The 288,358-nt window shown below is 41.5% G+C and overlaps 2 protein-coding genes and 1 pseudogene across 3 annotated transcripts in view; 1 reads left to right on the top strand and 2 right to left on the bottom strand.

The window, feature by feature from the left end:
• Positions 1 to 47,375, bottom strand: part of EML6 (EMAP like 6) — a 282,524-nt gene extending 235,149 nt beyond the window's left edge. Inside the window, exon 1 of the mRNA XM_054687741.1 lies at positions 47,166 to 47,375. Within this exon, the coding sequence (XP_054543716.1) occupies positions 47,166 to 47,362 (197 nt within the window). The 5' untranslated portion in view covers positions 47,363 to 47,375. The remainder of the gene's footprint in view (positions 1 to 47,165) is intronic.
• A 4,646-nt stretch (positions 47,376 to 52,021) lies between these two features.
• Positions 52,022 to 53,030, top strand: LOC119259818 (ADP-ribosylation factor-like protein 1; annotated as a pseudogene).
• A 27,619-nt stretch (positions 53,031 to 80,649) lies between these two features.
• On the bottom strand, positions 80,650 to 228,924 carry SPTBN1 (spectrin beta, non-erythrocytic 1). 2 transcript variants are annotated; one of them, XM_054701455.1, is made up of 35 exons: positions 228,744 to 228,924; positions 150,210 to 150,361; positions 138,197 to 138,370; positions 132,642 to 132,733; positions 131,431 to 131,511; positions 130,933 to 131,048; positions 126,834 to 126,946; positions 125,902 to 126,089; positions 124,773 to 124,890; positions 123,336 to 123,494; positions 122,375 to 122,677; positions 120,542 to 120,695; positions 119,001 to 119,871; positions 118,773 to 118,910; positions 117,201 to 117,957; positions 116,349 to 116,551; positions 111,414 to 111,504; positions 106,189 to 106,335; positions 105,022 to 105,285; positions 103,522 to 103,746; positions 102,696 to 102,785; positions 102,239 to 102,520; positions 101,419 to 101,549; positions 99,394 to 99,598; positions 98,660 to 99,034; positions 96,215 to 96,459; positions 94,734 to 94,872; positions 93,869 to 93,953; positions 91,893 to 92,089; positions 90,756 to 90,865; positions 90,070 to 90,133; positions 85,526 to 85,764; positions 84,513 to 84,686; positions 82,700 to 82,742; positions 80,650 to 81,956 (listed from the first exon to the last, which is right to left on the bottom strand). In XM_054701455.1, the coding sequence occupies exons 1-35, from the start codon at positions 228,889 to 228,891 to the stop codon at positions 81,738 to 81,740; spliced, it is 7,092 nt and encodes a 2,363-aa protein (XP_054557430.1). In that variant the 5' UTR covers positions 228,892 to 228,924; the 3' UTR covers positions 80,650 to 81,737. The 2 variants fall into 2 exon arrangements, with proteins under 2 accessions (XP_054557430.1, XP_037383311.1); XM_037527414.2 differs by lacking the exons at positions 80,650 to 81,956; positions 82,700 to 82,742; positions 84,513 to 84,686; positions 85,526 to 85,764; positions 228,744 to 228,924 and adding an exon at positions 187,875 to 188,373 and having other exon boundaries at positions 85,771 to 90,133.
• Between the last annotated feature and the right edge of the window lie 59,434 nt (positions 228,925 to 288,358).

Raw genomic sequence — 288,358 nt, 5'->3', positions numbered from 1 at the left:
CCGGGGATTAAACTCATGCTGCAGAGGCTGTGGCTTGCTTCATAGTGCAGTGCTTAACCCCTTGCGTCACCAGGGAGGCCCGAGAGTCCTAGTTTATGACTGTTGTTCCAGTATAATTACTAAGAACTCTCAATGGTGTTGTGCTTATAAAAAGTCCTAGGGGAACCCACATTAAATTGTTTATAGTGATTGTCATTGGAATGAGAATTTGTGTATATGGGGATAAGAACTCTTACATTTCATTTTATACCTTTCAGTAGTTTTCAATGTTTTATTTTTACAGTGGGCATGTATTACTTTTATAACTTAAATTTCTTAAATGTATTTAAACATATCTATCCATTTCTCAAAAGTAAGAATCCTCTCATAGATCAAGTACAAGGTATTAAAACAAGTATCTTTTCTGTCTGGTCCCGTCAAATGCAGTTGGCCCTGACAGATTAATTGAAGTGAAACCAGCTGTTTCTGCAGTATCCTCTATGGCAATGTTCAAGTCTAGAATTGTGGTGAGGTGTCCTGACATCACCACTAATTCATCAAAGCCTCCTGACAACCCACCACGTGCATACTGCAGCCAGATTGGCTCATAAAAATCCTTGCGAATTTATTTACAAAGTCCCATCAGATTCCTTTGTCTCATCCAGCTATCTATATATTGTAGTTTGATTAATTAAAATAAATCATTTCCAGTTTCTTAGCTAATGTAGTTCTCAGCTGTGCAGCTTTTAGCTGAACACAAAATCCTTGCAACTCTCACAGACACATCAGCTTGTCACACCTCAAGCTCTGTGATACAGAAGGGAGCAATTTCAGGGTAGCCACATGAATTATCCCATAGCTTTCCAAGTCATGCTAAAATTCTAAATTGCCCATATTTAGTTTCAGAATTTTCTTATAGCTCTCATAATCCAGTCTACTTTATTCTATTTGTGTAGTACATGGTGTTCAACACAAATAAATAACTTCATAATATTTTTTATCATAACAGGATCTTTTGTTCCCCCTTTATTTGCAATCGCCGCTAAAAGTAGCATTTAATATATTAAAATTATCTCTAGTAGAATAGTGTGCTTTCAACATCATCATTAACCACATGCAATGCTGGCATTACATATGTATATAAATATGAAGTAGCTGAACTGGCACCAATAAATGTTATATTTGGATTTAGAATTTTCATCTGCACAGAACCAAATCCCATTAACTTTCTGAAAAACAATAATTTTCAATAGAACCAATTATAGATATACCAATTACATATCACCAAATATATATAGTTATATATGTATGCCTGTGTATATATATCCATATTAAAGTCAGAGCTGTAAAAATCCTTAAAGATGATCTTAAACAGGTTGAGAGGAGATAATGGTTTGTCTAAGATCACACAGAAAGTAAACAGTAGATCGTGGACTAGAATATACATCTCCTAACTCTTATCATCTCCACCCTATTGCTTGCCATGAACAAAAAGTAAATTCTCATGATGGATAATCTACAAAGAGAGATGTATTACTATGAGATGATAAAATATAATCTAATTAATGCAAATAAACTGCTTACAAGTGCTCTTCTCACTTTGTTCTTTGTTGCCTGGCATCTTATAAACTTTACAAGATTTAATTTAGAATGCCCACCTACACTGGGAAGGAGAGCAGCGGTGGGGACAAAATTTAGAAAGACCCTTGCATATAATCCTTGAGATGTTAAATCTCCCAGAAAGCTCTAACAATAACAAGCCAAAACATCACTAAATCAGTTTGATTCTTTGACAGATGCAGAACTTTTCAATTAAAAAACAAGTAAGTGGGCCTCCCAGGTGGTGCAGGGTTGAGAGCAGAGTTGTGAAGCTGTTCGCAGCCTCGGCAGCACGGGTTAGATTCCCGGCTGGCCAGGGAGAATCCCACATGGCGAGGCAGACCTCTCCTGTCTTGCCCGCTGCTCCCCTCAGCAGTGCTTTCAGTCTGTTTGCCTGTTCTGTTCCCCACTCTGTCTCTGGTGAATCCTCTCACCCTCCCACGACTCTGGCCTGTACCCCAGCTCTTTTAGAAGTAAAAAATAAATCTTTAAAAAAATAAAAAAAAAAAAGTGAGTGAGTGGCATCCCTGAGATTGTTAACACTAAACAAAATGTTTTACCTGCTTGAAAAGACCAATGAGTCATTAAAGAAGGTGTTTTTCTGATCTGTTTAGAAACTATGATGGGAACTAAAATAGGATATCACCAGTCAGGAAGAAGACTTCAAATATGATCTCACCCATAATGTTATGTTTCACGAAGTCTACTCCAGAGCCAATGTGAAAAACTTACCTAGAAGACAATTCCACAATCTATGCAAAGCCTAAAAATCTTTATCCAAAATGTGACGTTAGCTCCAGTAGATATTTGTAAGTGAATTTTAAAATTAAAAGTATTTTTCCATATTTTTTAAAAGTTAAAGCTACTATAATCAAATGAGATACATATGTAATCTCTATATATGTAAATACATAGATACATAATCTACTTTACACATTACCTAATTACTAATTACAAGTCTAGGGCAGCTACTCAATAAATATGTGTTGCAGAGAACTAAATTGAAATAGAAATAGTAGAAATAAAACAATCTTCATGTGAAACATCTTTTTAGATTCCTTTTATGTTTTTTAGCTAAAATAAAATACACTTTCCAATCTTGACAAAAAAAAAAAACTACAGACATGTTATCTGTTTATATCTAATCACTTCTGCTTTCATCCCCATATAATAAAACTACAAAACTATTTCTGTGTTGATGCATAGGAATCTAAGTTTTTGCTAGTTGCAGGTTCTTCTTCATTGATACAGCATTCTGAACATATTAGGGATTGTCAAACTGTCATGTTAATATTGAATTAAACTGTGTTTAAGCTGCAACAGTTAATACTTTGTCAAGACAACAATGTCAAAGAGAATTCAAGATGTTTCAAAGAAATAGTGACAGCAAATAGATGCTCTACCAAAAAAAAAAAAAAAAAAAAAAAAAAAAAAACTTACCTTGATTACATCACTCAGGGAGAGTAATTTTGACAAGATGATATGAAAGCTGGCTATTCTACGAGAAACACTTAATATATTAGGTGCTACTATTAGCAGCAATTGCAAATAAAGGGAAATAGATGAGACTATTATCATAAAAAATATTGCTTATGAGGTTTTTTTTTTTTTGTATTTTTTTGTAGTAAGTACTAGGAACAGCACAAGCACAACAAAAACTAAGAGAACTATGAGAAAATTCTGAAGCTAAACATAGGACAGTTATATGTACCTAAAGAACAATCTGTAATTAGAAAACCATCATTTGTCCACCCTCACATCAATGACTGATTAAAAGCATGAATCATCAACTGTTTCTAAATTCCAAGGTTCAAGTTTGATAAGAAATATATATTCACAAAGTCTCAAAGTATCTTCCAAAAGATACTTATTAAATACAAAGAAAAAAAAAAAGAGTAACTTTGCAGTAGAGAAAATTGCCAGATGCCACCTAAATCAAGTTGACAAAGTTAACATCACCGGTTACTATATAAATCAACATCATGTGCCTCTTGTATAAAGAAGAATACAGCACCACTTCTACGATTTTTCTGACAAAAATGTACAACCCAAATCATGAGGAAACACTGAACAAACCCAAAATGAGACATTCTACAAAATGGCCAGCCTGTACTTTTTGAAAAATAAAGGACATGAAAGACAAAAGAAGAGGAAATGTTTTAGAATAAAGGAGACTATACCATAGCCTTCCAAGTCATACTAAAATTCTAAGTTGCCTATATTTAGTTTCAGAATTCTCTTATAGTTCTCATAGTCTACACTATGCCTCATTCTTTTTGTGTAGTATATGGTGTTTAACACAAATAAACAGCTTCATAACTAATACTTCTATGATAGCAAGATCTTCTGCTTTTTTACAATAGCTGCTAAAATTATCATTTAATATATTAAAATTATCTCTAGAAGAATAGTGTGCTTTCATACTCCCAGACTTCAAACTAAATAACAATGTTCTAATAATCTAAATAATATGATACTGGAATAAACACACACACACAAACACACAGACAAATTGAGAGACCAGAAATAAACCTACATATATATGGACAGTTGAAACTAGACCATGATCTTACACCATACACAAAATCAACTCAAAATAGACTGAAGATTTGGTTGTAAAATCTGAAAGCATAAAATGCAGAAGAAAACATAGGCAAAACATTTCATGCCATAAGCTTTAGTGATACCTTTAGGGATTCACCCCCCAACAGTAAGGAAAACAAAAGAGAACATAAACAGCCGGGACTGCATCAAACTAAGATGTCTCTGTACAGTGAAAGAAGCCATAACTAAAATGAAAACACACCCTGCTGACATGGAATAAAATATTTGCACACCAGATATCTGGCAAAGGACTGATATCAAAGATATACAAAGAAGTCATAGAACTCGATAAAAACAAAACAAATAGCCCAATCAAAAAATGAGCAAAAGAACTAAACAGACACCTCTCCAAAGAACACATTCAAACAGTCAGCATGCTCATGTGAATGAACATAAAAAAAATTGTTCATAATCACTTATTAGAGAAATGCAAATTGGACCACAATTCTCACACCCGTGAGAATACCCATATCAAAAAGACCAGAAATAACAAGTGCTGGCAAGCATGCGGAGAAGAGGAATCCCTCCTATAATGTTGGTGGAAATGTACACTGGTCCAACCCCTATGGAAAGTAGTATGGAGGTGTCTCAAAACATTAGACATGGATCAGCCATTCAACCCAGTAATTCCTAGGCAACTACCCCCAAAATTCAAAGACCCTATTTCAAAAGGAAGCTTGCACTCCCATGTTTATTGCAGCATTCTTTACTATAGCTAAATTAAGGAAACAACCTAAGTACTCCAGAACAGAAGACTGGATCAAGAAGTTGTGGTTTATATATACAACAGAATACTACGCAGTGATCAAAAAAGATAAACTCATGCCATTTGCAGCAACATGGATGGAGCTGGAAGGAATAATGGTAAGTGAAATAAGTCAGAAAGAGAAAGAAAAATACTATATGGTGTCACTAATATGTGAAATATAAAGTAACTAATAAGTAGAAGTATAAAAACAAACCTTGATAGCTGACTACAGAACTGAAACACCAAGGAGGTGAAAGGGTGGGGAAGGGGTAAGAACAAAGAGGGAAGAAAGCACAATGGTCTTTAGTGGTGGAATAATAGCAAGTGGGTGGTGGGTGCACCATGGTAATAACACCTGACAGGGGTATCCCAATATTACCTCAAAAATAAATACATTTTCTTTAAAAAGAAGACTAAATACACTTGTTACATAAATAGAGCACATAATTAATAATTTCCTTTTGTTATGGGGACAACTGCCAAAATATTCATCCAATTTGCGATTAGATTCTACTAACATTTAAGTGTTAATTTACTGTTTTTGAGAATTATGCCATGGTTATGCAAAATAATGATCTTGTTTTTAGGAACTACACATTTAAGGCCATCAATAAATTTATTCTCAATGGTTCAAGAAAAAAAATAGATACATGCTTGGATATTTGTATATGTATGTATGTGTGTATGAATATACGGAAGGAAGAAAGGGAGGGAGGGAGGGAGAGAGGGAGACAGAGGGAAGAAAGAGATAGATGGACAGATAGATAGATAGATAGACAGATAGATAAAAGGAAAGATGGAGGGAGGGAGAAAAGGAAGGAGGGAGGGAAGAGGGATGAAAGGTGAAAGGATGAGGTGCAAGAATAAAAGAGTGAGCAAGAAAGAATATTAAGGCAGATGAGGCAAAATATTTAACATTTGGGAAATATGGGTGGAGCGCATAAGGGTATTGTCCATATTAACCTTGGAATTTTCCTATAAATCTGAAACTATTTAAAAGTAAATAGTAAACTAAAAAAGAAGGTAGAATGTATATGCATACAGAATGGTTAAACTATTTACTAAGAATTAAGAAAAATAGACTATTAAATATTTGAAATGGTAATGCAAGATGCTCTAAGAAATGTATGAAATGTTTTTGCTATTACATTTATAGAGGAAAGAGGGTTATACAATAAAATAATCAAAGAACAGTTCCAATGAGTAGATCATAATTAGATGCTAAAGACTATAGATATGCAGAATTAATTCATAACAACTTTGAGCCACCTTTAAAAATTTTAAATATTGTAAAATATGACAACACACAAAACTTATCAGCATTTCTGCTCTTACAAATATGCTTGCAAATAATTTCTTAAGACTTGCACATATTGTTAAGCATAAAATTCAAAGGCTGAATATAATATTTACAGTTGCTAAAATTTCTACAATCACTTGGGTTTGGAAGTAATTAGGAAGTAATACAAGTAATCACTTGGATTTGGAGGTAATTTATCCACTAAAAATAAGATATCCAGAAAATTTCATTACACAAACATGCTAATAAAGCAAAAGACAGAAAAACCTTAAAAAGAAATAGAAACCAATATACACTGAAGCACAGATATTATTTAACTATTCACATGTGTGACTTATCCATTTCCTACCAACTACAAGTCAACAAACTGAGAAAAAGAAAATCCAGTAAGAACTTTCATGGAATCACTCATAATAAATTTGAGCACAAGCAATTGTTAAATAGAAGAGGTTGAATAGGAGATTCTGGCCTCTCCTACACTCCTACACTGAATAGATGTAAAGCTGAGAAAGCTACCTTAGCCTTTTTCTGCCCCATTTCCCCAATCTGGGTTTGTTTCTGCCCTGGGCAGAGATTTAGTTAGTCACTACACTGGTAAATAGTTGATATTCTTAAACATCAAGTTCATCTTTCAGCTCATCCTTGTATTTACTGAAGAAGGAACAATTTTTTTTTTTGCATTTGCAAAATAACTTTTATTGATTTTTTCTAATTATAAAAGTAATTCACACTTATTGTAGAAAACATGCAAAATATAAAACAGTATGAAGAAAAAAAATCACAAAAATTCTCAAAGCCTGTAGGATATTTGCATTTCTTTTTTTAAGCTTTTTTATTAGACTTTATTTTTTAATTTTTTTAATTTTTTTATTTAAATACTTTATTTTATATAATTCTTACATCTTTTTCATCTTTGCAGAAGCTTGATGACTACCTCACACCATGCACAAAAACCAACTCAAAATGGATTAAAGAACTAGACATAAGACCTGAAACCATAAAATACATAGAAGAAAATATAGGCGAAATACTACGTGACATGCACCTCAAAGACATCTTTACAGACACATCACCCAAAGCAGTGATAGTGAAGGCAAAGATAAACAGCTGGGACTACATCAAATTAAAGAGCTTCTGCACAGCAAAAGAGACAATAACAAAAACAAAGAGAAACCCCATCGACTGGGAGAACATTTTTGCACACAACACTAATGATAAAGGACTGATCACAAAAATCTACAAAGAGCTGATGAGACTCAACAAAAACGAAGAAGGAACAATTTAACTTTGTCTCTCCCAAAGTTAAAACCAGAGAATATTACTTTAGCCACTGAATAGCTCAGTATTTAATTTAATCTATGGAAATAAGCCTACATAAGCAACAAGAGGCAAACAAGTGCAATTTAAGGTTAATATACCTCAGATTCCTTATGTAAGTGGAGTGCCCCCAGGTTTCACAAGCAATAGATATAATGAATTTATGTTACTTTAGGGGATCAGATGTTCAGTTAATTATCAGTTCAAATTTTTTCCTCTTGGTCTAATGTCATCAATTCCATATTTAATTGGCTCTCATCTGAATTTACTGATATCATAATGTGTGACTAATAATATTTCCACTATGTCCACTTAGTGCCAATTTGTTTTGTATTAGGAAATTATATGGATTTGATTTTATTTTGCATGCAGATAGTCACATAGCATACATGGTTGCTCTTTACAAGATTTCTCAAATGACAGAATGAAAAGAATGAGACAACTTTGACCTTGGCCATTTTTGCCAACCTAAAGAAAATCAAACATTAACTAAAAAGGCAAGAAAATCAAAGCAGGCAAGATCTGAAAGTGCTCCATTCTCTCAAAATCCCCTCTATTCTTGGGTCAAAACCCTAAGAGATGGCTCAGAATCACCAATATCATTTGGGAAGGCCTCTCAGCCTCAGACAGGCAAAGGATGCCCCAAAAGCACATCTGAGCCTGTAAGCCCCTACCATCATGTAGGGAAAGCAATTTGACATTTTCAAGCCCCACAGAGCCCACTGAGCCTTTCTCTCAATGCAATTAACATTATTCTCAATTTGTACCTTAACCATTTTGAATTACATTCACTCTTTTAGGCTCTTGGTATTTCACTTCCACATTTCTTCCTATATGTTAGACAGAAGACACATATATACTCTATCTACATACCCATTGAAATAGAACACAGACACACCCAGTCATACACTATGTTTGCCTTAAAAGTATTAATATTCTTTAATAACAATTTACTAACTTGAAAACAATAAAAAGAAACTTGTAAAAATTTTCTGTGTGTCTTGTTTTGTGTAGTCTTAAGTTTTGGAATTATGTTAATGTTCTACATATTCAAAAAATAAAACTGAATCAACACCGATGGGGAAAACCCTAAAACCGAATACATTCTAAGACAGTGAATCCAACTACATTTAAAATGAGTAACACAGTAACTCAGATGTTTTTAAAAACAGAATAGAACCCAAGTAACAGAATTTTGACAACTCTCAAAGAAAACCAAAAACTGCAAATGATTTTGAACTCTTAGCAGGTTCATTTTTCACAATCATTGGGGATAGCAGTTCTGAAATAATATTACATATATGCAGGAGCTAGCTATCAAATGAGGAAATATATTAACAGTTTTTTGTGGATGAGACTTCTTATTATGGAAGAAGGGTGGTATAAATAACGAATGTGAAAAGCAAAGAAAGAACTTGGGGTCGAAAGTTACGTTGAAACTGGGGCTATCAGTAAAAACTTAAGATTTTAAAACATAGCTCCATCTTTTAAGCAGTTTCTATGTGAGCGTGTCTTATATATATTTCCCAGTTCTGTCTGACTAAAAGGTCAAGAAGCAATGACATTCTAACACAGCAATAGTCATAGATCTTGGTTTCTAAACACTAATCCCTACTAAAAGAGCCAGCAATCCTTTGAGAAATGGTTGAATACAGAGTTGGGGCAGGGAAAGTATAAAAGGACATGGGATAGCTAATTATGCCAAAATGTAATAGAGTGCTAAAAAAAATATATGAGCATGTCAAAAATGATGCAGGAGATGGCTTAAAGGGGTTCCTACTGGCTCTGGGGATAATTTGAGCATCAAAATAATTAAGAGAAGGAAGCACTTCACTATGGCAGAATGCTGACTAATAAGTGTAGAAGGAATGACAAAACTTTTTATGAAAATGTTATAAATTCAGACATAAATTAGTAGTTATGGATACCAAATTTGGAAGTGGGAGAGTTTGAGGACTAAGTTATTTATATAGTCTTAAAGTATTTCTCCATAAGTTACTTACCAAGTACAAAAGGAAAAGTAACTACAGTGGAGAAAATGGATAACACTTTAATGATCTATTTGAACATGCTCAAATTTAACATCACCAATAATGGACAAATAGACATCATGCAGCAACTGGGGGGATGCCCTGAGAGGAAACACAATTACAAAAAATGACTGAGATACAAACCCAGATAAATGGAAACTAAAGAGATGTAATAACTAAATTCAGTACATGATCTGGACTGGAAACTGCTCCAGAAAAAGTTGCTGTAAATGCAATTATTGGAACAACTGACAAAATGGGAATATAGACTATATAATAGTATTATGTCAACACTGTTTCCTGAATTTAATAACTGTACTGTGGTTACATAACACTATCCTTACTATTAAAATGACACGTTTTAATATTAAAATAAAAGATAGTGTACATAACTTCTTTCAAATGATTTTCAGAAAAAAGATTCTATATCCTATAGTATTCTATAATAATTATTCCATACAGCCTTATTTTCAATACAGTTTTATATTCTATAGTCTTATATTCTATAGTAGCTATTATAGCATATACCTGTAATGAAAAAGACCAATATAGTAAATCTGCCAAAATGCTAAAAATGGGTGGAATCTGTGGGCTATTCTTGTTATTTTTCTATACATTTGAAATTATCCCAAAATTAAAAACTGAGTTTTACATTTTGAGATACCACCTTACACCAGTAAGAATGGCACATATCAAAAAAAAACAAGCAACAACAAATGCTGGCGAGGATTGGTGAAAAAGGAACTCTCCTACATTGCTGGTGGGAGGGCAAACTGGTCCAACCACTATGGAAAGCTGTCTGGAGGTTCCTCAGTCTACTAAAAATGGAACTACCATATGACCCTGCAATTCCACTCCTAGGAATCTACCCAAAGGACACAAAAACAGTGATTCAAAAGAGCACCTGTACACCTATGTTTATTGCAGCATTATTTAAAATAGGTAAAACCTGGAAACAACCCAAATGCCCAAAAATAAATGACTGGATCAAGAAAATGTGGTATATATACACAGTGGAATATTATTCAGCAATCAAAAAAGATAAACTCATGCCATTTGCAGCAACGTGGATGGAGCTAGAAGGAATTATGAAATAAGCCAGAAGGAAAAAGAAAAATATCAGATGGTTTCACTTATAACAGGAATATAAGGGAACCAAATAAGACATCAGTGTAAATATATATATATATATATATATATATATATATATATATATTTCACAGTACAAAACACAACAAAGCAAAACCAGACAATTATAAATCTGAGATATACTGCAGGGAAGGAGGAGGGAGAGGGATCAGAGGGAGGGAGGGAGGAGCACAGGGGACTGTGGTGATGGTGCATTGGTGCATTGGGTAAGGAAATTCTATGGGAACTAAACCTGAGGGGGTGGGGGGAAGCAAATATTGTTTAAAAGTGTAAAAAATGATAAATGTTAAAATAAAAAAATAAAGTATAGGTGCCTACAATTAGTTTTTTTAACTAATAAGGATATTATTAGGATGAGATAATAAAATTCAGACAAGTTAAAGTCAAACTATATCCACAGTTTGATTTGTTAGTAAACAAAGCACTTTCAATCAAATTGCATGTGACTCATAATTGCGTATTTTATGCCCTTGTGATTTTCAAATGATTAACCTAATATTTGATGTTTTAATTAATTGCATTCATATATTACAGCACACATTAGTTAAAACTGGCAAACTGTTCTGAAAGTGGGAAATACCTGATTCACCTTTCTTTTTAAGTAATTATAAATCTGGAAATACCAAAGTTTTTCAAAATGCTGATATTCCCACTAAGGGTAGTAGAAATTGGCATCTTAATGTATGCTTTTTTTTCAATTAAACATTTCTTCTTTAAAATAACTAATTGTTTACTATTTTACTCTCCAGTTTACAAAATTATGCAAAATTCAGGGTTATATCATTGATCGAGTGCACTCCAAACTGGAAGTATGAATAACATTTAAAATCATATTCTCAGAAGAAATAACTATATGGAAAACAACTTCTCAACGAGGGATGAGACTCTTTATATTATCATTCAGCTGTACTACTACTGAGAATAAAGTAGGAATTAAAATCATAAAGTTGAGAAGCTCAAAATCTAGACTTTAGAATAACCTGGGATTGGGCCTCCCCGGTGGCGCAGCAGTTGAGCGCTGGGTTGCGAAGCTGCCCGCAGGCTCTGCAGCACCAGTTCAATGCCCGGCTGCTCCCCGGCCACCGGAGGGGGGTCCCACATGGCGCACAGACCTCCCCAGCCGCCCGCTGCTCCCCTCAGCAGCGTACTTCGGTCCTTCTGCCTGTTCTGCTCCCCGCTCTGGCTCTGGTGAATTCTCTCACCCCCCCCCACTTCTGACTGTACCCAGTGCTTGTATAAATAAAATAAATAAAATAAAATAAAATAAATCTTAAAAAAAAAAGAATAACCTGGGATTAGCTGCCCTAGTATAAATTTCAAAGATACTGACTGCTGAATTCTGAATTTCTAAGATTAATAAAAACATTGGAGATTACCATCGTCATGCTAAGCCTCATCTCTTCTATATTTAGGAAGCTTATATTTCTAGGTTCTCCAGGACACAAGAGGGCAAACCTCCTTTCGTTCCATCTGTCCCAGATTCTTTTTCTAGTAAATATGTTCCCTTCATTTCAAAGCAGTAGGAAAGGGTTAGGGTGGGGGATGGGTCTCATATGCCCCTCCACAATCTTTGAAATCTTCTAAATTTTAAGGCAAGTGCAGCAGTTGGCTATGGAGAGTACCCAAATCAGACCACCCCAAGATTCTCAGATGCCCTATTCTAGACTGCAAAGTAATTCTAGCTAAGGCAATGAAATTCCTTGAGGTAGACCTTACTTAAGTTTTTACTCCTTCTCTAATCAAAGAAGAGATCATCATATCCTAAATTTCTATCCTTTTGCTAATCAGAGAAGCAATCACAGTTCCCACTCTATCACCTAGAAGAATGTAGTTTGGGAAGATCCATCCAGTTAGGGGTTTATCTGTGATCATGTCCTCTCAAACTAAGAATCGCTTCTACACTCTTTGAGTAAGGATGAGGTACTCCCTTCTTGTCTGTCATGTAAAATCCCCTCCATCTTCTTGAAACTCTAGGTCTAAACACAGGATAAATATCCCTATTCCATTCCATTATTCCCTATCTCTATTATTGAATGTTGGCTTTTTCCCCTAATAATCTGTTTGGTGTTAATTTCTTCATTTGTCCAGCCTTAGAAGAACCCAGATGGGGTGAGGAAATTAGCCCCTAGCCACACTGCCAAGGTGTACTTGTCAGACAAAAAGATGGGATACATTCACAAACATTCCTCATATAAGAAGGATACCCAGATAGAATCACAATGTACTGGCAAGGTCAAGGAGAAACAGGTCCCAATCAAGCCAACTGCGTCTTTATAGTACAATTTTACAGAACATATTACAACATATTACAACTGAAAATGGTCATAGCTAAGTCCACGTCTACATAATTCACTAGGACACTTCCCCATGTGTACAAGTATTTGCCAAAAACAGTTTGAAAAGCAAAAGAAACTAAATACCTATCAGTAGGAGAGTTCATTTAGAAAGAGAAGAAACACACACACACGCAAACACACAAAGAATACTCAATAAGTTCTTGGGTAGATATGTGACTATAAAGATCTCAAAATACACACATTAAATTATTAGCAATGGATAATAACCTTTGGGGATTATGGAGTGAGGCCGAGGTAGAAACTAAGTTTGCAGGAAAATATACTGATTTATTATTTAAATAACTAAAAAAATTTTTTTAAAAAATGGATCAAACACTTATTAAATTTAAAACAGAGATCAATTTAACTGTAAAATGATGGAAACAGAAATATTGATTAGATTGAGTTTGAATTACTAATTTTTTTTAATACATCAGAGCAATCAATGGCCCAGAAGCGGTCTGAATTTTGGTCTTGCCACATATAATGAATCCCACTAAATCACTGAGTTCCTAAAAAGAGTTAACTATCTTATTTCCTCATCTATACTTAAAAATCTTAGGAAACACATACAGAATAAAGGAAAGGAAGAAGAAAGGATAAGAGGGAGAAAGGGAGGGAAGGGGGAAGGAAAGGAGGTTTCCCCAATTATTACATCTAATTTTGTTTATTTGCCTGACTTCAACTTCAATCTTGGATCAAATATAAGATTTGAGTTGTGGGAAGAGGAAGGTCAGCATTAAAATAAAACAAACAAACATACAAACAAACAAAAAACAAGAGAAGGGCACATTCTACTACAGAAACCTTGAGAACACAAGACTCTAGAGAGTTGAAGTAATCAACACTTTTCAATAGAGGTTATGGAAATAACTTTCAAAGTCTAAGGAAATACCTTTAGGACATGAAAACAGTTATCAAGATGAAGCTATCCATTCCTTTAAAATAATTTCCACTTCGAGAAGGATAATTTGCATCTTGCTATGAACCTAATTAGTAAAATTTAAGGAACTATTCTCTAACATATGTATTTTTTTTCACATTTTATTTTATTTTATTTTTTTTATTATTTTTTTATTAGATAATAAATTTTATTGTTATATTCCCCATACAATTGCAGCCCCCCCATTCTGACCCCAATCCCTCCCCTCCCGCCCCTGCCCCCCTAAAAGTGTCTCTGGTTCATAGTTTTTTGTTGATTTTGATTTTCACTTTCTTATAGTTATTCATTTTCCTGGTCCCTTATTTAAGTTTTCTAGATTCCTGCTATGAGTGAGACCATCCGGTATTTTTCTTTTTCTTTTTGGCTTATTTCGCTGAGCATGATCCCTTCCAGCGCCATCCATGTTGCTGCAAATTGCATGTGTTTATCTTTTTTGAATGCTGAGTAATATTCCATGGTATATATGTACCACATCTTCTTGATCCAGTCATCTATTTTTGGGCATTTGGGTTGTTTCCAAAGCTTAGCTATTGTAAACAGTGCTGCTATAAACATAGGGGTGCAGGTGTTCTTTGGAATTGATGTGTCTGTGTCCTTTGGGTAAATACCTAGGAGTGGAATTGCTGGATCATATGGAAGCTCTATGTTTAGTAGGTCCAGAAATCTCCACACAGCTTTCCACAGTGGTTGGACCAGTTTGCACTCCCACCAACAGTGCAGGAGAGTTCCTTTTTCTCCACACCCTCGCCAACATTTGTTGTTGCTAGTTTTTTTAATATGTGCCATTCTCACTGGTGTAAGATGGTATCTCATGGTAGTTTTGATTTGCATTTCCCTGATGACAAGTGATGTTGAACATTTTTTCATATGCCTGTTGGCCATTTGCATTTCCTCTTCAGAGAAGTTTCTTTTTAGCTCTTCTGCCCATTTTTTGACTGGATTATTTTCTTTGTTGTTGTTGAGTCTCATCAGCTCTTTGCAGATTTTTGTGATCAGTCCTTTATCATTAGTGTTGGGTGAAAAAATGTTCTCCCAGTTGGTGGGGTTTCTCTTTGTTTTTGTTATTGTCTCTTTTGCTGTGCAGAAGCTCTTTAATTTGATGTAGTCCCAGCTGTTTATCTTCGCTTTCACTATCACTGCTTTGGGTGATGTGTCTGTAAAGATGTCTTTGATGTGCAAATCACGTAGTGTTTCGCCTATATTTCCTTCTATATATTTTATGGTTTCAGGTCTTATGTCTAATTCTTTAATCCATTTTGAGTTGATTTTTGTGTATGGTGTGAGGTAGTGGTCAAGCTTCATTCTTTTGCATGTAGCGACCCAGTTTTCCCAGCACCATTTATTGAACAAACTTTCTTTGCTCCAATGCATAGTCTTTGCTCCTTTGTCAAAGATTAGTTGACCATAAATCTGTGGGTTTATTTCTGGATTTTCTATTCGATTCCATTGGTCTGTATGTCTGTTCTTGTTCCAATACCATGCAGTTTTGATGATTATGGCTTTGTAGTAGAGTTTGAAGTCTGGGAGTGTGATGCCTCCATTCCCTTTTTTTTTCAGGAGAGCTTTGGCTATTCGGGGTTTTTTGTGATTCCATATGAATTTCATCAATAATTGTTCTATTTCTTTGAAGAATGACATTGAAATTTTGATTGGAATAGCATTGAATCTGTATATTGCTTTCGGAAGGATGGCCATTTTAATAATGTTTATTCTTCCAATCCATGAGCAGGGGATATCTCTCCATTTCTTTGTGTCTTCTTCTATTTCTTTTAACAGTGTTTTATAGTTTTCTTTGTATAGGTCCTTTACCTCTTTTGTTAGGTTTATTCCCAAATATTTGATTTTTTTTGTTTCAATAACGAAAGGGATGGTTTTTTTGATTTCTTCTTCTTCAGATTTATTGTTTGTGTATAGGAAGGCTACTGACTTTTGCGTGTTGATTTTGTATCCTGCCACTTTACTGAACTTATTGATGAGTTGAATTAGCTTTTCTGTGGAGTTTTTGGGGTTCTCTATGTATAATATCATATCGTCTGCAAATAGTGATAGTTTGACTTCTTCTTTTCCTATTTGGATTCCTTGGATGTCTTTATCTTGTCTTATTGCCCTGGCTAGGACTTCCAGTATTATATTGAAAAGCAGTGGTGAGAGTGGACATCCTTGTCTTGTTCCAGATCTTAATGGAATTGCTTTCAGCTTTTCACCATTGAGAATGATACTGGCTGTTGGCTTGTCATAGATGGCCTTTATGATGTTAAGGTATGTTCCTTGTATCCCAAGAATTTCAAGGGCTTTTATCATGAATGGGTGTTGCACTTTGTCGAAAGCTTTCTCAGCATCTATTGATATTATCATATGGTTTTTATATTTCTTTTTATTGATGTGTTGGATAACGTTGATTGATTTTCGGATGTTAAACCATCCTTGTGTCCCTGGAATGAATCCAACTTGGTCGTGGTGAATTATCTTATGGATACATTGTTGGATTCTGATGGCTAAAATTTTATTGAGGATTTTTGCATCAGTGTTCATTAGGGAGATTGGCCTGTAGTTTTCCTTTTTTGTGTTGTCCTTATTCGGTTTTGGTATTAGTGTAATGTTGGCTTCATAGAACGTGTTTGGTATTGTCCCTTCCTTCTCAATTTTTTGGAAGAGTTTGTGAAGGATAGGCACTAATTCGTCTCTGAATGTTTGGTAGAATTCATTTGTAAATCCATCAGGTCCTGGGCTTTTGTTTTGGGGAGGTTTTTGATTACCATTTCAATTTCGCTAATTGTAATTGGTCTGTTTAGGTGTTCTATTTCTTCTTTATCTAGCTTTGGGTGATTGTAGAGTTGTAGGAATTTGTCCATCTCCTCTAGATTGTTAAACTTGTTTCCATATAACTCTTCATAGTAGTTACTGATTATTCTTTTGATTTCTGCTGTGTCCGTTGTGATTTCTCCTCTTTCATTGATGATCCTGTTTATTTGTGCTTTCTCCCTTTTTTCCTTTGTGAGCCTGGCTAGGGGTTTGTCTATTTTATTGATTTTTTCAAAGAACCAGCTCTTGGTTTCATTGATCTTTTGGATTGTTTTTTTAGTTTCAATTTCATTTATTTCTGCTTTGGTTTTTATTATTTCTTTTCTTCTACTGGTTTTGGGGTTTTTTTGTTGTTCTTTTTCTAGATCTTTGAGCTTCGAGATTAGGTTGTTTCTTTGAGTTCTTTCTTGTTTCTTGATGTGAGCTTCTATTGCTATATATTTTCCTCTTATTACTGCTTTTGCTGCATCCCATACATTTAGGATATTGGTGTCCTCCTTGTCGTTCAATTCAAAAAATTTTTTAATTTCTTCTTTCATCTCCTCATTAGTCCAGTGGTCTTCCAGTAGTGTGGTTTTTAATCTCCATGAGGTAGGAAAGTTCCTTGCCTTCTTTTTATGGTTTATTTCTAGTTTGATGCCTTCATGGTCAGAAAAGATGGTTGATATGATTTCAATCTTGGTGTATCTGTTGATGTTTGTCTTGTGCCCCAGTATGTGATCGATCCTGGAGAATGATCCGTGTGCGCTTGAGAAAAATGTGTACTCCGTTTTTTTGGGGTTTAGTGTTCTATAGATTGTTAAGCCCAATTGCTCTAGGTCCTTATTTAGAGCTTTGGTTTCTTTACTTATTTTTTGTCTTGTTGATCTATCCATTGTTGATAGTGGTGTGTTGAAGTCTCCCACTACGTATGTGTTTTCTCTGATGTCTGTTTTCAGAGAGGACAACAGTTGTCTGATATATTTTGGTGCTCCTTCGTTTGGTGAGTATATGTTAATGAGTGTTATTTCTTCTTGAAGTATTGTCCCCTTGATCATAATGTAGTGACCATTGGGGTCTCTTTTTATCTTTTTGAGTTTGAAATCTGTTTTATCTGATATAAGTATAGCTGTTCCTGCTTTCTTTTTTGGTCCATTTGCTTGTAGGATTGTTTTCCATCCTTTAACTTTGAGCCTATTTTTATCTTTTGTAGCTAAATGTGTTTCCTGGAGACAGCAAAAGGTTGGGTTTTGTTTCTTAATCCAGGCTGCAACTCTGTGTCTTTTTATTGAAGAGTTTAGTCCATTTACATTTAGAGTTAATATTGATATGTTAACATCTGTATTTGCCATTGTGTTTGTCTTTCCTTTGATTTTATTTATTTATTCTTTTAATAACTTTTTTTTTTTGGCCTTCTTTCATTGTTATTCGTCCCTCTGAGGTTCTGGCTTTAGGACTCCTTGTAGTATTTTTTGGAGTGGGGGTTTAGTTGCAATGAAATTCCGGAGTTTCTGTTTGTCTGGGAAAGTCCATATTCTTTCTTCAAAGAGGAAGGAGAGCTTTGCGGGATAGAGTATTCTTGGTTGGCATCTGTTTTCTTGGAGTCTGTTGACTATGTCCCTCCACTCTCTCCTTGCCCGTAGTGTTTCTTCGGAGAAGTCTGATGTCAGCCTGATTGGCTTTCCTTTGAATGTTATCTGTTTCTTCCCTCTTGCCAGCTTCATTATTTTTTCCTTGTCCTGGATTCTTGGGAGCTTTACTATTATGTGTCTTGCTGTATTTTTCCTTTCATCGTGGAAGTTTGGTGTTCTTCTTGCTTCTTGTATATCAATTTTCAGCTCCTCCTTCACATTTCGGAAGTTCTCTTCAGTTATCTCTTTGAATATTTTCTCTGTTCCTACTTCTCTCTCCTCTCCTTCTGGTATTCCTATAACTCTTATATTTCCTTTCCTCGTGGAGTCAGATAGTTCCCGAAGTCTTTCTTCATTCTTTTTCCTTCGTACTTCTCTTTCCTTTTCTGTTTTGGTTCTTTTTATTTCTGTGTCTTCAAGAGTACTTATTCGTTCTTCCATTTCATCAATTCTGCTTTCATTGCTTTTCCCAGAATTCTTTAGTTCTTCCATTAATTCTTTGATCTCCTGCATTTCTTTTACTTCCCTCTTTAGGGACTCAATTTCATTCTTCTGATCGTTGATTATTTTTCCCTTATCATTGTTTTCCTTTATGACTTCTGTCAGTTTTTTAATCACGGCAATTTCAAATTCTCTTTCTGGAAGGCTCAGAAGTTCTTCCAAGTTACTGTCGTTGCAATCTGGGGGCTGGTTTTCTTTTTGTGGTGTGCTTTTTCTCTGGAGAGTTGCTAGGTTGCGTGTGGTTCTCCTCCTCCCTACTGTCTGTTTTCTAATTTGCCGTATGCGTTGGGACACTGTGTTGTTGGGACTGGCCGGCATCTTGGGTGGGCTTCTCTGCTCCCCTCTGGTTCCTCCAGGAGTCATCTGTCAGTTTCAAGCAGTCTTTACTGGAGAAAGGTCCCTGTTCTACAATGCCGATGTGGGGACACACTCCCCTGTGCGCCTGGTCTGCCCCGGCGGTGGGTTCCTTCTCCCCCTCTGGGCTTGGACTGCAGGCCAGAGGGGGTCTGGCGTGGGCGAACTTCCCCCGCTCACCTCTGGCTCCTGAGGAAGCCTTCTGCAGGTAGTCTTTACTGAAGAAATGTCCCTATTCTATAATGGTGATGTGGGACACACTCCCTGCGCGTCCGGTCTCAGGCACACTCTTCTGCGTGCCTGGTCTGCCCTGGCTGTGGGTGCTCGCTCTCCCTGTGGGCTCAGACTACTTGTTCGGAAGGGCCCGGCGTGGGCTAACTCCCCAGCTGGCCACTAGCTCCTTCAGGAGCCTGTGCTGGCTTCAAGTCGCTAGGTGGCGCCAGAGATCTCTCCTAGAGCCCTTGGGGAGCTGATTTTCCACCCCGTGGGACAGGGAGCAGAGCGGGGATGGTAGGGTACACCTCAACAACTTTGGGGTGCTGTGTCTGCCTTGTGCCCCACCGTCGTGGGGAACCCACGCCCCTAATTTCGTGCCCCGGGTCTCAGTTCCAAAGCCCTCAGTTCCAGGACGCGGGCTGTAGCCCAGATCAGTGGCGCGGGAATGGCGCCTTTTGAATTCCGCTCCCCTGCCTGGGCGCCTGGTTCCTGCTCACTCAGGGAGGGCCTCCGCGGGTCTCCCCGCAATCCTAGGTTGCAGGCGCGGGGACCTGGGCAGCTGCGATCCGATCTGGATCCGCGTTTGCTTTTCAACCGCACTGCTTTTCAGCGCGATCCGCGCCACTTTTCCGTGCAATCCCGCTCCGCGCCTGTTTTTCCAGCGCGCTGCCTTCCGTGCAAGCTTACCGCGTGGCCGGGGCTGTGTGCTGGTGCTGGTCTCCTCCTGGGCGGGGTCTCTCTTCAATGGCGCCCGGAGCTCACCTCCGCGGCGGATCCTGCAGGGTTCTCCACAGCTCCCGTTCACGGGGTGTGGTGGCTGCAATAGTTCCTTTCCACTCCCACTTGCTGCGTCGTTTGTTCTTGTTGGTCGTTTCAGTTTGTTGTTTTCCTCCTCTCTGCGGGTCGGAGAGTGCCGCCTCTGTGGGCGGGGGAGGGGAGCAGGGTTCTGCGCTTCCCTCCCTTCTGGTCCTCTTTTATGGCCACTTTCTTCTTCGGGCAGTTTGCTGGAGTCACCCGTTTATCTTCCGTGTCCCGGTTCTCACTGGGACCTGCCGCTTTTCCTCCCTATTAACTTTTTTTAATGGGAGATCTTACTCGCAGCGTCTCCTCACCGCCATGTTGCTCCGCCCCATGTTGAGCACAATAGCCTCTAACATATATAAATGCATTTCCTTAAATTCAAAAGAAAGTAGCACTGGGGCTAGTTATGTTGGCAAAGTTTATATCTTCTATTAAAAAGGTGGTTTATTATGACATTTATTTCATATACTAGTTTGTAAGCTCATCTGCTGGTTACCCCAGAAATTATAGCATATAAACTTGACTTCTAAAAGGATGTTAATCCATACCTTTATCCTCTTTCCAGAAAGAACTTGGAATACTTCAACTCCTTTCAACCTAAATGCTATTGTGAATTTTAAAAATATTGCACACATTTTTAAAACTTACCAAGACATTATTATTGATGTTTTATATAGTCAGTATTCACTCATCCACATATCTGCCACTAGCTTTTCCTGTTACATGTAACTTTACAACTTGATCATTTCCCTTCCTCCTAAAGTACATTCTTTACAATTAAAATTGAGAAATATTTGCCACCAGCAGACCCACACTAAAAGAAATCTGAAAGGGAATTCTTTTAGTATGTCTTGCTGGTGGCAAATCTCTTAGTTTTTTTTTAATTTTAAAGTGTTTTTATTTCTCCCTTTTCTTCCACTGTCCTGTTTCATTGAAAAGTCAGCTATTCGTCAAATAGTTCTTCTATTGAAATAGTACTACAAGAGTACAAAAGAGCTCAACTAGGGCTGAATGTTCAGAGTGCTAAGGGACAGTGCCTGAGGTAGAGGACAGGGCACTGTCAGTGGGTTCTCATCCGCAGGCAAGACCACTCAGGCTCAGGGTCCAACAGCAAAAGGGTTTATTTAACAAGAGACTGGAAAAAGGAATGAGCTATGAGGCCACAAATGGCCAGCTATCTCACTCCAGATAGTGTCCGAAGTGTCCAGAAATCCCAAACAAAGCCCGCTCATGCTACTTAAGGTAACACTGCAGCAGCCTGCAACAGACCCAACAGCACCAGGAAGTGGTGCCAGAGAACCAGAGGCTGTTTGTGGTCAGCTGTTTGAGCCCAACAGTGCCTTTGCAGGTGATGTCAGATGTAGGGCCAGAGGCAGGTGCAGCAATCAAGTCTCTGCAAAGATCTATGGAAGTGTGGAGGGAGATCAGAAGTCTATGAAATCTACGAAAGTCTATGAAGGTCAAGGTCTGGTGAATCCCACAGAGGTAGACTGCTGGATGAATCTCTCTCTTCAGAAACTGGGAGCAGAATTCTTCTAGAAAGTGGTCTGATGAATGCTTCCTCTTCAAAGGCCAGTAGCAGAATTAATTCTCCTTTTCTCTTCAGAGGTTCTGCCTAATATCCCCTTCTGGGTCCCCATCCCTACAAGACTAATCAGACAGGTTTCAATCCTAAGCATCTGATTGGACCATTTAGCACCAATCAGCATCTTTTCCATTTTTCAATACAAATAATTAATTAATGATGTGTACCTGAACCTGACTGATCCATTTAGCTTGCACCACATAGCTCCATTTTTGTATCCTAGAGGCAGATAGAAAGGTCAGGGCAGGCTGGTGGGCCTGTTGACTCCAGGAAGCCATGGCCAGAGTGCATGCACAGGCAGTGGGCTGAGTCTGGCTTGCCTCAGCCCCTCAAAATCTAACTTGCCCCACAGCTTCAGGGGGCCAAAGGGATCCAGTGACACTGTTAAAGTAATCTATCTTTCTCTGTAGGCTGTTTCAACTTCCTCTTCTTCATTATCTGAAGTTTCACTATTACAAGTCTGGGTAAGAATTTCTTTTCATTTATCCTGATTAGAATTATGTTTGTCTCTTAATATGCAGATTGAGGTTAAGATTTATCAGTTAAGGAAATTTCTTAGCAATTATATTCTAAAATATTACTTCTACCCAATTCTCTCTCCTCTTCTTCTTTTCAGTCACCAAATGAATATATGCTACATATTTCTGCTGAGGTTTTGTTTTAAGATTTATGTATTTATGCATACAAGAACTGGAGTACAGGCCAGAGGTGTGGGGGATGAGAAGATTCACCAAAGACAGAGTAGGGAACAGAACAAGCACACTGACTGAAATACACTGCTGAAGGAAGCAGCAGGTGAGTCAGGAGAGGTCTGCTATGCCACATGGGTCACCTCCCTGGCTAGGGATCAAACTTGTGCAGCAGTGGCTGTGGACAGCTTCACAGTGCTGCATCTTAAACACTTGCACCACCAGGGAAGCCCCTCTGCTGAGTTTTGACCCTTATGTCCTACCTACTCAGATGCCTGGTCATCTTTAATTGCTGGACACTATTTCTGAAAAATTATTTGTAGAAGTAAATGGAAATGTGGCTGCTATCATTTTCTACAGAGGATTTTTAATACCTCTTCCAGAATCCAAAGTCCTAGAAGCTTTTATCAAACCAAGTTCCTTAGTTTAATTTCCAGGAATTAATTAACCTGTTACAGGGCTAGCCCCTGAGCCTACTAATATGGCTGGTTTATATTTACAAACTGAGAAAATGGCTACTTAACTCCGCCCTTAGGTCCTCGCAACTTCCCTTCGGAGATCATGGGATTTGTAGTTCCCAGTGTCTTGATGGAGTGGGGGTGGCATCCACAAAGCCTGTATGGAATTTGCTCAGGACATCCTTTCCCCCTAACAAACTGACAAGAATTCAAGATGCAAGCTATATTAGGGGTACTTAGCTTATAATTCAACTTTATTCCTAAGGTGCAGTTCAAAGTAAAGGGTGAATATATTAGAATCATGGAGAACCCAGAGTTCAACTTTTGTCACCCTATCCTCTATGGTCTCCAAAAGCCCAGCTCAGCTGCTCAGTCTTTCCCAGGGACACCCCAGTGGAAAAATATTTCCTGATTTGGAGGCACAGCTCCAGTGATTACTATGTTACAATCTTTTTGATGCCTTTTAGGAGATTTGCTTTTTTTATGTTTCATCTAAATTTTTTAAATTGTCTTCATCAGGAGACCTGGCCCCAATTACCAGTTTGCCATTACTAGGCATTACTGAAAATTTATGAATAAGTTTACTCAAAAACAAAGTGTTAGAGCAGCAGTTATCAACATTTGGATATAACTGAATTATATCCAGTGCTGAAAAGATTCTAAATGCTCTCTCTGAGCATACATATAATAGCTTTGTGACAAAGATTTACTGTTGTAAATCCCATTTTTAAAAAAATTTAAATGAATTCATAACACGTAAAGTTTTTAGAATAGTGCCTGGAACATGGTAAGCACTTAATAAACATTAGCAAATAATATTATTGCTGATACCAAAATAAATGACTCCTTGGGCCTCCCCGGTGGCGCAGTGTTTGAAGCGCTGTGTTGCGAAGCTGCCCGTAGCCTCTGTGGTGCCAGTTCAATCCCCGGCCACCGGGCGAGGGTACCACATGGCGCGCAGACCTCTCCTGCCACCTGCTGCTCCCCTTAGCAGTGTCCTCCATCTGTCTGCCTGTTCTGCTCCCTGCTCTGGCTCTGGTGAATTCTCTTACCCTCCCGCGCTTCTGACTGTACCCAGTGCTTGTATAGATAAATCTTTAAAAAAAAAATAAGTGAATCCTTCCTTACATAATTTCCCAACAATCTTAAGTAGTTTCTACTATTTATTCATCATGCTAGTATTACCATAACTCCAGAACACCAAAGTCACACATTAACTTAGCTATTAAAACACATACACAGACACACACACACACACACCCCTTTAGACAGTATTCCTAAACTTAGGTTTTGAGAGCTAGCTATAAGAAATAACGGTTAAGGCTCTTAAAACTGTAGACCTAATTATCAGATATGCATATTATTATTTACCCAAAATGAACCTGTCATTTCCTACTACCTGCAAAGAGGACATATAGATATAACAGATTGCTTGCTATGCAGCTGCTCAACAGTCACACATTTCACAAATGAAAAATGAAATTGAAGGGCTTCCCCGTTGGCGTGGTGGTTGAGCACTGGATTGCGAGGCTGCCCACAGCCTCTGCAGCGCTGGTTCAATCCCCGGCTGCTCCCTGGCCACCTGAGGAGGGTCCCACATGGCGCGCAGACCTCTCCTGCCGCCCGCTGCTCCCCTCAGCAGTGTACTTCGGTCCTTCTGCCTGCTCTGCTCCCCGCTCTGGCTCTGGTGAATTCTGTCACCTTCCCGTGCTTCTGACTGTACCCAGTGCTTGTATAAATAAATAGATGAATCTTAAAAAAAGAAGGAAATCCAAATGCCTTAAAAAATTAAAAAGAAAAATGAAATTGAAAACATTCATTTAAAGGAAGCTGCTGCATTGTGTTTAAGAGAGAGCCACACAGGAAGTTGTGCCATATGACAAGTGCCAAACAGACCATTACAATTTTTTGTTTTGAAGCATGTGATCCATTTACACACTATATGTAGCAGTGATGGTAAGTACCTCTGTAGCTGTAAAAGGCAATATATGAACCACCTACATCTTATGCTTGAAGATCAGCATCCCTACATATGCCTATGCTCTATGAAGGGCTGTCACCTACAGGATAGCAAAACCAGGACAAAGGGCAATGTCTCAGTCCAATCTGTAATCCATCCCTTTAATATGTCTTAAAATAAGATATAGCGTCATAGTCATTTAAGAAGACTACTGATATTCAGTTTGGACCAGATAGTTTGGTAAGCTCTGGATATTTAATGGTAAACAAGATAACATGATCCTGGCCCCCTAGGATTTAGTCTAGTCATACAGAAGAGAGAAATAAATGCATGACTGTACTATGGAAAATAAATACAGAGTAGGGCCTCCCCGGTGGCGCAGCGGTTGAGCGCTGGCTTGCGAAGCTGCCCGCAGCCTCTGCAGCGCCAGTTCGATCCCCGGCCACCGGGTGAGGGTCCCACATGGCGCACAGATCTCTCCTGCCGCCTGCTGCTCCCCTCAGCAGTGTACTTCGGTCCTTCTGCCTGCTCTGCTCCCCGCTCTGGCTCTGGTGAATTCTCTCACCCTCCCGCACTTCTGACTGTACCCAGTGCTTGTATAAATAAATAAACAAATCTTTAAAAAAATAAATAAATAAATAAAAATAAATACAGAGTATTGAGAGAGAACATAAAGAATGGGAGATTAGAAAAAATATCCCAGGAAAATCTTCTAAACTAGAACATGAGAGATGAGTAAGAGATAGCCAAGCAAAATGGGAAAATCAAACATTCCAGAAACTACATGTATTGAGACCCCAAAAACCAGAAAGGCACATTCTGATCAAGCAGAAGCAAAGGCTAAACCTCATCTGCAAGAATGTCTCCATAATGAGGGCATGCAGGACTCCCATCACAAATAAGTTACATATGACAAAGGAAAACAAATCACCCTAAGGAAAAGTCAGGATATACAACAAACAAGAGATTAGAGTGCACACACAGATATCCCCAAAGACTTGGAACAATTTGAAAGATTCTAAATAGACTTAAAGTCAATAAAACATAAAAGAAGATACATACTACATGGCAAAACTAATATGGAACAAGGAAAAATGAAAATCAAATAGAACTACGCTTCTTTTCAACACTGATGTAAAAAGGGTTGTTTTAAGATACAAAATCACAAAAAGAAAAGGAAAGAAAAAAATGAACAAGAGGGGGAAAAATTTTAAGCCAGAAAGCAAATTATTATTTTTATAAGATTTATTTTATTTATACAAGAACCGGGGGTACAGGCCAGATGTGCGGGAGGGTGAGAGGATTCACCAGAGACAGGGGGAACAGAACAGGCAGACTGACAAAATATACTGCTGAGGGGAGCAGCGGGCAAGACAGGAGAGGTCTGCTCGCCATGTGGGTTGCTCCGAGGCCAGCAGGGATCGAACCAGCACTGCAGTGGCTGCAGACAGCTTCACAGTGCTGCGCTCAACCGCCCGCGCCACCAGGGAGGTCCCCAGAAAGCAAATTATTAACTGGTGACTGATTTTAGGGTCATAAGAAAGTTGGTATCTAAGACTACTGGGGGTACAAGTGGGAGGAGGGAAAATGCCCCAAAGAAACAGCCAGTTCACAGGCAGAAATCTGAAAAGGCTCAGGGCTTGGAGATAAGAGAAAATTCTGAAGGCAGGAGCAGAGGGTAGGGAAAGTACGACAAGTTGAAAGTTAGTATAAAGAGCAGTGAGTCCATCAGATATTCTCCTGGAGGTTTACTCTTTGGACAGGCTGTCCAGCTGAGCAGAGGGCTGAAACCTACTCATGGGATTGAGTAAAAGCCTGATTAACCACAAAGTCACAACCTAATTAGCTTTTGAAACCTGAGTAGTTAGGCTTAGAGTCCACCTATCACAACCTCAGGCAAGAGATTCAAATATTTTTTTTCTAGGGAAACTGGTCAACATAGGAGAAAATACCATTCATATCTGACACTTCAACATCTCCGATGAAAAAATCTGACTCATTTAGCACCAAAGAGTGAAGTCACTTAACAACCCCTACCCCCTCATGCAGGCTTCCAATCATCTCTTCAGAGTCTTGCTCTTAAAAAATGAGAGCCAAAGGTTGCCCAACATTTGAGGAAAGCTTTGAACCAAAAAGATAAACACTCATACATGTGGGATGGAGGAAACAGAGTGGGACAAAGAATGTTGAGGTAATAGATATAATGAAAGGGATAGAAAAACATTTTTTAAAAAATCAACATAAATAATATCCTCAGAAAAACAAGGAAAATACTTGGAATATACTGAAACAAGAATAAGAAGATATTAAAAAGTTTTCAGAAAATTTAATTTTTTCAATATATAAAATATAATAGTAGAAATAAAAATTCAATGGCAGGTTTGAATAAAAAATTGAAAGCTCTGCCCAACATAGGAAACATGACATAAGAAAATAAGATTGCAATTACACATCAACCCACGAGGCTCCAAAACTTCTAAAAGAACTTTGAGAAGGGCAGAGAATTAAAAGGACAACATTAACACAGCAAAAATCCAAAAAAAAGTTGTAGAACTGAGAGTAATAGGTTTACAGAATAAAAAGGTCCCCAAAGAGGCCAGAAAATAGATGGAAGGAAAACCAAACAATAGCACATTGTTAAATTTCAGTATGTCAGGAAAAAGAGAAGTTCTTAGATGCTTCAGACAAAATATCAACAGAGAAAAGAAATAATAATCCCACACCCAAAGTAGGGTTTTTGTGGAAAAATGTTCATCAAAGCAACAATTATGAAAAGGAAAAATAAAGCATAATGTCCAAGTACAAGACAAATGGTTAAATCAGGACCCAAATACAAATAAATAGCATGCTTCCAGTAATAAAAATATAAGTATATTAAAACAATTGAGTGGAAATCCACTTAAATGTTGAAAAATAGATGTCCACTCTATCTTTAATGGGATTTTATTATACCAACCTTTCCATTAGAACCACTATAAAAGCTAGATACAACTAAAGAAAGCAAACAAAGTCACATGAAGATAAACCAAGGCAGACAGAGTTTGAGGGGCAAAGGAAGGATAATATGCAGAGCATTCGTTTAAGTCTTATATTTTATTCACTTTTCCTCCTTAGTGGCATTTGATTGCAGAGCAGAGAGGCCAAATAGAAAGTATCAACCAAAATAAATGGTACTGCAGAGAAGGCCCATATAAAACAGCATACTTTTATAAAGTTCAGATCAATTTATACAAAGTTTACCATCAGTTAAACTTATCTATACCTTATTAGCGAGAAAGCATACTTGGTATGAAAAGACAAGTGCCCTTTGCAAGATTTGTTTTTGGAGGGGATTAACAAAGGTGAAGTACCCACTCTGAATATGTGACTACTTTAGACTCTCAAGTTGCAGGACAGGCTGATTTAAGTATAAGAACAAGCAAAGCACCAACATAGTGGAGACGTTTGGTAAAGTTCTAAAAGTATCAATTAGCATTTTTGCTTTGTACATATTTTCCCAAATGTTGTGAATCTCCTCTATATTTAACAAAATCACTTTTTAAAATTCTATAGTTAAAATGGCTAAGAATGCTTCAGAAGACAGGGCAAGGATTTGTGTTAACTTCACAGACTGTAGAAAATAGTCCATGATCATGTTGCATACAGTGCATGAGGAAAGTAACAGACATCCAGGAATTGATGTTCCTGTAACCACTTCTGGGATGTCTTCTCAGTAATTGCTTCTCTGACATGTACTGTGATCTCTGGTAGCAGATGTCTGCTCAATACTTCCATTGATTTATTGCTGTAAATATGATTTACACTGTTTTGTGGCACCCATAAGAAAAGCACTAGCTACTGAATTAGCTTCTGAGATTCTAGAGACATTCAGATGAAAGCAGGGCAGGTCTGGAATTAAATATACCTATAAACAGATAAATGATTTTCCATCTATAAAATAACAACAAATTATCACAGAGAAAGGTTGCCCCTACTGAGAAACAAAATAAAACTAAGCTCTGAAATATGTGAAATCTGAGCCAATAATTTAGTCTTTGCCGTGTGATACACAATAAGGATTAACAAGAAACATCTTTCATTTTCCTCTATTTTTCTTTTTGCTAAAGCATTTAAATATTGTGTTAAATCTTGAAAATAAATAGTCACTATGGGGCCTCCCTGGTGGCCCAAGGGGTTAAGACACAACCTATGAAGCTGTCCGCACACTCTGCAGCACGAGTTCAATCCCTCGGCCGGCCAGAGAGCAATTCACATGGTGCAGCAGACCTCTCCTGATTCACTAGCTGCTCCCCTTAGCAGTGTACTTCAGTCAACCCGCCTGTTCTGTTCCCCAGTCTGTCTCTGGTGAATCTTCTCACTCCCTGAACCTCTGGCCTGTACCCCAGCTCTTGTATGCATAAATAAATCTAAAAAAATAAGTCACTATGAAATTGTAAGCCTGTCCTTAGGAAAACAATACTAGTAGAAACAATGCCAAGTCAAGCAGATACACCTTTGGTTAAGTATACTTTGGGGAGGAATAGACGCAGTTGATGGTCAAACTCGCACCTTCTGTCAGTATTCCCTACTGAAAGAGATAGCAAAATCGGTGTCTATGAGCAAGATGACTCTTAAAATCTTCCTGCTATCAGGAAACTATCCTACCCAATTATATGGGAATGTAGCCCTAACTAGGCTACACTGTTCTGGTGCCCCACATTTTCCTTCTTATTCAACTTTCTAGCAATTTGTGTTCTGCCACTGCATGACTCCAATGAAAGTGCTCTTCCCTTGACTTCTTTTTAGTCTCTTTGCAGGCCTCCATTTTGGTCCTCTTTGCCATGCCCTTCACAACTAGCTTGTCCAAACACAGAGACAAAGATTTCTCCTCCCTTGCTTTCCAAGTCCCTGTTCCTTGTCTTCTCTCTACTTAAAGGGTGCACATCAGGGTTCTAACTTAAGCCAAGTCCTTTTTACTAAACATGCTCTCCTCTGATTTCACACATATAGCAACTATCACGTATGTCTCCTGGCAGCCATTCAATGAATTCCTGTGAGATGAATCTCAACTTTATTTTGGTGACCACCCATACAAGAGACTATCTCATCTCATCTGTATCTCCATCCACTAATTTCTCTGACCACCATCCTTCCCCCGTGAGTGAGTGAAACAGTACAACTCCCATGAGTGGGTCGGAGACTACAACTCTACACTTTTTGTAATAGGCTTCTTATTTTAGGTAAGTGTAGTGTGTCTCTCTCTCTCTCTCTCTCCCCCTCCCTCCTCCCCATATTCTTCTCCTTCACCCTCATCTCTCCTCTCCCTCTCTCCCCTTCTTGGGAGAGCAAGAGTCATCTTGCTCATAGACACCGATTTTATGAGCCTCCACTTATAGAAAATGCATGGTTTGGGAGTGAGAAAGGTTCAAAGCTGGGTCTGTCAAATATAGCTATGTGACTATACCTACGAATTTTTGCAGGATTACAGAGAAAAATATATGTAAAATATTTACATGTATTTCTTCAAAACTGTACTCAGGGCCTAATGAGGTTTTTTTCTTTCTTTCTGTTTAACTCACTATGTAAAACTTCTTACATGCTTTATTTAATTAAATTCTTATAACACCCTACCATTATACCCTGAGGAAGAAGCTGAGGTTGTATGGTAGAATCAAATCAAATCTAGGTATCACTGGCTCTGGACCCCTACTTCTTTACACCACTTAAAGTACTCCAGGACACAGAGGTGCCAGGTAGGCTGGATAGCTGTGGTAGGGAAGATACACAAATGGAAAATTACAACATAATATGAGAAGTACCACGAGAGAGATGAAGAAAATGCTGTGGGGGGTACTGAGGAAAGAAACCTTGATTCCATCTCAAGAAGAAATCAGGGAGGACTTCACAGAGACCGTGCACTGGAGTTGCCTCTTAAAGAACATGAGTCTGACCTCCAGGTAGAGAGGAGGATCTTGTAAGCAGCAGAACTATCTGCAGTAACAGAGATTAAACCCATCTGAGTCACTTGAAAGAGTATGGTATGATGGGAACAAAGAGGAGAGGGTAGGGAACTAGAGTCATGGTAGGAGAGGATGGCAAGAAAGTAGGTAGAGCCCTGCCCAACTGACTAAAGCCATTACAGACGCAACAGAGCTAGCAGGAGCTTTTAAGCAAAGCAGGGACTAATCACAGCTATACTTTCAAAGGCTAATCTCAGTGCAAACATAGAACAGGGATTCTGGAACCCAGAACCACTTGAGGAACCTTTTTTTAAATGACTTGGCTTATAGAATTATTGTAAGTGTTAGCTTTAATCTTTTGGCTGAGGTAGTATCTGTCAGGTTTCTTCACTGTAGGTACTGTTTTTCCTTTGTAATGAATAAGTATCTTATAGTAATGTGTTATATAAATATCATGTTCCTTAAACTTTCATTACTATTATAGTATCCACTGATGTTCTAACTGCATCATTCCACCTATATTTAATAGTTGACATTCTACTCAAAGAAGAGCTTTCTCTTCCCCCCATTTATTTATATCAATATATAAAACTCCATGGGTTTTGATTTCATTCAATGGACAATTCATGCTCAAATAATCCCAGTGTGGCCAGAGTAAGTTTCTTCAAGCTGGCTCTTGTGACATTATAGTATATCCCCTTATTTTAGACCATTGCTGCATATCCTAGCATAAGAAGATATTTCAGAAACCAATTGTGTTTTCCATGACCCAGGAAATTGTGTTTTCCATGACTCAGGTCTAGAGTCAGCTATTTTTTTTTTTAAGATTTATTTATTTATACAAGAACTGGGGGACAGGTCAGATGCACGGGAGGGTGAGAGGATTCTCAAATACCTTGGGTAACTATCATAGAACTGAGCACACCATATCCAGGTGCTCACTTATTTATGAGTATTGTGCTTATGATTATTAGTTCCTTGTGAGATTTATATTGTTCACTATTGGGTCTCCAATCCCTAGCACAGTATATTATACATAGTGGATACTCAAGAAATCTTTATTAGTAATTTTTGTTCCTTTAAGCAGGAGTTCTTTTTTTTTTTTTTTTTTTTTTTTTGTGGGACCCTCACCAGCAGCCGGGGAACAAACCGGTGCTGCAGAGGCTGTGGGTAGCCTCGCAGCCCAGCACTCAACCACTGTGCCACCAGGGGAGGCCCCTAAGCAGGAATTCTTAACCTAGTGACCATGTATCCCTTAAAAGAATCAGGAGAGCTTATGAATTTAGATGTAATTAAAAAATACTAACAAATATTATTTTTACTTAGATATTGGTATTTCCTATCATTCAGAATGTAGGCATGAGATCAATATTATCACAGATATTTTCTAATCATATTAGAGTTAGTAGTGATTTCATCACTACTTTGAAATCATAGCAATCATTAGAACTGTCAAATCTTTTTAATAAAGAAGCATTTATAATATATAACATTAAAATATTTCATATTTCAAAAATAATCCTTTTATTTTATATATTGGAAAATATTCTTTGATGGTAGGAGTATAAATTGGTATATTCACTCTGAAAGTTCCTAGCAAAGCTAATCACATGTTCTAGAAATACCACTTCCTAGGAGAACTGCATATACACATTATCTTGTATTGGAATATTGATAGTAGCCATAAGAAACTGGAAGCCGGGTCTTCCCTGGTGGCACAGTAGTTGAGCACTGGGCTGCGAAGCTGCCCACAGCCTCTGCAGTGCCAATTCGATCCCCAGCTGCCGGCAACGGTTCCACATGGCGTGACAGACCTCTCCTGCTGCCTGCTGCTCCCCTCAGCAGTGTACCTCGTCAGTCTACCTGTTCTGTTCCCCTCTCTGGCTCTGGTGAAATCTTTCACCCTCCCACGCTTCTGACTGTACCTAGTGCTTGTATAAATAAACAAATAAAATCTTTAAAAAAAAAAAAAAAACAACCAGAAACTGGAAGCTACCCAAGTACCCATCAATAGTTGAAGGGAAAAAAAAAAAAAAAACTATGATATTAATTCCAGAAAAATACAGAACTGAGATCAGGCATGCAGGTACACAGATTAATCTCATAAGCACAATGTTGACTGAAAGGTATCAAATACAAAAGAATACATACTATATCATTGCTTTTAAAAGTACTACAGGCAAACATGCCCCCCAAAATGAAACTAGATCATTACTTACCCCCATACACAAAAATTACTTCAAAATGAAATAAAAACTTGAATATAAGACCCGAAACCATAAAATTCATTAAAAAAATATATGTGATACACCTCTAGACATCAACTGCAGATCTGATTTGGGGTTACAACTCAATCAATAAAGGAAACAAAAGCAAAAATTAACAAGTGGGATTATAACAAACAAAAACTTTCATAGTACAAAAGAAACCAACCAAAAATAAAAAGGCAATCTAGGGAGTAGAGAGAGATATATGTACATCATATGTCTAACAAGGGGTTAATTTCCAAAATATATAAAGAAACTATATAACTCAACAACAAACAACCCATTCAAAAAAATGGAGAAAAGGGCCTACCCCGTGGCGCAGCGGTGCTGGGCTGCAAAGCTGCCAGCAGCCTCTGCAGCACCGGTTCAATCCCCGGCCGCGGGCGAGAGTCCCACATGGCACGCAGACCCCTCCTGCCGCCCGCTGCTCCCCTCAGCAGTGTACTTCGGTCCTTCTGCCAGTTTTGCTCCCCACTCTGGCTCTGGTGAATTCTCTCACCCTCCCGTGCATCTGACTGTACCCAGTGCTTGTATAAATAAATAAATAAATCTTTAAAAAAAAAAAAAAGGAGAAAACCCCTAAATTCTGTGTTTAAAAAGTGCCTCAAAACCTAAACAGATATACAAAGAAGACATTCAGATGTCATATAGGTACATGAAAAAATGCTCACTATCACTTATAAGGGAAATGCAAATCAAAACCATAATGACTTACCACCTCACTCCTATGTAAATAACGCAATATGAAAAAAGATCAGAAAAAACAAATGTTGGTGAGAATATGGAGAAAAGGAACATTCTTCCACCTTTGGTAATGACTGTAATTTGGTGCTGCCTCTATGGAAAACAGCATGGAAATTTCTCCAAAAAATAAAAATGGAAATACCATATGAGCCAGTAATATCACTGCCAGGCTTATATCCAATGAATATGAAAACTATAATGTGAAAAGACTTATGTACTCCTATGTTCTTAGCAGCATTATTCACAATAGCCAAGACATGGAATCAACCTCAAGGCCTATCAACAGATGACTAGAAAAATAAATTGTGGGATGTACACTCAATGGAATACTACTCAACTATTAAAGAAATGAAATGGTGCCTTGTGGGACAACATGGATAGATCTTGAGGTGATTATGTTAAGTGAAATAAGCCTGAAAGTGAAAGACCAGATGGTTTCACTCATTTTGTGGAAAATAAATAACCAAAGAAAACAAACCTGCAGAGTACAGAAAAAAATACTTACACTCTGTGGAAAATATACTGGTTACCAGAGGGATGGAAGGGAGGGGGAGATAGAGGAAAAGATTGGCACTGGAGCTCTGGTGGAAGCTGTGTGAAGCCTGTAAACGTGTGAATGGGCCAAAATGGTACTCCCAAAATTATATAGTTGTGTAAATGATTGGCCAATCAATAAAATTTGGGGACAGGGGAAGTACTTTAAATAAAACTAATTTGTGCTGTTCAAAGTCAGAATGGAGATTACCTTTGAGGTGGGGCTGTATCAGAAAGGGGCTACAAGGGGGTCTCTGTGGTGCTGGTAATGTTTTATTTTTTGATATGAATGAGTTGTAGGTACATTCAGGTTGTGAGAATTGCTCCAACTGTACATTGTAATATGTGCACTTTTCTGCATCTATATCATATTTCAGTAAAAGGGTAAAACAATTTTAAAATCCTATTATTCTGAGATGGGAGCCACAGACTTCACAGTCTATCAAAGAGAGTTTGCAAAAGAAATCCTGTTTCAAGCAGAATTTCCAAGGGTATTATCTTAAAACAAACAAATTATCAATACATATAAGTTATTCATTTATATTCATTCAACAAATGCATACTTAGCATCTTATACATACCAGACACCATTCTAGTGACTTCAAGTAGGAGAATTAACAAAACAATCATGCCCAAGTAGAGTAAATATTCAAGAGAAAAGTGTCAACTAAGATCAAAATAGGGGTAAAGGGAAAAATAAAATAGGTAATAAAGAATATGTTGGGGGAGGGGTTCTGATTTTTTTTGTGTGTGTGTGGGACCCTCACCAGCGACCGGGAAACAAACCGGCACTACAGAGGCTGCGGGCAGCCTTGCAGCCCAGCACTCAACTGCTGCGCCACCAGGGAAGGCCCCGAGGGGTTCTGATTTTTAACTAGGTTCTGATTTTTCCCCACTGAGAAAATGACAGGAAAGTAAATAAAGTCATGTGGATAGATATCTGAGGGGAAGCAAACAAGCAGAGGGGATAGCAAGTGCAAAGATCCTGGGGCCGAAGAGTACCTGGGCATGCAAGCGACACCTAGCAGGCTAATATCACTGGAAATAGAGGAAAGGGTAGGGGAAAAAATAGATGAGATCATAAAGATAACAGGAGGCCACATTCCTAGAGATTTAGAGGCCACTAAAAAGCTCTGCCATTTACTCTGGGGGCTCTCAACAGAGAACTGACATGACCAAATCAATCTGGTTGGCTGTGTTGAAATAGAATGAATGGAAGGACATAGATATAAGCAGAGAAGGTAGTAGATAAGAGATCTCAGGGTGCCCCTGGTGACCTAGGGGTTAAGTCGTCACATTATCACTACAACAGCCTGAATTTGATCCCAGGCCAGGGAGCTAACCCACCTATGGCACAGCAGACCTCTCTGTCTCCCTCACTGCTCCCCTCAGCAGTAAATCTGCCTGCTCTGCTCCCCACTCTGTCTCTGGTGAATCTGCTCACCCCCCACCCCCTATACTTCTGGCCTATACCCCAGTTCCTCTAATAAATAAGATCTTTAAATGATAAAAAAAAAATCTCAGGGAAAAAGCATGGAACAGATGCTGTGAAGAACACAAACGCATACAAACACACATTATTATTAGCATTGTTATTGTTGCTGCTGCTGTCTGTTATTAATGAATCACTTGAGAGTAATCTACAGTTTTCACTACCTTCAGTCCTGAACATTTTAGCAAACAGTTCCTTTCTCTTACATAACTGCATTGCTACAATCAAATTCAGAATATTTTTCAGTACCCAATGCTAGGTAGTACCATATTCAAATTTTACCAATTGTCCCAATGTTGTTACTTATAACAACCCCAATCTGGGCTACATTTAATTATATCTTTTTAATCTCCTTTAATATGGAAGAGTTCCTCAATCCCTTTTGTCTTTTATAATAAAGGCAATTCTGGGAAAAAATACAGGCTATTTGCATTGTAGTGCCCCTCAATATGCACTGGTTTGTTTCCTCGTGATTAATTTCAGATCATACATTTTTGGCAGAAAAACATGATAAGCTATGTCAAGGAGCCCCTAGATGTAAAGGGCAGGTTTATGGGTAGGAAACAGGCTAAGGCAGTAAAGGAAGTGAAAGAAAACCCAGGGAAGACAACCTCAAGGTGAGAAAAGGTATTGAGTAGAATGGGTCAACAGTGCCCAATGCTGTGAAGAGGTTCAGCAGGAAGCTGCCCCATTTAACACTGGGACACAGTGCAGCTGCTCCAGAGAACAATTCCAGGGATTTTTGGAAGTAGAAACCAGTTCATTATGTTGTATAGTGAATGAGAGAGAATAAAGCAGTAAATGGAGACAAGTTAGAATCACAGCACTCGGACTTACAAAGGATCTTAGAGGGATCTATGAGATCATATAGTCAGCCCAATCACTTTTCAGATAAGGAAACTGAGGTTCCAAAAAGCCAAACACCATGCCCAAAGTCACACATCTGGCTGGAGACAGAGCTAGTAATTAAATCCAAGAGACCTAATCACCAGGTACAATGCCATGCCCTCTTCTAAGCTTGGCATCAAAGGAAAAAAGTGTGGGAAAACTATCTCAAGGAAAAGGTTACTTAGAAGTAAAGTAGATTTCCTCTGTCTTCAATAATCTGCCTAAATCTTAAAAAAAAAAAGTACACTGGTCTTGTTTCGCCCTGTGGCAATGCACTCAATTTTGAGTTCCCAATTTTGAGAGGATATGCAGTAAATCGCTTAAGTGTTCTAGCTCCAGCACTCACCAGGCTTCACCTCCCACAGTATGCTCCTAACCCTAGCAATATACTGAACTCACTCTCCCTTCAGGAGACCCTGCTTTTAATTAGCTGAGTCTTCCAAAAGCTCTTCCATAGGTGGTGTTTCCCCCTTTCCCTATCCCTTTTCTTCCTTTTTGCCAAATTGATAAAGTCACTTTCTCCAGGAAGTCTGCCCTTCAATGTCTACTTCTGTACCTTTAGGTGAAATTTTTCTGGGTCAAAAAAGGCTTAAATTCATGAAGAGCCAACAGGTGTTATCTCACAACGTCTGCATACACTCTCCTTACGAACATCACATATTTTTGAAAATGGCTTAAAAGACAGTCATATTTCCTAAATCTGAAGGGATGCAAATCGAGATTTTATCATAGCCAAAAAATCTTAGGTCACTCAGAAGGCGTGTTTCATTCATTGTAAGGTCCACAGACAGATTGCAACAGAAAAACACTGTCCTTAATGGTCATTTTTTCCATCTAGAACAGGAGAACAGCAGAAGAAAGAAGCTAAACAGAATTTAGTATTTTACTTAAGAGCAATGCAGTAGATAGCAGTCACTGGAGCCATTCAAATTTTTATATTTTATAAAAAGAAGAGGCTGAATATTGCCTCTCAGTGCCCAGCTAAGAAGACATTTTCAAGAGTTTCTCCTGACAAAGCAAGTATAGAATGAGTTCTATAGAAATCTCATCCCCATTTCACACTTCACTCTTTCCAAGTAATTTGAGATATGAAGAACAACAAATAAAAATATATTAAGTCCCTTACTATGTCCACAAAAAGTGCTAGGCATGGGGATATGCATAGAACTCAGATCAGGTGGTGAAGTAAGTCAACAAATAAAACATGTGCAATGATTCCAGAAGGGATGTACTTGCATGATGCATAAAAAAGTGAGGGCCTAAAAGAGTCTTGAGCTGAGGGGCTTCAGGAGGAGATGATGCTACCCTAAGATTGAAGGATACAAAAGACTATACAAGTAGAAAAGTGAGAAGTCGCTTCAAGCAGCCAAATGGCAATTGCAAGATAAAGATACATAAAAAAGGATGCTGGGTTCAGGGAACTGCAAGCAGTTTGATGTGGCTGGTGGAGGAGAGCCCATCATAGTAAGCCTTGAAGATGACTACGCTGAAGGGCTTGGACCTTATCCTACAGGCAACAGGAGTCACAGGCAGATTTTAAATCTGGCGTTAGGAAGATTCACCTTCGCTACTAAATCACCCAAGGGTTCACTTGTGCAACCTTTTCATTCATATCCATGACTGGTATTCAGCAGGTATGTACTAATTATACATCAAAAGGATAACTGGCAAAAGAAAAAATAAATTAGACATCAACAAAATTTAACTTTTGTGTTTCAAGGAATACTATTAACTGAAAAGACAACTCACTGAATGGGAGAAAATATTTGCAAATAATATACCAATAAGGGATTTATATCCAAGTAAATAAAGAACTCTTATAACTCAACAATAAAAAAACAAACCAATATTAAAATGGGCAAAGGATTTGAATATTTTCTCTAAAGATGATATGCAAATGGTTCATGTATGAAAATATAATCAATATTTGTCATTTTAAAAATGCAAATTAAAAGCACAATGAGAATAACTCCCCACCTAGTAGAATGGGTACATTTAAAAATATAAAAATAACAAGTATTAGCAAGGATGAAGAGAAACATACTTTCCTATGTTGCTGAGAGGTTATAAAATGAGTGGCTCTTTAGAAAACAATTTGGCATTTTTATTTCAAAAAGTTTAACACAGAGCTACCACTTGATCCAGCAATTCTACTTCTAGGTATATAGTCATGAAATTGAAAAAACACATGTCTACACAAAGACTGTGGAAAGACTATCTCCACTGCCTACAGGGATAGACTCACCATCTCCTTAACTTGTTCCAGCTAATTCCTGTTGGGTCTTTCTGGAGAAGAAAGAACACTGGACAGCGTGTCAATTTAATGAAAAAACTGGGTCTGTTCATTTAAGAATTTAATAAAATATATGCAATGTATATTATTAAAAGTTTATTCATTAGCTGGCAATGTATTTTGAGTTGAAAAATGTATTTTGAGTTGGTCTATTGAGCTCTGAAACATAGCAGTGAGGTCCATAAAATCTTGCTCCTTAGAGCAAAGAATATACAATGGAACACAGTTTGTTCAATAAATTGTGCTGGGAAAACTGAACCTCCACATGCAATAAAATTAAACTAGACCACCACCTCTCACCATGCACAAAAAATCAACTCAAAATGGATAAAAGAACTGGACATAAGACCTGAAACCATAAAATATATAGAAGAAAATATAGGTAAAACACTACAAGCCATACATCCCAATAACATCTTTAAAGACTCATCACCCCAAGCAGTGATAGTGAAGGCAAAAATAAACACCTGGGATTACATCAAACTGAAAAGCTTCTATACAGCAAAAGAGACATTAACCAATACAGAGAGACACCCCACTGATTGGGAAAAAAATCTTTGCACTCCATTCAACTGATAAGGGACTAATCACAAAGATATACAAAGAACTCACATGGCTCAACACAAACAAAATAAACAATCCAGTCAAGAAATGGGCAGAAGAACTTAAAAGACATTTCTCCAAAGAGGAAATGCAAATGGATAATAAGCATATGAAAAAATGTTCAACATCCCTTATAATCAGGGAAATGCAAATCAAAATCACACTGAGATACCACCTTACACCAGTAAGAATGGCACATATCAAAAAAATACAAGCAACAACAAATGCTGGCGAGGATGTAGTGAAAAAGGAACTCTCCTACATTGCTGGTGGGAGGGCAAAGTGGTCCAACCACTATGGAAAGCTGTCTGGAGGTTCCTCAGTCTACTAAAAATGGAACTACCATATGACCCTACAATTCCACTCCTAGGAATCTACCCAAAGGACACAAAAACATTGATTCAAAAGAACACCTGTACACCTATGCTTATTGAAGCACTATTTACAATAGGTAAAACCTGGAAACAACCCAAATGCCAAAAATAGATGACTGGATCAAGAAGATGTGGTATATATACACAATGGAATATTATCCAGCAATCAAAAAAGATAAACTCATGCCATTTGCAGCAATGTGGATGGAGCTAGAAGGAATTATGCTCAGTGAAATAAGCCAGAAGGAAAAAGAAAAATATCGGATGGTTTTACTTATAGCAGAAATATAGGAGAACCAAATAATACATCAGTGTAAAAAAAATAATAACAATACAAAAACACAACAAAGCAAAAACAGACAATTATAAACCAGAGACATACTGTAGGGGAAGAGGAGGGAGAGGGATCAGAAGGAGAGAGGGAGGGAGGGAGGAGCACAGGGGACTGTGGTGATGGTGCATGGGTGCATTGCGTAAGGAAATTTTATGGGGACTAAACCTGAGGGGATGGGGGAAAGCAAATATTGTTTAAAAATGATCAGTGATGTAAAAAGAAAATAGCATTAAAAATAAAAATAAAAAAATCTTGCTCCTTAGAGCCTTCTATGGACCAGTATTGTCAGCCTCACATAGGAGCTGGTTAGAAAAGCAGAATGTCAGGCCTTTTACCAGACTTACTAACTCTGAATCTGGATTTTAGCAAATGCCCTATTGACTCCTATGCAAATGATATTTGTTCTCAAATACTTTAATCATATTTAAGACAAATCCAAGTATAACAAATTCAAGTCAAATTTACAAAAGGAGCCTGGCTGCTGAAGGCATGTAGTCCACGGACTAACGGATGACTTTCCATGTGGTTCAAGTTTCCTGGGGAAGAGTCAGTCCCAGAAGCAGAGGTAGCATGTCAGCCTTCGCAGCAGCTTCCTTTTTCACTTTGGGAGACAAAAATGTCACTTATATTGCAAGTGTGTTCATGTCCACATCCTTGTGGGTAGGAGATGCCCAGGACAGCCCTGTTTAGAGATGCTTTCATAGGAATAGCTTTTCACTCACCAAAGTATAATCTAATTTTCAGTATTTTTCCTTATAAAACTGCAATTTTCCTGGGCCTCCCCTGGTGGCTCAGCGGTTGAGCGCTGGGCTGCAAGGTTGCCCGCAGCCTCTGCAGTGCCGGTTCGTTCCCAGCCACTGGCGAGGGTCCCACAAAAAAAAAAAAAAAAAACCTGCAATTTTCCCAGTGCAATGTTTTTCAAGCAGTGACCCATTACATAGCAACCATATTTTCCAAACAAAAACACAGTTATATATTCTGAATTTAAAGAGAGAGTCATGATAAGACAAGATCAAATGTACCCATGAAAATAACTGAATGGAGTATCTGTAACTGTCCTGGGAAATCTAGGACACATGGTGCCAAAACCCATGAGGCATTGATGACCTGCATGAAAATTATTTTGACCTTAGTTATTCTCAGGGTATGCAATAATTCTGGGCACAACAATTTCTCTCCCACTCTGGCACCTTTTTATGTAACCTCTCTTCTACAATCCCATCTTCACTTCTCTGCCTTTCTCACCCTTTGGGTCTCAGTTGAAATGCCATCTCTCTAGAAAGGGGTTCTGGGACCCTTATCTAAAGTAGCTTCCACTTGGGCCTCCCCGGTGGCGCAGCGGTTGAGCGCTGGGTTGCGAAGTGCCCGCGGCCTCTGCAGCGCAGGTTCTATCCCCGGCTGCTCCCCCGCCACCAGAGGAGGGTCCCAAATGGCGCGCAGACCTCTCCTGCCGCCCGCTGCTCCCCTCAGCAGTGTACTTCGGTCCTTCTGCCTGTTCTGCTCCCCACTCTGGCTCTGGTGAATTCTCTCACCCTCCCGTGCTTCTGACTGTACCCAGTGCTTGTATAAATAAATAAATAAATCTAAAAATAAAATAAAATAGCTTCCACAACTTCATCCAACTCAATTCTTCTCAATGATTATTTCCTTCTTAGTTCTCATTCCAATCTATATTCACCTGTTTTTCTCATTCATTTGTTGTTGGCCTCCCCCACAAAAATTTAGACAGAACTTGGTGGTGTTCACTTCTGCACCCATTTGTACCCGGTATATTCTAGACAAGAAATGAGTTTTAGATGAATAAACGAGAGAATAAATGTATCCAATTTACAAAATACACAAAACTTAATAAGTTGCCAAATAGACTGACTTCTAGTCTCACTGTTCTAGAATAACCATAAGATAATTTATGAGCAGACCATAAGCTTCCATCAAAACCTTTTGTTTGTGCTCTTGCAATGATGAGTGAGATCCACTGAACAATAGATGGTCCCACCGAGTAACTTAAATCTCTTTCCCTCTCAGAGTAGTACTTATAAAACGGAAAGACTATCTCTGAGTTGGGAAAGGGGCGGGGGGGGGGGGATTCAATAAATGACCCGCATATATTTGCATATGTGTTTGTGTATGTATATAAATTGGTACAGAACTGGCACACAACATGATTTTGATTCTTTGTTTCCCTTATTCAATCCAACAAAGGACTAAAAAAAATATTAAGTCACATCTCCAAGTCTTTCATGTGAATCTGCTTACTCAACATTCCAGGTCCACCACGGCTATTAGATTCATGTCTTCAAATCCAAAAAATTCAAGTGTATTTACATCAGATTATTTCATCCATGTTACAACTAGTAGACCACTGTTTTAGGTTACTGTTTCAAAGCTGGTGATATTCCTAAAAGTGAACTTTAACATGGTTCCATGTCTAGACAGAGTTCTAGCGACCCACTTCAAGTACTCTTGAATAAAGCACAGGATTGGTAAACAGAATAACAAGGAATAAAAAGCTTGCTTCTGTTTAGAAGCAAGGCACATTGATAGAGAATGTCACTGAAAAAAAATAATAAAAGCAGCTACAAAGCAGTGAAACAATAGCTTTGGGCTTTGGAATCAGACTGATTTGGGTTCTAATTCCCTTTCTATTGTCTTAACAGTGGCTATAAGCAAAGTTCTTAACCTCTCTCTGCCTTCATTTCCTCACCAGTAAACCAGAAATGCTAACAGTACCAATCTCGTGCGGCTGTTGAGAGCATGGGTCAGATAAATCTAGAAACACATTTTCTGAACTCAGGAAATGTTGGCTTTGCTTATTAAAATTCATTCACATCCTAGAGTCTTATATACATTTATAGATGAAAGTATTTAGAATGAAAGAATGGCATAAAATGATACATATCAATTGAGTAGCACTGGAGACAACAGATGCAAAACTTTAGGATGACTTATGCATCCTTTCATCAGAGGCTGGTAAAGGTCTTACATAGAGTATTATATGGCACGTGGGAAGTAAAGAATTTATGACCTTTTGAAAAAGAAAGGAAAAAATAAGAACAGAAAGACTAAGGTAAGAGAAAATTAAAACCTAAGGAATATGAACTTCAGCCTGTGGGCAATGAAGAATCCTTGCTTTGTTTTTAGTGTATGTGTGAGTATTTAATTAAATACTACTCCTACCACTGCTAAGAACATTTATTGAGCAAAAACTAAGCATGTTAAAATGTTTGTATACATTGTTTCCAATATAACACCTCAGTTTAGGTATTATTAGCCCTTTACACCCTGAGAGGTTAAGTCATTGGCGCACATGGTGGCAGAAAAAGGCAGAGTGGGATTAGCACCTGAGGGGTGAAGTCAAAGTCAGTGCCCTCTCCCCAGAACATCAGTGCAGAAAAACCTCCCTTGCAATAAAGAGCCAAAAAATAAGAGAAAAGAAAATTGAAACAAGGAACTAGTCAGAAGCAACATAGTGATCCAGAGTAAGGAGTTAAACATCTTAAGCAACATAGTGATCCAGAGTGCAGCCATTCTGAAAACAGAAGGCAGATACAAGAGAGGGAATGTGTTCATGACCTTTTCTTTCATTTACTCCATTTCTGTGTCATGTTCTGCTACCTGAAGTAGAAACCAAGTTAGTAATTATTCCAGTCTCTGTTCAAGCCCTTTTTCAAAGCCTGATTTGAATCCTTTTGTAAGCCCAATAGCAAACACTGCTGTCAGTATTGAGCTGCCGTGTCAGAGCTGCGTGTCAGGGCAATGATATAGCATCACCTTTTAATCTGTTGCCTGTATTGAAGGGTGATCATTCAAAAGAATAAAACTAGGTTACCACATTCAATAAATCATATTATGCTTGATATACCAAAAGCTTTAAAAAAAAAAACAACCTGTCAAATCAGGAGGACACATGCTGAGCTCTGATGAGCTCTCCAAATCCTACATAATTATTTAAGTTCATCGTCTTCTCAGAGATCACTGGTTTTATCAAATGGAGTGTGATATCAATTATCTGTCGGGTTGCTTTCTAACTAATACTCTAGGTAAAGCAGCACAGTAAATAAAGCAGTAGGAGATGTAGGCATTGTGAATGTCTTTCAAACCAATGTAAATTACAAGTGGCAATTACATTATCTCATCTTACAGAATCAAAAGTGAGAAGTTTTAATATTCATGTAAGGAGTTAAAAAAAAATCCAAAATATTTTTTGCATCAAACCTTAGCTACAGTCCTCCTCATTCAAAGGCAAACTTCATTATTTTAAGCGGAAAATAGCGCAACTTAGATATGCAGAAACGAATGAAAATTCATAGAATGAAATAGTCATGCTTATACACACATTTATACATAAATAGTCCTAACATTTTATAATATTAGTTTCAAACACCTAATATGTTTCTGGGAATAAAATTTTGAAAGATATGACACTAGAGAGTCCCTCATGCTAAGGTAAAAACTAAGGTTTGTGCATGACCTTCACCCAAAAAAGATATTTACTTTCATATGGTAAAACAAAACAACAATATAAACATTCTAATTTTACAGTTCTTAATTATATAATGATCTGTGGTTTGTGTTCTTTTAATCTGTTGGACTTAATTTTATTCCTATGTGCAAAGACATACACGAATACGAAAGAACTCTGCTCACCTATACATATTCAGACCCAGCCAGTTATCATAGAAAATTTAGCAAAGCCTCCTTCCTCTGAAGACAGGTTTATTACTATTTCATTACTCAGCATAAAGATATACCCACCTTAATAAATCAACCAGAACTTAGCTCATCTTTTTTTCCTTTCATCATCTGACACCCTCTGCACATCCAGTTCTACAAATAACTCCATTCACCTTTTCTTCAAATCTGACTGTTTCTTTAAGTATGCCAGATATTATCGGGCATAGTCCAGCTGCCTGTCGTAACAGTGGTTTACTGCAACTCCACCCTATTTCCACCTTCAGTCTCAACAGTGCATTTAATTTTTTCCTACTAGAGAAAAAAATCAAGATTAGGTGTTCAAATCCTTAAAGTAGTTCACTGAACTGTCACATTACCATTATTTAACCCCAGGGAATTTTTTTGTTTAATTGCCATTCTCTCCCTTCCCCCAAAGGACTATATCTTATTTTGATGTTGTAATGGAAAGCACTGCATTAAGGTACAGCAAAAACATAATGGGTTTAAATTTTTAAACATCTAACCTTTTCAGTAGTCACTGTTAATCATTTGCACCTGTGACTTTAATAGTCAAATTGGCAATTAGAGAAGCAAAATCTCCAGGAGAGAATTAGGTAAGTATGCCCCAGTCACAACTACTATCATATCAAGGAGAAAGGGGGAAAAAATCCATTTTTCATGAACATGAGGAAAGTTTTACACATTAGTTTCACCAAATCTTTAGGATAATTGCCAGCAATTAAAATTCTTCAACTTCTAAAAGTCAAGTTCTTTTTAAAAAAAAAAAAAACTTACTGTTTTTCAAATATTACAATTTTTACTTTCTCTAGCAATTTTTCAACTTTAGTCTTAAAAAAAAAAAGACTAGAAGGAGCACAAAACTAGGAGAAGGGGAAAACTAGTCTTTTATATCATTCTCTCTACTGAGAAATTAAGACATTTACACTGCTTTAACCATTTATTCTATTATGAAAAGCAAACTCAAGACTCAAGAGCACAAGAGGCAGTTATGCTGAAAATGGGATGGAAGTTGTTCTGCATCAACAAACACACAAGTTTGGAAGGTACAAATATGGCCTCTGTCAGTTGTGGCCCATCTTCAGGTAGTCATTTTCCTTGTGAGCAGAGGTTCTGAATCATGGAAATCTTCCTGAACTGCCTGAAGGCTGAAAGGGATTCCCTGTGAACAGCATCTGGACCACACCTTGTTTGTCACACAAGAAACCTATGAGTACCAGAGGAAAATGTGTCTGATCCAAACGTGAGGACAGGCTAAGAATCAAAATATGTCCCTCCATAATTGAATAGGAAAGGCTATTCCTCTAGTCCTGTGCTGCCAGTCCTAGCCATCAGCTAGCAGATGTTGGTCATTCTGTGGGCTGGCGAGTAGGATTTTGTGGTTCAGCAGCTGCCAACATTTTTTTAAAATCAGTGATGCTGTGGAAGCATCCATTTAGTGTATAAATATACTTAGTGGCATAAAAACACTGTCAAGTGAAATATTAGAGAACAAGCTCCCCACCCACTGCAGAAATGTCCCAGTGTCAAAGAATCTGGGATGAAGATTCCAATTACCTGTGGCAAAATTTGTTTTAGATTTTTTTTTTTTTAATCTTGCTTAACTGAGGAACCTACTGAGGACCCTCCCCAAGATAATACCCACAGTTCAGATTATTGGTTTACATTTACCTAGTTAGGGAAGGAAAAAGTGTTTGATAGTTACCCAGGATGCTTCCACTTGTGGCAGGAATGAACACCAAAAAAGCAGCAGGACACTCAACTCCTTAAGATGTATTCCTTCCAGAGGAATAAGGAGGGGGAAAAAAAGATCTCTTTCCCTTCCCACCTACACCCCCCACCCTCATTTCTGCCCTAGCTTTAGAATCAGCAGCCCTTCTGTGATTCGAAGCAGTTCCAGAGAGAATCCTTTATTTCATGGGCTCCCAGAGCTGACCCCGGGAAAGCCAGGTGGGCCATCCTTCTTGGCACCCTTCCACCCTCCACATCCAACCTCTTCCCACCTCCCTAGTCCACCTCCATACCTGATAATGTCGTCGTTGTGTCCCAAGAAGAATTTCTGGCTGTGCTCTCGGGTGTTGTAAACCACCCCGACCCCAGCCACAAAGTAGACGACTTCCTTGCCGGTCGTGTAGTACAGGTTGTTGCGGCACTGGTGACCCCGGTACCCGTACACCCACTCCAGCCGGAGCTGGCAGCTGGGAGCCGTCCGATCCGCCATGATAAGCCGACCCCACGCGCCCCCCGGGCCCCGCGCGCGGGTCCGCCGCCCCTGCGCGTCGGGTCTGTCTTCACCCAGGCTCTGGCTGCGGCGAACCTCCAAGGGCTCAGGGTGCAGTCCCGAGCACTGATTTCCGCGGCGACGCGCAGACACAGCCCCGCGCCTCGGCAGCCACCATCATCCGCCGCCGCCGCGGGAGAAGAGCCGCCGCCGCCGATGCGCGGCCGCCAGACCCCGCGGGCGCCCGGGCTCCCGCTCCCCCGGCGAGGCGTCTTCGTGGGCGCCAGCACCCGCGCGCACACGCCTCACTGCACCTGCGGGCTTCCGCTCCCGGGAGAGGCTCCTGGGGGGGTCACCCCGCCTTTAAATCAGGGATCTGCATATCCGAGAACCGATTACCCAGTTCGCTCACATAAGTTTGCAGGGAGTGCACGGTGGGCTTCGCAGCAGACAAGGGGATTTATTCTGTGACAGCTTTGATTTAACAGGGAACCCGGGTAAGCCGTGCAATCACCATCCTTGGAGCCGAAACTGACAATCTACAGCCAGGATTCAAGAGCGAGAAAGAAAGAAACAGATTTTTTTGCATAAGTCATCCAATCCGACAAAATGATACCCAAATTAAACCAAGTTGTTTTTTGTTTTTGTTTTTGTTTTTTGCGTTTTGTTTTTAACGTCCTATTCTCCCTTTCTCCCACCAGTTCCATCTCCTTCCGAGGTATGAAATATGCCTTAACTGCCCCTGGCTGGTGTTTGCTGATTTGGGGGGAAATTTTTTTTTCTGTTTCTCCATTAAGCCAGGGTCATTTTTTTTTTTTAAAAAGATGATTCAATTAGTTGTCATGTATGTGCTTAAAATTCCTATCCTCTGTGCGCCCTCTCTTCTCCGAGAAAGCCATCTAGAACTTAGCAGCTCTCACTAATTGGCAGCTCCGAGAGCAAACGTCGTAAAAGATGTTCTGAAACCGAGAAAACCACACACTAGTGCAGTTGGAAAGAGGAAAGCGCTCCCCACCAAACGCTCCCGGTCCAGGGGGAAAAAATAAATCAATGACAAGTGGCAAAATTCTCACAGCTCTCCCCAGGCGGGTCTGCGCTAGCGAGGGGGTCCCGCACACTCCAGGGTCAGGCCGTTAGCAGGGAGACAGCGGGAGCCGGGTCGTCCGCGGAACCTCCGGGGAAAGAGCTTCCCCCCAGACGCAGCCTCCCGGGAGTCGGCCCCAGGGCCACCCCCGCCACCCCGACGGCGTCCCGCACCCCTCCCCAGCCCAGGCAGGCGAGTCCCGAAGCACCCGCTCTTCCCGCCTCTAACCTCTGCTCGCAGCGGGCGCCGCCTGCACGTCCCGGTCTCGCACCCGCGAGCGACAGCCTCTGTCTGTTCCCCTCCCGCCTCCCGCTCCCGGGATGGGCTTCGTCACTGGGGCGCGGCGGGAGACAGATCGTCCTCCGCCGGGGCACCGGGGGCGTGGCCACAGCACCGCTTAGGGGAACCGAGACCGCGGGTTACTAGGCGATATCTGGGCGCTTGGAAACAGCGACGCCCCGGAGCGCTGAGGCCGCCCCTCTTCTTCCCCGCCCACGGGGCCCTTCTCTCGGCGCATCCTGGGAAATGTAGTCCTTTCGACACCCGCGCGGGCGGGAGCGCGCGGCGCGGGACCACAAGTCCCAGGCTCCCGCGCGCCCGCAGGGGCGCCGAAAGGCCGTTACCGGCGTCAGCGGAGCTTGCGGTTCTCGGCTGAGGAGGGAAGGGCCGCCCAGGGCGACCGCTTGCCCACGCCCGGCGTCCTCTGGCGACTGAAGCGGCGGGACGGCGCGTGTCTACCTGCGTGTGAGGAGTGCTGGAGCTAGACAGTGTCCAGGGCCGGTCTCAGTAATCTCTCCCGCACCGGCCCCTGAGGGATCCGGTCTTCGACATCTGTGCACACCTTATCCGACTGAAGCCCGGTTTGTTACCTACTTCAGTGTTCCTTTTTATACAGATGGATTCGAATTTGTTGAAAGTGCAGCGATACCAAATTTAAGAAAAATGTAGGGGTGTGGTCTCACTTTGCCCAAAGAACCTGAGCCTCTTGAGCTGCCTCCTAAATTCGAGGATTTAAGTAATATTTAAAGATAAACAGGTTTTGGAATTGGGAGCGTTCAAACGCAGAAGCCGGGAGAGTTTTTCCCTGAAGTGAACTACCTGAATTCCACCTAGTGATTTGCATTATATCCTTAAAATAATGATAGTCATTGATTTTTTTTTAAGAGAGGAATAACAATCAAAACTAGTAGTCATCAAAACATGAGTGAGTAGAGGTAGTGCTTGAGGCACCACATCCAGGTAATAGCAACGATCCAGAAAGGAAGGGACACCTTCCACAGAAGATGCAAAGGTATGTTGAGAGGAGCCTCCTGAACAAACAAATGGATGCAACAGGACATGTTCATTTCCTCATTTATCTTAATATAACTAATGGCCACTATGCTATACCAGATTGCACTTTGAAATGGGTTGAAGGAGTAAGTTCTGGGCCTGCCACTTAAAATGTAACTTTAGACAAATAACTAAATCCTCTAGTCTTTAGTCTATTCATTTAATAAAGCATGACAATCCTCACCAGGATAGTTGTGAGAAGGAAACAAAAGTATATACATGTACAAAGTTAATTTATAAAGCATGATGTAAGCATGGTTCTACCTTTGGACAAAAGCAATATGGAAAAGTAAGAGTAACACTCAACATAATAACACTATGTTAATATGATAAATAGCACTTTGTTACAGACACTGAAAATGGTGCTTTACATGAGTTAAACAGTATATTCTTCATTCCAATAATAATCCTGTGCGATAGGTACTATTATTTCCTCATTTTACAGATGAGGATACAAAAAAAAAAAGATTAAGTAACTTCCCTGAGGATGTATTTGAACTTAGGTTCCACAGTCTGTGTTCTTAACCACCAAGAATTATGAAAGAAATTGGTTAGATGATAGATCCAATTTCATTTGTGAGTGGCAAACTCAAAATAGCTGTGATTTAAACTTGATAAAATTTTATTTCTCTCAAAAACCTGGAGATAATACTGACCCCATATGATGACTCTGCTTAAGGAAAAACTTGAGTACTCAAGAAGGAAAGTGGGAAGAGGCACATGGAGCAGAAAGATGTGAAGAAGCTGCACTTGCTTCTTGGTCTTGGTTGAAACAGACCTGGGTGAGAGAACTATGGGGAGATTAACAATGGCAGCTTTTATCTTGATTTTGATTTTTCTCTTTTCCTCCCAGACTTGTCTGGCTGTTTCTGACCTGTTCCTATTGGGGACCACACTGTTACATTGCCAGTATGCCAACATTCTGCTCTATTATTCCTAGATGTCATAGTCCATGATAGAGTGCCAGCCATAACTTACACATTCCAGTATCTTTCAAAGATGAAGAAATGAAGGGCCAAGGAGTACGTGTTGGCTGCCTTTAAAAGAAAGATTCTCAAAAGCTGTCTCCAGTTTTTCCTGTTTACATGATAGTGGCTTGAACTTAGTTACGTGGTCATACCTAGCTGCAAGAAAACTAGGAACTAGTCTTGGAAAAGGAGCAGGGGCTCTTTAAGTCCTTATCCCTTTTAAGCCTGCAACAACCCCATCAGTGGATATCTTCATTTTAATGTGAGAAACTGAGACCCAAAAAGAATTATTTAACCAAGATTACATAAGTGGCACAACCAGAATTCAAGCTCAGCTCTAACTACAGAGCTACTACTATTAAATACTATCCATGTGCCTCCCAACGTAAGATAGAATATTTATTAACAATTGATAAGGAAAAAAAGCAGAATAAAACAAAATTAAAAAATTTTATGCCTCAAGTACTAAGGACAAAATGTAAGTTGAATTCATAAAAGTTCTCACTAAAGTACTTGAATTTTAAAAAGTAAAATGAGAGGTCAAGTGTAAAACTTGGATTATGTCGGGAATCATACTTTTAGAGAAGACCCTATGTATTACCTTGGGTCTTCAGCAGAAATAGAAAGTTTCAACAGGGCCTGCCATTCATCAGAGAACTGTGGAGTGAGGGATTAAGCCAAAATACATAGGAATGAGATACACTTTTGGTTACATGAAATGGGCTATGGAACTTGGCATTTCACAGGATGTCAAGTGGTCTGCGCCCTAGAAGAGGTTGTACTCAGTCCCAAAAGACCTCATCTTTTCCCTATTCATTGCTTTCCAATGTTAGGCTACAAAAAAAAAAGAAAAGAAAGAAAGAAAGACAAAAAGAAAAAACACAATACCCAGCCACCAAACTATGGTTCTGGGAAGACCAACTCATTTCCAGATTGGATGGGCAGAATATCAAGAAAAATCTATACATAAGCTATCAGATAGTTGGAAAGAATGCACCTATGAAACATAAGAAAGCACATAGCAAAAGCAAACCCAAACCCTGAAAGATAGGTTATATACAAAGATAGATGAAGAACCCCATCTAGAAGGAAATTTATGCCAAAGAAGCAGATTCTCTACCAAAGAACTTACAGTATGAATTTAAAATATCAAAAGCTTAAAAATGGACACTAAGAAATCAAGCTAAGAAGTAGTTGAAAAAAATAGGAACACAATTACAGATCTAATGAATACAGTTCAAGCAATATTTTTTTCTTTTTTAATTGTTAATTATTTTATATATTTTTTACATCATTTTTCATTTTTGTACAATGTATGCATTTTCATCTTGGTTATAGTCCCGTAAAATTCCCACGACCCATTCACCCGTAAGCTTGAAATCAAGTTGCCACTACGGAAGAAACTCTGGAAAGCATCACAAAAAAAGGCAGGGGTGGGGGTCGCCATGATCCCCACTCCCGCCCTCGCCGGGAGTCCAACGTGAAAGTTGCTGGTGGGCTGGGCTTCCAGGGAAACCGACCCGGAGCTGGAGCCAGAGCCATAGGCCAACACTAGTGGAGGTGGCAGCACCACCGAGGCTCAAAAAAAGGGGGGTGCAATTGTATGGGGAATATAGCCAAAATGAAAATGCATACATTGTGCAAAAATGAAAAATGATGTAAGAATTATATAAAATAAAATATTAAAGAAAAAAAGTTGCTGTCAAGCCTGGGGCGTGTCTCTGACAATCGACGAAGGCAGACGTGGGTGGTTTTTTCTCAAGTATTTTTTCAGTCTGTTCAGAGCCTGGGAAATGATTTTAATTTTGGGATTAGATGAAGCAGGAAAAACTATAATTTTGTACAGATTACAAATTGGTGAAGTCGTTACCACTATTCCTGCTACTGTATTTAATGTTGAAACAGTAACACAAAAACCTTAAATTCCAAGTCTGGGATTTAGGAGGACAGACAAGTATTAGGCCATACTGGAGATGTTATTAGTCCAACACATATGCAGTCATTTATGTAGTAGTCAGTTGTGAGAGAGAGAGAAGTGGCATTTCCAAATCAGAGTTGGTTGCCATTGTTGGAGGAAGAAGAACTAAGAATAGCTATTTTGGTGGCGTTTGCAAATAAGCAGGACATGGAACAAGTCATAACTCTCTCAGAGATGGTGAATTCACTTGGGTTGCCCGCTTTGAAGGACCGGAAATGGCAGATACTCAGAACTTCAGCAACCAAAGGCACTGGCCTTGATGAGGCAATGGAATGGTTAGTTGAAACATGAAAGAGCAGGCAGTAAATTCAAACACTTCTCTGAAAAGAAGACTACATCACATATCCCTTGGAAAAGTCACTTGTGCTTTATATTACTAAATGCTGACAGCAACATTTGTAATAAATATAGAAAAGTATTTAGTTGGAGGAGTAACTCATGTTGATTGAACCAACTGAATATCTTTTCTGTGTAACACAAATATTCCTTCCTTGCTTTCTTGTGTTAAGATATATGTATAGGCCTCCCCTGGTGGCGCAGGCGGTTGAGCACCGTGCTATGAGGCTGTCTGCAGCCTCTGCAGTGCAGGTTCGATCCCGGCCAGCCAGCGAGGGTCCCACATGGCGCTGCAGACCTCTCCTGTCGTGCCCGCTGCTCCCCTCAGTGGTGTATTTCATCAGTCTGTCTGTTCTGTTCCCTGCTCTGTCTCTGGTGAATCCTTTCACCCTCCCGTGCATCTGGCCTGTACCCTGGTTCTTGTACAAATAAATAAATAAATCTTTAAAAAAAAAAGATATATGTATTCTATTTGTATGGAATTCTTATTCAAATACAGTCCTATTAATGAGTGTACTCTTATTGAGGTTAAAAAAAAACTTTCCTATTTTTTAATTAGTGATTGCAGCTTGTTTGTATTAATACTAATAAATTTCTTAACTCAGATTTTTCCCCCAAAATGAATTTTTTCCAAAGATTAGACTCAATAGAGTAGGCTAGGAATATAGTGTGGGTAATACAGTCTTCATTTGCTGAATGATCATTTTATTTATGTTGTTTCATTTAAAAGAACTTGGTTATCAGCATGAAGTTTGTGGTTAGCTGGACTCTGACCTGTCATTGTCATTTCATGAGTACTTTGTAGTTGTCACAAAAAATTTTACACATACTGATCTAGTCGATGTGTATAGGATCCCTGCGATAGAGTTAGAGCAGGCTGTCCTGTCTCATTTTTATAGACTTGGACCTAAGGTTCTGATGGTTGACTTGCCCAGGGTCCCCAGCTAGTGAGGTGGGAAGAAGGCTTTAAGCAAGACTTCTGAGTCAGAAGCTTGTCCTATAAACTATACCTTAAATTCCTGAAAATGCTAATATTGGCAATACAGACAACCCAGTCCTTAAATAAAATTATATAAATTGAAATCGACATAGTACACTCAAAGTAATGTCCATAAATGTATTTATCCATACTAGTAGACATAGAAAAAATCTTAAGGGCCTCCCCTGGTGGCGCAGCGGTTGAGCGCTGGGCTGCGAAGCTGCCCGAAGCCTCTGCAGCGCCGGTTCTATCCCCTGCTGCCAGCGAGGGTCCCTCAGCAGTGTACTTCGTCAGTCTGCCTGTTCTGCTCTCTGCTCTGGCTCTGGTGAATTCTCTTACCCTCCCACGCTTCTGACTATACCCAGTGCTTGTATAAAAAAAAAATCTTTAATTGATATATGATGGAATTCATAGCACATTGAAAGAAATTTTAAAAAGGCTTTATTTTGAAAGATTTAAGACATTTGTATTGTCTTTGATTTATTTACCTGCAGTTAGACATATAAGTTCAGTAAAAAGGCAGAATTGTATTCTACAGGGAGAAATTAAACATTATTCATTTTAAAGATTAGGTTTCCTGCTAGGTTATCAGAGAAGCTTAAAAAAAATTATGTTCCAAAGAAATTTTGAAATTACCCAGCCCACCACTGGAGTAGCTGGAGGAGGAGTGAATGTAGTCCTTAGTAAATACTAAAATTGGGTGGATTTTTTTTCAGTTTTTCAATTAGACAACCAGCATTATAAAAATCAGATGCTGGTAAAGAGAAGCTTGCTACTATTGTGTCTCTCAGATTCAGAACAGCAGTGGCTTTATTTCCTGTCTCTGACACTGTCCTTCAGATATAGGCTTGTGGCCTCTTCCCTCACACTTTTGGTTATTCTGAGTGCAAATGAATGTTGGCTTTCTCTTCTCACCCGTGGGACTTTTATTCATTCCCCATTTCCCTCCTATTTTGGTCTCTTTGAAATCTTTTTTGGAGACTTTTTCTCTAAGAACCTGCTATTACTAACCCGGCATAGCAGTGTGTTAAAGGTCACTCCTGATGGCAGACGTCTTCGCATGTCTATCTCTAGAATCCAGGTGCCTGGCTCATTGCAGCACCCCAGAATGTGTTTATGGTTGAAATAGTATTTGCTAGCTAGGAGAATAGTATTCCTCAGTTTAATACTGGGTCCTCCTTCTGGTCAAGGGCATGAACTGTTGCTGAGCTTGTTCCCAGGTAGCTAAGGGCTCCACAGCAGCTCAGGAATACTGTGAGAACAAAATGGGCAAGTGAGCCCCTATAGCCATTGCATCTTGCATCTTGCATCCTGAGGGCACAAGAAGCTGTGGCAGAGTCAGCACTAGGATGATCCTAATCCCTCTGGCTTATGACAAAGAATAGGATGAGAATGTACAATTATTTTCATATGGTATGAATTACAGGGGCCTTGTGTATATAGGTATGTTACAGGAGTTTGAATATTGATATTTACAAAATAAATCTCGAGTTCTGTTTATGAAAATGGGAAGTACCATATTGAAATCAGAACACAAATGAGTTGTAGGCACAAATGACCTCTGAGTTTTCTTTCCTGTACTCAAGAGACTTGTACAAATATGAAAGGTTTCTGTCAGCTCCAGTAATCTATTTTATAGCTCTGGTGGGTAGTTGTGCTATATCATGTTATCACATTGTAAAAAATGAAAAATTGAGAGTGATGGTTATCTCTGTCATGAGAATACCTGAGATGCACTTTAAATTGTTGAAATGTAAATTCCTTGAGGGCAGTGGCCATACCTTATTTACTGCTAGTATCCCTTGCATTAGTGTGGTGCACCTAGTACATAGTAGGCACTCAATAAATATTTACTGATAAAAACAAAAAAAAATGCAGAGGGGAAAAGACAAGGAGACTAACATAGATAATGCTTGATAGAGAACAAAACTAACCCAGCATACAGATTGTTGATACCCCTAAGTTAGAGAAGCCAACAAACAGAACAGAAAAGATACTCAGAAATAAAAGGAGGAATGTATTAAAGATCTGAATCTGCAAATTAAAGGAGTATACTGTAAAAGAATATTCTTCATGGGGGAATATATCAGTAGCTATTTAACCACAATTTTCTCCATAAAAGCCTACCAATTTGTTCAGAACTTGAACTTGTAACTTGATTTCATTAGTACCACACCTTAAATGTCATCAAACTACTAAAAATTGACAATGTTTTACTAACTCTCAATTAATGGACCTAAAGTAGTTTTAAAATTATTTTAATACCCCTCTCCCACCTCAAGAACACATATTTTTAACTAAGTAAAGACTTAAAAATAAGATTAGCACATGAAGAGACGTTTAAGAGTGTTAGCCATGGTGGAAATGGAAATAAAAACCACAATAAGATACCACTTCATACCAACTAAAATGGCTATAATCCAAAAAAACAATTATGAGCATCAGGATGTAAAACTAGCACATAGTAAAACTAGGAACCCTCATATATTGCTAGTAAGGATGCTGCATTCCCTTGGAAAACTAAGTTCTTCAAAAAGTTTAATGCGGCAGTTCTACATCTAGATAAACTCAACAGCAATAACATTCATCCACACAAAAACTGTACATGAGTATCTGTGGTAACATCATTCATAATAGCCAAAAATTTGATATAGCCCTAGTTCCTGGTAAATGGAAAAATAGAATGTTATGTTCATAGAAGTGGGATATTATTCCTCAATGAAAAGCAATGAAGTACTGCTATATGTCACAATATAGGACCTTGAAAATACTCTAGATTAAAGAAGCTAGTTAGAAAGACCACAATGATTCCATTTCCAGATGGAATGTTCAGAAGAAGTAACTCTACATAGCAAGTAGATTAGTGGTTTACTAGAGCTGAGGATAGGTAGGTGAGGGAAATGTGATTACTAATTAGTAAAGGATTTATTTAGGGGGAGGTGATAAAAATGTTCTAAAGTTAGATTGTGGTGATAGTTGCATAACTCTAAATATACCAAATGAAGACATGTTTGACAAAATAGAAGGAATGGATGTATTTAATAGCTTGCTCAAAACCTAAATTTTAAGTATATATACATAAGGAATGGCCTCTTTATGTATTCTAGCACTGCCCCCATGAGTATTAGGGATTAACCTGGTTTCTAGCACATAGTAAACATTCAGTAAATTTTAACATATTAATTTTGGTTACTACATTAAAAAGTTACTCTTCTCACAAAATGTAGTAGAGTAAAATTTTTCCTTTCCCCTGCTGACCAGGGGGATCATGGCCTGCCAAGAGGGTTGATGTGTAAGTATGGGTTAGAGAGCTCTAAAGGCTCAAGCAGAGAAGCCAAACCACTTTGCAGGTCATTGAGTATGACAGGGAGGTAAGCAAAACGCTCTTGCCAAGGCCAGCTTATAGATTCCATATGAAACATGAATTCAGCATCTACAAATGTGAAGAGTAAGAACTCCACAAGAAAATCTTTGCAACAAATAAGCCACATTCCCAGCACACAGTTGCATAAGGTAAGAGGCCATCTCAAGCAGGTACATAGGAGATCCAGAAAAGGAAGCTGGACCTGCATAGACTACACTGTGGCTTTTTCTTCTAGAGGCTGGGGTGAGGCATTAGCCCAAGTTCTTCACTAAGGATGAGCTGAAAGTAGAGGGCAAAACCTGTTGTCTTTTACTACTACACTTTGATCCCAACAGATAATATGGGTCCAGATACTCTGAAAAAGTCTCATTGTTATTTTTATAAAGTCCTGTATTTAAAATCTGGTCTGAAGAGACATTTAAGTCATTTCTCACCCCTAACACCTGGATAAATTTCAAATGAGCAAGAAATACAAATGGAAAATAAATCAAGTTCTAAAATAGAACATGGGTTCATTCATCTACAACCTGGAAAAACATTTCTTACTCTTATGCGAAATCCAGAAATAATGTAGGCCAAAACTGATACTTTTGATTACCAAAAAATTAAAATTTTTTGCGTGGCAGAGAATATACCACAAAAAACTGGGGGGCTTCCCCTGGTGGCGCAGGCAGTTGAGCGCAGCGCTGTGAAGCTGTCAGCAGCCTCTGCAGCGCCGGTTTGATCCCCGGCCGCCAGCGAGGGTCCCACATGGCTCGGCAAGACCTCTCCTGCCACGCCCGCTGCTCCCCTCAGCAGTTTATTTGGGTCCATCTGCCTGTTCTGTTCCCCGCTCTGTCTCTGGTGAATCCTTTCACCCTCCCGCACATCTGGCCTGTACCCCGGTTCTTGCATGAATAAATAAATCTTAAAAAAAAAAAAAAAAGAAAAGAAAAAACTGGGGAAAATGTTTGTAATCAACATAACAGAAAAAGGCTAAATATCACTAATGTTTCTTTTGATAAAAATAAGACCATTACCTCTACTGAAAAATATGAACAGGCAATTCACATAAGAAGAAATAAAAATTGCCTTCACCATTTTTAAAAAAGAAATGCTTAAAATAAGGTAAAGGCAAAGTAAAGTTACACTGATATTAAAACATGAAATAATGACTGTACATCCCCAGGGATATACTAAAGTACAAAAATACTAATAAAAAAAAATGATCCTGAGGATAAAACCCAGAGTTTGTTTTTTTTTTTAATCAAAAAAGTCTACATATGGCAAACCCATAGCTAATAGTGAAAAACTAAAAACTTTCCACTGAGGTCTGATACAAGACAAGGATGTCCACTTTTACCACTACTATTCAACATAGTTTTGGAAGTCCTGACTAGAGCAATCAGACAAAACTGGTTATAAAAGGAAACCAAATTGGGAGAGAAGTAAAGCTATCATCATTTGCTGATGACTGATAACATACATAGAAAGCCCTAAAGAGGCCAGTAAAAAAAATTAATTGAAACAATATCTCAGTTCAGCAAAGTGGCAGGTTACAAAATCAATATACAAAAATCAGTTGCCTCCTTATATGCAAACAGTGAAGAAGAAGAGGAAGTGATACAGGGCAGCAAGGGGCATTAAACTGACCAAGGACACTGCCCAAATAGCTTACTGGTCACTGTCTGAGTTCTTCACCTGTGTGCACAATTGCAAACTAGGCTCAGGGAACAACAATGGGATTTGTTTAACAAACCAGGGAAAGACAGAGTTACTGAGGCCAAAAATGGCTGTTTACCTCAACCAAAGCAGTCTTAGGACTTAAAAAAAAAAAAAAAACAGCTATGCTGGCATCTTCCCACTACTGAGGACGCAAGCTCATCTCCCGAACAATAGGCCATGTGCCCAAGATGGCATCTTCTTGCCACTGCCAACCTGGAGCATGTGGCAGCCAGACTCTAGGCTAGGATCCAACTCACGAAGACAACTGAAGACTCGACAGGAGATGCTCCTGGAGCTGCCACAATGCCCCAGAGCAGCACCAGACAAGCAACACTCAAAACAACAGCTGCAATGGCTAAATGACCTGACAGATGGCTCCACTCACAGCTCAAGGAGGAGGCGCCTGAATCTGAGTCTTCATCTTCCCTGCCAGGCTGTAAGAGCAGCAAAACTGGGAACCATCTCAGTCACTTTACTACTCGCCAAGCCTCCGAACTTTTCCTCTCCGAAGTTGGCTGCTGGAGGCCTCCACCTTCAGAGGCCCACAACGGCCTTCTGGAAGATCGGCATGGTGGGTTAGAGTCTCAGCACTATCAAGCTATCGCCAGCCACTGCGGCATGAGTTCACTGCAGCATGAGTTTGACCCCTTGCCAGGTTGCTGACCCATATGGCGCAGCAGACCTCTCCTGTCTTGCCCACCGCTCCCGTCAGCAGTGGATTTTAGTAGATCTGCCTGTTCTGCTCCCCACTCTGTCTCTCGTGAATCCTCTCACACACACACCACCTCCTCCCCCTCCCCCCGCAACTCTGGCCTAAACCTCAGTTCTTATATACATAAATAAATAAAAATAAATCTTTAAAAAAAATGAAATACCTAGGAGTAAACTTAACAAGTGAGGAAGGACCCATACAATGAAAACTGCAAGATGTTGTTAAAAAAAAAAAGAAGACACAAAGAAATTGAAAGACATTCCATGATCATGGATTGCAAGAATTAACATTGCCAAAATGGCCGTCCTGCCCAAAGCAGTATACAGGTTCAATATAATCTCTATCAAAGTTTTAATAACATTCTTTAAATATAAAGAACAAATATTACTTAAATGCACAGGCAAGGCAGCTAAGGATCCATAGTGGAGAAAGGAAAATCTCTTCAATATATGGTATTGGGAAAAGTGGACAGCCACATGCAAAAGAATGAAATTAGACCACTTTCTTACACATTACACAAAAATTTAACTCAAATGGATAAAACACTTGGTCATAAAACCTGAAACCATAAAATACATTGAAGAAAATATAGACAAAACACTCCTCAACATAGGCTTCAGAGATCTCTGAGCATTCATGTCCTCCATGTCCAACAGCAAGGAAAATAAAAGAGAATACAAACAACTGGAACTACATCAAACAAAAACCAGCAAAAGAAACTATCACTAAAACAAAGACGCCCTTCTGAATGGGAGAAAATATTTGCACACCATTCATCTGACAAGGGGCTGATATTCAAGCTCTACAAAGAACTCATACAACTCAACAAAAAGAACACAGAACTTAATAAAAAAAAAAATGGGCAAAAGAGTTCAACAGGCAGCTCTCTAAAAAAATATGCAGATAGCCAACAGGCACGTGAGAAAATGTTCATTGTCACTTATCAGGGAAATGCAAATCAAAACCACAGTTATATATCATCTTACTCCTGTGAGAATGGCCCATAGCAAAAAGACCAGAAACAAGTATTGGCGAGGATATGGAGAAAAAGGAATCTCATATTCTGTTAATAGGAATTCAGACTGATCCAGCCCCTATGGAAAACAATACAGAGGTTTCTCAAGATATTAAATATCCTCCTTTAATTCCACATCTAGGTATCAACCCAAAGAATACAACAACACTAATTTGAAGGGATATATGCACTTCTATGTTAGTGGAGGCACTAGTTACAATACACAAACTACGGAAACAACCTGCGTGCCCCCAAACAGATAATTGGATAAAGAAGATTGCATACATACACCCAATGGAAACTACTCGACCACAAAAAAAGAATGAACTCTTGCCATTTGCTATCACGTGGATGGAACTGAGGGGGATTGTGCTAATCAAAATAAGTCAAAAGGAGAAAGACAAATACCCAATGATAAGAAAATCAAAGAGTCAGGTACAGACAAATTAATAACAAATCCTGGGAATCTGACTGTAGAACTGAGGCCAGAAAAGGGAAAGAGGCAGGGAGTATGGAGGGAGTTTACTGAGTGATGGTGGAAGAACTTGAGTTTGGGGAGGGCATGGTGTGGCAACAACACCTGAAGGGGGAGATCCCACACCTCTAAATCACATTGTAACCCAATGGTATCCAGATTTTAAAATTTAGAGGAAAACACAAACAAATAGCCCACTCTGAAAAAAACATAAATGTGAACACTGATTTACTATTTGATAATTTTAAGATATTATTCATGTTCGAGTGTTATAATGGCCTTGTGATTCTCTAGAAGAATCGTTATCTTTTAGAGATACATGCTATAATATTTACATGTGGAAAGTTTTGAGGTCTAAATTTATTTGATTTGCTTAAAAATAATCTGGAGAGGGGCCCCTCCGGTGGCGCAGCGGTTGAGCACTGGGTTGCGAAGCTGCCCACAGCCTCTGCAGCGCCGGTTCGATCCCCAGCTGCTCCCCGGCCACCAGAGGAGGGTCCCACATGGCGCGCAGACCTCTCCTGCCGCCCGCTGCTCCCCTCAGCAGTGTACTTCGGTCCTTCTGCCTGCTCTGCTCCCCGCTCTGGCTCTGGTGAATTCTCTCACCCTCCCGTGCTTCTGACTGTACCCAGTGCTTGTATAAATAAATAAATAAATGATAAATAAGTAAATAAATCTTAAAAAAAAATAATAATCTGGAGAGGGTAAGGTAGAAGTGGGGTGTAGGTAAAATCAGATTGGCCCTGAGTTGATCATTACTGAGCTGGGTAATCAGGATGGATAGAATGACTACAGTATTCTCTCTACTTTCTTATATGCTCAAATGTTCTATATATTCATATTTCTAATTTTTAACTAATATTTTAATAAATTGATCCAAATATTGTTAGAACCATGATTCTGGATATAGTTAATCTAACTTTTACAGCCAAGATTCCAAGTAGCACTTATAAAAAGTAGCACCCCCTACAGAACCATCTCTTGGGCTTAGTTCACTCTGGTGTTTATTCATTACTTTCTGCACAGTATTTTTATTATAGTTTTTTTTAAAGATTTATTATTTTATTATTTTTAATGCCTAGTAATATTCAAAACATTAATTATTGTTAATAATATTTAATTTACAAAAATAAAAACAATTTATGTATTTTTAATGTTTAAAATATCTCCATGGAAATCTCCCAAATAATTTTAAATGAGGTTTTAAGGATGCCCATATTTATATAATTGTCTGAATTGATATATATATATATATATATATATATATATATATATATATATGCTCGTTTCTTTAAAATTGGTGTGTGGGGCCTCCCCTGGTGGCGCAGTGGTTGAGTGCTGGGCTGCGAAGCTGCCCGCAGTCTCTGCGCTGCTGGTTCGATCCCTGGCCACTGGCGAGGGTCCCACATGACGCGCAGACCTCTTCTGCAGTGCCCACTGCTCCCCTCAGCAGTCTATTTCATCTGTCTGCTTGTTCTGTTCCCAGCTCTGGCTCTGGCGAATTCTCTCACCCTCCTGCGCTTCTGACTGTACCCAGTGCTTGTATAAATAAATAAATCTTAAAAAAAAAAAAGAAAATTGGTATTTGTTTGCTGGACCAAGTTTTCAATGAAATTCTAGAGTATAATGACACTGATGCAGAATCAGTCTCCACAGTTTTGAAAGTGTCAACATTGTTGAAATGCAAAGACATTATGAGCTCAGTAAAATGCCAAGGATTCATTAAATCACCTCCAAATACAGCCAAATAACCTTTCTTTTCTTTTTTTTTTTTTTTAGAAACAATGGTATACTTTTTTTTTTTTTTTAAGATTTATTTATTTATTTATACAAGCACGGGGTACAGTCAGAAGCGCGGGAGGGTGAGAGAGATCACCAGAGCCAGAGCGGGGAGCAGAGCAGGCAGAGGGACCGAAGCACACTGCTGAGGGGAGCAGCGGGTGGCAGGAGAGGTCTGCGCACCATGTGGGACCCTCCTCGGTGGCCGGGGAGCAGCCGGGGATCGAACCGGCGCCGCAGAGGCCGCGGGCAGCTTCGCAACCCAGAGCTCAACCGCTGCGCCATCCGGGAGGCCCCCAAATAACTTTTCAAAATTGCACACAGAAGATGCACAGTAGTTAGTCCTCAAATGAATGGTAACACAAGGCTCCCACAACAAGTCATTGGCTCTAGAGTGAGGAAATATCTTCACTGCTGAAATCCTGAATTTTGAAAACATTTTTACTAATGAAAGAAAACTTAAAAACTTACATTTTCAGCTGTGCCCCTGGTAAACAATAACACCTAATTTTCCGTGTTAGCTGGTGCTGATTCTGAAATGATGAAAGGGTGAGCTGTCTGAATAGAGGGGACAAAGGTATGGAGCCAGGGAGCATGGACTAAAGGCAAGACCTGGGTCCTAATCACGTTCTAATTGACCTTAAACAATCTCTTCATGTATTGGTTTACAAAACTTTAAAATAAAGTGTTAATCTAAACAATCTTTAGAATCTTTTCCATTGCTAAAATTTCACGGCTAGTTAATAGCATTAGTTTGTTGTTTGCAAAATGCATTTCAGGGAAGTCACATAATTCAACCACACATCATTTATGGAGATTCTATTTCAAAGAGTAGTGAAAACAAAGTGGAATTGGGGCTATTGACTCCCAATCTAGGGCCCTTTAAAATGACGAGGCTAACTTTATAAATATACTTAAAACAACAGAATTATACCCTTTAAAGTGGTGAGTTTTAGCCTATTTAAACTACATATTAAAGATTCAATTAAATAAAAAGTTTGTGCTGATCCCCCAGACAGGAGCTTCTGTGGCCTAAAGAAGCTTTTAATAGTGATATGGGCCAGTGAATGAACCTTCAAATAACTGAACTAAGAAAACTGACAAATGTAATTAAACCAAAAGTGAGAATTTACCAAGATTGCTTACATAATTTGCATGGCTCGGGACAAAATGAAAATGTAAAAACATTGTTGAGAAATTGTTAAGAATTTCAAGACAGTGACAGCACAGCACTAAACCAAGCTCCATCCCCTTCTGGGGGTGGGAACCCATGTGACGGCACAGGTCAATGCCCATGAAGCCAGCTATATTTACTGAACTGTTAAGATTATCTAGACCCAGAGCTGAACACTTTACATACAACTCAGTCAAGTTTCATTACAATCTCACAAAAGAAATATCACTGGCCATACCACCCTGAATGCACCCGATCTCATCTGAACCAGCAAAAAAGGTTTAAAGAATTGCTCCCACAGCCTGTCAATGACAGAAGTGACTTCATGCTTAGGCCATCTCCAAAATCATGTTTTAACCTGTGGTCTTCAGACATATTTGTAAAATTTTTTGAGTGAATACTCTGATGTATGTGTAAAATATATAACAACACATTGTATACATGTGCTGCTATATTATGTACCTTATAAATCACACAAAATAAAAATATTTTAAAGATGCCATAATGGAAATTTTATTGCTTTCTTTCTATACTTCAACCAATCATCTTTTACAATCCCTATAGTACCCAGAGTTTAAGGCTGCCTTGACCCAGTCAAACTCAGAGTTAATAGCACTTATGTGTTAATTATCCCATAATGTATGAACATTTTATAGGAATTTTTAAAGGATAATATTCAAAAAGGTGAATTGTTTAGAATGGAAATTTACGTCTCTTGAAAATCAAGGGCATTTATTATTTTTTAATCCTGGAGTTCTGCCTTGGAGAAAGCTCAATTTACTTACTGATAAAATAAACTGGCTGTACTTCACTGGAATATTTGGTTTATTCTAGGTTATCTGCAAACAGTAATGGTTGATTAGTTGTGGAATGCAAGAAAGGAATTCACTGACAAGTATTTGTTTAATGCTTATCTCCTTGCTGGTTGCTGGGGATAGAAAGTGAGTTAGACAGACAGGGTTCTGCAGGCAAATAGCTAAGTATGTTCTAGGAAGTTTGTGGGTGTTAACTGGGAGGGGTGGTAGGGAGTGAAGGACGGAACAAGGAGGCTTGATGGAACAGTAATAACCTTAGAAAGAAATAAGAGGCAACTTGCCAACACCCCCATGAACATAAACCTTTAGAAATCAAGGACTGTGGCTACAGTTCCATGTTAGGAAGAAATAGTTGAATGCATCAACACTTCATGAAGACCTCAAATTTTCCTTAAAAATAGAAGAATCAAATTTGGCTAATACTCTTCTCTTTAAATTGTAGTCTGCTTTTAGATCCTCTAGAAAAAGAGCTTCCTGAACTGCTAAAAAATGCACTATGAAATTTGTTTATAAATTCTGCTTTTTATCTCTTTCTACACAATAATATTTGTTGAATTATGAACTATGGATGTGCTAGAAATTGACAACCTAAATACAGAGGAAATTTTTTGGTCTTCCTCAAGATGGCGACATAGGACTGTGTCTGTAAAACAAGGCTCTAAAACGATGGTACATAATTTAAAATAATAAATAAATAAAAATTAAACACAACCACAACCTTATCACTTTAGAAAAACAAAATAAAACAAGGATCTTTTGTGTACCAAAAGACTACCTTGTGCTACTTAAATTAAATGGAAAACACAGAATTTATTTCCTTATTGAATCTACAAGGGGAAAATGAATAAATAAATTATATTTATAGGGCAATATTTTTCTAGTCTTCTGTTAAAGAGTAGACTCTTTGGATAGCTTGTTTGCTTTGTGAAAAAATGCAAGAGGGAAAAAAAGGCAAGTGAGTAGAAAGAAAATTAGGATAGTATATTATATATTGAGTTGGGTATGTCAACAAATCCTCAGGTGCCTTTCTTTGGTTGCTATGGTAACTCCAAGTTTCATTTATCCCAGTTCTTGTTTTAATACAGCTCTAAATTCAATGGGATCATGGAGCTGTAGTTATACTGCCTCGTTCAAGTCCCATCTCCAGCTGTTCCACGTGACTTTCATTATATTACCTAACTTTGATACTGTGAAGTTTCCTCATCTGTAAAATGGAGATGATGATTAGCTGAGAATAAGCATGTAAAGCACATAGCACATGGCCTAGCACATGCTACACAGTCAATAAATTAGCAATCATCAGCAAACCACCAACTCAGCCATGTCTACAATATCTAGGAATGAAACAGTACTGGAATAGTGCAAAAGACTCTTTTTTAAGAAGATTTATTTATTTATGTACACAAGAACTGGGGTACAGGGCTTCCCCTGGTGGCGCAGGCGGTTGAGCACAGCACTGTGAAGCTGTCCGTAGCCTCTGCAGCACTGGTTCGATCCCGGCCGGCGGGCGAGGGTCCCACATGGCACGGCAGACCTCTCCTGCCACGCCCACAACACCCTCCTGCACATCTGGCCTGTACCCCGGTTCTTATGTACATAAATAAATAAATCTTTAAAAAAAACGGGGTACAGGCCAGAGGTGTGTGGGGTGAGAGGATTCACCAGAGACAGAGCAGGGAACTGCACAGGCAGACTGACTGAAATACACTGCTGAGGGGAGCAATAGGCAAGCCAGGAGAGGTCTGCTGTACCATGTGGGTAGCTCCCTGGCCAGCTGGGGGCTCAAACTGGTGCTGCAGAGGCTGCAGACAACTTCACAGCACTGCATTCAACCCCTTGTGCCACCAGGGAGGCCTGCAAAAGATTCTTTAAAGAGTGGTCAAAAGGCCTCAAAGAGTTCAAAAGTGGGCCTCCCTTGGTGGCGCAGCGGTTGAGCGCTGGGCTGTGAAGCTGCCTGCAGCTTCTGCAGCGCCGGTTTGATCCCCGGCCGCCGGCAAGGGTCCCACATGGCGCGCAGACCTCTCCTGCCGCCCACTGCTCCCCTCAGCAGTGAATTTCATCAGTCTGCCTGTTCTGTGCCCCGCTCTGGCTCTGGTGAATTCTCTCACCCTCCCATGCTTCTGACTATACCCAGTGCTTGTATAAATAAATAAATAAATCCCCCCCCCCCAAAAAAAAAAGGAACTATACTGGATGCCAACTTCTAAAAAAAAAAAAAAAGTTCAAAAGTGCTAAGGGACAACGTCTGAGGTAGAGGGCGGGGCACTGGCAGTGGGTTCTCACCCTCGCACAAAATTGCAAGACCACTCAGGCTCAGGAGCCAACAACAATAGTGTCTACTTAACAAACAAGAGATTGGGAAAAGGAAAGAGTGTTTGAGGCCCACAATTGGCTGGTTATGTCACAGCAGACAGTCCACAGTGTCCAGAAGTCCCAAACAAAGGGTGCTCGTGCTAGATGAGGTGATACCGCAGCAGCCCACAGCAGCAGTCTGAAGGCTGGGCTGGATGCTGAGACAGACAGTGATGGATCCAACAGCATCGGAAGGTGGTGCTGGAGAACCAGAGGCTGTGGTCAGCATTCTGAGAAGCTAGACTGAGCTCGATGATGTTTCTTGCTGGTGATGGAGAGACAGGGCTGGAGGCAGATACAGTGAACAAGTCTAGTCTCTGCGAATGTCTAAGGAGGTGTGGAGGGAGGCCTAGAAGTCTATTAAAGTCTATGGTGGTCTGTTGAATCCCAATGTATCTCTTTTCAGAATCTGGGAGCTGAATCCTTCTTTGAAGGTGTTCCAACAAATCCTTCTTTTTCCAAAAGCTGGCAGCAGAATGAGTCAAGCTGGCTCTTGCTCTGCCTTATATCCCCTGAGTTTCCCCCACCCTACAAGCCTGATTGCACCTTTTTCAATCCTAAGCATCTGAGTGGACCATTTAGCACCAATCAGCTTGTTTCCCATTTTTTAATCCAAATCACTAATTAATAAAGTGGGTTTGAACCTGATCGGTGCATTTAGCTTGCACCTCTTTGGTTCATTTGAACGGCTACATGGAGGCCCACCTCAGTGGACCAGGCTTGATGGGCAGCCAGGTGCTAGCTAGGTTTGAGCACCAGAACCCTCCCCACCCTTACAAGTGGGAGAGAGATGGAGAAGTTCAGAGGGATGTATTGTTATAAGAACTTGTGTCTGTTACTGCTGGCTTTGAAGATGGAGGAAGAGGGCAATGAGCCAGGGAACACCGGCAGCCTCTAGAAGCTGGAAAGGACAAGGAAATAGATTCTCTACTAGAATGCTGGAAAGGACAGCAGCCCTGCCAACCCCTTGATGCTATGCTAGCCTGATCATACTTGTATCCATCTTTTGCTTTACAGAACTGTAAGACAGTAAAATTGTGCTATTTTCTGCCATAAATTTGCTACTGTGGGAAAGGAAAAGTACAACAGCCACCCAGTTTGTAACCCCTTTCCTGTCTGTGGAATCTCCAATTCTTGATGCAGCACCCTACGTCTAAAGACAATGAGGGTACATTTTCCCAGCCTCCTTTGCAGTGAGGGCACAGCATGTGGCCCATATCTGTCAAGTGTACACACCTGCAGGACTTTAAATCAGAAGCTGGTGACGTGCAGGATGTGTTGTCCAAAGCAGCAGGGCAGCAGTTCCTGTGGTGGGGCTGCCAGTGGGAGGGTGCAATTGGGGTGCACAGGGTCTGTGCTCCGTGGCAAGTTCAGGAAGCTATCCTGAGGCAAGACTTTTGGGTTTAGCTCCTAGGGGTCTATCCATAAGCTTCATTCTCTGGGTATCCTGGAGATTCTTGGGAGGCTTAATATGTTCTTATTCTACTAGATTATCCAGAGCTGATTTTTTTAGCCTCTTACTCAAAACCTTCAGTGAACCAGGTATGAGATAATTTACTCAAAAGGAAAAAGAAATTTTAAACACAGGAGAATGTTTACCCTAGCTTATAGTCAAATAAACTCAAAGCAAGTTTGATATACCATCTTATATTTACTAAAAATAAAAAGGATAATTTTTGTGGTGAAACTGTTTTCCTTGTTTGACAGCTAGTAACTAAAAAGATACATTGTTTGGAAAACTATGACAAGAACATGAGGCAAAATCTGTAAACACATTCTTAGCAATTTCCAAAAAATGTGACAAGATGTTTGGTAAGATAAAACAGTGATTTGTGGGTTTGTATGAAAGACAAATTATTGATGGGGGTTTAAAATTTGGTGGGCTGGGGATGCTAACATTTGCGTTAGGGCCTCAGAAGCTTATAGGGAGTGGAGGGATTAGAATCCAACGTGTTTCCTGAAATGGGTGACTGAGATCAAGACTGAAAACCTGAAGGGGTAACGAATTCCCAAGAGAATATTTCCTCAAGCGTGGAAGAAGATGGGCTTTTGAGGTGTGTACTCCTTACTGAGAGAGGTGATTAAAGGGGTGTGTGATCTGAGAAGTGTCTGTACTAAGAGGTTAGGCTGCCAGGGAGCTGCCTTAGGAAAGAACCCGGTCAGAGCCATAATCGCTGGAATTCATGCCTAATTGCTAAATCCCCAGCATTTGGGGAATGCTTTCATAACTGGTGGTGCATCCACCCAATGGAGAACAACGATTGTCCTTGAAGTGAGAACCACATAGCCTTTGTCGCAACATGGTAAGATGTTTGTGATGCAAATTTTAAGTGAAAATAATATGCAGAACATGTACATATGATGTTAAACACAGTTGGATTTACACATGTGGCAGTGAAATTATTAGAGAAATTTTTAAATGAAGGTGCTTTTATTAATACTTTTATTCATGACCTTATTTATGTCATATCTGTTAATAAATGTTGCATCTATGACCAACAAATTTCATTTAAAATTATGAATTAGGGGGCCTCCTGGTGGTGCAGAGGTTAAAGTCTCAGCCCTATCAAGCTATCGCCAGCCACTGCAGCATCAGTTCGATCCCCGGCCAGGGAGCTAACCCACATGATGCAGCAGACCCCTCCCATTTTGCCTGTTGCTCCCCTCAGCAATGCATTTCAGTAGATTTGACACAAGGCAGCAGGGGCCACTAAACTGGCCATGGACATTGCCCAAATAGTTTACCGGTCACTGTCTGAGTTCTTCACTCACGTGCACAATTGCAAGACTATTCAGGCTCAGGGAACAACCATGGAATTTATTTACCAAATCAGGGAAAAACACAGTTACTGAGGCCAAAAATGGCTTTTACCTCACCCGAAGCAGTGTCCAGTGTTTTTCAGTCCTAAACAAAAGCAGCTTAGATGGTGTCTTCTCACCACTGAGGACGTAGAACTCCTGTCCTGAATAGACCACATGTCCAAAATGGTGTCTTCCTGCCTCTGCTGACCTAGAGCGCATGGTAGCCAGACTCTAGGCCAAGTTTCGACTCACAAAGACAACAGAAGATGCACCAAGAGACCCTCCTGGAGCCGCCGGCATACCCCAGTGCAGCACCAAATAAGCAACATTCAAAATAGCAGCTGCAGCAGCTGAAAGACCTGACAAACAGTTACACTCACACAGCTCACTGAGGCTCCTGGCTCTGGGTCTTTCTCTGCCAGGCTGTAACCGCAGCAAAATCGGGAACAGTTTCAGTCACTCAGCTACTTGCAAAGCCTTCGAGCTTTTCCTCTCCGAGGTTGGCTTCTGGAAACCTCCACCTGCAGAGGCCCACAACAGCCTTCTGAAAATCAGAGCAGTGGGGGCCAAAATCCACTGACCCCCCCCAAATGTTGATGATCTGAAAACGGCTAATATCCCAAAGACTGAATGAATCTGTGCCTCCTTCTGAAGTCACTTACATATCTTATCTGTTCCTCACCCCAAAATGAGATACTTTTTAGCATTTTCCTGGGGCTATCTATCCTCACCAGCTACCCACTCCAGGGGGCACCACCTGTGACAGTCTTTTGGCTTCAGCCACCAGTTACAGATCTGCCTGCTCCCCACTCTGTCTCTGGTGAACCCTCTCACCCCTGCACCTCTGGCCTACACCCCAGTTCTTGTATGTATAAATAAAAATATATCTTAAAAATAAAATTATGAATTAACCATAATCTTGTCCAGGGAATCAAGTTTTTTTCCTTTTTTTTTTTTTAAAGATTTATTTATTTATACAAGAACTGGGGTACAGTCAGAGGTGCAGGCGGGTGAGAGAATTCACCAGAGACAGAGCGAGGGGCACAACAGGCAGACAGACTGAGGACACTGCTGAGGGGAGCAGCCAGCGAGGCAGGAGAGGCCTGCGCGCCATGTGGGTTTCTCCCTGGCTGGTGTAGCACTCAACCCGCTGTGCCACCGGGGAGGCCTTTTTTTTTAATCCCATTGAAATGGAGTAAATGACCTGTTCCTGTGGACTGGAGTGCAGTCCCTTCACCACTCAGCTCTCTGGTTTTGTACAAAGTCCCCATCATTGACAAGATGTTTTGAAATGCAAGGCCTGTTAATCCATTTATTTATCGGACATGGAAATTGGACACCTGTGTGTATTCCCTTTTCCCCACTGGGCCCTTCTGAAAAATGAGGGTCTAACCACCAACCTGGACAAGTGCCTTGTTATTACAAACGTCCTTTCTGTCCTAATGGCTTGGAGACATCCTGTCTCTGTTTTTCATACTGCACTTTGACTTGTAAAATGGAGCTAAAGGAGTCAACTGCCACTCAAAACTTAGCCTCCTGTTCCAACAAAATGGTCTTTTATGGTCTGCTAGAAATGAAAGGTTGTGAGTAAAGGGGACCAGGTAGTTGAAAGCCTTCAGGGGGAGCTGCTGCGCCTGGAAGATCCCTGTTGTGGGTGGCCGCTGGGAGGTGACAGAACTACAGATGCTGAGAGGAGAGCCAAGGACACTCACAAACAATGGGTCAAGAATCAGAGGAAAAAGGACAGAGGTCAGAAAGTAAAGGGGTTTTGGGGCCAGCACAGGGAGCTAGAATGACAATCTCATCTCAGCCAGAGCCCATTGGTTCCTACAGTGTATCTTCCACTCCTTGGTTGTGAAGAAGATTTTTTTTTTAAAGATTTATTTATTTATGCATACAAGAGCTAGGGTACAGGCCAGAGATGCAGGGGGATTCACCAGAGACAGAGTGGGGAACAGAACAGGCAGACCGACCGAAACACACTGCCGAGGGGAGCAGCGGGCAAGACAGGAGAGGTCTGCTGCGCCTGGGTTGCTTCCTGGCCGGCCAGGGATCGAACTCACGCTGCAGAGGCTGCTGATTGCCTTAACCCCTTGCGCCACCAGGGAGGCCCTGTGAAGATTTAAATGAACCTGTCTGTATAAGCTGTGGGGGGTCTTTTCTTTTTCTTTCCTTCCTTTCAACACCAAACTTGGGCAGGGGTTTTATGTTTGGCCATGATGTATTTTGCCACCTTTCTCAAGCTAGTTGGAGAATCCGTCCACACTCCTTTCTTTCTTCTCTCCTTCCCACTTCCCTTCCTTCCATCTAGTTACTCTGTCTCATCTTGTGCTCTGTTCTGACCCATAAAGGACTTTGGCCTGCACTGATAGTCCAAATGTGGGCAGCTGCAGTTTTGTAAGATTGAATCAATGATGTTGCCCGTGCTTTGAGAGCAGAGCTTGTGGCTTGGCTGTACAAACACGAGAGTAATGTGGGTGCTGAGGAGTGGGCGAAGAGCTGGGACTGTGAGGAACGAGGTTTGTGTGGCTGTAAGTGGACCTGGCCCTGGTCATTGTGGTCCTTTCCCTAGAAGCCCACCTTTAGGGGGATAGTGTCAGCACATGACACCCCCAGCACTGGTACTGGCTCATCCCACAGAGAAGGGCAGGGAAGGGATCTGAGTGAGGGACAGTGAGTGGACTGTGAGTCTAGTTGGCGAAATGTGGCTCCTGGAAAGGCATGTCAGAAGTCAAATCCCCAGTTACTGCTTGCACAAGTGCTTATTTCTCTAAGCCTTAGACTCCTCCTCTGTGTAATCAAGATAAGCAACTTCACAGAGTTGCCCTGAGGATTGGAAGAGATAATGCAACTCCAGTGCTTAGCCTGGGCCTGGCATAATGAGCTACCCAGTGTTAGCTGTCATTGTTAGCATATGGAATCACTCTGCCTGGACAAGAACAAAGGGTAGAAACAGGTAGAAACTGATTTTTGAATCAGTTGTTCAAAAATCCCATACCTAAACCACTGACAGTTTTTCCAAACAGTTGTTCTGGTATGTTCGGATCCAGCTTATGCACCTATTTCTCAGCAGACTCTCTTCCTATCTCTGTGGGGTAGGTTCATATCCACACGCTCATGTTCACAGAGCCTGGGCTGGTCACATAGGATGCCAGTGGGATCCTGGACTCACACCCTTCCTGTAAGCCAAAGATGACAACACAGCTGAGTGACGGGGCAGGGGGACAGGTGGGTCACAAGGTCAGCCAGAACTTGTCAAGGTTTCAGAACACTCAGTGAGGCGGTTTTCTCCATTCTACCAGTTCTGGCTTGGCTCACTGTCTTCTGTTCCCTGAGTTGACATTTCTGTTCTCATCTCTAACAATACCCAAGTTATCAGAGCCCACTTTACAGAATCACTGTGAGGTTAGATAAACTGTCACATGTGAAGCCCCAAGGGCATTTATCTAATGCAAGTCAGTCACAGTGCAGAAGCGGCCGTCTTGGTTGGTGCAGGCGCTGGGAGTGTTAGGGGGTTTAAACGCGCAGGTGAGGACCCACAGTCAGGCAACCTGTTTTATATCGGGGCTGCCCTGTAACAGGAGGACAGTGGAACACAGTCCTTCCGTGGTCTCGGCTCCCAAGGATGCGAGACACCAGCAGAGCCACCTGGTTATGTTCCTCTGGCCAGGCTACTTCCCCTGAAAGGCGACTGATGGGGAAATGACGGAAATGCCCAATGCTGTAATGGAACAGGTAACATGAGGACAGTTTGTCAGTGCAAATTGTTCTCCTATGGAATTTAAATTTTTCCCCCTAACAGGAATGCCAGACATTCTGCCTTCTCTTCTTTTCCAAAGGAGGCGGCACTCTTTTCCACCAAGTCTTCTTCGCTGAGTAAATGTGTTGAGGGGAAATGATGTCCTGAGCGAACTCCACACACTCAGGTTTTATGGACTCCACCTCCACCCCAGACCAAAGAGATCCAAGGTGCCAAGGACTGTAAATCCCATAATGTCATCACCAGCAAAGGGAGGATTGCTGGGACCTGAGGGTTGGATACCAGGCTTGGCATATAACCAGACATGTGGGCCTTAGGGGTCCTTGGTTTCCCTCCGGCTTTCAGCGTGCTATTGGGGTTCCAGCTCAGAGAACCTGTAGGATGCATTTAGCAAGTTGTCTCTTTCTCCCTGAGTTAATCCTTTCTTCATTTCCCCCTTTTGGTAAATAAACCCTCTATTAATGTTTTTGTGTGTGTCTGCAGTTGAATCTCATTATAAGTCCCTTTGAAGCACGCGGGTAAGCACCCAGAGTCAGGCAACCCATTTCACATTGGGGTTGCCCTGCAACAAATGGACTCCCCTGGCCTCTGTTTCAGCACCCCTAGCCCAGCCACTTGGGACACCCTTGGCATCTGAAGTCATTAACAATCTCAGCAATTTTACCTCCTGTCAACAATGGAGAATTTGTATTGTTAGGGGGAAAGGATGTCCTGAGCTAATCCCATACAGGCTTTGTGGACCCCACCCCCACTCCAGACCAAAGCCATCAGGACTTTGGTAAAGACAAATCCCGTCACCACCAAAGGGAAGGTTGCTGAGACCTGAGGGTGGAGTTAAGCAGCCAGGGTTGGTATAAAAAAACCAAACACGTGGGCCTTGGGGGCTCTCGCTCTGTCGCTGGCCTCCTGGCTTCACGGCTCCTGGCTGGCGGCCAGCTCTCAGAGTGCCATTTGGGATTCCAGATCTGCGGATCGGGTAGGACGCATTTAAAACTTTGTCTCCCACTTTTCTCCCTGAGCTGTACATTTCCTCATTTCCCCTTCCCTTGTAAATAAACCTTTTATTAACCTTTCGCGTGTGCCTGCAGTAGAGCTTTGATAAGTCCTTTCAAGCGCGCGGGTGAGGACCCACAGTCAGGCACCCCATTTTGTATCAGGGCTGCCCTGTAAACAGTAAGAAACAGGTTGCTGAATGAGAGGAAGTTGCCCCTGCATGGGGTGGGGCACCATTAACTCAGGTACTTAGCACCTTTTGGAGGACTTTATTTCAAAATTTCAATTCCTTAGACAGGCACTTGGTTAACTGATAAGGTTGTAGCATCCCAACATCAGCTCCTTTTGCTGCTGAGCTATACCGATGTCTGGGATAAATCCCCAATCACTGTTGGAGAAGAGGCCCTGAGGGTGGTGGCAAGTGGGGCTAGTCCCCCAGAAGTCTTATCCTTAACTCCCACCTAACTCTGCAGCCAGTTGCACCTCAAACAATCACCCTGAAGGGAAAATCCAGGGCAGTGGCAGCACAGCCAAGGGCAAGCTTGGATAGTTAGCCAATGCGCCTTCAAGTACCAAGGGCCCCAACCCTGACACCAAAAGGATGTCCTCCTACAACCACCATTTCTCCCCTTCCCTCCGGATTCTGAAACCTCGCCCCTCTTTTGGGGACAGCACTTTCCTCTTACACACACCTTCCTTGAAGCCCCTGGCCCAAGCCAAGCCACCCTGAGGTTTACACATGATATGCTGATGTGCTTATCTCCATCTTATGCTGGGTCGGGCGGGCCACAGGTGCCCATCGCCCCCTTCCCCGGCCCCTCCCCCGCCGCCATGATAGGTGTGGTCCCGGGAGGGGTGCGAAGCTGAAATTCATTCAGTGAAAGGCAGGGCTTTGTTCTGTTTGGCAGGGATGGGCGTGGGGGAAAGGAGCCCTTCCTTGGCTTCCTAGAACAAGAAAGCACAGGACTGGAAGTGCTGGCAGCCTGAGGCCAAATCTGATTCCTGGAGGAGGGCAGGGCTGAGAACATGGAGGTGCTTCCTGGTGAGACTGAGAACTTGTGGAACAAATCAGCCACAGATTTGCCTTACTGGGAATGTTTTAATGTTTGAGCTGACAAATGCTATTATTTATGCCATTTGAATGAGGATTCTGTTATTGAATGTGAAGCACTCTAATAAAATCATCTTTGGAAGGAAAAAAAAATAGAAAAAGACTATTGTCGTGGGGAGGAGAGGAGGAGCTGGGTCCTGGACTGCAGCATGCATCTTCTCATGCCTATCCCCTTGGAAGGTAAGAAGGCTCAGATAAGTAGAAGATAAGTCAATAAGAAGGTAAGTAGGCTCAGATGAAGAGGATAGCAAGGAAGGAAGCACACCGTGAGCTCTGCAAGGGTTGTTCCCTAGAGTGGCTGGCACTTAGTAGGTGCTTTGCAAAGGTGGTGTGGCAGACACTTGCCATGTTGGTAGACAGTGAAGGATCCATAATTTCAACCAGTCTGGGCTCAGAGCCCACACTTTCCTTTTATATCAGGGGCTGAATGAGCTGCATAAAATAATCAAGTCACATACACTCAGGAGACCAGGGTGATACCATAATTTCAGGTTTTCAGGTCCCGTTCCTCAGCCAGGTAGGTACTGATCCAAAGCTGCCATGGCAGCGCTGCATCCCTAGACCTCCATGGGTTGATGTCTCATGAAGCCACAGCAGGAACTGTGCTGATGCCCGGGCAAGCAAGCGAAAAGAGGCAAATTTGTTTAGAGAAATAGGTCTAAGAAAAAGTTAAGGAGAAAAGGTACAGAAATAAAGTGAGATTCCCAGGTCGGTGGAACCAAACCAGGGCAAGGAAGCAGAGTGGAGTTGTGCCTCAGGGAATATGCATCTTTTTCCCCTGATTATTCTAAAACCCCATTCGTTTCTTGGTGACTGGTTAGTTCTTGGTGGTCTCACTCACTTGGTCTTAAAGTCTCTGTGCCCAGAATTAAGTCTTATATCCCGGCCCTTATCTTAGTTTTTCATTATCATCCTTGTTCCCCAATGTCCTGTTGCCCTTAATCCTAGGGTATTTGATTAATCCCCTTGGAATTTGTTTTGATCTCTGGAGCCTTCCTTATTCCACCCGCCCCCAGGCTTTTCCTTCTCTATTCTGACACTGAAGCAATCTGCTTGCCCTATGATTCAAGGGAACAGATAGATGCCACAGACACTTAACTGGTGGCAGCGGGGAAGGCCAGCTTATATACCAGCAAAAACTGGTCCAGACACATGATCTCTAAAGCTATTTTAAAAGGCTGTGGGACCTGGCCCTAGACAGAGGCCCGGAATGGGGGATCAAAACATTGGGAGATTGTTTCCTTTACAAAATCAAATCTTCAATCCACAAGGATAAACCTTAAGGTATTAATATGCTAAGTAAAATAAGTCAGATGGAGAAAGAGCTTATGTTTCCACTCATGTGGAAGCTAAACAAAGCAAATACAACAAAATGGTGATTATCAGATGGGAAGGGAAAAGAGGGCCGGGCAGTTGAAGTGGGTAAAGGTGGTGGGTGGAAATTAGACTTCAGGTGATTAGGATGAAGTTCATCCAGACGTAGAAATATAAAGTTTTACCCCTGAAACTTAAATACTTCAAGAAAAAAAAAAAAAAACCAACCAAGAACTGCAACACTGGAAATAATTCATGGTGACAGGGAAACTGAAATGGTGACTGAAAACTGAGCAGATTCTCCACGGAGAATGCTGTGAGCTGAGACTTGACCTGCCCCTGTGAAGACGCCCACATGACCTGCTCCCAGCCAGATTCTGGAATGCAGGATGCCCCACCCCATGGAGAAAGTCCCTGTGGGCTTATGAAAGAGAAAATTCCCTTTCCCTTTACAGATTCAGTTTCAGGAAATTCCACTGATGATGTTTCATCTCCTCCGTTCCCATCCCATACACAATGGGTCCCCAACATGTGATAAATATATGAAGGGACAAGTGAAGGCCAAGTGGAAGCTTGCACAAGTCCACCCAACTCACGTGGCCCTGATGTGGCCACCGTCCAGGATGTCTGCTCTGTGGCAGGAACGCAGTGGCTCAGGGTGATGCCGCCACATGCTTGGTGGAAATGGGGGTGCAAGGGGAGGCTCTTTTAGCTTGTGTTTGCTGTCTCCCTCCTGCTGTGAGGCTGACCTGACCATAAAAAAAAAAAACAAAGACAAAACTCCTGATAGCTTATGAGAGGTTTGAAGGGAACGCTGACAACCTAGGTAGCTCAATCTCTCCTGCCTTAGGAAATCTAGGCATTTCTGAGGAAGCTGGTTTTCTTCCAAGCTCCCTTGCAGAGGAGCCCAAATGAGGCAGAACCTTGAAAGAACTGGAATTCCACCAAATAATTCTACCCACCCATGTTGCCAAATCAGCCAACTTTCAGTGGTTGGTGGCATTTGTTCAACTTGAGGAAATACCCTGGACAGCATGTTAGAGGAGCATCAATTTCTCGTATTTTGATCCCTAATTTAAAGAGAAAAAGCAGATCCATCCAATTCAACTTCCTGAAATCCAGAATAAGGCTGACCTTTTACAAAAACATTTGGAGTTCCAAACAGGATATAACAGTTTTTCTCACAGCCAGGACAATGGGAATTTTCTTTTTTTAACAAGTTGAAAACTCATTTTTCTAGGGAGGTCTGTGTTCAGTAGGGGCTAAGTCTTGAAAATCTGTTTCTTGGGAAACCTTTATTCAGCTCTGCAAGTAAACAAAAAGTACTTCACTTTCACGTTTACTTTTTTTTTTTGCCCAGAGAACTGGCCAAAAAGGGAGGTTGAAGGAGAAACTAATTTCTCTCTCCCCCTAATCTCCTCAGAATAAGCTTCAGACAACCAAAATGACTATGGACTGGTGATTAGTGTTATATACACAATTATTTGTAGCAGTAACACTACCTGAGTGTTAAAAGGGAGAAAGCAGAACAAGAACTATTTCTCATTTTCTCAGGCCCCAGATGAGAACTGACCATCTGGTCCTTCAGGAAGTGAATGATCAACCAAACAGTGGTCAGTCCATTCCTTGGCACACTACCCAACTTCAGAAAGCGGCAAACTATTGACACATGCAGTCACCTGGATGAATCTCGAGAATTGTGCAGGCTGAAAATAACACCAAGCCTAAAAGGTTATATCCTGTGTGGATCCACTTGTAGAGTGTTCTTGAAATGAAAGTCGCAGGGAGAACTTTATAGAACAGATTGGTGGTTGCCAGGTTGAGGGGCACCAGTTGGCATCCTTGTGATGATGGAAATGTTATGTATCTTGACTTCGTGTCAGTATTCTGGATGAGACTTTGCACTACAGGTTTTGAAGGTATTACCATTGGGGGAAACTGGGTAAAAGCTACCGAATTATTTCTGTAACTTCTGCCAGTAAATGTGTCTTAAGTAAGGTTTTCTCATTGTACCTCAGCGCTTGAGGAACCAGAGCCTTTTGACAGTGTTTCTCATCCCACTGCCCATTGTCTTCTACTTTCAGGCCTCAGTGGATGCTCAGCAAGTGCAACAAGGAGAACAAATACAACAAAACCCAAATGTCATCATCAGATTCACAGAACTCTGGAATTGTGTGCAAAATGTTCCATGCATATACTTTTTTTTATGGGATGGTGGGACTGGTTCATTTCCTTTTGAGAATAGTCTGCCTGCCATGTGCTGGCTTGTCCAGAGGAGGCTATAATCAATCATGACTATTTTCCATGGAGCTTATTAACTAAACATTTTGGTCAGAGGTTCACCTGCTGAGAACTGAAGAACTTGATTCCAATCCTGCATAGGGCAAGGGTGATGTAAGGGCAAGGGCCAGGGTGTACGGAGGTGAGATGGACTGCCTTGGGTGCACCTGAGAGGAAGGGGAGGCAATGGGAAGTCCTTAGCTCACCCAGGGTTGGCAGAAAGCTAAAATGTTATTCAGCTGTGGTGCCCAGGGCCCGTATCCGTCAGTACAGTCTCTGTGGAATGACTGTGAAGATCTGTAATAGTGTCTATTGCTGCTATGTGAGAAAATATGCAGCTGGCAGGGAGTCAATATACCCAGCTATTACAGGGCATGTATACGATGTATCCCTAACCAATGACCCTATGCTGGGGTCAGCAAACATGCCCATGGGTCAAATGTGGCTTGTTTTTGTACAGTCTATATTAAAAAAAAAGATTTTGCATTTTAATTTAAAAAAAATTAACGCTACTGTACTGCACTTGATCATGATGCAAATTTGTGTAAAAGTTCTATTGGAATAGACACACCCATCTGTTCACATGTTGGCAAAGGCTGCCTTGCAGGACACAACAGCAGAGCCAGTGGTTCCAGGAGGGCCTCAGGGACAGCTATCTAATCACTAACTCCAGCCCTTCACAGAACAAGTTTGTCAATCCCTGCCCAGAGCTCGGGTTTAGTAAGCATTCTGGCAACGTTTTCATTAAAAAAAAAGAAAAAAAAAATCTACCTGTGTAATTGCAAAACCACCTAGATTATCTGTTTGCTGCAGTTTTCAAAGCTGATACACCATACTCACACAAGAATGCAAAACAAGAACCCAGATGGACTGTCACATGTTTCCCGTCTGCTCTGTCTTGCCTTGCAATTTCCCTACATGGTATGCACACAGCAGAGGAAAAACAATTACCCACCGTGCTAGATTTAAAAGCATTTAATGACATAGCATATATTTAACAGATAGGGCAAAAGTTGAGAGGTACGGGTCATACAACTGAGCACCAGGCCTGGGCGACAGTTGACCACCTCCCTGCTCAGGCCCAGTCTCAAGTTCATTCCTATCAATGCCATTTTGATTGTGCAGTAAGATGAAAATTTGTCATTACAATCATTACAGTGACAGAAATGCACACTATGTATCAAATAGCAAGGTAATGAAGCAAATTATAACACAGTGTGGCAACGCACGAGCAAGTAACCATTAGAGTAACATTACTTTGTCCAGTAAATGCTTCAGTTCCACTTGTACACTTACCAATGATTTAAAGGGTTTATTATACATCTAACTTTATTATACTTTGTACTAGAATTATCTCAAACATACAATATAATGTATTTCAGCAAAAAAAAAAATTGAAATTACAGATTATTTAAAACAGTATCAGTTTCCTACTCCTTGTATACCGACATTCTGAACCGTCGTCGCAGTTGATGCAGAAAAGCCGCATGTCGTGTGTTAGTAAGTGATGCCTGATACAAATGGTTTGGTCTGTAGAGTTTACAGGGAGCTGCACTATGGCTGCAGCGAGATCTTAGCACGCGGTCTGCTTAATCAAGATTAGACCCACCACGGGCACTTCTATAGTCAGGACTCAGGGTAACCACTGGGGTAAATGGAAGAGAACGGTGTCAGGAACTTGGTACGTTGTTTCTCTGGTGAGCACAGGAAATATTGTTTAAGCACCGCTGCCTTGCATACCAACAGCACTAGAGGCGGGTTATTTCCAACACAGCCTCACAAAATTGAGGAACAGTAAATATTGAGATCTAATCTATATAATTCATTAAAAAATCTGGTCCTCCCTCTGCACCTCAGACTTTTGTAACTTGGAGATAAAGTGTTTAGGTGTTTCCCCCCCACCCCCCGGAAATGCTCTATAAATTAAAAAAAAAAAATCAACCACATTGAGGAACATTAGGCACAGAGAGTAATGTGTTGGTTCTGAGCTTGCATGCTGGAATTTCACTGAAAAGGTAAGAGAAGGGCAGGAGATGAAGGAAAGGAGCTCATTTCTTTTTGCCAAAAAGGCTGAACCGCTTCTCTTTGTCTTTCTCTTTGTCCTTCTCCCGCTTGCCGGGACTGGACTCGCTGGTGATGGTGACGACGCTGGTGGGCAAGGTCTGTGCCCGGCTAGATGCTGGCGTGCTCTGGGTACTGGCGGACACCTCGTGTTTATCGGAGGAGATGGCGGAGGAGATGGCCTGGATCCATGTGTTCATTTCCTCCTGAACAAAGGAGGAGGCAAGGTGAGACTCAGCTGAGGATGGCACAGATGCCTCACCCCACCTGCATGACCATCCTGCTTCCACTGGCCCAATGTCTTGGAAACAGCATGTCTGGCTAACAGAGACCCCTAACTCAGGGGCACGCTATTCCCTGTTGAGTACAGTGAGTACAGTTCAACTCCAACAGAATTTAAAACCTGACAGTCCTATAACTTGCAAGAGCTGGAAGTCTGGTTGCCGGGCCCACTATAGAGGTTGCGTCTACTTTTTCTTTTAATAGGTACGCTTATATATATAATTGACACAAAACATTTATCGGGAGCTGCTTTTCAATTTCAAAGCATAGGTGTTTTTTTCATCGGTCTCCCCACTCTCTCCCTCAAGGTGGAGCACAACTATGAGATGGTTGGTTAAAGGCATTGGGGTATAGTAGGGAGGCTCTGGTGCTGGGACTATCTTGCTATGCTGCCTCATCCACTTGGAGGGAGTGGGCAAGTATTCCTTCACAGATTGAAGGGACCCTGCATTCTCTCTTTCGCCAGCGTAAGGAGATGGCAAGATGACAAATTTACTGCCTCTCAAAGACATGAAAGAACCAGACACCTTCCAGTGTCAGTGACTGTGGAGACAGATCACAGAAGCCATCAGTGATCACTATTTAAACACAGAAGCTGTTAATAAGCTATCATGCCACAAATACTTACAAACTAAATATTTGATAGAAATTAATCTTAGAGACTTACATCGTCTTTGGCTTGGAAAAGGTACTCATTACCATCACTTAACCTGCAGTATGAAGGAGAAAGTCAGTCACAATTTAACTTAAGAAGAAAGATTCCCCCAACTCCTATATCCTATGTGGGACACAAGCAGGCCAGGGGAGTCATAGGAGAAACACCCATCAGAGCTATGCATGCATCATCACCCCAAAGGCACTCCACACGGGCCCAGCAACGGCTTCTTGGATATCAAGAAACCATGTGGTAGGGCCAATATAATCAAGACAGGCACTTGGGGTTTCAATGCCCTGGAAGAACCAAGAAGTCCCAAACATGCCAAACATGTGGCTGTGCTGTAGCAAGGACCACTTGGATGTATGATCACTGCTCTAGATTGAATTCAAGAGAAAGCTCTTCAAAAATTACGAACCTTTCTGAAATTTTGCTGCATAGCTTGCTTGTATCTCCCATATTTACAAATACCAGTTTCTGAATATACCTACAGAAAAGATGTCCTAGGATGACAGAAACTGCCCTTGTGAGGCCACTGCCATGACACCGAGGTCAATGAGTTGGATGGCTCACTTATTCCCTCCAGAGGAACAGTGATTCCCTCCAGAGGAAGGAGGTGATGCTGGTATGGAAGAGGTAAGTGCCTTCTGCCAATACCAACTCTCTGAAGCTGTATCATGTGAGTATAAAGTGGGAGCCAGGCTGTCTGCGCCTGCCTTAATGGAATAGAGTGTATTCCAAGTCCCAGAAAGCCTGCCTATAGTGCTTGTCAACAGAACTCAATAAAGCTCACCATGTGGAACTCTCATCCATAGAGGTTGACCTGGTCCAACTGGCAAGATACATACATGTAACTGAAGACCCAAAGCTTTCCAGATCCCCAAGTAAGTATTAATTAAGTGACAGCCTAACCACTAATATATTTTCTTTTTATATTTTTCAAAGATAAAATCGTTATTTTGTCCATTTCCAAGTACAAGCAGAACTTAGAGCCCCCGGGAGAAGGTGTATGTGTCCTGCAGTATAGAGACTTCTGGGACTAAATGGTTGCAGAGGCAGCAGGAACATCTGCTGGGTGAGTCAGGGGTGCAATGTGCTGGGTCCTCACACGTACTTCCTGTTTGTCTCCCTCTGGCTTCAGGATGACTCACTTGACCTATCTCTAGTTAACTCATCAACAAAGAACAGCAGCTCCTGGGTCTGGATTATCTGAAAAGATGAGAAAGCCCCTTTCTCAAGCTATCTTTTAGTTGTGAAATGGGAACTGCTCACTTTGTCTTAGGGAACAGTAACTGCCAGGTTATAAACAGGAAGATACTTTTTTTCAATGTTCAGCTGCGCCACTAACCAGAAAACCAGTGATTGAGGAGCCCAAAATCCTAACCAAGATGCATATGATACCAGTTTGTCACTTTATTGGGGATTTTTTAATTATTATTTTTTAATTTTTAAAAAGATTTTTATTTATTTTTGCATAGAAGAACTGGGGTGTAGGCCTGAGGTGGCAGGGGGAAAGATTCATCAGACAGGGTGGAGTGCAGAACAGGAAGATTTACTGAAATACACTGCTGAGGGGAGCAGTGGGTGAGACAGGAGAGGTCTGCCACACCATAGGTGGGTCAGCTCCCTAGCTGGGGATCGACTTCAGGCTGTTGCGCTAACAGTGCTGAGACTTAACCCCTAGGCCACCAGGGAGGCCCTATAGGTTATTTTTTTTTTAATGGCAAAGAAATCAACCAATGCTGGTATTTATCTAAGAAAACCAAACCCAGAGTAAAAGATAAACACACATGCACAGTCAACCACAAAGCAAAACAATTCTTACCTTAGCTTGAACACATGTTTCTTCTTTTTGTAATCAAGAGCCACTTCACAGATGGCTTCTTTCAAACTGACAGGTACCTCGCTGTGGTAGGGAATTCCAGAAGCAGCAGTCTTTGCATCTTTGTAGAAACCCATTTCTTGGTTGTTTATGACACAATAAACATTGTGCCAGGACCTGAGAGTGAAAACAGGATCATCAAGATTCTCTATCACTCTCAAAGAATTAAGAATTTGATTAATATGAAAATCACCATCATATAACTTGGTATAACCACTCCCTTGTTAATAGCCTTTCCTCCATTCTGCTAAAACTAAACAATGGACCAAAATTCCTCTGTGGACTCCTGGGACAGGATTCATGCTTCTGTGCTGGCTAGTTTTGTGGAGCTACTTCTCTAATTTTGTGGGAAAACTGTTCTCTTCCATGAAGTAAATAAAGGTACTCTTGGCTCTGATGGAAAAGATTTTTATTGATGTTTGGTACTCTGTGTTATAGAGTCCTGTCGTGGTAATGGGGTGCTGGCTCCTTTTTGAAACATGTCTGTCATTAAGCATGAAGAGCTCTTCCAACCTCAGCTGCATTCTTAATGTAGCTTGGAAGCTTGACAAGGGGACCTCTCCTCATCCAGAGAGGTAATAAAAGTAGGGTATTTGGGAGATTGGGGAACATTAAGACTGAAATGGAGTTAAGGCTTAGGAAATGGGGAATAGCTTAAAAAAATGCAAGTAAGAGAAACAATGAAATTTCACTTTAAGACTCCTCAAGCTCCATTTAGCAGTATTCCTTCTCAGATTAAAATACTAAGGCCCCTATTCATGACTCCCATCCAGTTCAAACTCTATAAAGCACTCTGCTCCCAGTTCCCATGATGAAAACCCAGAACACCCAGATGCCCAGGCAGCCACACACCAATCAATCATGTGAGCGTACCCACCCCTTTCAACTCACCAAGGGTGCACCTTGACCTTTACCAGGCCGCCCTATAGCTGACTGCCCAGCCTTGCTGCTGTTACCTGCTTGAAGCTTTCTTATTGTGAGCCTCCCACTCGTGCTTCCGATTCAGGAAGCCTTCCATCTGGGCTGAAGGCGTTTCCTGAGTCCTGGCTGGTAAGGTGGCGGCACTCTGGGCTGGGAGGGCAGTCTTGGCTTTTCGATCAGAGGTGGGGGAAGGGATGGGACTGGACTCCTTTGAACTTGTCCGCTGTTCTGCAGCACCGTTGACCATTTCACTTGTGTCCACCGTTTCGACCATCTAGGGACAGTGGAGAGGCCATTCAGCCAAGCGTGTGAGCTGCGGGGGCTCACATACGCTCTGACTTGCACACGTGGCTGTGTATAAATGCCTGGCACAGATCGAGGCAGTACAGTAAAACCATTGCACATCCCACAAAGCCAGCTGGGCACCAAGGACATTAGAAGGTGGGAACGGATTAATACCAGCCCGTTTATGGGGAATGAGAAAAGCGAAATGCCAGTATGAGTTTTACTGCACTCTACTCCTCTGATCAATCCATTTTCTCTAATGTAGCTCAGATTATTTCCTTACAGTTACTTTAAAACAAAAGGACAACAGTCACAATCACACATATTAAATATGAGAGTGGACGTTATACAGCAGCCACCTTACAACCAAAGGACGCCACCAGAAGGGCTGGAAGTTGAAGCGAAAGGGCATTCACAAACAGATTGATAGACAACTCTATCAGAACTACACAGCATTCCCCCATAGTAAGACAAAGGAAAGACCTTTGGTTTCTGAAAATGCTCTCTGGCTCTCCTCCCCCACCCCTCAACACATTGTCATAAACACATGCAGAAATTAGGACGACAATCATGCATTTCACATCTACCATCCCAGTTAGACTTTGGAACTTAAGAGCTGGAAGGAAATGAGGCAAGTCAACAAACATCAATTTAACCACATCTGCCGAAGTTGTATCGTGAGTGGGTTGTAGTTTGTGTTAAAGGAGCTAGAAAAGCCAATCACAGTCACTCAACACCACACGGCTATTTACCCCCAAACAAAGACAGAACCAGGGCCTTCCCCATCACGTGTTGGTTGATCACGGTGCCTTGCTGCACTGAGACGAGAAAGCCCAGACAGCCAGGCTTCCAGCGGCTCTGACCCTTCAGGATGGAGACGTCTTCGGGAGCTGTTCCTTCCCAAGCTCATTTAAAATGGAAACCCTCATGGCTTTTCGGCTTTGGAAATGCAGTAGGGTCTCCATTCAATATCGCTTTCAGTCTGTGTGCCTTCAACTGAGTACCATTAACTGTAGCAGCCCCTGGCTGATATACCCAGGGGGTGAGATTAGCAAGTTACTAAAGCTGGGTGTTGGCTGACACTTTAGTGGATTACAGACAACCTACACCCCTCATACACGGACAAACATGGAGGTGTCAATGGTACGCTCATTAGATACATCCCCCACCACTGCTGCCCAGAACCAAAATGACACCAAATTAGCAGCAACAACCTTGACAGGAAAAACAATAGACTGGCCACCACTGCTGGACACCCAGATCTGTCAACTCTCAGGAAATGGAGCTCTCATTTACATCTTATCCAAGTGGCTGGGTCACAAGTTTACATTATGTCCATCCAAACCATTACCATTAGCTTTGGGTTTTAGGGTGAAACTAGAGGCCATCAATTGAAGGGTGCTTTACCCACACAGAGATGTGGAGAATGGATTCTGAGGGCAGAAATACATGGGAGTGAGGGGCAGGGGGTGTGATCATCCTGGCCTTGCAAGTGACTGCCTCTTCACAGGCACTTATTAGTGATAGGTTATTACATATTTCTCTTTCCTTTAACTTTTAAAGAAGAGGTGCAGGAAGGGATATTACCAGAAAACAAAACCCAGAGTCAAAAGAAAATGAATGGATTTTTAAGTTGACAAATCTGTTCTAGTGTGTGATTTACAGGAAACTTCCAGTGGGGAGGAAATACAAGTTTGGTCTGTAAAGCCTGTGCCAGGCATGACTTCAGGGAGACATGGAGTTAGTGTTGTATAGAAACCAGGTTAAGAAAAAATTAGTGCTGCAGGCAGGTGTGACTTGAAAACTGCTAGTGACAGTATTGCCAAGGGTAGAGAAATGTTTACCAAATTGGCTAAAATTTATTGTACTTCAAAGGTAAGTGAAGGCAGGGAAGTCTCTTTGAGAAAAATTCTGCAGCAAAAATTTTTTTCTTTGGAGTTAGAAGGAAAGAGAAAACTCCAAACCAGTATGCAGAGATAATTAATGTTTATGCAAATGAATCACTAACCAAGAAAACAAGGAAAATAAAAGGAATAAAAATGAATTTTAATGGACATATGCTGTAAGCATGCCAACAGACAGCACACTACTAGAGACAAACATCAAAAGCAAATCACAGTGCTATGACCAAACAGTGGGTACATGTGAATACAGCCCCCTCCCCGCCCTTTGTTGCCTCTCTAGAGCAATTAGTCTGGAGTGCTTTAGTGGCTGGATGCACCTGAGATTTAAATCAGGAGGTGAACATAAGTGCAACGTGACAAGTAGCAGCACAAGAAACACCTGATTGGTTTTCTAAGTGCATGAAGCAACACTATTTTCAAGTTCATTAACTTGAGTCTCTGCACCATAACTCAAAGTAATAAAAAGATTTTCTTCTATACAATCCAATTGTAATTAAAAATCTGTTCTGGCAATCTGTTTTATCTAAAAATCTAGATAAAAATAGGCATGGGAACAAACGCCAGAAACATAGCACTCCTTCGCTGTGTGCTTATGTGGGGTTTTTTTTTTTTTGGTCTTCTGAAAACAAAAAAAAGCATAAAATTGGATACTAGTAGTGTTGATGGTACAAACTTTAAACATATATATGGAAACATCATATATATACATATAGATCAATGACATACATAATGTAATTCAGAGCCAGAAACACACGAGGGCTCCCTAAAGACCACAGATGAAACTGTGTTAATTCCTAAAATGGATTTGGGTGTGTTTTCAGGCAGAGACCCAATAATGGTGCACACTACCCCCAGAACATAAGAAGCTTGGCATCTATCTATATACCCATCTACAGTCACAGGTAGATAGATATGTACATAGAAATAAGGAAAAACAAACAAGATGCTATATGATGTTATCCTGACAAAAGAAAAAAAAAAGACATGCATCATGAAATGAAAAGACAAATTAGACTTAACTCATGGAGAACACATATCAAAACAGGTTTCTGATTCCACTAACATTTAAATATGGCAAATGAGCAAGTGAATGTCTCACAAGGTTTTGACTAAATATGGATTTGATTTTGTTTTGTCTTTATTAGTAGCAGGAAGTCACCTATTAGCTTTTATCCTAAAGAACAGGATTTCTGTTAAAAAATAATTTTAGTCCATGCTGGTGGTCTGATAAATACCATCCTGGAAGACTCCTTATTAGAAGACTCCACAAAAAGACTGAAGAAAGTGAAAAACAAATCAGAAGGTCCCTACAAGATGTACCAGAGTGTATCTAGTGTCTCTGTCGACAGAGACACTAGAATGAATTCTGAAGCCAGAAAGTGTGCCGCTGCTCCTATGGGTGGTCCACCACAGCCTTGTTCAAGTAATCAGGGTGGACCAGAATGGCTTTTGTTCCACATTTGAAAAATTGAAAAAGTTTGATACCCTGAAGTCATCAAGTGCATGGAGAAGCCTTGAAGTCTAGTAGGCAGGCTTCCGGAACATGCTGAGTACTGCCAGCCCCTGCCCCGTCCCCTGTCCTGGCAGTGACTGAGACAAAGGTGTGGCAGAGTCAGCATGCACTTAACTACTGAAGCTGGCTGCATTTTCTGGTGCATGGAGTAGGCCTAGAATTCTCCGGACTTGGCAGGGAAAAAAAAAAAGAGAGACAAATGGCTTTGTAAAAAGTAATAATCTGAGCTTTCCCAAGTTGATCCAGCTTCCTTTCTTCCCCCTGTCATTTTTCAACAAATAAATGCATCGTCCATGGAATGTTTATACAGCTGACTTCAGGTTATAGTCTTAGTACCGAAAGTCTGTAAGTTTCCTTCCTTACAACCCAGTCTTCCTAGTTAATAGTAAACTATTGCAGGTTAATAACATCTGTAAAAGGAGCTACATCTAGGGCAATATTGCACCCTGTTAGTATAACTGGATGTGTCATACCTGTTGGATTCTAGTTTTCTTCTTCACTTTGCTGTAATCTCATTTAATTTCAATTACTCATGTAAGGCTTTCGCTGTAAAATCTTAATAAAGTAAAAAGCTCACAATAAATAAACAAAAAAGTAAGTATGTTGCCTTAAGGCAACTGAGCATCCATCAGTTAAAAGACTTAAATACACATGAATTAAATGCAAACAAATATGAAACCAAGGGCGGCTATGAATTCAGTAAAATTTTAACACTGTGGGTAAAGTGGAAGCCAAAAGGTCAAACCAACAGGATTTGGAAAGAATGGTTCTTGACAAATGGCAGTGAACTTCACAGTCCAGACCAAGGCTGGTCACTGGCTGTCCGTCTGCTATTAAAGTTTTTGTAGTTTTGGTAGGTTTGAGAGCGGTAACTAACCCGTGGAGATCCCTGTTCAGCCGGCAAGCCGTTCTGGGAAACTTGCTCTCCTTTGGAAGTATCCCTGTTAGGGAAAGGAGAAGAGAACAAGAGGGGGAGGGAAGGAAGAGAGCAAGGGAGGAAAAGGAAAAGGAGAAAAAGAGTAAGGGGGTGGGGAGAAGAGTCAGTTTTACTACAGGTTCTCTGTAAGAAAAACCAATGCAACCTCCTTTCTACACAGTGTAATTTCTTTCCTAAAGCTTTCCAAGTGTTTCAAAGAAACTCTAAGACTATGGACATGCCCCTCCACGCAAAACCAGCATCAGGGACTGTAATGAACCTCTTACCCACAGCAAAATAATTAGCCTTTCAGAAAGAGAATCTGTCAGAAAGACAGACCTTTCACAAAGCACCATGACACATTCACTGGACTAAAATCAGAATGGTTCACTCATTCCATTTCATCATGTGGGGACTGAGTGAGTGAGCGAGCGTGCACGCACGTGCATGCACAGACAACATGCTGTTGACAGTGCCCACCAGTGGCCACCCAGTCATGTGACTATGGACAAGTAGGGTTCTCATAATCCAGGGGTGACTATGCCCAATCTAAATATCCTACAGAAGCAGTGGACAGGACAGGCGAGTGTTCAGGCCTAGCACAGCCGGCTCCCTAAGCCTCCCTTGCTGCCCAAGACCAGACTCACCACTGCTGGGACTCGGCCTCCTCAGAAACCTTCGTGCTCGGCTCAGGAGAAGGCGGCCGCCTCTTCCTCTCCTCTTCCTCTTGCTGTCTGCGCACTTCCAGTAACTCCAACTGAAGGGGAAGACATGGTGAGGGTGGACACAGCCCCCAACACTGCCTCTTTTAGGAAAGGATTCAAGAAGAATCCAGAAAATCCGCCTTTCTGAATTTTCTACACTTGATCACAATGGAAACTAGAGGTGCTGACTTCCTAAGCAGAGGACATTAGCACTGTAGGAATTGCAGCTACCATCTGAAACTATATGTAACAGAGGTCAGAGTGGTAAAGTAGGTCTGTTTCTGGCAGAAGTCCTTTGAGTTATTTGTATGCCTCAAGGATACGGGAGTTTAATTTCTAAATGAACTACTCTGAGCAGCTCTCAACTTGGCTTATGAATAAAGGACCTGAGCATGAATCCATGCAGGTCCAAGACGGCTGCTTGCATTATTGTAGGAATTCAGTCAAAACCCAAACGACACAAAAGAAATGCCACAGAATATCTAATTGAAACTAAGTCATTTCATAACTGGTATGCACACACCAAAAACATTCCATTTTAATATAAAAATATGCATATTTATTCTAAATCCCCAGAATTGCAGAAATCAGAAATAACATTTTTATACGTTGTAAAGAATGTATTACAAGTGTCTTGGGAGAGGAAAACACTAGTGAACAAAGTTCTATTTTAAGGCATTGGTGTTAGTAGGAGAGGCTGTCAAGAATGGGGAAATTTTCAGTGGTCTATGATCAAAATGCTACTAGGCAGAAATTCTAATTCTGAAATTATGAAGGAAACTACAAGGTTATAGCCCCTAGAAACCAAAGCTTCTGTGATACATAGGAGGAAAAGCAGGTCAAAGGAGAAAGAAAAGTCTAATAATCAATCAATCTCTGATGATCATAAATTGAGGTGCTGGGGAAGTAATTGAGAAGGTAATACGTCTAGGAAGGTCCCCTCAGGAAGATCTTTACTGTCTTTGAAAACGGACAAATATCAATAATATGGAGTCCCTGGTCTGGGAGGTGAGCAGGAAGAAGACGCAGCTTGCCCATGAGAACTAGAAGCTAAGCACCCAGCATCCAGGCATCACTTACTGTTGTCAGCCTTTCCAGGGCGGAGAACCTCTCATCCCAGGTAGCTGCAGACTTTTCAAAAGCTTCATGGCGCTTGATAAGCTTCTCCACCTCATCCACACTCTGGCCTATCTCTCGGCTGGATAGGTACGGCTCCTGTCCAAGCAGCCAAGCCTCAGCCACGCTGGCATCCCTTGAAAACTGATGGACCTCCAAAACTGCACAGGCAACCAAGAGTGAGTGCTGGTGAGCAGGGTGGGTGGGCAGAGATGGCCTGTCTCCTGGCCCTGCCACCCTCTGGTGGCAGTTTTCTGCACAACCAGTGATAACTTAGAGCAGTCCTGTCCAAGATTTATGTAATTAGAGCTTCATGTACAATGCTCCCCTTTCTTAAGCAGCTATGTTAAAACAGATGAAATTAATTTTTATTAGTACCTTTTATATAACCTGATATGTCAAAAACAATTTATCATGCAACCAACATAAAAAGTTGTTGCGATGTCTCATTTTTTTCTTTCTGTCATTGAAATCTGATGTGTATTTTGGACTGGTAGCACATCTCAATTTGCACCAGCCACAATTTAAGTTCTCAAGAGCACCATGAAGACATTAACTATGATGCCTGACAGCATAGGCCTTGAAGGTATATGCTAGCTCAGCCCTAATTCAGTGAGATAAGCCTCAGAGCCCTACAGGAATCCACGACCTACTTACAAATAGGCACTCATAAATCATCCGTTTTGGGAGTGGCAGTTTTAAGTTTATTTTGGAGGGTTGCAAGACCATATAAGAAGGGGAGGATAACGTGGGCTAGAATTTTCCTTGACTTATTCTTTTCCTCCGCATGTGAGGAAATCAAGCATGACTTCCACTGCAGTTAGGAGGTGGGTCAGAATCAGCACCGGAGTGAACATTTCCATTCCACCTCCCACAGCAATTCCTGGAGTCATTCTGGTAGAAATGCACTGTAGGCAGCATCAATCGGTCCCCAAGGAGCTGCCAGCTACATCTTTTGACTGCCCTGGTACCATGACATGGCCACAGGAGAAGATGCCACCAATGCACTTAGGATGTGACATTTGAGCCCAATACAACCTGATTCCACAGAGCAGTATAATATGAACTGAGCCTGCTCTAGGTATTCTCAAAATTTGCAAACCAAGTCTTTACAGAAAGAGAGGTCAAAATGGGATTTCTTTTTCAAAAACAGGATTTTGGCTCCACCAGGGCAAGGTGCCTTTCTGAGTCTTCTTATACACCTTTTCTAGGCTCCGGGGATTCTGTTTCTAGAAAGCACCCTTGCTGCCTGAGAATGGGGCTATCATACAAGGAAAGAGCCCAGAACCCAAATACAGAATTGGTAAAGTACAGTAGAAAATGTTTGAGTTGGGCTACTTTCAGAGTTCATGCAATTAAATGCCATCCTCAATGCTGCATATTATAAACTCTATCCATATCTTTTACTAAAAATGAGGCTACAAATAGAAACTACTTCACAGATCAGTAAGTGGAATAAATATAAAAAAATATGTAGAAACACTTAGAATGAAGTCTACTGCAAAATGCTTATGATCCTTAGCTTTTATTATGCTATCAACCTACTACTAGAGTAGGTTGAGTACCAACTATAAGACATCATCAGGTCAACTGTTCCACCTTCTTGACAGCAGTGATAATTCTCCTTAAAGATAACTGCAGGAGGTGGTGATTCTCTCTGTACTCTCCCAAAGGGATACTGAATTGTCTTCCCCATGGTGTTCTTACAGAATACTCAAATTCCACTTAGACACTGAGATCAACCATGGGGTTGAAAATAATGGGTGTACAACAGGGAACTACTAAAAAATATTTAGCATGAAATGGTGTAAGTGGGCAGTAATAAAAAGCATTTAGAACTTCAAAAATTAAATGACAAGATCACAACAATTAAAGCAGGAAAATAAACTTGCATGCTTTCAACAGACACCCAAAAAAGCAGAAATAAAGTATGTCCTTACTCAGTCTTAACCACTCCCACCGGTCTTCCCACTTGTCAATCATTTCTTTTCTCTTTTCCGTCAACTGCAATAACTTTTCCTTGATCTGTGAGAAAAGAAGGACCCCAGGGACATCTTAATAGAATGTAACAAATCCTCCTAGTCTTCCCCTTGATGGGCCACTTCATACAAGAAAAACACATTTTCTGTAGAGACCACCAGAAATACATGTCTAAGGACTGTTTGGCCTATTTGTGTACAGGGAGTAGAAAGAAAAGCAGGAGGAGCTTCTGGAAGCAGAAACCATCCAGAAGGGACAGAGAGGATAGTGGAGTTCCACCCAAAGCTATCTGTCATGAGGAAATCAACAATGCCCTGGCTCCTCTCCAGATTTGGGTGGTCCCTACAGTTGAGAGGGATAGCAAGAAGGGCAAAGCCCTGACCTCTCCGAGAGAACATCCACTCCAGTTCCTTAAGAGGTGTGCATACTGGACAAATCATCTGCTTCTCTATTACTACTGTCCTAACTGGAATTAGCAACCATCCAATAAGAGACACAGCCTAGGGATGTCAGCCAGGATGGAGGGGGTGAGAGAGGATGAAACTTCAACCTCAGGTACTCATAATTTGTCTTCTATGCTACAGTGTATTGACTTTGCATCTAGTCTTACATCATTGTCTTATTCTGGACACACAGAAAAGCAGCAAGGAATTTTGAAATATATATAAATATATGCATATATGTATATGAAAGCAAATATATATTTCTCTATGTGTGTATGTGTGTGCCTGACTACACATACCTACCAACTCATGCAATAAATCATTTTACATCTTAACACCAGCTGTATTCATACTGGCACCCCAAAGCAAAGCAGCACCCTACCTCCTCAGATGCATAGTGCTTTCTTGCCAGCAGGGATTTTCCAAGTTCAATACAGGTTGTGAAACTATCATTACGAGCATCAATTTCAGCTTTGATACCTTGATGATTATTCATTAGTAGTTCAACAGATGATACATCCCTAAAATTAGACAAGTAATACTTGCATGAAATCAATCTTTTCAAATAAATATGCAGGTTTCAAAATATAATTAATTTGAAGGAAATTGTTGCAACCACACAGTTCATTTTTCAGGGCTGATTCACAGTCTGAGCTTCGGCTGGGATAATGGATCAAAAGCACAAGGACACTACAATTCTAGAGCAGTTATGCAACCAAACATTTAGAATGAGGTTATTTTCATGTTTTGTATGTGTCTGTATATTTGTGTCAGTGCCTGAACAAATCAAAATGGTTGTTTGCTATGTGGATGCCAGAAAAACCATTGATTCCTGTTGAAACTTGCAATTTGGATGCTTTCCAAGAAAGTACAGAGGCAGTATCAGGGATCCCCCATTGTACTCCAATGAATTAGCTGCCAAAGGTTGGGACATCTGTGCTCACAGAGCTGCTGCTATCTCCTATTCAGACATGAAGAGACAAATGGAGTGGGAACCAGCTTAGAACTCGCAAACTGGTAGAGATGTGGGATCTTTCCATGTATCAAAACCTACTGACTGGACAGACTGACTCTAGGAAATACAAATGCTTTCTATATATAAATGTGAAAATAAAAATATTTTTTGGTTGAGGCACAACTGGCATGCAACACTGTATTAGCTTCAAGTATATAATGCAATTCAGTATTTGTATACACTGCAAAATGATCACCACAATAAGTCTAGCAAGCATATATCACCATACAGTTATAGACTTTTTTTTTCTCATGATGAGGACTTTTAAGGTAACATGTCTTCTCAATTATGGTGGGGGCTGGAGCTGGCAGGAATTAACTGAAGGCTGTACATATGCCTGCTAGTTCATCTACGTGCTCTCTTCATTGCTTGCTATGACACAAAGTCAAAGGGTCTATACAGAAAAAGATATTACATAATCATCAAGACACCATCAAAGCAGATGTTGAAGGTTAAGAGACACCTTTAGTAATGTGTGGTGAAATGGAACAGAGTGGTCTTTAATCTAATAGGCTAGAAAAGGAACTCAAAAAAGCTATCTCATCCCAACAATGAGGCAGAGCTGGTCATGCCTTACCTAGTCATGTGGCGCATTAAAACATGTGGTCTGCAGACAAGGCGGAGCCTGGGACAGCATGGGACATGGACCAATAATACAGTGGCCAGGGAGCAAGGGGTCGAGCCACTGTATGCCGGAGATAAGTGAGCCAGCGGTGGCTCCCCTAAAACTTCCTCCTGTCCCTACTCTAGCCTCAAAGTTCTCAGCCTAGGTTTTCCCTGATTCTCTCTGGAAGCCAGTGCACTCCAAAGGTCATTTAGCAGGATTCCCAGATAGCCAGTGGTGTTACCTTGGCTTCTCCTGGGCTTCGATTTGCCGGATGACATCCTCCATCCACAGCATGAGGTCACGCACCATGCTGAAGAAGCGGAACTTGTCCCCAGTATCCACCAGTCGCACCCGGCGGCCCTCACAGGCGTCCAGCAGGGCCTTCCAGGCTTCGAGGACCTCATTCTCCCGCTTCTGGATGTCGTCGGCCTTGTCACCTGCATAGGCTGCCTGGAGGCGGGCTGCATCCTCCTGCAACTGCCTAACCTGTGAAGACAGAGGGAAGATGAGTTGGATCAGACCCAGGTCACATGGCTGGGCCTCCTCTCCACCATCCCCCCAACAACCTTCACATGTGCAGACTGTTCTGCTTCCCCACTAATGGGAGCTCCAAGTAAAAATGGGGTCTCTGCCCCACAAGGAACTCACAATTTCCTTGGGAGATCTAAGTTTACTGTAAGTGTATTGAATGGCACTATAAGTTCTAACTAAGTGATAAATGAAATATTACAGAGGAATGCAGGTGGGAGAGCTTGATCAGGAACGGTTCCTTGGAAGTGGCCAGCAACGTGGTACAGAAAATGGTACATATCCAGATAGAGTAAAACAAAACAAACCCCACTTGATCTCCTTTCAGAGTAGAGATGTTTTTATCACGAAAAAGAAACAATCATGGAGAACACATTTTGAAGTGCCTTTCCATCTCTACATGTTGTTGCTGGAAACGCTGTATGTGCCGCATAAGAGCTCCCAGAACATCTGGAATATTTCAACTTGAAAGACATAAAGTGTCTTAAAGCAGCATCTAATAAGACCGGCATCTAATCTGGCTGAAAGAACTGACTGACATCAAAGAAAATAAAATTTCAACTAGTCAAATTTCAACAAAAATTTTTCAAAACTCAGAATTAACGATGAGAACTGCAATTTGGTAAATGTAGCCAGTAATGCATCAATGTAATTTTGGTGAGTTATCTTTTTCAGCTGTGACAAGTCACCAAATACACACACACACACACACCAATAAATCAACACTAAAACTGGCAGGAAGAGAAAGTTCAGAGTACAGGATATGCAAAGGAATCTCATGAAAAGATGCTACCCAAGATACTGTAATTTGTCATCTATTAGTAAGCAAAAACTCAGTAGTCTGGTATTTGTCACTGAACTGCTTCATGGTTGAAAAGATTATTGCGGGCTACCGCTCCTACAGAAGGCAAATGGGAATATCCATCAAAAACACAAAATGCATGTACTTTTTGATTTTATAATCCCATTTTGGGGAATTTATCCTATACATATTCTTGAATATTCTGGAGATGAATACAGACAAGGTTATTTACTACAGCACTTCTGCAAAAGACTGAGACACCAGTTAGATTAATGTTGGTGCGTCCCAACATTAAAAGGTGAGGAAGAACTCTGGGTGCTTATATGCGTGTGTTCCCAGGTGATGGCTAAGTGGAAAGATCAAAAAGCAAACAATGTGCACAGTATCTACTTTGTGTGTAGAAACAGAAAAAACGAGAATAGACTCATCTTTTTTTCCAGGATGAGGGGGTGGGATGGGAGGAAATATGACCTTAAGAGATAATCATGGCTAGTCCATATTAAAAGTATTTTCTTCTCTTAGTTTTACATAGTTACTAGTGCAATACATGTATACAATATCTAATTAAAAATGTACACAGTGAGAAATATAAATTCAAATTTCATTTCTTGATAAGGCTCTGTGGTCAAAGTGTGCCCACAACCAGTCCAAATGACAGGAGTGTAGGGTGTCTGTGAGAGGGTATCTGGATGACAATGGGGCACGAGGGTGGGTGAAAGTGGGTGGGGATGAACGGGGCGAGGGGAGAGGGGGATTAATGACCCCTTTGGCCACCATAGTAAGGATGTGGTGGTGGTGGTAGGTATGGAAAAGAAATTTCTAGTGGGGTCTGGTTTCCATGGTGACTTGATTTCCATATCCTAGGAGACTTAAAAATATTCTTTAATTATGGCTCAGATAAAACTCAAATTATAACAAGCCAAGTTTGTAGGAAATTACTTGAAAAGCTAATTTCCTATACCACTAACCACATCTTTCTAAACAATAAAAAACAAAACAAAACAAAAAAAAAAACCAAACTTTTCCTGCGCCTCTGGTTGTTTTCAATTTGCTCTCACAACAGAAAGCGAGGTTGAGGAGGAGAGCAAAAGTGAAAAGTCCCACGAAAATTAACTACTCATTCTAAGGAGTCACTGAAGACGTCATCTGGTGCAAATACCATGGCATCTTCTTCTTGGACTGATTAAACTCTTCCACATAGGGACTTGTAACAACTTGTGCATGCCCTGCATGTGTTTCATTTGGGCAATTCTTTGAGACATATTTTAAGAAGCCAAAGAATAGAGAGGCTCAGAGACACACAAAGATGCTGCATGGAGAGAACGCTCCTCAGTAGGTCTGAGACCCCCAACCCACCTGTGTGCCCAGAGCCTGGATGTCGTGCTCAAATGTGGTGTGCATCCTCTGCAAGGTCTCTACTGTGTTCTGATCTCTCCCGAGCTCCTCGGGGAGTTTCTTGTGTTTGTCCTGTATGCGCCCAAAGATCTCCTTGGCGTCGTGGTAAAATTTATGCAGTTCGTAGGAGGCAGCGAGAATCTGTGTTCTCGTGTCAATGAGCTCCAGGAGGTCAGCCCAGGCTTCATTGAGCCCGTCCTTCCACTCAGCGATGGTGGCAGCGTCTGAGTGCCCAGAGTTGATGAGTTCATCTGCCATGTGATTGACCGTGTCCACACGCTCCTGCCCAATGTTTCCAGTGTCCCGGGCAAACTCCCGGAATCGCTCCTGTAACATCTGAAAGGGAGATGAATGCACAACAGTCAGTGAGACCATTCTTGATCACATGAATGTCCTTTGGAAAGAACTGAGTGCTATGCATGATGTGACAACAGATCTTAGTTCTGAAACCTCTTATCCATCAGGCTTCCTTCTTGCTCACTGCAGCAGGCAAGGTAAGGCAGTGCCTCCATTTCCTCTAACTACTGGAAAGGAGGGCACAGAAAGGCTATGTCAAAGTCGCCTGGTGATAAGAACAACAAGTTGAAACTAAATCCTGTGATGCTTGACTTGAGTTTAGGGCATTTCACCCACTCACAGTCAGAGAACGTAGACAGCCTTCCACACCCAATGCTCACACCCTCCTTAGTACTTGCCGTGACGTGCTCGTAATCCTGTCCCAGCTCATGTGACCCTGCGACCACCTCCCTCTCGGCGATCCACTGCTCCAGGTCGTCCACTTCCCGGTTGAGCTGGAACAGCCTGTGCCTCTCGTCCAACTTGCCTCTCCTCTCTTCAGCAAGGTCTTTGAGGCCAGCATACAGTTTGTCCACTTTGGACTGCCGCATGCTAATGCGCTCGCTGCAAAGGGTCGGGGAAGGGAAACTTTAATGTTGAATTTTCTTTGGGGAGAAAACAAATGTGAGGTAGAGATGCCAAGAGAGCATGTTATATAAAATTTCTCGAAGATGGGGCCTCCCTGATGGCACAAGGTTTTAAGTCTCAATAAAGAAGCTATCCACAGTCACTGCAGCACGAATTTGATTGCCAGCTAGGGGAGTTGCCCCACATGGGGCAGCAGACCTCTCCTGTCTCCTCTGCCGCTCCCCTCAGCAATGTATTTCAACAGATACGCCTGTCCTGCTCCCCACTCTGTCTCTGGTGAATCCTTTCACCCACTGCTCCTCTGGCTTTTACCCTAGTTCTTGTATGCATCAATAAATAAATAAATTAAAAAAAAATCCAGTTAAAAAAATTTCTCAAAGGTAACTTCTATTTAACCTATCTAACCTGAAAAAAATCAAACTCTGAAATTTGACCTCAACTTCAAGTAATGAAGAGCCAACATGTAAACAAAGCCCAGTAATTAAGGCTGAAGGCCATCCTGACTGGTGACAGAGGGAGAGAAGGGAAGCTGTAACTTGGTGCTGCTGGCTCCATCAGTCAGGATTTCCTTTGACGTTATACGTTAATGCAAAATCCAGGCGCTGTCTTCTATTCTTGCTACCATGTGGCCAGAGAGACAATGATAACCCCATGTGGCACATGCTGTAACTGCTCTGGACTATAGGTTCTTCCCTGCCAGGAGGCAGATCCTCCTCTCTCCAAATTTTCAGAGTGACTGTCATGCAACAGGAAATCAAAGAGACAAGGACTTGTAGATGGATGCCTATCCCTGGAAGCTGGGAAGACCTGACTTTGCTGGGAATCCTGATCATGAATGATCCCCTACTCCAACACAGACTGAACCTGCCTGGGTTACCACATCCAGACAATTCATTTCCTTTCTGTGTCATAAAAGGCTGTTACATAGAAAGTCTAAAATGATGGTCACTGAAGTTAATCACCAGAGCCAGTTCATAGCTGGGGAGTACCTCCTGAATTTATTTATTTTATTTCTAAGGCATTCTAAGTCCTAGATGTCTAAGAGTCAGGAGGTGGTGTCATTTTGTTCTTGGGAGCTGTTATTATTTTATAGATACATATAAGTCTTCTTTCTCTAAAACTAGTAATTACTTTCTTCCCTAAAGTGGATGACTTTCAATTCAAGGGCAAGTGCTTAGATAATTGGTATCTCAGCAAGTCAATCTGTACTACTTATTAATGAAAACAATGACCTTTCAAAAGGGTACTGGCTTTAAAAGCTAATTAACCTATCGGGGCTATTTCCTATATAACATTCACCTTTCTTTCTTTCTTTCTTTTCTTTCTTTCTTCCTTTCCTTCCTTCCTTTCTTCCTTTTTTTTTTTTTTTAAAAAAAGATTTATTTATTTATTTATACAAGCACTGGGTACAGTCAGAAGCGGGGAGAGTGAGAGAATTCACCAGAGCCAGAGCAGGGAACAGAACAGGCAGAGTGACGAAATACACTGCTGAGGGGAGCAGCGGGCGGCAGGCGAGTTCTGCATGCCATGTGAGACCCTCACCTGCGGCCGGGGATGAACCGGCGCTGCAGAGGCTGTGGCCATCTTCGCAGCCCAGCGCTCAACCACTGCGCCACCAGGGGAGGCCCAACATTCACCTTTCTTACTCAGTATTAGCAAGTCTGTTTTAAAACTGCTTCCTAAAGATCTACATTACCAATTACTGAATCTGAATGCTGCCTTTCAGCAAAGGCTACAAAAGGCCCTCACTCAGAAGAGCTAACAGACCCACCTCACCATCACACATTGGTACTTGCCTTTCGGGGTGGCTGTCAGCGACAAGGGCCCGGCTGGTTTTGGAGAGCTGGTGCACTGTCTCTGCATAGTCCTCCACGGCTTGTTCCAGAATCTGGTGCTTTTTCAACATGGAGACAGCACTCTGCTCATCCTGCGGAGAGAGGGGACTGTCACACCACAGCTACCCCCTACCAAACCCCCAGCACAGGGGCAGGCTGACTGCATGGGAAGCAGGAGGAAGGGGCACTGGAAAATATACCAAACCCAGTAGTGTGATATGGACAGAGAACAAAGGAAAAAAAAAAAACAAACTTTTCAAGAATGTCGGTATGGACTGGACAGTGTGAGGTCTCTGTGAAGGGCAAACATGAGGCAGAGCAGAATGACAGAGAGCCCTCTGAGGTATAAGTCAAACCCAGGCAAACCACATGTATCGCTGGCAGAGCTCCTCCTAGTCTAAAAGATGTGCAGATGACAGCATTCTGGAACCTTAAAATACTCTCAAAAGCTTCTTGTATGTTACAAGTTTAGGTAACCCTTATAGTTCTTAGAGAGAACTAAGACCATGGAAATTTCTAATAATAATAATAAGATGGGATGAATCCAGCTTAATAACACACCAGGTCAGAGAAGAACATTCTGAGTTGAGGGGAAGTCTCAGCCAGATTTCAGCCACCTGTGTGTCCCACAGTGCTATCAATTCCGTAACACAACAGCCAAAGTGAAATGTTTCACAAAGACAGTCACCAACAGAAAATAAACTTGGGGTCTGAGGGTGAGACTCCTCTGGGATGGTGGTGTGTCCCCGATTTCGTTCACAGAGGACAGGAACCCCCTCACCTTGGCCTTCTCTTCAGACATCATGTACAGCTCCTGCTCGCTCATCCACGCCTCAGCCTCTGCTGCATCAAAGTAGTACTGCTGGGCCCTGTGGGCCTCCTCCAGCCGCCGGTGGCGCTTCTCTGTTTCCTCAATGAGGAGGCTCCACAGCTGCTTCAGGTCAGCAAGCCTCTGTCGGATGGCCTCAGCGTTGAGGCTGCTGCTGTCAGTCACTATGTTTTGGCTCCTCTCAAAGATGTCATCGATGCGAGGCTGGTGCCCCTGGATTTCTTTTTGGAGGGTCTGTGGGAATGGGGAACACGTAAGAGGGCTTGCTAGACTGCAACAACATGCCTTTTACATCAGTGCCTTGGGGCCAAGAAGAAATCGAAGACTTCAAAGATCACTCACATTCTCTGCCTTGTAATTTGGAGCAATTACTCATCAGACTGAGGTTGGCTGGAGCAGAAATGCTTACCTGATTTTTCTTTATTAACAGTTGCACTGTCTGGAGGTTATGGCCATGATCTGTGGAAGTTGCCAAGGGCATCCTCTCTCCAACCCACAACTGGAAAGAATTGTAAACTGGTGGTCAGAACCACTCAAAAAGAACAAATATTTGATACAAACAAGAGTAGCAGGGGATAGCAAGGCCAACACAAGAGTGTGTGTTAAATCCCGCTAGAAATGGCTGCCTGAGGAGCCTGAGAGGGGAGAAGGTTCATCTTCCGGACCTTACCTCATTTTCAATGCCAAATTCAGTAGGAGTCATCATTCTGATTTTTTAAAAATATTGTTTGAGAAGCATTAAAATTGTACAATATCTTTTCCTTTATATAGGGAGTGTTTTGTTTTATATATATATTAATTTTTTATTTTCTTTACATCATTGTTCATTTTTAAACAATATTTGCTTCCCCCCACCCCCTCAGGTGTAGTCCCCACACAGTTTCCTTCATCAAGGTACCTGTGCACCATCACCACAGCCCCCTGTGCTCCTCCCTCCCTCCCTCTGATCCCTCTTCCTTCTCCTCCCCTGCAGTTTGTCTCTGATTATAATTGTCCGTTTTTGCTTTGTTGTGTTTTGTACTGCTATTATTTTTTAAAACTGTACAATAGCTTTAGAAAACCACAGAGGATAACTGAGTTGCACATTGTGTGAATACACAGAGCATAGATTTTGATAGGTCAGCTCACCGGCATGTCCCTAGGTGAGTTATACAGAGAAGTGAGAACACAGGTTGCAAGCAGGACAGGAAAGAATGTTTATGGAAAGGCCACTGGTGTGGTGAGGGCCTACTCACAATCTCATCCTCTACATCCCTGTTGAACTGATGGATCTCTTTGGAGGCTAGTAGGTTATGTTTTCTTTCATTCAAGGGCTCCAGCAATTCCTTGAACTTGGTCTGCACGGTGAGACGCTTGCTATCCACCTCATCGGTGCTCTTCCCCTCCTGACTCAGGGCCTGGGCCTGGCTCTGGAGCTCTTCAATCTCCTTCTTCCGCACCTCCATCTGATTTTCTAGCATCTGAGGGCAGAAAACAGACCAACCTTCAAGCAGGAGACACACACACATACACGGGAGTCCTATAAAATGGCCCAAACTGGACATTGAAGAATATGCAATTGAGACCAAGAAATGGTTCTTAAATATCTATCAAATTATCTTTTAGGACTCCACTTCATCAGCTGGTTTTTAAACAAATTCCTTTCTAGGAATTTTAAACTTGGAAGCAACACTCACATTTATTCAGGAACTTGGGAGGGAAATGGCAGGGGAGAAAGAATTATGGGATTGGGTCGTATTCATCTGCCTGTTCAGAAGCCAGAGTGAAGCTGTAAACCAGTTTAACCATCGGAAAGGAGTGAAGTCTTGAGGTTTTAGGTTTTTTTTAGGCAAACAGCTAATGTTACTAAAGTAGTAACATTATCTTCAGTATCTTCAATCAGAATGTTAATTATTCTTATTCTTTTATCAGCTAAAAATACTGTTTATTGCCATGAAAAAAAAGGGTAAAAGTAAAAGAAGAGGCACCTCACTCAGGAAACATCATACTGAGAAAACTGTGTCCTGATAAGACAAGGGGATCACATCTGGGCATAAACTGACTCCCTCTGTGGGGAGGGAAGGTAAAAAGCTACAACTGAAAACCATCTGGGAGAACTCCTTAATGTACAATACCCTGAAGAGCAGAGTAACCAAGTCAATCAGTAATGGGAAAGGTGAGTGTCACTTGGATGGAGAAACAGGCCTCTGCACTGGGCAAGGTCTCCTTCCTAGCCATTGGTTCAAAGCACAACTACAGGGCTGGGACTTAACCACATGCTGTAAACCCAGTCAGGGAGGCACTAGAAGTTTCTGCCACCAACTCGTTCTCTCAACCTAACTGGAGTTGCTGCATTGTAAATCAAGTAAACTCATTTGCCTTTAAAGTGTTCTATCATGAGGTAAAAAATGCACCTTGAACAACTCAGTATCATTACACAGCAAAGTAGGTAACTGTAATTATTTTCCTTCATGTAAAATGTGGAACTGAATGAAAATAATATTTACTCAACGGTGATGACACCGATCAACTAAGATGAGGGTAAGAAAGTATTCCCATGAATGCACGCCCAATACTTCCACTACTGATGCTGTGTCTTGCCAGCTGATTCTAGAATATCCCATGGTACTGGCAGAGCACTTTACTGGGTTAGACACAGAAGGCAGATGGTTGACACAGTGGGTGAGCTAAGACCATGAAGAGGCAGGCAGCAAAACCAGAAGGTGGCCCAGCATGCAGCCACTGTGCCCACTTGCCTGTTGCTTCTTCAGCAGGATGTTGACACTGGTGAGGTCCTTGCCATAATCATCAGACTGAATCTGGCTCTCCAGGCCATGCAGCCACTTGTCTAGATCTGCGCAGCTCTGGGTGAACAGTTCAGCCTTGTTTGCATCAAAGAGCCGCTGGGCCTTGGTCTGGGTGGTGGATTCAAGGACTTCCCACATTTTATGTAAACCAGTGAGTTTCTCCTTCACCACAGCTTCTGTCTCAGGCTTTTCTGAAATGAGCTGCATTCCCTCCTAGAAAACATAAACCAGTGTGGTTACAAATAAGTACTGTTTTCTAGAGGACAAATGTCACACAGCAAAACAAAACTAAGATAATTGATCTATGATTTGCCCACTCATTTAATAGATGCTCAGTGTCTTTCCACATGAAGTTACTGCTCAGTGAAACCAAGAGTGGACTCATCCATGCACACCATCTAGCTTTCAGGGGAGGCAAACAAGTGACTGCTGTGTGCTGAAACAGCTTCGAATGGAGTGACGGGACAGTGAATGCTGATGATCTAAGACTTTATTCCCTGGCACAACACCCTCAAAGGAGATGATATACCACTATTAATCCTAAAGAGTCTGAAACAATATAAAAAGTGAGCAGGAAGAGAAGGGAACATTCACGTTCAGTTATGCCATGCAGAACCTCCCCTGGGGCCAAAGCAATACGTTCTAAATTACTATAGTACCTTGTATGCAGTCGTCACACAAGAAAAGTAAGAAAATTAAAACACATATTATTTCTAAATTCTGTGCCACTGTATTGGTCTATGTCTGTCCCAGTGCAACAAATGAGGTATGATCAAGTCAGTGGGAGCCCTGCCCAGGGGCCACTGTCCATCAACTGCAGCAGCTGAGAAGCACAGCAGCAATTACAAACTTATTACTCATTAAGAGATGCATACATTGAGTGTTTTGTGCCACCTGGTTGGGTTTCTGTTTTTCCTCCTTTCTGTTGTTGAGTGGAGGTCAGGAAGCACTAAGTGAAAGTGGGATAGTTCTGGTTATGCAACTTGTATGAGATCAGGTAGGACTTTAAGATGGAAAATGTGCTAATTAAATAGGAGCGTGTTCTTCCCAGTTTGCTTCCTTACCATGGCCACCCTACAGAAATGGAGGGAGCCCTCATCCAATATTTTCACTCACCTTCTCAATTTTATCAAGCCACTCTTTGTTGGATGCAAGTTCTGCCATAAATGCTTGATGTTTTAACCATTTACTGTGCAGATTTCTGGCTTCATCATAAGACATGTCCTGGGCTGTAAGCATCTTTTCATTGATCCAGAGAGAAAGCTAGGCAAAAAATAATAATAAACAAATATCGTGTTATGACATACTATGCATAATGCATGTTTCCACGTCAACAGACAACCAAATATTTACAACTCTGACCTGTCCTGACAGGTATCTCCAATTGTAGGGAGGCTGTCTCAACTGTACTTCAAACCTGGTCTCTAACACTAGATCCAGAAGTACAAAAGCTCTCTGAGCTAGTCCTAACCATCTGGTACTCTTAACCAGCTTTCCTCTCAAAGGCTTGTTTAAAAGTCTGTCCTAATCAGTCCAAGTCACAACCCTTTTTTCTCTTTTAAATACCTGTGCTAATATTGTTTAAAAATGAACAATGATGTAAAAAATTAAAAAAAAAAAATACCTGTGCTAGCTATACCATGTTAATCATGATTACTGTCATTCACTCTCTTGGTAATCTTTTCACTGTTTTAGCTCTATTATTAAAAACAAAAGAAGGGGGGCATACCTGGTTGCCTAGGGGTTAGGTCTCAGCACTGCACCGACGGCCCACCACTATTGCCTGAGTTCGATACCCCGCCAGGGAGCTGACCCACATGGCACAGCAGATCTCTCCTGCCTCACCCACTGCTCCCCTCAGCAGTGTATTTCAGTTCTGCTCCCCACTCTGTCTCTGGTGCATCCTCTCACACACACCCTCACCCCCCACCTCTGGCCTATACCACAATTCTTCTACGCAAAAATAAAATCTTTAAAAAGAAAGAAAGAAACTCTAGTTTTTTATTCCCTCCTGGGGTGCCTCTCTGGGAATACTGAAAGACATAAATAACTTGCTGGTGGTGGGAGTTAAGGCAACAATGATGCCTTCTCATGGTTCCTTCAATTTTGAGTCAACTTTGCCTCTTTTTCTAGAGTCTGTTTCCCCAAAGGGCATCCAATTCAGACCAAAACACTGCACAGGACTTGATTGTGAGACCCAACATGTCTGCTTAGATTCAACCTCTGGAAAACCTCATAAAGCCTGCCAGCTGCCGACAGATCTGAGAAGGGAGTTCTCCTATGAAGCTTGAGCTGGGAATCAGCCCAACCCCAGGCTCTGGACACACTTCTCTTGCTGGCTTTTATCCCAGGTTGCCTTGCTCCTTACTAATTGCCTTTCATTGGTTCTACCAGGGTCCTAATTCCCACCCGGCAGTACTAACCCAGGAAGAGTCTTTCGTCTTCCCAAGCAGAATATACAGAGTCAGAAGCAAACACTTTAAAGGACCCTAGTGCCTCCTTCTGCATGACAATAACGAGCCTGCTTTTATGCCATTCACTGCCACAACAAATGTGCACCTTAATTTCATATGGTACTATTTCCAAAGGTTTAGGTATCACATATAAAGCTGATAAGACACCCTATAGAATCAACATTGCCCAGGCTAGTCACTTGCGCTCTGGGCTGCTCCTGGGAAAGGATTCTCCATACATTTGCTTAAACAATAGAAAATCTGTCTTTGGAAATTATATCAAGCAGGGTAGGGGTCACTGGAGCACCCCAGCTCAGACATGGGTGAAGACCTTCCAAGCAACGTTTCTACCATTCTTAGGCTATTCACCCATCACGTCAGAGGGACCAAGGATAGAAAGCGAAAGGCAGCGAGGTCTTTGATCGCCCTTTTTCTTGAGGAGAAAATCCAGTCAATTTCAAAAAGTTTCTTTGATCACAGATTTATTATACAACGGAAATGCTAAATTAATTTCCTACTTTAAAAGAATCACCTATTTTCGTCTTCCAAGTAGCTAAAATCTGAAATGCTACAACCTTTTACTCAATCTGAGAAATGAATTTAAAAGGAAACCAAATGGTAAACTTTCTCCAATATTTCTACAAACACACCCCAAATACAACAGAAGACAATGCGCTCTCTCTCTCTCACACACACACAAACATCAAATACAACAGAAGGCATTAATCTAATACAACAGAAGGCATTAATCTAAAGTGCCGAGGACGTTCACAATTTTTTGCTATTCATAACCACCCACCTAAAAGAGGTTAGAAGAAAAAAATATCAGGCTTATAAACAAAACTGCTTTTTGCTGAACACATCAACCCACAGAAAAAGCACCATGCTATAAAACACAATGAAATGGATCTATGGAACTTGCTAGATCAACAGGCCTTCACAGGCATTCTGGAATCAAGAGCTACAGTTGTAATCTGTACAGATTTTCAAAGGTCATTTAAGAATATACTCATTTTCTGCAAAAAAGAACACAATGCAGATTGGAACTGGATAGGAAAAATGCTTTGATAATTGAATTCAGCTAAAGCAAAGCACTGAAATCACCATTGCTATGCCACACATGTCTAGTTATACTGCTCTCCTGGAAGAATTTCATTTCAGAAAACAGGAGGTAGAGTGTGAGGAAGTAAAAAGGAAAAGCAGTACTTCTTAAATCACTCACGTATCAGGATATCACATTAACACGATGAAAATTATGGAGCTCTTTAAAGTATTCCTTCTATAACTGGGAATAAATAGATGGGTTTCTGCTCATTCCCACTACTGTTGTTGCAATAGTTATCCTCAACTAAGAGTATCTCTAAGGGTGAGGGTGGCAACAACAGAAGATTTCATAATGCATGCCTCCTGTAGCAAGGCACCCATGAGGAAGGGAGTGTGACAAACAGACAAATCCTTGCCTTTCCTAGACCTTGAACACTATCAGCAGCCAATAATGGTATTAAATCTGACCTCTGGATGCTCCTTAAGTATCTATTAGCATAGTAAGTAGATTTATTTATATCTCAATGTAGAGTTGGTCCATACACAAACTCCATTCTTAACAGATTATGGCTGTAAAAGGGGGCACATTTTTAATGAGGCTGTACAATGAGAATGTTTACAGTCAAAGATATAACTTTGAAGTCTCCAAACCTGAACTAAATTCTATCATTACCAAATGTGCCAACTACACATGGATGTAGGACAACCATCACCATCCACAGATAATGGAGCTGTACTATCTTTTAATGAGGCTCTGGAAAGAAAGGATAAGCCAGGGAGGTTTGGCATACAGTCACAAGAAGTCTCACAGATCTCCCACCACCCAAAACCTGTCTTAGTGCTTGGAAGCGAAATCACATAGGATCCAGTCCTCTGGGCATGTCTAATATTCTGGTCTGTTATTAAGGAGTGAACCCCTTGTTACTAAAGATACTAATTTGGAACAAGCCATTAATAAAGACATAAAGATCTATCAAGACTCAGTATTTCCTGTGACTCTGTTGGGAAGGACTACTGTTTTATCTACTTATTTTTTCTACATGTATCTATGAATCAAAACTTATGTAAATGAAAAATTGTATGCTGAAAATTTCATCTGGGTTTCTCTAGATGGTCCTCCCCCATTTCCTGGTCTTAGGCATTATTTTCTCAAATTTAGCCTAGGTTTTACCACAGTCTGGTAGATGAATTTTATTTCATTATCATGTCCTTTCAACAAGAGTATGGAAACCCAATGAATTCCCTCCCCTGCACCCGCAAAAAAACAAACAAACAATAACAACAAAAAATTGAAACACTAGCCTGAAGTTAAAACAAGCCATTGATGGTACTTCAAGGTAAACATCAAAGTAATATCTGGACTGCCAATCTGTGGAAGCCACAGTGAAGTCTGCAAATGTCTCTTGATTCATTTACAGTTCAGACTCATTTATAGTTAACTCTCAAATGCTAAGGGGCCACTTGGTATTCACTGTAGTACAATATGCAACTCTACACAGCTATCTTTAGATTCCATTACTTTCCTTTATGCCCTGTCTCCAGGGACATGAATGCCTCTTTAAGTGAGCATCCTATTCAATGGGTTATTAACACTGCGATGAGGCACTGCCATCTTAGGTTATCTGGCTCCAGGCAAAGCCCTGAGTCCCAGATTCATCAATGTGCTGCTAAAAGCCCACACAGTTTAGTGATATTCCTTCTCAGGTTTTAGCTGTTGGAGCATTCTTCAAGATTCATAGTAAGACAGCAGTTTCTGGACTTTGAAGGACAGCTTCCGTCACAATCTAACACAACTGTTAGTAAAGTCCTATTTCTTTTAACACAGCCACACATTTACATGCAAGGTGTCAGTGATGGCCTAAGTTGTATTCTTTAGCACATGACTTGTTCTCGTCCCCATTGCCCCCACTCCTCACCCCTCCAAGAGCCCTGTTGTTTCACGTGAATACTCTTTATCCCATTCTTGCCTCTGAAGAGACTTAGTCTAATAAACCAGAGAGGAATAAGTCTCACCATTGTTTGGTATACAGAGAAATATGAAGTGCTTGTGAACTCACATGAGAAGTCAGTTAAATTTTTTTTTTTTCCCCCAACTCGTTTGCAGAAACTCCATTTTTTTCTGGTCAACTTTAGTTTTGCAAGTTTGTTTATACAAGTATCAGGGGAGCATGAGATAGGAGGAGAATCATCAGATTAATACCACATGTTAAAACTTGGGAGTTTTAAATAAGGAGTAACGCTCTTGGCATGTTAGATACATACCTATGGAGTCTGAAAGATGGCTATTTTAAAGTCATGAGTGAATAAGAAATTCAGTTTGCAGTATTAAATGCCTGCTTCTTACCTGCAGTAGACAGTTCCAGTTTCTTTTTGTTCTTTCCTTCCATGCCATTAAATGTTTTAAATAGTTTAAGTAGGTTATGGAATATCTGAGGATATTGCTGTCCAATAGAACTTTATACATGATGGAAACATTCTATCTCTTTGTTGTCTATACAGCAGCCACTGATCACAGTTGCCTACTGAGCAGTGAAAATACAACTGTTCAACAGAGGAACTACACTCTTATTTAATTTAAATGAAATAGTCACATGTGGCTAATGTCTACTATAGCAGACAGCACTATTCTAGGTTATAACATTCTGGGTTATGATCACCTCTTTACTCTTCAGTGGCAGCTTGCAGGCTGGGAAACTGGTAAGGTGCCATACTGCCTCAATTGCAAATTACAAATGATCCAAATTTCAGACCTCAATTAGTTTTCTAGCTCTAGGTACACTTCTGCCAAATACTTGCTGGCTGCTGTTAGCAATCAGAAAGGGTGGGGTTAAAAACAAGACATACCTCCTGACAATCTTGCAGGAATTTCTGAAGATCCCTGTTGTCCTTCAATCTCATCAGCAGCTCACTGGCTGCCTCACGATTCTTCCTATGTCTGTTGTAACAATAATAAAAATAATTTTTAAAAAGGAAGTAGAGACTGCTGAAATGCAGAATTTATAATTCAATTTTTTGCCTGGGTTTCTATATATATGTTGCAAACAGTTTGCTTACAGTTCTCAGTTATGTCAAGGAAACGAGAGTTGTGCATGTTCCAAATGAGTAAGTCATTCAAAAGAGACCAAAATACCCGTCTAAACCACAGAGTAGGCCAAGGATGTAGTCATTGCTTCCTAATCTTCTGCAAGGGGGAAAAACATTTGAGCACATACTGTGTGCAAGTCCCCATCTTTGGCACTGTGGAGAAATTTGAAACTTACTTTCAAGAAACTCTTAACTGGGTGATTGGACATGTACCTGGCTAAGAAATATGTAAGCACATAAACAGCTTTAAATGAATGATTCCTGGTAAACAGATTGCCACTTTGAGAAAAATTCACCTAAACAATAATAAGCCAAGAAAGAACTATTTTTGACCTATGAGACTATGTACCTATTCAATCTTACTTTATATTAATAGATAAGGGTAAACAAGGTTTAAAGAAGGTTAGCATAAAACTGCTAAACTTGGTGAATGAAGTGGAAGGAGCAGGGTGTTTGTGTACCAGCTGCAATGCTGTACATAGGGTTTCTTGGCTCACACCGGCGGTGTCAGAACTCACTGGAAGCTCCACATCCCCAATGGCTTATGGTCTCCACCAGAGTCTATGAAAAATAGCCATGTGAGAGCTTTAACTACTGTGAGTGTGAAGGCCTTTATCTACATGGGTCACTATAATGGAGGAGAGCTATGTCCCCGAGAATCAAGCAGCACTGCCATAGTATGGCTTTCCCAATATTCTAGAGCAACCAAAGCCAGGCAGCCAGCCAAAGTGCAAGGTGTTATGAGGGGTAAAGGAACAGAGTGCAAATGAGGCACTCTGGGGTTTTATTCTGCTTCTCAAAGCAATTTCTTACTGCACATGCCTAGGCAAAGTCTCATGTACCATCCTGCTAGAGTCTATGGCAGGGGCGAGGAAGAACACAACTCTGATTCAAAGTGCCAAGAATGCAATTCAGTAAGGCACCTGCTGCTAACTGACCTTTCAGGAACCCTCCTCAGGAGTAATAATGATCTTACTGTGATGCTGTGTGTCACATGGGTCTTAGTGAGTTGGGGCAAAATGAGTGACAATGGCAGCTCTTGTCTGCCCAGAAAACTCTGCCCCTACAGATACCAGTGACTACAAAACAGGAATAACACTGTCAGGTATATATTAGATACATACAAAGACTTAAACATTTTGTAGTTGAAAGGTGTTCCCTAGTTTCAGGAAAGTTTTTATCACTTAGTCAAAATGCAAAAATAGGAAAGTATTTCTATATTGTTCAATGGTAAGAGCTTATCCACGATTCGATACTCCCAAGGTATATATAGATTAGAAAGACAAAACTACAATGGCATGTGCTAGGGGTAAGAGTAAAGGTGCCATTTACACATTCTGTTGCTTGTATAACAACAACAAAATAATAAAGGCCAAAGTTTCTTTACTTCATTGTTATCTTTCCTCAGACTCCAGATTTTTTTTTTAATCTGTTAACTGAATTTTGGCTAAAGGAATTAATCATTTAAAAACACTGGTGGGGAAAAATGTAAAGAAAATTTCTTCAAGTCCCCTACCTTCTAATTCCAACTACTATTTGTAAAGAGTTTTTAAAGTCCTCTGCAATGGAAGTCATTTGAGTTGACATTTAGTCACAAAATAAAAGAGCCCTGTCTTTACTCAAAGTCCTTAAATAAAACTTGAATAAAAGACCACATTTCCTTCTCATGAAGGAGGTAACAGTGCTAAGGGAGAGACAAAGACAATGGCAGTTACAACAGGCGTGCTTGAAACTCGCCTAAGTGATAAAACTAAGTGATAAAAACTTCCCTGAAATGATGGGAATAACTGAGATGAAATGTCAAACTCTGAGAAGATTTACTATGCAAGAAATAAAACTAGGCAGTCTTGAACACAGATCTTATATATTCGAGTCTTGTGCATGCCCAGCTAATTTTTGTGTCCTGGGAATCTTCTTCTTATAGTGGGACCAAGAGGAAGAGAAAGGTCAAGGGCTTCATGTCTAAAGGACACAGACCTAAGAGAGGGCATGACAATGGCCCCTGAAGGATGTGCTCGCAAGTAAAAACTGCTATTAGGCATCTGAGACTACTGTTGACTCAGAAAACCCTCGAGAGAAGCTAATGTGGTTTAACTGTTTACTACTGGCAACCAGTATCATTCATGGGAAGTAAAACTCAAAAAATTTTAAGGCAGGGTCACAGATTTAATTTTTTTTTTTTTGTGGGATCCTTGCCAGAGGCCGGGGAACAAACCGGCACTGCAGAGGCTGCGGGCAGCCTCACAGCCCAGCGCTCAACTGCTGCGCCACCAGGGGAGGCGCACAGATTTAATTTTAATAGCTTCCCATAGCTACCCAGTGTTTCCTGTTAATTGCAAGGCTATATCCCTTGCTTTATTTCCACCTCTCATCTCTCCTATAATAAAACTCAAAGCTCCCTCATCACATGGAGCAGATGCTGAGTTTAACTCTGGTTCTGGTGAAAAGTAAGGAACCTGAGTAAAACAGGTTGGTAATTTTTAAGCTCATCCCCCATATAAGAAAGGATCAAGTCTGTCTTTATGATGTTGGAGAGTGTTCCTTTCTCTCCCAAGACTGTGTGGTGGCTGGAATTTTCCTTTAAGCCAGGAAGCTCAACACTTCCCTGGGGGCTGGCTTGGACAGCAGGCTCCTTTCCACCCAGTCACAAGCACTTTAAAGGTCGTTTGATCTCTACCCACATCTTCTGAGAGTCTTTGTTTTAGTGTACTTTCATTTCTACAAACTCAGAGGTGACTGACAAGATTTCCAGGATGTCAGTACATTATAACAATTTTGCATTCCATGAGAATAGCTTTACAAACCCACCAGAAATTTTCTGGATGGGATTAGATCTTGCAGGTTTTGATATGTACTTAGCTTATCTCCCTACAATGCTTGGAACTCAGATGTGTTATTTCTATAACCGTCTCATATCCTCTTGGGGGGCAGGGTCTGTTTCATACTTAGGGGCCCCAGGGATATTGAAATGAAACCAGAATTATTACCACCAGAGAGGAATGTAAGAAAGCCCGCGGGCAGATCACTGGAAAGCACCCTCCTGATTCCACCTTACAGTTACCAGTAGTATAGGAACCTTTTTCTATCTCTTCTAAAATCAGACAAATCTTAAAGACCTCTGGAACTATAGTTAAAGGCAAAAGGAAGGCTAAGCTACAACTGAGGGCTGCTGAAACGCTCCCTCATATTCAGGAGTCTCGGTCTTGACAACATCACCTGCTTCCAACAGCCCTGCACAGCTGCAGCAACAAGGGACCTGTGAATACACGGAGGGAGCTGCCAGGCGGTTGCACGCCTGCCTGAGCGCGCATGTCCATAACAGGAAGGCCTGCCTTCAGGAACCCATTATGTGTGTGTCTAACACAGGGGAGTGTGGGGCACTGTACTTACAAAACAATGAGAGCTTTAATATTAAAAAAATAAGGTCTATTTCTTTACTTTGAGAATGCCTTGCCTGATCCTTGTTTCGTATATTCATTTAAGGATTCAGTGAAGGTTTTTTTGAGTGTATTTTGTAGTTGCTTCAGGAATAACAGACACGAAAATATCATTAATATAAATTATGTCCTATTCCACAGTATCACCTTTAGAACATATTGTTTAGGCTCTGAATCAGTGCAAAAGACAGATCAGAAGTACTAGTGCCAGGAGCTGAATCTTTATGGGGAAAAGAGTAATTTCCCCTTCTATTCCACGCACAAAAAATTAATCTACAACAAGGTCCTAGGACTCAAGAGACATTCTCAGATATGGTAAGCAAGGAAATGGTCTCTGCAGATTCTTGCCTCTCCTTGCACTAGGAGGTCAGAGGAGAAGTCTTGAGGAAGAGCTCATTTATTGATGGCTTCAGTCTTACAATAAAACCTTAAATTCAACACAAACTGGGGCCAGAGATTGGTTGGACCAGGAGGCTAATAACTGACCCACAACGGTCAGACCTAGACAGCAATGGCTGGCCTACTCTTGTGCATGCTAACCTGGAGTTGCCCTGACTTCCCACCTTAGTAATAATTAAGGCAGGAGGAGGATGAGGGGTGAGGGTCAAACAGTACAGTGACCTTCAACCAGGGAGAAAAATCTTCCAGAACTGCAAATCAATCAATAAATAATATATAAATAAATAATAGGCGCATCCAATCTTGGAGATGCCTTGGCAGAAGAGCAAAAGGGCCTTTTCTTTCATCATGAAGAAGATCTTATAGTATTATCCAAGCCAATTTTCTAAGAAAGGCCTGATAATGGTCCTTTGTGCCTCTGACAGATATTCAGAACACACACACACCAGCCTCTCCTCCTCACTCCCTCCTGACAGGCTTCAGAGGAGTCTATGTGGATGAAGGTGAATGTAGGCTTGGGTTTCAGGGTCCCACTGGGTGACATGATGTGTGTTAACTCTTTAAGGACATGGCAATATCTCACTGCTACTCAGCATTGTAATCCTTTTAAGTTTTTGGTGGAGGATCAGTTTGGTTCCTCAGGCTTTCTTTTGTGGATATTTGTACGTGTCTTACAAGAAGATTCACGTTTCTCAGGTGGCCATGTGCTCGCTGCTCACTGATTAACTGTGATGGATAGATTCAATTTCCCTAGTGGCTGTGTCCCACCCCATAATCCTGAGCAGAGTCCCAAGGACTCTGCCAATGATTGAGATGCTTCAGAATCCCAGAGTGCACTGTTCCCTTCACACCACCATACCTGTCATCAATGGAGTCCACTTTTTCCTGGATGCGATCCGAGTTGATGTTTCCATCACTCACCAGTCTCCGGCCAGTCTCCACAACAGCATTGATCTTCTCCTCATTGGCATCCATGGTGGTCATGAAATCCTCCTGTTTTTTAATAGCCGCTTCGGCACCTTCCAAGGTGGTGGGCATTTCAGTATGGGCCAAAACATACTCCTTGTTGAAAAGAGGGAAAAATTCAACAGGATGAGACTTTGTGAAATTGGACTCAGTGAGAATAATGAAGACACTTGCTTTCCTAAGTAGTCAAATGCTCTAAATTTTTCCCCAAAATAATGTGATGAAAGTAAAGCTTGGTGAATCAGCCATAAGGGTCCTTTCACATGCCCAAGAAGTCAGCAACAACATACCCTTCAAATTCCTTTGAGACAGATTAACAACCCTGGGTTGGTGACCATTCTTTACTATTTTTGTTTCTCTAACTTCAGCCTAGTGTCATTAGGTGATTCTTTCAGAGCAAGGAAGACAGCGCCATTAATCAAAACAAACTGTTAACCCTCCATCCTCACGGACTGGATCACCATCTCACAGAATACTGCCAACTTTATTGCTACTATGAGGACACGTTAGAAATGTAAGAAATCCTCCACAGTAGTTGAAATAGAGCTGTAATTTGAGAAGTAGGAGAGCGTCTGAGAAATCTTCATTTATGTTCCCTGGATTGTGTTGAGTTCAATCCCTTATAAATCAGGGGTTCAAGTTATCCTAATTTCATACAGGTAGGGCTTAAACCAGCAGCCCTTGGTCAGAATGTCTGAGAAGGTGACCAGGGCCTGCTTTAACAGGAATGAACGCCGAAGATTACCTGGTTGTTAAGAAAGGCTTCGGCTTGCTTGGTATCCCGAAGGAACTGCTGGTAGGCATGGGACTGGGAGAGGAGATTTTGCCTGTTCTCCCACATTTTGTGTAGCTCGTTCCATCCAGTGTCCAAGGCCTGTAGCCGCTGTCGCAGAAACATGTATTGGGCGTCGGTCTGTCCCTGGGTGACCATCTCACCCATATCCCTCATCTTCTGGTAGTCCTCCTCGTAGTTGTCAATCTCATTTTTGATGTTCTCGTGCTGAGTGAGCAGCTTCTCTGCCTCGGTTAGGGTGTTAGGCATGTCTTCAGAGGCAATGGCCGTCTGGGTCCTAGAGAGCCAGGACTGGAAGTCGTCCAGGTCCCGCAGGAACTGCTGCAGCTTGCTGGCCTCCCCCAGAGAGGCCTCACGGTTCTTCAGGGTGGTCTTCATCTCTTCCCAAACGTCGCTAATCTCAGCCAGCCGAGACAGGATGGCCTGAGCCTGGTCAGGGTGCTCGGACTCGAGCTTCTCTGCCTCCTTCTGCAGATCGCTCAACTTTGCCTCGATGGCCACCAAGTCCCGCTCCATGCCGGTCAGTTTGCGCTGCAGGGCCATAACACCAGCCAGGTCATTGCCCAGGTCCTGTGTGGATTCAATCACCTTGGTCTTTTCTCGAATCCAGGATTTGGTTTCATTACACTCGAGGTGGTAGTTCTGGATGCTCAGAGCAGAGAGAAGGGCATCCTTCTTTCGGTCGACCAGTTCTCTGAACTGACTCCACCTGTAAGTGCAGGGGCAATTGAGAGAGCAGGGTGAAGAAGAGGCTAGTTCATGGAATTAATAGTGACAGTCAAAGCTGCCATTACCCCCTTCCACTTTTGTTTTCACTGCACACTTTTTGGAAAATCACAGTCTGTATGTGGATACCAAATATCATTAAAACAGCTCAGGGATACAATACAATCTGGAAAAAGCCAGACACGGAAAGGGACTTGTTAAATAGCTCCACCATGAGTTGTGACAATACAATCCTCCCCCCATCCCCCCATGAATCCAGTAATTCATGCCTGCCATACACTTCTTACTCATCTCTGAACTGCACCTAATGATCATTTTCCAAATTCAAAGACTGACAGTAACCTTTAGAACTGCAGCCAGCTTGCTACCACTGCCTACTCAAGTGTTTACTCAACAGAAAGATAAGACTGGGACAAAGGTCTGCCCTGGTAATCAAAACTTCCATTGGCCAACTGTCTCAAACACGTTAAAATTCTGTTCCAGAAATTATTAAAATAGGGACACACAGCACAGGTGCCACCCTGATGTCACCAGGATCCACTACAGTGGGCACAAGAATTACAAGGCCCTGCCTTCTGATGTGGGGAGGGGAAGGTGCCAGGCTGCCCCAAATGATGTCACCTGAGACACTTCTTACAAAACCAGGGTATGGCGCAAGGCAGATGCCAATGCCATGACATCAGCACCATGGTGCCAGTGACCCCATGCAGGAAATTCCTGACAGCAAGGCTCATAAGTGACCTCATCCCCACAGGCCCCACACACAGGGAGCCAGCACACTGCCGGTCTCATGCATACCTCGTGTTGAGTTTGTCCTGCTGGGCTTTGATTTCCTTCTCACTCGGGTGGCCGCTGTGCATGAGCTGTCGCGCAATCTGATTCACCACTGCCACCCGGGAAGCTTGGTTGTTCATTTCGGGTTCCAGGCTCTCAAATCTGAAAAGGCAATTCCACAGTGTTGTCACCTCTTTGGTCTCTAGAGATAAAGCAGGGTGGGCCGGCATCCCCAGCACTATCCTTGCTCACCTGTGCTGGATGACCTCCAGGTCCTCCAGCTTCTCTGGGATCTGCATGTTGTTGAGCCACTGCTCCTTCTCATCAATCCAGAGCTCACAGGCATCAGCCTCACTGAACATCTTGTACAGGGCCAGGGTATCCTGCAGCGCCTGCTTCCTCAACCGCGTCAGCTCTGCCACCTCCTTGTACCGCTCCTCGATGCCCGAGAGCCTGCCCCTCACTTCTGGAGACTCTGCGTGTTCCTGGGGGAGGGCACTGGCTTGCTCGTGCAGAGTGTCGATAGTGGGCCTATAGTTGGCGATCTCCTCCGCCACGTCCTTGTGTTTCTTGACTAGGGACTGTGTGGAGTACTCGTCATGGCCCACGTCGTTGCTGGAGACAATCTTGAGGATGTCCAGCATCCAAGCATCGATGTCATCAGCATCCGCCTGGAACTGGTGCAACAGTGAGGCTTCCTCCAGGCGTTTTTTCCGGATGGCCGAGAGCTGCTCTAGGTTGGCCCACTGCTCCCGGATGTAAATAATCCTCTCTCGGATTTTCTCTGACCCGAAGTGGTCCTCTGCAATCATGTCTTCACCTTCTTTTATGGCCTGCTCAAAGTGACTGCTGCGGCCACTCATCTCATCCTCAAATGCTCGGTGCTTGCTGAGCAGGCGTATGACACTGGTGAGGTCTTTCCCATAATCGTCAGAGGAGAGGATCTTCTCCTTCTCCCGTATCCAGCCTTCTTCTTCTGCCATCTCCCAGAAGAACTTCCAGAGACGACGGGACTCTTCCAGACGGGCCCGGCGCTCAGCTGCCAGCTGGCAGAGTTCTTGGTAGCAGAACTCCATGTGGGCCACGCGGTCTCGGATCACCTGGGGGTCGCAGGGCTTGTAACCTGTTTAGTACCAAGGAAAGAACGTGGGTGTATGATAATTTAGCACAGGCTCTGGCTCCTCTGCCGGCAGTAAACTATACCCCACGTTCTTCCTGCTGGGTTGCCAGTTCAGTTCTAAGTGAGGACCACATTAAGAGGCAACACAGCACCATCTAGGATCCTGACTGGAAGAGAAGGGCAATCATAAGAACTTTTTTTTTTTTGCCCTTAGCACAGGTGATCACTTATGAACCAAGAAACACATAATTCATATGAAAGGAGGCAGCTGCATATAAATGTATCTAAAATATAAGCTACAAACCACATCTTTCCAAACATCCTTTCAACAGAGATACAGACAGGTGTGCAAGGCATGAGATGCTTGAGCAGCATGCCAGGCTGATGGTATGTGGTCCGTTGGGTGTGGTCTGGCAAATCAAATCCCTCAAAACCAAAAAACATCGCAGTATTTGAGGCAAAGACATGTTCACTTAAGAGTTACACAACAGTTAAAAATGCCCAGCAGGCAACTACATGGAATCTGCTGTATCCCTGTCATGGCAGCAGACAAACTGCTGGGAACCTACAATGGCGCAGTCACTTCTAAAGCCCCCTGGCACACACACTCAGCAACTTCAGTAAGATGCATCTCTGGTGGCTAGAGGTAATGCCTGGGGTAGTCCAGTCTCACCTTCCCCGTCTGTTGCAAATTTCTGGGCGGAGGCATTGACACCTCTCACGCGCTCTGCCTGGATGCCAATGTCGGCTTCAACAAGGGCATGCTTCTGTAGCAGGTCTTCCACGCCCAGCAAGTGTTTGCCGTAGTCCTGAGACAGTAGTAGCACCTGTGCACAGGGGGCAACAGAGAGGACATCTGTAAATATGACCCTGACTCTAGTGGCTCAGGATCTCTGGACAAGCTGAGAGATAGCAGCCAACCTGCACCCACCTTTGGCCAGTCTTCCCCTATCTAAAGGGAAACAATGAAGAGCAAATCAGAGTGCAACAAGCCTGAAAGCTTGCATCAGGAGAGAGATACTAAACTAAGAATCATCTATCTGGGGATAAGCAAGCCCAAACTACACTAACAAATACAGAACAGGGAAAAAAGTAAAGAAAGATAAGGAAAAAGGGAGGGAGGGGAACAATAATACATGCACGTATCATAGGATGGGACTGGTCGGAAACGGCTGCCAGTGCCGATTTGTGCTTCTTCCTCTTCTGACAGCCCTGAACATGGAGTTCCCAGCCCAATGTAAACTGCAGCTCCACAAGGAAACTGCCGCACCAACAACTGCTGATGAAGGCAATCAATTCATTTCATGGCAAAACACAGACTCCTAGAAGCTGCTAGTCCCTTACACAGATGCTTTCCTAAGCTCACAGCTATTGACACACCTCTGCAATACTGACACAGTCAAGGGCAGAAGAATCTAACTGAAAAGCTTACAACCTATAGCTTCAACCAATAAGGGAGCAGGGTCAGCTAGCTGTCATGTTTTGTGAGCTCCAGGAAATGTCTTTGGTTTAAAGTTAGATTCCACTAACATTTTCTTTTCTTTCTTCCATTAGTCAGTTTTGGAGACCTCTTCCCACATTCTCTCCAGATGGAATTTCTATTTCACAATTACTTCTGAGGATGTGTACGGCTCAACCTGAATTACAATGTGCATGATTTATAAAATCCAAAGCTAGATCCTTTGCTAGATTTTAAGAGGTCAAGATAGACCATACCTGAGAATATCATAAACCTGGGCCATTAAGAGGAAAAATTCATACTATCACATGACCTTGCCCCTCTGCCACAAACAGTTCAGAGGGGAGCAGAAGACAAGGGCTTACAACCCAGGAGGGAAATCCTCTGCATGGTCAGGCTTGTGAATACATGGGTACCAAGATGAAAGAGGCTTCACAGCGCTGCCTGCAAATTGGGGTGGCTTTGTCATTGCTATGAGGCCAAATGCCTTCCAGGTGGGGAGCTACTTGTCATGGATGAGCTTCCCAGTGCCTGCATCACAGAGCATGAACATGCCCAAACCTTGGCACAGTGGCAGGCTCTCTCTGGGTGAGGGGAAAGCCTGAAACTCTGTGCTCAGCTGTCAGTAACAGAAGGGGAAGAAGCACAAATCAGTAATGGCAGCCATTTCCAAGCAGTCCTTATCCTATGCTATGTGCACGTTTTTGCACTTAGTCCTCCCCAAACTAGAGCCATTTGCACAGAAATCAATGAAATGGGAAGCAAGTTCAATTCTAAAGAATTAAAAATACAGAAAACCACAATTTGATTCTCTACAGTGTATTGTATCTAAGTTAGAGCTCCAGCTACAGAAAGTTCATTAGCTAACTCTCCCACTTCACAAACTCCTTTAACGCATGTGTTAGCAATCTTCCCATGGGTAACATATCCCTTCTCTGGCTTTACAGAGTCCACAGTTAGACAGGGGATACACCTGCATGATGAGAAGTGAGCAGTTGTGTCTCAGAAAAGGTCTGATGGATCGGTTCTGACCTCCTTTCAATTTACCTTCATTTCATCCATCCAGTCCATAATGTAAAGCATTTCCTGGAATATCTTCTGCAGTCCCAGGTTCATCTCCAGACGCTGCCTCCGGGCCCTGAGCAGTTCCAGCAGGTATTCCCAGAGCCGAATGACATTATCCTTCCTCGCTGTGATGCGCTTGATGTCATGGTAGTTCTCAGCCTCGAGCTCCCTGGCCACGGCTACCACAGCCTGCACACGCTCCTCGTAGGCAGCAATGTCTGTCTCAATGGCCTCATGCTTTTTCGTGGCAGCCTCGACTGCAGGAAGGTCAAACCCAAAGTTGTCCTACAGAGAGGTGGAATAAAAACAAAATAAAAGAGCCATCCAATAGGAAGTAAGAAACAGAGAACGGAGGTGGACACCTGTGCACACACCTTAATTTTTGGTGTACAAAGCCAAACACAAACTCTGGGACCACACCCTTGCTGGTCTGGCCCTCGATAGGATGCTTAGAATCATGTGCTTCAGTATGCCTGCCTTTCCCAAGGCAACTCAGCTACTTTTCATTTTACAGAGGGGTTCAGCTCCTACCTAGCACCTGACATAGGACCAGCTGACAGTTCATGCTAAGCCAAGTAGCGAAAAGTCACTTTTCTTTCTTTCAAGACCACTCATCTGTCTTGAAGAATTAGTTGGTCAAAGATTGAGGGAAAGAGGAAATTTTTTTTTAAATTATATAAATGTGAGTGGTTCATGACATACACGCATTGTCTCTAAACAAACTTTGCTTGAGCTGTTTCCAAATTTATGAAAAGTTAGATAAGTAGAAGAGAAAGTTTATTAGATATGATAAACATCCTCCTCATGGGAAGTAGGCATGACAAGTTGACAGCATGTTTCAGAACACTGGATGCTGACCAGCAGCTGGCCTGTGGTCCCTGTGCATGGTCTACACTTCTAGATCACCCAGGGGCAGCTTCTCTAACAATGTGTTGAGCAGAACCTGAGACACCAGACGCTGGTTTTCGCTCAGCCACGTCTCTCTCATTGCTGCCTTGCGATCGAATCTGCGGGCAAGCTGTTCCAGTTTCTCCTGTCTTATGAGCTCATTTCGCAGAGCCAGTTCTCTTTCGTGTTCCGCTTTTTCCAGTCTTTCCCAGGCCTAGAGAGAAAAGGGAAAAAGCAGTTTCCTATCATGTTCAAAGAACCAACCTTGGCAACAGTTAACAGCTAGTATTTCTCAAAAAGACCCAATAACTCAGGGAAATCCCACTGACTCTTATGTTGTGAGAAAAAAAGTGCTCTCTCAGTTTAGTCTCATGGGAATACGCTCCCCTATCTGCATCTGAAGAACTTGTGTTGTATTTGGAAAACCCAGAAGTATAGACAGACATGGAGCAATATAACTAAATTATAAATTATCATCAACAGCTCTGATCATAAAAAGTTACTTTTCTTTGAGGTTTTTCCCCAAAACCCAGATCGGCTATGCACATTAAATTCATTTCTATGAATTTAAATCTTACTTCATATTTTTAAAAACCCACTTAAATGAATCTAAATGTGTATAACCGACCAACGGTTCTACATTTTTGAAAAATTTTTTCAATTAATATTTGTTTTTTTTTAAGATTTATTTATTTATATAAGAACTGGGGTAAGGTCAGAGGTACAGGAGGGTGAAAGAATTCATAAGAGACAGAGGGGGGGAGCAGAACAGGTAGACGGACCAAAGACACTGCTGAGAGGAGCAGCGGGCAGATCAGGAGAGGTCTGCCGCGCCATGTGTTTCTCCCTGGCCGGCAGGGAATCGAACCCATGCTGCAGAGGCTGCAGATAGCTTCACAGTGTGGTGCTCAACCTGTTGCATCACTGGGGAGGCCCTATTTATGTATTTAGTAACCTAACATCTGGTATGCAGCAGTGAAAATCAACATGTGTATATATATAAAATTTCTACTTGGAAATAAAGCTTAAGGTGAAAGTCTGTAATTTCAGACATAACAGGCTAACAAATTGTTTGATATCTTCTGTGATGGAAGGAGCCAAAGTCTTAAGGCTCAACCTCTAGAGATTAGGGCTCCAGATACACAAAATAAGGTTTCCAGTGCTCTTTTCTGCAATTTAAAGTTGCTTGAGTCAACTGTCTCAGACAGATAAGGTAAACTAAACATTTATCAGAGTAACATGGTTAAACAGGCTGCACCAGGGCTGGTTTGATAAAATCTAGCATCCCACCCAACCTCCAATAGACTGATCCACCAGAAGAGTTCACTGGATCCTTTGCCAACATCCGAGCAACAGCTTCCACTTATCCACTTAGCAGGCAGGGATAGGCCTTTCCAGTATCTTGTCCTCTTAGCATCCAAGACCCAGTGATTGAGAAGTGACCTAGAAAAGGTCAAAGGCCCAAACGGGAGACCAGAAGAATTGGCTTTACCTTGTTAATGTCAGAGATGAGCTTCCCCTCCCGGGGCATGTAGACCTTTTGATTGTTGGCCCTCATCTTGCTCTGGATAGTGAAAAGTAGCACTTCCAAGTTCCCCTTCTCTGTAAATCTAAGCACAGAGAAGAACAGACATAAACATCACTTACTGTATTTTATTCCTTGAAAGGGAAGAATTCATTTGCTTCAGAGGGAAAAAAAATATTCACACAGCCAAGCAATTTTAAAAGCCATTTATCTCTGGTCTGATTTATGTAAAATAAATGTTAAAGAAACCTCAGTGGGTTAGTTTTTGAGAATCACAGACCTCAAAATATGCCCAACTGTGGAATATTTCTGTGGCTGTTTCTATTACTGAGATTTATACTACTAGTCTTCTGCTAATCATCTCAATCAAAGTTTAGACCTTAAGTCTTGGACTAAAGACTTACTTCCTTCAGAAAGCAAGAGCTGAAGGTATTCAACAAGGACTATTCCACATGACTATCTAACATCATTTTCAATGGGTTTCAGAGGCCTTTGCAAGGAATTCATAATTGGATAGAGTTTTCAGAAAAAAACGAAGACTTTCAAACTATAATAAGCAAAAGAGAAGATCTACAATCCTTAATCAGCAATTATGAATTTTAAGATGTGAAAAGTCAAACATAGGGGGCCAGTGAAACCTGAAATGAACTGATAAAACTATTATCTTTATACACCATAATGTGAGTATCTGTATTTCATGACAGATTTATTAGTGGGCTTGATTATGGGTTATTGCCTTACACCTACCTTGAGTCTTTAATATATATGTACTGTGCTATTTTCTAAAATCTAAAAAATTATGGAATTCAGAAACATATTAGACACAAAAGGTTTAGTTAAGGACATGAAACTTGTATCATTTCTTAGAATTCTCACATATCACGCACTTCACGTATTCCAGCATTTGTACTGGAAAGAGATCACAGAGGGTATGATTTGTAATAAATCTGAGCACTCACAATCAGATGATAGGAACAAGACAAGTCACTGCTGAGAGGCACTGAGAGAGGAGATAACACAGATCAGAAAACAGGTCTGCGGCTGTAGATCTCACTCTCCGCATATTAATGGCAATGCATTTCAACTGGTGTCTTACTTGGGTGGTTTCTCCACAGTGCGGTAAGTGTTGAATGCCTGAAGTTGTTGTTGAACCCCGACCAGTGAATTGGCAAATTTGCGATTGTTCAAAATAATGATGGTTTGTTCAATCCACTCCAGAAGGTCAGAGGCAAGTGATTCATACTTTTCAATCATTTTTTCAGTTTCAATAGCATTGTCAAGCACCTGTGAACAACAGTTAGAAAAATGGAAAAGCAAGATCATATCACTATGTAAGGAAACACGGCTGCAACTATATGGGATTAAATGCAGACTCAGTGCACTGGCTTTGAAACAGTTCTATTCAACTTTGGCACTAAACTCAGGAACCATTTATTAACAGGTACTCAGACTCTGTGGCTATTATTAGCGAGCAATGACAGCCTGACTCAACTATAACAGTTCTGTAGCTTCCTGACACAAGGTACAGGGTCTGTGATGCTGAATGGCTCCTGCAGCCTAAATGCCAAAATTCCCAGATAAATAAGAAAGGGCTTCATTTTGGTTGATCCCATCCCAAGATAACGTCACCTGGTCTGAAGTGTCTTAAAAAACAGGGCAGGTGAATGCCAGTCAAGTGAGAAATAAAGACATCCTAACTGTGGCTTTTCACCTTAGGAAAAGTAGGACTCATGCCCATGACACCAGCCAACTCAGCTGGACTTTCAATGACAGAATTTTCTGGTAAGATGAGGAGAGTGTGTTTCTGGTTTGAGATCTCCCTCAAATCCCTTCTTAGGTAAGCCCTCTGACCTCCTGATACTCTTCAGGATAAACAGGCTTACTTTTCCCTACCATGTAAAGAAGTCTACCACAAGCTTCTAGTGGCTGAATTTATGAGTTAGAGGGAGAACAAGGTGCTCAGTGGCTGTACATTAAGACATGAACCATAACTGCGTCTCATGACTTATAAAACTAGAGTGAACTTACCTTTCCAATTCGTTTTCCTTCAACAGCCAAGGCCTTCATCTTAGAGAAGTAGTGGTAATAAGTCACCACATAAGTGATGATGGACTTCTCATCAGGGTGGTCCACACTGATATCTATAATCCAGGAAAGATTCAGTTCAGTCTATTGCTCACAGGTAGCAGAACAACCCACACCTTTATTTTTTTGTACCCAAGAGTTCTGTCATTAGTGCATTAATTACAAGGATAATGGGGATGAAACTGTTCCACTGACTCTTCTGTTACATGAATATTCATAAATTCCTTCTACTGTTATAATAGAACATAAAAATCTTTTCAGACATGGCCCTTCCTAAAGCATCTAAGGAGCCAAGAAGGCAAACCATATGCAAAACAACTACAGAGAGATGAAGAACAGTTAAGAATTCAGTCAGAATTCTAAGCAAGGTGGCTGGCTCCCAGACACACCATGTTTATCTCACTGCCTATTGCCACCTCCCTGAGATGGGCTTGTGCTTCCCAAATCTTTTTTTTTTTAAAGATTTATTCATTTATGCATATAAGAGTTGGGGTGCAGGCCAGAGGTGTGGGGGGGTGATGAGAGGATTCACCAGAGACAGAGTGGAGAGCAGAACAGGCAGACTGACTGAAATATACTACTGACGGGAGCAGTGGGTAAGGCAGGAGAGGTCTGCTGTGCCATGTGGGTCACCCCTCTGGCCAGGGATCGAACTCATGCTACAGTGGCTGCGGAACTCATGCTACAGTGGCTAGCTTCATAGTGCTGCAACTTAATCCCTTGAACTACCAGGGGTGCCCATTTCTTTCCAAATCTTTATTTCTGTCAATGGCACCAGATTTTCTCCCACTCAGTTGTGGGACATCTTTATTTACTTGTTATCCATACCCACTTCACCAAGTTGGGAGTCTGGATGATTCTATTTATGGAATCCTTATCTTGTTATTCACGCTTCAAAGCAATGGCTACTGCAAATAGTTTCCCTAATACCTAATTCACATTACAAATGGCACCAAGCTGATCTTCCAGAAGCACAGCTGTGAACATATTTCCTCCTAGTTCAAAATTACTCGAAAATGCCCTGTGGTCTCTAGAATTTGCCATGACTTTTCTTCCCTTCCTTCCACTTACTGAGTATTTATTGAGCTTCTTCTAAGCACCAAGCATTATGTCAAAAACTTCCAATTCTATTGCCTTCTATTTCTTCTTAGACACTATGTATTTCAGCGAAACCAGACTAGTCACCATTCCCCAAACACACTGCACAATTCCAGTATTCCTTCCCTTTATTCACAACTTTCCTTTGCCTGAGATGGCCTTCCCCAGCCTTCTTCCTATCCTTCCAGGCCTCACTCAAAAGTTACCACTCCAACATACCACTCCAACTTCTGATCCCTACAGCTGCAATTAATGTCTCTCTCCTCCGTTCTCTTCAGGACCTCATTTCTATGGACCACAGCGCATATTCTGCCAGGTAATTATTTATGCAGGCTTCATTTCTCTCATAAGACTAAGTCACTCACAAACTCAGGAGCTCACTAAGCTGGTCTTAGTAAGCTGGTCTTAGTAAGCTCTGCACAATTATGCCTACCAAATTCCTAATGTGTTGTCTTGTTGGGTAGTCAATAAATATTTATTGAGTCAGATAGCAAATGAGTGAAGACAGCCAATATTCACGCAAAGTAATCAACTTGGGATAGACCAGGAACGCACAGGATGGCCCTTAATAATTTGGGCTCCTTTTCAATATGCTTTTTACAAGCACCTTCTATTCCACCCTCCTGTCAGTTCTGCATGAGGTGGGACTGTGGCAACACTCCACAGGGCTGGAAAGGTCCCTGCCCAGTATCACTGAGGCTAGCAATGGCAGAACCAGCCAGAACTACAGAGACTTCCCAACTTATGGGTCCCTGTGGCCAACTCCTGCACCAGCTCAGTCCTGTCCACATATGCACCAAGGAGAATTAGAGGAAGGCCAGAAAAAAATGCAGTCTTTATAGGCAATTTAATAAACAAAAAATGTTGACATAACTGGGAAGGAAGCAGCAGGCAACACTTTGTTAAAAAAAACTTGTCTAGGGCCTCTCTGATGGCACAGGGATTAAGGACACAGCACTATCAAGCTATCGCCAGCCACTGCAATATGAGTTAGATACCCGGCCAGGGAGCTAACCCACATGGAGCAACAGACCTCTCCTGTCTCACCCGCTGCTCCCCTCAGCAGTGTATTTCAGTGGATTCACCTGTTCTACTCCCCACTCTTTTCACTCTGGTGACTCCTCTCACTCCCATCCACCTCACCTCTGGCCTGCATTCCAGTTCTTGTATGCATAAATAAATCTTAAAAAAAAACCAAAACCTGTCTACATTGTATTTTACTGCTGCATTCAGGGGGACTGGACAACTAATAATAGTTAAGGATAACTAATAATAAAGATCAAACCCATAAGCTAAGTGACATCAACTTAGCCTATGTGTCTTTTTAGCTTGTCTTGTGATTTGGGGACATCAATGTCCCCTCCCCCCCTTTTTTAGATTTATTTATTTATGCACACAAGAGCTGGGGTACAGGCCAGAGGCACAGGGGGTGAGAGGATTCACCAGAGACACAGTGGGGAACAGAACAGGCAGGTGGACCAAAGTACACTGTTGAGGGGAGCAATGGGCGAGTCAGGAGAGGTCTGCTGCACCATGTGGGTTGCTCCCTGGCTGGCCAGGAATCGAACTCGTGCTGTGGTGGCTGTGGATAGCTCCATAGGTTGAGTCTTAAACCTTGTGCCACCAGGGAGGCCCAACAATGCCCTTTTCATACTAAGTAATGATTAGAAAGATTAATGAACAAGTTACGAAAAAACTCTGTCATAGTGATTAAAAAAAATGCTGCTTTATCAAACCACAAAGTGCTCAGGCCAAGGAAGAACTTCCCATAGGAAGGTAGGGGTTAAGTACAAAGACTTATCACAGCCTAAGGAATTTCAGTTTTCAGTTTATGTTGAGAAATCATTTAATGGATTAGGACAAAGATAATTTTATCTCAGCTTCCTGTAGTGAATAGATCAGTGAATCTAATGCATTGAAAATACCAAGAAGCCTGCTTGGCAGCCTATGACCTCAATCTGCCCTTGGGGAATTAAACTTCCTGTTTTATATTTATAAGAACTCTAAACTTTCACTCATATGCAGTTTTCTCTAATTTTTGCTTACAGATTAGAGGACCTATGAAGCTCTAACACTACAAACAAATTCTCTTACATTTTTAAATGCATCTCAAAATTAGAAAACATTACCTGTGATGATTTGTGCTAAAACACAGCATAGACTTAGGATTTGATTAGACAAGGGAGTTACAACTTGTGGAACTGCCCCCACATTGTTCGGTCTCTGAGGCTCTGCTGCAGGGACCCAGAGAGAAAGAGAAGCTGCATGTACAGAATGGAATGCAGTGTTGCCAAGAGAGACAGCCAGAAGAAAGAACTGTTATTCCTTCTTCCACCCCCCAATTCTGCTTTTCTGATGCACCTTCCTCATTTACACTGACTTTTGCTCATAAGCAGACATTGTACAATCTCCTGATAGGTCCCCAGCCTCCAATCTCCAACCCCCTGTAAACCATGCCACTTGCCACAAATATCAGTTAAAAAAAGCATTCATCAAAAGCCTGTGCAGGTTCTCTTCTGTGAGCACAGCTGCTAAGAACTTTCAGTACCTCTCTCCTGCCTTCTGAATAACCTCTAAAGAGCTGAACCCGTTGGGACATTTCCTGCCTTCTTATTATTACCAAACACTAAACCCAATGAACTGTTAGTCCCCAAATACACCATCTTCTTTCCTGGTTCTGCACCTTTGTTCATGAAATTTCCTGTATCTAGCACGGCCTCTCCTTTACCACGTTTAAGACATAAGCATCTTTCAAGCCCTTGTCACATGCAACCCTTTGAACAAATCCTCAAGTAACTTCCATACCAAAATTAAGTCCCTTTTCCTTGGTTATTTTCCAAAGTATACTGTACACACAAAACAAACTGATACAAAGCAGATTACTTTTATTAGACCCTCCGTTCTGGAGATGCTAAAAACCTGCCTTTTAACCTCAAGTCCTTACCCTCAGGATCCAGCAGTTTGGTGAGGCCAAGGTGTTGCTCTGCCAGGTTAAATGCATTCTGCAGATTGTAGTGTGCATTGGATTTCTTTAGTTTGTCAAAATCTATCAGGTCAGGCCTATATAGAATAAGAGCAGAACCAAAATGATCAAATGAACCATAATCATTACTCCAAAAGCACTAAATTCACCACTTAAGAGAAGTGAAATTCTATATTATTTAATCATCAAACAATGAAACCTGACTTTTGAATATACACTTCAATATTTATTAAGAAAACTAAAGGTAGTGAGTGAACTTGGGTATTTTGTTTGGGAGAATTTTCATATTCTCACATGTTCCTCACATGGAATGCAGGACTTTCCACAGTGGTGCCAACAGCTAAGGCAGTGGACAAAAGGATCAAAAGTCACCCCTGGTATGCTACAGAAATGTGTCAACATCCTAACACAAAACTGCTTGTGTGACTTCTTGGGACTGTATGACTTCTCGGGACTTACCGGTGTTTATGTATCAGTGCATTGAAGGCCATGCCATCCCTCCAGCTGGTGGTGAAATTATGAATGTTGACATTGGGGTACCTGTCAGAAAAAGCAACAGAATTATCAAAGAGAGGTTTATGCTTTTGTTAAATGCAGTGTTTAAAAAAAAAAAAGTGTGTAATAAGCACTGTAAAAATCTGAGGCAGAGATTATTAGCATTAACAATCAAGTCAGAGCAAGCATCATCTCAGCTTCAGCTTGCTGTAAATTAAAAATACACAATCATGTGACCTTTCTTTTTCAATAATTCAGACAAAAGATGTGAACTGTGTCCTAGATCTAAAACACCACTGTTACTGAGGAAAAAGTGACCACAACCTAGACATCTGAAGCCTTTTTGCTTCTTCTTGCCTTCAGGATATCAGGACAATGTAGTCGCCGAGAGCCAAACTTACATATTGTTTTGGGAGAGAGGAAGTAGGTAGTATTACCAGTTTATGGGATGAAGTTTTAGAAATCAAGTACCTTCCTGCAAAAAATCCCTACCATTTAGCTATGCTATACCATACTGATGATTAATAAAACTTTGTATCTGTGATTTGAGTAAAGGTTCCTGTTAACTAATCTCCATACTAGGCCGCATGCTTGCTACTGTTGACTAAGCAAGTCCATTACAGTTACATTTGTCCTCCAAGTAGTTCTGAGAGTAACGTTCCAGTTAGCCTCGTACAAAAACAGTTCTCAATAAATACCTATGAGACCTGACAATTTCAGTGAGCAACATAAAAAATGCTGTTCTTAAAATATGTATTTCACTGAAATTTTAATAGAATCAAGGGAAGGAGAACTGAGACAGACAATAAATGAAGAAAACGCAATGTTTGAGGCACAAAGCTCCTCAAAGCAGCAGAAATTAAAGGGACAAAAAACCCACAAATCTTTGTTTTAAATAACATGGATGTGATTCCTAAAAATGGTTTGCAGTGTTTTAAAATTCAGGATCTACTGCATTCTGGCATTTCCTTAATAAAGACAGGGAAACTTCTGTGGAGATAAGCCCAGAATATAAATCACAATTCCTTCCACTCTTGAGAGCTGAAATGTTAATCAACTGTTTATGACTTAACAAGATTTCTCAATGGAGACTTGTCAACACCTATTAGTGATGACCACAGAAGAACTTAGTGCTATGAGAAGCAATTCCTAATCCCGTTTGGGTTCACACTCACCCAGCTGTCTTCATCTGGCACCATAACAGCAATGCATCCTTGGCAGATTTCTTTTCTTTGTTGTCTTCAGTCTCCACACTGATATCCTGGATCTAAGAAGTACAAAGAAAAAATAAAGAACATATGGGTCATCTGCCTCATAATGACAAGTCACTGAAGAATAGGTTTGTATGCACATAGAGAGCAAACTTTACACCAAAGCCCAGCCCTGAAGACTAACTACTGAGTGTTAATTAATGGTAACTGCAGTTACCATCAGGGTTCACCTCAAGAAATACCAATCAGAACTGGCTTTTCTACTTTGCATAAAAATAAGGCAGAAGTGAAAACTAATTACCTGTGCGAGTTCCCAGCACCAATTAGGGATCATTTCTACTTTCAAGCTGATCTTTCTAACCTCAAATTAGCACAGTGGTTCATACAGTAGCCCTTGAACCTTATCAAACCCCAGAAAAACATTAACTTCAGTTTTTCATAGCCAAGCATTTTCCACACCATTAAAGAAGGGTATGACCTTCATGGAGGAAGACTGTATATACCATTTTCTGAAAGTTGACCCAAATCTAATAAAAGATGTAGTTGAATACTTTGCTTCCATGGGCTGCTATGGTCTAAATAGCAGCACCTCCTAACCCCTAAATTCTAACCCCTCTTAGTAGGTGGGGTTTTTGCAAGGGGCTTAAATCATGAAGGTTCTACCTTCATGAGATCAGCCACTTATCAGATTATAGTGGATTGATGCACTGTAAGAGGCTCCAGAAAGATCCCAAATGCTTTCTATCATGTGAAGATACTAGAACTCTGTGACCTGGAAGAGGTTCCTCACACAATCAAGCTGGCACTTTTCACATTTCCATCCTCCAGAACTATGAGAAATAAATTTCTATTATCAGAGTTACACAGTCTGTGGTTATAGCAGCCCATATGGACTAAAACAACCTGTATCCATAAGCCATTCACAGACAGCATATTTTCAATACTACACACAGAGCCTGGTCTACTGGCATCCAGGTCAGACTGCCTAGATCTGAATCCAGGCACCAACACCTACTGTGTGTCCTTTGGCAAGTTCCTGTGCTTCCAATCTGAGGAATGGCCACATTAACAGTGGCTACCTATGTAAATGAAAAAAGAATATGAAGTGCTGAGTGCAGAGTCAGGAACCACAACTTTGAGTGCTTTGGCTACCAGTCATGTGATTTTGCACAAATGCTTTAAATACCCATCTGTCTTTAGCATCTTGCCTATAATAATAAAATGTGGAAATGAGGGCTGGAGGTATGAGGTTGGCCTATGAGACCATCCATCATCTTTCAGCTCTAATCATTCCAAGATTCCTTGCCCTGGCCCCTATAAAATGTCGTTCCATTTAATCTATAAACATGCCCATGATTATTTTTGAAAGATAGAGAAGATGAAATTTAAGATTAGTAACTTAGAAACCTTCAAGTAGGGTGAAAAAAATCTAGGAACTGAAATAATTACATTTAGAGTCTCCATTTTTAACTGTGATAAGTGAAATCTGAGTTTACATAAACTGCAAGTGGACGTGAAAGAACAACTCTCACTCAGACTTAAGACGCAAACTCACCGAAAAAAAATGGGATTTTATACACTAACCACTGTCAAATTTCTTATGCTTCTGTGTGAAAAAGGAAGGTTTCCAGACTTGTTGATCTAGAAGCATCATCTACCCTTCTGAAATGAAGACAGCTCCTTATTCAGATGAGACAAACTCAAAAGATTTTCATTCTACTTTCTCACACCATGTTTTAGGGGACAGCAGAATAAAACCTGTGTGTTGTCATCAGTACTTAAGAGATGCCTCCTGAACACATCCTGGGAGTTCTGGACTCACACACACATATTCTCACCCACCCCACCATGTAGTCCAGGAATCTTAAGACAAGGTGGTCTATTTATGAGGTGGGGGAAAAAGAAGAGATCTTTGTAGGTTGTATGGAGAAGCTTTACAGAGAGGCAGAACGTGAGCTGGGCTTTGGCTAATGCAGAATCAACACACAAAATTTATGGAGTAGCCTGAAAAAAAATGAAGGGAATGGAGGCATCACATTCCCAGACTTCAAGCTATACTACAAAGCCATAATCATCAAAACTGCATGGTACTGGAACAAGAACAGACACACAGACCAATGGAACCGAATAGAAAATGCAGAAATAAACGCACAGATTTATGGTCAACTAATCTTTGACAAAGGAGCAAAGAATATGCATTGGAGCAAAGAAAGTTTGTTCAATAAATGGTGCTGGGAAAACTGGGTCGCTACATGCAAAAGAATGAATCTTGACTACTACCTCACACCATGCACAAAAACCAACTCAAAATGGATTAAAGAACTAGACATAAGACCTGAAACCATAAAATACATAGAAGGAAATATAGGCGAAACACTACATGATATGCACATCAAAGACATCTTTACAGACAAATCACCCAAAGCAGTGATAGCGAAGGCAAAGATCAACATCTGGGACTACATCAAATTAAAGAGCTTCTGAACAGCAAAAGAGACAATAACAAAAACAAAGAGAAACCCCACTGACTGGGAGAACATTTTTGCACCCAACACTAATGATAAAGGACTAATCACAAAAATCTACAAAGAGCTGATGAGACTCAACAAAAATAAAGAAAATAATCCAGTCAAAAAATGGGCAGAAGAGCTAAAAAGAAACTTCTCTGAAGAGGAAATGGAAATGGCCAACAGACATATGAAAAAATGTTCAACATCACTTGTAATCAGGGAAATGCAAATCAAAACTACAATGAGATACCATCTTACACCAGTGAGAATGGCACATATTAAAAAAACTAGCAACAACAAATGTTGGCGAGGATGTGGAGAAAAAGGAACTCTCCTGCACTGTTGGTGGGAGTGCAAACTGGTCCAACCACCATGGAGAGCTGTGTGGAGATTTCTGGACCTACTAAACATAGAGCTTCCATATGATCCAGCAATTCCACTCCTAGGTATTTACCCAAAGGACACAGAAACATCAATTCCAAAGAGCACCTGCACCCCTATGTTTATAGCAGCACTATTTACAATAGCTAAGCTTTGGAAGCAACCCAAATGCCCAAAAATAGATGACTGGATCAAGAAGATGTGGTACATATATACCATGGAATATTACTCAGCATTCAAAAAAGATAAACACATGCAATTTGCAGCAACATGGATGGCGCTGGAAGGGATCATGCTCAGCGAAATAAGCCAAAAAGAAAAAGAAAAATACCGGATGGTCTCACTCATAGCAGGAATCTAGAAAACTTAAATAAGGGACCAGGAAAATGAATAACTATAAGAAAGTGAAAATCAAAATCAACAAAAAACTATGAACCAGAGACACCTTTTGAGGGGTGGGTGGCGGGAGGGGAGGGATTGGGGTCAGAATGGGGGGGGTTGCAATTGTATGGGGAATATAAAAATAAAATTTATTATTTTTAAAAAAAAAGAAAAAAAATTTAAAGTGGAAAAAAAAAAGAAAATGTGGTACATATACACCATGGAACATTACTCAGCATTCAAAAAAGATAAACACATGCAATTTGCAGCAACATGGATGGAGCTGGAAGGGATCGTGCTCAGCGAAATAAGCCAGAAAGAAAAAGAAAAATACCAGATGGTCTCACTCATAGCAGGAATCTAGAAAACTTAAATAAGGGACCAGGAAAAAGAATAACTACAAGAAAGAAAATATCAAAATCAACAAACAACTACGAACCAGAGACACTCTATGGGGTGTGGGGGGCGGGGAAAGGAGGGATTGGGTTCAAAATAAGGGGGTTGCAATTGTATGGGGAATATAAAAAAAATTAAAAAAATAAAATAAAATTGGATAGCAAAGGAAAAAAAAATTATACAGTGGGTGATGACTTAATAAAATTGCTGGAGGAGGTTGGGTAAAGCACCAGCATTGCTGGCCATGTGGTGACATCAGCACCCTATGCCTCTTACCTCAAGACAAAGGAAGAAAGTACATACCAGCATTTACAGGTTCAAGTACAGAAAAAGGCAGCATGGCAGGAAGCTAATTAGTCAATGACTCAACCCAATTCAGGCTGAGAATCCTGGAAAGGGCCGCCTATGCCAGCTCCCCTACAAGGGCACTGACCCGATGTCGAGAGGCCTCCGACAGGATGCCTTCATGCTCTGATTACTACAGGCCAATAGAACTTTTTACTCTACAAAACTCAAAGGCTCAACAAAGAGTGTCCTAATTTTACCTCTGTTGGCCTAAGATCCAAGAGCAAATAATTAGTGAATTCAATGGTATTTGCTCCACTTTCAAATCATTCAGGAATTAAAATGATGAAATCTATAGTTCTATTTGCAAGTGTTCTTAATTGTGATTAACTCCATGAATGATGTTCGTTTTTAACAGGGGTTCCCTAGTTAGAACTGCTTAATTAGAACCACAGGGCTGGGACCGGGGAGTCTGAATTAGGAAAATGCTCTCCTGAGGGAGCAACCTGGTCAGGCAGGCTTGGGGACCACCCATTCCAGAATCCATTTCTTTGTGTAACTCCAACCCTCTCCCGTCCATCCTTCCCACATACACACCCTGAACATTATAAACATAAAACCAATACCAAGCCCTGAGGAAGTGAAAAGGAAAGGGGGATTGGTTACAGGCTGATTTCAAAGCTTTAATAAGAAAACATATGGAACTATGATCTGATTACTGTTTTCCCCCTTTCTGATGAGTTTTTATTCACCCAGAAAAGTCCATCAGACTTTATCAAAGGGGGAGAAGAGGAAGGAAAAGCAGAAAGAACACAGCCACTGAGGAGACATGACTGTTAGGACATTTGTTTGAAGAGTAACCTGACACTCCCAAGTATTTCTTGCACTTCAAATTTTAATTGAAAAGCATGAGCATGAAATACTTCATGCATGCACCTCGAGGAACAATCAGTGATCAGGCCAAAGATGTTTGTCTCCTAAGAGGTCAGAGGTGTGCACTGCAAACCCAAATGGCTGTGGGATTCTGGGCAAGGCTCCCCTGTGTCTTTCTACTTAAGGTATCGGAGTTAGACTATGACCTCCAGAGTACCTTTCAGCTTATAAAGCTTATATACTCAGAACCTTCTCCTCAAGTATAACAAACCCATAAAAATCATCAATTCGAAACAAACATGGCTTTTTTGCATTTTCCTCTTGAAAACCGTATCTTCACATCCCAAAGGAGAATGGATAGTGGAAACAGATCTCACACACGTCATAATCCTAAGTAACCTCTAAAAATATTTGGTAGTACATGCCATATTCTGATGAAGTTCAGAGATCTGAAGCTAGTAACCTAGCATCAACCACAATCTATTCCTCTGCCTCTGAAAACTGAGTTAAGCAGAGACCGGTTTTAAGTGGGGACCTGGGATATAGGCCTGAAATCCCTCTTTAAGAAAAGCCCAAATTTTCAGGGGTCAGCAAAACCATGGGAGGAGGGCAGCTGGGGGTGATACACTCTGCACATGTGTTTCTGAGATGAGGTTTTAACCTGGTTCCTGGGAGGAAGGCCTGGTCCCTTACCTGAAAGCGCAGGATGATGGTCCAGATGAGGCCAAGGGTCAGTCGGTGGTTTCCATCCACGATGTCATGGGACCCCATGTTCTCCAGATGGACTCTCTGCTCCTTCAGGAACTGAAGGGCCTTATCCACATTCTCCAGACAGTGGATGCGCATTCGTCCCTTGGTAGGTTTAGGCTAGAAATGGGGGAGCACAGGTGAGAAGAGATCCTCCAAAGCGAGCAGAGGCAGGTTCAGAGCTCCTACCTGAAGAGCTAACACGTGCCCCTCCATGCAACATTCACCCACCCAAACCAAGACACTATAAAACATGTGCTTGCTCAATCCAAAGGTAGTATTTATCTAAGAGTCTTAGAAAAATTTACTTAAGGGATGGTAACTGATCACTCCTTAGAGGTTTGTTTAATCATGGAGGCTATACAATTTACAAATGAGCATAGAAGCTGCAAGTTTAGGAGAAAAGGAAACCCAATTTTTATAAAGAATTTCAAAGCTATAGCTGCCATCCATACAATTTTTTTGCAGAAGCACAGCAAAATACCTCTGAGGATCTTCTGGCTATATTAAAATGTAACAACAGGTTTGAAATTTGCCAGGTTGGGTCACTTGCCAAGGTTGGCTCAAAATAAAAAAGTATACCCAATCAGGAGGAATTTTTTAAGTGGTGATTTTGTTGAGTATGATAGGAAGGGAGTTGAGTAAATGGATGTGACTTACTGAAAAGAAAGGATAAAGGAGAGAAAAATTAGCATACAGTTGAACCTGAACAACAAGGTCTAAACTGCACGGGTCCACTTGCACAGGGCTTTTTTACAACTCCCCCCTCTGCCTTCCCACCAGCCTACTCAATGAGAAGATGATGAGGATGAAGACCTTTATGATCTACTTAGACTTTTCTCTAGCTTACTTTACTATAGAAATACAGTGTACAGTACATAATGTAGAGAACACACGAAATATGTGTTAACAGAGTGGTTATTGGTAAAGTTTCTAGTCAATAGCAGGCTATTAGCGGAGGAATTTGGGGGAGTTGAAATTTATATACAGATTTTTAAAATTTATTTTTATTTGTTTATGCATATAAGAACTGGGGTGTGGGCCAAAGGTGTAGGAGGTGAGAAGATTCACCAGAGACAGAGCGGAGAACAGAACAGGAGGATGATCTACTGAAATACACTGCTGAGGGGAGCAGCAGGCGAGACAGGAGAGGTCTGCTGTGCCATATGTGGATTATCTCCCTGGCTGGGGATCTAACTCAGGTCATAGTGCTGCGACTTAACCCCTAGGACACCAGGGAGGCCCTGTTGTTTAATTTTAATACCCCAACATTTCTTCCTTTTACCCAGTTCTGTCAAAATCCAAAAAGGGTCCTTGGAAAGTGAACATTTAAATAAGCAATGCAAAAGATTCACACACACACAATTCTCAAGTCCCAAAGGTCTCCATTATTACTATGTCAAGAGCAAGTCCAAGCCCTCTGCTGCCAGCTCCATAGTTCCACTTACTTCCTGTCATCATTGCCCATCATTGTTGCCCCCTCTAGCAGAGGCTGCAGTTTGGGTTGCTCTCACCACTTTGCAAAGACACCCTGGGCTGTATAGTCCCCACCAGCCACGATGACTTGGTGCTGCAGTCCTTCCTTCCCAGCATCTCCTTGGCCATTTCACCACACTCCTGTCACCTTTCAAGGCTTGGGTCAAGGTACATCTTTCCTTCCAGGAGACATGTGTAACTACCCCAGAATTCTCACAAGTTGCCCTTTCCCCCAAATGCTACACATTCATAATCTAAATGTTCAGGGAGTGATCATATTCTATTTTCTATTTTTACTGCTATTTCATGTCTTGCTCTTATTACTTCCAGCTAGAATACTGGCTTCTTGAGAGCAGGGGATGACCTCTGTACTTTTGTTCTATTCCCAGTGGTCTCTGGTTTGGTGAGGAGTATACGTTCTGTACAAGGTGAACTAAAGGAAACACCCTAGGTGGATGGGGCACGGTGTGTGCATTGAGCTGGCCTTAGAGAAGAAAGGCAGGCAGTTGTGCAGCGAGCAGGATACATCCAGCAAGGGCGCAACCCACTTTCCTCTCTGCAGTTGAGAACTCAGTTATTTGCTAGATGGAAAAGGTCTGAAGGGAAGATGACTTAGTAAGTGGCCATTTTAGGTCTGCCTTGTCTTGGATTATTATTTTTCTCCCTGACTTTCTCTTTTAAAAATAAAACTAGCAAGCATAGAAGAATGTGTTTTGATCTGAGGAAAAAAGAATGCAACCAGAGGCCTTACCGCACATAAGTGAAAGATTGTCTTTTCAAATAGAAGCAATGGAAAAAGAAATGTCTCCAAAAGTCAAGCTTTTAACACTATTATGGTAGCTTTAAGTCCCAAGACCCAAAAAAGCATTTTCTCTTGAGAAATTTCACAACTATCTTATGTGGGAAATGCTAGGATTTTATTTACTTATGTCAAGTGATACCATTATATCAAAATTAAGCACTTTAATGAGGTAAGAAAAATGATGAATATAAAATAGAAAGGGGGTGGGGTTCCATGATTGACTGTATTAAGAGTAACACTGTACCCTCTCTTTCAAAGTTATGCTCACCAGTCTCCCCAAGAGAGCCACTGGACCAACAGCATTATGCTCCTCCCCTCAGATGGAGAGATGTGTGCATAACCATGGTGTCCCTGGTGAGGAGAGAAGGCCAGCTATCCCCCAGGTAAGCAGCCACCGAACTGTGCATCTGGTTCTCACATGTGCACTTAAAGAGTTCCTCTGACACCCCACCAATAAGTGGTCCTCTCAGAATGCTAAGAAAAGTGACCACTCACAGCAGCTCCTTATTCTCTGATCCAGGTGGCTTCTGGATTGAATGTGACTCTTGGTCAAAGCTTTCTTTGAAGTTGAAAGATGGGCCTTTACTGCCTCTAGGTAGGTATGGTGTAAAGGGCTTCTGACATTTCTTTTTGCTGTTGAGGTCTTCTCCTCAAGCTCTTCTCAGTGATTGGGTGCCAACCAGTGGGACTGTGATGGAAATAGCACAGGTGGGTGGACCACTAAAATACTGTCTTCATGCCGAACATGACAGAGCTGTGAGGAGAGGGGCATTCCATCTGCAAAGAGCATTCTCGGAAGCCTACCTCTCAGAGGCCAGGAAAGGATATTTCTTACTTAAGGGAGAGAGGAAATGAGTGGATGGAATCAGGAAGTAAGGAGAAGAACAAGGAACAGATTGGGGGCTGTGGGCATCCACCGGCTCCATCAGGCATAACCACTCTTCTTTCAGACATTTTCTTGAAGAACTGAAATCTCAAACAAACACAACTCCAAACAAATACATTCCAAGCTTCTCTCTACAAATCTCTGTGGAATGTGTATGGGTTTCCATATGAATATGGGGTACAAGCATGGTGGGGGGGGGCGACTGTGAAAGGGGCCTACTTGCCTGAAAGTTAAGGAAGGCTAGTACCATACTACAGGGACCCTCAGGTGATAGTGACCAGCTATGCCAGAGGAGCAAAGAATGGTTCACTGCAGCCCTGGCTGCCACTGAAGTTCCCAGCAAGCACTGGCCTCCCAAAACTATAGCTCATGAGACGAAGGAAGGCATGGAGATAAAAATGGCAGACAAGCCTCTTCAAGTGAATGATCAGACACTTTCAAATAGTTACAAGAAAAAAAACAATTCTTACCAATTTCTAACAGTCAGGGAAAATGGGAAATTTTCAGGACCCCTCCCCTTCCAACAAGTCTCCCAAAACCAAACCAAGATTTTAAGATATCTGCTTTTCTACCCCGAAAAGTTTGTTTTTCCCAATTTCCAATTGTTCCTGACCTTTCTATCTCTTAAGACATCAAACATGAGCAAAACAGATATACACAATATATTCTGGTGGGCAATTCAGTGTAGAAGATTCTGATTTTAACACGCTCATATTTAAATTATAATTTCTAAGAAAACCACTGTCTTACTCTTCAAGGATGTAACCACAAAAATGGGGGTAATATTGATATAGTTATCTCAAAGGGCTGTTACATAAATGAAATGGTACAATAATCATCCTGGGGTTTTCACATGCGCAGTGTCTATCAGCAAAGGGCATCTCAAGTATTTTTATCATAGCAATTCTCCTGGCAAAGGGGCATACCTCTCCCTGTCCCTATGCCACCTGGGTCCCCATTTACTTAGAAATAACATACCCCTCTATAGCAATGAGAAGTGTTTAAGGTCCAGATAGAACTCTTCAACTAAGAGACAGAAAAGCTGATATACATCAACTGAAAAGCAAGTTTAAAAACAGAAGAGTCTGTGCCCAGTAACAGTGATGATGACATTAAATTTATAATTCTAACACCCCAAATTAAATTCTGGACCAAAATGAAAAGAAAAGGTGGTAGAGAAAAATGTAGCTGCTTGGTGTCACAGAGGAAGGGGAGTTGGGATGAAAAAGGAGGTAAAATACCCAAACCCTGACAGCACCTGGAGCTTCCATACCTATACTACCTCAATGATACAAAACTGATGGGAAAGCATGTATGTGAAGTATGATTAACAGAGAATTTAAATGTCATCATCAGTGTGATATAGCTAGTGATTCTAACTAGGCCAACTATTGCACACTAAGTTATTAGATTTGCTTTTATCACCTCACTAAACTACCTTCACATTTTTCAAAACACTCCTGTATTTTTTAAAAAAGATTTTATTTATTTATACAATAACTGGGGTACAGGTCAGAGGTGCAGGAGGGTGAGAGAATTCACCAGAGACAGAGTGGGGAGCAGAACAGGAAGACAGACTGAAGACACTGCTGAGGGGGGCAACGGGTGAGGGAGGAGTGGTCTACCATGCCATGTGGGTTTCTCCCAGGCCGGGCCAGGAATCCAACCCGTGCTGCAGAGGCTGCGGACAACTTCACAGCGCAGCACTCAACCTGCTGCGCCACCAGGGAGGCCCAAAACACTCTCGTATTTAATTTCAATTGGAGCTCACTCGTCTTCAGTGGAATATTACCCTTCTTAAACCAAAAGAATAAGACTCAGTGAGGTTAGATAATATATGGGTACACAACATGAGGGGGGAGTAAGAATCGACTACAACTTAACAATGCCAACTTCCAGTCCTGAGTTCTGTTTGCTTCAGAGAGGTGTTCTAAAATGTTTTCAGGCTCTATACTGCAAAGTTTAGGCCATATACAACACAGAGCTCCTAAGATCTAGAAATTCTGGGCTACCACTTATTGAGCAACTGCTGTGTTCACCTGTTAGGTGGTTTGTATTTGTTATCATATTTAACCCTCACAATAACACTGTGTAATAGCAATTACTGTTCTTTCATTTTCATGGATGCAAACACACTGGCTGAGGGAGATGAAGCAATACATGTAGCCCGTTACTGTGTGTGGGCCAGAACCAAAGTTTGTCTCTATGTTACACCAAGAACCAGAACACAGACTATAAGCTACTATAAGTAGCTTTCAATTTTTTATTTTATTTTTTATTTTTTTTAAGATTTATTTATGTATTTATACAAGCACTGGGTACAGTCAGAAGCGCAGGAGGGTGAGAGAATTCACCAGAGCCAGAGCGGGGAAAAGAACAGGCAGACTGAGGAAACACACTGCTGAGGGGAGCAGCAGGCGGCAGGAGAGGTCTGCGCACCATGTGGGACCCTCGCCTGTGGCCGGGGATCGAACCTGCACTGCAGAGGCTGCGGGCAGCTTCACAGCCCAGCGCTCAACCACTGAGCCACCAGAGCTATTTTTATATTACTAATCTCAAAAGGAAGAATACATAACAATGGAAAGAACTAAACACAACAGAACTAAGGGGAGGGGCGTGTCTCTAGGTAATAAACACTACCTTAAGCCTCACCCCCAAGAGAAGCTAATTCTGCCAAGAAAAGCATTTCCTATCCTGTCTCAATTAATTATTACCAAATTCCTAGTGTGACATAGATTTGTTCCCACAGCAACACAGGCTTGTCTGTCCTATGTGTGACTTTCAACGAGGCAGTTTGAAATGTTGTTAGTGCGGACACAAGGATCAATACCACCAGACACATATGTGACTCAGAAACTTCAGGCAAGGAGGCCTGTCCTTGGAGGAAATGCCTCAGAGCTTACTGAGCCTCCTTTAAATCATTTTTACAAGCTTTTCTGCACTCCCACACCATGGACCTTGTTCTGGGTTTTGCTGGCTCTTTTGCTTCCCCTTCCCAAGGTCCCTTTCTGGTTTCAAATCTTTACCAACCATACCTCCATCCCTACATCATTCCAGACCCATTCTCTGACTCCCAATGATGAGTGGGAAAAACAAGGGTAAACAACCACCTCTGGCATCTGAAAATTTAATTCTAATTGCTTATTAGAGCAGCTAGTCCAAGGCCGCCTCTGAGAAGGGCATTGTGCCCTGGGGCAAGTTCTCTAGCAAGGCCCTCAGCCCTTAGAGAGGAATGAAGGGGCTGGATGGCTCCTCCCAAGTCCACTTCTCAGCCAGGTACCTGCCAAGTCTTGAGTTTGGGTCAATTACACCCTGCAGGGCATCAGGATTTGTGGAACTACACAATAATCACAATGTTAGGCATTCTGTCAGAGTCTAGAGATGGAAAATAGAAAACAAAGGCTTCCAAGAGCTGATTTGGCCCTCTTGAATATAAGAGGAAGACTTAAGGGAGGTTTCCTGGCAGGGTGTTCTGGGAATCCCTCCTACCCCCAATCTGGGTTACCAGGTTCTACCCTGGTTAACCCCACTTCCTCTGACTGTCTCCATGGATAGCCAAAGCAACCTGAAGCCACCTGGTGACAGCTCTTCAAGGTTGAGGTGCTGGCAGGTAAAAAGAGCACCAGTCCTGGGATTAGGGAGAAGCTAACTCTCGGTCTAGTTCTGCCTCTACCACATGCCCGGGGATTGGCCGCCCACCACTTACTGTCTCTGAGTTAGAGCATCTATGAAATGTAAGGATTTAACTTGGTGGCCACTATACTTTCAGTTAAAAAATTTGATCTTTCTGTACCATGGTGGAAGACTCACTAGCAGGCAGGTGAAATTCTCAAGTCCCTCCTACTTGATCTATTTCTTGTTCAGAGAAGGAGAAAAATAGAGAAAAGGCACTAACTTCTCTGGTCTCTGTATACCAGTAAGACAGATATTTAAGACATTTACTTACGTTTTTCTTTTTATTAAAAATAGGTTATCAACACACACAGACACACACACACACACACACACACACACACACACACACACACACACACACACCCCTTTACCTAATACTGAGGGGTAGGATGGGGAGTGCTATTTCCAAAATCTCCTCTAACATGATATGCAGCCACACTCATTTCATAAGAAGTTCTCAAACTCCTCCCTACACATCAAACTTTGAGGTTAACAAGAGCATAAATGATGCAACCTAATTAAAATCAACCAAGATCCAACACACTGTGTTTCACTGATTCCTGCCTGTCTCATCCCGTTGAGACCCACTCGCGCAGAGTATTTTCTCCTTATCACGATTCAGTGGGAACAGGAGACCTGGGCTGCAGTCCAAGGTCTATTACTGCTAAGAGAAACTGGCCTTGGGCAAGTCATTGGTCACTCTGTTTATTCTATAGAGGAGTTAACAGAAGTGCAGCCACATTAGATTGTGAGAACCAAACGAGATGATGTGTGTGGCACTTCTCTGTAAACACTGAAAGAGATATATACGGAAGTTACTACCACCCTCACTCCTTCCAAAAACAAATTCCAGATTGTTGAGCATGTTTTCCCTGCACCGGTTCCTGACACACCTCGCAAATGCAAATGCACTCTTCACTCTTCCTCACATCTGGCACTGACTTCAATATTCTCTGTCTACCCCCACCTGGATACAAGAAGATCCAGGTAGAGCCCCACTCACTTCCAGGGTTTCTTGACACCCCATCCAGAAGGGTGTTCCCCTTCCTGAACCCTATGGCTTTGGGGCCATTCATTCAGACTTTATCACAGGATACCCTTACTGTTATTTTTATTCATTTTTTGCATTTGTGCAACAGCCAGACCACTATTTTTAGAGGGGAGGGTGTTCCTCTGTGGCAAGCTGCTTAGAACAAAAGTAAATTCTCTCACACAGATGATATTACAAAAAACTGGGTTTGTGGCTGGTCTATAAAATCCTGTCTCAACAACTATACATGCCAGTGGGGGTCTCCTGACAAAAGTCTAGTGTGAAACTCAGAGCAACTGAATGTGGATTTAATGCTTAATAAATGTCATGGTAAATCTGTATTTTTCACCAAGAAAAAAAAAAATCTGTTTTTTGTTGCTTTCTCTTCTTTCAGATTAACAAGGCTAGAAGAATATCAGGAAATCATGAAGCAACCAAAACCCAGTGATACCTGTGAATGAAAATGGCAGGGTTGGGGGAAGGCAAAGGTGTTTAGAAAACCTTATCTACTCTCCATTGGAGGGAAGGTTCAGTCTGGCAGAAGCAAAGCAGAAAACTGGCCATATTAACTAAAATCATCTGCTGAGGCCCATGGAAGGACAGTGACAAGCACAGGCAAATGTTCAATGCAGGTACTGGGACCTGGGACTCCACTTCACCATCAAGTCCAGGCCTGATGATCCCATGCCAGAAACCCCACTCCCTCCAGATGTTAATGCTGCAGGGAAGATTAGAAGTCCCCTTCTAATATGGTTCTGGGATCTGGGGCCAATGACAAAGTGACCAGCACAGATTCTGCATCTCCCCCCTACTTCCACCTCTTTGGTAGATGCTAAAGTCAAGGGTGGGTCTACATTTTTCAGGGAATTTAAAAGCAAGGCCGTTAGAGAGTAACAATCCACAGTGATTTCAGTCATTGGAGGGCAGCTATGCTCACCATTATACCACCAACCCTGATTTCCATTATTGGAAAGTTATTCCAGTTATTGGAGAGGAATGTCCTTCTTTGTCATCAACCCAATCCCAATCAGCTGCAACTTTCTGACTCAACCTTATTGCTCCATGAGCTGACAAAACCAAGCAGAGAGAGGGCTGCTTCTGGATGGGGATCCTGCCCAAGCCAGGACCAGAAATGGGGATTTGTGCCTTTGGATGTTCCCCACACTGTATCAGAATCACATGCCTTAAATAATCTAAATGCTGATGTAAAACCTCAATTTTAACTCAGATTTTATCTAGCCAAAATTTAAGGCAGGGTTATATGAAAATATCTCAATTTTTTTTTTTTTTTTTTTTTTTTTTATAGAGGCATGCTTTATTTATTTGTTTGCTGGTTTGTTTGTTTTTTGTTTATACATGCACTGGGTACAGTCAGAAGCGCGGGAGGGTGAGAGAATTCACCAGAACCAGAGCGGGGAGCAGAGCAGGCAGAAGGACCGAAGTACACTGCTGAGGGGAGCAGCGGGCGGCAGGAGAAGTCTGCACGCCATGTGGGACCCTCCTCTGGTGGCCGGGGAGCAGCCGGGGATCGAACCGGCGCCGCAGAGGCCGCGGGCAGCTTCGCAACCCAGCGCTCAACCGCTGCGCCACCGGGGAGGCCCCTCAATTTTTTTTTTTTAATAAATCAGACAAATTAAGTCCTTTGGGGACATAATTTGAGGGATGAACTGGCTGGAAGAATCTATTTATCTTAATGAAGTATTAATACATTTAGATACCAAAGTCCTTCAAAACATTTACCTACTACTTACTGCCTAGCTGGTGCTAAGTGCCAATGCTAAAATACTGACTGTGATGCAGCTCCAAATGGAGTGCAAATGTTCACGTTCCCCGTGGATGTGGATCACTGGTGCAGAATGCCCACCGCTGACTGAATGTGATGAGACATGTTTCAAAGTGCACATTAATCTACTCAGACCCGGACATGCTAACCGGTTTTGGAATCTGAACTTGGAAGGATCCTTTGGGGTGAGGAGAGCCCTCTCTGGAGCTTCTCTCCTACAAGAAAGGGTATCTAACACAAGTCCCCTGTAGCCTCTGCAACCAGCTGCAGAAAGGTGAACTAAATACACCACAGGGACAGAAAAGCTGAAAGTCTCCAGCCCAAACAAACAAGAGTTTTATCTCACAATATCTATGGTATCCTTATTTTCTGGAATAAGATGATTAATCAGACCACTCAACTTATTATAAGGATTGGCTGTGAGGAATGGATAATTAAAGGAAAGGCACTTGGGTAGTGTACCTAATTTTAGACACTGACTACCTAAGAGGCTGTGGTGCCTAGCATGTCCTTCTCTATCTCAACACTCTTAGGTTTCTGGGTAACTGCAAAAAATTGAAAAAATTAACAAACCCAAAATTATTGCCTGCAGGAAACAAAAGAGGAGTGGGAGTAAGTGTCCACACACAACTAAGAATTATATACTTTGTGGTTGCTTTTTTCTCCCTATTAATATTTTTGTTGCCCTGTCCAGAATTAAATGGATGGGATATCATTTACCATGTGAACATTACCAAAGACACGATCTTCTTCATGTAAAAGGATTGAGGACCTTCAAAGGCGAACAATTTACTCCCTACAGCCTGGAAAATAGAACCCTACTGGGGAAGAAAATGTTCAAACTAATTTCTACCCATGTGACCTTAAATGATTTTTTAAAGCTACTTTCAAAACAATATTCATAAAATAAACCAATAAACAATTATACTAGGCTAAACATTGGAAGGGGAGAAAAAGAACGAGAGGTGGGGAAGAGTCTGGTTATTGAAAGTATATTTTAAGTTACATGTCAAGATAATTCTGGCCAGCTCTCAAGTCATGCTTCAAAAAATAAGTTAAAGTGCAATAAATGACGAGCCCTTGCCTGCCCCACATAGGTCCACTGTGCCATGCTCACCCTATGAGCCACCATCTCGACTACTGGCGTGGTCGTGGGTGAGAGCCTCCTTTATCTCTCTAGATTGTCTAGTCTGACCCACAAACTCTCAAAGAAAATGAAGCTACCAGATTTGCATGCTCACTGAACAAAGGGCAGGGGAAAACACTCAGTATGAGTAAGATAAGGCTTCATTATTTTTCAGAGGAGGATCAGGGAGGATCAGGGAGAGGGAAAACTGACTGCCCTTTTATCCAGGCTCAGAAGAAATTTTGTCCGTGGTCTAATAATAGAGCAGGGTACAACCCTGTCCCTTGCCTGTGGCCAGAGGTGTGTGGGGAGGTTTGCACAAAGACCCACTGCATCTGTCAAGTTACAGGGTGGAGATCATGTTTAAAAATAAGGTTTCCTAGCAGCCCCGCCAACCACCAGCATCATATTTTCCTGGTGATGTCACTACAGATGTGGGCTCTCTCCCTGGGCGTCAGCTTTTGGCTTGGCCCCACCACCACCTATGAAACTGCGTGCGCTCTGGTGGAATACAGCATCCACTTTCAAACGAAAGCGAGACAAAACCTGTTGGGTCAGTTGTAGTGACTGGTTTAAACTTCTTTGAATTAATGTTCATAAACAAAAGTCCTATTAGAGACAGCATGGTAGCTCTGCAAAGTGGAAACAGATAGTATTTTTACAGTAGGCTGACAACAGCCCTGTTCAAAAAGTGAGTTAATTCATCACAAGCTCCTAGTTTCCAAGGAGATGACAAAACATCAGCCTTTCCCTCCACCCCCAAAATAAAGTGTGCAGGAAGAAAAGTAAAACACTACTGACACCACTGAATTCAATTCCTGCCACCTTAAAATGGCAGTTGAGATTTTCCAGAGAATCAGTAAGACAAATCTAAATTATTCCATGATCTTGTAGGAAACAGTGTCCAAGAGTGGCCCTTCAATTTCCTGTTTAACGGGGAAACCAGCAAGATCTTTCCGATCAGAGGTAGTATCATGCAAATTACCAGAACACGGCTACTTTATTGTAGTTCAAGAACATCACCCAGACACTCAGAATGTTATAATGGAGGTATCGAGATTCTCCTTCTCGACAATATCAGCCATAAATTGCAGAATTCAGCAGGAGACAAGTCCACATGTGATTTTTCAAAAATCTTTTCACACCTACGGTGGAAGACACTTAACAACATTGATACTCACCAGCCTCTCTCCAGAAAGGACCTCCAGCAGCTTGATGAGCATACGTCCATCTCGAAGGTCAGTGTATAGGTCTGTGATGCGACAAGACACGCGGGCGAGGTGGGAGTTGACCCACTTGGTAAAGGTCTTTTTCTGCACAGCTTCACGCTCATCTGCAAGCAGAGGAGAATTCACTTTACTTCCAACCACAGAGGTGGGGTTGTGCTCACAGGATCACAGGACCCCAGCCCAAGGAAGAAGAGGAAAATTAATGAAACCTCTGCTTAGCTCTTCATAAGTACAACCAACTCTTTGGGAACACAGGAATTCTATCAGCAACAGTGGAGCCCCTCAGTGTCACAACAGCAGGATATCCTATGCTCTCATTCATTTCACGTTCTTCCATCTTTGCTGAAGGGACAGCAGGATGCCGTACGTCACAGTGGGGTCTAGTCCATAGTCCTGCCCAGTAATACCTTATTTGATTGGTAAAGTTTCTAATGTGTATGTTAGTATATAGAAGGACATAGTGTAGAAAAGCTCAGGAGACAGCAAGAAATTGCTTTCCTCATGAACAGAGCAGAGCCATCACCTGAGAAGATAAATTCACTCATGACCTTGATTTGCAATGACCCTTTTACCTGCTCAGTCACACGCTTGCTCCATGAGCAACAGAAAAATGATAGGCAAGGTGATAGAGTGTAAAGAGATTTGGCCGGAAACTGGAAGAGCTGCTCACGGATCCAAAGTTTCACCAAAAATTTGCAGACGCTGGGCTCAGGAGCTATAAAAAAGTAGACAACTATCACCTCCAAACTCCAACCTTTTGATGGCAGGAACTGCTAGTTTATAATCTGAAGTGTGGTGGTTGCATGTTTAAGTCATCCAGGAAACAATATTAAGTTCTTCAAGCCTTGGTGATCAAGCTCTAATTCAGAGCATAAAATGGCCAGAATTGACTCAATCTTCTTGCTTCTGCAAAATGTGCTGAAGACTTTCAACAGAGACCCACAGAAAGTGCCCAGGACCCACACATTCATACTCACCCACTTTCCTTCACAGAGCTACCCTCCTGTCAGTTACTTCCCCACCTCTAGTTCTACCATCATGAGTTTGGGCTGAAAGAACCTCAAGGCTGCCTCCTTCCAGTGCAAACTCAAACCCACCAAGACACTTACACATGAATCAACAACAAACAAATGAAGCAGACCCAGACAATGGTTTATGTATTTAAGCCCCACTGAGTGATAACTGAAAAGCCACCCTTGCTGATGGGGCATGTGCCAGATGGCCTGGGAGTACTGGCCAGAGCATTCTAGAAGTCTACCTGGAAGGTTTTACTGAGTTCTTCACTCACCCCCACCATGGGGAGGGAGGAGGCAGAGACTACAATGGATGAGCCGTTACTGCTACCAACCTGGCAGGTGAGGCCACTGGAACACCAGCCAAGATAGTCAGCCACCTGCTACAGTCAGCTGCTCCTCCAGGGCCAATCTTTCCCTAAAGGAACAGCCCATCCATCCAGAGGGAGAGAAGGGCCTTTCCCTAGAACAAATGCCAACCAGAAACAGACAAAGGATCAGAGAGGACAAGAATGAGGGAACAAGCACATGGCAGTGAGGGGCATGCCACAGACAGAAAGGGGAACTGCACTGCTATCATCATAGTATGTCATATAGAAAAGACAGCATGCATTATTAATCACACAATCACCATGATGAATGGTAACTTTATATACAGAAAGTTGTATTTTTTTAACCTGAGTTTGGCTTTTTAGATAGAGTAGGACCAGGACAGAACATACTAGACAAATTAAGCTTCACTTAGGTACATTTCCCAAATGATAAGCAACTCCCAGTTTGGATGTATTTAGGGTTACCCTTTTTTTTTTTTTTAAACAAAGACCTTATATGTGCTACACTGAGGTTGGAAATGTCTTTTATATAAAGACTTGGATAGCTATCCTTGGGTGTTAATAAAGGAGTTGTGGCTCAAAGTCACTACCACACCCATCCTATCAAGGGAACAGGATCAAAATGAAAACCTGCTTAGATTAGGGTATTTCTAAATAAACAAGCACAAAATGTGTCACCAGCCAACTGTCACTCCTTGGGTAAAGCTCAAATTAAAGAGACACCTCTGGTTTTTTTCCAGTTCTGAATTAACAGCTTTCTTTACAAGGAGATTCTGAGGATTTGCTTCAAGAGACTATAATAAATGCTCTCCCACAGCACCCAGTCCTGAAAGTTACAGCCCACCCCCAGCGCTCCTCCCTGTGAAGAGACAGGTCACAGATGGGAGCAGAGAGAACTGAAGACAGAGCAGGCTGAGGGTCTATGGACAGGGGGCTACTGTCCTCAGAAACTCCAGGAAGAGGGAGGAAAGAAGAGGAAGAAAGTTTAAAACATGAAAGAGTGACAGTTCGCTCTCTCGCACTCTCTGCTATTCTCTGTTCTCCTCACAGCTTCGGGGCGGGTAGCATAAGCACAACAGGAAAATCACACAGGGTCTAAGTTCCTCGGGTCCTTGCCATAACACTGAAAAAGGCATAAAAGATTCCATGCAGAGATTGGATCAGAACCAAACCCTTATGACACATAGGGGCAGGATATGGACTCAACAGAGAGAAACAAAGCTTGGCTGGCTTAGCATACCCTGTGTCCTCTACTGGGGGAACACTCGTGAACAACAAACACTTGAGTCTGGAAGGAGGGGGAAAAATTTACCCAGCAGCCTAGCTGAGGACGAAGCCGGGTGTCCTTGGGGACACTGTCCTTTGTTCCACCCTTCCTGGGAAGGCACAATGACATCACCTCTATACTCACAGCCCAGTGACACTGGCCCATCAGACAGGACGCCTGCCTGAGGAGCAGCAGCAGGTCCTTGGCATAGACAATGGAAGAGGGAGCCTGGTTTCCAAGCTCAAGCTGCTGTCCTAGTGCCTAAGCAGTGCGAAGAAGCGGTGGGCGTAGCAGAAGGATTAGCCCACTTCTAAGTTCTACATGTATGAGACAAATTTAGCAATGTGAAAAGGGAATACTTACAAATTCCATATTGATTTGTTTATTTAGACCAATGGTTAACAACTAAAGAATGCTTTTGCTCCCCGGGGGACATTTGGCAATGTCTGGAAGCATTTTTGATTGTTATGACTGGAAGGCAGGTGCTGCTGGTATCCAGAGGGTAGAGATCAGGCACACTGCTAAACCCCCTGCAGCGCACAGGACAGCCCCCTTAATAGAATCACCCAGCCCAAAACACCATGTGGTGAAACCCTGGTTTAGATAATCTGGGGTTATACCAATTGGCAATGGTGGGGTTTCAGACTGCACTCCTCAGAGAGGGATGCAGAATTAGGGTGCCAATCATTATTCTCTTTGCCTACAACAGAGGCTTTTCCATTTTGCTGGTTTACATTTCTTCTCAGAGCCTGTTAATCATGCTTGCATCTCCCCCAAGTAGTGAACACAGCTGACCCTGACATGGGGCAGGTCCCCTCCCTGCCCAGCCCAAAACTCAAGAGGCAGTACCTCCAAGGCACAGGTGCCTCCATAGGTCAGCTCCCTGTGAGTCTCTCAGGTGTCCTTCCCTCCCTCCCCATTCACAATATTTACTTATAGGGGCTTAGCGAAAAGCTGCTCAACCATTAAACGTGAGGAGATGAAGAGCACATCAAAAAGCCTGGCTGCTGCAACTGCTCATTATTACATCGGTTCCTTCTCCTTCCCTTGCACAGCACAGGTCCCATCCACTCAAACCATCCAAGAAACACATGCGTGACCATGGAATCCTATCTTCTCAGGTTGGAACAAGCCTTTAGAAGTCCTCTTTCAAAAGCATAAGTAGTTTTTAAAAAAGCCCTTGTACTACACCTGGAGTTATTTTAAAGCCCCAGAAAGGGAAAAACTATGTTATACATGAAGCAGATTATTAGTTCTATAGAAATAAAACAGCCTGTTTTTTATTTTTTATTGAATAGTAACAACACTCACAAAGCACTTGCTATCTTCCAGGTACCGATCCATGTGCTTTACAATCCTCGTAACTGCTTCATGAGTCAGTAGGGGAACTACTAACTCTCCAGGTGGACAGGCTCCAAAGCTGGGGTTCTCAATTACTCTGCAATAATACCTCTAGCACAACATTTAAATCATCCATAATCTCACCATCCTAACCCACATCCTTTTTTTATGAAAGGGTCTTCTCCATCCCTGGGTAACTCCAACTGCCTCTGTGGCCCATCAAGTCTTGCTCCATCTTTGAAGCTACAGAGAACAGGTCTCCTTACCAAGCCATCTTTGCAATGACCATCACAATGTGGTATGCAGAGTAGAACCCAGAAATAACCACAAAATCTACCAATATGTTGCTGGAACCGTGAGAACCAGAAGTGGTTCCAAGTGTGAAGGTCCAGACAGCTGAATCTGACAGTCCACAGACTCAGAGATGAATCAACCAACCTCTGGGTCAATGAGAACTGAGAAGCAGATGAAAAAACCCAAACTCCAATGAGTGGGGTGAAGTCTATACCAGTTACCGATCCCTGGAAGAAGTGAGTTTTAAGTGAAATTCTACTATGGTGCTCTTTCCTGTACACAGAACTTTGTAAGATGGAACCTCATCTTACAAAGGGTGTAATGACACCCTCATACAAATGAATGGCAATTTATACTTTTTCCAAAGTTCATTATGTCTGCATAGTTCATTATGACCATCAAAGAGGTGGGAAACAGAACAAACCTCCAGCCAAGCCCGAGACTCAATGAGGTTAAGGGTTATTTAGCCACTAGAGGCAACATGACATGTGCTAGGCATCTGTCTTTGGCTGCTGCTCTGTCTCTCTTTTTTTAAAAAAAGATTTATTTATTTATTTATACAAGCACTGGGTACAGTGAGAAGCGCGGGAGGGTGAGAGAATTCACCAGAGCTAGAGCGGGGAGCGGAACAGGCAGAAGGACCGAAGTACACTGCTGAGGGGAGCAGCGGGCGCGGCAGGAGAGGTCTGCGTGCCATGTGGGACCCTTGCCCGTGACCGGGGATCGAACCAGTGCTGCAGAGGCTGCGGGCAGCTTTGCAGCCCAGCACTCAACCGCTACGCCACCGGGGAGGCCCTGCTCTGTCTCTTTTACTGCTCTTTAGGTTAAGAAGGACTAGGACACACAGCCACATATTCTTGTAGTAACAGTCACTGTCTTTTGTTTTTGATAAATAATTTGAAGTTTCAAGACGACGTCTTAAAGATTAGCAGTAGGTATTTACAACAAAAAAACCTTACTTGTTTAATTTAAGCCAAAGGACTTAAACCAATATCCTCTCCATCATCTCCTTCTAGAAGCACATTGCTGACTTCCTTTCTTTTTAGGGAATGACCATTATCAGTATTAGAAGGTTATAATGCATCAGTATTTTTTGAATACTTTTTCTACTGTGGAGAATTTGCTGTAACTGGAAAAATGAACACTAAGCTAGCATGAATAAAGCTACAGGATACAGAAATAGCTTTGATGAACAGAAGGGCATTGTGTCATGGAAATGATTGTACAGCATCTTTCTGTAACACCCTTTGCACAGAGTGGTAAACACAACCATATTCGCCATATGCCACAGATTGGGCTATGGAAAGGAATGGGAGCCATGAATGAAGGAAAGCCTGAAGGCATGGAACATCTTTGGATGGAAAATAAGGGAAATACAGAAATAGGAATTGACAAATGACCTCATTATTTCCCCAAAGACTGGATTTAATACCTGGCTTTAGAGAGCAAATCTTAATCCTACTTTTGAAATAGTCTAACCTTGAGGATACTTTCTATCAGAATCTTCTTTAATCGTACTAAGATAATGGCCCACCTTAAGTAAGAGTTGGCAATCATGTGCAATTCTTCTTTCTATAAACGCATAGCTGAGTTAGGTAAAGACCTGGGTTTATAGTATGAAAGGAGGTATAAAGAAGGCAGCTGGGAAGAAATCAAAAGGAGATAATGAATCAATTATCCCATGAACACATCATCCTCAGGACTGGTTATTTAAGTAGATAATACTGTATAGCAAGCTGAATAAGGATGAATCTGAAATAGAGAGTTTAAGAAGCTCTAATATTTACAAAGTACACACTGTATGCAGAACTCTGTCTAATGAAAGATTTCTTGCTCTCGAAGAGCAATAAATCTATGGTCTTTTATCTTTTTATTAGGTGTCCTGTGTTCTACTCATCTCTCCTCACCTGTAACTGCCTCAAGGGCAATGACCCAATTCTACATCTGTTTAGAACCTAAGTATATGTCTGGCAGTGTGGGTATACAATAAACATTTGTTGAATGAATCAGCAAACTTCCAGCACTTGACAAATTGGTTCTCAATAAATCTTGCTGCTACTCTCACTGGAGCTCCTGGAAAGAAAGAAATTCCAAATCATACTGGTAGGCCCTCATCAGTTAAATGTTATCATTGTAGGGCACTAAAAGTCATTCACAATTGAATTGCTTTTTCTGCAGTTGTCTCTCAATGTCTGGTAAGTGATAAAAATGCAATTTTGTGGTACTGTCTTTCAAATTAAAAGGAGTAAAAAACTGGCCTAAAAAGTAGTTTTTGTTTTGTTTTATATTTGGGAAATTGCCACAACATACCAGTAGAGTGACTCTGTGAAACACACAACGGTGTGTTAACGCTAACATCTTAAACATGACCCAAGAAGACCAAGAGTCACAAGATTTAGTTCATACTAATTGTAACAATTTGTTAATTAAAGCTGAATTCTTGAGTTATTTTTTTAAAATCCTAATTCAAACCCAAAGAATACATTAGGGTGGAGTCCCCATATGTGCCTTAGCTTGAAAAAATAAATAGATCATTTTCCATGAGCAACATGTAAAATATACGGAGCAGGAAACCGGAAACAGGCAGCTGGCTGTATTGATAGTAGAGAATCAAACTGTTATCTTGAGGCAGCAAAAGGAAGGAAACTAATCTTGACCAAAGGTCCTCCCTATGACGGATTAGTCTGGGGGCCTTTACTTTATGCTTGCGATTTGTGTATAAATAGAACTGAGTTAAAATATTTCTTCCTAAAGTTTTAAGTCCCTTCATGGACAAAACACATGTAAACATCTGTTCTAAATGCCTGTGCAACAAATAGCAATTATTTCCTAATGCTTCCAGTCCGACATGCAGACTATAAAACAACTGTGAACTCCATATAACCTTGCACCTAGGTTTACAACAGAGGGGCAGCCCCTGCTTGCAGCTTACAGAGGGTCTTTCTTCCAAGCAGCACAGTCCTGATAATGCCAACAAGGAAACCAAAGCACCACAGGGGAACCTGTGGAAATCTGCCCTAATGAACTGAGAAAGCCAATCTCCAGGGGTCTGACTTGCCTATAGTGGCCATCATCCCAAGGGTCACAATCCACAGAAAGACAAGACTGTGGGAGAGGTAAAGGTTATGTCGGGGATGAACAAATGGGCAGAGGAATACAACAAACTAAGCTGAGAGCTGGGGTGAGAACTACGGTGAATTAAGGAGTGTAAAATGGCAAAACTAGAAGAGAAACCTTAAGTATCTTGAAAAAAAAAAAACAGGATCTTATGAAGAAATATTCAGAAACAGTTCACTGTAACTAGCTGAAAATGGGTTGCCACTTCAACACAGGAAGCAGTATCATGATCTTACTAATCTGCATTCTCGCCTCTACAGGATAGTCCAACAGGGAAAAGTTGGAGGTTGCAGCCAGAGAGACTAAGTCCTAGTTGGCTCCGATGCACTGGCAGTTGCTGTGTTAGGATTTCCACCTTCTTGGGCCTCCCTGGTGGCGCAGTGGTTGAGAGCTGGGTTGCAAAGCTGGTTCGATCCCCAGCCGGTTCGATCCCCAGCCACTGGGCGACGGTCCCACATGGCACCCAGACCTCTCCTGCCGCCCGCTGCTCCCCTCAGCAGTGTACTTCGTCGGTCTGCCTGCTCTGCTCTCCCCTCTGACTCTGGTGAATTCTCTCATCCTCCGGCGCTTCTGGCTGTGCCTAGTGCTTGTATAAATAGATAAATAAATCTTTAAAAAAAAAAAAAATTCCACCTTGTTCATTACAATCTACCAGTTTAAACTAGATGAGGAAATTGAGACACAGAAGGTGCTGGTGATGCATGCTAGGGCACATGGCTTATCAAAGGCACCCCTAGGCTTAGAAGTCACGTCACTCTGAACCCTATAGAATCCCAAAACCCACACCACCACACCACACTGCCTAAGGAAAACAAGGTACTAACTCTCCAAGATAACCAGGAAAAGTTCAGGTCAGGCCCTTCATCACTGAAAAGGAAAAGTCAAAAACAGCCTACAGCCTGTTTTTGTACAGCCTGGGACACAGAATGATTTTTCATGGGGTGGGAGGGTGCGTGTTGGAGAAGGGTAAGGAGGAAGACGACACAACAAGAGACCCTATGTGACTGACAGAGCCCATCACAGTTACAATCTTTGACTTTACAGAAAACGTTTGTCAGTTCCTGGTTAAAAAATTTTTTGTGATGGCCTTGGTGCTATAACCTACTTGAAGTTTCCATTTTCAAATCAAATGAGCTGTTAATATGGGCAAAGTGCTTGTTATGAACAGGCACCCAACTGGGGACGACTTAAAATTTTACTATTAATCATATAGCCAGGTTGATGTGTAGTATAGTCACATGGATTTCTGTAATCTGTAATATCCTTAAAATATGGGAAAGCCTTTTAACTAAAAGCAGGTGCCATATCCTTAACAAAGTTATATGGCAGGATGCTAACACTAATACTGACTAACGAGTAGAGAATTTTATAACAGGCACACTAAAGATAAGATTTTATGAAGGTAATTGCAGTATAAGGGGGGGGGAATATTACTTTCTTAAACAATCGAAGAAGCAGTAAATGTTATATCCTTGGCCCAGTCTTTCATGTGGACACACATTCACTGGCTAAGATAAAATCCTGTACTTCACTTGCAAGGACTATAGGTAGGCTTTTATTATAGGAGCCATGGTATTAAGTGGAGGTGATAGATGAGAGTTTTACTATGTTTCTTTTCTCATGAGATGCGCAGAAAAGGTATGGACCATGCAGGCGGACTAAGCCAAGATGTTAAAAATGAAATAGTCTGTGCCCTGGTTCTTGCTTGTGGTTTTCTATCTTCCAGATAGAAGCTTTCCAGAATTCTCAGAGTAGGATCAACAGTGCAGAGGAAAACAGGACTCTCTTTCACACTCAAGTGTCACATTATTGTCAGACATTTGAGAGACAAGAAGACAGTGCTCTGCCCTGATGTTTTCAAAAGGGCTCTGATGCTGCCAACAAGACAAATGTACCCATTACAGCCACTCGGGACAGTCTCTGAGAGCTCTCCCATATAACAAGGATGTCTAAGTTAACTGTAGCTCATTGAATTCAAAAAGCTAGGATCTGAGGGACTCTTTTTTAAGCCACAGAGGCACACAGACAATAAAGAGAGGACCATCAAAGTGCGGTGAAGGTCACCACAAAGTCAACTTCTTTTCATGGATAGAACAGTGTTTACTGAAATAATCATTTCCTGAACAAATTAAAAGTGGAAGCACTTTTAATTTAAGGTTGTCTAAGGTATCACAGAAGTACTTCAAAAAAGATTATGTGTGTACAAATTAATCTGGAAAGGTTTATCAGCGTTATGGAAAAGGGGCAAGCCACAGTGATACCCAGCGATCCATCACTCACAACAACAGAATTAGAGCCCACTTAGTAAGAAGCGAAACTATATTTAAAAACAAAATAGGCGTCCCCGGTGGCGCAGCGGTTGAGCGTTGGGTTGCGAAGCTGCCCGCGGTCTCTGCGGCGCCGGTTCGATCCCCGGCTGCTCCCCTGCCACCAGAGGAGGGTCCCACATGGCGCGCAGACCTCTCCTGCCGCCCGCTGCTCCCCTCAGCAGTGTACTTCGGTCCTTCTGCCTGCTCTGCTCCCCGCTTTGGCTCTGGTGAATTCTCTCACCCTCCCGCACTTCTGACTATACCCAGTGCATGTATAAACAAAACAAACAAACAAATAAATAAATAAATAAATAACATGCCTCTATAAAAAAAAAAACCAAAAAAAAAAAAATAATAAAGTAATTAAAAAAAAACAAAATAAAAGTATTAAATGTTTATAAAAACTGTTCTCTGTCCCAAGAAGGATTACAAATGAATCACCTAAGTCCTATTCGGCCAGTGACCAAGACCTACTGTAGAAACTATCAGGACTAAGTGAGAGGGCAGGCATTGTATATGACAAGTGATTTTAGAGCTCAGTCCTACTTTCTAGTCCATAAACCAAGATTTCACTTTTCATTTGAGTTTTCTTCATTCAGGAAGTAATTTGCTGAATGATAAATTTCATCCAATCCTTAGTGATATATTGAACTCAGTATTCTATTTCATCACCTGTAAGATTATTTCATGTAGAGCACCAAATTTTATATGTACTAGAACCTACATTCAGCTACAAAGGTCTATTTTTTTTTCATCTTAGGTCCATGAGTGAGGAACCTTTTACTAACTCATGAAAGCACCAGGAGCCTGAAGTCATTAAGAGCTCTCTCCTTAAAAAGTGGTGGAGCAATTTTCAATTCCTTGAGGATTCACAGCACTAAATAAATGAGACCCATATTCAATTATTATTTAGTTATTTAAAGATATCTTAAGATGAAAAAGAGAAAGTTAACACTCAGGGTCAAATACTGAAAAGCCACTGCATGAACTTCCTTTGTGGCTTTCTTCAACCTCACCCATACACTAAATGGTTACACAAGGTTTCTCTCAAAGCCAAAAAGCAGTTTGGCGGGCACACAATGTATACTGCCTTGTTTTAATAAATGAGAACAGAAAAATTGGAGGAAGAAATGACTTCAGATTCAAGCCCTATGATGACCTCCTTGACATGAGGGGTGGCACCACAGGATCCCTCACACTAATCAGGAGGCAGTATAGCTAGCAGTTTATGCTAGTTTCAAAGAATTTTTAATCAAAACCTTTTCTATTAATATGAACACCAATCAAAGCCTTGAGCCTATTTTTATAGATGATAATGCACAAGGCATGACCTGGGTCATCATACTGAATCGTCTTAGCTTACAACTGGTCATCTATCAATTTTTTTCAAGTAAAAAAAAAAAAAAAAGGAACAAAGGGGAGAATAAATAGCGAGGTAAGATTTTTCTGTTGTTCTATTTGTTTTGGAAACTCAAACCTGTTGCACAATGTTGCTTAACCTAAAGGCAAATCTCATCCCACAAAACAGAATACAGATTTCTACAATGTCCTAGAGTGTTCGCCCACATACAGTGCCCCCCTCCCCCAAATCCCTACAATCAAAGCTTTATTATCTCCCACTCCACAAAGTTGGGTGCTTACAACAGATACGTGGCCCCGGCTGTTTGTAGTTTTGCCAGATTGTGGGAGAATAGGGGAGGGTAAACCAATCCTGCAAAGGAGGGTGTTATTATTGCTAGTTACCTAGGTACAGACTAGGATGTCTATGGCTTTAGCTGATTTGTTCTTCAGGGGCATTTTTACTGCGTAATGAAGATTTTGTTTGCCCTCAACAGTCTCTACAAAGACAATCATCTTCGGTCTGGGTGATCAGAGTTGGAGGACCACATATATACTCCTGGGGTGGTAAATAGCATCAGCTCCTCTTTTCAGGACAAAGTGAAAATAAAGCTACTCCTTGGGCTTGAAAAAACAAATCCTTTCACTTACTGAAATGGAGAAAAAGGCACACTTGTTTGTGGTTGGGGGGAGGGTAAGTGGATAGTATCAAAAATTTAAATATTGATCACACAGATAACTTCTAGAAATACTTGTACAAGCACACAAAGATATACAGGACATGGACAATTTTTTTTTTTTAAACTGTAAAAAAGAGCAACAACCCAACAGGAAAGGTCAGCAGTAACTAAATTTATACCAATAGTTTGATTTAAAAATGATATAACCATATGAGAACAGCATGGATGCATTAAAGGGAGATTTCCATTACAAATCTCTTTATGAAGATGGACAAGAAGAGCCACTCACAGAATAGTGTATATATATTCAGTATAATCTATGAACACATGAATATGAACACACACACACACACACATATATATATATATATGTGTGTGTGTGTGTGTTTGTGTGTGTAGGTAAAAAGATATGGAAGGAATTTTCCAAATTAACAACTGCAATTATCTCAAAGAAGTAGCCAGAAACCGGACGTATTTCGGCACTGGGTGTTTTTGTTTGTTTAAATGACTACATACTATTTTACATATATTTAAAGTACATTTCTGGAGGGAGAGGGATTAACACACAATTCATTTTTTTATTTGGTAAGAGAATGGTGGGTGACCAATGTGACTGAGACCAATGGGTAGGGAAAAAAGGCACTCATTGGAGGAAAACAAATTATCACAGGGCACCACAAAAAGTCCTAGTACAGTGTTGTCTCCAATGAGTACTCTAAAATAAGTAAAATGCTACCCTGAACTTTCATGTCTTTCTTCTGGAGAAAACCAGATCAGTATTTAACCTTATACAACATTTATAAACAAAATAAGAGAAACAAATTATTAATACTTCCCTTTTTATAAAAGGGCTTACTGAGATTATTAGCGAAAAATAAGTGACTGTTAGTGAAGAAATACTGAGAACTACAGAATGCTAGGGGAAGAACTTAGCAAACCACATTCCCAAGCAGGGATGCCAAAGGAAGAAAGCAGAAGCCCAGAGGTCAGGTTTCAAGTACTTTCTCACCTGCATTTTGGTCAGAACAGCTCCCATTTTATACTCTTTACTGGGCTTCTACCTTAGATTTCACTGATAGGAAAAACATTCCATGTTCTAAAAAATGTTTGTAAAGTGCTATAGTAAGTAATAGAAAATAAGGACAGATGCTGGAGGAGCTTATAGTTTAGTGACACACTAGTCTCATTGACAGTTAACTATACAACAGGGTAACAGGTGATGAAAGAGCAATTGAAAAAAGCACTCCAAGATCACCTGACCAGAGGAAATGAAGGGGTCAAACTTCCTAGTTGAGGACTGAGTCCAGGTAACATGAGCAGTCAGCAGCAAGGATCAGATCAGAAGCCACTGGGGTTGATCTGGTGCTCAGCCTATAAAAGTGGAAAGCTCATGATCCTAAATGATGGAGGAATTGAACTGCCATCTCCCATATTAGCCCCATTCTTCACATTTATTGGTGTAGGGTAAGGTTAAAAGTATCAGGCTGCCCGCCATTAGGATCTGCCCTCCCGCCATCAGGATAGATGATGGAACCCCGCAGTCCTGAATGCATGCCTGATGGCGGGCACCTGGAATAGGGTGTGGGCATATGTAGATGGGATTCACCTGGGCTAAGACTGGGCTTTTGTGACTTTTTTCTTTTTAAAGATGTATTTATTTATTTATTTATTTATACAAGCACTGGGTACAGTCAGAAGCACGGGAGGGTGAGAGAATTCACCAGAGCCAGAGCGGGGAGCAGAACAGGCAGACTGACGAGGTACACTGCTGAGGGGAGCAGCGGGCGGCAGGAGAGGTCTGAGCGCCATGTGGGACCCTCGCCGGTGGCTGGGGATCGAACCGGCGCTGCAGAGGCTGCAGAGGCTGCAGGCAGCTTCGCAGCCCAGCACTCAACCCCTGCGCCACCAGGGGAGGCCCCTAAGACTGAGCTTTTAAGGGCGGCGTCACGGGGACACCAGCAGAAGAGAAGCAGAGAGAAACTGAGAAAAGCAGCAGCTGAGAAGCATGAAGAACGATGAGAGCAGCAAAGAATACCAGAGAGCCCAGAAAGAGTGAAGAGTTGCGGGGGGGAGGGGGGAGGTGGAGGCCGGGGCGGGGGGGGGCGGTGGGTGGTTTGGGAGGCCTGCCAGCCTCCCGGCCCCCCAGCACCCCTGCCTGCCGTGTGCCTGGTGAATCCCAATAAAAGCCTGCAAAAGCCACTGAGGGCTCCAGGACTCTTTCCTTCTTTACCCCATCTGCATGGGATCATAGAAAAGCTGCTCTGTGGCCATTCCTGCCCCTACAATTGAGCATTTACTATAATGATCAGCAACTCTTCTAAGCACTTCACTGGAATGCAAATATTTAATTCTCATAATCACCATGTAAAACAGGCACTCATCATGAAACACATTTTGCACAAGAGCAGACTAAGGCTGACGGAGGTTCAGTGACTTGTCTATAGAACCAAGATCTGACTCTACAGACCTCTAAGCAGAATTCTACATTAGCAAGGACCTTACACTGCCACTGTGATGAAATGGGGTTCCAGTTAGAATGCCCATTCAATTTCTTCCCCGGCAGATTTAAATCCCTTAAGTATCCTGCAGCCTTAATTCCTGACAATTTCAAGACCAGAGTTTTATATAAATCAATGCAGAAGTCTGCAATAGAAAAAATCCTCCATATTTTCAACAGTCCTTTCATTTCCATCACAAGTTCCATGGAGAGAGGTGGTGCTCATCTCCCCTGTATGACAGCTGGGAGGAGAGTAGTTACCTCCCTCCATCAAGGAGTCCTTGCTCTCAGTTGCCACCAACCCCAACCCACGATCAATACTTTCCTTTGCAAATGTCACTATTAGCCCCAGCATAGAAATATCCATTATACTCTTTCCGTCTCAAACCTTATTAAAGTTCCCATTTAGACCCTTGTACCAATGAGTCAAGACCACTTTTGTTATTTTGCCATCGTGTGTTTTAACAAATAAATGAAATAATTTAAGATTGCATCTGTTTGGGAGGAAAAAAAGACATCAGTATAAACTGAAGGCTTCAACAAGTCAAGATTACACACAACCAGACTTCCAGGTGTGTTTTCCCTCACCCTGGTTTTCAGAGCCACACATTTTTGGCCTTGATAAATTACAGGTATCTCAGGCCCCAAACCACAAAGCAGCACATCTGCAGTCAGGGAGAGTGAAAAGCCTGTTGTTTGGCATAAGGGAAGGTCCTCATTCAGATTTGGAAGTAATCAAAGCAATTAATTAATAAAAAGTACAGCTTGAGGTAATTAGCAACAGTAATGAAAATGTTTACCTGAGTTCCCTCTTTTTATCTTAAGGCAGTTCCTATCGACAGATGCTCACGATTAATGACGTTTAATGAGACTTGCAGCAGCTGGCTAATTAGTTAGTGAGGAGGAGGCATTAGCAGTAATAACAAGGGGGAAAGAGTTTTACTTGTTAGGAGCTCAAGCTTCCTCGGACATCTACTTAAAACTCTGAAGCTGTGCCCTCAAATAAGACCCTGAAAAGCTTAGAAGGGTTCTCAGCGCACACACGCTAAAAGAAAAAAGCAAAGCATGACTGCTGGGCTTCCAGAGGGCTGGCTCACCTGCTAGCTAAGGAGGAGTAACAGTGGGAGTCCATAAGTAGCAGCAGTTCGGCGCCAGCCACAAGCCCCTGGAAAGCAATACCATTTTCTGTCTGTTAGCACCAAACAATGCCCAAGTCCTGGGCAAGCTGGTGAGTCACCACCTTGTGCCTCAATGAAGCCCTTTATTGAGAATTCTCAACTGGGAGCACCCCTTCCTTCCCGATACTAAGAATATCAAAAGGGTTATTAATTATGAAGCAGAAGCACTTAATGACTATGGACAACTCTGCTCTCCATCCTACACTTGCATTATCATTGAATTTGTTATGTGAGGATCTCTTCTTGGCTACCTCCAGGCCTCATGCTTCTTGGAAGGGCACAACAGTAACACAAATCCTTTCAGATTAACTAGTTATTGGTATTAAGTGTCTCATTCTGTCAAAGAAACATGGAGACGTTTTTTGTTAAAAGAGTGAGACTCTGAAAATACTGTGGTTATAATCCTCCTCACCCCAGGTCCCATACATACAAATAAGCATCTGGGGGCAATAACTAGTGCTCCTCCCAGCTCATAGGCCTGTACTTCAAGTTGCTTTTCCAGTAGTGGAGAAGGATCTGCTTCCTGATATAGTTAAGAAATAGGCTGTGAAGAACTAGTATAGACCTTAAAAATGAAAAGTTTTCAGTCAAAGTGGGTTTCCTAATTTATTTCCACATATATTTCTACCTTTAATCTCCACCACTCAGCTCACCAACAAGAAACACAATCTCCTTACCTAATAATAAAGTCAACCAGAGTAACCTTCAAATGGGATTTTATTTTAAAGAGGATAATTCTAGTGTTCCATCTGAATCATTTGGAACCTAGTATTTTTTCAGCATTGACTTCCTTCCCCGTAGGGGCCAGCGGCTGTCAGAACCAACCCTGAAACCTCTTTCATAGATGGCTTTAACCTTTCCCCAAAAATCCTCGTTAATTATTTACACAAAGAAGGTCACACAGGAATTGTCCTAGCAACACTGAAGATCAGTTCTCATCAGCAGTTTTTTCTCTTCAGAAAAAGAGAAAAGAAATACTCATTTCAGTTCAGCACTGAGATTTGGGTTTATTAACCTGTTTCCAAAGTAAGCATGGTTAACTGCTGTAGGCTATTTACTATTACAGTTTGAGGATCTCTCTGCCACATTGTATTTTCTCACAAGACCTGACAAACAATAAAGTCATTTTAGTCTTAATGAGTTGGCTAGAACTGGTTCCTACATTCTCTTCAGTTTCCTAAGACTTACATTATACCTAAATCCACAGGTCAACAGTCAGGAGTAACTGGGACACACAAAGGTACTTTTTAGAATGCCCCAAAACAGGTCTATCTTCCCAGTTCGATGCTAAACTCACTCCACAGGCCCAATCTTCAGCCATGTGCTCCTGCCAAGTGAGGACCTGGTCTATTCACAGTTTGGTTATCAAAGAGCAGAAATGAAGCTACAACCCTCATTGTGTGTTAGGGTCTCTACATGTAAATTTGAATGATGGGGAGTTGAGGTGTTTTCAAAACAACTGGTTTGTGACACTACATTGTTTACCTACATAATGGCCACAAACTGGCTGTGAGGGCCACAGAATCAATTCCAAAAAAGGCTGCTGATAATCTGGGACTGTGTTCTTTCTCTTTGATTGACACTGACCTGTGGGGTAACATGTTAAGTGGAAGCTGTTATTCACTGACTACTTGCTTGTTTGTCATAGCTCCTTCTACATTTAAAGTATAAAACATCTCAAAGAAAAGGAAAAAGATCATTTGAACTATATAAATCCAGGAAACCAGCATTATTCACAAAAGGGATCAAAATGAGAGTTTACAACATATACACTCATTCAACAGGGCTTTTCTACAGTATCCTCAAAAGAAAATTTCTTGAGAAAAGCAGACCTGTAACAGTGACTTGGCACCATTCAGTCTAGCAAAGCCAGGTTTGCTAAGAAAGATACTCACTGTTTTTCTGGATAGAGAAGCGGAAGATGAGAATAAAAGCAGTGTTCACCCACTCAACAATCCTACAAGGAGTCCTGTGATTCCAAACTCTCTAAGCAGCAGAATTATCACCTCATACACGTTAAAAAATTATCATCAGGAGACACTGACTAGACCAGATTAATCACTTCCAGCACTAGGCAAGGTATGGGCAATAAATATAAATGACTTGCTGCTCTTATGCCAAATTTAGAACACAACAGATGGCAAACAAAATCAGCTTGTGGCATTAGGGTATAAAAACAAGTAAGGAAGAACAGGTGTCCCTGTTCAGAGCTACTTTTATATCTGCTCTGGGGAAACTCAGAAGGTAGCCTGAGAACAAAAGCTTAACAGCAAGTGGGAGTCTTCACTTAAACCTGGCAGGTCAGCTGCACCAAAAGCAGGGATTATCTACTTTACTCACACATGGACATCAGAGTACAAAAGCCAACTCTGCCTCAATACACCAACAAATATTCCAGCAGCTTAAAGTGTCTAAAGTACAGAAACCAGGTAACTCCAAGAATATGAACTTAAAATGTGAGTTGTAGCACCCCTCCAAAGTACCAGGTGATGCTGTCACAACTGAAAATTGCTCCAGGAGTGATCATCATTCTTTCAACTTCAAAATTGTTCTTTAGTACTAGCAACCCTTCATTCCAGGGTCTCAAAGTTCCTTTGCAAGTCATTTTGTCTACTGGCAACCACCAGTATATAAAAACAAAAATATACCACAACCAAACCAAAATGCTGAAACGACTGAAATTCAGTACTGCTAGAACAGAAACGGTACATTTGTAATATGGTGACAAATAACTTGCACTGAGGGAAAAAAAAACAGAAAGCAGAGCCTGCACCATCTGGTGAGTCCCTCTGTAGGGTAAGGTAAAAGTATCAGGCTTTTCTGCCCTCCCGCCATTAGGATAGATGACGGAACCCTGTGGTCCTGAATGCATGCCTGATGGGGGCACCTGGAGTAGGGTGTGGGCATAGGTAGATGGGATTCACCTGGGCTAAGACTGGGCTTTTTAAGGGCGGCGTCACAGGAACACCAGCAGAAGCCGAGAGAAACAGGACAGCAGAGAAGCAGAGAGAAGGCCGGAGAGCCCAGAAAGAGTGAAGACTTGCTGGGGGTTGGGAGGCCTGCCAGACTCCCAGCCCCCCTACCTGCCATGTACCGGGTAAATCCCAATAAAAGCCTGCAAAAGCCACTGAGGGCTCCAAGGACTCTCTCCTTTACCCTGTCTGCATGGGATCACAGAAAACCTGTTCAGTGTCCTTCCTGCCCCTTACACCCTCTTATTCTGACAGAATCACCAAAGCAAACTACCATGAAAGGAAGGGAAAGAGGGCCTCTGTGGCGGCCTAAGGGTTAAATCTCAGAGCTATCACTGGCTAAGTTCAATCTCCAGCAGGGGACATGGGGCAGTAGACCTCTCCTGTCTCATCCACTGCTCCCCTCAGCAGTGTATTCCAGTAAATCTGCCATTTCTGCTACCTACCCCATCTCTGGTAAATCCTCTCACCCCCTGCAAGTGTGGCCTACACCCCAGTTCTTCCAGGCAAAAATAAATTTAAAAAAAGGAAGGAGAAGAGTGTTTGTAGGGTAAGGTTAAAAAAAAGTATCAGGCTTTTCTGCCCTCCTGCCATTAGGACTGATGATGGATCCCTGTGGTCCTGAATACATGCCTGATGGCGGGCACCTGGAGTGGGGGTGGGCATACGTAAATGGGTATACCTGGACTGAGAGACTGCTCTCGTAAGGGTGGAGTCGGGACGCTAGAGGAGCACAGCAAGTGGCCATGAGAGAACACCAGAGAGCCCAGAAAGAGTGAAGACTCACTGGGGGCTGGGTAGCCTCCCAGCACCCCGGCACCTTTACCTGCTGTGTATCCAGTAAATCCCAATAAAAGCCTGTAAAAGCCACCGAGGGCTCCAGGACTTCTTCCTTCACCCGTCTGCATAGGATCATAGAGATCCTGTTCCGGCCCTCCTGCCCCTACAGTGTTCTAAGATTAGTGAAAGTTTGAATTTAGCGAAAGCCTGAATTTTATTCTGCATCTACCAAGCTGTCCTTCACTCCCACCATCAATTAAGAGTAAAAATATCAGTAAATACTTTACTGTTGGAATAAGATCAGGAATTTCCTCATCTTGGCAACTGCTTTCACCAAATCAAAGCTGCCCAGGTCCTACCAAAATGCTAATCTAAGATCCACAAAAATACAGGCCTCGATCATCAGGGGGAAAATGCTCTTGAGAGATGGCCTAGCAAATTGGTTAAAGATTCAGAGTCTAGGTACAAAGTTTGCATAGGTAAGTATCAAGAAGGGTTAGCTGTACTGATATTACCACCATCACTGCTGAGCTAGAGTTTAGGTAGGGACCTAATGTTTTCTTCGCATCTAGCAGAATCCTTGGGTGCTCAGTGAAATGAACTTGTCCATGGTATGGACAGTAGCACCTTCCACATACTTATTTGCAGGGGCCTTCAGATCTATATCAGATGATGATCTAACAACCCTTCCGAACAGGTGACAGACCTGAGACGCAAGTCATTGTGCAAGGTCATTTCATCAACATCAGCTGCTAAGCACCTGATTACCTGTACCTGTGCCAAGATTAGCTAGATGTTGGCTAACAAAAAGCAGGCAGAAATCCCAACTAATAATAATTAGCATTAATAATTGAAATGGAAGGAGAAAATACACCCCGTATCTTATGTAGATATCTAGACATCCCACCAACATGCCTCACTGTTTGGTTGCTCCCTCTGGTCATGCCCCATGCCCAATCCCAAGCAACCACAACTTATTACCTAATCCTGTTCATACTTAAAGTTGTAGTGCAAATGTCAATGCCTCCAAAAAGCCTCACTCATAGTCCGCAACCAAGAGATGCTATATGCATGCTTAGAACACTGGTCACTCTACATTCCCTTTTAGAATATAATTTGAGACAGTGGCTGTCTCTTACACACCTGTGTTTCTAGTGTACTTGTCTTGTAACTTGCTCACCATAGCACTGGGGCTTGTGGAATGTAGGTTCAACAGGTGAGCAGACTTAATGGTTGCTTCAGAAGTCATAGAGCTACACATGTGTTCTAAAACTACGCTTGTATTATTATTTTTAAAATATTTATTTATTTATGCATACAAGAGCTGGGGTACAGGCCAGAGGTGTGGGGGATGACAGAATTCACCAGAGACAGAGTGAGGAACAGAACAGGCAGACTGACAGAAGTACACTGCTGAGGGGAGCAGTGGGCGAGACAGAAGGGGTCTGCTGCGCCACGTGGGTCACTCCCTGGCCAGCCGAGGATCGAACTCGTGTTGCAGGGGCTGCAAATTGCTTCATAGTGCGGTGCTTAACCCCTTGCACCACCAGGGAGGCCCCACTTACCCTTTATTAATTAGGAGGTACAGGCTGCCCCAATCCAATATGTAGTTTGCAATGGTACATCAACTAAAGTGCATTAATTAGAAGCTGTGGCTTCCAAGTTTTGACAGCCGAGTTTTGAAAATAAGGTCTAGAAATGAGCACATCTATCACCAAAGTAAGAAACTGAAACAAGAACTACAATCAACAGCTATCACTCTGGGCCTACACACAATGTTCTAGCGTTAAGTCATTAATTGAGCCAAGGCAGCAGTGAAAACGAGAGGCAGATCAGGAGGGGCAGGAGTAAAAACAAAGACCCATCATCATCACCCCCCTTTCCTCTAACCCTGTTGCCACAACCTAAACTGAACCAGGTTCTGGAAGCTGTGCTTTGTACCCACCCAAACATGTATCTTTTATGCCATGGGTTAATTCCTGTCACACGGGAGACAAGGTTTCCATGCTGCGTAAGCAGGAGCATGTTGGGACCCAGCTTTCCCAATGTATGTAGACACATTTTCCTTTTGGTCCAGACGTTTGTGGATAGAATACAATGAGTGCTGACACCATGAAGCTCAGCGTCATGCCACCGTCGCCTCACGTGTCTGGTCTCAGGTATTTCATCTCTAACAATCAAAATCCAGAGTCCTCACAGAACTATCAGTAGTTCTAAAGTCATGCTGAAAAGGACACTTACAGATCATGGCTCAATATCACTTGAATTTAAGCTATTTTATGGTACATCATCCCCTCTATCACAAAACTACTTTTTACCAACTGTATCTACATACATAGGCCAATGTGAACTGTATCCTTCAGGATGTGCGTATGACATATGTGACAGCCACTGCTCCCTGTGTTATGCTCCTTGCAATGCCAATGATAAGCAGACTGAACTGTTTTTAATGGAAGATTTACTCATCAATAGCAACAGTTTTATGACAAATTGTTATCTGAGAAGACTGGTGAACCTTCTGTTTTTTTTTTTTAAGATGTATATTCAACTTGTTGCCAGTGTTAAGCGTGAAGCTGTTAAATACCTGTGAATTTGGTTGAAACACTATTAAATGCACATTTTAAAATTTAAAACAAAAACTACAATCAACATAGCCTACACATATGTGCTGACAGACATAAGCAACATGACTTGCTATTTGCCTCCGCTTATTTATACAAAGCACACCCTTTAAGTTCAAAAAAAGGTTGAAAATGACTACCTTCCTGATCTTCAGGCTCCTCAATCCACAGAGCAGATATGGTGCCACCTACCTCACAGGATGACTGAAAGAATATGTAGCCTGGCTCACACCCACCTTTATGCTAGAAAGCCACAAAACCTAGTTTGTGTGTGTGTGTGTGGGGGGGGGGGTTAAGTCACTTTTAGGGCACAGGCAGCTTGTGGCTTAACTTTCACATTACAGCAAAGTGGTGGCAAGGATGTGCCCACTGATTCCAAACCAGACTGCTGATCTGTTCATCACAGCACCACTGACTCACTAAAGGGTGACACAAGTGTGACCATCCTGAATGCAGGGCAGCACAGAGGCTGGCAGCACCCCCAGGAGCTTTCTCACCCTGGGGTAGAAAGGCTGACCTCCCCTCAACAGGTAGAAGGAAACCACATTTAAATCCTACACCCAGAGGGGTGGGTACTTTCTGAGAAGTTAGGGCTGAAGAAGCTGCTTCAAAGTAGACTCAATTAATGTGTAGGCTGTGGCATGAAGACAAGGTCCAAGTGCTCTGGCCACACCCAGTCACACCCAGATCCTTCAGGAAGATAACTGTCTCTGGAGAGTCGATGGAGCAGAGCTTCCTGACAGTCAGGCATGACCAGCAGGCCGACCAGTCATGGGCAGCATGACACTGAGCAAGTTACCTCACCTCACCAAACCTTGGTTTCCTCATCTGTAAACACAGATAACGTCTCTGCCTGTCTCTAGCATTCCTCTGAGAGTGCGATGAAGTAATGCATATACTCAGCAGCAGCTGGGTACAAAGTACTCAATAAACGCTGGCTACTGCTAATGAAAGAACTGTTTCTTTCATCAGGACACTAGACTTGCTGAGTGGACCTGAGAACAAAGAAAACCTGGCCATTTGTTTCCCCACCCAAAACATTTCTTAGATTTGACTATAAATTTATGTTTTCATTATTATAACTGATTCTGCCACTAAACCCAGGATAGGGAAAGCAGGCCGTTTCCATTTAACAAGTGAATAAAGCACACCTTTCCTAGATATACCTATTCAAATCCTATTAAAATGTTTTCCCATCTCTTGATTTGCATGTGAACTTGAGAGCAGGAATAGAAACTGTACCCCAGTGCCTTACAGAAAGCTTCATGCAGACAGAGGCCCTCCATAAGATTAAACAGAAGCTGAATCATACCAAAAATCACAATTATTGTAGCGATCAGGTCTCCTACTCCAACAGTTTTGTTTGTTGCTTTTTAATGCAACTGGGGGGTGGGGAACAAAGAGAGAAGATCCCAAATCGATTGCTGAATCACCCAGTGAGCTGTGCCTCACTTTCCTCTCCCAAAGAGCTGCTCCTTTATCAAACAAAGAGGGCACAAGGATCTATGCCACAATTTATGTTTGCAGACACCTATGAGCTCACAGGAAAATGAGGTGGTACAGGTCATTTTGGAATCACTCTGATGACAATGGCTGAGATGAGTTTCTGGGCCCAGCCCCTCCCAGGGGACTCCCAGCATGCTTGGTGACAAACAGCAGGGAGGCTCAGGAGCCCTAGCCCAGCAGGTCACTATTCTGGTGCTTCTCCCCCTCAACTCAGCTTGCTCCTTTCTCAAAAAGTCATGTGAATTAACTACCCTCATAAAGACTGCAGCGTGTGGTTCTATAACTCAGAACTCTGGTCAATTTTGGCTATAACCAAGCCTACTGTGAGTATGATTTTTAAAAATTGCTTCCTTCTGTTTCAAGTAAAATAAGAAAACCCCCTATCTCAAAATTGATACTGACTTGTAGAACAAAACAAAAAATAAATGTATGGGGTAAGGGGTTGGAAGGAACTGAGGGTTGGGACATAGTTCTTGGGTGAAAATTAGCTTTCTCCAGATATTTCTTCAAGTTTTTTTTGTTTGTTTTGTTTTTAAAGATATATTTATTTATGCATACAAGATCTGGAGTACAGGCCAGAGGTGCGGGGGGTGGGGGGGTGGGGGGGGTGTGTGTGTGTGAAACGATTCACCAGAGACAGAGTAGGGAACAGAAAAGGTGGATCTACTGAAACACACTGCTGAGGGGAGCAGTGGGCTAGACAGAAGAGGTCTGTTGCTCACTGGCTGGCATGATGCAGAGGTTGCGGACAGCTTCACAGTGCTGCACTTAACCTCTTGTGCCACCAGGGAGGGCCTCTTCAAGTTTTAAAAGCCAAGCAGGCATGTTAATCTAGTATCTAAGTTTGAGGCTCTGTTTCTATTTGCTCAGGGTATTATAACTGCCTGTTTTTGAGAAAAGTGTTACTCATGCACTATCACCGTGAGCAAGGATATATTTACAATTAGAAAAGTCACATTCATTTTATAGTCATACTATATAAAAGTCTGAATGGTTACCACACCTAGAGGAATGGATTTCAATTTTGTGAGGTATGCATTTTTACTTCTTTTGCTATGTAAGTGGATTACATTAAGTTTGAACTTTGGTTCCATCCACTACTCTTGTCCCATTTCAGTCAAAGGAAAAAGAAAAAAAAAGTCAACCTGATGTCTAATTAATTTCTAGGGAACTATGGCAATCCAGGTACTTCAGTGCTATGGGCTTCCTTCTTTTTTTCCCCACCAAAGTAAACTAAACTCCCTAGAGGCCTGCAGAGTACAAAGACTATATGAGGGAGGTCTCTAGAGGCCTATCAAAATTTAATTATATCAAAAAGGTACAGGTAAAACCAGATAAGCCCTTTCTGATATTATATTTCAGCCACATCATAAGGACAAAATCATTAACGTGAGTGATTCATTCTTTCATTCAACACATTATGTATTCTGTGGCTGATGAGGTCACCTCTTTTCTCAGAAAGAAGAGGCAACAGGGAGGAAGACTGGTTAATTGACTTTAAAACAACTATATAGGTAATACTGCCTTCATTCATTCATTCATTCATTCATGAAACAATTTTTATGTGTCAAGCACTGTGAAGGAAGACAGGGAGGAACAATACACAGAAACATAATCCCCCATATATAAAAGTAGGTACTTAAAAAAAATTTTTTTATATTTATTTTATTTATTCACGCATATAAGAACTGGGGCTTTAGGTCAGAGGCGGGGGGGGGGGGGGCGGTGAGAGGATTCACCAGAGACAATGGGGAGCAGAACAGGCAGACTAACTGAAATACACTATTGAGGGGAGCAGCGGGCAAGACAGGAGAGATCTGCTCTGCCATGTGGGTTAGCTCACTGGCTAGGGATTGAACTCATGTGGCAGTGACTGGCAGTGGCTGGCGATAGCTTGATAGCACTGAGATACTCCCTGCACCACCAGTGAGACCCCAAAGTAGGTTATTTTACATACAATTAGGGTGACCCACCATCCAGACTGTCTGGGACTGTCCAGTGCTAAAACTGGGGAAGCTTCTAGCAAGCCAGGATGAGCTGATCACCTTATTAGTACATAACAAATACTATACTAATTTAACTTTCACAACTACCCCAAAGCTTAAAACCACCCCAGTTTTTAACAGAAAAAAAATGGGGTTCAGTGAGGTCACTAGTGAAGCCAGGTTTGAATGCTGGCTAATGTGACACCACAGCCCACATGCTTTCCACCAACACAGTGTTTCTGAAACAAAAGATAAAATGTCCCAACACAGAGCACAGCCTCCTCTCCACACCACTGCAGCCAGGTTCTGATCACTTTCCTCTAATGCTCCCTGGCCACCCCACCCACTCACCACCACAGACTGTGCACTTAGGAAGCTGGGATTTCATCTGTGTGACAGTTCTTGGCAGATAATCCATAATCTCTCTCTACTGCAACTGAATTTCTATAGCAAAGCATTTAAATCTCCATAAAATCAGGGCACCAGACTTGTATTTACCTCTCAACCACTATACAGTCAAGCCAGCAATCTAAAGAAACTCATGGCATTTAACTCATCAAGCAGATTAGAGTGATTTTCAAAGACTCTGTATACTTTTAAATAAACCTTCAAACTTTTTCTTAAAAATAATTCAAAATCTCCAAGGCCACATTTCAATAGATAACCAGTTTGTATGTCATCATTACCAAGATAACATCCATGGTTGTATACAGCTGAATTTCAAGCATCTCTCTCTGTCTCTCTCCCCTCCAAGTAGTCTGTCCTTTAAGACAGCCCCAAAATTCCACCACAAAATTCCACAACTGCTGGGGAGTCGGCTTGAGGGGAGTAGTAGGAAATTCACCTAAACAATCACGCAGCCTATGTAATTTCCTTGCCATTAAGAATAGAACCTCCAGACGTTTTTTATGTTTTGCTCATTTTTCATGAATAAGGTGTGCTTCAGTGATCCTCCAATTAACTTTCCATTTGCATCATTCAAGCATTAAAAAGGGACTTGCAGATCAAGAAGATGTGGTATAATATACACAACAAAATACTATTCAGCAATCAAAAGATAAATGCCATTCGCAGCAACATGGATGGAGCCAGAAGGAATTATGCTATGAAATAAGTCAGAAGGAGAAAGAAAAACATCAGATGGTTTCACTTATAAGAGGAATATAGGGGAACCAAATAAGACATCAGGGGAAAATATAATAATACAAAACACAACAAAATGAAACAAAAACAGGCAATTATAAACCAGAGACATCTTGCAGAGCAGGAAGAGGGAGAGGGATCTGAGAGAGGAAGGGAGGAGCACAAGGGACTGTGGTGATGGTGCACAGGTGAACTGGTGGAGGAAATTCTATGGGGACTACACCTGAGGGGGGGAAGCAAACATTGTTTAAAAATGAACAATGATGTAAAATATATAAATAAAATTTTTAAAAAGGGACTTCACGGCCAGATCTTTTGTAAGGCCTTTGTTAAAGCAAATATAGGCCAGTCAGGGTCTCCATGCCACTGTGATTATTGGACTTGCAAGTTAAAGGTCTGGTGCCTCTTGAAAACAGGATTGAGAGACAGAAAGAAAGACAAAGAGGAGCCTCCCTGGTGGTGCAAGGGGTTAAGCATCAGCACTATAAAGTTCTATCCCCAGCTGGCCAGGGAGCTGACCCAGGCTGACCAAGGAGCTGACCCACATGGCTAAGTAGACCTCTCCTGTTCAGCCCGCTGCTCTTCTCAGCAGTGTATTTCAGTCAGTCTGCCAGTTCTGTTCCCCACTCTGTCTCCAGTGAATCCTCTCACCCCTGCCCCCACCTATGGCCTACACCCCAGCTGTTGTATGCATAAATAATCTTTTTTTTTTAAACAGTTACATCCTTTTATAAAAAAAAAAAAAAAGATTTATTTATTTATTTATTTATACAAGCACTGGGTACAGTCAGAAGCGCAGGAGGGTGAGAGAATTCACCAGAGCCAGAGCAGGTAACAGAACAGGCAGACTGACAAAAATACACTGCTGAGGGGAGCAGCGGGCACAGCAGGAGAGGTCTGTCAAGCCATGTGGGACCCTCGCGGCTTCGCAGCCCAGGGCTCATGCCACCAGGGGAGGCCCTTAAATAAATAAATCTTAAAAAAAAAAAAAGAAAAAAGAAAGATAAAGTGAAGACTTTCAAAAGCAAATACAATAAAGGCATTCTACATATCTATAGAGTGGAGAATAGTAGTCTGGCTACAACAGAGAACTCTGACAGAATGCTGGATGCACTAACTGCTCCACATGCATTTTTATGAATTACAGAGAGGCACCACCATTATGATTTTCAGCCTGTATCAAAAGTCACTAGATTCAAGGGACTATTGTCAACCTTGTGTACTTTCTAAAGGGGAATACAAAAGGGTGTGTGTTTCAGTTGGGTGCATTTTCAGGCAAACTAAACACTTCTAACATGCCGAAGGAAACCACACCCAGAACAGGTTTCAGGCATGGGGGTGGGGGGTTGAAACATTCAAGTTCAAAAGACTTGCCCCTGTTGGGCTGGGCCCTGCTTTGCTATTTAACTAAGACCTGTACCATAATGGCTGCCACTGATTACTGAGTGGCCACTCTGTATTTAGGTACCTCGTCAAACACAATGTCCACGGGGACTCAAACTTATTCTTACAATCTTAATACAAAGAATCTGTATTACCTCTGTCAGATTATGCTGTAACACCTTCATCCCACAGATGAAGAAACAGGTTCAGATTAGTAAATAAACTGCCCTGATTTGGAAAGCAATGTGAGAACATTTGGCAAGAGGCGTAGAAATAATCACATAAAGAAAGTTAATGATATAATGGTAAGTAAAAAACTAAAAATAAGACACCAAAACTGAACCTACATAGTGATTACCAAAGTTTTTATTTCAGAAAATTAAAATTTGCTGGGATTGCAGATTTTTTACAGTGAAGATGCTCTCATTTTTATTTCTCTTGAAGGTGTTTATAATATGGGTATGAAAACTTACCTTTTAAATTTGGAATAATACAAAAAGAGCTGGAGATTTAATTTTGTTCATTAATAACCTTCAACTCTGCCTTTGAAAGAGCATCAAGTGAGTCACCTCCGGACTACTAACTACTGCTTTTCATCACTTCACTGGAGTAGTGCCAGTTAAGAGCAGAAGTCACTTATCTCCCCCACACCTTCTCTTTCATCTTCTAAAGCCCAAAACTTCTGGCCACTTCTTTAAGGAGCAAAAACTTACAGTCAACAAGTTGCAACAGGTGGTTTTTCTCCCCTGCCTAATCAATAAATAGGCCTGCAGACTCATAGGAAATGAACTAGCAGATATCAACTAGCAGATATTTAATGTATTTCAAATCTCCTTTTAATGCCTGAACCTGAAGTAAGTTTGCTGTAAATGAGAATGGACTAAAGTTATTGTGAGAACATAAGCACTTCTTTAATATAAGACCATTTTACGAAGATGAAGCATAGGAGAAAGGTGGTGTTTTTGCTTAAACAACAACAATTTGAAAGCATATAAAAAGCTTAAGTTATAAAGCATGTATAGACTTAACAAGCCTCTATTTCCCTGCACACCATGTTGAAATTCTGCAAGAATTTAGAGAAAAAGGCCCAGTGTATTTTTTGCAATTCTCCACTAATAACAAATGGATAAATGAAAACGCTTTAACCTCACAAATTTCTAGAACAGCAGGAATTAACAAATAGGAAAACCCCAGCCAAATTCTACAGATTTACAAAGCTAGGAATTAACCAATCATGCTTTAAAATCCTCTGGAAATACTAAACGTTCTTTAACTACTATACATTTGGAAACAAGATTATTTTTATGGCTAGTTAAAATGATCCAGTTTATTGCGTAAAAGATAAAAACCCACAAAACCTACTTTTAATGCGGACTTTATAAGAAACAGAAACTTATGGGGCCTCCCTGGTGGCACAAGGCGTTAAGTCTCACTCAGCACTATGAAGTCATCCGCAGTCACTGTAGCACTAGTTCGATCCTGACCCACACAGTGCAGCAGACCTCTCCTGACTAGCCCGATGCTCCCCTCAGCAGTGTATTTAAGTCAGTGTGCCTGTTCTGTTCCCCACTCTGTCTCTGGTGAATCCTCTCACCCATCCGAACCTCTGGCCTGTACCCCAGCTCTTGTATGCATAATAAAATAAATCTTTAAGAAAAAATAAAAATAAACTTCAAACCTCAGAAAGGTCACCATCTTTCTGGGACAATTTCCTTCTCTGTTCCCAATTACTTCCAAGGCAGTGCTTCTTAAACTTGAACATACATACAAAACACTGGGGGATCTTGTTAAAAAGAGGTTCTGCTTTGGTAGGTCTAGGGTGGGCTTGAGATTCTGCATTTCTAACAAATTCCCAGGTCCTCTACAGCATAACCAAGTAACAATGACTACCAAGGTTCTAAGTATTTTGCAGTTCAAGATTTGAGGTGATGATATTTTTAAGTTTCTCAACAACTCATCCGAGAGCTTCCTAAGTGGTCTTATGCCTGCTCTCTTGATTACTACCCTCCCAAACCATTATCACTCGCAGGAGCCACTTGGGCCTTTCTTTAAAAGTCAAAATAAGTCCCGTCTCCTATCCTTTGGTAACTTCCCACTGCCAGACTCAACTCCCAACCCCTCAACCAGACTTACTAATCACACATCTTCTTGCCTTTGCCATTCAGCCTTTCCCACGCCTCCCTCCGGGCTCTGCACTCGCACGGTGACCATTCCACCTGCCTTCCTCACCTCCTGCTCCCTGACCTCACACAAGTTTACTTCTCTACTCACTGGTCAGCTCCGCCAGCCTTTACAGCAGAGCTGCAACATGCTTATTCACACACCAGTAATCAAAACATGTATGTTAATAATCAAAACATATTTGTTAATAAACATATAGGAGTAAATGAAAGAGCAAGCATTACGTTTTTAAACTTAGTTTTACTTTATGATTTTCTTAGGATCCTTCCTTCAAGTAGCTCCAATTTATTGAGGTTTAACAGCAAGTACTTTATACCCATGGAACAGTTTAACAAGGATGAAATTTTTAATTAAGCCAGTCCAGCAAAGAATATTGAAGTCAGAAAAATGCTTACAATGCTATCATTTATTTTCCTCTGTCACTGATTTTTTATAGCTGGGAATGTTAAGAGTTAACAGAAACTTTAAGGCAAGAAGGAGAAAAGGCACCAAGATCTAAATGGCTGAGATAAACTTTTTTATTGTGATAATGTGCACAAGTATAATTCTGGGATGAAAAGATGTATGTGAAGCTGTGGTTAGCTGAGAACTCTGTTACCATCCATGGCCTCTTCCTGAAGAAAAGAAAAAAAAAATCTGAAGTCCTTATTTAAATTACTATATCATATTTACTAGTAACCAACAATAGTACAGCTGTTGTTTATCTGTATGTAAATGTTTTTCTTCAAAAGAAAATAATAATACATTGGTCTTCATGTTAACTCAATGAAGGAACTGAGACAAATATGTGACCCCCCTTTGGCAGATGAGATAGCTAAGCTCTACAGATGTTCAATGACTTCTCTAATGTGGCAGGACAGAGCCCATCTGGACTAGCTACATGCTTTTCTCACTACCACACAATTCTGTTCTAAAATATACTTTCCCCCAACTCTTTATTCTGCAATAAGAAATCAAATGTAATATCAGCTCCTGCTTGGGAGCAATTCATGCAATCTGTTTCTCCCCATCTTCACCTATGCCCCAATATCCCGTTACTGCAAAGATTGTACAAATGATCCAATAAAAGAGAATTTATCACTTTAGTATATAATATCATAGTCACTTGGCATGTTATTTAAAAACAACTATTGCTAGAGCCCAACCCCAGAGTTTCTGGTTCAGTGATCACAAGTGGGGCCTGAGAATTTATATTTGTACCAGGTTCCCAAGTCATGCTGATACGGCTAGTTTAACGACCTCATTTTGAGAACCATGGCAATAATGCAGTCCAGTTTTAACTTCCTTCATTTACGCTCTAACAAATACGCTCTAACAAATCTATGCGTAACACAGATTACCTCAGACTTCTGTCTTTTCATAGTCAGACTTTGTGAAATATAAAGGAAACAAAGAGGCAAATACTCTAACTGTAACCCAAAGCAGCATGTGAAAATCCCAGCAGAATGACCAAGTGCTTAAGCACCTGTTAAAGGAAGGGAACCCAAACAGGGATTCTGACTCCCCCTCCCTCTGGGAACACTTAGAATTAAGTGGCATCTGAGCTGAACCTCCAAAGAGTGATCCTGCCTTAAAACATGGTTTCTAAGGGCCTCCCCGGTGGCGGCACAGCGGTTGAGCGCTGGGTTGCGAAGCTGCCCGCAGCCTCTGCGGCGCCGGTTCGATCCCCGGCTGCTCCCCGGCCACCGGAGGAGGGTCCCTCATGGCGCGCAAACCTCTCCTGCCGCCAGCTGCTCCCCTCAGCAGTGGACTTCGGTCCTTCTGCCTGCTCTGCTCCCTTCTCTGGCTCTGGTGAATTCTCTCACCCTCCCGTGCTTCTGACTGTACCCAGTGCTTGTATAAATAAATCTTTAAAAAAAAAAAAAAAAAACAAAAAAACCTGGTTTCTAAGAGAAGAAACAAGGAGAGCCGAATCTCAAGGATGGGACAATGCAGAGACAGCTGTAGGGACACATGAGTATCCTGGAGTTGAGGAATAGCAGAAACTGGAGCCAAATCACAGTGGAGTCAAGTTCCAAGTTTTTGCACAGATGACCGCTCTTATCAGGGACCCAGTCTGTGGCAGTTGCAGGGGTGGGGTTAGGAACCAAGGGAGACAAAGGAAGAGGAAGTGGCGCTGCGAACAGACTCCTTTCCAGGCCCATGATGTAAGAGGTCATGATACCGGCTAAAATCATAACACTTCCTTGGCAGTCATGTTACTTGTAGTCACATTTATTTCACTCTCCTAAGGAAAGCAGTAGCTTTCCCCAAAGGGAGTAGTATAATATACTGTCCTTCTCCTCTGCATAGCTGGCCTCTAGAGTCCATTTAAGGATCCTCCCAGCCAAATTTTCAATTTAAGCTAAAAGAATTGGTGTTACCTTGACTATGAGTAATCCTAGTTGAGCAAAACTAAGACCACCACATGTGCAGAAATTTGAGCAGTTATCAGCTCATCAATTTTCCATGCCACCAAAATATATTTATGATATCTGGGTAATGCATCTCCTGGCTTACACCTGACTCACACTTTGTGGTTCTATAAGACATGCATCAAATTTGCAGTCAGAAATCCTGAATTCTGAAGAGGCAGCCTTATACCGGTTGATCTTAGTCCAATGATCTGTTTATAGAAAGTAAGAATACCTCACAGGGTCACCATTAGTACCAAGGAAAAGCACAAAAAATCTAGAACTTACTAAGTAATAGATCTATTACTTACTAAGTACTAGGCTGGACACTTTGAATAATATCATTTAATCAATTAAGATGATACAAATTAAATGTTGTGTATATTATAATCACTATTCCACCATTCAAAACAGACTCTAATTCACAAATCTCTTAGGAACTTAAAAATTGTGAATTGAAACTAGCTAACCAGTGAAAGCTTTTTTTTTTTTTTTTTTTAAATTGGTGACTTGTTCTACAATGTTATCTGAGCTTAGCATTGAAGCATTATAGACAGGTATCCAGAACCCTATGCCCCAAAATAACAATCTTTTATGCTTTCCCTAAACCCAAAATTGTTCTTAGAAATTGTGTCCCCATCTAAAATATTCAGGGTATCATTTCTGTCATCAATTCTTTTCACAATGGCAATATTTATTACATTATATCTAAGAACTTAAATTTTTCTACATGACAAACAGGTATAATAAACCCAGCAATCTTCTTTCTCAGTATAAGAAAATAAAGCAACACTAACATCTAGGTACCAAAACAAAATTGAAAGTTCTCAAAAACATAAAAATACATTTTCTTCATGATTCACAAATATAAAATCATCAATATACTTTTCCTAACAGTTAAGAAATCAAAACAAACCAACAAAAAAATTAATAATAAACTTGAGAGTAATACATTCCATGGCCTCAAGATTTTCGGTCTCCCTTTATGTCCCAAAGAAGATAAATTACTTCCTAACTCTTTTTGGACAGTGGGACAACTTCACTAAGCCAGAAAACATTTACTTTGATGCTTTTCTACTAGATCCTGTCTCCACTCCACTGTTGGTGCCAACAGAATTAGCCCTCTGTGGGGGCAGATAGGCAAAGGACAGAACCAAGTTAGGGTGGGCATCTCACAGTATCATCCTATCATTCCTTTTTTAAGTAATGAAATATTAATACTAATAACTAGAGATCCAGGATGAGAAAATTACAAAACTATATAGAGCCTGTGATCTCAACAATGCTTATGACCCTGGGCAAATTATTTGACTCTATCGTCTCACCTTTAAAACATAAGAGATGTGGGGGCCTCCCTGGTGGCACAAGGGTTTAAGACACGGCACTATGAAGCTATTTGCAGCCACAGCAGCAAGAGTTTGATCCCCTGACAGGGAGATGACCCACATGGTGCAGCAAAGCTCTCCTGACTTGCCCGCTGCACACTTCAGCAGAGTATTTCAGTCAATCTGCCTGTTCTGCTCCCCACCCTGTCTCTGGTGAATCTTCTCACCCCCCACAAACTCTGGCCTGTACCCCAGTTCTTGCATGCATAAATAAAAAAATTAAAAAAAAAATAAAACATAACAGATGTGACAGGAAGATGAGACACCACTTATAAATTCCCTACTAACATCTGGCACAGGTAAGCACTAATGAATTCTTTTCCCCTCTAACTTTTTTTTTATAATTTGTTACGTTTCCCAGCTGCAACTTTTGTGTGTGTGTGTATGTGTACGTGTGTGAGTGGGACCCTCACCGGTAGCCGGGGATCAAGCTGGTGCTGCAGAGGCTGCAGGCAGTCCTGCAACCCAGCTCTCAACCGCTGCGCCCCCAGGGGAGGCCCTCCCCTCTAACTCTTAACAGAATAGATAAGGAGAAGCTTTATGGATTAACTGGAACAAAAGCATAGTCTTTAAAATTTTTTTAGGAAGTAAACCTATAGGTAAAATGGAAGGGTGGAACATTTGAGGCATAGGAAGACAATGAAGGTAAAACCTCAGGTTGGTTTTTATAAAGAACTGCAGGTCTGCCTACCTGGAAAATCTATACAGTGTAAAGGGCTGGAATAGGAAGCAAATAGGGTAGGGTCACTTGGAGGAGGTTCCTGAATGCCAATTTAAGGGATCTAGAATAGGTACAGGTGAAATAGTTTCTGAGATGAGTAGCAGGAGTATTTTCCTATAGTAATTAAGTATTTTCTTCTAACGAGTTAAGCTGGCAGGCGTGAAACTGCAGAAAAGGTATTGCGAACCTGTTACTACAACTACTTTTTTTTTTTTTAACATGAGAGGTTCTGCTTAAATGTGTTATAGCTTTCTTCTCATTTAAAAAATACACGAACAGATGCTGAGGAAGGGGGTATTTTACATGATTTTGCATGTAAAATAACTTGAAAGAGAATGAGGGCATTGGGTGTGTACAATCAGTGTGTGTTGTGTTTCCCTGTCAGAGGTAGAAGATGGTGTCTCTTGCCTTATTACCAGCGTTTTTGTTTTTTTTTTAGATTTATTTATTTATGCATACAAGAAGTGCGGTATGGGCCAGAAGTGAGGGGGGTGAGAGGATTCACCAGACACAGAGTGGGGAACAGAACAGGCGGATCTACTGAAATCCACTGCTGAGGGGAGCAGCGGGCAAGACAGGAGAGGTCTGCTGTGCCATGTGGGCAGCTCCTTGGCTGGCCGGGATCGAACTCATGCTACAGTGTCTATGGAAAGTTTCACAATGCTGTGCTTGACCCCTTGCGCCACCAGGGTGGCCCCTTATAGCAGGGATTTTAGTGTGGTAAGTATCACTCTGTATCTCGGTTCCGTAAGCCAAAGAGATTTTTATGTTTAATCATAATTACTTACCCACCCACAGATCATTAGAAACTATTTTACCTAAATTGTTAGCCTCCACTGTAAAAATACACAAAACCAGCAAAATGCAGAAACATCTCACACAAAATCACAGAACTCTCAGGCACAGATGCTAAATAAGAAAGTAGATAAGAGGCACCCCCCCAAAAAAAAAATCAATACAGATTTAGAGACGCAGTGATTAGTCTGCCATGCAGCTTTATAGGTAAGGACAAAACTAAATAACAGATAAAAGCCTATCATTATCTCAGATGTGTTAATTAGAAAAATTACAAATACCAAACAAAGTACCAGACTGGAAGAAGGGGACAGAAAAAGGTGTTAACAAAATTCTCCTAAACTGCTTAAAATATAATCAGTTCCATTGTTACTAAGGGCTATGCAAAATGTTTGCAATAGTTCTGGGATCCACCATACTTGAAAGTTAATGCACCTTTTCTCAGTTCCTCAACATGGGGGGGTTTCTGTTAAAGAAATGCCAACACTGAACTTGTGCAACTCCTAAACCACAATATTTAGAAATAATAAAGTTATCTGGAACTAAATTTGGAGACAAAGACCATTTTTTAAAGAACTCACCACAGAAAATGTGAAGCCCGCCAATTTTAAAAGGATTTCCCTGAAAACACTTATGGGATCAGGGCACACTGTGGGTTTTTTTTCCTCCTTAATTTATTTAAATAGTACTTCATTGAGATAGGACAGTTTAAGGCATTTCCTGTGTGTAAGCTCCACCCTTCTCAGAGGGCATTTTACAACTACCCTCAAATCTTTCAAAACAGCATTTTATGAGTGCACTCCTCCTCACAGCTTCTTACAGTTTCTCCTTGGTTTCTCTTTCTTCTGAGACTACAGGAGCAGAATGACTGGACTAAGGTGATGGGTTTTCTGATGGAAATTTCCCCAGGGAGTTTTAGCCTTGGCAATATGACACAATGCCTGGTTAAGTGAAGAAAAGGTCCATTTTGAATTCTCAAACTTAAATCTGTGGGGACTCCTAAGTTAGACCCAAAGATAAGATAAGAGGCATGCCCCCACTCCTCTATTTGCTACTTTTAAGTTACCCCACCAGCCCGAGTCCCTTCAAATTTTCAAAAAGGCAAATTCCACCTTCCAAGAGCTGGAGAGGAATGAACCAAAGACATGCACTCATTCCCTAGAGGGAATGAGCTTCCTCTCAGCTAACTGCCCAAGGAATGCAGCACCATCTAGCAAATGTTTAAAATCACGTCCTGTTCTGCCTCTTGTTTTCCAGAAAAGTGTCATTACTGTCAACTATTTCACAAGACAAATAAACCTATGAATGAAATATATCCTCCTCCCTTTCCCAATGAAAACATTCTAGGACTGAGCTGCTTCCTTCCTTCCTCCTCCTCACAGGAACCACATTTGTGGCATCTAGAAGAGTTAAAATAAGAAGCATACACAGTCTGGAAGGATACTTCTTCGCAGCACTAGAGCCTTTTGCAGCCTATTACTGATTTAGAGGCTTCCAAACGGAAGGAGTTCTGTTTTCAGTTATAAATCCTTTTTCATGTATACTCTGTGACACCGCCGGGCCAGGCCTGCTGACTGGGCAGGGGCAGCCAAGGGCTGCAGGGGCCAACCCTGCCACAGGTTGCAGCCCACCCCCACACATACTCCTGCACAGAAGACCTTAGCCTCCATAAAAATATATGTGGCTAAATATTGAATTCATTCAATTGAGACTAATATAGACTCCAAGAAACCTGTAATTGATCCAACCACTGCAACCCATCGCATTGGAATGACAATAACTGGCTTTCATTATAAATTACATAGCCCACTAAATTGATGGGAAGACTCTCCCCCAACACAATACATCAAAAGAATTAAAATTAAGCATCAGAATCAAAACTGTAATTTACCCGAGGCTTAGGAACAAAAAGACCACTCCCTCCACCCCTCTGCTATTGTTCTATAGTACTAGGTCTCTAACAGTGCACTTTACACCTTTAAGACTCCCAGAGGTAACAGGCCTAGGATCTGGGAAACAGTGGTGACCGGGAATCAAATACTTCCATAGTAATAGGTCTATTAGCATGGGTCTATCGAAATGCAAAGATAACTGAAGGGCAGAAAATGTTTGCGGCTCGAGATACCTGACAACCAAGAGAATCAAAAGGATACTGGAGAGAAAAAGAGAGAGACTCCAAATGGTAGCTTTTCGGAAGCACACAGTGAGAAACTGTCTCCTTTAAGTAGTGAGTGGGGTGATCGAGGTCACCCAGCGGCTTTGGGGCCAGCCTCTGCGCCGTCTCCCGTCCTCATTAGGGTCACGTTCCATATGGTTCCCATAAAGCCACAGGATCCCTGCAGGTATTGCCCCAGGGGTAGGCCTGGCCTTCGGGAGAGGGGCTTACCTTGTAGTTGCTTGAACCGCCCTTCCAGCTGGTTGTAGTTGTAAGGCACCTGCCCGGTGTAGGCGGGCGACAGCGGCCCGGAGATGCTGGACGTCCTCTGTAGTTCCATTATGCCGGGCGTGAAGCCCCAGCGAGCTGCACGGTGGAAACCCCGCGGCGCTCCCCTCTACGCCCATCAAACACGCAGCAGCTTCCGGACGACCTGGCTCCCAGCCCCGCGCTCACTCGGCGAGCCCCATGCGGGTCAGAAGGCCCGGCAGGGCGAGCTGGTCGGAAGCTGGTTGCAGCGGAGTCCACCTGGGCCCGCCCAGCAGCTACCACTCGGGCATCTAATTCCTCGCCGCTTTCCTTTTGTGGTCCCGGGCTGGAAGCTTGAAATAAATGACCGAGGAGGGCGGGAGGATGGGGGAGGAGGCGCAGGCCCTACTTGAATTTTCTTTTAAAAGTGGCCAATCCTCGGCACGCCGGGTCGCCGGGCCGGCGCTCGCGGGGCAGCACACCTCCTCCCGCTGCCCGCGGCGGCCGCCGGTTTGTAATTTAACCGGGAGCCGCGCCGCGCCGGGCTGATGTCACCTGATTAGCATAACAGCGTCGCGGAGGAAGCGCCGGCGCGCCGCGAGGGGGGCGCGGGCCGCGGGGACCCCCCGCCCCGCCCCGAGCCGCCCCCGGGACCCTCCGGAACAAAGCCGCTGGGAGGACCACCTCCCTCGGCGCGCCCCTCGTAACGGGAAAGCCTCCGGGTACTACCGCGGGAACGGCGCGGAGCCCGCGGGCCCGCCCGGCGGCCCAGCCACCGCTCGGCGTCCGCGCGGACCACTCGGCCTCGCGGGGCGCGCACCTGGGCGCGGGGTCACCTGGGCGCGGGGTCACCTGGGCGCGGGCGCCGAGCACGTCGCGGCCCGGAGCGCGGCGAGCAAAGTCCCGCGCCCCCCGCCCCTCGGCCCCCGCCCCGGGCGCGTCGCGAGGCCGCAGTGAGGGGAGGGTACGTTCGGGCCCACTGAGGTATTCTGAACGGACGTCAGCTGCCATAGTGAAATGCTAAGCCAGAGGTTTTCTGGGATCACACCGGTAATTCGATGCAAGGAAGATTTATGGGCGCACCGATGTGCAAGGCATTCTGGGAGAAAGGTACACAGGTAAACATCTCAAGTAGCCCTGACTGGGAAGCGCTAATAAACCAATGACGAGATAAGAGAACAGAAATTAGGCTCAAATCCTACTTTGATTTATAAAAATGGCATCTAGCTTTGGGTTCTTCAAATTTTTAAACTTACCTCCCTAGCTTCTCACTCATCTCAACCAAAAGCAAAGTCCTCTACATAGAAAACAACAGCGATCAAAATGTATTCTTGGGGAAAACTGACCCTACTTTCTTTTCCCTACCCTCATTCCTCCCTCCCACCCGCCTCCTCACTAACTACAGGTAAACAACAAATTGCTATAGCCACTGAAGATGGTAATTTCATTCCTGGGGGAACCCAGTCTGCACTGAAGAGGTGGGCTCCACCTCAGGGGGACTTTAGTCCCCAGGACACCGTAATTCAAGCAACTGCATCCTGCCTAGGGCCAGAGTTAACACAAGCCTAGAGTCCAGCTAGACACTCAATTCTGGACAGCCTCATGCCTACCCAGAAGGCTGGGTTTTTATGTGCAGAGTCAACCTTTAGCTTCCTTAAGCCACACCCAGGATTTGAAGACATTTCTACCATCAAAGAGACAGTTATTTCCTAAGGCCCCTTTACTGGGGCAATTTACAGGCTGACAGGAAACTAGGCAGGAAGGAGGCAAAACTTGGGATCTTAGAAGAAGCACTTGACTAGGATTTCCAAGACCTGAATTTCCAGTCCTAGCCAAGCTTCTTAATCACCTATAACCTTAGACGAAACCCTGGATTCTTTCTAAACCTCTGCTATCAGAAAAGGATAATTAATGCCTACCTCTATCAGGTCATTGAGGGGACACTATTCAAAATTAGGATGTATTTTACAAAATGCATCTCGTCTTGCATTTACTTCCCTCCCCACCCCCCACCCCCCAAATATAGTACATCAAGACTACAAAAAGTGGGATGTAGAATTTTCTTAAGTTCTTAACAGGCCACCTTTTAAGTTACTACATATGCTGGTAAAACAGTAAGTCAGTCTAAGTGTCCAGCTATGGGCACAGAGAACGAGATTGCAAAGTGCTTGCCAATTTACATTTTCTTTTTAATCTTTAAGCCACTTAGGAATGGAGTATAAGTCACAACTCTTAGTGTCTCCCTTTCAGGTCCCTCAGGTATGGGGAAGTACAGGATATAAGCTTTCTAATTAGCCAGGTTACATGCAATGTGATGGGGTAGAGGCTGGACCAGTGGAGCCACACTTAACCCTAAAGAACAGACTTGGAGCAAGTCAGGCAGAAATGTGTATATGCAAGTATGGGAAAGAAGGGTTTTGAGGCAGTGGAAGGGTTTAATAACCTGGTAAGGAGCAGAAGTGAGAAAAGGGAAATCTATTTGGTGTGATAGGGCCAAGGGAGAACAGTGCAACAACCCTGGTGGCTCATCTGGCCACCTCCTACTCAGCAGTGGGGAGAAGGTGAAGGAAGTCCAAAGGTCATTATTGCATTCAGTAGTTACTAGACACCAATTGTGTGCAAAGCACAGTGCCAAGTGTTTTAGAGGATTCAGAGATAACTGGGAATGATGCTGGTCAAAAACAGGACAAATATGCAAACAGCCCAATACAAGAATAAAATAAAGGGGGGGGGGAGGGGAGACAGGCCCAGGGAGTCACATCTGTATTGAAATGCAGGCAGAATAACTGTAGAAGAGAGGCATTTGACCAGACCTTGAAACACAAGTAGACCACCAGCTAGGAGGAGACTGACGTCTCTTCCAGGGAGGGAAAGCAGCACAGGTAAAAGAACCCACCTATCTGTTCAGTGAGTGCTACAGTTTGGCTGGAGTGTAAGTGTTATAGGACAGGGAGAGGGGCACCCCAGACCCCCACAAACCTGCCTATTCTAAATGGGTTCTGTCATCCGCCGCATCAACACAAAATATAGGAGACTTTAATGGGAAGGAACTTTAATAAAACTAGGAAACAATACAGGTAAGGCAAAGAGTCTAGTTTCTAAATCAAGCACCCAAAGTTACCCGTCCCCTCGTGGGTAAAAGTCCATCCAAATGGGATTGGCCCAGAGCAAGGCCCCAAGGCCTGCCACAAGTCTAAAGCATCTTCCAGTGGGGACCCACAGAAAAGGGTCACAAACAACCAGACAAGCCCGGAAGGAAAAGAGCAAAATCAACATCAAGCTAAAAGCTGCCATTGTCACCTCCCCACGGGTCTCACCGACATCTGTGTCACCTAGTCCACGACCAAAAGACAAGCGCAGTTTCTTCACGTGTCTCTAGGCTCCATGTGCCTCCTCAGGTCTCCTGGCTCCATCCTGCTTCCTTCCTCAGTCTCTTCTCCAGCTTCTCCCCTTCCTGCTCAGCTCCACCCTCCCTTGGGTGGGGCAGGGAACCTCCCCCTTTCCTGGGACCACCCTGTTACATAAGGAGCTATCAGGATGGAAGGAACATGAAAGGCAGACTTAGAGCTAAACCTAGGGTGGGAATTGTTGGAGACTTTTCAGTTAGAGGACAGAGTTGGCTTGGGTTCTAGACAGGATTAATCTGGCAGTGAAGGATTAGAGCAGGTTGAAAAGAGACTGATGGCAGCAAGGTCACTTAGGTGGTTACTACAGTTGTCCAGGTCAAAGGACCAGCCAGGGTATGGCAAGAGGACTGAAAAGAATGGGCCGATGCAAGAGTTAGTCCATATGACTTTGGTAACAGACTGCATGTGGCGGCTCAAAGGATTGAAGAAGACAGGTTTTTAGAGCATTCTGGGGATTATAGGGAAGGACTGAATATTTCTGTCTACATAGACTGAATCAGAGCCACCTGCAACACCATGGGGTGACAGGTCCAGAAGTGATCAAGGATGTGAAACTAGAGCTCAAGCCTGAAAAACTAAAGAGTTGAGAGTAAAGTAGGATTACACCTAGGACAGGAGGTAAGAGACAAGGAGTCTGAGCATACAGCTCTGGCGAAAGCCAGGATTTGGGAGGAAGAAGAAACAGCAGAAATTTAACAGGGTGGTCCCCAGAAAAAGGATAGGTTCCAGGTTCCCTGCCACATCCACGGAAGGGCGGAGCTGAGCAGGAAAAGAGAAGCTGGAGAGAAGGGAGAAGGAAGAATGGATAGCAAGGAGACCTAGAGGAGGCACGTGGAGCAGAGAGACGTGAAGAAGCTACACTTGCTTCTTAGTCTTGAACTGGTTGAAATAGTTGTGAGTGAGAGAATCGTGGGGAGGTTAACAATGACAGTGTTTATCTTGGTTTTGATTTTACTCTTTTCCTTCTGTAACAGGGTGGTCCCCAGGAAAGGGGGAGGTTCCCTGCCCCACCCAAGGGAGGGTGGAGCTGAGCAGGAAGAGGAGAAGCAGAAGAAGAGACTGAGGAAGGAAGGAAGCAGGATGGAGCCTAGAGACACGTGAAGAAACTGTGCTTGTCTTTTGGTCGTGGACTGGGTGACACAGATGTCGGTGAGACCCGTGGGGAGGTGACAATGGCAGCTTTTATCTTGATGTTGATTTTGCTCTTTTCCTTCCGGGCTTGTCCGGTTGTTTGTGACCCTTTGCTGTGGGTCCCCACTGGAAGATGCTTTAGACTTGTGGCAGGCTTTGGGGCCTTGTTCTGGACCAATCCCATTTGGATGGACTTTTACCCACGAGGGGACGGGTAACTTTGGGTGCTTCATTTAGAAACTAGACTCTTTGCCTTTCCTGTATTGTTTCCTAGTTTTATTAAAGTTCCTTTTCATTAAAGTCTCATATGTTTTGTGTTGATGCGGCGGATGGCAGAACCCATTTAGAATAGGCAGGTTTGCGGGGTTTGGGCTGCCCCTCTCCCTGTCCTATAACACTTCCAGACTTGCCTGGCCATTTCTGCCCCTTTCCTATGGGTCCCCACCAGGAAGTACCTTAGACCTGTGACAGGCTTTCGGGCCTCAGCAGCCCTGCTTTGGACCAACCCTGTTTGGCTGGGCATTAACCCCCGAGGAGATGAGTAACTTAATTTGGAAACTTAATTTGTGCTTAATTTGGAAACTTTATTCTTTGTCTTTTTTTGTATTATGCACTAATTGTATTAAAGTTCCTTTCCATTAAAGGACTTACGCACTAAAGTATGTTTTGTCTTGATGCAACTGATGGCAAAACCTATTTAGAACAGGCAGGTTTGGAGGTTTTGGTATGCCGCTCACCCTGTCCTGTAACAGAAATACCAAGGGACTTACAGAAGGTAAATCCAAGAGAGCTATTCAAGGGGAAAGGTGATTAGAGGGCATCACATGCTGCAAAACAAGGAACTAGAAGTCAGAGAGAAGGTGATCAGTGTGTGAATTAGGAGGTCAGTGGGGTGACAAAATCTAGAGCCAAAGAATGAGGAGAAAGAAGAACAAGCAGGTAGGGGTGGTAAAGATAAGACAAGTGAATGGTGGTACAGGACTAGGGGAAGGGGATCCTGGGGCAGAGTGCAGCTGAGTGTGAGCTCTGTGTACAGGTTTTAGCTCTGAGTTGACATAGTTATGGACAGGAGAGTAGGAAAATTGCTCAAAGCTATGGTTCAAGCAGCCAATTTCTGTCAAGATGATGAAGGAATTTAAGAAGCAAGCCCAGATATAACTTAATGAAGCAAGAGGCCAGGCATCCCACCCACAGTTTCATGTATAGTGATCTAAGAAGAATCCCGAAGATATGTAAGATAGACACATGCAAGTGAGTGGGAACATTAATGAGGATGAAAGTTTTCAGAATGCTCAACAGTCAGCTAAATTTTCTGCAGAAATACTGTAGTTCAGTCCATTCCCTTACTCTTCTTTAATCCAAAAAAACTACTGTCCCTTACCCAGGCCAAGGATATCAAGACCTGTGGCCAACTATGAAGAGCAGTGTGCCTGCCCTCAAGTGGCTTCAAGAGTCCAAGGCATAAGAAGGATGGGCACAACTGAACAGCCACGTTAGCAATGGGCCTGAAGCAACTGCAGCCTGAGGAACTTGTATCTGCTGTCGTTGTGATGCCAGAATGGTAACACTGAGTGCCCATGGTTCTCTGTGGACAGCACAAACTAGAAATGTGTGCTATGGGGGAAGGACACAAATCTAAAGTCAGGTACTCAGGGTCAGCCCAACCCTGAGTGTTCCTAAGAAGCCAAGGAATTGCAGGCCTGTCTCATCTTCCCTGGGCCTCAAAATCCTCACTTACAAATCAAAAAGGTTATAATCTAAGGTCATAAAATTTCTTCTGGTCCTAAAGGCATTTATTAGTTACTTGATCTTCCCCTGCTTAGAAACCGCTGTTGTAGTCTCAATTATTCATCACCATGTAAACTGAATGGTCATAGTAACATCATTACAATATTACTGCACACACACTATAGTTTACAAAATGCTTTCATATACATTTACTCAATGGACTAACGCTATGAGGGAGCTATTCTATCCATTTTGTAGATAAGGCATCTGAGGTTCAAAGACTGATAAGTACCTCACCAGGTTCGCACAGCTGGTGAGTGGTAGAGTGACACCTGGATCCCAGACCAACCTAGTCCAGCACTGTTTCTCCTATGTATTCAGAGTATCCAGATTACTATTGGTTCCTGAGCTTTTCAGGAAAACCATGAAACTTGATAGATAAACCTAAGATCCAAGCAGTCTTCCCCAGGAAACACAGCACTTAGTTTGAGTCAGGACCAGAACAAGGACCAGACACCTCTCTGCTAGTTCACACAGAGGTTGCCACTTTAAGAGTTCTGTTGCTGTGAATGGGATCTGTCTGGTCTTATGTGGTTTGGTTTTTCTTTTTCTCATACTTGACAGATCTGCACATGCTGTGACTTAGCGTGTAACAGGGATGCAAACACTACAGAGGCAAGATGAAACCTCTGTCTGTTCCAAGAGGCTTATGTATTCTTGGGAAGCAAACTTGAAAGGATAAACTATGGAGTGTTCATTTCCTGAACATCTAAACATTAGTAAGACTGAAAATATCTGTGAGAAGATGGCCAAAATGCTAAAATGTGATGGGATTTATATATTCAAGAACTTGAAAAACAAACCCAAAAGCAGGGAAATGGTAGGAACCTGGAAGGACAAAAAAAGGTTTCACAGAAAAACTGACACATTCTTTACCATTTTTCTACTGCCATTTCAAGACCTGCCTTCGGCTCACCACTGTGAAATCCCTGACAGCTGGATTACCACAGCCAATGCCTTTAAAGGAAACCAAAACAGGGCCTCCCTGGTGGCGCAAAGGGTTAAGATGCAACCTATGAAGCTGTCTGCAGCCACTGCAGCAGAAGTTCTATCCCCAGACAGGGAGCAACCCACATGGCACAACAGACCTCTCCTGTTTTGCCTGCTGCTCCCCTCAGCAGTGTATTTCAGTCAATCTGCCACTGCCCCCTGGTGAATCCTCTCACCCCCCCCCCCACACCTCTGGCCTGTACCCCAGTTCTTGTAAGCATAAATAAATAAATCTTTAAAAAATAATAAAGGAAACCAAAATACTACTACTAGAACGATCCTAGTGTGGCCAGATAGAGAAGCAGTCTCCATATGATGCCATTATATTTATTTATGTTCCATGGGGCTGAGGCCAGCTCACCGACTCACTTCTTCAGGAGCCTTCTGCCCACTTCCAGACTTGAATCCTTAACTGTGATCACTGTTCCTCCACTTCCACTGTATAATTCCCAGAGCATCTCCCATCCCCAAATGAAAGTTGTAGCCAGTTCCTCTCTTTCCAGAGGCACCTCCCACTCAAGGCCCACAGCCTGGGCAGCTAGTAGCTCTTCCCTCTTAACAATCCACAGGACATCCAGAAGATCAGGGCTAAGACAACTCCTTTTGAGTCCGGTTTTGGAAATACAAAGGTGAAGGAGTGAAGATGGTTAAAGACAGACTAAGAAAGACTTGCAACCTAGGAAGCTGGCTCTGTACTTTTTTTTTTTTTTTAATATTTATTTATTTATTTATACAAGCACTGTGGTGAGAGAATTCACCAGAGCCAGAGCAGAGAGGAGAAAAGACAGACAGACGTAGGACACTGCTGAGGGGAGCAGTGGGCGCAGCAGGAGAGGTCTGCATGCCATGTGGGACCCTTGCTGGCAGCTGGGGATCAAACCAGTGCTGCAGAGGCTGCAGGCAGCTTCGCAGCCCAGCACTCAACCACTGCACCACTGGGGAGGCCCTGGCTCTGCACTTTCTAACTGTGATTCTCTAAGCCTGAAAACTTTGCTCAAGAATGAGACCAATCACAGGGTGAGGTAAATGTTTGCAAAGATATTAGCTCTATCCTAATAGCTGTGATTACTAGTCTTTAATCTCTTCATGGAGAATATTTCAGAAATGAATTCTACCCCACCCTCAGCTATCTCTTAACAAAGGAGACTGTCTCCTGGCAGCTGTTGTAGCGTTCACAAGCAATCACCCACCTGGGAATCAGCCTGGGGACCAACATAGTCACCCTTTGGATTTTTAGCCAAGTACAGTTTGCCAGTGTTGGGCCAGTCCTCCCTCTGAGAGGTATTCATAAACCCCAGTCCCTTCCTAACTGACTCCTCTGGGAAAGGCATCTTCAAACTCAGTAATACCTCATGATGGCAGTCCACAATACTCATTATGAAACAAGTTCTAAAAAGGCCAACGTTGGTTTTAGAAAGGCCAGATTTTCAGATGGCCAAATTTTACTCTTCAAGCTTTAATTTCTCTTCTACTTAGAATTCTAAGTTCTGAAATATCAAATAGAAAAGACTAAAGGTGTTTTTCTACCTGCTGCAAAGGCTATTTCTGTTCCTTGGCAGATATGGAGAAATGGGTAATTTTCTCTTCCTCTTATACCTCCCACCCTCTCACCTGTGCAGGCACATTTGTGTATACACACACACACACACACACACACACACAGCCCTCCAAAATCATCTAGTTACATCGCTGAATCTGAAATACCAGAGCAAATCTAATTTCCATCCATATCCTTTTCTGCTTCTTGTTCAACTGGTCACAGCAGAACTAAATACAAAGCACCTAACATTTCTACTGAGGAGAAAAATGTTAAGTCACATTCAGTAACAACCACCCAAAGTCCTAGGGAAGGAAACATTCATTGACTCTTCTACCCCAGCCAAATCTTATCCATGCATTCTTATCATGTCTGTTATATGCACACACAAAGCTTCTCTGTATGGGCATAAGAATGCCCCAGTCCAGAGGCCCCACCTTTGGCAAACAGGTGTTGCTATGGCTGCGAATATAACACCAGTCGGGGCCAAGACTGGGCTCCTGAGCTACATGCAGAGTGGTTCAAAGGCAAAGAACATCTGAGGAATGTAGTTGGGGCCAGGCCTGCTCTTGCCCAGGATTTTTGATTCTGCTTCCCCACCTCCAATAATGAAGGGGAAAAGCTGAAATACACAGGTCAGTTTTACAAGGGGGGAGACGGCCTGGTAAGAAGATGCTATTGCCTGAAAACAGTTCATGGGAAAAGAGGAAATATAAATCTATAGTTTGTCAAAATAGTTGCTTGGACCCTGCCCTCAGAGAAGGTATCCACTCTCATGGTATCTTTTCCAGGGGCTTAACATGGACCAGCTATAATGAGGAAAGAACCCATTCAATAGCTACCTAGAGGGGAAAGAAGAGGGATTCAAACCCCATCATCAAGACAGGGGTTCCTTACTACCTGGTCTACACAGAGTAAGAGTCAACCTACCCAACATGATCTCAGGCCCACCTGGAGACTTAGGTAATTAGAACAATCAAGGCTATCAGAAGTTATTTCTTCCTTGTAGGCACTTTCAACATAATTGAGGACAAAGGACAAGGAAATAGCCAAGTGTGCATACAGGCAGATACAGAAATGTGGTACATGTAACAAATGAGGTTAGTGATAGTTACAGTAAATACCATTCTGAATGGATCAAGAGCATTTATCTACTAGGTGGCTGAGAAAAAAACAGCAAAGTGGGGTTTCTTCCACATGAATGCTCCCTGTTGCTATACTCTCTTATCTGCAATTTTAATGCTTCTAATTAAATCCCTGCCAAATGTGCCATACTAACATGAGAGTGTAGGTTATTTTATTTATTAATTGAGGGTTGAGGAGGTATTGTTTTGTTCTTTGCAGAACAGGTCTGGATTCCCCAGTTGCAGGTCTATGGAACAGTGTGTACACACAGTGTGTACACACAGTCCTGGCATGTTGAAATGTAAAATATTTTAAGGATGCAGTCATTATTTCCTCCTCAGCACCTGAGCTTCTGCCGATCTCTCAATGAGATAGCACAGCCTCCTTCCCAGAGGACTATGCTATGCAGCCACTCACTGGCCACAGGCTCTGAATAATTCATGGTCAGTCACTCAGGAGTTCCAAGGCTGCCAGCTGCCCTTAACCAGGAGGCAGGCTCTAGGTTTACTGTAAAAGAATTAAACACTGTCAACATCCTTGAAATCTTTACAGAAACAATCCTTCCCTTTTCTTTTTCTCCCCATTTTAAACCAGGTACTTTCCTATTAGATCAACGGGGAACTGACTTTTCCTCCAAGGAGGACAGATCCCAAGTACACAGGCAGGGTGGAGGAAAAGGGATGTCTTCAAATAAGTGCACGATCAGGATGCCATCCCCGCAACTCAGGATTCTGACATGACAAGGACTGGCATTGTGTCTGACATGGACCCCTGTTCAATAAATGGCAGTACTAGTCCCTTCTCCCCCCCTGACCCTCTGCTCCAGCCACACTGATATGTGCTCCACCACCTCTCTTGGGCTTTCTCACCTCATACCTCTATTTCTGAAGTGTCCCTTTCCTCTTGGTCTAAAGCCCACCCATAATTCTAGTGTAAAACCACTCTCCTCCAGGAAGCCTTCCAAGCTTATCCAAACTAGGATGATCGCTCCTTCGCAGAAACCCTATACCAGTACAGTCAGCCCAGCTCATCTGGCACCCTTTTGCACACTACCTCGGAGTATTGTTTATCTCTTCTTGTGCAGCAGTCTTATCTACCCAATTAAAATAATGGAGAGTACACCTGTTACAGACTCAAGAGAAGTGAAAAGTTGGACTGTAGTCTCAGCTTTTGATACTAACTGGCTTTGAGACCCTGAATCTGTCTCCCAGCTTCTCCAATGCTCTCCCTGAATGCCAAGGGATGTGAAATACAAAATCCCCAAGGTTCTCTAGATATAACACTCTTGGGAAATAAATCATTACCTGATTTAGGGCAGATGCCAATCTTTAACCACCTTCACTTCATACTCCCTAGCCCATTATCCTTTAAGAAACAGTTCTTCAAGAACAACTTAGCCATTTCACAGAAACCTGAACAGAGCAAAGGGCTCTGTGACAGAACGGGCACCTTATGGTGAATTCCAGAGCTTATTCCACCTTCTGTGGAATGCTGGAAGAGGAGGTGAGGAACATGGATTAGGATGAGTTTTCTCTGATTTGGAGCCCGGGTCCATACCTTAATCCTTCATGATGAGAAGATGAGAACTAGAACTCCTAACAGGTGTCAGGAAGGTCATTCTCAAAATTCTCCTACGTTAGCCAACCATCTTATTTTATAAATAAGGAAAATGGGGCAGAGTAGCATGTCCAGAGATATAAAAGTTAGTGCATACCTGAAATTAGAAAGGGTGCCTCCTGAATGCCTGCTGCCTCCTTCATTTTCTATAGCAGACCTAAAGGTATAGGGAAACGAGGACAAAGGAAGTGGCAGGCGCTGTTCCTGCCTCTCTGCTCATGGAGTGGGCCCAGAGCTCCAAATCAGAGAAAACTCATCCTAATCCATGTTCCTCACCTCCCCTTCCAACATCCAACACTAAGCTGGAGCCTACAGGCTTGGACTAAGCAGCAGATGGCCATCTCTCTCTGTCCTCTGATGGCCAACAAGTACCAGCAAAGAGAGAGTGAGAACCAGACTGTGGCAGCTTCAGTCTCATCCTCCCAGGCTAGCCCAGAAACAAACACACAGTCAGCCCAAATCAGCTCTGCTCAAAGATTTTTTATCTTAGTTTTCAGCACTGGACATTTTTATTCTTATAATGTTCTGAGGGGGAACAGCTTACTCAGGAGGCATTTTTTAAAAAAACACCTGACATATGGATACATTGATTACAACCAGAACTTTTAATGACAAGTAAGGAATAAAATGAGACTAAGCCCTTTCCTAAAACCTGTCATGCCTACCACCATAATCACCTTTCCTCTCATGTATGTTACCTCTTCTATCACCCTTTTAATTACCATCTACCAGGAAAAATACAAACTATGAACATGCAGGTGCCCTTCTCCACTAGACCTACTTTTACTAACATCATAAAATCTTCAGTAAAGGATGGGGAAAAATTGGAACCCTTGTGCACTAGTGGTGGGACTGTAAAATGGTACAGCTATAGTGGAAACCAGTATGATAATTTCTCCAAAACTTAAAAATATGTAAAACCGAGGCTACCAGAGGGGGAGGGTAGGAAGGAGAGCAAAATGGAGAGGGGAGCAATGGACTATGGGGGAGGACTATGAGTGACTTGGTGGCAGGTGTGGTGTGTTAACTACACTAAAGCATATATAATGTTGTAAACCAATGTTACCTCAATAAAAAATAATAAAGTTAACAAAAACTTAAATAAAGAATTATGATCCAGCAATTCAACTTCTGAGTATATAACCAAAAGAGCTGGAGAGCTGATAGCTGCACCCGTGTTTACTGCAGTGTTATTCAAAGAACCAATGAGGTAGTAACAACATAATTGTCCATCAATGAATATGGGCACATACATACAGTAGAATAATAGCTTTTAAAAGGAAATTCTGTCAAATGCTACAACACTGATGAATCTTGAGGACAATACTGCTAAGTCATTATGAAGCTATTTTGAAATAAGTTAGTCAAAAAAGATGGTGGTGTATGAATCCACTTTTATGAGGTATCGAGAGTAGTCACACTCACATAAACAGAACGTAGAATGGTTGCCAGGAGCTGGGTAAGGGGGAGATAAGTTGTTTAGCAGGTATAGAGTTTCAATTTTGCAAGATGAAAAGGTTCTAGAGATCTGTTATAAACAATGTAAATATAACTAACACTGCTGAACTGTCCAATTAAAAATGGTTAAGATGGTAAATTTTATGTTGTGTTTTTACCATAATTAAAAACAAACAAACAAAAAGCTACAGTTAAGGACTCAGGGTAGGGAAATAAACATTAGATAAAGCCATGTGTTAGGCATCTGTAACTCAAGCAAGAATAAAACATTCTCAAATGCTATCCACCAACACACTGCTCTCTCCAAAGCCTCCCTTCAAACCTTAAGGAGTAAAAAACTTTATGAGAATCCTGCCAAGTCTCATTTTTATAATAAAAGGTCTAATAAATTGCCTCCAAACCTCACTTCTATGTACAATGTTGCACAGCACTGTACCTCCCCTTTACCAGTTACCACTGTACCTTCCCTTTCCCAGGCCTTGGGAATCTCTGCAAGTCCAATCTTTGGGTGACACTGTTCAGAAACTACTTTTCAATCAGCATCATTGAGTGGAGTCCCCAGAACATAAAAGTCATCAAATGGCAGTTTAGAAAGAGGAGCAACATATTACAATTAAGAAGATATGAACACATTTACACAATTTGTATGTGTGTGTGTGCACGCGCGCACTCTTGCAGGCCCAAGAGTGCAAAGGACAACCATGGCAAATATTAGACAAGTTTTATTTACTCCTACGGTATGGTGATACTCCATCATCAATTGTCCTGATTTAGGTCTGCACACCCCATTAATAAATAATGATACCCTGCCAATGGAGGCACATACACTGTTTTCTGTTAAGGATAATTTTAGTGTAATAAGGGCTCATGAAGCAAAAACTTTTACTGATCAAAGTACTGTTCTTCCATCTGTTAAGGACCATAGAAGGACAAATGGCAAAAATCATCATACAGGAAAGGGGCCTACAATTTGAAGTGATTATAATCAAAGTCTTGTTAACACTCTGTAAGAGCTTGCATTTCTGACTCATCAAACGTAAAAAGATAACATAGAATTAACAAGAGACAAGACTTGAGTCAGTCACATGGCATTTATTATTTCCCGGAGATGGACAAAGGTTGCTACTGTCCCTATTATACACACAGTTCTCATCTCACTGTGTACACAGAAACCACTGGAAAGAAGTGATCAAAACTCACCTTGGCAACACCAGGCAGTCAAACCTGATAACTCTCCAGGAGATCATACACAATCTCAGAGGCCTAAGGGTCCTAACTACCTAACCAGCCTACCTCTCAACTTTCCAAATGAGGAAACTGAAACTGGAAGATTTCTACAAAGTCTCTAATAACTAAGTCCAGCAGGTACCTAGGTCTCTTGACCACAGAATCAGTATTGATAATGTCCCCCTCTCTGAAGTCATTTCCATAAATGCCATAAAAAATCTGTGATCTAAAAAAAAGCTTTCCCTAGATTTTAATGCCTATCAGCTATGCTAGTTTTTCTGTAAGAGTGGACTAATAGAACAAATGGATGAAGCATCCAGCTAGTATAACACCTGGCAGGACCTTAGGGTACCTTCTGATTTCATCCTTCCTTAAATTAAAACTTTCCCCTTTTCAAGTAAATTTTTTTTTGAGTTGTTTGTACAACCTACCAGCAGTCACATTTAGGATATATTTTATAATCTCCATATCTTATAGTTCATATTGCCTTAGCCCTTTAGTTTACTATTTAACATAAATAAATGCTTGATCTTTTTTACATCAGTCACTCAGACCTTCTCTTTTTTAAATTGGTCACACCTCTCTTGTACTTGATAGTCAGAAAGAACACTGTAAAACATCTGAATCTTAACTCTTAGCTTTCCTGTTAAATATAGACAATGTTCGGCTTTATTGGGGAAGGTTTTAATAACATAATCATTACTGATGTCACCAAATGATTATTTATTTCTTACATTCTTACAACAAAGAAAAAAAAACTGCTCTAATTTCTGTTCCTCCAATAGTTTTAAATATCTAAGTGTACTTAAGGTATCTCAAAGTCATACTCATAATGCTCTAACATGGAGTCATTGTAGGGAAAGGTACAAGATTTTTTCTTTCATGACTTGAAGGGTGCTCGGACTCCTGCAAATACTTAAGCAGAGGAGGGCAAGAGAATTAGAAAAGGCAGGTCAGTGATATGCATCAGAGACTTTCAGTTACAGTCCTGGAACGCAGAGGTCTCTGATTTCTATTACCACGAAAGCAGGCAGGCTGGGGCAAAAACCCCATTCAGAAAATCTCAGATGGAAATCTGCAGTTGCCTACCAAAGACTGTTCTTTCATAGTAATGTTTTTTACAATGTTCTCCAAGAAGGATGTGATACACAAATCTTATGTATTATAAATGATCCTCCTCAAAAATCTTCTAGTATTTCTTCTTTATTATCTCCTGACACCAACTACAGCTGTCAAGATGAACAGTGCACCGCCTCCTCTGTTCCCTATTTCTTTTGTTTTGACACTTTTATGATGTTTTAGATGGAGGTTATTCTCTGTCAGTTAATGTTGTTTCCAATCCTTCAAACTGTTCATATCTGCTTATTAATATTCACTGAACTAACTCTTCAGGGGAGATAAGAAGGGGGTGATAACAATTCAGCTACATGCTCAAAGTAAGTCTCAGTGAAAGACAAATAAATGTTCTTTAGTTATTTAAAAAAAAAAAAAATGATAAATAACCCTCACAGGGGGCTAACCATATTCTAGCAGAGGCAGCCTATCTGACTTAAATTTTTTATGCTGAGCATGTTCTTCCTCCAGGAAACACACGTTCCCACTTTTATCTTTCTTCCTCCAATTTAGGTCATTTGTAGGGGTGGGAGTGGGGATCAATTTCTCAATCTCCATTCCAGGAAAAGCTTTTAAGTATTTTTATTACAAATTTCCCCTAAATCGGTCTCTCAATGAATGTTCAGGGTCCTAATCATTTTAATGTGCAGAGTACAAACCTAAAACAGGTAAATGCAGTAAGAGAAGATGCAAATCAAAGAACAAATTTATTTTTTAATTTAAAAAAAGGTGTATTTTTCAGTACTTTTCCTGCCTCCCAGGAGAAGGCCTGAGAGTCACAATGTCCCCTAAACATCACGGCAAACCAAGCCACCCGTTACCACTAGGACATAAGCCGTCAGAATGTGGGGCCCTTGAGTGCTTCTGCAATCTTGCCTGGACCACTTCCCCTTCCTACCTTCCATTAACCTGGTATCGCTCCATATGGAATACTCCTTTCAGGAGAAAGGAGCCCTTTCTTCCAATTTATTTTCCTAAGAAAATGTAATAATTAATGCCCCACATACCTCCTGTGTGCACACACTGGACGAGGTACCATCCACATATTTTAAGATCTCACAACAATCATATGATTCTCACCTTATACAAGTAACCTGCCCACTATTTCACAGGTAGTAAGTGGTGAGTAGGGATTTAATCTCAGATCCCAGGCTGGTAAGAACATTCTTCCTTTCTCTAGCATCAGCCCTAAGATGGATAATCCTGGTACCTGAATCCAAACCTAGAAGCATTAGGTGCTCTGGTCTAAGATGACTTCTAAACATGCACACGCAGAGGGAGACTGACCTTGAAGCCAACACAGTTAGAGAGCATACAGACAAACAGGAGCTAGGAAAAACATGATAAAATCCTAACAAAGGAAGGCCATGTGATAGAGTAGAGAAAAAAAAATACAGAGGCCTGCCTGCAGATTTGTGAGCAAAATACCTCATACAATCCCCATCTACCCTAAGCATCTGGCAGCCAGAAGAAAAAAATATGGCATAAGGTTTTTTATAAAAAACCAAAGCCTCTCTCCTCCCTTTCCCATACTCTCCACATACCACTGGAGAGTGAGTCCTAGTGATTCAAACTCAACAGTCTGAGTCTTTGCTCTCTCAAGCCCTGTGTATTGCCACAGTGTCAGGGCCTTCTCTTCTCTTACCTGACAAACAAAATGGGCCTCCTACAAAAGCTTTCCTCCCTCCAGCCGTTCTCCTCTCCATGTATCCTCCTGAGGCATATTTAGGCTGCTACCATCCCCTCAACCCACATAGCGCCAGAGGCCTCAGGACTCCTAGGGGTACAAATCAAGGAAAAACCGCTCTGTTTTATCTAGGGTAGCTACAAGTTTGCTTTTTACATATTGAGGAAACCAAATTCTGTTCGAAAATAAAAATTCTAATGTTGAATACCACCAGCCAAAAGAGTAAAAAGGCTGAGCCTGTGAGTGCAGCATTCAAGGCTCTCCTGGCCCACTCTGAAGTTTTTGATACCCTGACCTGTACTCCACACTCAGCCCCCTTGCTTCGCCTAAAAATCCACTTGCACTTGCTAACATTGCCTCTCAGTCCTCTGAACACTGAAAATTTTCTCTGCTTACCATATTCTGTTTTCACTTAATCACCAACCTCTATATAACAGTGCCTGGCAAAGTCATTGCTCAATAAATATTTCATTCATTCATTCAATAATAATCAAATACCAACTCATTCTAATAATCATGATCCAAAGTGCTTAAAAACGGAGAGATCACTAGGTGTACTTTCAAAAGTAACTGAAACCACAGGGTTTTCCAATGCTGTTAGTTATAAAATATAATTCATGGATGACAGCATTGCCAAAAATGGGATGAGATAGAAAATATCAGGGCCTCTCATATACAAGTAAATACTACTTGGTGAACTTTAAATGTGGATGGATATATCCATATATATAAATTAGGTGTGTTAAACTGTTATTTTTTTTCCAAAAAAATTGGCAGTTATAGATCAGAGCAACAGGACTACTCTGAAGTCCCTCATTTAATTTGGAAAAAAACAAAGAAACTTCATCCTCCATGATAAAATTCATTTCAGACAATAATGGTGGTGAGTGTGCCAACTAAAATGGCTCCCTGAATGTGAGGAAGTTGAAAAAAAAAAAAAAAAAAAAAGACCTACATGTGGGCGACGTCAAGATCACAGCTGATTAAATGCACAAAGAAAGCCGAACAAGCACACCTGCTAATTCAGTGCAGAGGGTTTGGGTTTCGAATTAGTATCAAGTGTGTCATACAGCCTTGCCTCCCTCCATCCTGTATTTCTCAAGGCAGTCTTGAATACCTCTACATTATTTACAAGCACCCCTACTAACACTGGCCTTCCTTCAAGTGTGCAGACAATCCCATGGCAGTTATGCATAAGAGCTCATGGCAGAAACTACACATGCACACTAATCTCTACAGAGTGACCAGAGACAAGTATATGCTTTTGTGTTTTCACAACAGAGGCATATAAAGGTCTAACAGATTTGGTCTATAAACTTATTTCTCCAAAATCTATATAAAACTGCTTTGGGACCATCAACCCCAAGGAACTCGCAAACCCATGGCCCTGGCTAGAGAAAAAGAAAAACCTGACCACAGGGCCAAGCTAGCTACACAAAATACAGCTAACCCAAGGTCTTAGCAAGTTGCTGGTAATCACACAAGTCTTAAATTACATATCAGTTAAAATGACAGTGACAACAGCACATAGTCTGCTCATAGCCCAGTCTGAGACAGATGAATGGCCTTTGATTGTCTAAACAAAATGTAGGTGATCTAGGAACCACGTACTCCAATTACGACATTTCATTCCTTGTGGTTGGCCACCACAGTCACAAAATTGTCCTTATAATCACAATATAAGATTCCAGGAGGAAAACTGTTGCTAGCATTTAGAAATTTCTAATAAAAAAAATTTTTTTTTTTTTTTTGGTGGGACCCTTGCCGGCGGCCGGGGAACAAACCGGCGCTGCAGAGGCTGCAGGCAGCCTCACAGCCCAGCGCTCAACCACTGCGCCACCAGGGGAGGCCCTCTAATCAATTATTAAATTATCAAATGCCAACAGCTGACATTCAGCTGAGGCTAAAGGTAACACATAGGAAAAGAGAGGCAAACTGCAGACCAACCTAGGTGCAGTGCTTCTTTGGAGATGCCCTTGTTAAACACGTCAGTATCCAGAAACATGGAAAGTAAAGATGTAAAGAGGAGAGAGGTCCAGAAACATTGCAGTAACCTGAAGAAGGCACAGATAATTAAATCTTTAGATTTAGCTCTCTGGACCAAAAAGGATCAAACCTAGGGCAGACAATCGCAGCACAAAAGGAGGCAGGGCCAAACCACAGCATCACATGAAGGAGTCATCGATCTGCTGTGTAATGGTTGTGCCAGCTAACAAATAATGCCCCATTCTTGCGAAAACATCTCTATAAGTTAACACTGTCGTAGGAGAGTGGACCCTGCAAGGATGAAGATATAAGACAAATACTCTTGGTGGACGAAAGATTAATCTCCAGGATTCTAACAATCAATTGGCCCTATTTCTGTTTATTACTAGTATTTTCAATGAACGTGGAAAATACCTCAAAAGAAATGCATCAAATTTTTAAAAGGAATTCTCTTTAGGAGTGCCACAGACTTTGGGATGGGGAAACAGTGTTCACTTTTATAATTTGGGTTTTTTTAAATACAATGCATATATTGTAATTAATGTACAATGCAATGCATTATTTTATAATACATTTTAATGTAAAACACTTAAACACATAGAACTGACTTTATTGCAGTAATTAAGGGGAAATCATCCCCCATGAATGAGTTCAGTGTACCAAGTAAATGCACCTAATTGCATTCAGACTTATGAGGCAGAACAGAATGTTGAAAGAATATTACTCACTGCCACTGTCTTCAAGGATTTTATTAATCAGCTGATAGAATATGGATACACCCACCTTGAGAAAAGAGTAAGATTCAGGGGGCCTCCCCGGTGATGCAGGGGTTAAAGATAGCGCTATCAAGCTACTATCAGCTACTACAGCACTGAGTTCAATTCCCAGTAAGATAAAGGGGGCCTTTCTGGGGGTGCAGGGATTAAAGACAGTGCTATCAAGCTACTGTCAGCTGCTACAGCACGAGTTCCATCCCCAGTAAGATTCAGGGTGCCTCCCTGGTGGTGCAGGGGTTAAAGACAGAGCTATCAAGCTACTGCCAACCACTACAGCAGCCCCAGCCAGCCAGGGAGCAATCCACATGGGTAGGCAGACCTCTCCTGCCTCTTCCTCTGCTTCCCTCAGCAGGGAATTGTATTGTATTTCAGAGGATCTGTGTGTTCTGCTCCCCACTCTCTCTGGTGAATCCTCTCACCCTTTTCCCCTGCACCTCTGGCTTACACCCCAGGTAGTTCTTGTATGCATAAATAAATATTAAAATAATAAAGAGTAAGATTCAGAGACTATAATAGAGACTAACAAGAACCAAAGAAGTTTCTTGGAAACTTGAACTACAGAGGCAACATGGCTCCATGAAGGAGCTAAGGCTCAGGCTTAGAGTTCCAGAAGACTTACAGGATCATCTAAAACGTAGCATGTACTGCTGGGAGGGCCTGGCACTTTCCTTACTTCAGTTCAGCTGTTTCTTGCCTACAATACAATCATGTGACTAATAAAGTTATTTCACAAACATGCTCAAGAAATCTAAGAAGTCTGCAAAAATTTAAACCTGTATGCCAAAATTTTTATCAGCCTCACCCCAATCACCCAATGATGTCACTATTTTAGAGTTCTGACAATTCTTAGGTCTGCGGGAAAGAGGTCAAAACTGAGAGCTGAGCAAATTCTCTTGAAGAGTACCTAATGAGAGGGGGCGGAGCAACATGGCGTGCAGGAGACGCTGCGAGTAAGATCTCCCATTAAAAAAAGTTAATAGGGAGGAAAAGCAGCAGGTCCCAGTGAGAAGTGGGACACGGAAGATAAACGGGTGACGCCAGCGAACTGCCCGAAGAAGAAAGTGGCCATAAAAGAGGACTAGAAGGGAGGGAAGCACAGAACCCTGCTCCCCTCCCCCGCCCACAAAGTCGGCACTCTCCGACGGCAGAGAGGAGGAAACAACAAACCAAAACGGCCCACAAGAACAAACGACACAGCAAGCGGGACTGGGAGTGGAAAGGAACTATTGCAGCCACCACACCCCGTGAACGGGAGCTGAGGCGAACCCTGCAGGATCCGCCGCGGCTGTGAGCGAATGGCTCCGGGCGCCATTAGAGAAGAACAAAGACCCCGGGAGACGTGCACACAGCCCTGGCTGCCGGTAAGCTGGCGCGGAAACGCGGCATGCTCGGGGAGCTTGAAAAGCAAGTGCAGACCTGGATCGCGGCTGCCCAGGTCCCCGCGCCTGCGACCTAGGCTTGCGGGGAGACGACCTAGGCTTGCGGGGAGACGCACGGAGGTCCTCACTGAGGTGAAGGTCCCTCCCTGAGTGAGCAGGAACCAGGCGCCCAGGCACGGGAGCTGTGCAAAAGGCGCCATTCCCGCGCCACTGAACTGGGCTACAGCCCGCGTCCTGGAACTGAGGGCTTTGAACTGAGACCCGGGGCACGAAAATTCGGGGCGTGGGTTCCCCACGACGGTGGGGCACAAGGCAGACACAGCACCCCAAAGCTGTTGAGGTGTACCCTACCATTCCCGCTCTGTTCTCTGTCCCACGGGGTGGGGGGAGGCGAAAAACAGCCCCCAAGGACAATAGGAGAGATCTCTGGCGCTACCTAGCGACCAGGAAAAAAAAAGTCACTAACACCCTATAAAACAGGACATTTCTTAAGACTGCTTGAAAAGGGCAGAAGGTTCCTGGAGGACCCAGTGGCCAGCCGGGAAGTTATTCCACGCCAGGCCCCTTCCGACCAGCAGTCTGAGCCCACAGAGGGAGCAGGCACCCACGTCCGGGGCAGACCGGGTGCGCAGAAGAGTGTGCCTGAAACCGGAGGCGCAGGGACTGCATCCCGCTTCACCATTTGAGAACAGGGACATTTCTTCCGTAAAAACTGCCTAAAACCAGCAGAAAGCTCCCCCAGAAGACAGAGATGGCTCCTGGAAGAGCCAGAGGGGAGCAGAGAAGTTCACCCAAGATGTCAGTCAGTCCGAGCAACACAGTGTCCCAACGCATACGACAAATTAGAAAACAGACAGTAGGGAGTAGAAGAACCACACGCAACCTAAAAACTCCTCAGGAAAGAAGCACACCACAAAAAGAAAACCACTCCCCAGATTGCAACGACAGCAACTTGGAAGAACTTCTGAGCCTTCCAGAAAGAGAATTTAAAATCGCCATGATTAAAAAAGTGATAGATCAGAAGAAGGAAATTGAGTCCCTAAGGAGGGAAGTAAGAGAAATGCAGGAGATCAAAGAATTAATGGAGGAACTAAAGAACTCTGGGAAAAGCAATGAAAGCAGAATAGATGAAATGGAAGAACGAATAAGTAATCTTGAAGACACAGAAATAAAAAGAACCAAAACAGAAAAGGAAAGAGAAGTACGAAGGAAAAAGAATGAAGAAAGACTTCGGGAACTATCTGACTCCATGAAGAAAGGAAATATAAGAGTTATAGGAATTCCAGAAGGAGAGGAGAGAGATGTAGGAACAGAGAAAATATTCATGGATATAATTGAAGAGAACTTCCCAAATGAGAAGAAGGAGCTGAAAATTGATATACAAGAAGCAAGAAGAACACCAAACTTCCACGACGAAAGGAAAAACACAGCAAGACACATAATAGTAAAGCTCCCAAGAATCCAGGACAAGGAAAAAATAATGAAGCTGACAAGAGGGAAGAAACAGATAACATTCAAAGGAAAACCAATCAGGCTGACATCAGACTTCTCTGAAGAAACACTACGGGCAAGGAGAGAGTGGAGGGACATAGTCAACAGACTCCAAGAAAACAGATGCCAACCAAGAATACTCTATCCCGCAAAGCTCTCTTTCCTCCATGAAGAAAGAATATGGACCTTCCCAGACAAAGAGAAACTCCGGAATTTCATTGCGACTAAACCCCCACTCCAAAAAATACTACAAGGAATCCTAAAGCCAGAACCTCAGAGGGACGAATAACAACGAAAGAAGACCAAAAAAAAAAAAAAAGTTATTAAAAGAATAAATAAATAAAATCAAAGGAAAGACAAACATAATGGCAAATACAGATGCTAACATATCAATATTAACTCTAAATGTAAATGGACTAAACTCTTCAATAAAAAGACACAGAGTTGCAGCCTGGATTAAGAAACAAAACCCAACCTTTTGCTGTCTCCAGGAAACACATTTAGCTACAAAAGATAAAAATAGGCTCAAAGTCAAAGGATGGAAAACAATCCTACAAGCAAATGGGCCAAAAAAGAAAGCAGGAACAGCTATACTTATATCAGATAAAACAGACTTCAAACTCAAAAAAATAAAAAGAGACCCCAATGGTCACTACATTATGATTAAGGGGACAATACTTCAAGAAGAAATAACACTCATTAACATATACTCACCAAACGAAAGAGCACCAAAATATATCAGACAACTGTTGTCCTCTCTGAAAACAGACATCAGAGAAAACACATATGTAGTGGGAGACTTCAACACACCACTATCAACAATGGATAGATCAACAAGACAAAAAATAAGTAAAGAAACTAAAGCTCTAAATAAGGACCTAGAGCATTTGGGCTTAACAGACATCTATAGAACACTAAACCCAAAAAAAACGGAGTACACATTTTTCTCAAGCGCACACGGATCATTCTCCAGGATCGATCACATACTGGGGCACAAGACAAACATCAACAGATACACCAAGATTGAAATCATACCAACCATCTTTTCTGACCACGAAGGCATCAAACTAGAAATAAATCATAAAAAGAAGGCAAGGAACTATCCTACCTCATGGAGATTAAAAGCCACACTACTGGAAGACCACTGGACTAACGAGGAGATCAAAGAAGAAATTAAAAAATTCTTTGAATTGAATGACAAGGAGGACACCAATATCCTAAATGTATGGGATGCAGCAAAAGCAGTAATAAGAGGAAAATATATAGCAATAGAAGCTCACATCAAGAAACAAGAAAGAACTCAAAGAAACAACCTAATCTCGAAGCTCAAAGATCTAGAAAAAGAACAACAAAAAAACCCCAGAACCAGTAGAAGAAAAGAAATAATAAAAACCAAAGCAGAAATAAATGAAATTGAAACTAAAAAAACAATCCAAAAGATCAATGAAACCAAGAGCTGGTTCTTTGAAAAAATAAATAAAATAGACAAACCCCTAGCCAGGCTCACAAAGGAAAAAAGGGAGAAAGCACAAATACACAGAATCATAAATGAAAGAGGAGAAATCACAACGGACACAGCAGAAATCAAAAGAATAATCAGTAACTACTATGAACAGTTATATGGAAACAAGTTCAACAATCTAGAGGAGATGGACAAATTCCTACAACTCTACAATCACCCAAAGCTAGATAAAGAAGAAATAGAACACCTAAACAGACCAATTACAAGCAGCGAAATTGAAATGGTAATTAAAAACCTCCCCAAAAACAAAAGCCCAGGACCTGATGGATTTACAAATGAATTCTACCAAACATTCAGAGACGAATTAGTGCCTATCCTTCACAAACTCTTCCAAAAAATTGAGAAGGAAGGGACAATACCAAACACGTTCTATGAAGCCAATATTACACTAATACCAAAACCGAATAAGGACAACACAAAAAAGGAAAACTATAGGCCAATCTCCCTAATGAACACTGATGCAAAAATCCTCAATAAAATTTTAGCTATCAGAATCCAACAATGTATCCATAAGATAATTCACCACGACCAAGTTGGATTCATTCCAGGGGCACAAGGATGGTTTAACATCCGAAAATCAATCAACGTTATTCAACACATCAACAAAAAGAAATATAAAAACCATATGATAATATCAATAGATGCTGAGAAAGCTTTCGACAAAGTGCAACACCCATTCATGATAAAAGCCCTTGAAATTCTTGGGATACAAGGAACATACCTCAACATCATAAAGGCCATCTATGACAAGCCAACAGCCAGTATCATTCTCAATGGTGAAAAGCTGAAAGCAATTCCATTAAGATCTGGAACAAGACAAGGATGTCCACTCTCACCACTGCTTTTCAATATAATACTGGAAGTCCTAGCCAGAGCAATAAGACAAGAGAAAGACATCCAAGGAATCCAAATAGGAAAAGAAGAAGTCAAACTATCACTATTTGCAGATGATATGATAATATACATAGAAAACCCCAAAATCTCCACAGAAAAACTAATTCAACTCATCAATCAATTCAGTAAAGTGGCAGGATACAAAATCAACACGCAAAAGTCAGTAGCCTTCCTATACACAAACAATAAATCTGAAGAAGAAGAAATCAAAAAAACCACCCCTTTTATTATTGAAACAAAAAAAATCAAATATTTGGGAATAAATCTAACAAAAGAGGTAAAGGACCTATACAAAGAAAACTATAAAACACTGTTAAAAGAAATAGAAGAAGACACAAAGAAATGGAAAGACATCCCCTGCTCATGGATTGGAAGAATAAACATTATTAAAATGGCCATCCTACCAAAAGCAATATACAGATTCAATGCTATTCCAATCAAAATCTCAATGGCATTCTTCAAAGAAATAGAACAATTATTGATGAAATTCATATGGAATCACCAAAAACCCCGAATAGCCAAAGCTCTACTGAAAAAAAAAGAAGGAAATGGAGGCATCACACTCCCAGACTTCAAACTATACTACAAAGCCATAATCATCAAAACTGCATGGTATTGGAACAAGAACAGACATACAGACCAATGGAATCGAATAGAAAATCCAGAAATAAACCCACAGATTTATGGTCAACTAATCTTTGACAAAGGAGCAAAGACTATGCATTGGAGCAAAGAAAGTCTGTTCAATAAATGGTGCTGGGAAAACTGGGTCGCTACATGCAAAAGAATGAAGCTTGACCACTACCTCACACCATACACAAAAATCAACTCAAAATGGATTAAAGAACTAGACATAAGACCTGAAACCATAAAATACATAGAAGGAAATATAGGCGAAACACTACGGGATTTGCACATCAAAGACATCTTTACAGACACATCACCCAAAGCAGTGATAGTGAAGAGAAAGATAAACAGCTGGGACTACATCAAATTAAAGAGCTTCTGCACAGCAAAAGAGACAATAACAAAAACAAAGAGAAACCCCACCAACTGGGAGAACATTTTTGCACCCAACACTAATGATAAAGGACTGATCACAAAAATCTGCAAAGAGCTGATGAGACTCAGCAACAACAAAGAAAATAATCCAGTCAAAAAATGGGCAGAAGAGCTAAAAAGAAACTTCTCTGAAGAGGAAATGCAAATGGCCAACAGACATATGAAAAAATGTTCAACATCACTTGTAATCAGGGAAATGCAAATCAAAACTACCATGAGATACCATCTCACACCAGTGAGAATGGCACATATTAAAAAAACTAGCAACAACAAATGTTGGCGAGGATGTGGAGAAAAAAGGAACTCTTGTGCACTGTTGGTGGGAGTGCAAACTGGTCCAACCACTATGGAGAGCTGTGTGGAGATTTCTGGACCTACTAAACATAGAGCTTCCATATGATCCAGCAATTCCACTCCTAGGTATTTACCCAAAGGACACAGAAACATCAATTCCAAAGAGCACCTGCACTCCTATGTTTATAGCAGCACTGTTTACAATAGCTAAGCTTTGGAAACAACCCAAATGCCCAAAAATAGATGACTGGATCAAGAAGATGTGGTACATATATACCATGGAATATTACTCAGCATTCAAAAAAGATAAACACATGCAATTTGCAGCAACATGGATGGCACTGGAAGGGATCATGCTCAGCGAAATAAGCCAAAAAGAAAAAGAAAAATACCGGATGGTCTCACTCATAGCAGGAATCTAGAAAACTTAAATAAGGGACCAGGAAAATGAATGTAAGAAAGTGAAAATCAAAATCAACAAAAAACTATGAACCAGAGACACTTTTTGGGGGGTGGGTGGCGGGAGGGGAAGGATTGGGGTCAGAATGGGGCGTTTGCAATTGTATGGGGGAATATAAAAATAAAATTTAATATTTAAAAAAAAAAAAAAAAGAGTACCTAATGAATATACAAAAGAGATAAGAACTGTGGGAAATGGACATGATTACTAACCAGAAAATGAGGCTAAAGATTAAGCGGAATTATCATAACATTTTTATATAATACAGTCATTGCTTGTGTTTTAAGATTTATGAATTTATGCAAACAAAGAGTTGAGGTGCAGGAGATAAGAGGAGTCACCAGAGACAGAGCGGGGAACAGAACAGGCAGACTGACTGAAATATATACTGCTGAGGGTAGCGGGCGAGACAGGAGAGGTCTGCTGTGCTATGTGGGTAGCTCCCTGGTCGGGGATTGAACTGACGCTGCAGTGGCTGCTCAAAGCTTCATAGTGCTGAGACTTACCCCCTTGTGCCTCCAGGGAGGTGCTCATTGTTTGTTTTATACACCAGGTGTATTTCCCCAAAATAGATTACAAGTAGGTAAGGAACATCCTAATGATGTACTTATGTCATTGCACTGCTAAAAAAATCTGGAATGGTGCTCTACTACTGGGGCTTATTAGACTCTAAGAATGGCACTTGATCCTTAAAATTCCAATAAGAATAGACAGACTGGGGCCTCCCCGGTGGCGCAGCGGTTGAGCGCAGGGTTGCAAAGCTGCCCGCAGCCTCTGCAGCGCCGGTTTGATCCCCGGCCACCGGGCGAGGGTCCCACATGGCAAGCAGATCTCTCCTGCCGCCCACTGCTCCCCTCAGCAGTGTACTTCATCCATCTGCCTGTTCTGTTTCCTGCTCTGGCTCTGGTGAGTTTTCTCACCCGTCCTGTGCTTCTGACTGTACCCAGTGCTTGTATAAATAAATAAATAAATCTTAAAGAACAAAAACAAAATAAAAAAAAAAAAGAATAGACAGACTGCTCCCAAGTGACAAAATCACCAAATTAGTAACTTAGATACAAACAAGTATCTTACCAGAGGCACATATTTTTTTAAAGATTTATTTATTTATTTATTTGTTTGTTTGTTTGTTTATTATACAAGCACTGGGTACAGTCAGAAGCCTGGGAGGGTGAGAGAATTCACCAGAGCCAGAGCAGGGAGCAGAACAGGCAGGCAGACAGAAGACACTGCTGAGGGGAGCAGTGGGCGGCAGGAGAGGTCTGTGCGCCATGTGGGACCCTCCTCCGGTAGCCGGGGAGCAGCCGGGGATCGAACAGGCGCTGCAGAGGCTGCAGGTAGCTTCGCAACCCAGCGCTCAACCACTGCGCCACAGGGGAGGCCCCTAGAGGCATATTCTTAAGACTGAAATGCTAATGTTTGTTTCTCTTTCTTAACTTTATTTTTTCAAAAATCTTGAAGAAAGCTCTACATTATTGGTTACTTTTTCTTTTTATTTTTTTTAAAGATTTATTTACGCATACAAGAACTGGGGTATAGGCTAGACGTACAGAGGGCGAAAGGATTCATCAGAGACAGAGTGGGGAGCACAGCAGGCGGATCTACTGAAATACACTGCTGAGGAGAGCAGCTGGCAAGACAGGAGAGGTTTGCTGTGCCATATGGATTAGCTCCCTGGCTGCGGATAGAACTCATGCTACAGTGGCTGCTGACTGCTTCATAATGCCGAGACTTAACCCCTTGCACCACCAGAGAGGCCCTATACTATATCATCTTAATCCAATAATACACTGTTGGGTATTTAGGTTATCTCCATAACTTAGCAATTGTAAATACTACTGTAGTGAACACAGAATGCAAAAACCTACTCAAATTAGTGTTTTTGCATTCTTCGGATCACTTGCTAGGAGTGGAATTGCTGTTTTATATACCACTCTCCCTTTGTGAGAACAGCTCCATGTAGTTCCATGGAAAGCTGCCACATAATAAATCTCTCAACTTTCCACACCACAATGCAAAGCTTAGTAAGTCATAGCCTCCCTACCAAACACCCCCATATTTCCATCTAGAAGCAGAAAAATAGGGGAAGTGGTGGATAGCAAGTTTCAGGGTGCATGACAGCCATATTCCTGTTATCTGGAAGACTACCTACAATGGCAGAGACAGAAGCCCATTCACACAAGAAAACTGAAAATGAGAGACTGAGAGATGAAAGTCCTAATTTCTCTTGTTTCGGGAACGGTCAGCACCTTACTCTTTCCTCCGATTGGCTGTTTAACTTTTCCCATAATCATAAAAGACAACCCAGTTTTTACCCCCTGAAAGTTCTAATATAAAGTACCTTCTTCCACCATGCCATGATCCTGCATTAGAATACAACCAGTGTCTCTGAATACCTGTCAAATGCCCACTCTAGGCAGAGGACAGTTGGAGCCAGTATGTTTTACACACATGGCTTTGTGCTTTCACCAATGTTGTGGATATCTGTTTTAAAGGTAACCATTTTAAGTATCCAGCTAACCATGATCTCCTATTAAAAGATCGTCTGGGCCAATAAGAGTCCCATCTCAACACCCAATGTCACAGAAATTTAAATGAGAGAAAACTTGGATATTGAGATATTTAGCAATGAGGTTAAAAGACAAAAGACTGAAAGAGGTAGAGTGGAAACTACAGTACCCCAAAGATAGATATGAGCTAATTTAGGAGAGCACAAATACTATTCCTAGGCAGAGGTCCAATGAATGAGCACAGGGCCCATCTGAACAATGGAAAATGCCCCCAGTCATCAGCAGCCTCAGTCAGTAATGGATTTCTGGGTCCTATATGCCTGAAACTTTGCAATAACCCTCCTCTCCTCTCTTGCCCCTGCTCTACCACACATATTTTTTTTTTTCATTCAGCTAACTCAAGTGAATCTATGTTCCTTTTAACAAGAAAGAACTAACCAAAAATAATTTCACATGCAGTATTCAGTGCCAATCAGCAGACACAGACCAAATGCTTGTCATCTTGCTACCCAAGTTCCTCCCTACTGAATTAATATTTCATGTGATCAAGTGAAAACTACTGACAAATACAGTTTAATAATGAAAGCCATCTTCTTTAATTGACTGGGTATTAAAAATCAAATGCAATTTAAGAAACTATTTAACATGTATCCAACAATAATTTTCTCTACAAATAAGAAAATTAAACTGAATGGTGTCACTGAAAATGGAGGTTCAATAAAACCTTAGATAATCAAAGTTCACTGTTAAATTATAACTTTGTATATTTTCATTATTTGCTATTATGTGTCGTGTTTTATTTTTAAAGTGTAGAGAATTTTATAAATGTGCTGCATATAAAACACATACATATTTTTATCTTTCTATATGGCACCTGCCCACAGGTCCACTCTGGCAGAAAAGTGGCAAAGAAACTAAACCATGCAGGTGAATTTAATTTTGGCAACAAATATGACTCCATGAGCCACCAAGCACCCACCAGTAGGCTTTTTTTGATAACCACATCCAGGTAAATGAAAACATCTCTAAGTGTACAGTACTTTCAGATGCCTACAGAAAAGTTGCCATCTGTTCCCAGGTAACTGCCAAATAAAAATCACAGATTACAATGCTGGTAGCTTTCAGAGTTTTCTTTAATGTTCTTTTTCACTAATCTACCACTAATAACAAGACAGCTGAGGGAGAAATGAGGTACTAAGACATGCTATAACATTAAAAATCGTTTGCTAAGTGAAAGAATCAATGAAAAGGTCATCTATTATATGATTCCACTTACATGAAATGTCCTGAACACGAGTCCAGAGTCAGAACGTAGATGAGCAGTTCCTTTGGGTTTGAGGGAAGTGAAACTGGAAAGTGATTGATACTATGTTGGAATTTCTTTTTGTGGAAATGAAAATGCTCTGGAATTAGTGGTGAGTATATTAAAAACCACTAAATTGCATACTCTTCTGGGATAAATTTTATGATCTGTAAATTGTATCTCAACAAAGCTGAAAGAGAGCACATATGCAAAGAACCAAAAAAAAAAAAAAAAGCATAAGAAGAGAAAATCAGGTAAGTTTTCCTTCTTTGGCTTATAAAACAGACCCCAGAAAAGAGAAGTTATATTTCCTAAATTCAATTACAAATCTACTATAAAATGTATGGAATTTTATCATAGAAATAGTGACTAGAATTTCTCAAAAGTAAGAGATTAATAACTAAAGAAAATCTCCCTGTGGGGTGGGAAGAAAAAGGGTTAAGATAAAGGCAAGTGTGGAGAGGAGTCAAATAAAGGGAATGAGGACTAAGGGTTCCCTGAAATGACTGAGGAATGAGAACTCAAGCTTCAGAAGACTGAGGGGCGGGACTGGGGGCTGGAGTAAGAAGGAATGGGTGACTGGCTAAGAGGAATAGTAGGCAGCAGTGGTTCTGTAGGCTGGATTTCCCATCCCTAATCCCTCACCTCAGTCATTATGGATCCCAGCCACTGCTGAGGTAGGACAGAATCTGGGGTGGAATTCAGAAACAGTAGCAGGGATTCCAAATGATTTCAAAAGGCAGGGATGGGCTATCTACAACAGTGAAAGGAAGAAAACAAAGGAAGCTATGCCCAAAAAGAGAAAGAAAACATTCCTGCATTCCTGTGGAAACCATATGTTTATAGAAAATAAATTGAGGGTATAATCTGAGACTACACGTAATGGCCTAAAAAGACTTTCTCTTTAATAGCTTTCATGATCCTCTTTGATAGGAATGCTCTTTCAGACTCAGATTTCACAAATAAAGGTGGTAAATCTACCTTGCACTAGGGACCATCCCTTTCTCACAAGTAATACAAGATGCATAAATTAGGGATAGAGCCTCAAGAGTGGATGAGGAAAATAATATATAGTTATTAAATCCCTGTTAATTCTGACTACAAAAATCCAATACTCCATGCAAGAAGCCTTCCCTGGAGCATGAAAGTATTCCATCTGAATTTGCATGGGGCATGCAAATAAGAAAAGATCTAGCTTCACTTTCAAGGAATGAATCCAAGCTTGAGGTGGTCTATCATCTTGAGAAGCCCAAAGCAGACTTTCTGCTTTGAGAAGCGCCTCAGAGACCTGTAGCCTGGCCTCTTCTGTTCTGTTTTGCTGCGACGGAAGCGAAAGCAGTCAAGCCCAAGCTCAAGCCCCAGTGTCTCCCTCTCCAAGTTCCAATGTTCTTTACATTTCTCAACAGGTCCTCTTATAATGACTGGCTTTTGTCATCAATTCTCTCCTCTAAATTACAAAGCAGTAATTGCCTGTGCTACTGTCTTGGTACTTGCATACATGTTTACTTGATGTAATATGCAAATAGTTTTTATCTTCCTAATTAGATCACTCCACACCATGTCTTACAGATCTCTTTACATATTCAATTACAGAGTGGCCTTTACATTCACTAGAAGGAAGTCAAACTTTTTTAAAAGATATATTTTATTTATTTATGCATACAAGAACTGGGGTGTAGGCCAGAGCTACAAAGAGTGAGAGGATTCACCAGAGGCAGAGTAGGGAGCAGAATAGGTAGATCTACTGAAATGCATAACTAAGGGGAGCAGCGGGCCAGACAGGAGAGGTCCCATTACACCATGTGGATCAGCTCCCTGGCCAGGGATAGAACTAGTGCTGCAGTGGCTGCTTATAGCGTTATAGTGCTGTCTTAACCTCTTGTACCACCAGGGAGGCCTCAAAGTCAAATATTTTATATATATGTTTGTTCATTTTGGCTGGGGGATTATGCATTAACGGTCTTAATATGGAAAACTACCTTAGAAGAGACCATTAAAAAAAAATAAAGCCAGTATATAAAAAACCTAGTTAAAAACTCAAGATTATTGCTAGAAAAGACATTAAGATATCTCTCAATAAAGATAAACTTAAAAATCTTTCATGGATTTAAAGTAAGTTTTCCACCATCTGTGTGTAGGTCTGCCTTGAGGTCTAGTATATGAGTACTACATAACTTTAATAACAGCTTGAAATCTGCAGTCAACTGGGAGAAAAGTGATGGCAAATTTCTTCTCTAATTATGCATGTACAGAATCCAGTTCTCTTCCTCCTGAGATAATATGGTACCTGACTACTTTATCTATAACAGCAGAACTTTTTTAGAATATACTTTTCAAGTGTCCCCACTAATTTAAGTAAGCACAAGAGAGCTAATTTAGGTACAGAGAGGTCTCAGACCTCCTGAAGATTACAACTTAAAAAATGGTCTGCAGTGATGAGGCCTGAGTAGGGTGGGGGACTTCAATCATCTCCTTAATGAGGAAGAACTACCCAGACGGAGGGTTTAATGAGGCCAGGGCTTACAGGAAGAATGTGTTCCTCCTGCCAGGAGACAGCACAATACTCAGTGTGGGCAGAACATTAGGCATTCTTAGGTGTGAAGATATCAAAACATAAACTGACCTACTTACTAGGTGAAAGAGCAGACTAATATTTTAAAAAAAGAAAAAAAATTATCTTCAGTGAGAAAAGTCAAGATAATAAGATCTGAATATTAAATACTTTGGTCATGTTCTAGGGAAGAGTTTCCCAAAGAGTATCACATTAAAAATGCAGACTGGGCCTCTCTAGTGGTGCAAGGGGTTAAGTTTCAGCATTATTAAGCTATCGGCAGCCACTGCAGCATGAGTTTGATCCCTGACCAGGGAGCTAACCCACACATTGTAGCAGACCTCTCCTGTCTCGCCCGCTGCTCCCCTCAGCAGTGTACTTCAATCAACCCACCTGTTCTGTTCCCCACTCTGTCTCTGGTGCATTCTCTCACCCGTCCCTCGCCCCCTACCACACCTCTGGCCTACACCCTAGCTCTTCTATACATAAGTAAAAGTAATATCTTTTAAAAAAACTAAAAATGCAGACTACTGTCCTGGACCCCACATACACAGTAATGAATCTCAATTTCTGGAGGTGGGGAAGGAAACCTAGGAATGTGCATTGTAAATAAGTGTGCTATTGAGTCTTCTTCACACAAAAACAATTCTTGAGAATAATATTGAAGCTTTCAACTGAGAGCAGAGTGTAGATGTTGTAGAGGATCTGCCTTTATGGCTACATTGCATCTATTTAATAAAGTTCAGTATTGGGAAGCACAAAAAAGAGAAATGTTTACTTTGCAAATAATGATTCAATTGATGCATTATTCCTCACTAGAATTAAAAAACACTTAGCCAAGTAAACAACTACTTATTGCTTTATAAATACCCAAGATCAAATATTTGGTGTTGTAAGCCCACATTTGTTCTGCAGGCTCTAAAAAGTTTTAGCCAATAAAAAGTGTCTAAATGAAGGTACTTGAGTTGCACTGTCCAAAGTCATAACCATCAGCCACATGAATGTGGGTAGTAAAATACATACTGAATTGCAAAAATTTAAAAAATATAAAAAGCATCTCATAGAACCTTTTTATACTGATTGCTAATATAATATTTTGAGTATACTGACTAAAGTACCTTTACTAGAAAATTTAAAATCATCTGTAGCTAACAACAGGCTGATCTGGATATTAAAATAAATAATTTCATTAGCTGGTTAAATGTTCCACCAAAATTGCTGGTCACTCAAATTAAATGGCAATATTTAAAGGGAATCTAGCTTGTACACACAGCCAGTAAAGATTGATATTTACTCTGTACGTGTTATATAAAAGATACAGTTCCAGTGTTTTCATGTCCACTGTCCTTGATTCCCCTCATAACCATGTAAACTCAAGGTCAATGTCTTTTCCAAGTCTACAGAAAGGCTCTTATGCAAAATTTCAGCTCATAAATATTTATGAGTGACAATTCCCAAAGTAATCTCATTTTTTTCCAAATGTTCTTTCATACCCAGGCTTTCTCCTACCATCTCTTTAATACATTATTTTTGGGAAAAAACAATAAAAATTACCATGTGATATTAGACGTTAAAATATTTTCATATATTTTAAAAACATACTTATTTCAGAAAGGGGGGAATGCAAAGCCTTATTAGAAAAAAAGCAAAGTCACTCAGACATAGACACTGGATATTTTGGTCTATCTCCTAATTTTTAAAATTTACTTTTTGTGAGAACTGACAAAGATATCAATATTAATTATTTATCAACATTTATCAAGTTGAATGTTGCACTTAAAAAGACTTCTTCCTCCTCTTCCCCTACTTTGTGTTGATTTTGCAAAATATAACCTATACCCATAAACATTCATCATTTTGTAAAAAAAGCAAGCATTTAACCTTTTACAATTCAATAAGGAATTAAAGTGTTATGCTTTTTTTACTTCAAATAAAATGCTGGCTTCCAAAAAGTTGAGCTTATACTGAATCATTTCCTTCATTACTACATGTTCCTTACACTGAGGCCATTTGGTCAGAGGTCAGGAATGTGGGGATGCCATCATGGGATGTGGCAATCATTTACAGATGCAGAAAAGCCACTCCACACTGCACCCAGCATTAGGACAGCTGGCATGATGCTTTGCTACACAGCATGGTAGACAAATGCTCTTCTCATCTCCCTTCTAAACTATAAACACTGAATTTTGGGCATAAGTCTATATCTCACCAGCCTCATACATATATATATAAATTATATATACATATATAATTTTTAATATATGGCAATAATCAATTCTAATTATTTTCAAAATACCCCTAAGTCTTAGTTTTTTAAAGTTGAAGATTTGACTCCCTCTTGACCCAGCTTGTCTGAGGGGGTTGCTTTCTGATTAAATTTTTCTACTTTGAGAAAAAGCTGCTGTTTTCATTCCCACCAACCAGGTTATGGAGATGGGAGAGTTCAGTTTCCTGTGCCTCACTGAGTGTTTCCCTCTGTTGTTTATGAGTAAGGAGCAGGAGAGCAATGAAGGACTGAGATATGAGTCAGACTAAATCTCAAGCAAAAAAGTTCAAGAAGAGTATCAAGGTTCAATTCCAAATTCTTTCTACTTTGTGATGACAAATTGGCATTTGACAAGTTGACTGACTTCAGATTTGATTCCCACATTTTGAAAAAATATGGACCGGCTATACATTATACAAGAGAAGCCATCTTGCCTGTGAAATCTCTTACTGAAGCTGATACTCCGAAAGCGATAAAGTGTCCTAGGATTCGAGTCCGCTCTGACACTGACCACCCAGAGGTGGTATAGAGACCCCATAAGTCAAGGGCTCAATCAGTACCACCAACCCCATTTCAATGCCTATTATAAGGTCTCTGAGGTAGTTCTTCTGACTGACTGACAAACCCCTCTCAGATTTGATAATTTTCTGTAAGAATTCACAGGATTCAGGAAGACATTTTCCTTATATATTCCCATTTATTATAAAGGACATAAGTCAGAAAGTGCCAAATGAAAGAGATACATAGTGCAAGGCATTGGGGGACAGAATTCTCATGTCTTTTAAGGGTACATCGCCCTCCATGGCTGTGTTCCCCAAATCAGAAGTTATCCAAACCCTGTTATTTAAGGTTTCCTTATGGAGGTTTCATGATGTAGGCAGAATGATTAAATCACTGGCCAGGGATGATTGGCCTCAATTCAGTCTCTGCCTCTTTAGAAGTTGAGGGGTGGGGGGCGCCCCTCACCCCCGCAACTTCTAATCTATAGGTCTTTCCAGTAATTAGCCCCATCCTGACATTACACCATTAGTATAAATCCAGGTGTGACAAAAGCAGCTCTTTATGATTAACAAACACACTAATGAATTACAAAGGTTTTAAGAGTAAGGAAACCAAATTTATTATAAACCACCGTGTGTTAAAGGAATTCCTAAAAGTGAAAAAGATGAAGGTAAGTAAAACTGAAATTAAGAACGGCTTTTATGGGCCTCCCCGGTGGCGCAGCGGTTGAGCGCTGGGTTGCGAAGCTGCCCGCAGCCTCTGCAGTGCAGGTTCGATCCCCGGCTGCTCCCCGGCCACCGGAGGAGGGTCCCACATGGTGCGCAGACCTCTCCTGCCACCCGCTGCTCCCCTCAGCAGTGTACTTCGGTCCTTCTGCCTGTTCTGCTCCCTGCTCTGGTGAATTCTCTCACCCTCCAGCGCTTCTGACTGTACCCAGTGCTTGTATAAATAAATAAATAAATCTTTAAAAAAAAAAAAAAAAAGAACGACTTTTATAACTCACAGAAGAATAAGTATGCTATAGTCTCATAATGGAAAATATCTGAAAACTGGGTAAAGATTAGTAACAAGTTTTAACTCACTTCATGTCCTTAAAAATACAGACATTTAAAGTCACTTAGTAAAGGACATGGCACAAGTTGGTGGTTACACTCACAATATATGACGCCTTGCACTATAAAGAGGCATTCTGCATCACTGTCTCCAGTAGATCACCTCAAAATTCATACTGAAGCAGAGAAGGCTAAACATGGAAGACACTCTAGAGGGACTCAGATAACTTAAGTACATTTCTACTGCTTTAACTGAAGATTTTCTTTGTTTTTTTTTTTTTTTTAAGATTTATTTATGTATGCATACAAGAGCTGGGGTACAGGCCAGAAGTGTGAGGGGTTGAGAGAATTCACCAGAGACAGAGTGGGGAACAGAACAGGCAGATCAAAGTACACTGCTGAGGGAAGTAGCATGTTAGTCAGGAGAGGTCTGCTGTGCCATGTGGGTTGCTTGCTCGCCGGCTGGGGATTGAACTCATGCCACAGTGGCCACCGACAGTCTCAAAGGCTGCATCCTAACCCCTTGCACCACCAGGAAGGCCCCTTTAGCTGAAGATTTTCCACCTTTTGAACTTGTGGTTGTTGATGAAACCCTACAACAGTACTTTTCCCCCCTGAATCTTTCCCAGTGCCCTCTAAGGGGCAGGAAGGTATCTTCCTTCTCTCAAAATCAGGTGGCCAGCCTTCCTTATCACTACTACATTAAAGTATATCATAAGATAATTCTGTTTGACTTTGATACTTTAATTCTCTCTAGACATTATCTGGGTCTGGATGACATGGTCTCAGACACCCAAGGAAATATATCAGATAATCATCAATCCTGTACTAGCCTCAAAATGTGAGATATCAGCATCCTCCAGGAACCTGACAGAAATACAAACTATCAAGGGTCCGGCAATCTGAGCTTTATCAAGCCTCCAAGTGATTCTGATGCCACTCAAATTCTAGTTCACTGTCCTAGGCACTACACTGTCCTTCCTGCTGTCAGCAGGCAGGATTTCTTAGAGACTGGAGAGATTCCTCTGCCCCGTGGAACTGTGAAGTCAGGTAAGTTAGATAACTTCCTCCACTTAATTAGATGGTTTTTCTGCTATCTTCTGGGTTCACTAAAAGCATTTTTTTTCCCCCCGTCACCATATAACCTAGAGGCAAGATGTTTTCTTGTCAATAATTTGTCATGGTTACTTATATCTTCTGGGCCACAACATGCATTCCTGAGTCACCTTAAGATCATTTTGAATTGGGCCTCTCTGGTGGCACAAGGGGTTAAGACGCAACCTATGAAGCTTACCGCAGCCACTGCATCACAAGTTTGATCCCCAGCCAGGGAGCAACCCACATGGCACAGCAGACCTCTCCTGACTCACCCACTGCTCCCCTCAGCAGCGTATTTCAGTCAATCTGCCTGTTCTGTTCCCCCCTGTCTCTGGTGAATCCTCTCACCCCCTGCAACTCTGGCCTGTACCCCCATTCTTGTATGCATAATTTTTTTTTAAAAAAAGATTATTTTGAATTGCCTATTATCAAAACTCTACACCAAAGAGTTTTGAATCATTTTGTAGTTCACTGAATATAAAGAAACAGTCAAATATGTATGTACTCTGGTGTTGGGTTGCCTGCAGCCACTTACCAGCAGTGTAACTTTGGGCAAACTACTTAACTTCTCTGGGCCTCAGAGTCTCATCTATGCAATGAAGGTAACAGTCTCCCCCATATGGTTGCTATAGGATTCACAGAGAGGTTAACATATGCTTAGAACAGTGCCTGGCACACAATAAGTACCATACTAGGTGCTGACTGTTATTGTAACTATAATTTTTCATGGGCCCAGACAACAAAGGTGGTACAACATCCTAGGAAGTCTAGGGACCACTGGGGGAATCTGCTCTGGAACTAGGAAAGGCTAGATATAAAGAGCAAGAAAGTGTGCAGTTTTTCAAGTAAATTTCTCCTTATGAGGAGATGATATTTAGTAACTTGGAAGCCCAAAGTAAATGACCCTTGATCAAAGGTACCTGTCACCACTACCACAGGGGTCTAAAGGCTCATATGAAGACCCAAGAAAAAGAGGTAAGAGACTAAAGTACAAAACAATGCACCAGTATAAGTCAGGATCATGGTGTCTGTATGGTTCCATGTTAACAAATAAGCTAGAAAATAAAGCTCCAATTCCACAGTGACTGACTGATTAATCACTCACTCCCACTCCCTTCTCCCTCAATCAGGCAAGCTCAAATAAGATCTTCAAATCATCACCACACAAAAGACAAACTATTCTAAGGCAGCTGAACAATTTCCTTATACCATTTAGTTGGCTGCATCCCCAACATTCATTCCTCTTCTCCTTCCTGTTGTATTTGAAATATTCTAGCCCAACTATATAAGTGGGACTCACCCTTCCCCACATCACTCCCAGGACCCCCCTCGCTCCAGGAATGTATCCTGATCAGCTGATGTCAATAAGCACACCCTCTCTGATTCCAGCAGGAAAGAGGGTAAGCGAGCCACACAGCCTACTCACGATCAAGCAAGCCAATGAGACTCTAGGACCTTGGTGTAAGTACATCAGAGGCTCTTTTCCTCTGGATGTCCTTACGGACCACAACCTGTGTCAGTTATCCTGGGACAACAGGATCCCAAGAAGTCTGCCTGAGAAGGGAGTTCACACAAGCACATAAAGCCAAAGGGTGAACAGAAAGAAACTGGGCCCTTGTCACAACATTTAGTATGGAGTAAGTCTTGCTCAGAGGTTTCCTATGTGATCAATAAATTCTCTTTGTCATTCAAACCACTTTGGGTTGGGTTTCCTTTTGATTAGTCAAGAGAACTAAATGACGCATGCCTCATAATTATATTACACTGTAAAAGTAACAATAAAATGAGCTAGAGCACCAGTGAACAGTAAGTTCATCTGTTAAAGTCATGACTTCAATTTACTTGCCATAATTAAAGACAATAAGGGAAAAATGATAAACCTGCTTTTCTCACTTGTAAACCATTTTATTTGAAATCTCAACATACAGATACAATACCCTGAATAAACTCAGGACTAAGGCCTTTTGCTGACCTGAGTTCAGTATTAATACATTTTCATCATAATAGAACACTTTTGATGTTTAGGGTAATTTCAGGGCAAAACAATTTTCCATCCCAAATAGGGCCATTGTCAATGTATGTTCTGGGGATTCAATAACAAGAAGGGAGTGAGAGATCAAAGTCAGGATGAGTTCCTGAAATTTTTAATTAATCATTGGCAAACTTACCCGTTACAGCATTAAATGTATCCTCACAGTTTAAGTGATTGCTTTTCAGATCTAAAAACCTTGCATGTGATACTAACCCGGTCACTCAAAGTAAGTACTCTACTGTAACAGGTAAGCTAATACATCATAGACAGTTAAGTACATAGATTAATTTGTAAATTTCTGTGTATACGGTATAGTATGCTTCACTATTTTTAGATGTAAGAATCATCAAAAATAAAAGAATTCTAGCAAACCTAGGGCAGCTCTTGATGAACTATTATAAAAACCACTTTGTGACTTTGGTCTCAGGATTGACAGTTTTCCAAATACAGAACTGGCTGCCTATACATGGTCAGCTGGCTCTCTTGTAGTCTGTTAAAGTATTGGAGGCCGATCACATAAGGGGACAGGGCGGATGACTTTTAAGGAGAGCTGCCAGGCACCCTGGGCCTCTGGGACGGGTGGAGGGGACTCACCTGCCAGCGCCTTGATGCGGGACCGCTCGAAGAGCCGCGCCGAGCTGTTCTCGTTGTCCCAGTCGTCCACATCCCAGCGGTTGTTGACATCGCTGTACTGCTGCTGGATCTCAATGTTGTCGTAATCTGTGGCTACTGTGGTCGTCATCTTGAACTGTCTCAGCGGCTCCTCCACATCAGCTCCTTCTTAGAGTTCTGTGCCACCAAAAAAAAAAAAAGGGGAAAACTTCTTCAAACATCTCCAAGTGTGTCAAGTCCCCAAAGCTTACTGGGATAAAAGTGAGTAGAAGATAAAACAGTTTGCACATATTATTAACAGGTGTCTGGTTCCAAAAGTGGTTTTGAACCTTACATGTCTCATACATGTGTGTGACCTTGGCCAAAGCGCATGTTAACATCTCTGAGCCTCAGTTTCCCCAGTCATTCAAAGATGATGATATTCCACACCTTTCTCACATGTTGAGAGAACCGAATGAGATAATGGATGCTCAACAACAGGTGGGCTTCTTCCTTCTTTCTAAAGTTTAAACTTTGCGGGCCTCCCCAGTGGCGCAGCGGTTGAGCACTGGGTTGTGAAGCTGCCCGCAGCCTCTGCAGCGCCAGTTCAATCCCTGGCTGCTCCCCGGCCACCGGCGGAGGGTCCCACATGGCGCACAGACCTCTCCTGCCACCCGCTGCTCCCCTCAGCAGTGTACTTCGGTCCTTCTGCCTGCTCTGCTCCCCGCTCTGGCTCTGGTGAATTCTCTCACCCTCCCGCGCTTCTGACTGTACCCAGTGCTTGTATAAATACATAAAAATAAATAAATAAAAATAAATCTTTATAAAAAAAAAAGTTTAAACTTTGCAATTTTCAAATTATATCAGAGGTAGATAAACACCTAATTGGGCTTCTGAATGAACTCATTTCTGTTGTGTAGCACCACAAACCATAATCTTTTCAGCTTCTCCTGGACATCCATAAAATACAATGTGAGATAACTAACAGATCATTTTATCTAAACACCTAATTTGCACATCTAATTTACACACAGGAAAACTGATGCCTAAGATTAAATGAGACAGTATATGGATAAAACCAGTGCATACTAGATGCTCAATAAATAACAACTACCGTTATTTACACTGCTGTTATTACAAAGTCAACTACCAATATCAATACCCACTGCTCAGGGACCCAGCCAAGGTCATAGTGTTTGACAGGAATAAATGAGAAACATGAACAGGCCACAATTTTTGGCTCACTGTTGTCTTCAATTTGGACATCACAGTGTCCTCAGAGAATTAGGAGAAATATCTTTACCATTAAATGTGCTTCTCTCTTCAATACAGCAATTATCCACTCATTGAACCAGAATGTACTGAGGATCTACTATGTGTTTAGTGCTATTCCAGATGCTAAGGATAATCACAAACAAGAACCTGGCTCTAGTGAAACTTATGTCCTAGTAGAAGCAGACAAAATGCACACAAGAGACAAGATAGTGGAAAGAAAATTAACATTAATGTGGCATGATGTGATCAAGAGTGAGTGATTAACAATTGTAGGGTAAATAAAAGGCATGAGGCTTTTCTGCTCTCCTGCCATTAGGATTAATGATGGATCCCTGCGGTCCTGAATACATGTCCGATGGCGGGCACTTGGAACATGGCATGGGCATATATGTAGATGGGATTCACCTGGGCTGAGGGGCTTGTAAGGGCAGCATCACGGGGATGCTAGCAGAGAGAAGAGAGCTAAAGAGAGACCAGAGCAGAACAACAGAGTGAAAGAGAACGGAAGAGAAGAGAGCAGGGCGAAAGAGAAGCAGAGACCACGAGAGAACACCGGAGAACCCAGAAAGAGTGAAGATTCACCAGGGGCTAGGAGGCCTGCCAGCTTCCTGGGCCCTGGGCACCCCTGCCTGCTATGTACCTGGTAAACTCAATAAAAGCCTGAAAAAGTCACCGAGGGCTCCAGGAATCTCCTTCATCATCTGCATAGGATCACAGAAAACCTGCTCTGTGTCTTCCTGCCCCTACAACAATACTGTGTTATAAATTTCAAAGTTGCTTGGAGACTACTGAGTGATTATTTTTGATCAGGTGGTCAGGGAAGGGTCTCTGAGTTGGTAGTTAAAATGAGATCTCAAGGTCAAAAAGGAACAGGCCACCCCCTGTAGGATAAAGAAAATATCAGGCTTTTCTGCCCTTCCGCCATCAGGATAGATGATGGATCCTTGTCCTGAATGCATGCCTGATGGCGGGCACCTGGAGTAGGGTGTGGGCATAGGTAGATGGGATTCAGCTGAGCTAAGACTGTGCTTTTTTTTAAGGGCGGTGTCACGGGGACGCCAGGAGCAGCAGTAGAAGCCGAAGCAGAAGCCGAAAGAAAAGCCGAGAAGCAGCAGAACGAACTACAGATAGCTCAGATAGAGTGAAGACTTGCTTCACCCCAGCCAGCACCCCTGCCTGCCATATGACTGGTGAACCCCAATAAAAGACCTGCAAAAACCCACTAAGGACTCTGACTCCTCCTTTACCCGGTCTGCATGGAATCAGAAAACCTGCAGTGTCCAGTCCGGCCTTTACACACCCCAATCAAAAGGAACAGCATTCCAGTCAAGGAAACAACTCTTAGAAAAAAAGTCGTGTGGTAAGAACAAGAGGTCAGAACAGCTAGTCCTATGGGCACAGAGAGAAACGAGGAGTGGTGGTTGGAAAGCTAGGCCAATTAGACCAAGAATAGAAACCACTGCAGGATCTTAAACTAATCATTGGATGTGTGTTTTTAAAGACTGACCCTTGTGCTGTGTAAAAAGCAGATTCTAGGAGGCAGGATTGTGTGCTTAGTCCCAATGGTGTGGCTAAATTCTGCACATCTTACATATGAAGCTGTATGTCAATTAAGAAGAGTGAAAGGAAGGAGGAGGAAGAAAGATGCTTCCCTGTTCAGTGGTAGGAGGATGCCCCAAGGAAAAGATGCTTGTTCTCTCCCCCACCCATCTCATCTTGCCACCCACCTTAAAACTCAAAAATCATTAAGATTTTGTAGAGACCCTTGTTTACTGAAGGCCTTATTCACTATGCACCAACAATGTGCACATGGGTCAGTGTTAGCAGGCCTCATTACTACAGCATTGCAGTGACAGAAGCAGGCACCAGCTAGCAACCACAAAATGAACACTTGGCTAAGTTTTTCCTCACATGTTCCAACATTCAAAGGAAGTAAAGCCACCTGTGCAGAAAAGCAGCCTTTCTCCCACAGCGATTCACACACACCTTTTCTCAGGTTCAAGCACACACCCATACATCACAACCAACCATGTTTCCATGGCAACAAATTAAACTGATACAAATTAACAGCACCTTAAATGGTATAGCAATTGGTGGCACAGGGACAGAAATGCCCCCTCTTCTGTCATTAGCTGTAATCTCACAGGTTATCTATGAACATCAGCAACACATCCCAAGGGAGAAGCATCTGCATTACAACCAAGCCACTGGTAATGCAGAGTTGCTAATCTTTGCTCAAAGCAAAATATCTGCCCCCACTCATTATACCCCCTTTACTCTGTCTCCCTTCTAACCTCAGAAGCCTCACTTTGTTTATTTGAGTCAGCTAGTTTTTATAAGCATTGTAATTTGTCAAATCATTCCCTATGTATTGAATATTTATTCTGATATTCTTTCTTGCTTTATTACAAATAACTCCCTTGAACTCTCTTCATTTTGTTGGAAGATGAAATAGCAACATTTCATCTTTCCTTATGGCAGAGTAATATTCCATTGAGTGGATAGATCACTTCTTGACCCAAACCCTCTGTCAATGGGTGAGAAACATCTTGAATAGAAGTAAAATCAGGATTCCCAATAGGTACACATAATCAATCCCAATGTATATATCACAAAATTAATTTTAATATACTGATGTATCTTGCAATGTATTTACAAGATTTTGTAAGTCAGTAAGTGAAAGTCTATTGATTAGTCTTACAGTTGTTTTTGACAGATTAACCCGTCAAAAATAAAAATCAGCATTGTCAGTAACCATTTAAACTTGGAAACTGTTCATTTTCATGACTATTTTAATACCAAAGACTTAAATAAAATTCAGCCTTGGAGGCTGTGTGTCTAGAGGTAAAAAGTGTAAAGGTGCTATTAATTACAAGTGTCTTAAAGTACAGAAAATGCAATTAATCCAACCCACGTGAAATCTAAACACTATACCCCTTTCTCCAGATTCAATTTGGCTATTTGGTGCCATCTGCTGACTAAGGAGAACAAGTCACCCACAGGCTCTATGGCAGTGACCTGTGCCCCAACTCCCACCACACCTGGCTCTAGCGTAAACCCCACAACGACCCTTTTCCTCCCACAAATCTCTCTTCCCACTACTGACTGGTCCCCAAATCCCCTGCTGCTTTACACATACTTCTCAACAAGCAAGTGTTAATCTTTTCCTTAAGCTTAAATTAAGTCATTCAGAAAAAGCATTTTTTTCTAAGCGTCTTTCTTTAACAGTGTTCTTTAATAAGACCACTGTTCCTTCAAACAAAGAGGAGAGTAGAAAGAAAAAGTTCTACTGACCTCAGTACATATGAAATGCCAGTGTTATAAGCTATTCTTCTTGATTGTCTAGACATGGATATTAGGAACATTTTTTTCCTTCGGTATTCTCCATCTCTCCTAAGACAACATCCTTGCCAAACAATTAAATTTTTTAAAATGGTGGAAATGTTAAAAAAATTTTTTTTTTTTCAGGGCAATGTCAAAGCAAAACATCCCACATCCCCAGCAGCGCCAGAGTGAAAGGCTGTTTCAAGGTATCCAGCTCAACAGGAGATGTGAGGTATGGCCTCCCCGGTGGTGCAGGCAGTTGAGCGCAGTGCTATGAAGCTGTCCACAGCCTCTGCAGCGAGGGTTCGATTCCCGGCTGGCCAGGGAGAAACCCACATGGCATGACAGACCTCTCCTGTCTCACCTGCTGCTCCCCTCGGCAGTGTGTATCAGTCTGCCTGTTCTGTTTCCCGCTCTGTCTCTGGTGAATCCTCTCACCCTCCTGCACATCTGGTCTGTACCCCAGTTCTTGTATGTATGAATTAAAAAAAAATTAAAAGTAAAAAAAAAAGATGTGAGGTGAAGGGCCAGTCAGAGGGCAGCATGCTACAAATAGCATTATCCTCTACCACTCAGGCAAGTGACTGTGCAGCTGGAAGGGCAGTTTCTCTCACACAGATCAGTGTCCCCTGGAGGATATCCAGAGGGTTAGATCTTCCCAAGGTGCTATTAGCTATGTGTCCCAAGGGCCAGTGAGGTAATGTGTACTTCTTAATGGCGTGGGAAGATTAAGAAGGAGAGAAGAAAGGAGCACTGGCTATTCTGGCACTCAGCCTGCTGGGTCCGCCTTTCACCATTTGAAGAGCCCGAGAAGGTTATGTAAGGGTGAGGTGAGAGGAAACAATCTCCTCTCGGGGAAGGATTCCCAGGGCTCCAGATTCTGACTGACTTGATTGCTACAAAAGAACTCATTACATAATCCTTGACGAGTAAAAATAATATCCTTGGTGTGATTTGGGGTGTGACAGATACACAGGTTTTTTGTGGCTAGGTTTTGGGAACATGATTATATTGATTATATGTACATACCTACCATCCCTGCTCTTTTTTTTTTTTTTTAGATTTATTTATGCATACAGGAACTGGGGTATAGGCCAGAGATGCAGGGGTGAGAGGACTCACCAGAGACAGAGTGTGGAGCAGAACAGGCAGACGTACTGAAATACACTGCTGAGGGGAGCAGAGGGTGAGACAGGAGAGGTCTGACATGCCGTGTGAGTGGCTCCCTGGCTGAGGGATAGAACTATGTGCTGCAGTGGCTGGGGAAGCTTCATAGTGCTGAGACTTAACCCCTTGTGCCACTAGGGAGGTTCCATCCCTGCTCTGTGAGAGAGAGAAAAAAAGGACCATGCAAGAAAGCCAAGTGCTACCTACCAAATTACTCTTTTCTAGTCCTATGTTCTATGAACTGGAATATTCCAAGTGTTCTGATTTTCTGCTTAAATAAGACAATAATTTTATTTTTTCAAACTGGCAGACCAAGGCTGGAATGGATAAGGAAACTATTATCCTACACCCATGTGGCAAAGAGGGTCTTTCAGCTCCAGCTGTGGCCACGTTACACCACCAGGTCACAGCCATCAGGAAAAAAAAAACTAGATCACCATTTCAAGCTTAGGCATGCTCTAATAGTTTCTATTGATTAAAATTCTGAAATTCAATACCTGGCAAAGCCCAGGAAAATATTTTCTCCATTTTCTTACTTTCCAAAATGCCAAATCTAATTCCAATATCACACTGGTATTATTAGATTAGTGCACAGGGTTTTGTTTTATATTATTTACTGTCAACCTTCCTTTCAGTGCTCTCTGTTACTCTAGCGAAACTCACCCACTCTGTCCTGTGCCTACCCCATGCAGACAATGGCTAAGTGCAATTATCTCGTATGGATCACCAAGCCATTGTCTAACACTAAATTTGTATTTCCTCCCCCCAAGCCACTTTTTCCCTGCTTACTCCCTCACTGACAGCCACCACTGCTTCTCCCAGTCACTGCAGCTAGAAATCTTGCAGCCACTCTTCACGTCTCCTCCTCCCATATTTAGGCCCCAGAGGAGCTTGCACCTCCTGAAAAATCTCATGAGTTAGTTCAAGCAATAGTTTCTGATTCGGGAGCCTCACCTCTAATTTTAACCCCTGAGCCATTCCCCTATGCAACCACCAGAGGGACCTTGCTAAAATGTAATTCTGATCATTTCAATCCCAGACTAAAACCCACCAAGGCTCATGCCTTCAGAACAATGTCCAGAATCCTTTGGAGAGAAACGAGCCCCTCATTGGGAGGTCCTGCCTGTATCTTCATACTGGTCTCAACATTTCTTTCCTAAGCTCATTCTCTTCTAAGCTCTTACAGCTCCTGAGGGAACTCAATCTAATCTGTTCTTACCTCCCAAACAGTCACCTGGAAGAGCTCTCTCTACTCTTCCCACAAATCCCAGCTGGGGCATCCTCTCATCCTAACCACACACTACCCCCACTTGCTCTAAAGCACACAGTCTTAGATTGTCCACACTCCCTCCCAGATACCTCCTCTTATATACCTTTGATGAGCCTATCACCAATCACTGTAAGACCTTCTTAATTACAAAAATTTTCTTATTATGAATTGGCCATAGGTTCTCAAGGTCATATCCTCATCAAACTATCTTTGTATCTCTCAAATACTATGGGGTGCCTGGAAACACTAAGTTCTTGCTATTCATTTATTTAGGAGCAGTCACAAAGCCCCAAAAACCTACTCCTCTGAGCCACGTAAATCTGGCAAACACTCTGCTTTCAAGAAACCCACATTTTTAGAGGAGGCGGTCATATACACCAACACACATTTAATAAGGTGCTTCTCCATGTACACATAAAAATTTAGTTTTCCCTTTAATTTAGTTTTTACCCATTTAAAGAATTTTGGGGGGGGTCGGAACTACTCAGATTTCAGAAAGCAAAGCAACTAATAAAGAATAAGTGGACTTTTCAATGGCACTTCATCTATACACACTTCCTTAATGCCAATCTTAACTAAAGGTTCATATAAATTAAATAAAAGTGAAATAAGTGACCAACATTTGTCAATCCTTTTTGAGGAGGAATGGCATAACACTAACAATTACTTTGGCAGAATTCTCAGTCTCAAATGTTCTGCAACTATCTAAGACCCCCCCAATTTTACTCATAAAAATTTCAAAAAAGCATACACCTGGGGCCTCCCCAGGTGGCGCAGTGGTTTTAGCCCTGGGCTGCGAGGCTGCCCGCAGCCTCTGTAGCGCTGGTTCGTTCCCCAGCCGCCGGCGAGGGTCCCAAAAAAAGAAAAAAAAAAAGTATACACCTGGCTAGGGTGTACTGCCTTTTTTAAAAAAAAAAAAGTAAGTCCTGCTCTGGACTTTGAAGGGACAAAACTGTAGGTCAGAATTTCCAGGAAGAAACCAGAAAGCAAGAGAGTCACATACACCCTGTTTGCAATTCGCCTACTGAGGCATTCAGCAGTAAGAGTAAAGAGACCAAATAAAGATATTTCATCCGATAAAAATACCTGCAAGACACCATATCTACAAGCATGGTGATGGATAAACCCAGCTAACCCATTACTTGGGTTCATGGAGCTACTGGAAGTTACAAAGTCAAAATTGAAAGGTTTCATTCATTTTTTAATTTATTCTTTCTAAAGATATCTTCTATTTATACATTCCTAAATTCTTTTAAAATGTAGAGGGATACCTGTTTGCATAATAAAGCTTCCAGGTAGAAAAAATATATTGGAAAATTTTTAAAAAGCCCAAGATCCTATCAAAAATTTTCAGAGTTCTCCACTCACAAACATCAAGTTCTATGTGGAAAGACACAGTATGACAGTGAACAAATAAATGTCACACATCTACAATATTTTATATAAAAGATCATTCACTTTAAACATTATCCAGTTTACTTACAGTTTTACAGGCACACAGTCACTGTACAAAAATAGAACAGAGCCTCCCAGGGGTTAAGTCTCAGCACTTTGAAGCTATCCATAGCCACTGTAGCACAGCACGAGTTTGATCCCTGGGCCCAAGTTCACTCCTGGCTGGCCAAGTTGCTGACCCACATGGCACAGCAGACTTCTCCTGTCTCACCCACTGCTCCCCTCAACAGTGTATTTCAGTCAATCTGCCCGTTCTGTTCCAACTCTGTCTCTGGTGAATCCTTTCACGCCCCCTCCCCACACCTCTGGCCTGTACCCCAGCTCTCCTATGCATAAATAAATCTTTTAAAAAAGTAAAACAACACCGAGCATGAAATTCAAAGAATCAGACCATTATGAAGTAAAGTGCTCATGATTTGTTTAATAATTAAATATCATTAGTAAAGGGCCTCCCCGGTGGCACAGAGGTTGAGTGCTGGGTTGCACAGCTGCCCGCAGTCTCTGCAGTGCAGGTTCAATCCCCAGAGGCCGGGCAAGTGTCCCACATGGCATGCAGACCTCTCCTGCCACCCGTTGCTCCCCTCAGCAGTGTACTTCGTCACTCTGCCTGTTCTGCTCTCCGCTCTGGTTCTGGTGAATTCTCTCACCCTCCCGTGCTTCTGACTGTATCCAGTGCTTGTATAAATAAATAAATAAATAAATAAATAAATAAATCTTTAAAAAAAAATCATTAGTAAAGGTGGTCTTCAAATATTCTATAGGCACATTAACTTTTTTTGTTTTATTTATCAAAAGAGTTTAATTAAAATCTCCCACTATGGTTGTGGATTTAACACATTTTCCTTGTATTTCCCTAAATAGAGATGGTCATAATTATCTTATCTTCTTGATGAGTACTTAATTTTATGAAATATTCTTCTTTCTAATCACACATAATTCTGTTTTCATTGACAGCAATATCTGCCTAGTACTTTTCCCATTCTACTATTTCAACCTTTCAGAGTCATTTTTTTAGGTGTGTGTCTCTCTTTCTTTTTTCAAATCCAGTCAAAGAATCTCTGTCATTTAGTTGACAAACATAATCTATTTGCATTTATTAGGATTACTGCTATATTTGAAATTTCAACCAATTTATTTTGTTTCTATCTTAATTAACAAAATGTGGAAACTGAGGCCCAAAGAATTAAGCAACTATCAAGTCACGGAGCTACGAGTCCAATACCCAGAATATCTTTATAACTACTGAATCCAGAGCCACAAGAACGCAATCTAATCTTCAAAATGCAAAGAGCAGATGGAGCCTAACTAACAAAGAAAACTCTAATACAATGAAAAATAATTTATTTGCTGGCTTACTTTAGATGGGCATTGTGCTTTTTTTGCTTTTACATTCAGCCCTTCCCAGCGATCTTTTGAAGTGAGGAAGCCATGAGAGCTGAATCAAGTGTGTATGACTCCTAAGTTCATGCTTTAAGTTAGTAAGTTAGCTTGTGTTTTATGGCACAAACCTGTAATAGTGGTCCATACAAGAAAAATATACTTCCCTACTGTACTGCCACAGCAAAGCCTTTAAATAAGGCCAATTATAGTATCATCTTCAAAAGATCATTGGGAATGGCTGAGGTATAAAATAAAATATTAAAAAAAAAAGAAGTTTAGGGTTTATCTCACAGAGGAAAAATAAAATAAAAAAAAAAGAAAATGGGTATAGAGAAGTAAGTAAAATATGTGATGGAAGGAAGAATAATTTAGTAAATTAATTTTGATGTACACAAAAATAAATATTAAGGTGCAATTATAAAAAAAAGAAAAATATCTAATGGACTCAAAGTTTTTAAATAAATGAGGAAACAAGGTTAGCCCTCTTCAAAGTCTAGCTACGGCGACAGGCAGAAACTCACCCAATCAGATCCTAGCTTGTGTGACCTCAATGAGGGAGCTATACTGTGTGCAAAGAAAAAGAAGTCATTTTGAGGAAGGAACAAAAAATTATATTCTTTTTTAACATAACCATAAAGACACAGTATATATGAGGTATTAAAATTTTGTGTGTGGGTGATGAGGGAAAAAATATCTAAAAGTGAAGGAATGAGAAAATAAGGAACACTGTCCAAGCTAAAGAGAAAACGGTATTACCCATTTTAAGTAAATGAAGACTTGAGGGCAGGTACAGAAGGCAGGAAGATGAAGCATAAATTTCACTGTACAAATAATTAGAATTCCATCACATTTCTGACTTAAAAAGGTCATGGTGGACTACTTCTCCCCAACACTAACGTGTACTTTAGGGAACCAGTAAAGATTTGGCCATTTTCTGCCTATAGCATTCAGAAACTAAAGATCCTTTATAAACCTTCTGCTAAAGACTGAATGTCGGTGTCCCCCCAAAATTCACAAGTTAAATTATTACGGCCAATGTGATGGTTTTGGAGGTGAGGATTTGGGGTGGTCACTTGGTCATGACAGTAGCACCCTCATGAGTTGTTTCAACAGTCCTTACAAAACAGATACCAGATACCAGAGTGTACCCCTCACTCCTACCATCATCCTTCCCCTCACCACTGCCATCTGTGAACCAGGAAGAGGGTCCTCACCAGGTAACAAAGCTGCCAAGGCCTTGATCTTAAGATTTCCCAGACTCCAAATAGGAGAAATAAATGTTTGTTGTTTATACACCACCCAATCTAGCAGCCCAAAAGAAAAAAGACATCTTCACTGTTAATATTCAGACATATCCATTTCCTGTACAAATGAAAGATGCCACTGGAAGGCTGGTTCTAGTTTTATGAACAAAACTCTAGCAACAAATTTTATTTTATAACATGAGCAGGTTAAACCAAGTTCTATTATTTGGAGGAGCAAAATCAACCTTTACTGAAAAGGAAATTGTTCTGAAAACCTGTCACTAGTGGAAAATATACTAACAACAATTTATTTTATTTTAAGTCAATATATTAACAAGATTCCAGCTTTTAAAGTCTTCTATGACTTAAGAAATTATCATTATTAAACAATGTTATGCAACATGGCATGTCTTCCACAAGGAATAATATAATGTTGGGGGAGAAGCATAACATCCTGACTCTCCATTTTACAGAATAAACTGCACTGATAACAGTGAAATTATAAATATTTACTATTTGAATGACTTAAAGTTCTTCACAGACTGCAGAGAAATTTAATCTCATTTATTATTTGCACATTAAAATTTTAGACAAAGTACCTTATTTCTTTTCTCTGCCTACATGATACCATCTAGGTTCTAAATATAAATTTGGAAGCTCTAATTTTTTTTTTTACTTAGCTTTACCTTGAAAACAGATCCACAAAAAAGTGTTTCCCATCTTTTCAATATCTCTCAATAGGCCTCAAAATCTCCTAACTTGAACCAAACAGTAACAATTTTTTTTTTTTACATTTCTGTTAAATACAATGTCTATCCTCACATATACTTAGCAATTAAAGGCCATCCTTGTTTCTGTTCTACTTAACAGAGAAGAATTAAAGTCAAAGTCAATAACTCAATGTAGCCCTAACTTTGCCATCTTACAGCCAATATGAAGTTTCGGAACCATTATAAATAACCCTTTGGTCTTACTTTTACTTTAAAATAGTTTCAAGTTACATTAGGTTACTGCCAAAATGCCAATCCTGAATTTAGTGATGTTGACATTTCATTGCCTCATTCTTTGTGAAATTTCATAAGGTTATAGCATCATATATGCTAGACAAGAGCGAATACATGCTTTCTACTCAGGAGCTCACTGTTATTCCTATAGCAGTCCAGTGCCAAAATTCTCTGCAATTCTATCAAATACATATCTCATCTACCTGGGAAGAAAATCAAATGAAATATGTAAAATTGCAATGAAAGGCAATACTAAGTTCTACAAGGGCCAAGGACCTCTCTGTTCTGTTCATCTTTATACCACCCACACCAGCACAGCCTTTAAACCAGAGCAGGTGCTCAAAAACAATTATGAACTAAAACAGCAAGCAACAGCAGTGTCACACAGAACACTAAATCTGAAACACAATGCTTTGTTTTCCCTAAATGATATGCACCCTGAACCCTAGCAAAATTATCATTGTCTTGCAGTCAAATGCTCTATGCCTGAGCTGTATTCCCATATCAGCATCATTTTGAAAGGGGCAACAGACTCAATTTAGAAAAAGAGAATTTTTATAACACATTTATTTTGACTGCTACAGAATAGGAAGGATCATATTTGGGTAGAAATGGGGTAATCACTTATTTTGTAAATTCATTTGGGATAAACACATTTATCTTAATATATAATATTTTTTAAATACTCACCTTTACAAAATGACCTAAATTCTAGGCTTTAATAGTGCCAAATTTCCAAAGGCTTATATATCATTAAATTTTCTCAGAGAGTACTTCAAACAACTCCTATTCCTTAAGTTAAAAATTCAGCAAGTCTTTTTTTCCTTTTGTATGCTTGGTAAATGTTTCCCAAAGTTACTTAGAAATCTGTAACATTGCAAATAAACAGAATGAGTAAAGACTGGCTTATGATACTTGAAAAGGAGTAATAATGTTGATCATGGAAAAAATTTTTCAAGTAATTACAAGTTTAACATGCCCAAATCGACTGCTAAAATTCATTTAAACCTGATTAATTTGAAAGAAAAATTTTAAACACTGTTTACCATATATACAGACTGGAATTTATTAAAATTCGTTATATTACTGTTTAAAGCTTGACTTCAATGGTACTTGATAGCAAACTAATCAAGTTAAAGTAACGTAAGTGGTGAATTATAGTAAATGTGGAGTTTCAATTTGGCTTTCTAGACTATTTAAACACTGATATGCAAAGAAAAATGAGCCATAGTGTTTAAAATATTGCTTTAGTTTAGAACCACAGAAAAGTTCTCTGGTGTAAAACTAAGAGCATGTCTTCATCAAAGGCAACTAGACAAAATCACAGGGCGTGACCATAATCCACCCACTGAACAACAACCCAACAATCCTCAAAACTCCTCAGGAAGGCACAGGCCTATCCAAGCCCATGGGCACATGGACCTGAAATTCGAATTTGCTGGGCTCCTACACAATGGCTCAAATTACCTCAAAATGAAATAAGGTCTGGGGTCTCCCTTGTGGCTCAGGGGTTAAAGACACAGTGCTATCAAGCTGTTGCCAGCCCCAGCAAATCTCCAGCCAGGGAGCTCACCCACATAGCACAGCAGGCCACTACTGTCTTGCCCGTAGCTCCCTTCAGCAGGATATTTCAAGAGATCTGCCTGTTCTGCTCCCCACTCTTTCTGGTGAATCCTCTCACATACACCCTGCCCCCTGCACCTCTGGCTTATACCCCAGTTCTTGTATGCATAAATAAATAAATCTTTTTTAAAAAAGAAATAAGGTCTTAGCTGGTGAAAAACGAAATCAGATTCAAGAGCACAGGAAACCAGCAACTTCCTTTATTCTTCCAACAGAGGGAAATAGGCTTAGAAGATTAAGAACTAGAGCATCCAGAACGCTCTAAAGATCTAGAATGTGATTTTGGAAGCCACATTTTTTAAACTCCTACACTGGCCAAAAATCAAGCTTATACTTTCATTTCCTTGAAATATTATTAATAAACCAGCCATATATGTTCCAAAATATCTACAACATAACATGCCCTTTTTTGTTCTGCCTCCAAATGTTTTTAAAAAGTTAGCTGCTTCTTTTGTCAAAGTCAGCCACAGGGTGAAGAACGAACAGGATGGTAGAACAATTTCGAGAACTGGAAGACACTGAGTTCTGTTGGCATTCTACAATTCTGTCAGAGTTTTCATGGGCACCACAGCAGTGGCTGGATTTTTAGTGGTGTCTGCATGAACTCAAGTGCTATCTTCTGTCATTAAATGCTAATCCTAACCCAAAAGGACTCCAGTAATTAAGGGAGGCTTTCTAATCTCACCAGCAATGGAGCTGTATCTCTCTGTAACTTCTCATCTTAAAGATAGGGACAACAGGTTACTAACTTTCTCTAGGAAGGTTCCTCTGAAGCCCCAGCCCCAGTCCAGGGTTTCCTGCTGTGTTATACGCTCTTGTTGATGGAAAACAGGGTTTATTTAAATAATTCTCTATGTAATTCTTCGTTAAATAACTGTATTTCATATTGTATACTACACTCCTGATGAATTATTAGGCATTTCGCTCTTTATCCATCAATGTATGCCGAGATATGCCTAGTATATAGTAAAACAATAAACATTAGTAAATTTTATACTTAAAAGTTTCTCACCTCCCAGGAGTATTTCAAGCACTTTTCCTATCAAATCTGCTATATCAAGAAGAAAATCTTTCAAGTACATCCAAAGGTAAATGTTCCACTCAAAGCTGTAAATAGTAAAAACAAACAAAAGCTGAAAAATAAAATACCTTGAATCAAGAATTATCTTCATTTTACTTTTTTTTAAAACTATATTTGCCACATTAGAATTTTGACTTCCCTCAGTGACCCAAGGAAAAACTTCAAATGGAGACTTCAAATTTCTGTCTAAATAGGAGAGGCTAATTTGAAATGTTCCCTGCTGACCACATTGAAAGGGTGCTGACTTGTAATAGGTGCAGGCAGATTCCTGCCACAGGGCCCAGACCTAGTCAACACTTTCCTCACCAACTCAGAAAGCACACTTAGCACAAGAAATTTTAAATCGTTCAAGAACACATATAGTCCTAAATATAGATTTTTTTAAATAACCAAGGTTAGAAGAAATGACAACTACACCAATCCCAAAAAAATGTGCTTCAGTTATTTGAAATCATATGTGTTATTTGGAATCATACCAATAAACTATCTGTGAAATGCTACATTAACACATTAAATCCACTGACTTATGCAAAAATAAATAAATAAATAAAATAAAGATTAAGCACCAGCAAAAGGTAGTCTGACTGCAGCAGCTTCACTCTTAGAAATGCATCTATCATCCCAGTGGACTGACCAACGCAGTGCCCACAAGAGGGGGCAGTCAGGCCGTAATGCCTCTGGGAGTCCCGGCCCAGGAGCAAGGACCACCAACCCCCACCCTGGGCAAGCCCTAAAGAAACACTGACAACAGTTTTTAAGCAGCCTTAGGAGTCCTCCTGTGGGCACTGGAACAGATGCCTTGGCAGGCAGGGACAACAAAATTTCACAGTGACTCAGGGTTAGAAGGAGCTTTCTAACAACTAGAGTTCTCCAAAAAATGCAGAGGGTTGGCAGAGAGTGGAGTTCACCAGCATCCAGTGGTTCACTCAGGGAGGGAAGTACAAAGGGGGCCAAGTGCTGTGGGGGAAGCTGGGCAGCATGCATATCGAGATCCCTCCTAACCACAGGCCTCTGAGTTGGTTCACCACAAAGCATCTGCCATCCTTATGACCACTGCAGTAACACCACAGCACTCAAATCTGTGCCCAAGATGAGATGTGCACCAAGTTCTCCTCCATGGAGCTCAGGGGTATCTCAAGAGAACAAATTTTCCATTCCTGTTTTTAACTGATTCTAACTTTATGTTCACTTTTTGTTGGGGTGTTTTCCTACTAAGAAAACGTTTGCATTTTCTTTAAAACAAAAGCATTCTTCTGCAAACATTTATAAGCATGTTCTATGGGTTTGACACTTCCAGTGGAAAAAAAGGACAAGTTTTGAGAAATATTTAATATTTTGATGAAAAAATTAAGGATACCATTGGAAATATTTATCATCAAAATTATTTTATTGGGCAATTTTGTACTTTACTGCAATCTTGCACTATGTAAGTTATACCAATTAAAACATCTGTTTATTAAAAAATGTTTAATTAAAAAATACTGCCTATGTTAATGTGACTTCTCTGTTATCCAACAGGCAGAAACATTCCTGCTACCTAAATAAATATGAAAATGCAAAAAGATTTTTACAAAGTTACGGAATGTGAGGAAAGAAAATATCATGTGTTTTACAAATCCTTTGTTTATATTGCTTAAATCAAAACCTCTCTTGCTTCTTCAGATAGGGGCAGGGGGTGGGGGTAGAGAGTAGCATTTCAGCAAGTACTTATCCTAAGAAATTACTCTCTGACCCTCCTGATCAGACTTTTACTGATGTGATCCCATCAGTCCCACCTAGTGCACACATATCCAACATTAGCCATTTTGCAGTTAAATTTTAATAATGAGAGAAATACTCAGAAGATGTGTTGATGACAAACCAAATCAAACAAAGTACCAGTTATAGAATCTGCTCTGCTATGGCTATTTTAAATACAGTTCCCGTAAGTGTCAGCATCCCACCAATTTTCTATCGGTAGATCATGACAGCACACATTGTTGGAAAAAAGTGAACTGATATATTTGGAAGCATCAAGAAAATACGGGAAAGTCATTTATTGTAACCAAAAACTAGAAGGGCAGATATGCTTGTGAGATCAGCAATAGCAGCAAGGGACCAGAACAGCGACCTACAAGGATGGTCTTCTTTGCATGGAGATTTCTTGCCTCCAACCCTTGGGCAATTTAAATTCTGCTAAACCCCTCAGACTCTCCAGGGGAAAGTGCAGCAGTCAGTGTCAAATAAATTTCTCTAACACACATCTTACCCCACACTGGATCTGCAGGAGCACAGAAACAGGGTGTTGGTCCCCTTCTTTTCCTTTCACTGCAAAGGCACTTACCAGGTGAGTTTTCAGAAAAGGGGGGTGAGTGGCTCATGCAGAGTGCCGCAAGGCTAGCTAAGTTCTGATAAGACATTCTCTTAGCTCCACATGGAGCATGCTAAGTAGACGGAGCATAAAACACCAAAATGGACACTCCAGTCTCAGGGGGACAGATGAGAATGGATGACCAGGGTACTAATAAGCTCAACAGAGTAAGCTCCAAACTACAAAAGGATTTTTTCTTACTCGGCCATCACTGGCAAGAAGTCCAAGGGTAGTCCACCGCCTGGTGGGAGAAGACCACCAGAGATCTGGAATTGGAGACTCTGGAATTTGCTGGAGTCTCTCTTAGTGTACAATCCAGAGTGCCTTGCTGTGCCAGAAAAGACTCCAGCTACCTAGGCAGGGAATATCAGGACTGCACCTCATTCCCCACCACCATAGAGGGATTATATGGCCACAAAATCAAGTGCATTCTCCTGCAGGCTGAGCTGGCTGGCATGTTAGCTTAGGAGTTTGGACAGAGTTCCCTCTTGACTCTCAATGAGAAAAAAGCCAACAAGCACTGGCTCTCTTCAACCAGACTACTCACCACTCACACACACTCTAGGAACCACCCTTTAAAAGCTCCAGAAGGATCCTGCCAAACAAACTTTTACAAATGGGAGATGAAAAGTCCCCTCCCACCCGCTTTCAGTGCACATTCCAAACACACATACACACATGCAGAGCAAAGCCAGACTTTGCCCTTGGTTTTGCACTGAGATAGATTTTTCATTAATACTTTTCTCTCTGACTGTAGACTAAGTCTGTTAATCTTTCTCCAGGTACAGAACTTTGCAGGAAAAGTAGGCAGGAAACTGTCACCCATGCACACATAAATCTAGTCTCAAAAACATATTCTCTGAAGTCAACGTTTATTCCACTTCCTCTACATAGCAGGAGCTGGCTTCCATCTCCGTAGTGCCTCAGTTGCCAGAAATAGACTGCGATGTCAGAGCAATCTTGTCTGATATAAACCAATTCCTCATGGGTGGTGGTGAGGGGAATGGGAATAGGTGGCTATAAAGGTCCTTGGGGTCAGAAAGAAAATCACCAGCTTCCCCATCACTGGCACAGCCTCACACAGGGGAAGGGGGAAGAAAGGTCATTTTAGAAGTCACTGAGTATTTTGGATAAGGCACAAGTGAATTCTTTAATATCCTGAGGAGAAAAAGACATGCATTTTTTCTTTTCTTCATTTGAAAATGGATGCTGTCATACTACAAGAACAAACAGTGTATCTGGAAATGAACCATGACCCTTTAATCCAGTCTTACTTTACAATGCAAGTATTTTTCTATCAAATATTCCAATTTATACTAGTGACCACCTGTAACACAAATTTGCAGGGAGCTATAAATCCTTTTTTAAAAAAAATTTATTTATGCATGTAAGAACTGGGGTCCAGGCCAGAGGTGCAGTGTGTGAGAGGATTCACCAAAGACAGAGTGGAGAACAGAACAGGTGGATCTACTGAAATACACTGCTGAGGAGAGTAGTGTGCAAGACGGGAGAGGTCTGCTGCACCATGTGGGTTAGCTCCCTGGCTGGGGATCAAACTCATGTTGCAGAGGCTGGCGACAGCTTGATAGCACTGAGACTAACCCCTGAGCCACCAGGGATGCCCGGAGCTATAAATCCTTACCAAAATATGTGATCAAACTTTTCTCATGGGAAGTCCCTACACAGTCAAGTAGCTCTACATCCTCACTTCCTCTTCTCTCACAACTCCTCATCCTTCTCCTTCATGTTCCTTTTTCCCCAGAGGCTCCATTTTCCAGGCAGGGTGTTTCAAGGTGCCCAGTGCTGGGTCAAGGAGCATCCAGGTCACTGCCCTCTGGGTACCACCCTCCAGGATGCAGCTGCACCAGGGCATGAGCAGTGGCCAGGGAAGTGCACAAACAATGCTGGTGTTTTAGATCAAGACTGGAATAGAACAAAACTCATAATCCATGAGGCCCAGCAGCTCTTTTTGGACGCCACAGAGAAACACCTGCTGCCCGGCCATGTTAAAATTTAATTGGTTTATGGTTTATCCTTAAAGGACAGAGTTAGACCAAACACTGTGTCTAAATAATATGTACTGTTCCCTAAAAGGCAAGAAAAGCAGCTTCTAAGATATGCTGAAGTCACCAGCTATTCAAAAGGTTTATTTGTGATAAAAGGCAACTCACTTAGCTAATTACACACGTATCTGTTGGGTGAAGAGGGCATAGGGAAGGACACTTAAGGTAATTTGTCATGTCTCTCTCACTGAGGAATGTGGCAGCTCCAGTGGGAAAGCTAAGGGCAGCTTCTCATGGGTGCAAGGAGATCAGGTTCCATCTTCCCACAGGAGTTCCGCTCACTGCAGCTGTCAAAAGGCAGTTCACTATCTCAAGAGAGAAGCTCCCCAAAGATCTGGAAGCTGAGACTCTGACCCTCCTTCCAGAAATCAGTCATTCGACATTCAGGTCAGCCAAGTGGGGTCTTGGGACAAATCACCAAGCAACATAGGGCCTCAGTTTCCTCAACTGTACAGAGAGGACTAAAGTGGAACAGTTCCCAGTCCTGGCAGCAGATCACCATCATTTGTGGAGATTTTGTAATTGAGACCAGCCCAGGTGTGGTGGGCATCAGGACTTTGAAACCAAAGCTTGAGCACTACCCATTAGCCAAAGCCCTTTTAAACTTAAAACAAAGAAACTTCATAAGCCCCAAATGCCAATGAAATCATCTGTACCCCTCCTCAACCCCTTCTAGGATGGTGAATAGAAATGAATGAATAAGGCGAGTTCATCATTGAGTAGGGCAAGTATCTCAGAAGAACAGCATTTCCCTCCCTCTCCCCAGACAACCAGCCCCTGAGAACACTGAAGAAACACAAGGACAAAGGTGAACCTACCTGAAAGATTACAAGTTTCTAGTCAACGCTAAAATTTAAACACTGTATTTGGGACTGAGACTTTCTTTCCTTTCCTGCTTGAAACCTTAAGTCTCACGATAAAATACCTTAAACAAAAATTTTGTGGTTATTTAAAGTAAGTTTTCAGCCAACATATGCAATTACCTGCCATTGTTTGTTTTTCTTTTAAACAATAAAACACTGCCTAAAACATTAGTTCACTCCTTAGATTGTAGTTGATTCTAGACCAAAGCACAAAGCATACGCTAAGAAACGAACGAGTAACATAAAAAATAAAAATATTTATAATACCAAGATGCCAAAAATACTCATTATATTTCAATTACTGTTTGTGTTTTCATCTGGAAAACATAGCCTCACTGGAAAGTACCGAGTGTAACAGTTGCATTGCTTTTTCAACTTTCACAAACACTCTAAAAGTTAGCCAAAATTCATGTGAGCTGACATCCAGGGTTTTATTATTATGTACTATTCATTCATAGTGAGAAAGGTGGACTAGGGAAGAGAAGTCAAGGTAACAGGGGCTTTATAATCATGTGCAGATGTGACTGTTTCCGAGCTGTATCGGCCAGATAGTGCCTCCCATATTACCTCTATTACCTACAACCTTTATTATTTTAATTATACAATTACAAATATTGTATTTTTTAGACATTATTTAGAAACTTAGCTTTAAATAATGATTCTTATGTCAGTGGCTGGGCCTCGTTGACATGTTAATACTTTTCATATGTAGAGCAAACTGACTGGCTTCCTCCCCTCCTTCTCCCCCCACTTTTTTTTTTAAGATTTATTTATTTATGCATACAAGAACTAGGGTACAGGCCAGAGGTGGGGCCCTATTAAACATAGGGCCTCCCTGGTGGCACAGGAGTTAAAGACAGTGCTATCAAGCTATAGCCAGCCACTGCAGCCAGAGTTCGATCCCCGGGATCCCAGGCTGGCCAGGGAACTGCCCACATGACTCAGCAGACCTCTCCTGTCTCGCCCACTGCTCCCTTCAGCAGTGTATTTCAGTGGATCCGACTGTTCTTCTCCCCACTCTCTCTGGTGAATCATCTCACCCCCCTAAACTCTGATCTACACCCCAGTTCTTGCATGCATAAACAAATCATTTTTGAAAAAAGTTAAACATACAAGAAAACCTAATATCTAATATTGTCACTATTTTATGAAGACCCCAAATAGAAGAATGTAAGAATTAAATATCTTCATCACGTAAGAATTAAAATATCAAATCTTTTCCATGAGAGTATAAATGGTAAATTTTATTTTTTTAAAGATTTTTATTTATTTATGCATATAAGAACTGGGGTGTGGGCCAGAGGTGGGGGGGGGTGTGGTGAAAGGATTCACCAGAGACACAGTGGGTTACAGAACATGTGAATCTACTGAAATATACCGCTCAGGGTAGCAGCAGGCAACACAGGAGAGGAATACTGCTCCATGTGGGTTAGCTCCCTGGCTAGGGATCAAACTTGTGCCACAGTGGCTGCAGATAGCTTCATAGTGCTGTCTTAACCGCTTGCACCACCAGGAAGGCCCTTGATTGGGTTTCTCTAATACCATTATTTAAGAAAAAGCATATAAAAACCACAGCTGCTTGATTCTTGATGGGTATCTGCAACAAGAAAGCCAACAAGAAAGTTTGTTTTTTATCCTTGTTATTCTCTGCTGTTACTCCTGGCAGGATGTTCCAGAAATCATCTCTGGCTGTTAGGTCACTGGCACACACTTGTAGCTGCTCTGCCGAGAAAACTCTGTATTTATGGATGTTTCTACGCAGAGTTCAGTTAAAGGGTAAGCCCTCCCCAAAATTTGGTTCCCAAAATATTTGCAGACATTTTTCAAAATGAAGAAAGCGCACCACACAAAGTTCTTTATGTAACACAAGAAACTAAGTTTTTGGTATCTAGGAAGCCTTTAAATTCTTTCTTGGAAGAAAACAGGGTGCGCTACCTCTGGGGATGGAGTTGGGGGTGCAATTTCTACAACTCCTGAAATAGTTACATCTTTAAGGAAAAGCAGTTGTGAAAAGATCAGGACCTAGGAAGAGTAGAATAACTTATGAAACCAACAGGACTTGAGGGGAGAGGAAACCCAGGACATGAAGGCCAGCACCAAGGGGCAAGACAACAAAGAGGAAAATAAGGAAAATTCACAAGGTGGAACAGTTTCAAGAGAAGAAAAAAGAGGGTGCTCAAGTGAGCTTAGAAAAGAGCTGGTAAATAATTTCACAGTTCTGCTATGGCTGCCCCCCACCCCAGTTATAAAATTCTGTTTTTGTATCTGTAAATGAAATCAAAATAAGACCTATAATCAAATGTATTAATTTTTTTCTTTCTCCCTCCTAAACCAGCATTTTTCCTGCCAGGTATTTTCAAAGAACCCCAGGGGGTTCCTCACAGAAAATCCAGGGGTTCCTTATCTATGGGTCAACAGATGACTAGTTTCTCTGGCCCTGTAGTGAATAAAGGCACAAACCGGGAATGCCAGACCCCTGGTGGGGAGCCAAGTGCCAATAACCAGAAGCTCAGAATATACATGAAGTCAGAGCTTTGCTTTCCATCCTATGTGTTTATTCCTAAACAACTATTTTCATAAGCATACGCCAAAATTATTATTTCTCATAGGTGAACAGTGTCCCACAATAAACAGATAACACACTTTAACCAAGTCTCCCCTTACAAGACATACAATTGTTCACTATTCGCAATAATTTTTTCATGAATGTGGTAATATCATTGCAATCTTGTTCATTATTTACTTAGGATTAAATTTCTAGGAGAAACCTATTACCCTACAGAAATGGGCTCTCTCATCAGAACTGTAGGAGAGGGCTTGTTTTTCCTCTGCCTAGATGGACAAGTATTATGGTTAAGACCATTACATGTCTCTAAGGTGATGTATTTTCATTGTCATTTTAATATGCATGCCTCTGGGTACTATGAAGTTAAATGTTTTCAAACTGTAAAGTTATCACTTATGTATGTAAATTACTAATCTCTCTGTGATTTAGTATATTTATTGGTAAACAGGAACAATCACTGAACATATAGTTCACAGAATTGTGTTGAGAATTAGATGAGTTAATGCATGTGAAATGCTTACAACAATACATGGTATGTTAGTTATTACTGCTACTTATACTTCTCATTTCTGGTATTTACACTTTTCAACTTATTTCTGATAATGAAATCTTCTTTTGAAACAAGAGTTCACACTGATGGTTACTTTTTGTGAATAGCACAGATGAAATAATTATCACCAGGGAACAAAGAACCACTGTATGTACCCATGTGTAATTCTAGAAGTAGATCTCTCTCTGCTTGGTTCAGTTGTAATAGTCACTAGATCAAGGCAATTTTTCTGCAATGTAAGCTAAGAAATACATGCTTGAATATAATAATTATACATTTTTTGATTTACCAGTTTTTAAATAAAATTTTGGTTTTCCCAGAATTTAAAACATTTCATAACAAAAAAAGTACCCAAAAGGAATTTGGTTAGCTAAATCATGGACATGATATGTAGACTCTTGTTCATCAAACAATGATTATTTTATACATTTATGTAAAATATTGGGTGACACTCAGATTAAATAGCAGGTGGCAATATAATCATATTATGATTTTTCTTTTGAGAGGGTACATTTAACTGGAATGGGTACATGCAAATTCTTAAAAGTAGTTAACACTGGGTGATGGGATTAAAAGCAATTTAAATGTTCTTATTTTTGTTAAGGAAACCATATTTTCCTTAGTTTCTACAAAGAACACTTGATTTTTTTAAATAAGAAATGTTAAGTATTTGTACAGGTAGGATTCCAATGTAGTGTGCAGTTTCTTGGATAAAGCTAAGCTGTCTGGCAAGATAGATTTCCCCCCCTTGGGAAAGAAGGTTCTTTCTGGCTAGAACATTCCTTGGACAGAATGGAGAGCAGCATCTTGTAAGGGCTCCATGAGCTCTAAACCTCAGATTGTTGCCTCCCAGATATGGGCAAGGGCCTGAGTTGGTTGTTTTTCTCCTGCTGAGAAGTACCAGAGATGGTTGGTAAACCAAAGATGTCCTGGGCTTTAAAAACCAAAAGCTTCGAACTACATGACAAGCACAATGTTCCCTGCTCCCCACTCATCCATGTCTCATCCTGTGCCACAAACCCTGACACACCCTCATTCCAGACACCTCAACCCCTTTCAGTTCCCAGACTCTGCATGCCCCCTGAAATACGCCCCTCCCATTCAGTTTTCAAGCCCCAGAGGAGGACTTCCCTGTAGTCTTCCGCTCCCTCCCGAGGAGCATGGCATTCCCCACCTGGATGATAACTGCTGGTCCATTCCTGTCCTCCGTCTTGACTCAGAGTGGTTGACTGGATACAAAGAGTGGTGCACCAGCACACAACTGGAGAGGGGACTTAATGAAGTACAGTTGATGTATAATAAATAAATTGTACATAAATAAAACTATTTGATAATTTTTGATATGTCAACACCTGTGACCATCACTACAACAAACAACACAAACACGAGCATATGCACTACTACAGGAAGTTTCCTCATGCTCCTCTGTTGTCCATTCCTCCTAGTCTGCCCTTCCTTATTCTCACCGCCCCCATCTCAGATCTGCAGTTACTATAGATTAGTTTCTATCTTCTATATAAATGAAATAAATAGTTTTAACTCTTTTTGTCTAAATTCTTCCCCTTGCGAAATTTTGAGATTCAATCCTTTTGTTGCATATAACCATAGTTCAATTCTCTTTTAATGCTGAATAAATACACCATGGTACAGATAGAACAGAGTTTATGTATCTATTTACCCCTGATGGACATTTGAGTTGCTTCCAGTTTGGGGCTACTATAAATAAAATTGCTATGAATATTTGTGTACAATTTTTCTCTGAACATGACCTTTTTATTTTATTTATTTAGCCTGGGTCATATCATAGGTCATAATTTTTTAAGACACCACACTGCAGGGCATTCTGATTCAATTGAAACACAAAACAGGGGCTTCCCTGGTGGCACAAGGGGTTAAGCACAACCTATGAAGCTATCTACAGCCACCGCAGTACCAGTTTGGTGTCCGGCCAGGGAGCTACCCACAAGGCGCAGCAGACCTCTCCTGTCTTGCCCGCTGCTCCCCTCAGCAGTGTATTTCAGTTAATCTGCCTTTTCTGTTCTCCACTCTGTCTCTGGTGAATCCTCTCACACACACTCCCCACCTCTGGCTTATGCTCCAGCTGTTGTATGCATAAATAAATAAATCTTATTAAAAAAAAAAACATAAAACAATGAGCAGACCAGTACCCAAGTGCACCAAGTGACTATCCTCTTAATAAGAAGATAAGTCCTTTGACAAGGAATGAGTCATTTTATAATGTGAATAATCATTCTCTGTTACTTTTAAAATCCAATCTTCATATTTGAAGTCTTTTAACTTCAGATGAGTCATGCCTATATTAATTACAGTTATTTAAAAATATGTGTGCTCTGTCTACTGCCCAATTCCCCTACATTGAGTCTCATTCTTTTCAGGATCTGGATGGCACCATTAACTGCTCTTTCTCTGTAATTCCCCACAGTTGTGTTGTGAGAAAGAGCATGACATTGTGATTATATCAGTCTGGAAGAAGGACACTTTCTTTGTGTTCCAAGAAAAGACAGTAACTTGCTCATGATGTGGGGGAGTTTATATTAACTTTTTGTGTCTTTGATACTCTATCGGCAGCCAAAATTAGATGCAAGATGTAAGGGCCTCCTGTTTCAGCAGAAAATGCATGGAAATATTCTATACTGGCGCTGAATCTGGGCCTCTCCCCCAACATTAACCTGTTTAAATTCTGAATTTTTTTTTTTCCTGGCTTGTATAAGACTTTATTTTTTTTTAAATAATAAATTTTATTTTTATATTCCCCCATACAATTGCAAACCCCCCATTCTGACCCCAATCCCTCCCCTCCCGCCCCCCACCCCCAAAAAGTGTCTCTGGTTCATAGTTTTTTGTTGATTTTGATTTTCACTTTCTTATAGTTATTCATTTTCCTGGTCCCTTATTTAAGTCTTCTAGATTCCTGCTATGAGTGAGACCATCCGGTATTTTTCTTTTTCTTTTTGGCTTATTTAGCTGAGCATGATCCCTTCCAGTGCCATCCACGTTGCTGCAAATTGCATGTGTTTATCTTTTTTGAATGCTGAGTAATATTCCATGGTGTATATGTACCACATCTTCTTGATCCAGTCATCTATTTTTGGGCATTTGGGCTGTTTCCAAAGCTTAGCTATTGTAAATAGTGCTGCTATAAACATAGGGGTGCAGGTGTTCTTTGGAATTGATGTTTCTGTGTCCTTTGGGTAAATACCTAGGAGTGGAATTGCTGGATCATATGGAAGCTCTATGTTTAAGTTCTTGAAGTACCACATTTCTTCTCCAGAAAATCCAAAGGACCATGTTCACCAGCAATGCTGAATGTCTGTTTTATAAGGGCCTATACGCAAAGTCTTATGGGAAAATCTGGATTTAGATAAGAAAAATAAGAAGTAATTTTATCTAATGTCAATTTTCAGGAGAACTAATTTCAGTGGTACATGGCTGTACTTTTTCAGTACATGGCTGTACTTTTTAAAATATGATGTTCAAAATTGTACTTCACATGCGGCTCTTCAAAAAATTCTTAGACAACTTACCATCAGTTCTTCACCAAGAATGTGGACCATATTTGAAAACATTGCATTTAATTGGTAATGAAACATTTTTCTACCTAGTAATAATCAAGAAACAATGTATTTGAAAACTACGATGTCCTGCATATACTAATGGGTGCCATCTTCAACCATTGCATATGGGTTTAGAGACTCTTCACAGTGCATGATAGGTGGGAGAGATGGTAAACCCTGACAGGACAGACTAGGATGCCTTGGGAACTCAGTTTTTCCTATCAGTTTTATTATTACCAATTTTTCTGGACCCCACCAAAATTAAAGACTATAACCCTGACCTGACTAGTCCTTCAGCCTTTCTTGACTAAATCACTGCGTACTCAGACAGTTTTCCCTATTAAAATTAATTCCATACTAGAGCTCAAGTAAGTTCTGAAAAACAAGCAAATTAAAATCTTTCAACATCCACCCGCTTGTCTTTTCCATAAAACCTCTTTTCACAGCATATGCGACCTTTCCCCTTGTCTCAGCTCCCTTTGATCCTCAACATACACCCTCTGCGATCACAGTAACAGACCATTTCCCAAAAGCACACTGAATATGTCCCAAAAGTGCTTTCAATGGTTTCGTATATGCTGGCCCCTCTGCTTGGGACACCCTCACACACACCACACACCTGCCTCCAACTAACCCTACTCATTCTTCAAGAGACACCTTTCTTCAGAAACCTGCCCTTATTGCCTCCCATCTGGCACATATCTCAGTAAGATGCTCTGACTTTGTGCCTGCAGTTTATATATAATCATGACATGACTCGGTTTCCAGCACTGGAAAAATTCTCCACATTCTGTGTGAAGGTCCACACCCAACTACAGCACTGAGGCAGTTACCCAACCTAGCAATAAACACAAAACTAGATCAAACACATTCACTACTGAGGAAAATTTCAAACATGGTAGACTAATCAAAGTATCCAATTATTTTAAAGTGCTTTATTCCCAGGCCTCCCTGGTGGTGCAAGGGGTTAAATCTCAACACTATGAAGCTATCCACAGCCACTGCCGCACAGCATGAATTCGATCCCAGGCCAGCCCCGGAGCTGACCCACATCGTGCAGCAGACCTCTCCATCTCGCCCACTGCTCCCCTCAGCAGTGTTTTTCAGTCAATCCACCTGTTCTGTTCCCCACTCTGTCTCTGGTGAATCTACACACACACACACACACACACCCACACACACACCACCCCCCCGCCCCGGCCTATACCCAGGCTCTTGTATTCATAAATAAATAAATCTTAAGGAAAAAAAGTCTTTATTCCCTATTAGAAATTTCCAGAGAGCCTGCCTTTCTAAAGAACTCACCATTTCTGTGGTTTCACGATAGTTCAAATGTCCTGTTTCCTTTCTGTGTGAACCCTCCCTAAAATGAAGTACTACCACAGAAGATCCCCTAATTACTTTATGAACTAAAAGATATGTTTATAAAATCTCCAAAACTGAGTTTTCTATCCTCTGTTTCATCGACCTAGCAAAATCAGACTCTCTGGGTTACTATGTGAATGATTAATGTTGAGGTGCTCTCATATTCTTAAGGAAAGTCAGCTAGGATTAAAAATATTTTAGACTCAAAGAAAAGATCATAGGTCCTCACCTTGATCCAGAAAAATCCAACTATAAAAATCACATTGAAAAGAGCATTTCAAAGTAAAGAACATTTTCTATAAATAATCCACACTCAGTAAAACTGTACAAAACATCCTGAATTTCTGTATGTAAGCTCTTTGGAAAAGCTCTTAATCATCTGAAACCATTTCAGCTCTCTGGTCCAAATTATGATTTTAAAAATCAATAAAAAAAAAAAAATAAATAAAGACAAGAGAACTCTGAAAAAAAAAAAAATCAATAACATATTTGTATACAGTCATGTATTTCTCAAAGTACTTTCAATTACATCACTGATCCCATTTCATTTTTGGCACTCATTTCTCAATGTCAAGCCCAAGCACTGAAAAGTTTTCTTAATTTTTTATTTCAAGAAATTGGATTGTTATTTTAGTATCTGATGCTAATGATTTGTGAGAGTAACAAATGATGTAAAGATGGGAGCAACAATACTCTTCATTTTTTGCAATGGAATTAAATACTGTAAGCAAATGTGTTTGCTCATTGATTAGACTCTTTACAAAATTACTCCTTTGTGAGATTAATAACTTCATTAAAATTGAAAATAGGAAAATTCATGGAAAAGTGTGAAAAATTCTGTTGTTTTTCCCTATACACAATGTACCATCTGGAGTTATTCTGAAGCCAAAAAGACATCGAGACAGGATTTTTTTTTGGGGGGGGGGTAATGGTGAGGGGAGGGAGGAAACTAAATCACAAAGACGCCACACCAAAATGAGATAATGCACAACACTGCAATCTGAGGAAAAGGGTCCCGGAGACCACCCTCAAAGTGCACACCCAGCTTGTGTATACACGTAGGACCTGTGACAGGCCACCCTTTATAATGCAGCAAAAAATAACACTCTGGGAATAAAAGATAATTCAACATAATGCCAGAAATAAAAAAATAACAATTAAAAGAAGCAGATTTCAGAAAGAAGAGTACACAGTACTTCATGGTGAGTTCTTGGACAACAAGGGGCCATCACAGGGATCTGGTCCCTGGCCTAGTCCCTTTCTAGCTTCAAGGGAATCAGTTCCCCTGCCTAGTCCTTAGTTTTCTCATCTGAAAAGTGAGGATAGGCCAGTGGTTCTAAACTTGGCTGCTCAACCAGATCATCTAGGATTTGCAAATACAGATTCCTGGGCCCTGGGCCTGGAAAGTATATTTAACAGGGATGTGATGTGGTTGGAAGCTGTCTGAAACCACCAAACAAATGACATCTACATACGCTTGTCCTTCAGTCACTGCAATTTAATCTCATTATCAAAAAACCAAGGTGGTCTACTTATTTCTAGAAAATTTCAATTGTGCACTAAGAACTCAAAGATGGTATTTCAGAGTGCAAATTTTTGGGGGGTCAAAAACAAAATCTTCTACCTGCCCTTTAAAATCCTATCTATAGAGATCTCCAAAATACATAAGCAAGAGAGGAACAACAGCATCTTCAAGAGTTCCAGGATGGGACCTTCCTGGTGGCGCACGGGGTTAAGACGTAGCACTATGGAGCAGTCTGCAGCCACCACAACCTGACTTCAATTCCCCAGGCTGGCCAGGGAGGTGACCCACATGGCATAGCAGACCTCTCTTGTCTCGCCCACTGTTCCCCTCAGCTGTGTATTTCAGTACATGTGCCTGTTCTGCTCCCCAGTCTGTCTCTAGTGAGTCCTCTCACCCCCTACTCAGCATCTCTGGGCTGCACCCAGTTCTTATATGCATAAATAAATAAATCTTTAAAAAAAAAAAAGAGTTCCAGGATGACTTTCTGCTACAGAAAATACTGATTAACCAATGCTTGCCTATTACTCATCTTAGCATTTCTTTTTGGGTTTTTCCAATTTTCCCTCTTTCTGTTTTTTAAAAAAGTTATTTCCTATCTAGCTTCTGCAAAATAAAAATGCTGGAGTAATTGTGTAGAGGCACGCTGGCCAGTGCCATGGGTGATATGGATCCTGGCCAAAACACAGACACAACCTTGTCAAGAACACTCACTGGGTAAGTGTCACATAGAGGAGAAATGAAACCTGCAAGAGGCACCTAAACTTCACAGTGACCAACAATGACAAAATAGGAAAAATTCTCACATACGCCCAGGCCCTCATAAATTACTAGGACTGGCACCGTGGTCACCTGCATGCTCCTGACTTGTGCATTGTTTGAGCTCTTCCCACCCATTTTCTTTTTGGTAGGCTCAAGGAAAGCAACAGAATCTGTCCCCAGAGAGATACTAATACAAAAGAATTGGCTCTGCAAAAAGCCTGGAGGGTACAGAATGAGCTGTTGGCCCCATAACAGTCTCCCCACCTGAGTTTCTCACTTCTACTCTAGGCAGATTCCCCAAAATGGGCCTGTCCAAGAAAAGCATCATTTAGAAAATCCATATCCACCAGTATACATCATTTTTCTTCTACCCTTTCTCTTTTCCATTACTCTACCTTGATTTTTATGGTATATGTCTCAATGATTTAGTATGATTTCATTCTCTTAACCACTATCTGTGCAAATGCTCACTCTTCCACCCATCCCTTGCCAAGAAAATGAGAGTCAACAATGGAACTTTGTTTTGACCAGAATATATTCTAGGGCCTTCCTTCTCGCCCATGTATTAGAGATGAGTGTGGAAGGAAAATAATTAAAGCAGGTGTTTTGCAGCAGAAGGGATAAAACCTGCTCTTACCTAGTTTTACCCTAAATATTTATGCCTCTGACCCTAAAGAGCATTCCTCAGCAATCCAGGAACAAAGCTGCATTCTCTCCTCCCCGCCCCTGGACGAATCTGAGTTCACATTTTCCTACCCTCAGTTCTTATCACACCCTTCAGGCCAGCCTGCTTTAAATGGGGCCTTTCAGCAAGACACGACACATAATCCGTTGCACCAACTGCTGCTCGGCTCCTGGTGCCAAAGACCATTGAGAAAAAGCCTGCTAAAAATGTCTGAGGTACCTCAGTACTGGCAGGTCCTGCAGCTCTATTCCCAGCCTGTCCTTCCTGTGTCTGACTTCTCAGTGTTCACGGTTCCTCCTGATTTGTTGACGTTCTACGAACAACCCTAATCCAGGCGGTTCAACAGAACTTTCTGCCATGCTGGAAAAACATTCTATATCTGCAGTGTCAATAAGCAGCCATGATCCATATGCGGCTACTGAGCATTTGAAATGTGGCCAGTGAGAAAGAGACTGAATTTTTAGTTTCTATTAACTCAATTTAATGTAAATGTTTTTTAAGTAGCTGCACAGGGCTCATGGATACCCTACTGAACAGCACCCACTAGAATCCTATTTTGGAGATTAGACCGAAGGATAACATGCACACCTGGCTACAGAATCACCTGGGGAGCTCTTAAAAGTCTGAGTGTCTGCTTTGTACCCCAGATAACGAACTCTAATTCTCTGGAGCTGGGATCCAGACATCTGCATTTTTTTAATTAATTTATTTTTTTTTACTGAAATAACACTGCATTTTAACATTACGTAACGTTCCAGGTGTGCATCTCTTAAAATCAACACATGCATATCGTATGTTAAGTTCACCATGAAATGTGCATTTTAAAGGGCCCTCAGGTGAGGCCACTTGCTGCCAAGATGGAGAATCACTGCTTTAAAATGTAAAAATTTCCACAATTAATAGTCAATCTTCATCCAACCAGACACCTGCAAGCACTAAGCCATGCAAAATGATTAGGTCAAATATTCCACCTGTCATGCAAATCAACCCTCAGACACTAACAAGCTTGTTACAGCCGGAAGAGCAAAACCGTGTCCAAAGTCAGCGTCACTAACAGAAGCAGTGAGAACAGCAGACAGCTGGAGGCAGAAAGGAGAGGAATGAATTTTTCAAAATAACTTTCAGCATCCAAAGCCTAGTGACTAGCAGGACTCTTTACATTATCAGTAATTTACTTTCTGGAAAGTCAACAGTTAAAAATAAAATACAGCTCTCCAAATCTGGTAGTTTGAACAAACAGATCTAATTAGATTTTTCTCCCTGAACTAAGCCACCCACACACTATCTGTGCCTGATAGTAAACTCTTACCACTGCACATTTTTCTTTAAAGATAACGTGAAACCTGGGCCTCCCCTGGTGGCGCAGCGGTTGAGCGCTGGGCTGCCAGGCTGCCCGCAGCCTCTGCAGTGCTGGTTCCTTTCCCGGCCACCAGCAAGGGTCCCACCAAAAAAAAAAAAAAAAAAAAAAAAAGATAACATGACACCTGTGCCTTTTCATTGGGTACAATAAATTTTTTAAATGGCAGCAATTAAAAAGCCAGTATTGGTTCAAAATCCATTTGTACTGGCTTACTCTTCTAGTAAGTACAATCTCAACCTTCATTTCCCATTACTAATTTCACCAAGTGTATCATTAACCTGGTGAAGCTTTTTCTCTGAGACTCAACTAACAGAGGAATCATACTCAGAGTGTAAAAAACGCAAACTGACACTCAGGTTTCCACAGCCTCTAATCTTCCCATCAGCATTTCCCAAAGGCATGCAGTGCCGTTCAAGTTGAAGGCTGACAGAGTTCCAAGGCCAAGGTAAAAAACTCACCAGCATTTTCTAGGCATCGCAACTGCAAGCCAGAAACAAGAAGAGGAGACTTATGGGAAGAGCATATGAAGGTCACTCTTAATGACAATACACTTCCTTTATACTGACAAGTGAAATGTAATGAGCCAAAATTAACTCCCCTTCCCCAAATGATTACTAAAGTAATTTGATCATAAAACTAAGAATTCTCTAAGTTGGCCAGAGCTTAGTCACCTTAACCAATGGACTCCCCTCCAAGGAAAAGTGCTAACTTCACCCAACCTGACAGCCAAAAAGTTGCTACAGACCAAAAGTAATTCTTGCTGCTGTGGCAAACCAGACTGAATTTTTTCTTACCTTGGTCTTAGCGTTACCCAGTGGCTGCTAGCTACTCAGTCACAGCTTCCGAATTTCAATGACAACAGAGGGTAGAAAAACACAGCCCGTTTTTTTTTAAATCACCACAATATTTACAAATAGGATCTGGACTATTTATCTGCTAGATAGATGCCCTGACTGTAAAATTTAGTCAGCTACCCATATAGCTGAAATGTAGTTATGTAATTAGCATCATGATCTTAGAAGGGTGGGCATTGGGGCACTTGTGTGTGTGTATATATATATATAAATGTGGGTTATGTTGAGTGAGGCAAAAAGTCTCCTTATTTAACTGGATTGCCAGAGAAATACAGATGCTAAAAAGAAAGTAAATTTCAGTCAAACTATGTATTTTTGTAACAGGGTGGTCTCCAGGAAAGGGGGAGGTTCCCTGCCCCACCCAAGGAAGGGTGGAGCTGAGCAGGAAGAGGAGAAGCTGCAAGAGGAGACTGAGGAAGGAAGCAGGATGGAGCCAGGAGACCTGGAGGAGGAGCGTGGAGCCTAGAGACACGTGAAGAAACTGCGCTTGTCTTTTGGTCGTGGACTGGGTGACACAGATGTGGGTGAGACCCGTGGGGAGGTGACCATGGCAGTTTTTATCTTGATGTTGATTTTGCTCTTTTCCTTCCGGGCTTGCCTGGTTATTTCTGACCCTTTGCTGTGGGTCCCCACTGGAAGATGCTTTAGACTTGTGGCAGGCTTTGGGGCTTTGCTCTGGGCCAATCCCATATGGATGGACTTTTACCCACGAGGGGACGGGTAACTTTGGGTGCTTCATTTAGAAACTAGACTCTTTGCCTTTCCTGTATTGTTTCCTAGTTTTATTAAAGTTCCTTCCCATTAAAGTCTCATATGTTTTGTGTTGATGCGGCGGATGGCAGAACCCATTTAGAATAGGCAGGTTTGCGGGGCTTGGGCTGCCCCTCTCCCTGTCCTATAACATTTTTAGTATAACTATTCCCCAAATATTGCATGAGACATACTTAATAAAAAAGATGTGCTGTCTCTCCATTCTGGTTTCTGTTTGAATTTTCCTAAATCTAGCAATCCTACAAGTCTCTATGTCAGGAAATCCAATATGAAAGAAGCAAAAGAGGATGTCAGTTTTGGCACATCCACCCACTAAACCAGCTCACCATTCCTGCAGCTCAGGGTCGCCTATGAAAAAACCCGTGTTCTTGACTGTGCATATTAACTAGCCACAACCTGATAAACAAGTGCCCCAATGACACCCTTCTAAGATCATGATGCTAATTACCTAACTACGTTTCAGCTGTATGGGTAGCTAACTAAATTTTACAGTCAGGGCATCTATCTGAGCAAAGCCTTAGATAAAATATGTAATTCTGTTTGAGTGGGTACCAAAAATGGAAGAAGTTCATGAAAATATAAATGAACATGAAGGCAACAAAAAAATAGTAATTTTTTAATAACTACTCTGCTGAATAGTTATGTGCCTAACAACATCCCAAACACGTTCCATATTTTATCACACTTAGTCCGAAACCTTAAGAAGTGAGTGTTGTCATCATGCCCAGTGTACCACATGAAGACTGTGAAACACAAAGATAAGGTAACTTGGTCAAATTAGGGCAACTACATTACCTGGTTTGTCTCATGCCCACTGTCCTGATACAATGATCAGAATTACCCCCTTTGATGTGTACAAATTACCCAGTTTTGATGCCAAATTATGAAAGACCCACAATCATTGAAAGGTAGATCCTATGAAGGGTTCCATCCACATAGTGTGGCTCCAGAAACAGAAGCCAACTTCTGAAAAACATTCCTTTTCCTTCCCAAGTCTTCCCTTCCATGGAAGAGAATCAGGACAATGAGACCTAGGTTTTTTACTTTTATCCATAAAAGTAGGGGCAGGAATGGACACTGAGCAGGTTTTCTAGGATCCCATGCAGACCGGGTAAAGGAGGAGTCAGAGTCCTCAGTGGTTTTGCAGGTTTTTATTGGGATTACCAGGTACATGGCAGGCAGGGGCGCTGGGGGGCCGGGAGGTTGGCAGGCCTCCCAGCCCCCAGCAGGTCTTCACTCTGGACTCTCTGGCCTTCTCTCGGCTTCTGCTTCTTTGGCTTCTCTCTTGGCTTCTGCTGCTTCTCTCTCGGCTTCTCTTTCGGCTTTTGCTGGCGTCCCTGTGACACCGCCCTTAAAAGCCCAGTCTCAGCCCAAATGAATCCCATCTACCTATGCCCACACCCTACTCCAGGTGCCTGCCATCAGGCATGCATTCAGGACTGCAGATCCTGCAGATCCATCATGTATCCTAATGGCGGGAGGGCAGAAAAGCCTGATAGTTTTTACCTTACCCTACACTATCACACCCTCGTTTTCCAACATGGGGGAGGGAGAGAGGGAGAGGAAGAGAGGGAGAGAGGGAGAAGGGGAGAGAGGGAGAGAGCGAGAGTGAGAGTCTGCCTGCCAGAGAGGGGTGTCATGTTTTTCAAAACTGCCCTTTACTCTTTAAATCGTTGATAATACAATGCACCAATCTGTGAGCATGGAGAATTCCTCAGTCAGCCTATATCCACATTGGAAGTCTAAAAATTTTTAAACATATTCAATTTATCAAAGTAATATTTAACTAGATCCTTTTCTACTTTGGAATGACCTTCACCTTCCTTCAGCCTGGCTGGGACAGCCACAGCACAGAGTGCTATTTTTATTAAGACAATGGTAGTCATGGTGTATGTGCTTTTAGTTCCGTACACAATGGGCTTGCTTTCTTTTCCTAATAATTTTTGAAAAATTTCTCTCCTAATAATTTTTTAAAAATTTATCTTCTTTAACAAAACACTTTTCCAACATATGTTTCCAAATAAAATGTGAATGCTAATTTGACAGCACAGAAACACCAAACATGAGCATTAACTTGCAGGCTCACTTATAATTTAAAAATGTTTCACAAGTAGCCCCAATAAGCAGAAGTAAGTAGCCTTTCTAGGCTCAGCACTCTGAAAATGGTGACAAGACGGTAAGTGTTCTCATATATCTGCAAACGATTCCAAGTAACTCACTGGCTAAACATGGTAATTTCTCCCCTTCACATTCGTGTGACGCTGGGTGACTCACCTATTTCTGGGAGCCCAGGTTTCCCTTCATACAACGGGACAATGTATGAAGAGCCACTGTGTTCCATCTAGCTCTAAAATTCCTAATTCTATGTATTCTCTACAATAATAACCATGAACTGTATCCTGCAATGTGAAAACACTGCTCTGCCACAAAACTTCCTCACATCTGGCTTCATAGCTGGTTGGATCACAAGGGTGGTCCACAAAGGGCTAGCCATTACACTCCCCTAAAGTGAGGAAATAAACAAACCTCTTTCAAAAACAGACCTCCACCAAGGCTACCACTGCTAAAACCAAGACAAGCCTCCGAGTTCCTCCAACCCAGATGGCCTGGCCTGGGAGCAGCTCCACAGGGAACAGTGAGGTTCTCATGTTTGTGACACTCCTTCATACAGTGAACTTTCCTCCTGTCAGGCTCATGCCATGTGGAAATGTTTTGTAATAAATAAGTTTTCACATGTTTATGTGACAGTTCATGAATGATTTTCTACTATGATATTAAAATCAACAAAATGGAAAAGAATGGGAACCATACTCTAAAGAAGGATTTTTCTGCCTTGAATTCTCAAAAGTCATCTTCAAAAGGCAAGTTTATTCCTGTTCAGATGCTGATTATAATGGCAGTAGAGAGGGATGAGGTGAGGGGGCTGTTGAATTATTTAATAGATTTTAAAGTGTGTTTCTTGTCACAAAACAACAATCACTCTTCACACCTTCCTACTTACAAAGGAAATAAAAAAAAAAAAAAAGAAAGAAAACTAAATTATCGGCCCGGGCTTTACACAATTTCTAATAGAAAGTGAAATATTCACTTAAAAAAAAGCCATAAACTCAAAGGTCTGGGGAGTTAGTCGTTATAAAGTTTTACTCATGTATAGTTATGAAACAGGAGTTCCTTCTTACCTAAAGTTTTATCACATGACTGTTATAGCCACATGTAAGTGAAAACTTCCATTCTGAGATTTGTTACATATGCAGGCATAAAATCCCTGGCAACAAATATGTTTAAATCCAAAGCCTTCTGGTAGATAAATAATACCTCCTCACAAAAGTTGTCTCTCTGCTTCATATCAGAGCCCTCATTTCAGTAATGTCAAAATTTCCAGAAAATATGCCATGGAAATTTGTCAGAGAAATAGAAAAATGTCAGAGAGAACCAGGAAAAATGTTGAAGCCAATAAAAAATGTATGTGTTTGAGCCATCTGTTCAAACCAATTTAATCTTTTATAACCACTAGGATATATGGTCATGGCTTGTTTACCTTTCTCTTTTCAATAGTAAACTCAGAACACAAAAGCAATTGAAAGAAAAAATCCTACAGATTAAACCCAAGTATGTGACCAATAATGACTAAATTTAAAAAAAGTGCCTGCAATTTGATTTGTAATAGAAACCAAACTCTTTAATCAACTCTTCTAACACTATAAATAAAGTTTCTTCCCAATGCATGTAACAGTTAAAATTCAATTCTAACCTATTTTTGCAGAAAACATATTCTAGGAAACCCTCAGCCTGAGGCTATGAAAAAATTCCAAGATCATGTAAGTTAGGAAAATAGCATATATTATTCTCTCCCCCCCCAAAAAAAAAATAATAATGCCTAATTGCTTATAAAGAGTCTGTGAAGTCCTTTGCTACAGAAACCGATTACATTTTACTTAGGCTAGATTCTTCTTGTAAATAACACATGTTGACATACTGGAAGATTAGCGCTTCAAAGAACTTGATGGGAAATGGTGAGTTAGAATATCACTGACACAGTTATCTATGATTGGTTAGAAATTTCTAAAGATTCCACAATCCAGTCTTTTTTTTCTGGGCAGATGGATACATGACACTTGCCTGGTATATAACCTACCACCAGAGTTCCCAGGTAAAAAACCTGGGGTCAGAGCCCTATGCCATCCTGGGACAGACATGAAACATGAGTGAGAAGTTTTCTACTGTGGGTGTGAGACGTGGAAACCTTGGAGACGTTTTGTCACAGCAGTTTGCGACCTATAGTTAATAGATGAAAACTGCTGGCATCAACTTCCTTTCATATGAGAAAAACAAAATTCTGTTACATAATTTGCCTAAAATCTTATCACTAATAAATGGCAATCATCTAACTACATGTGTCTGCATTCTTTCCTATACCATTAATCTGTATTAATGAAAAAAAAAAACCTAAATTTTTAAATTTTTTAAGTTTAGCATTTCATTACTGTGAAGCATTTGTAAGACTGTGGCATACTGTGGTATCAAAAGGAGGCAAACTTCAACCAAATGGAAAAAATAAACAGGGTACTCAGATAATTAATGTACTCATTTTCACAAAGGGTAGATAACATACATATTTCAAAATAAAGTTTATCCTTTCATTATGAAAGTCACACAGTTTCTTATTGTAGAACATTGGAAAGCACAGAAAAGTGCTAAGACAAATAAGAAAATCACAGCTAATCCCAACACTTTCCCCTGAAAGTTAACATCTGGAGGATTTCCTTTTATTCTTTTCCTTCATGTTTTTCTATTTAGTTGAGATCATACCACTTACCTAATCTGTGTTCTGCTTTCCTCTCCTTATATTAAAAACTTTTCTATGTTATTAGGTTTTCAAAAATAGTATTTTGATTAATATGATTATAATAGTGAGATATTCTCCAGCAATGAGACTAAACACTTATATTTACTTATACTTTACATATTTAACTCCTCACAATATATCCCTCTAAGGTCTGATTTATGATTATGCCCATCTCACAGATGAGGAAAGTAAGTCAGAGAAGTGTTACTTGATCAAGGCCACAAAGTGAGTCCAGGGTTCAGCCAAGATTCAGATCCAGGCAGCCCCACTTAACCACTACGTACACTGCTTCTCTGAGATTCCTCCCTTTAAGTTTCCAATGATGGTTACTATTTCTTTCTATTATAATAATTTTACAACAGATATCTTCACAAGCATGAAGCACTATTTTATCTAAGCAGATTTTGACAGTAAGACTCTTATCCCAACAAGTTCAATTTATTTTCAGCTAGCTGACAACAGCTGCTGAAACATCTAAGACGGTTAGCATTTCATAAACCAACTCATTACTCCACCTACCACTGGTATGACTTCCATGTGGTCCTCACCTGTCCACTCTGCTGCCATCTGCAGCAGATTTCTGTAATGCCTCCATCTGCCATCATCATACTGCATGGAGAGCCAATTAAACCCTCAAGTCTGTTGTGTACATCCCCCAATACATACAAGCAAATTCTGTAAATTTGCATGTCTGGAATATCTTAAATGCTAAGCTATTAATTATTCCAAACTCTTATGAGTTTGTGCCAATACAAGAATACAGACAGGCAGAAATAATATCCAATATGCATGTGTACAATTAAAATAAAAGATTTTCTAATTCATACAATAATTCAAAAGAGATAACTCAAATATTTAACCTTTGTTTGCTATCTTATAATGAATGTGATTGAACTCTCTTGCCAGAATAAAGGAATACACACTCCAAAAATCATCAGTGCTCTGAGCTGAAAATTATTCAAGATAGTGCAGCAGGATTAGATCAAATAATGGCGTGCCAGGTACAAAGGCAACCGTGGCTCTGGCTCATAGTTCACATCTCCTGAATTCAACTTGGCTACTCAAGAGTCTGTTTCAAAATCAGAGAGAATATGTGAAAGAAAGGAAAAGTAAAAACATAATTAAAAAAATACAGAAGTCAATAAGGAATTTTTTCAATATGTCAACAATACTATAGGGAATGAATCTATGATTTAAGAAAGAACAACACATTTAAAGAAACTAAGGATCTCCACACATTTCTACAAAATATTTTTCCAGGTTGTAAAAACACAAAATATATTTTACATATTCTAAAAACGTACTTAAAAATCCATAACTCTACTGATCAAAGGTTTAACAATTATAAACCATAATCTCTGTAAAAGGCATTTACATAGAGCCAGAAATGTTTTTTTTCTATACAAGGAGAGGCAAGATATGAAAACCAGCAATGTAAAATTAAGGACTAGGAAAAATGTGAAGATAGTGATATAGAAGAAAGCCACTTGTGGGGTACTCTACAAAGCTGTAAAATTGTTGCAATTAGTATAAGCTCAATTTCTAATAGATTTTAAATTACAGGGTAATTAAGTTATCTATTAATACCCTCTTTTTGAGAGATTCTTTTTTTTTAAAGATTTATTTTATTTTTTAAAGATTTATTTATTTATTTATTTATACAAGAACCAGGGTACAGTTCAGATGTGCAGGAGGGTGAGAGGATTCACCAGAGACAGAGCTGGGAACAGAACAGGCAGACTGACTGAAATACACTGCTGAGGGGAGCAGCAGGTGAGACAGGAGAGGTCTGCGGTGCCATGTGGGATTCTCACCAGCTGGCAGGGATCGAACCGGTGCTGCAGAGGCTGTGGACAGCTTCACAGAGCTGAGCTCAATAGCCTGTGCCACCAGGGGAGGCCCTTAAGAAATTCTTAATCCTGTACCCCTATGTTTATAGCAGCACAATTTACAATAGCTTAGCTTTGGAAACAACCCAAATGCCCAAAAATAGATGACTGGATCAAGAAGATGTGGTATATATAAAAAATGGAATATTACTCAGCATTCAAAAAAGATAAACACATGCAATTTGCAGCAACATGGATGGAGCTGGAAGGGATCATGCTCAGCGAAATAATCCAGAAAGAAAAAGAAAAATACCATACGGTCTCACTTATTACAAACCTAAATAAGGGACCAGGAAAAAGAATATAAGAAAGAAAAAAATCAAAATCAACAAACAACTATGAACCAGAGACACACTTGGAGGGGGAAGGCGGGGAAAGGAGGGATTGGGGTTAAAATCAGAGGGCTGCAATTGTATGGGGAATATAAAAATAAAAAAAAGAAATTAAAAAAAGATATTCTTAATAGGAACTTGCTTTGTACTTAAGCACCTCCACATAAAATCCATTCATTATTTTCATATTTTAAAATCCTTCCTGTTCTTATTTCCACACACACATAATTTTTTAGAACTTCATCTTCACAGCACCCAAACAAATAGGCTGTCTGGCTTACCCCCACTCCACTAGCCACCCCCACACCGGCAGGGACCAATCTTGTCCCCACCACACTCAAACCTGCCCAGTATTTCTCTCCCTAACACCACTCTTTGTTTTTACCATCCTGGAAAAAAACCCAAGATTTTCTATTTAAAAAAAATTAAAATGACAGAAAGTAAATCAATCGCAGACAGGCATCAAGTACCAGAGATAAGCCTCCAATGAAGAAACTGCAAAGATGAAAGCAAAAAATTGAAGAAAAAACAAGCTTCTGCAGAAATGAATGCCTTTTATTCTGCTTCTACAAGTTTTAGTATTGAAACGCCAATGATTCATATCCAAATGGCTATCACACATGTAAAATAGAGGAATTTTTTTAAATCTTCAGGGCCCTAATTTTTATTCAAACCACAAAGACTGCATATTTTGCAATGAGTGGGGTGGGCGGGAAAAGGAAACCTCAATGTGAAGTTTGGAATAGTATATTACTAATTAGTCCAAGAAAAACCATGCAAGATACTACAAAGAAGCATCTTCTGACATATAGTCACAAGATTTTTAAATGCCTTAGAACAATAAAATAAACCTAAATCTTGCTAAAGAGGAGAGTATCTCTATTTCTAGGTAGTACATGTAGAGGAGTGATTTTGCTCAAGTGAAATGACAAGTTTCAAGATACTTGGTTAAACTGTAGCTATTTTAAGGCAGGACAAGGCTGCATTAGTGCATGTCACACAGCTTGCCCCCAATCTCTTGGCAGTTCTCCAATACATTCCAACTTTTTATGCACAGCCTTGCTGGAATCACATCCCACTGATCTCTAAAGACACACTAAGTAAGATGTTGCCACATTATACAACCAACTCGTCAATTACTCACATAAGGTCACTTTGCCTGACTAAAATAAAACTCAAACCACCATCAGCATGGATGCAGCGAGGTCCAACTGACCCAATTCACACCGGCCCCTCAAACAAATATCAGAATACTGCTCTAAATCAGAGAAAAACGCTGTGCCTCACCGGCCAAAGAAAGGTCAAGGACTCACCAAGAAAGAAAGGAGAACTGACACCAGGGGGAGAAGAAAGATCAAATTTAAGAAGGGACATCTCGACTACAGATGCTAAAGCCAGGCGTGCTCCCACCCCTGTATTTTGAAGCAGATTACCAATCAGGGTGTATTTTAAAGGATAATCTCAGTTCTTAATGAGCCCCATTACCTCCATGAAAAGAACAATTTAACATAGCAATGGCCTCCTCTAAATCACTGTACTCTCTAATTGTTAATATTTGGCAAAAAAAAAAGTACTCTTCAAAAATAATCCGGAATGGTTAACCACATGCTGTTACATTCCATTCTTGCTAAAAAACATATTTAATTAGCACATTTGAGCCTCATGCTCTGCACAGCTGCACAACATTCCAGAGATAGGCCAGCTCTACATGAAATATCTACTTTCAAAGTTGAGAAGACTGAGAAGCAGTTCCCTAGTATGACCCAGTAAAGATACTTTCATTTCACGAACATTTTCTTTAACAAGGGTGTACCCCAGTGGAAACATACACTATTATTAAAAAAATAAAATATTAATAAAAATAAAATATTCATGCAAAAATACAATAAGAAATTTTTCACAGCTGAAAAAAAATTTTTATATATTACATGTATAATTTCAACTGAGCCACAGCAGTCTTCCTCAGGAGCAAGGCAATAAATTAGCCTACTCTCTAATTAAACTTTTACCCTTATGAATCAAATTAGATTTTAGAACTAGAACAAAAGCTAATGTTCTTAACACGAGAAACATACTTCAAAAGCAAAATAAGACTTTCAAAATGAGGAATTCTGACTGTCGGGGAAACTCAGAAATTCCATTAGCAGTGAGTGTTAATTTTAAAACAAGTCAACAGATCAACAAAAGCCTACCTTTAAAACAAAGAATCAAACACAAGGTGTGCGCCGGTTATTCCTGCTCAAAGGGCACACAATGCCTCCCTGGCTGGGGCAGCACTCCCTCCACTCCGCCCCAGAGAAGATGGACATTTAAGGACAGCTGGCAGCACAGGGCTGTCAAGTCGCCTGACAAGGACCAGACCCTCGCAGGGAAGTCACCTGACTGACCACCACTCGCCTCGGAAAATAGCGACAGGTGTACTCAACTGGCAGGGGTCTGGATGAGGCGCACTCCAGCCCCTGCCCTCTGCTAACCCAGGGTGCCAGCGCAGCTGTGGGCACTGCGGGCAACATCTGCGGGGGACTGGAGAGCTCCTGCCACCCCTGCCGCAGGCTGCACACAACCCAGGCATTCTGCCATTAAGGACTTCCCTCAGTGGGTTTTGGTCACCCCAAAAGATGGTTCTGGTCAGGTTGGGAGTTTCTGGAGAATCCTTATTCAGAGAAGAAACTGAGGTAGTGCGGCTGGGCTTCATCCACTGCCCAGCTCCACCCCTCCCCCAGCCCAACTAAGTATCCCTTTGAATAGTCCAAGGAGCTTCCCCTGGCCTTTCTCTTTAAAATTGAGAAGACCATTCAGCTCCTTCTCCTCACCACAAAGTACCTAACAGAAACTGTTTGAGAGGACTTTTTCCCCTCTGTCCCTTCTCCTCATTCCCTCAGCACATGAATTAGTCATTTAGCACCTTCTTCAGGAAGACATCAAATACTAGAATTAAGACAACAAAACATGCCAGCAGGGCCTCCCCAGGTGGCACTGCGGTTGAGCGCTGGGCTGTGAAGCTGCCCACAGCCTCTGCAGCTGCCGGTTCCATCCCCGGCCACAGGTGAGGGTCCCACATGGCGCACAGACCTCTCCTGCCGCACCCGCTGCTCCCCTCAGCAGTGTATTTCATCAGTCTGCCTGTTCTGCTCCCTGCTCTGGCTCTGGTGAATTCTCTCACCCTCCCACGCTTCTGACTGTACCTAGTGCTTGTATAAATAAATAAATCTTAAAAAAAAAAAAAGTCAGCAGGTCACCTTCAATAATCTGATGTTCCAAGGCTTAAAAAATTGACTTACATAATCAAATACATATACTGTCTTTTCTTCTGAAATAGGTCTGAGATCCAAAGAAGGAATTTTAAAGTATTTAGTTAATACCAAGACCCTAAGAAAGCTGAGTTTGGTTTGTACACTTATAATAGTTAAAACCCAACTCAGTCTAGCAAAATGTATTACTTTAAAATCAAGATATAATAACTACACATCCATTCCATTTGCAACACCCTATGGGGGTAGCTGTTTAAAAAACTTTGAAATTTGAAGACAAAAGTAAAATCAGATGCTGTCCAACCACATGGAGATGCCTCTCCAGGGAATAAATGCACCTCTGATGGGAATTACTTCCAAAACAAAACAGAAAGCACACTTTAATGAGAACTTCATTTCTGGTATTTTTCCACTGTGAAATGATTTTATTTTAAGAAAAGAGGAATCTACAATAAATAAAATCTAGAGTCTCTTCACCATTTATTTCAAATTAATATCCCTACCACTAAAATAGCTCAAGGTACCTGACAGTACATTTATACCATAGCTTTAAATATGACTGATAATAATTTTGGTTTGTCATCTTACATGTATAAAATGGAAGAGTGATAATCAAGTGATTATTTAGACTGTCAAAAATGTCACCTTTAGTCTAAGATCTGGCAATTGACACTTACATGATGAAAAATATGTGCAGAAGGAAAAAAGGTTTAAAGGATTGATACCAAAATGTAAACCGCATGTTTCTGAATACCTAGTGACTTTAATTTTCTTTTTGGTGTTCATTTTTACTTTCCTTATAAGCTACAAATATATTTTTTATTTTGGTAATACAAATATTTTTATTTTTTTGTGGACTTTTTTTTAAAGATTTATTTATTTATGCATACAAGAGCTGGGGCACAGGCCAGAGATGCAGGGGGTGAGAGACTTCACCAGAGACAGAGTGGGGAACAGAACAGGCAGACTGACTGAAATACACTGCTGAGGGGGGCAGCGGGAATGACAGGAGAGGTCTCCTGCACCATGTGGGTTGCTCCCTGGCACGCTGGGGATCGAACTCAGAGGCTGCGCATTACTTCATAGTGCAGTGCTTAACCCCTTGCACCACCAGGGAGGCCTTATTTTGTTGGGGTGATACTTTTATTAACGTATATACCCTTCCATGAATAACCAGTGTTTTAACTTGTATAAGACTATTGTTTTCATTATAAAAGCACTCCTCTACTACAGGTTAAAAAAAAATGAAAAATGGTTAAACATCACAAAACAAAAAAAAAGCATTGTTTTAGGGGAGAACCTAGGTTTTCCTTACTGTTTAAATAAATAAAAGGGTCAGAAAAAAAGGGCAGGTCTTAAACCATGATAAGAACATGTATTAGCCCACCCCCAAAACTCATAGTTAATTGGTGAAGAAAAATGTGCAATCATTGAACATTTACATTTGGCCTTGAGTCAAACATACTAGGACAAAAATTATCTCTGAAACAGCAACACAAGGGGTAAGGAAATGAGAAAATTCATCCAGAGTCAAAGGCACTAGCCATTAGCTGTCCATCTCCTGGAGGATCTTTCTGTCAGGCTCCCATGTGGCCCAGTGTTCCCACATCCTTTCCCACACTCTGGAAGTAATGAACTGGCAAGCATGTAACAGAATGCACGTTTATCTGAGAAACTGAAAAGTCTTCAAAATTTTAATGTTCTTTCTTCACATGTCCAGGATTAATTGCTTCTCTGCGAGTTCTGATAGTAAGAAAAACTGAACAGAGTACATTTAACTCATTGACCATTTTACTAATTCATTTTAACCCAGCTAAAATGAGGTCTGTTACACTAAGTGTTAGGATAGTTTTGAAGAACAAGAGTTAAGTATTTTTAAATTTTTGGAAAATATGAAGAGGTGAAACTAGAATTCTTCCACAGTCCCAGAGATAACTACCTGTGTTAGGCTAATGGACTTCCTACACATAACATAATATAAACACTGAACATATATACTTAAGAACAATAAATTCTATTATATTTTTGTTTTTAAATTGCATTCTAGTTTGTTGGGTAAAAAGTTATAGCTATGTTCTAGTACAGATTTTTCTGTCTAACTGATGGTTTCCAGTCTCTATGTTAAAGATTATAGCACAAGCTGGGAACTCTAGATTCTAGAGCACAGATGGCATGGTTCTAAAAATCATTCAGGTATTTATTCTCAGTTTAGAGTTAACTAGGAATGCACTTGTGACGCCTATAAAACAAGGGTCAATTTTAAAGCAATCTTGAAATAGTAACATCTTTTTTTTTTAAAGATTTATTTATTTGTTTGTTTATTTATTTATACAAGCACTGGGTACAGTCAGAAGTGTGAGAGGGAGAGAGAATTCACCAGAGCCAGAGCGGGGAGCAGAACAGGCAGAAGGACAGAAGTACACTGCTGAGGTGAGCAGCGGGCACAGAAGGAGAGGTCTGCGCGCCATGTGGGACCCTCCTCTGGTGGCCGGGGAGCAGCCGGGGATTAAATGGGCACAGCAGAGGCTGCAGGCAAATTTGCAACCCAGCAATCGCTCCACTGCTGCGCCACCGGGGAGGCCCTAAATGGTAACATCTTACTTTCATATCTCAAAGCAACCTTCTTCAATCAAACCATTAAAGTTCATGGCAGAAAAAAATACTAAATTCATGGAATTAATTCATTTTGTAAGTTACAAAGATGCACCAACAGAGTTGGGGACTTGGATCACAAAACAGAAAGTATTATTTTGTCCCAAACATTTCCCCCACTGGCTAAGAACAATGTGAATCATTACTGAGATTTCACCTTCAAAATATTATGTCTTAAAATAGGGCCTCCCTGGTGGCACAAGGGGTTAAGACACAACCAATGAAGCTGTCCACAGCATCTGCAGCACTGAGTTTGATCCCCAGCCAGGAAGTTACTCACATGGTGGAGCAGACCTCTTCCATCTCACTCCCTGCTTGCATCAGCAGTGTATTTCAATCAGTCTGCCTGTTCTGTTCCCCATTCTGTCTCTGGTGAGTCCGCTCACCCCCACACCTCTGGCCTGTACCCCAGTTCTAATATGCATATATAAATAAATCTTTTAAAAAATACTATCTCTTAAAATAGCCCTTTGAGTCCCTTCATGGTGATTACTCAAGTACACACATGAATCTCTTACCAATGTGAGAGAGGTATGTATATATAAATACCATATACAACATTATATAAGAATTTCCTTTCATACAAAAAAAGATTATTAAAATTAAAATACCCTCCCACTCTTGGCTTATAATACTCCTAAATGCTGAGAAACCATTTATTGGAAGTAACCTAAATCTGGAATCACTTTTATTTTTAAATTTTCCCTTAGTGTTTTATCTACATTTCTAATCAATTCTAATGGCATATGATGGCCTAATGGTTATAAAATTAGCTCCAGCAGCAGTGTTTGGACTTGAAAACATGTATGCCCTGGAATACCACTTCTCTCTCTGCCCAAGTGTGAAGCAAGAAAACAATCAAGACTACTGGGCTTCCCCACTTTTTTTTTAGCTGACCCAGGTTAACATAGAAGAATTAATTCAGGATTCCACGACATTTGAATGCTCTATTTCTCTCTCAGACCTACTCCCTTAAGATGCTGATTTACTCCTTTCCCACTGCTCTTAGAAAGTACACACCAGGCAGACAGGACAATCATTTGGAATTTTAAACTATTCCTTAATAATGATCAACTAGCCAGATTTACTTTGTATTTTTTTTAAATTAATGTGAATGCTTTTTTTGATTATAAAATAATGGTCCTCTTGGTAGTCTATTTTACTTACTGTTCTGCTCTCTATTTGTAAAGTACTCCAGAACTCAAAATGAGAAACGTTACTTTATAGGAATTTCCTTTCATGAAAAAGGAAATCACCCATCTACCAATCATCCAAAGCACCATTAACACTGTAATGTACTTCCAGTCTTTTCTTTAATATAGCAAAACTAGAGTTATAGTATATTATACAGCTTTACAAAATTTCCACTGTACATTACACTTTTAGCATTTTCCCAACCATTATTTTAAGGACTATTAAATTCCACCTTATGCCTGTGCCATAATTTATTTGATTGTGCTTTCTTTTTTCAATATTAATATTGCTAAGATTCTTTTTAAAAACCCTGTCATTAATTCTTTCTTTAGGTTACAGAGCTGCAAGTGGGATTTTAGTACAAAAGGTATAGATACGTAAGGTTTCTGTTATATATACACACCCAACTCCAAATATTCTCCCAGCAGGTGATGCAGAGCTCCCATCTCACAGCACCCCAGAGAGCATTACCTACCAAATTAAATGGACAAATAATCTAATTATTTTAATTTGTGTTTCACATTACTGATGAGCTTGAGCAATTTAATGCAGTTATTGGCCTCCTTGCTTTCTTTTATAAATTATCTGTTCCTATCTTTTCCCCACATGCAGGGGAAACAGTAAATAAATATTAATCAATTTTGCCTTTCCTGTTATGACATGATACAGAGGGACAATTTTACTTTAGACTGAACTTAACATTATTTATATGAATGACTGGCATTATTTACTGGAGTGTGTCTTTTCTGAATAAATTAAATTACTTATTTGAAATAAAGCATAAAATTGAGACAAAGTCAAAATCCCACAATTGATGGTAATTAAAATGTATTGAGATGGGCAATGGATTATCACTTAATTTTTTTTAAAGATTTATTTATTTATGCATATAAGAGCTGGGGTACAGGCCAGAGGCATGGTGGGGGGGGTGAGAGGATTCACTAGAGACAGAGTGGGGAACAGAACCAGCAGATTGACCGAAGTACACTGCTGAGGGGAGCAGTGGGTGAGTCAGGAGAGGTCTGCTGCACCATGTGGGTTGCTCCCTGGCCGGGTGGGAATCGAACCCATGCTGCAGTCGCTGCGGATAGCTTTATAGGTTGCATCTTAACCCTTGTGCCACCTGTCAATTAGTTTTAATAGTCTTTTTTGATAGCCATTACCACCATTTCATGGGTGACCACACAGAGGAACAAAAGAGAAGTTTGCCCAAAGTCATGCAGTCAGTTCAAGGATGCTCAGGCCATGCAATTCCAGAGCCCTAGTATCCAATGGTTCCTACTGGCTATACGAGCCCTGGCTTCGTCCTTCAACTTTTGAACATTAGCTCTCTCAAGAGTGCTGGAATCTCAAAAACAACATGTTCAGAGACAATGATTCTCTTCTCAACCAAATATCACTCCTGTCCTTAACTTGTCCATTTCTCTCATCATCTATGCTCTTTGTCATCATCTGACTTTGAAACCTTTATCTCCTCAGCTCCTTGTCTACTTCCTATCCATCTGTCCTACAAAGAGTCAGCACAGGATTGGGCCTTCACAACCTTTCACCCAGTTCTACACCATTTCTGTTCCCTTGGCCACCATCATAACTTGCCCCCTTAACCTCTGGACCTACACAATCAACTGTTTTCTGTCTCTTTGCTATTACATTCTTCCAGTTCCACTCTGTTTTGCACATTGCCAAAGTACTATCACCAACCTTATCACAGAACTTTAGAGACTGCAGGCCCTAAGTGCCAGATGATCAGCTGGTATCTACTGTCTGTCTAGAACACTGTAATGAGAATATTAGTGAGGCTCTATCTTAGTTCCATGGAAAAAAAGAATGCCTGACTAATTCCCTGTCTGCGTGGGAGGGTAGCAGTGGTGCCCTTGTGCCATGTTTTATCCACCACTATGACTTCATCTAAGTTTCTGGTTTTCATAAATTTAGATCTGAGATCAGAGTGTTAATGGCTCGCCAAAGTCACGCACTCGGTCAGTAAAAGGTCTTTTATCTTCTTTGTAGATATATAGAGAACATTCTGTAGAGTATTTAGTCACTGGCTTAAGGAACTAATTCTTATTCAACTTTAGCCAGTCCACGTTATTGTCAATCTAACCCAATTCAAGCCTTTATAAGAGAAGGATCCAGTAATTATTTACTGATTCAATATTGCAAAGTAATTTGAAGACAGCAGAATAAATGTTTCTTGGTAAAAAGAATTATAATTACACTACTTTCAAGAACAAGAAGCTGGACAAAGGGTTTCCAGTAAACAGTCTTGTATAGCCCATGTTAGTTAACATAGGAATTCCACTAGTTAATACCTTTAAAAAAAAATTAGCTGTTTAATGACTCTTTGCACACACACAAAAAGCTAAGGCAGTTTTTATAAAGCTTTCCAAAGGGATCAGTGATTCCTATCGCTTAGGCATTCCAAAGAGAAACAAAGGAAGCTGTTATCAGCTGGCCACATCCCATGTGCCCACCATGCTACACACTATGGTCTCACAAGTGTCTGAGAAAGTATTATTATTCCAATTTCGTTGATGAGTAAACTGTGATTTCGAGAGTAGTGAGCTAACCCAAGATTAGAACCTAACTGTGGCCACAGGCTAGTATAGAACAATACTAGGATTTGAGGCCAGGTCTGTTTTACTTCAAAACCCAAGCTCCGTCTAATCTAATGAAAAATTTTCTGCAATAACAAGGACAAAAGCTGTTATAACTGGGCCTCCCCGGTGGCGCAGCGGTTGAGCGCTGGGTGGCGAAGCTGCCCGCAGCCACTGTGGCGCCGGTTCGATCCCCGGCTGCTCCCCAGCCACCGGAGGAGGGTCCCACATGGCTCGCAGACCTCTCCTGCGGCCCGCTGCTCCCCTCAGCAGTGGACTTCGGTCCTTCTGCCTGCTCTGCTCCCCGCTCTGGCTCTGGTGAATTCTCTCACCCTCCCGCGCTTCTGACTGTACCCAGTGCATGTATAAACAAAACAAACAAACAAACAAAATAAATAAATAAAACATGCCTCTATAAAATAAAAAAAAAAAAAAAGCTGTTATAACTACTGAAATTAGGAATGATTTCATCAAAATAAACCACAAAGAGTTTTTTAAAACCACATACACATACTCATGGAGGTAATTTTTGCAACACATATAATCCACAAGGAATTAGTAGACAACCTACATAAAGAACTTTTACAAATTTGATAAGAAAAAAAATCTGATAGAAAAACAAGAGACTGAACAGGGACTTCATAAAAGAAGGAACCCAAAAGGCCAATAATATAGACACTAACCTCAATAATTAGGGAAATTGCAAATAAAAAGCACAATGAGGTAACAATTCACAAATAGCAACTGAATATTTTAAAATTTATCAAATGAAGTACCAGTCAGGCTGTGGAACAATCATAACACTTACATACTAGTGGAAATACAACCAGTACAATCATTTTGGAAGAAGTTTAGCATTAACAGTAAGGCTGATGGTGCAGATATCCTACAACCCAGCAAATTTCACTCCTTAGAGAAGTAGAGAATGTGTGTGTGTATACCTCCACATATGCACTAAAAGACACATAAAAGATATATTCACAGTAACCCTTAAAAAAACTGGAATCAATCCAAATCTCCACCTACAGAAGGACTAAATAATTTACACTGTTGTAATTCATAGCAAAGAAAATGAATGAACTACAGCAACACAAAGAATCTCAATAATATAATGTTAATCTCAAAGCTCTACTCACACAAAAATACATTTCTATAATTTCAGTTATATATCATTCAGAAACACACAACTGAAAAATAGTTTTAAGGGTAAACCATAGAGAAGAGAAAGAGAATGGCAGGCACAAAATTCAGAGCAGTGGCTGCTTCAGATGGGATTATGGAGGAGTATGATGGGGACTCTGAAGCTGTGATATGGTTCTTCTTAAACTCAGGTGGTTGCCAAGTGTCCACTGGTTTGTGATTCTGTAACATATATTTTATAAGCATTTATTTTATATATCCAAATTACTTATTTTTCAAAAGTTAAGAATGGACCAGAAGGGTAGGACATTGATAAAATAACTGCTGACAGAACAAGATGTCAACAGAGTGTAGAGGGAACCTGGGCTCAGGAGTGTAGCTTCCTTAACTCCAACTCTGCTGCCTCAAAGCCAATGTCTTCTTCTGGGAGTGGTGGGGGGTTGTTTTTCATTTTAGAGATGTCTTAGAAAAGTACTTTAAAAGCTAATTTATCTAAATAAACTAATGAACTGAACTGCTCCATCTAAAGATTAAATACAATGTATTTCCATATTAAATAATTTAGAATGAGAAAGTACATCACTCTTCAATGCCACTTAGTGATCCAAAGGAAAAAAAGACAAAAGTAAAATACAAGAAGGAATCTTTTGACATGGAGGGCCCTTAATTGAAGGAGAAAAGCAGTTTCTCCATTTAATATGCACACTTATCACTTAGGGGTCTTAGTAATATGTAAATTCTGATTGGATAGCTCTGGGTTGGAGCCTCTAAGAATCTACATTTATCAAAAGCTCCTCCCTGGTGACCCACCAACCTCAGGAAAATATTTTCTCCCGAGATGTTTAAAAATAGAAGTTTGGGTGTAAGTAATTGAAGTAATTTAGTTTTTTACTCAGCAAGGTAAAAGACATTGATGACAATACAGAAACCTGGGATATAGGGTAACTGTTATCTGATAAATCAAGACTACCAAACTATGTCTTCTGCACAGAAAAGGTGCTCTGAGAAAAAGACTCAAAAGTTACAAGAGAAATTCATGAGATGTTTTACTCACCTCCACAGACCCACTGAAGTAGTTTTTCCAGCAGAGATATTAGCCCTTTCCCTATGAGAAAGGGTTTGCATTCCCAATAGTCTCAAAGAAACCAGGTCTATGATGAGGAAATCCACAGAACATTAATTAAAGCTGGATTACAATGCAGATGTTGGTCAGGGCCCAACATAATTAAAGGAGTATCACATCATTACATGTAAAAAAATATATACTGGGTTCTAAAATGCTCTCTAGGAATATGCTCTTAAAATGAAAAGCTTATTATTTCAACAAAAGCCACATCAAATAATTTCCACTCATCATGTCTGTTTGTTTAGTAGTAGTAAAATCCTTCCATCTCAAAATAGTACTTCCACATGTAAAGTCATACTTTTACACAGCAAAACAACCACTCAAATAAACTCTTCCAAGGAAACCCTGCAATGCCAAGTCTCTGTGAAGGATGTGTCACAAGTAGAAAGCAAGGTCTTCTCACTTGCTCCTACTACATCACAGACAGTTGTTGCTAGTCTCGCCGAAGAGATGCTCTTCACACACAGGAAGCCTGAACTGCAGAAAACCAACAAATAACCTAACAGCAGTTTCTTCACCATCCAAAAACTTATTTTTTCAGATGAAGGTTTTGTTTAGTCCAGAGATAAGAGTTACAAAGAGCTTAACCTAATAGAATTTTGCACCCGGTATGTAAGGTAGAACAGCTAAACCTCCTGTGACATCAGCACAGCGTGTTTTCTTACAACATAGTAAATCCAAAGTGTCTGGATAATCCATGGGGACAATACTCCCAAACATCTTTATGCAACATGATTTTATACAACCAGCACAAAGGTGAAGCTCACAAATGCAAAAAGTCCTGTATTTTATTTATTTTTAAACATCCTATAATTTAATGGCACTCTATTGAAGAAACTCAAAATAATGCACATAAAGCACACAATTCACATTCATTTCCACTCTGCAGAGTCACATAAAATCAAATGACACGAACTTGGATTCACTAGAGATTTCTAAAAACAAAAACAGACACACCTTTGCTTTGAAAAACTGACCTTCCCTTTCAGTCAGCATACTGAAATTCTCTTTATGCATTCTAGAAGAGCCTAGGAAATATTTGAAATGTATCCCATTTGCAATTCCACACTGAATAAATGAATTATAGAAGTGGCATTGAGAAGAGAAATTCTCTGTGTACCAACCCAGACTAACCAGATGAGACTATCAGGAGCCATCTCCATCCGACCACTTACCAGCTACAGAAAAGCCTTGTTGCTCTACCCTTGTCAAGTCCCTCCCACAGCTGCAAGAAAAACACGTATACAAAAAATACAACACATATAAAGAAACACAAATGTTGTCCACTTCCACAGCCATGACTGGAGATTTAACTAGGCTTTCTAAGTCAGTAAATCTGAAAACCAACTTACCATCAATCATGACTCCTATTTACTTATAAGAGAGCAAGGTCTTCTCCAAATATGCCATTGTACTTGATTAAAAAAAAAAAAAGATGAAAACAAAGCAAATAACAGGTAAAAGAATCATTCACTGGCCACCAAAAAATACCTAAGTTCCCGGTGAAACAACCTATTGAATGCTAATTTTTCTTAAACATCTCAGGAACATAACTAAAATATAACCATCGTTTCAGTTCAACTAACGGTTTCCCATACGAAAACTTCTATTTTTAGTACTGACCAAAGAGCAAGGTCCGTTTATAAACATTAACTTTTCACATGTAAAGAAAACGATGGGTAGTTAGGTTGTGGTCACAGATCATGGATGATCCACAAGAAGACGCCCAGACTCCCCACGCTAACTGCACCACTGCTGCCGCGCACCCCAGGGCCTCACCCTCCCTCCGCAAGGCGCAGGGCCCCGGGTCAGAGCTCAGATTCCCGTCTGCAGCCGCGGCCCTGCCTCCTCAGCCCACACAAGCACTACAGGGGTCCCTCATCCGAGCTCAGCCCGACGGGTAGGGCCTGGGGGGACGGGAGGAATCACCCAGGTTGGGGAGATCTCGCCTCCCAGCTGGCTGACACCACACGCAGATGCAGCAGCACACGTCGCAGCGGCCCCTGCCTCTGCCGAGGGCAGCCTGGCCTGGGTGGGGCCGAGCGGCCCTGCCAAGCCCCGCGGGCGAGCACCGGGCGGCGGCGAGCTGCTGCATTGTGCTGCATCACGGCGAGGGCCCCGCGAGCCATCCATCTTGCCAAAAACGCGCATCCACGCCCAGTAAGCCCCCCCGAGACCGCTCTTCACCCCGCGACGCACCCCACTCTCGCCCTCTCCCCACTGACTACACGGCCTGGCTTTCGACGGGGAAAATAACAGGCGTGATTTGTGTGCACCGCCCCACACACTGACCCCCGCACGGATGAGGTACTTGGCGTCTTTCCTATCACAAAAACAAAGGGCAGGCTCCCCCCGCGATAAAGAAAGGGGGGCCGCGGGCGTGGTGCGAAGGGCGAAGTCAAGGCGGGTTTCAAGCCCCGCACCCCAAAGGCAGGCCCGGAGGGCCCCCTCCCCGCACGGGGACAGACCTGTTGAGGACAGGGTGGCAGAAGCGTAAGGCCGGGCGCAGCGGCGACTCCGCGCCCCGCGGGCTCACGCCCAGCCCAGCGCGAGTGGGCACGGCCCGGGCGCGGGGGGTGGGGGGCGGGCGCCACGGGGGGGGGCGGCGCGCAGAAGGGCAGGCGGGGGTGCAGGGGCGCCCGGCCGCCGCCTACAGCTCACTGCAGCGCGGCGCGCCCTGACCACGCCTGGCCGCATCCCCCGAACCGTTACGCGCGGAGCCAGGCCTGTCACCGCCGCCCCCGCTCCCCGCCAGCCGAGGCTTGAGGGAGGCACCCGAAAAGCCACCCCCACCCCACCTACCCCGCTGTCCCCCGCGCATCCACCCCCGCTCCGGGGCCGCGGCGCCCCGCGGAAGGGAGGAGGCGGCGGGGAGCGGGAACCGGCGCCGCGCGCCCGGGGATGGAGCCAGGCGGCCGCGGTGCGCACGGCGGGGCTGCGGCGTCCACTGCAGGGCCCGCCGCCCTCAGTCCCGCGCGGCCCGCGAGCCGCCAGCACGCGAGACCCCAGCGCCCCCGCTGCCTCGTCCCGGCCCGCGGCCTCCCCAACCCCCGCCGCTCACGGGCGCCGGGCAGCCCGTCCTGCCGCGGGCCCGCGCCCCTCCTCACGCCGCCACCCGGGAGCCCGCGGGGAGACGGCCCCGGTGAGTCGGCACCTTCAGCAGCAGCCCCCGACCTACCTCCGCGGCGGGGCTGGGGGCGCCGGGGTCCCGTCCTCCTCCCGCTCCTCGGCGGCCGGGCGGGCGGGCCGGATGGCGGCTCCGCGGGGCTGTCCGCGGCTGGGGCCGGGGCTCACAGGACGGGACCGGTGGGCGCTGCTGCGCGGGCTGCGCTCGCTCCTACCGGAGAGGCGGCCGGGGCGGGACTGGAGGAATCCGCAGCCTGCGCCGCGACAGCTGCACTGATTCCGGGCTGGGCGGGCGCGGCGCAGGGGCGGGGAGCGGGCGGGCGGCGGGGGCGCGGGGCGGCGCGGCGGCGCGGGGCGCGCGCACAGGAGCGCGCAAGGCACCCTCCCGCGCGCCCGCTGCCTTCCGGGCTCCGGCTCCGCGCCGGCGGGGATGCGCGCCCCTCTCCCCGGCCCGGCGCTCTCTGCGCGGCCCTGGCCTCCGCGGCTTCCCCGCCAGGCTCAGCCCGGGCTCGGCCCGCCCGCATCCCTGCCGCGGACACGGCCGGAGCTCCCGGGGCGGCCGCCTTCGCCGCCACCCCACTCCCCGAGCGGGGGACCCCTGGGCCTATCCCCACCACCGGCTGGGGCCAATTTCACGTTTAATTGGAGGCTTATTCGATGGTCGCCAGAGAAAGGGGCAGCCTGATTGTCTAAGTGACGCGTGCAGCCGCCTTTGCGTTTGGAATGCGATGAAGAGTGTGCTGAGAGCCAGGCTTTAGGAGGGAGGTTTGGCCAGTTTGGCTTTCGATCTGGGGAGCGACGCCTTGTAGGTTCGGTCAGCCTACCCAAGGGTAAAGGTGACCGTGCTGGGGGCGGAGGAGAGGGGAACCTTGGGCGATGGCGTGACAGGCAGGAATGAGGTGCTGCTCAGCTCAGGGAACGGACCCCTACGAGTGGTTGGCCCAGCTCTGGCCTCTCTCGCCCTGACATGGGCTCAAATTGAACCAGGGACCAAGACCCGCGATGGTTCCAAGACCCGAGCTATTGTCAAATGCCAGCGCTGCCTCTCCCAAGGTGTCCTATCCCATCAACACCCTCAGGGTGTGCAGAACTTCTGGAACCCCCATGTTGGGGCAAAAGGTATCATCCACCTTAACCACGAATAGAAACGCTCTTTAGAAAGCTGAGTCTGGAGAAACTTTCTGCGTGCTCAGTAGTCACCAGAGACATTGTAGGCCCTTCTTGAATAGGAAAACGCCAGGGCTTTTACCTTAAAGATCTAACCTTCAATCCCGGATTTAAAAAAAAAACAGAAAGAAAGAAAGAGAGTCAAATAGTTTAAATGATGTTTATATCGCAAATCGATAGAACTAAGACGCGATGGGTTTATATTTTGTAATTTTTAAATGAATGTTACTTAATAGCACTAGATGAATTTGTCCCAGCAAAGTTGAGAATGCGTTTTCCTTTTAGACAGCCACCATCATTTTGTATGTTTGTACCAACGTTGCTTTTTATATATATGAAAAAATATATAGGAAGTAACTTTGCAATTTTCTCAGAAGATTAATCAACACAGCCTGAAGCGAATTCTCTTAGGGCAGCGTTCTTTGTTCACTGTTTGTATATAGCAGGCACTTAGGAGGTGCTCAGAAATATTTGTTGAATTAAACAGAATCAACATTTAAGCTATTGCCCTCATTAGGTAATACAGGAAATCCACTAGAAATGAAAGTTCTTTCCCTTACATTTAGTATTTTGTGCCTTGTTCCCCAACACCTCCCCACCCGCAACGTTAATGAAATACCAAAGAAAACAAAGGCAGTACTGGGAAATGCCTCCGTTTAAATTCTTCCAATGTTATTTTGAACTTGTGACTCTTAACTGCTTCCTTTATCACCGATAACAGTACTTGAATAAATTTTCATTTGATGGATGAATCACCACACACACACTCTATTCCACTCCTACTTACTTTTTAGAAATTTCCTTCAAAAAGGGAGATCACACAGCACCTCAGCAGTGGACTCTAGTAAAGCAGCAATAAGTATTCCAAAAATGTGTAAGTCCAGAATTCAGAATTTCACTATATGTACACCTGCCTCACAATTTCAATTTCTTGTCGTTAGTGTACCACTAACCAAGAAGAACTAATAGAAAAGAGTCTAAAACGAGAGATTATTGAAGAAATAATCTCTGTGGAAGGCAAGAATCTAGAAAAAGAAAAAAGTAATGATGGTAATTCAAAAGGATTCTCAAATGTCTCAGAGAATCAGAACACACTTTGAAAACTTGAAATTTTAAAAATTTCTATTTACTCCTAAGTTTGACATCCTTTTCATCTTGAACTAATCTGGCACATTTCCTGATATTAGAAATATTTCATTTGCAGATGTACATAAATTAACTTTGCACTGGAAAACCTAAAGACTTACTTAGCATATTTAGTGCTGCATAAAATAATTCATTCTTTTATTTATTTAAGAATTATATATGCCTTAATCTATTCTAGCTCTGAAATAGAACAATGAGCAAAACCATTACCTTTGTGTATCTTCCATTCTAGAAGTAACACAGTCAAAAAATAAAGTAAAATGTGTGTGTATAGTAATCTAAGTTTATAGAAACAGCATTTATAAAATGATCGTAACATTCTCTTCTATAAAGGATCTTCAATTTTTCTGTTAGTGCTTATCAGTACAAACTATCAAGTTTTTATAGTGTGGGTTCCTATGAGCTGGCTACTAGCTGGCCACTCATGGACAACTCTGACCTATTTGCTATCTACAAATCATGGCAGAGAATTCCCTGACTACCAACGGGAGTTTAGCTCGTATCATGAGGCAGTCCAGGCCACTGCTGTCCTGATTACGTGAGTATCGCCATGGTGGTCTTGGGATAACTCTGCCTGTGATAACATCAAATACTTTGCTGACGCAAATGTCTCTTGACATATGGTCACAATGTCCCCTTCCCTGTCCCTCGTAAAACTTTGTTCCCCATTCCTATCCCATCCTCTGGACTTTATTCCTCATACCATTGTCGCATGATCAGCTTTTACTAGTCTGTATGTTTCAATAAATAGCACAAAAACTTCTGCTCAAGGATCAGAGTCTTGCCCTGCAATCCTATTCCATGACTGCTGTATCCCTCAGCAGTCTCCCACATTGGGTTCCCACTACAAAGCGGCAACAAAGTTCCTGTCACAATATTATAGTGCTTTAGTAAATATTTTTTTGTCATTTCTGGGTGGTAGATATGAACCCCATTTTATAAATGCGAAAATTGAGACAGGTTAAGTGAGTTACCCAAGTTCACACAGCTACTAAGTGCCAATGATATCAACTTAGAAGCTGGCATATCAGAACTGTGGGCCT

This window comes from Talpa occidentalis, unplaced genomic scaffold (assembly GCF_014898055.3).
Source record: "Talpa occidentalis isolate TD23 unplaced genomic scaffold, MPIMG_talOcc4v2.1 talOcc4.5, whole genome shotgun sequence".
NCBI lineage: Eukaryota > Metazoa > Chordata > Mammalia > Eulipotyphla > Talpidae > Talpa > Talpa occidentalis.
Note: the sequence above shows the minus strand (reverse complement) of the source record. Positions and strands in the feature narration are given on the sequence as shown.

Bases quoted from the DNA above. Each gene is read 5' to 3' on its own strand.
- SPTBN1 (XM_054701455.1), bottom strand. From the start codon at position 228,891: ATGACGACCACAGTAGCCACAGATTACGACAACATTGAGATCCAGCAG. The intron at 138,371-150,209 runs GTGAGTATCAAT...CCCCATTTCTAG, and splicing joins TCCTTTCTGGAGAGAGGCTG to CCTAAACCTACCAAGGGACG. The intron at 92,090-93,868 runs GTAAGGACATAC...TTGCCTGTGCAG, and splicing joins GTGGGAGTGGTTAAGACTGA to TTTTGGAGGTCCATCAGTTT.